This window comes from Populus trichocarpa, chromosome 18, assembly GCF_000002775.5.
Source record: "Populus trichocarpa isolate Nisqually-1 chromosome 18, P.trichocarpa_v4.1, whole genome shotgun sequence".
NCBI classification, from domain to species: Eukaryota; Viridiplantae; Streptophyta; class Magnoliopsida; order Malpighiales; family Salicaceae; genus Populus; species Populus trichocarpa.
Genome location: NC_037302.2, coordinates 14318520 through 14605999, shown reverse-complemented (window position 1 = coordinate 14605999; position 287480 = coordinate 14318520). Strand labels below are relative to the sequence as shown.

The 287480-nt window shown below is 33.9% G+C and overlaps 24 protein-coding genes, 2 long non-coding RNA genes and 1 pseudogene across 46 annotated transcripts; 16 read left to right on the top strand and 11 right to left on the bottom strand.

The window, feature by feature from the left end:
- The first annotated feature begins 11028 nt into the window (after positions 1-11028).
- On the top strand, positions 11029-15394 carry LOC7490490 (protein SMAX1-LIKE 4). Its single transcript, XM_024590600.2, has 3 exons — positions 11029-12601; positions 13379-13592; positions 13700-15394. Exons 1-3 carry the CDS (start codon positions 11340-11342, stop codon positions 15284-15286), a joined length of 3063 nt encoding a protein of 1020 aa, XP_024446368.1. The 5' UTR covers positions 11029-11339; the 3' UTR covers positions 15287-15394.
- Positions 15395-18764: 3370 nt separating this feature from the next.
- On the bottom strand, positions 18765-26505 carry LOC7490489 (protein TRANSPARENT TESTA 9). Of its 8 annotated transcripts, none has more exons than XM_024590673.2 (21): positions 26247-26496; positions 25921-25972; positions 25732-25808; positions 25501-25634; positions 25321-25417; positions 25160-25217; positions 24474-24582; positions 24244-24367; positions 23972-24158; positions 23519-23826; positions 23157-23245; positions 23007-23071; positions 22543-22653; positions 21841-21906; positions 21207-21344; positions 20863-20983; positions 20705-20776; positions 20538-20596; positions 20086-20245; positions 19667-19833; positions 18765-19401 (listed from the first exon to the last, which is right to left on the bottom strand). In XM_024590673.2, exons 1-21 carry the CDS (start codon positions 26297-26299, stop codon positions 19072-19074), a joined length of 2577 nt encoding a protein of 858 aa, XP_024446441.1. In that variant the 5' UTR covers positions 26300-26496; the 3' UTR covers positions 18765-19071. The 8 variants fall into 8 exon arrangements, 7 of the variants coding, with proteins under 7 accessions (XP_024446441.1, XP_024446439.1, XP_024446440.1 ...); XM_024590671.2 differs by having other exon boundaries at positions 23007-23080; positions 26247-26495; XM_024590672.2 differs by having other exon boundaries at positions 23007-23077; positions 26247-26495.
- A 1991-nt stretch (positions 26506-28496) lies between these two features.
- On the bottom strand, positions 28497-31691 carry LOC7490488 (B3 domain-containing protein Os01g0234100). Its single transcript, XM_024590131.2, has 7 exons — positions 31409-31691; positions 31235-31312; positions 30984-31015; positions 30727-30877; positions 30435-30641; positions 29789-29879; positions 28497-29683 (listed from the first exon to the last, which is right to left on the bottom strand). The coding sequence occupies exons 1-7, from the start codon at positions 31436-31438 to the stop codon at positions 28971-28973; spliced, it is 1302 nt and encodes a 433-aa protein (XP_024445899.2). The 5' UTR covers positions 31439-31691; the 3' UTR covers positions 28497-28970.
- Positions 31692-32441: 750 nt separating this feature from the next.
- On the bottom strand, positions 32442-33235 carry LOC7484059 (18.5 kDa class I heat shock protein). Its single transcript, XM_024590032.2, has one exon. The coding sequence runs from the start codon at positions 33118-33120 to the stop codon at positions 32668-32670; it is 453 nt and encodes a 150-aa protein (XP_024445800.1). The 5' UTR covers positions 33121-33235; the 3' UTR covers positions 32442-32667.
- Positions 33236-44767: 11532 nt separating this feature from the next.
- On the top strand, positions 44768-45494 carry LOC7484058 (uncharacterized). The gene has a single exon (XM_002325219.4). It carries the CDS (start codon positions 44984-44986, stop codon positions 45188-45190), a length of 207 nt encoding a protein of 68 aa, XP_002325255.1. The 5' UTR covers positions 44768-44983; the 3' UTR covers positions 45191-45494.
- A 4601-nt stretch (positions 45495-50095) lies between these two features.
- On the top strand, positions 50096-51847 carry LOC7490487 (UDP-glycosyltransferase 91A1). The gene is given in 2 exon segments (XM_024589981.2): positions 50096-51074; positions 51076-51847. Coding segments are annotated over 2 exon segments (1449 nt in total). The 5' UTR covers positions 50096-50150; the 3' UTR covers positions 51601-51847.
- A 116-nt stretch (positions 51848-51963) lies between these two features.
- Positions 51964-52502, bottom strand: LOC7490486 (uncharacterized). Its single transcript, XM_002324646.4, has one exon. It carries the CDS (start codon positions 52211-52213, stop codon positions 52061-52063), a length of 153 nt encoding a protein of 50 aa, XP_002324682.3. The 5' UTR covers positions 52214-52502; the 3' UTR covers positions 51964-52060.
- A 2799-nt stretch (positions 52503-55301) lies between these two features.
- Positions 55302-57941, bottom strand: LOC7484057 (60S ribosomal protein L7-2). The gene is made up of 7 exons (XM_002324645.3): positions 57793-57941; positions 57105-57290; positions 56893-56990; positions 56746-56803; positions 56051-56130; positions 55863-55965; positions 55302-55776 (listed from the first exon to the last, which is right to left on the bottom strand). The coding sequence occupies exons 1-7, from the start codon at positions 57916-57918 to the stop codon at positions 55561-55563; spliced, it is 867 nt and encodes a 288-aa protein (XP_002324681.1). The 5' UTR covers positions 57919-57941; the 3' UTR covers positions 55302-55560.
- A 2293-nt stretch (positions 57942-60234) lies between these two features.
- LOC7490485 (suppressor protein SRP40) lies at positions 60235-63980 on the top strand. 2 transcript variants are annotated; one of them, XM_024589787.2, is made up of 7 exons: positions 60235-60587; positions 60883-60950; positions 61251-61291; positions 61494-62320; positions 62708-62797; positions 62885-62946; positions 63677-63980. In XM_024589787.2, exons 1-7 carry the CDS (start codon positions 60435-60437, stop codon positions 63780-63782), a joined length of 1347 nt encoding a protein of 448 aa, XP_024445555.1. In that variant the 5' UTR covers positions 60235-60434; the 3' UTR covers positions 63783-63980. The 2 variants fall into 2 exon arrangements, with proteins under 2 accessions (XP_024445555.1, XP_024445554.1); XM_024589786.2 differs by having other exon boundaries at positions 61425-62320.
- A 519-nt stretch (positions 63981-64499) lies between these two features.
- On the bottom strand, positions 64500-70399 carry LOC7490484 (mitochondrial inner membrane protein OXA1). Its single transcript, XM_024589779.2, has 9 exons — positions 69807-70399; positions 69638-69728; positions 67120-67167; positions 66539-66597; positions 66000-66075; positions 65770-65901; positions 65491-65598; positions 65235-65289; positions 64500-65084 (listed from the first exon to the last, which is right to left on the bottom strand). The coding sequence occupies exons 1-9, from the start codon at positions 70232-70234 to the stop codon at positions 64819-64821; spliced, it is 1263 nt and encodes a 420-aa protein (XP_024445547.2). The 5' UTR covers positions 70235-70399; the 3' UTR covers positions 64500-64818.
- A 21851-nt stretch (positions 70400-92250) lies between these two features.
- LOC7484055 (calcium-transporting ATPase 8, plasma membrane-type) lies at positions 92251-104005 on the top strand (the record flags this gene model as incomplete). Its single annotated transcript, XM_024590786.2, has 31 exons — positions 92251-92373; positions 92457-92588; positions 92894-92983; positions 93395-93464; positions 94031-94101; positions 94176-94259; positions 94335-94412; positions 94487-94558; positions 95206-95289; positions 95367-95449; positions 95529-95637; positions 95716-95771; positions 96221-96263; positions 96337-96420; positions 96701-96838; positions 96937-97002; positions 97075-97173; positions 98027-98137; positions 98230-98400; positions 98611-98670; positions 98999-99163; positions 99282-99398; positions 100078-100176; positions 100453-100587; positions 100683-100783; positions 101664-101709; positions 102576-102710; positions 102824-102931; positions 103015-103106; positions 103392-103489; positions 103595-104005. Coding segments are annotated over 31 exons (2925 nt in total), but the record flags the coding sequence as incomplete, so codon positions are not given.
- A 14664-nt stretch (positions 104006-118669) lies between these two features.
- On the top strand, positions 118670-134482 carry LOC7484054 (calcium-transporting ATPase 10, plasma membrane-type-like). The gene is made up of 37 exons (XM_052449234.1): positions 118670-118816; positions 119530-119601; positions 121021-121069; positions 121870-122044; positions 122146-122262; positions 122377-122419; positions 123043-123152; positions 123236-123367; positions 123512-123601; positions 124079-124148; positions 125316-125386; positions 125485-125568; positions 125653-125730; positions 125813-125884; positions 126334-126417; positions 126494-126576; positions 126654-126762; positions 126838-126893; positions 127215-127257; positions 127336-127419; positions 127537-127674; positions 127787-127852; positions 127935-128033; positions 128607-128717; positions 128968-129138; positions 129434-129493; positions 130735-130899; positions 131018-131134; positions 131575-131673; positions 131946-132083; positions 132174-132274; positions 132848-132893; positions 133046-133180; positions 133329-133436; positions 133553-133644; positions 133819-133935; positions 134039-134482. The coding sequence occupies exons 1-37, from the start codon at positions 118729-118731 to the stop codon at positions 134076-134078; spliced, it is 3513 nt and encodes a 1170-aa protein (XP_052305194.1). The 5' UTR covers positions 118670-118728; the 3' UTR covers positions 134079-134482.
- A 5098-nt stretch (positions 134483-139580) lies between these two features.
- LOC7490483 (plant intracellular Ras-group-related LRR protein 6) lies at positions 139581-143936 on the top strand. Its single transcript, XM_002325214.4, has 3 exons — positions 139581-140065; positions 140967-141136; positions 142967-143936. The coding sequence occupies exons 1-3, from the start codon at positions 139868-139870 to the stop codon at positions 143700-143702; spliced, it is 1104 nt and encodes a 367-aa protein (XP_002325250.3). The 5' UTR covers positions 139581-139867; the 3' UTR covers positions 143703-143936.
- A 1203-nt stretch (positions 143937-145139) lies between these two features.
- Positions 145140-145895, bottom strand: LOC7484053 (uncharacterized). Its single transcript, XM_002324642.4, has one exon. The coding sequence runs from the start codon at positions 145854-145856 to the stop codon at positions 145326-145328; it is 531 nt and encodes a 176-aa protein (XP_002324678.1). The 5' UTR covers positions 145857-145895; the 3' UTR covers positions 145140-145325.
- A 2259-nt stretch (positions 145896-148154) lies between these two features.
- On the top strand, positions 148155-155273 carry LOC18107830 (nucleotide-sugar uncharacterized transporter 1). 3 transcript variants are annotated; one of them, XM_024589912.2, is made up of 8 exons: positions 148155-148481; positions 149121-149272; positions 149389-149594; positions 149678-149771; positions 150585-150751; positions 150857-151027; positions 154335-154671; positions 154976-155273. In XM_024589912.2, exons 1-7 carry the CDS (start codon positions 148391-148393, stop codon positions 154606-154608), a joined length of 1155 nt encoding a protein of 384 aa, XP_024445680.1. In that variant the 5' UTR covers positions 148155-148390; the 3' UTR covers positions 154609-154671; positions 154976-155273. The 3 variants fall into 3 exon arrangements, with proteins under 3 accessions (XP_024445680.1, XP_052304799.1, XP_024445679.1); XM_052448839.1 differs by having other exon boundaries at positions 148156-148481; positions 154335-154858; XM_024589911.2 differs by having other exon boundaries at positions 148156-148481; positions 154335-154876.
- A 2571-nt stretch (positions 155274-157844) lies between these two features.
- On the bottom strand, positions 157845-161275 carry LOC7484052 (auxin efflux carrier component 2). The gene is made up of 6 exons (XM_002324641.4): positions 159851-161275; positions 159392-159668; positions 159202-159287; positions 158954-159111; positions 158503-158579; positions 157845-158334 (listed from the first exon to the last, which is right to left on the bottom strand). The coding sequence occupies exons 1-6, from the start codon at positions 161085-161087 to the stop codon at positions 158268-158270; spliced, it is 1902 nt and encodes a 633-aa protein (XP_002324677.2). The 5' UTR covers positions 161088-161275; the 3' UTR covers positions 157845-158267.
- An 8292-nt stretch (positions 161276-169567) lies between these two features.
- Positions 169568-171573, top strand: LOC7484051 (WRKY transcription factor WRKY51). The gene is made up of 3 exons (XM_002325212.4): positions 169568-170578; positions 170822-170947; positions 171077-171573. Exons 1-3 carry the CDS (start codon positions 169983-169985, stop codon positions 171255-171257), a joined length of 903 nt encoding a protein of 300 aa, XP_002325248.3. The 5' UTR covers positions 169568-169982; the 3' UTR covers positions 171258-171573.
- Positions 171574-183372: 11799 nt separating this feature from the next.
- On the top strand, positions 183373-187180 carry LOC7484049 (probable serine/threonine-protein kinase PIX13). The gene is made up of 7 exons (XM_024590427.2): positions 183373-183590; positions 184224-184609; positions 185092-185227; positions 185335-185474; positions 185761-185881; positions 186031-186348; positions 186834-187180. The coding sequence occupies exons 1-7, from the start codon at positions 183500-183502 to the stop codon at positions 186923-186925; spliced, it is 1284 nt and encodes a 427-aa protein (XP_024446195.2). The 5' UTR covers positions 183373-183499; the 3' UTR covers positions 186926-187180.
- A 1353-nt stretch (positions 187181-188533) lies between these two features.
- Positions 188534-192207, top strand: LOC7484048 (probable serine/threonine-protein kinase PIX13). The gene is made up of 6 exons (XM_024590429.2): positions 188534-188795; positions 189335-189720; positions 190207-190342; positions 190451-190590; positions 191333-191453; positions 191600-192207. Exons 1-6 carry the CDS (start codon positions 188705-188707, stop codon positions 191920-191922), a joined length of 1197 nt encoding a protein of 398 aa, XP_024446197.1. The 5' UTR covers positions 188534-188704; the 3' UTR covers positions 191923-192207.
- Positions 192208-192727: 520 nt separating this feature from the next.
- LOC18107829 (probable serine/threonine-protein kinase PIX13) lies at positions 192728-195660 on the top strand (annotated as a pseudogene).
- Positions 195661-196513: 853 nt separating this feature from the next.
- LOC18107828 (probable serine/threonine-protein kinase PIX13) lies at positions 196514-199155 on the top strand. Its single transcript, XM_006372115.3, has 6 exons — positions 196514-196728; positions 196821-197218; positions 197778-197913; positions 198033-198172; positions 198296-198419; positions 198501-199155. Exons 1-6 carry the CDS (start codon positions 196644-196646, stop codon positions 198827-198829), a joined length of 1212 nt encoding a protein of 403 aa, XP_006372177.1. The 5' UTR covers positions 196514-196643; the 3' UTR covers positions 198830-199155.
- A 642-nt stretch (positions 199156-199797) lies between these two features.
- LOC18107826 (putative disease resistance protein At1g50180) lies at positions 199798-203591 on the top strand. The gene is made up of 2 exons (XM_024590426.2): positions 199798-201251; positions 201664-203591. Exons 1-2 carry the CDS (start codon positions 200219-200221, stop codon positions 203406-203408), a joined length of 2778 nt encoding a protein of 925 aa, XP_024446194.1. The 5' UTR covers positions 199798-200218; the 3' UTR covers positions 203409-203591.
- Positions 203592-203649: 58 nt separating this feature from the next.
- On the bottom strand, positions 203650-266244 carry LOC7490480 (probable serine/threonine-protein kinase PIX13). Of its 5 annotated transcripts, none has more exons than XM_052448909.1 (7): positions 266041-266185; positions 206170-206484; positions 205474-205826; positions 204904-205045; positions 204624-204763; positions 204361-204484; positions 203650-204198 (listed from the first exon to the last, which is right to left on the bottom strand). In XM_052448909.1, exons 3-7 carry the CDS (start codon positions 205774-205776, stop codon positions 203888-203890), a joined length of 1020 nt encoding a protein of 339 aa, XP_052304869.1. In that variant the 5' UTR covers positions 205777-205826; positions 206170-206484; positions 266041-266185; the 3' UTR covers positions 203650-203887. The 5 variants fall into 5 exon arrangements, with proteins under 5 accessions (XP_052304869.1, XP_052304868.1, XP_052304870.1 ...); XM_052448908.1 differs by lacking the exon at positions 266041-266185 and adding an exon at positions 206658-206802; XM_052448910.1 differs by lacking the exon at positions 266041-266185 and adding an exon at positions 206658-206802 and having other exon boundaries at positions 206170-206377.
- LOC7484046 (probable serine/threonine-protein kinase PIX13) lies at positions 213895-246806 on the bottom strand. 7 transcript variants are annotated; one of them, XM_052448917.1, is made up of 6 exons: positions 246594-246806; positions 245977-246326; positions 245198-245339; positions 244949-245088; positions 214559-214682; positions 213895-214339 (listed from the first exon to the last, which is right to left on the bottom strand). In XM_052448917.1, exons 1-6 carry the CDS (start codon positions 246721-246723, stop codon positions 214092-214094), a joined length of 1134 nt encoding a protein of 377 aa, XP_052304877.1. In that variant the 5' UTR covers positions 246724-246806; the 3' UTR covers positions 213895-214091. The 7 variants fall into 7 exon arrangements, with proteins under 7 accessions (XP_052304877.1, XP_052304872.1, XP_052304875.1 ...); XM_052448912.1 differs by having other exon boundaries at positions 213895-214402; positions 246594-246805; XM_052448915.1 differs by lacking the exons at positions 244949-245088; positions 245198-245339; positions 245977-246326 and adding exons at positions 215532-215671; positions 215781-215922; positions 216559-216908 and having other exon boundaries at positions 213895-214402; positions 246594-246805.
- Positions 250795-253726, top strand: LOC7490478 (beta-amyrin 28-monooxygenase). The gene is made up of 3 exons (XM_024590736.2): positions 250795-252523; positions 252764-252951; positions 253325-253726. The coding sequence occupies exons 1-3, from the start codon at positions 251575-251577 to the stop codon at positions 253622-253624; spliced, it is 1437 nt and encodes a 478-aa protein (XP_024446504.1). The 5' UTR covers positions 250795-251574; the 3' UTR covers positions 253625-253726.
- On the bottom strand, positions 259512-259971 carry LOC127904696 (uncharacterized). The gene is made up of 2 exons (XR_008058005.1): positions 259863-259971; positions 259512-259785 (listed from the first exon to the last, which is right to left on the bottom strand). It is a non-coding gene; the product is annotated as an uncharacterized LOC127904696 (long non-coding RNA).
- A 4674-nt stretch (positions 266245-270918) lies between the features above and the next one.
- On the top strand, positions 270919-277649 carry LOC127904725 (uncharacterized). Its single transcript, XR_008058125.1, has 2 exons — positions 270919-271400; positions 277427-277649. It is a non-coding gene; the product is annotated as an uncharacterized LOC127904725 (long non-coding RNA).
- The last annotated feature ends 9831 nt before the right edge of the window (positions 277650-287480 follow it).

Sequence of the window (287480 nt, the reverse complement as noted above, 5' to 3'; positions counted from 1 at the left end):
TATATGTCATATTGCATATTCTTATTCCCAGCTGACTACTGAGCCTGAAAATTAGTTGATGTTTGCATCTGCAGAATCTTCACAAGTTTCCAACATCTTAAACCCCACAGATAAGAATATTGTGTAATGTGATGCAAGCACAAAAGTTGTCGTATCAAATATTTCTTGGAGTTTTTTGTTTTGGCCAATGAATAAATCTTAGTGCATTCCTGTCATCTTACGAAGAGACATCATGAAGAATATAGGACGAGGAGAGTTTGTGATTTCAAATATTTAAGTTGATTATTACCAGAGCAAAAAATAATGTTAGGTTAAGCACACCATACTGGCCTGTTGAAACCCTAGATAGGCCACAAAGAGGTAATTAAAGTGTATATATATTTTATGATTAAAGACCTTTTAGTCTTAAATATTATGCAAATAAGCTAAATTTACTTCATAATAAAAAAATAAAAATTGGGTTATCTTATTTCTGCATTTGTATTGAAGGAACAGAATTTACCCTTATTTGGAAATTCCTTTTTCTTAAAAATAAATAAATTTAATCATTATAAATTAAGGAACCTACAAGGGGAAGACATTATATAAATCATTGATTTTTCAACTTCAAAAAAATGAAAAAAATACTATAATATAGAAATAATTTATTTAACAACTACTTACATGTGTCCTTGTATGGTCTATTTTAAAATTAAATATAGAAATTCATTCTAAAATTGAAAATAAATTTATGTTTTTATCTCTATTTCTTTAGCTAAACATATATATATTTTTATGTATTTATCTTTTCTGTCCTGAAACACTAATCAATAACCACTAAGATAAAATTGCAGTACATATACTCACATGTCCTCTAGTTTTCACTGCCAAACTCAAGAACAATACGTGCTCTTCCAATGTCCAAATGAAAGAAGCCAATTTATTGGTCATAAATATGGCTAAATGCCTTGACAAGCACAGTGCATGTGTTTACCCTTAGAACAAGTAAAAAGGGGGAGTCTATTCAAAATCCAGCACGATCAACATTAACATTGTAGATGTCAATTTTGAACCCATCACACGCGTTTTGAAAGGTCTATTTCTAACCCAACACCCATGCACAGGGACTTTGTTGTTTAGTAACATGACTTAGGTGGTAAGATCAGTAAATTATGTTTCTCTTACAACCCTAGAGACCGTAACATAGAAATCTTGGATTCCACTACTTCTCTGCCATGCACCAGAGTTATTTGAAAGAGAAGCTAGCCTTTTGTCTATGAATTATTAGCTGAGTGAAAGCTTTTGTCCATCAATTATCAGCTCACTGCGAACCAGGGCACAAGTCACGACTTGTGTTACAAATTGCTTAAAAAAATAAAAAAAAAACTGACAAGGAAAAGGAAAAGGCAATATAAAAAGGATGCCAACAGAGAATAAAACAAACTCAATGTTTAGAATGATTTGACTGACTCTCGTAGCTGTGGAAAGTTGGGGGATTTCTCTAAAGTTTCATGTTTTTGAGAGTTATCACTAGTTCAATCCTGCCCAAATCATTTTTTTTGGGTGAATGCAGATCTTGATGGGAATAATTACTAGTTTAATCCTATCAAAATCTAGAAGGGCACTGTTACATTATTGGAAAAACTTCAATTTAGTGTCAAAAATATGATCTCATCATTAATTAAATCCCAAATTTATAGATCTCAAAACAAAGGCAAATCTCTTGAAATGTAGAAGACCCTCCAATATTTAAGCTGGTGAAGAAAAATATCCTTAAAAGGTTGTGTTGTGTAGGTTTACCTAGCAAAGCTTAAAGAGAAACAGGGTGAAAAAAGTTCAGAAAAAAGAGAGCATGAGATTGAGATATATATTGAGAGGGGAGAGAGGATACCCTTTATAATTTGTAAGATGCATCAAGAAAAAAAATTTCAAAATTTAATTAAGCCAATTGGCAAGTAGAGGCTTTTTTTTTTTTTTTGGATAATCATCGAGAGAATTGGCAAGTAGAGGCTAATGGACGTTGTGATGGATTTTTCCATTATCAGGCCCCATCAAGAAAAATCTTCCAGGTCTATCAAGATCCATGGCAATCTCGGTTTCAATGCATATGTAGGTTAACATTGTCATAGTACCGATATCGAACTTTTTCTTCATATTCTTTTCTTCTATTCTTTTTGTTCAAAGAAAATCTTGCATCAAAATTAACTAGATCACACCCTAATTTAAGGACACATCGGGCCATCAAGTTGGACATGTACGTAAGTAGGTCTTAATGCTTTCTAATTATTCTTTCCTTTCTTAACACATCCATTCTCAAAACGGTACTCCTAATTGTTCTTGTAAAGCAGGTGAGAAAGAAAGAAAAAGAGGGAGAGATCATAGATTCTTATTCTGTTCATAGGGATTGGTGAACAAAAGAAAGAGTGAGAGTAATGATGGGTTATAGGTTGTCATCGTTATATATGCATACAATAAGGGAAAAAGAAAGAAAGAAACACACTTTCATTTTCTTTTCTTCTTTTTTTGTTTTCTTTCACTTTCTTTTGCTTTCTATGGTGACCTACTTTGATCATCAGTCTCTTAGATTTCAGCATCAAACGTTCCTTTACTCTCATTTTTGTTCTGTACATTCATAAACATGGATTTTTGCTTAGGTTAGCGATTGGCCGCATTAATTCTCAAACGGGTTCTCAATAAAAAGAGCTATTAATGCTATTTAAATAACAAATTCTATACATGATGCTCTTAATTATATATATATATAGCAATGTATCAATCATGGTTGGTTAAGATATATTTAAGAAGCTGTATGATTGCTCAATCCCATTAAGGAAAGTCTAACAAATTACTTAAATATTTTCCTTAATAATTAGCAAGGTCATGCTTGTGCCAAGCAGATTGATCTTGCAAAAAAAAATATGATTTGTGGCAAGATTTACAGTCATGACAAGCAGATTGAGTTTGCAACACTTTTTTGCATGCATGGCCAGTCAATAATTACAGCACACCATCGACTACAAAGGTGCGATCGATCCATTCTTTCATCACATGAAAAGGTTGGAGTGATTGCAAAACCCCACAAGAAATCTAAGGCATATATACTTACCCATTTATATCAATCGGGATATTGAAGGACCACTGTCTACGAAACATTTTAGATAAAATACTTCAATTAACTACAATGACATGAAATTTTTTAGTTTTATTGCTATTATCTACATCTTTCCGCAAAATTCACCTGTTTTTTTTTATTTAATTTGGTATCCAATACATCATTTTACTTTTGTTAACAACTTAAAAAAAAAAAAAAAGGAAATTAATACACACACACACACACAGCATCCACCAACACGTACCTAATGCAAAGCAATGCATGCTAAATCTTGAATTCACATGGAAATCCAAAAAGATGTCCATGCAAATTGTATATTTGAAAGGATTGCATGCGTAAGATTTATAAGTAATTAATTCTATATGCGTGTGTGTGTGTGAAGATAAGATCATAATCTAGCTCATGGTCTGTAACAGCAGGACCACAGATTATATATATATATGGCTTATGTATATCTGCACAAGCTAGCTAGGACTGACCGCTTGCAATTTTCTCAAAAAATACACTGATCTGCGAAAGCCTAAAAGTATATGATATAATTTTTTTTCTGGCACTCTTTGATCTCTAGATACTATTTGAAATAGCATAACTAAGTGTCTTTGGAAAGAAATTATACCCTTTTCCTTTTTGCTACTTTTGGAAGCTCAAGTCGCGGTTGTCGAGGGGATTCGCATGGTGGAGGGTGCAAAATGCCTGAAAACTTACCTATATAAAACAGCTTAAATTTGGGAAGATTAAACCCTGGACTTACATGAATAATTTTACGATAAGCTAAAACATCATTATCAAAGTTATTGCAACCATTCGGGCAATGCTATCCACGCTTCATGTCAATGTAATGAGGTAGATTGGTAAAAAAAAAAAAAAAAACAAAGGAATTGCAAATCCCTAAGAAGGAAAAGGGAATATTGTTATGTAAGGTGATTCAATCACTCAGAGAGAGTACGTAAAGGAAAAGAGGAAGGACATTTAAAGTGTTGGACTGAGAAAAGAAAGGAAAAGCAAAAGGTGGAGTACCACATGATATGATGTTGGTTTGGGGACATTTATTGTATAAAGTAGCACGCTTTCTTTACAATTTAGTCCTCTCCAATTCCAAATCTTTCTATTCCCCTAGCCATATATGCTTTGCCCTTTTGATTTCAATTGAGTCAGGTGGGACTTCTGATGACCAGAAAACGTTAACCGGTGAAGGTTTGGAGGTTGGACAGGGTTGTGTGTGTCTGATCAGTGAGACCCATTTGCCTCTTCAAAGTGTAGGACCCAACTGAAGGGCTACACTACTGCCATTGCCTTTTTCTTTTCTTTACTTTTTCCTCACATTCCCACCCCCAAAAGGCAGAGGCTATTTTTGTTCATGGTTATAGGCATTTATCCTTAATTTGTTCCACATCTAAAGTATTGTTAAGGCTATTTTCACCATTTTCCAATGCCTAGAGAAATTCACTAAAGGGTAATGTTCAGCTTCATCTTCGATTTACTAAAGGGTAAGCTAGCATGTGCTCTTCTTTGTTTGTTTGTCATAATATATACCAGTGGATTTTTTATTTTTCCTGGCCATAAAAAAAGAATTTCTGTTTAGATTTGAGGCAAGGCCTAATGTCAATTAATGGGCATCAAGCCCATGAGTAAAATATATAAAAAAAGGCTAAATAAGTTAGCACCACTTCTATCTATATATGGATACGCCCTATCAGCTGGACTCCAGAAACTCTTGTCAAGAAAAACTAAATCACACACGAAAACCCAACACAAGTATTCATAAACTACAGGAGACTCCATCCATGGCAATTTCTTTGGTGTGTTCGATGTTAAGTTTTAGCTCTTCAATCACGTTAAATTAGTAGAGCATCTATGTGAACGTTAGGTATTTGTGGAATTGCATAAATTAACCCTTAGGGAACAGAGTTTTCAAGGGTCTAATCGCTACAATGGAAACTTGTGAGAACAATATTGCATAACTTTTTTCTTGAAGGACCAAAGTGGAACCTTATGTGAAATATAAGCATAAATTCTCTTGGGGCAACAACCCTCATATGATTTCCTAACCCATATATACACGTACCGATTCGCAATTCAGCAATATTCAATTTCACAACCTAGTTTTTTATTCGATTGAATTAGATCTTCAATATATTATATAATTGACTCAAGTTAATCTTTCTATCTATATTTGTTAATTGACTGATCAATTTTATCTGCATGTTATCAAAAGAATTTGACATTTTATAGTCAAGATTTACAATGATTTTAGATGAGAGTACTGATCATTTGAATTGTTTCTTGATTGATTAGCTAGAGTAGGGACAAAAACTAAGCTCAAACTTAGCATGGCTAGTCTTGGTATTGACGAGGACGACATTCAATTTGGGCATAAAGAAGAGTTTTGTAATAATTTCATAAAATTCAAAAGGGGTTCTAATTAATATCAAATCATGAAATTGTTAATGGATGGATATTAAATCTTATTAATGCACAGGCCAATATCACTCAATGATCGCAACTTCATAAGCACGAGCACTTTATTGATTGATATTTTTTTCAAAGCAAAGCAAAGCAAAGCAAAATGGGATGAGGTCATGAGTTGATATTGATTTATAGCTAGTACTGCTAAGTGGTCTTGCTTTTATCATGTGGGCCTCGATGTTCCATTTAATGTAGCTTGTGATTTAATCCCTTTTCTCCCTTTGTTGAAAATTGGTTTTGAAAATTGCAAACCAAATCATTAGGACTCCCAAAGATGACACAAAAGAATTACGCAATCTCCAATTAATTTCATAAAGGGATACTTTTCTTCCAAGATGAGAAATTCTCATTCTTCACCTCTTGATCATCACCAACTTTAAACCTTGAAATATTATGCCCTAATGATTTGAACACCTGCCCCTCGAACTAGCCCTTTTTTTCAATCAATGCCACGATTTTCCTTGGCAAAAGGAGCATTGATAACCCAACTAGCTATATGAACCTTATAGATCATTCATTATACAAGCGAAAGAGCACGTACGTACGTAGGAAGGAGTGCTCCATCACTTTAAAGCAAAAGATATATAGAGTCTTCCCATTTCATCTCTCATCTCCTTCTTACAATGGATCAAACATATATAGTCCTATGAAGCTCACAATCATGAGAAGATGCAGAGATTTTAAAAGTTATTAAAAGGGTATTTATTGCTAGTATTTATTAGCATTGTTACCCTCAATATATAAAGCTTTTTGCATGAAAATGTTAGCCTAGACGATATTTATGACTTTGACCGGCTTAATTAGACCCATGTTTGAATGCGTGTTGTTTTTCTACTTTTTTGACCCAAAAAACAAAAGGGTGTTTTAAAGGCCTGAGGAAGTGTGTTTTTTGTACAATAGCACAAAAATTGACGAGAAAGCAGGATTTTGTGCTCATTAATTATAAAAGTTTTCATGTGTTACACGATGAGGATTAATAATTAAGTAGCATTTGGATAGAGATTAGATGACCATTTGGGTTTGATTTAACAAGGAAGATCTTCTAAATTCAAAACATAATACTAAAAAGATTTTTTTTTTGTCAGCAGTCCAACTATTTTCAGACCACCTTTTTGCAAGCTCATATTAAGTAGTTTTGGACAAGCTATGATATTTATACTTGTACATTTAATAATAATAATAATAATAATAATAATAATTGTTTTAGACTCAAAACTAAAATAATAATAAAAAATTTAATTACTAGTTTTTTTTATTAAAATCATGTTTGAATAGTGCTTTTTCCAAATACTTTAAACTGAAGCACTCTTTGGATGGTGGCATAGCACTCTGCAAATTTCTTTTGGCTCCTTTTAATGCAATGAAAATTACTTGGGAAAATAACCCTTGAATATCAATCTTTTTACGTCCTGTATAGATGCTATTCTTGGAAGTCTCCCCGTTCAAGTTTTCTCCTTGCTCAAATTCCAGTTTAAACAAATTAAAAATATCTGTTTTCAATCATTTTATGGGTAAAAATCGAGACTTACATCCTATGAGGGTGGTAAAAAATCAAAGGAGAAAGTTTATGAACGCTTTCTATGGGCTTAACAAAATTGTACACAGAAAATTAATTTGATGCCCTACAACACCTATAAAAAACTTTTTATACATAAATCAATTTAGATAACAATAAAAGTAAATATTCTCTAAGTTTCTTTAAATCTGATTTAAATTTTATATCAGATTTGTTTTGTATTATCTAAAGATATGAACTCTTATATTTTTTTAGTCTCTTTTTATGCCCTAAAAAAATATATTTATATAAACATTCTTAAGATAAACATCTTAAAAAATATCTAAGATATTTAATATAAATATCGTATAAATATCTAAATTATAAGATATTTAATATAAATATCTAGCTAGGTATTTAGAAATATATTTATGAAAATATGTACATTGTATAAAATATTTGTGTAGTTTTTTCATATAACATGGGTAAAAACATTAAATTAATCTAGATCCAATCATATCATAATTAACCTGCTATTTGTTTACACTAATGTAAATATTGAGGAGTGATTAATCATGCATGAAGAAATCTTGAGGAGATTAATGGTTTTTGATGTGGCCCCATTAATTCCCTTGTTGATTAAACCTCTAATTTAATTCGTTTTGCATGGTAAGATATCACCATCACATTCCACATCACCCAAAAGCTTGAAATATTCCTTATGAACAACTTATTATCTGTCTACTTCTAAAAAGCTAGCTCTGGGGATTCTCATCTTATATAATAATGTAGCTAGCTATAATGTCTAGGTTTTTTTTTTTCATAATACTGAGCTACTTTATATATATATTATTTGGTTATAAAATATTGTATTTTCATGCTAACTATATATATGTTGCATATGGTTGTTGGATAATTAGAAAAATTCAGAATTAGGGTATATTACATCATGATCAAGGGAGTTCAAATGATAACCCCCCTCCAAAAAAAAAATGTCCGTGAAGTTCTTATGAAATGATTGGTGATAGCAGTAACTAAAACTTTTTTCCGTGGAATTGAGGTTTGCTATGTGTTATTAAACAGGTGGGTTGTAGTAGTTCATTCTAAAATCTAGTTAAGATCTGAGTTTTGAAAAAATTAGATAAAAAATTAATTTGGTTCATTGCACTTCAATCAAACTAGTTAAAATTTAGTTTAATTTTTCAAAACAATATTATTTTAACTTCGCAAAAATAAAACATTCAAACGAGATTGTTTTGGGTTGACCAAGTTAATTTACCTAACTTATAATACAAATCTTAGATCAAGTTATGAGCTATGATAGATTTTATAAATTTGAGTTTGACTACTAATTTTAGTATCATTTTTCTTTATTTTTTTTATTTTATCTATTAATAAGAGACTTGTTCAAAAATATTAGAGCGCATAAAAAGGTGGGATCGCATCTAGGAGGTCATTGTATATTAAAGGATTGTTTGAAAGTGTGATAACAGTTGTTTTTTGGTCAAAAATATATTAAAATAATATTTTTTATTTTATTTTTTAAAAATTATTTTTAACATTAGCACATCAAAAAAATCTAAAAACATAAAAAAAAATTGAATCAAAGAAATTTTTTTTTTTTTTTTAAAGCTCTTTGAAAACGCAAAAACAAACGTATTTTAAGACCTCACAGTATCCTAAATTCCTAATACAATTGAAATTTCTTTCATTTTTTTCATAAAAAAAAAACCCATTAGTTTTTTTTCTAATATAAAATGGTCATGAGCTCTTGGTGACGACTAATCAACAAGTAGGTCTCTTCCTCATTAGTTGAATTTAATAAAAAGAATTATTTGAAATGATGCCAATTAGTAAGTTTCAAGTAAACTATAGTTTCATCATCTTGAAACTTTCAAGTTAATTTTTGAATTTAATTAAATATTCTCTCTATTTAATTCCATTATCATCGGATATTGTCTCCTAAGTAACTTAATTATTGCTTCCTTTTCTACTCCAAGCTTATGCAAAAAGGTCAAAACAGAATTGTTATAATTACAATTATATATTCAAGCATGCATGAATTAAGCTATATGGTGAATTAGCGAAGCAATTAGATAGTGAAAAATTACCCAACCATCTGTAAATTACTATAACACAAAGAATATTACAGTTACTGAGCAAAAAAATAGAGGAATGATGAAAGGCATAGATGCATGTTCCTTGATGTCCAGGCATGGACAACCATAAGAACAAAATAGGGAAAAGGATAAGAAACCTATCAAGTATATTTCTTGATGTCCAAAGACACATACAGACAATCAACAGTAGTGTGTGTTTCTTTCTTGCATGAACAGGATGTGAACATTGTTGTCTGTAAGCACAGCAGATTTCTGTGTTTTTACCTCCTTTGTTTAGCAAATTAAAGACCATTTTTTTCCAAGAGGGCTGCTTGCAGTGTTATTAAACCCTACGGATTAACTTAGTGACATGTCGATTCTTAGATATTATTCCTGTTGGGTCTTATATAGAACTAGAAGATTAACCCAAGACTTGATTTGATTTTAAATTTTTTTTTGAAATGATTGATATTTTTTTTTTAAATACCATCATTTTAGATTGATTGAAGTTAACTAATTAATGCGTACAACATATGACTCGAGTGTTTAACCGAGTCAGCTGGTTTTTATAACCATGGGTGTTGGAAATGAGATGGGATTAAGACAAAATGACATTGCAGGTTGTAGGGAAGGGAGGGAGGGTGAGCTGAAAAAGAGCCAATAATGCGATGTAGGATAGGAGACAGAGGGCTGCTTTTTGAGTACTTTGGGAATAAAATGCTGTCTCTCTACGAGGATTGGCGTGAAGAGAGAGACTCTCCTTTTTTTATCTTTTCTTGATAACTAAATATTTTTATACAAGCAAAAGATGATAAACATGAAGAAGAAAATAAAATCATCCTGAAAAAATAAAGAAGAAAACAATTTCCTTTTTATCTCTCATCGCAGTCTAGCCTTCTTTTAATCCAACTTTTCTCTTTACTACTTTTTTTGAATTTCTGCTGGTTTTGTCTGTCCATTCAAAGAAGATGATGTGGAAAAATGAAAGGTAAGCTATCTCTGCCTATGGATAATAAATTTTGAATCCTGGGTCCTTCTTGTGGACTTTTTTTTTTATCCCATGAAGTACTATTGGTTATAAAATCTGAATTGGTCTATTAAATCAACTTTGTATTTAGCGTTAATCCACAATTTAATTAAGCGATTAAAAACTTAATGATTTGAGTGAAATCTCATGACTTGAGACTTTTTCAAAGTCAGGTTTTAAAACTAAAGAAATAACAGATGTAAAGGTGTAAACTTTGTTGCTAATTATAAATAAATTGGTGTTATTTTGATAGTCCAGGTGTGCTAGTATTCTCTCCTGTAAAAAAAAAAAAAAAAGTACAAGAAATGCTGTTATCCTAAAATACAAGACAGTTTTCCTTTGAGGAATAGCAGTCTTACAGTTTTGGCTCTTGAAATCTTGTTAAACATGTAATCTTATTCCTGTATTGATTAATATATATTAAACGCACCCACATACAAATTTTTCTTGAAGGAGGTAAACAATGTAAGAAGAATTAGATTGAAATCTTCTTTTTGCAGCTTTTGATCATCTAGCTAGGGAGAGAATTTAGTATCTTGTATATTTACAAGTCTATCATGCATGGCATGCCATTAAATTTTACCATATGATTTTGATATTTGCAAGTCCCAACAAAAAGAATATGATTGTTAAAGGTAAGCCCTTTTCTTTTTTATCATAATTATCACCAAAACATAAATCAAGTGACCTATTAGAGTACCCTTTAGAGGGACATTGGGTGATAAAAAGATGTTGCAGAGGTACTGTTAACTGTTAACTTAGGACAGAGAAAGCAATGAATAAGTGGGAATAAAAAAGAGAAAAAGCAAAAGCTAGATCAGCAGCAAGGAGTATAAAGAAGGTGGAGTGATCTAGACTTGTTCTTCTAAGACTCTACTAAGACGTCTAAGCTCTCCTTTCAAAAAAATCTCACTATCCATTTTCAGTTCAAGCCTACAAAACCAGGGTGGTAGTTCTCGTTTCCTCTAAGCACAAGAGAGGAAAGTAACCAGCTTTTCTGTGAGGCTTAAAGCTTTAGGATTTGTGACAAAGAGAGAGGTGGGGGTGGTGTAAGGGGGAGAGAAAACATAAGAAAAAACTAAGGAAAGGTAGAAGTTTGGTCCTGAAAACACACTGGTTTCTTTCAAAGGGGGTGGTGTGGGGGTGGGTTTTAGCTAAGTTATGCGCTCAGGAGCTTGTACGGTCCAGCAGACCCTCACAACAGAGGCTGCTTCAGTATTGAAGCACTCTCTTAGCTTGGCAAGGAGGAGAGGCCATGCTCAGGTCACTCCTTTGCATGTAGCTGCAACCTTGCTGAGCTCAAGAACTAGTCTTTTGAGAAGGGCTTGTCTTAAATCACAGCCTCATCAAACTTCGCATCCTCTTCAATGCAGAGCTCTTGAGCTTTGCTTTAATGTTGCACTAAACAGACTCCCAACAACTCCTGGTCCTTTACTTCATGGCCAGCCATCTTTGTCCAATGCTTTGATTGCAGCCCTCAAAAGAGCACAAGCACATCAAAGAAGGGGTTGCATAGAGCAGCAGCAACAACAACCTCTTTTGACTATTAAGGTTGAGCTTGAACAGCTTATCGTATCCATCTTAGATGACCCTAGTGTTAGTAGGGTTATGAGAGAGGCTGGGTTCTCTAGCACTGCAGTCAAAAACAATATAGAGGACTCTTCAGCTTCTTCCGTGTTTCAGTGTTATAGTACTTCTGGTGGGGTTTTCTCTTCACCTTGTTCACCTTCTGCTACTGAAACTCAAAGAGAAGTCATTAACCCTACTACCTTTTGGCAAAGCCATTTCTTGACTTACTCTTCTGAGCAAAACCCAGCTCTTTTTTCAGCGCAAAAGAAAGTTTCAAGCAACTATTTCACAGATTCTGGTTCTGTGAAGGAAGATATCAAGTTGGTTTTGGAGGTTTTATTGAGAAAGAATGGAAAGAATGTTGTGATAGTTGGTGACTGTGTATCTGTAACTGAAGGTCTTATTGGAGAGTTGATGGGAAGGTTAGAAAGAGGAGAGGTTCCAATGCAATTGAAACAAACTCAGTTTATCAAGTTTCAGTTTGCACCAATTTCTTTGAAGTTCATGAAGAAACAAGATGTGGAAATGAATCTCTCAGAACTGAAAAGAAAAGTGGATTCTCTTGGTGAAAGTGGGGCCATTATCTATACAGGAGACCTGAAATGGACTGTTGAAGAAACTTTTGTTAATGGAGAGGTATCTGTTTATAGTCCAGTTGATCATCTAGTCAGAGAAATCGGCAGGCTACTCTCTGAATATAGTAGCTCAAACAGAAAAGTATGGTTAATGGCAACTGCAAGTTACCAAACATACATGAAGTGTCAGATGAGACAACCTTCTCTTGAGACTCAATGGGCACTTCAAGCTGTCTCAGTTCCTTCAGGTGGACTTGGTTTGAGCCTCCATCCATCCAGGTAACTTCCGGCACCTCTATTGTCATCGTCACCGTTATTATTATTTTATCTACATATCCATTATTATGTCTAGATAGAGAAATACATAAATTCTCCGTTGGTTTTCATCAATTTCTTGAAGCTTTTTATTTTGTTTTTGTACTTTTCTATCTGTGCATCCCTTTATGGTCTGAATGAGGCAAAAAAACACTGTGAAAAGCATGGTTAGGTGGTAAGACAGGTCACAGATATGGATCATTGTCCTTGTGTTACTTTGTTTTGTCAGGATGTATACAGCAACTGCATATTGCAGATTTTTCTTATAGCAGAATCATTAGAAAAGAAAAGGGAAAAAAAGTAAAAATGAAAGGTTTTCAAGGTTGCACTTTGCTTTACTTTTTGGTTGAGTGACTTTAAATTTGATCAGTTTCATTTCTTTGAAAGAATGTAGAGGTAGAATTCATTAATTTTGAACGAAGATCTTAGTCGATACTAAATAGAGTCTAGACCTAAATTTTCTAGACAACTTTTTCTTTTTTTGACTTTTATGCCTATTTCGGTTGCCTTTTTTTTATTCTTATAGCACTGGCTCCTGTGTGTGTGTGTGTGTGTGTGTGTTTGACACCCCAACAACCTTGAAACATTTACTATTAGAGGAATGTTTGAATTTTTTATTGGCCCAAGACAAGATAGTAGCAGCTTAACTGTTCTGCATTTGTTAGTCCACTTTGCTGTCTACCCTCAGCTTGGTTAATTGTGTTTATTAATGGATTTTGTGTATGAACTTGTTAATGGCAGCATCCATGATTCAAGGATAAAGTTCTCCCATAACCCATCTCTAGTCCTGGAAACAAAGCCATTCATTAATGATGGCAAGGAGGAAGAGGATAGATTCACTTGCTGTCCAGAATGCAACTCTAATTATGAGAAAGAAGTTCATTCACTCAAATCAGGACAGCAGAAACATTTGCCTCCTTGGCTTCAGCCACAAGGCACAAATTCCATTCAAAAGGTAATGCAAAGATGAGGCCTTTCTGTTCTACAACAATTTGAGAAAACAATATATAAATGAACTTATCAAGTGGATAATCTATATAATATCTTTATTTAAATTTTCAGGATGAATTTGTTGAGTTGAGGAGAAAATGGAACAGATTGTGCCACAGCCTACACCACCAAGGAAGACAGAGCAACTTGAACTCAACTTTGTATAGCAATCAAAGCCTGCTTGGAAAAAATTTCTCGTTTGCTTCATCATATCCTTGGTGGCCAAGCCAAAACAGCTTCTTTCCAGATTCAAATTCAATCTCCTTCGGAGATTCGGCTTTGAAGCCTAACTACAGCTCCAGTTGTGTGCCTAAATTTAGAAGACAACAGTCGTGCCATGTTGAGTTCAACTTCGTTAATGGTACTCAGAAGAATGAACCAGGTGAACCAAACTTGGATTCTCTAAAGAATACTGAAGGCAAGGAAGTAAAAATCACCCTTGCTCTTGGGAATTCTTTGTTTTCTGATATAGGCAAACTGGAGAAGGGGAGAAGTGGTCATTTGTGCAAGTTGCTGAAAGAGAATGTGCCTTGGCAATCTGAAACCATTCCTTCAATAGTGGATGCTTTGGTTGAATCCAAGTCAAATGAAAAAGACACCTGGTTACTGATTCAAGGGAATGACACGTTGGGAAAGAGAAGATTGGCACTCGCAATTGCCGAGTCTGTATTAGGCTCTGCTGATTTGTTGCTACACTTGAACATGAGGAAAAGAGATAACGAGGTGACCTCATATTCCGAGATGCTTGCAAGAGCCTTAAGAAACCAAGAAAAACTTGTTGTTTTTGTGGAAGATGTTGATTTGGCTGAGACGCGGTTCTTGAAATTCCTTGCTGATGGATTTGAAAGTGGAAAATTTGGAGAATCAAGTAATAGAAGAGAGGGAAATGCCAGCCAAGTAATATTTATTTTGACTAGGGGTGACTCCATCATTTATGAAGACAGGAAGATGGATGATTCTGTTATCCAGATGACACTGAAGGTGAATGAAATAAGAAATGCTAGTTTTGGAACACCCAACAATGACCACAAGAGAAAAGCTGAGTGGGAGATTTCAGGCAAGTCTAAGTCTCCAAGAGTCGATGAAAAGGAAAATGCATCTTGGTTTCCTGATGAGAATGGAAACAAGAAGAAAGACTTCTCAAGGCAGTCAAGTTTCAACACCCTTGATCTCAACCTGAAGGCCGATGAGGATGACGAAAGCGAGGGAAAACCAGGGGAATTCAGCCCCATTTCAAGTGATCTGACTCGTGAGACCTCATCTGATCAGCTTAGTCCAAAGGGGCTTCTTGATATGATCAAGAACCGTTTTGTTTTCGATCGAAATCAGGCTCAGGATATAGAGATGACAGAGGTTTTGTCATCCAAGATCAAGAGAAATGTTAATGAGGTTTTTGGGGATCAAAATGGGGTATACTTTAGCATTGAAGAGAGGGTATTAGGGGAGGTATTAGAAGGGTCGGGTTCTTTTGTGAATAGTCAGTTTGAGAAATGGCTAAAAGGCATCTTTCAAACAAGCTTGAAAACAGTTAAATTGGGTGGGAAAGAAGAGGGTATAGGTGTTAGGCTTTGTTTTGGATTCACTAGTGATAGAGTTTTTGAGGATGGGTTCATGGGTACATGTCTCCCCAAGAAAATCCAAGTCTCTTTCATGGACTGACTGGCTAGCTAGTCTCTTCTGTAAAATCCATCATCAAATGACATTGCATCACAATGTCCTTGTGTAACTTCTAATTTTCTTAATAGGATGTGTTTTGTTTCTTTTTCTTCTCCTTTCGCCTTTCTCTTGCTACATCCCTGAGATCCATTTCACTAGCAGATACCCACCTCTGTCTTCATTACCGGCATCTGAATTCCCCATCAGGATATCAACTAGGCCATTGTGCAGGAAATGCAAGCCTGGACCAAGCAAAACACACACACACACCATGTTGGAGATCGGGATTGCCTTCTGCAGAAAGAGCTTCTAGCTAGTCACTGAATATGCCAAACTGTGACTAAATGGTATATTGCCAGCCTTCAAGTTTCTCATTCTGGGCTATATTTTAACCCGATTCTGGATTATTCAATCTCTTTAAAATCTTCCCACTATTCAAACTTCATGGTAGATTGGAAAGGTGCTCTCCAAGACACCTGTCCACCTTAGCCAATTGTCATCTACAAGTCTATAACATGCATCTACAGGCTAGTATAAGAACAAAGATTTCAGAGGCTGAGGTTAGATAGCAGAGCTCTTCCACTTGTTTTCTGGGCCAAAAGAGGCAAAGAGTGGCATTCCTCCAATAAGAAATCTTTGAGCAAGTGCTTAGGTCACCGTGGCACTTGCCTAAAGCTTCTTTCAAGATCGTTAATTTGACATTCCAAGTCTCCTAGCTAGTGAAGGCACAATTCCAGCCTGAATCCTGCTCTCTAGTTATTTTTTTCAAGGAGAATGCACTGGGCCAAATTAAACACTTAATTAATTCCTTCAAGACAAGCCTATCATGCAACAGAACAGTTCAACTTGAATTGTATTCTCAGCATCCATCAATTATTGCTCCATATAAAACACCACGCAATGATTCATTCCTCATCACAAACTTAATTAATCATAATAATGAGATGATAATGAAGGAAAAAGAAAGGGAAAGGAGTGACCATGTTGCCTAAGCAATGATGAGAAAATTGACACCTCAAGAACCTAAACAATTGACTTAAAAAACATATCATCTAATTGTATAAGATTTTACGCACAAAGTGGAAGGTTTTTAGCATAGAAGATGTGGAACTCACTCACTCACTTGAAAAGGTTTCTTAAGAATGTTTCTTAATTAAAAAATGTTATCCTAGTTATTTTAATTTCCAATTCGTATGCATACTATCAAATATTTTATTTATACAAGCTGGCCTTCTAAAAAAACTACATAATTTTAAAATACAATTTGATAATCAACACAAATTTTTAACTAAATTGATTTCCATCATTAATTTTTTTCAACTCGAACTAGTATAAATCATGAATCAGTTGAATTTAAAATCAACCCAACCCAACTTCTTAAACTAGATCGAACCGGGTTTTATAACCAGGACAAGAACAAACCTCCTTCCCCACTAGAAGCCAATTACTACACTAAACTAAGTAGACTCATTATTTGACCTAAAGGACTAATAATAATAAGCAAGGATATGATTGCATCAAACGGCGGGAGTGGGGACTGTCTTCCTGTGGTAGAACATACAATTATTTCATCTCTATATGCTTTTTTATTTTTATTTTTTATATCATTGTACAACTTAATTCAGATAAGCACAGCTTTAGAAAAGCTATCAAGTGTCCTATGATGTTAATTAAAGAAGAAAAGATGGGGTTTGTTGTAGGGTAATGATGGATTTTTTTTTCCTTGCCATTGCTTTTAAACATGTTATCGATTTTTAACATCCTCCACTATGGTTCTTCATGAGGCTTGATTGGTGATGCCTTTCTATTGCTTGCCCACCTCCATAATTAAAAAAAATAAAAATAAAAATAAAAAGTACGCCTATGGATACAGGAAGTTGTGCTTGTGCTCAAGTATTTCTTCTGTTATGTATAAATTATGAGGCCATTTAGGAGTTTTCACCGCCACCTGCGAACGACTGGAAAACAAATTCTCCTCCGGTTCCGGATGGCTTAAGCCCCGGCCCTCCGACGAGGCTGTGGAAAGAGGATGTTTTGAACCCGTTTTGGAATTGGGGTTTTTATTTTTTAAGATTTGAATTTTTTTATTTTAAATTAATTTTTTAATTTTTTTGGATGTTAATATCAAAAATAAATTTTAAAAAATTAAAAATTATATTATTTTAATATATTTTCAATTAAAATACACTTTAAAAATAAATCTTTATTACATTCTTAAATACCTTTTTAATCTTAAAAATAAATCTGTTATTGAAAAAAAAGTAATAGTCATGTAAAAAGCTATTCATTAAAGTAATTATTTATAGTACATAATGACTCCATCATCTACGAAAAGCTTAGTTATAAACCGCAACCCATCCTAGCGAGTCAGCTTTGTGACATGTCAATTAAGGGTTAAATCAAATCAACATAGTTTTTGATTCCTAAAAAACCTACTGTCTGAGCCTTAAATCAAATTGATCCCCAAGATGGGTCTTATGGCTATACTACTTAGATATCTTATTGGGAAAAAAAAAAGTAAAACATAAGATTCCTAAAAAGCTAGGAGTTGCTTTCCCTAGTGAAATTAGAGTTATATTTTTTAGCATAGTTATTAGAACTCTCCCTAAGAGAGAGAACTAGCCTGATAAAATATTTATATCACTGTACATCAAATCAACATAGTTTTTTTTCTTAATTCCTTGGTATTGACATAATTAGTTTTTTTTTTTTAATTCCTTGACATGATTAAGTTTTCACCAGATTAAATAACCCAATCAAATTATTAAAAACTCATATAAATCAACCAAGTTTTATCGTTTTATCCTGTCAACATTTTTTTATTCAACTTGAAACCCAACCAAGATCAAGCTCGAGTCGTTGGTTTCTCATATCAACTAAACAGAATGGACCCGGTTTAACAACAGTGTTTCTGGTACATCACTTTCCGCGAATCCTACATTCTAGATGTTCAAGAATCCGAGATACCAAACAGGTTTAACTGGACAAATGGCATCTGCTAACGAAGGCAGAAATGCTTATAACACAATGAACAGTCAAAATAAATAAGGGCCAATGGGGAGCGGATATACATGAATTTTTGAAGTTAAATTGTTGGCATGCCTTAAACACATGATGTTTATGCTAAAGAAGTCTATTCCCCCTGATAGTAGCAGCAACCTCAAAGGTGAGAAGGATTCTCAGTGTAGCTTCATCATTTTCTTCAATGGAACACTTGAAATCCTAACTTTTCGGCATAATGCTAAATTTACTGAGATCCTTGCCAAAATCACCATTTTGTAAGATATACCAGTAGGACCCACTCATTCAACGGGTGAGATTCTTCGTGAGGTCATTCCGGGAAAAAGTTTTTGGTAAAATTAGCATATCAATATCTAAGCTGATTTTAGAGGAGGGTTAGGGTTAACATCCAAGAATGAAGGAAGCTTTAGGTTAGCAAACATTATGGAATTTAATGAAGCTGTAACATGCACTCTGAATATCAATAAACAAAAGCTTTTACTATAAAATTGCCTCAGATATACACTAATGTTACACGATACAAAATTTGGAAACAAAAAAATAGAGAAGCCTAGGGTTAGAGGCTAAAGAATGTTAGAAAAAGGCCACTAAATTCATCAAATCAAGGCAAAGGAAGCTCGTATACAAAGAATGACTTAATTGGGGTGTTAATCTACGTTGCTGGGCATATCTACTGTTTCCATATAAACATATATGTTAGGGTGAGACAGCGTAATAAGTTCCCACCCAAAGCATACTATTACTGAGAACTCAAATCAAGCAGGAACTTACGATGAATTGGAAGGTGTTTGAGTTGATGAGGAAGCCTCAGAAGGATGTAGAGAACTGTCTGGAACATCTATACCTCCTTCAATGTTGAGCAATGAATTTAGTCTTCTCTTGACTTCACTGCTTTGCAGATCAAACTCCTCAATAATCATCGACAACGCAGTCTTGCAAGATTCGTCATCCCTGAATGCTAAGGTCCATCTCCCATCAACCAGGGCTTTTGTCTTAGCCTTCCCATGAGTAATGGATTTAGCAGGATCCAAAACAGGCAAAGTAGATGGACGGATCCGCAAGTGTAACCATCTTGAATGCTTCTCATCAATTGCAGGCTGATGACACAAATCAAGAAAGATAAAGCAATTGTAAGATTAGAATCATTCTGCCAAGGCCCAAAATAGAAGACATGAACAGTAAGAATATTAGAAGTCTCTGGTCATATTATCGAGTAGTGCATGCTCACTGAAAAATGAGCTGCATGATGCATAGAAAAAAATGTCTCTGCATACATGCCAATGTTAAAAAGAAAAAAATTCAATAATTCTCACCCAAGGAAGCAATATTAAGAAAGAGAAGGCACAAAAAACCCAGACATACATTGGAACCTGCCAGAGGAGCGACAATACGGATGATTCCATAATGCTTCTTCAAGGGTAATTCTTCTGCAAGTAGGATCCACCCAGATGTGCCCACAGAGATTGCTAAAAAGCAAAAATGGCGTTCTTTACCCCTCTCAAATGCAATCCTACAAGGCACGGCATCAACTGCATATGGCAGTGACCAGGGAGATTTAACCAAGAAATATTTTAATCACCTGACTCTCGCAACAAATTTCTAAGAAAATAAAGCCATACTTCAGAAGTTGGAAGCAATAGGTCATATAGGCGAAATCATCAGTTATCAAGGCAAATAGTGCACGGGAATTTTCATCATTGTTATATACCACCCACCGTCATTGTCGTCATTGTTATTATCATCATCAATTAACCATATCAAATACCAGATGGAAAACTGACCTAGTCTCAACTCGGCGCCTAGTTTTGGACCTGAAGCGTCCAGGCCAGCAGTTCTTGCACGGGAATTTTCAGGGATATCACTTGGAAGACAAGTAGGAGGCTGGTCAGGTAAAGCTCTACCTAGGGAGAAAATGTGAAGTTGATGAAGAAGTACAAACACCTGAAATGGAAATAAAAATAAGAAATTAGAAACTGTAAAAGTACAGAAAGAAACACAGCAGAATTCCTACACGATATCTAATTGCCAAATTATGTAGGCTATTTATTCTCAATAATTCTCATAATACAAACTCAAACAGCAGGCCAAAGTCATGCATGTGTGCGTGCATACAGAGAGCATCTTTAAGTTCATTGACTCTACAATATCAGCATACACCAGATCTACATCATTCTCAAACTTTATCAATTTGGAAGAAAAAAATAGCTGAGCAAGAAAGAATGCAAAAGCGAACCTTCACCACCTTGCACATTTTTTCACCAGCAATAATTGATGATTCACTGGGAAGAACATCTACAAGTCAAATAGAAACACTGAGTGAATATTAGTGAACAAACTCCCAACCCTGTAACGAATGGAAGAAGAATGTCCAAAAACACATCTAATGCACAATAGCATTACCATCAGCAGAGGACTTCTCTAATGGAAAGAGTATGCACTTTGGCTCTTTCGGAGGAGACGAAGCTTCCATTGCTAAAGTGCAAATTTAATTGGTCAAATACACAAGTCAACCACTTACTCAAAAAGTTATTTGTAACATTCAGAGTTCTACCAAATACCTCTTTTGCACTTTTTCCATTCATCACGTAAGATGGACACAAGTAGATCAGGCCATGTACCTCTGGTCTCCTCAAGAAGAGCACATGTGCAATTCTTATAAGAATCCTGTGTATGAGAAGTCTAATGAATCATTACAAAATAATGATATTACTAGATCATCCAAAGAGACACAACAGCATCTATGAATGTAAGACATGCATCATGAAACTCAGTAGCATAAAATCATGATTTCAAACATTGGCTGCAATGTGACAAATACCTAACATCCCATTATGTCGCACTTTTATAACTGGCCATCATGTATGGACACAATTCAAAAAAATTATTGGTGAGTTTTACTTACTTTCAGTAATTTAAGATGCTGGCTATTGAATTCTGCCTCACTATAAGGAAGTAGCTGACGAAAAAGCCAACCACCATCCCACAATGTCTCCGGAGATATATTTGAACGGCAAAAAAGACTAACCAATGTGTGGAGTACCTGCACAACACATTACATGACTGATCAAGCATCAAGTATATAAAGGATATTTTCCCAAATGAGGAGCTCATTAACATTTTAAAGGGAATGGAGGTTGAACCATGTCAATTTTCAATTTAGTAAAGAATGTTCAACAAAGTACGATAAGCAAGCATAATTCCTGTCTGCTATGTAAGAGGAACTTCAACTTGCAACAATCGACTTGTAGCAAGGTCCATGTTTGAACGATAGAAGGTTTTGGGACATAATTTCTCACATCATAATTTTTTATAGAAAAAGGTAAAAAAATTCTTTTTATTTCCTGATTTTTCTTGCTGCCTCAGGCTGCAGCAATCTAGAAGACAATGCATATCACAAGGATTATATACCTCAAGCTCCTGCTGTCAACTAAAGTGCAGGCCAATAAAAATGAAATTTCTATCCCAGAACATATTCAGATCGATAGGCCACAAATGCATTCAAAGAGCTCACATTTGACTCAAAAAGAAAAACGTACCTGAAATCTATGTGCAGAGGGGGTTGTTCCCACCTCCAGAGAAGAGCATGCTACTCCATACTGATCCTGTTATATATTATTTAAAGGAATAAGAAACAATCATCATGTGGAAATGAAAGTGTTTTGTTTCCTCAAAATAAGATAGGAAGTAACAAGCAATATCAGAACAGGATAAAAACTTCGTGGAACAAGTGTAACCACATCGCAATAAAGGAAATTCTTGATCATAATTACTTTTAAAAAAGAATAATTGATACGCATGGATATATCAGTAGTGAAACAGTTTGATTCCACGGAGAAGAGGGGCATTGTATGTCTAAGTTTGATGATGATTAACCGGAGTTGTTGAATAAACCTACATCTATTCTGTGCAGTAAAACCCTAGTTTTTCCTCAAAAACAAAAACAAAATATTCTGACAAGCAGGGTACAACAGCAAAACAACACAATACTCGCTGCATTAATTCAAACAGATGCTAAAGTAATCCTCTGCCCTGCAACTAAATCAGTTTTGAATTTTAATCTTATAAGCAATCAAAATATTAACTCCTAATTATATACTGTAATCCTTCACATATTACAACAATGTCAAGACATGATTTCAATATAACCAAGATTCCATTTTTTCCCTAGATCTCGTTGCACAAGATCCACCATTGCTAATATTTCTTTTGAGGGAGAGAAAAGGGGAAGGAATCATTACCTTTAGAGTTTGTAGATAGCCATCAAGCTCACAATTAAATTCATCTCTTATAGAGCTGCTTCCTAGCGAAAAAAGTTGATCTTCCCGTGAGTCCTCGCCAACCAATGCTTGCTGCAGAGAGGAGGACAAACCGATTAATTTACACTTCCTTAACCAATCAACAAGTAACAAGTTTCACCAAATATTAGTTTAGATTAGAAATAACAGGATCTTGAAGCCCAAGTATTAGAAAAAATTAAAATCCATGCTATATTGGCAAATACACAGCTATCTTAGAGCTGCTAACAGTTAATCACTGAAAGTTGTTGACAATATCTAGCTAATAACCACAATTCGAATTCACAATTTAGTAGAAAGAAATATGAGATGCATATTGTTTACCAAACATGAAGTGGGAAAAATGAACAAATAAGAAAGCATCCCAACACAGCTATCACAAGGAAAAAAATATATTCATAACTTACCAGTAAGAGTTTCTTGTGTTGCTTGCGCTGGGGGAGAATTCCAAGAGCATCTAGCATTATTTCATCTAATTCTACTAAAAGAGATATCCAATAAGATAACAGCAATAGAAATCAGTAGCAACAGAAGCTGAATAATTCCAAAAAGAAAACCTTTTGTTTGCAACAACGTAGCCAGCATGCTCAAAGAACCCAGAACTTGAAGATCATCTCCAACTGTAATATATGAAAGCAAAGCATCCCTGCAAGTATTACACAGATCAAGATAAAATTGGAAGGGATAGCAAACAAAGGCTGAAAAATCAGAAAGCTAGTGAATCAGAAACCGCAGTTCAAGTCAAGCAGCAGCATTTAGAAGGCAGGCAGCGCTCAGTTAGATATTCAGTTGGGCAGAGAAAGAAAACATTCTTGTCATTTTATAAAGCAAACAACAAAGAGTAGACTAAAATTGGACAGTGAGGGAGGAGATTGAAAATAGAAAGAGAGTTAGTACTTCAGAATTTATTAATCTTTACCTCAAAGTTGAATGAGAAACACCTTTTGAGATAATATCTTCAGTACGAACTTGGGAAGAACTAGACAAGCTCTGCATGATCTGTTTTGAACATCCATTTACCTCAATCACATTCTCATTTTCTGGCTGCTGGATTTCATGCACATGATCAGGCACATAACCATTGAGTTTAGTTTCAGAATCTGCAATGAAAGCCTCCGGTGAACAGAAAAGAGCAGCAGCAATGGTATTTGCCAAATCTTTGATTTTAACTATGCGTAAGATGCAACAGAGCAAATATAGAGAAGTGATAGCGCCAATCTGAATATCCTGAATTCACAAGCTATCAGAGGTTAAGTAAGAACAATTTGTATTCCAAAGTCAAAAAGTGCATCAGCAGACTGTTAAAAGCCCTTGAGCTCAAAGGGAAAAATTAAAGAATGAATAAAAGCATGAAACAAGAGCAAGTTCATACATTAGCAGCATCCAACTGCAAAGATGGAAGAAGCAAAGGAAGAATCAAAAGTTGCATAATTTTGTCTGTTATTAATCTCCCAACATCAGGAATCCCTGCAGAAATAACATCACTAATATAGTAGAGATCATCCTCTATTTCATCCACAGCAGCAAGAATCGCAGTGGTTGTATCTGAGTCTGGATTTCTGCCTCGGCAACCAAACAACAATATTTAGGACTTAAGTACTTTCAACTCACTGTGATATAAAGTTTTAATTATCCTACTCTTACTTTAGAGTTTCAGAGACCAATCCATTTAGATCGATGCACTGCTTCCGGAAATAAGTAAGCAAGTTTGAAAAATAATCAGCACGAGGGGCCTTCACAACAAATCTATTCACAGATTCATCTCCAACTGAAAACCAAGAGGAAATAGAAGAAAAATTGTTCAGTTTACAATATACCATTGAAAGAAAAACAGTTGGAGCAAAAGGAGCAGGGATAGAATAACACCTACTCACCATGATAGACATTGAGTGCCAGAGCACGGACTGCAGTACGGATCATATTCTCTTCATGGAAAGCAAACCGTATAGCCTCAACATACAGTGGAAATGAAACAACTTCTTCCTACATGCACAAAGCAGTAGAGGAAAACATCAATAAGCTATACCATGCACAGAGATGGCTTGATTTCAGATATAACCAAGTAGAAATTAAGAAAAACATGAATAAGAGCGTGAAAATAATATAGCTAAAATTGATGCAATGTTTAGGCCAGCAAACAACAACCCCAACTAGTTGGGGATTGAGGCTTTGCTGTTGTTTATGCAGCAAGCCATGCATTGCTTGTCAGCTTGAACCACTTACAATGAGCCAGGTGCCCTAGGATTTCAGTTTCAGTAGTTCTCAACAACATATAATACAAAAAAGCACTATATAGTGCTGTTCAAGTGGACTGTTGAAAGTGTCAACGATATGGTAGACTGCACAGGTATGCAATTGTCCACATCTATAAGTGCAGAAACATGCTATGGGATTTCCCTCATCAAATACATACTCAACATCAAATCTCAAAATTATCTTTATTTATTATCAATTTCAATATTCTTTGAACCTTCAGGCACAAGCAACATTTAAAATATACAGTAAGGAAAACAATGGGATCATGCAATAAAAACAAAGTAGAAAAAACAGAAAAACCTACATTTTGCGTCTTCACGAACAAAGAAATTGTGTTCTTGTCAAGCTTCACACTAATTGCCCTTCGCAAACCGCAAAACATGTTGTTAGAAGATCATACTCAACACAAATTACCAACATAACAGTCAATTACCACCAAAACAACTTAAAAAACAAAACACACACCTCAAGAAAGAAATGTAGTAAGACAACAACTCCTCATTCTTAAAATCAAATGCATAAGTTATCAAAAAATTAATATGCTCATTACTGAACAAATAATCTGCAAAAACAAAAACAACTTGTTAAACAAATCCAATATCCTCCAAAACGAACAAAATTCAACACTTCAACAACCAAACTCACATATTGCGTGCTCGGATTTTAAATTCTGAATCATGATGCTCATCGTTTGCAGCAACTGACGTGAAACTGAAACAGTTCTACTAACCTTTAGTATCCTCACAAACTCTCCCATTACTTGCCTTTCCATAAAAAACCTACAAAGCACAAAGAATAACACTCAAAATTCATGAAAAAAAAACAGAAACCTAACCTATGGAAACAAAAATTTATACAATTTTTTATCAGTCTTACTCAAAATAGTTTGAATCATGCTGGTCTCCGTACGTTATTAATTCCGATATCGATCTCAACGCCTCTATTACAAAGTCCTTTAACATCATCATCATCAACAACAACAACAACAAAATTCGGTTCAATGAGTGTAAAATTACAAAAAAAAAAAAAACTACATTGATTTTTAATTAAGAAATAATTAATTACCTTATTAACATCATTTACAATTTGAACTTTTTGCAGCTGATCAATTAAATATCTGCAAACAAAGTAAACAAAAATAAAAATAAAAAATTAGAATTAGAATTTCGTTCAAAAGATTGTCGAATTAAATAGTAGACAGTGACGTGTTTTACTAATAATTTGAAAAAAAAATAAACAAAAATAGATGCAATTGACTAAAGAGTGTAAATTCCTTGAAAAATCAAAAGCGAATTGACTGTTAAACACAGTACAATAAAAAACAATCGCGCGAAATTGAGAGTAATTAGTACAATAAAAAGAGAAATTAGTGAGAACTAAGAGAGAGAGACCTGAGTTCATCTAAGGAGAAACGATCTCTGGATCTCCAAAAGGAAGACCACATGATTTGCAGTGTTAACTCGATCACAGCCGTCAGATTGAGAGAATCATTCGTTCATTCGTCCGAAGCTAATCTCTGAATTTTCCGATATTAACTTTTTCTGATTAACCGAAAACGGAGGACGATGGAGAGAGAGAGTAATAGGAGGGTGACTGGTGAGTGGTGATGGCAAACGAAGAAGGAAAGAACACTTATTTTTTATTTTTTATTTTTTATTTTTTATTTTGGATTTTGGATTTCTCTCATTGATACCATTTATTGCTATAGTTATGTGTTTCGATGAAGACAGGAAAGGTAGACTTTATATTAGTCCCTATAGATTTCCTAATGTTACACTTCTATCCCTGTATTCTTAAAAACTCCAATGCCAATCCTAATCATTAATAGCCAGTTTTTTTATGAAATTTAAGTTGGTTTTTTTAGTTTTTTATACTATTTATTTGAGTATTGATGCTAATATTTTATAACATATATCAATGAAAATATAATCACTTGGTAATGATTTATATGTTTATATTGAAATGTCATGAATTTGATTTTTAGTAAATATTAAATATGTTTGGAATTATGATAGTTTTTGTGGTAGTGATTTAAAAAAAAAGGTTTAAAAAATATATAAATTTATGTTTTTTTAATTTAAGGTTTTATCACAATTTAATATTGACTTTACAGATGTTTTTTATAAGAAAAAAAACTTTTAAAATTATGATCATAGTAAAAACATCTCCAACTAGAAAGATAAACAGAGCCTTAGAATTGAATTTATTTAAAATCATGCAAGAAACAATAAAAACTAATTTCTCATCTTTGTTGTCATCATTGTTTCTTTTTTTATATAATATTAACAACTAGTCGCTAATACATAAAATTTGAGAGGAAATAGTTAAATGAGAATGAGAAAAGCTAGATAAATGTTTTAAAAAAGTGGGTTTTTATTAGTATTGTAGTAGTGGAATAGGACATAATTAAAATGTTTTTGAAATTATTGAGGTTTTTTTGTAAGTTTTGAACTATAGGGGTAGGAGTGGAGAAGGTGAAACAAGAAGGGCTAAAATATAAAAAGGTAGAGAGAATGAATATGCTAGAAAGGTAGAGTTGGCTAATTGTGTTGTGTTGATGTATGGGTGAGGTGGCAGTGCCAAATATATTAATTAATTAATGTGTTTGGGAGCCCGAAAATACCAACCAATAGTAGCTCGAGGAGCTCTTCGAACACCCGCCTGTTTGTGGTTGAGTTAAATTTTGCTTCTTATTATGTATATAAGCCCATGATGGGATTGTGGGTCTAAATTCAAGAGCCCAGATTTCAGCCCATAATGATGGACAGTTTTATTTTTTTCAACTATCAGGAACATACTGCTAACATTCCGCGCGTCAATCTCAATTAACTTTCCTTTTCGGGTAATTGTAAAGGTTTTCGGTTGATCATAAAATAATAGTTATCCTGTTGATTTAAAAACTAATCTGAATTAATTATTCATATTAAAATGATAGTGTTTTTTTTTTTTGTGTGTGTTGAATTTATTGAATCAATTAAGTTTTATTAAATCAATATTTTATATGGTTTAAATAGAAATCTAGATACAATTTATTTTCAAAATCTAGATTTCATAAATAAACTTAGTATAGAAAATGACTTGAAAAACAAATTTAAATTACTATATCATTGAGTCAACCCGCAAGTTATTAGATCAACCATTTATATTAGAATTGTGCTGTTTTATTCTTTCTTTTTTGTTTATTGTCAAATTTAATTGGTTCAATCAAATAATTAAAAAACTTAATGAAAATAATTAAATTTTATTGGATTAATATTTTCTTTAGTTTAACTAGAAATTCAACCCCATTCAAGTTTTATATCCCAAATTTCATGAGTCAACTCATGAGAGTGGGCAAGTGAGTTTAATAATTATTTAATAAAAGGATATTTTTTCATTATTCTCCTACATTTTGGATAATTGTTAAGATAACTTGGAAAATAAATTCTAATGAATGTGATTTTTTTTTTTGACAAAACATATAAAGTGTATATTTAGTACCATGGTAGTTTTTACAATTATGATTTAAAAAAAAATTAAAATAATTTTAGTTGTGATTTTAAAAAATTAATTTTAAAATATATATTCTTAATTAAAACTATGAGATAAATTTTTACATGTGAAATAAAAAAATAATAATAATTATACGTGAGGTCAAGCTATTTATCTGTCCAAACAATTTTCTCTCTCCAACGATTTCATTCCTAAAACACAGGTTCTATTAATACATGTACAAGAGCTACACCACTGTCAGGGGGAACACGAGCAGAAACAAAATCCTGAATGCCTGGTGACCATACCAACTGCTGTGTGCTGCTCAAAAAGCTATCAGCTAACATTGCAGCAAGAGCCATTCGAACCATAACTAACAAAAAGATTAATTTTAGCCATGGCCATCATACATGTCCAAGAGCTACACCACTGTCATGGGGAACACGAGCAGAAACAAAATCCTGAATGCCTGGTGACCATACAACTGCTGTGTGCTGCTCAAAAAGCTATCAGCTAACATTGCAGCGAGAGCCATTTGAACCATAACTAACAAAAAGATTAATTTTAGCCATGGCCATCTTACATCTCCAGAAGCGTAAAGCTCTTGTTTCCCAACAAAAACCATGTGACATGTCTTCTCATGGTCACCATGGGGCTTTAGCCAGTTCTTGGAACCTAAGCTCAAGATTCTCAGCATTCACCTCCAATGTTTCAACCACAACATCTAGTCGATTCATTGTTTCTTCAACTCCCGAAATCTTTGCCTCAAGAATTCTCATCTCATCTTCGGCATTGTCTTTCTCAAGTCTAGCTTTCTTGTGCCTCTCTGATTTAGCAGATAAGTTGATGAGTTGTTCCAACCTAGCAAGCAAGAAATCAACCTTCATTCCTAACCCCAGAAAGGCTTTGAGAGTCTTCTCCCACGTTGTGAAATTATCATAGGAGGTAGTGACCTTGGAAGCTCTAATGGCATCTGCAATGTTGATAGTCTCGGAAATTATTCCGGCAATTAGTTTGCAGTTAAGGCCCTCAATAAAATTTTCATGGAGAAAACATTTTTGACTGCAGCAAAGCTCATAATACTTCATTTGGAGGTGTTTGGAGAGCTCACAGTTTATAACCAAACCATTTACTAGGATGTCGAAATCCTCAAAACTTCTCACTTCCTTAAAATCAACCACAGTTTCTGACATTCTGATTCCATCTGTGATTTCAAAGCCAAAATCCCCACTTTCATTTTCAGAATGATCTGATATAAGTCTAATGTTAGAAATACCGGGCATCGTGTTATTATCTTCAGGATTGGTTGGATAGAGGTGTTCCAAATCCTGATATTCCATTTCTGCCTCTGCATGATCTGTAACAATGACCGTTAATAATGAAGTTATTATATTTTTAATTATTTGGGCCATCTGTAGCTTGACAAGGGAGCATAAATCTTCTGAATAGAGAAACGACTTACAAGGATTCATTTGCTTAATACAAGAATCAAATTTCAGAATGGCAAGAGCACCATCCACTTCTTCTGCACTATTTGCTTTCACAACGTAGACCTTATAACAACGCAAACATCAATAAAATTAGAAAATACCAACACATAAAATAATGATAACTTCAAATTTGGGATTTTCAATCACTTGTAAGCTCGGTTTAGGATCATGGGATCCTTTTCTATCAGATAATAAGGGTTGTTGCACAAAATGTATCTCTAAATAATTGCCTCATATATCCTATATCTATCTATATGAAGAAGAAATCATGTAATGAAGGGGATTCTTATTTGAACAAATGGTACTTCGAACTTGGAATGAGCATGAAGAAATTAACATGCTTCTTTTATCTTTTGAGTTGTTCTGCCACAAATTGCTCAAGACCTTTGGTCTCTACCAGGACCGATGAAAAAAATGGAATTGGTTTTTCTGGACTTGTTGAGAATGATGTTGATCTAGATGCAAAGTAACATTCATGAACATATCACAATCAACAACTCTAAAACTTCTTCAAGCAAGTTTTACTCATTCTATTTATTTGATGGCCACAACAGAGCAAGAATTGCACTTAAGCAACCACAACCATAGTACACTTAAGAAGACAGTTCATATAATTACCTTGAATTTCGTCGGCTTGACTAAATGAAAAACCAACACATCTCCCTCCACTAAGTTGTGATCAATGGAGAACCCTCTCCATCCACCGCTAAGGCCTGACTTGTGTGCAAGATATTTTGTTTGGGAACTTTTTCCATTTCCATCTTCCAAAACAATTACTGTATCCTCATTTGGCAAATGTTCATCACAGAATTTCTTACAAAGACCCTATTTCAATAAATAAACTCATTCAATTCACTAAAATACCAATTTCATAAAATATGAAAAAGAGGAAAGGAAAATTGGGGTTTACCAGCCAAAATCCTCCACTGACATGTGAGGGCTGCATATACTTGATCAGGCTAGGGAATTCTGACGATATACTAGCTTGAATCTCTATGGCTCTTATCATGGCTTTAGATTTAACCCCATCATTAACAACTGTGCCTCTCTTCCTTTTGTTGCTATATTTGATAAAATGGAGTCAAAATTTAATCAAATTTGAAATGAAAAACCCAAGATTTTACACCTCAAAAGAATATCAGATAGCCATTGCATTTATTCACTAACCTTTCAGACTTCACAGAAACATTATGCAGTGCCTGTTCAAGAATTCACGGTACCCGTCAATCCATCAATCTTTACCATTCTTAACATTTAAACAAGCTATGGATATTTGACACTGCATCAGAATAGTCTCTCTTTTTTTCATTTCAGAACAAAAAAAGCTGATCAAATATAGAATCAAAATCAAAATATTTCTAAAACCCGTTTTCTAAAAAAAAAGAAAAGAGAACAGACCATGGAGTAAAGATTCTCACTTGTTTCTTAGTATTTGTTTGGGTTGAAGCCAAAAGCATTTCACTTCCTTTCACCTTTGATGACCTTCCTCGCTTTGCCTACAATGAACACACAAAACAAGCAAAAATAACCAACAAGCAAAGGGGGCAGGCAGTAGACACGCGTAAAGAGGAAGAGAGAAAGAGAGGGGGAACCTGCTGTGTATTTGCTTCAAGTATAGCCATTGCTTGGTGATATTTGGTAGTGGTAAACAAGGGGTAAGCTTATGTTAGAATGGAAAGGGAGCCTAAGATGGGAGATAGAAGTAGAAAGTTCCTGAGATGAAGGAGAAGATGTAGAGAGCCGTTAATTTTGAATTTTTGGACTGTGCTTGAGTCCATACTGCTCTGCTAAACTGTCACTTCGTAGGCTTAGAGGGCTATGAAAGCCTGCCTAAAATGGAGCCAAATTTTCAACATACTTGGAACTTCTAAACTGCCATCTTTCTTTGAGCCCGCTTGCAGTAGCAATTGCGATTTAAAAAAATACTTTGGCACTGCAGAAATAAATGGGGTCTTTATGTACGTATTAGGCCTATATAACTCATTGTTATAAAACTCTTAATTTGGTGAACTACTGTGTGTTGGGGAGTGAAATTGTTTCGTATTTTTTAAAAAATATTAAATTAATATTTTTTTATAATTTTAATAAACTAATATAAAAAAATTAAAAAAACATTTTAATAAATTCTCCAAGAATATTATATATGTGGAGAGTGTTTGAAAAAAGAGGTAGTGTTTTTTAAAAAATTTAATTTTTTTTATTAAAATATAATTTTTATATATATTTTAGATTATTTTAATATTCTGATTTTAAAAATAATTTTTAAAAAATAAAAAATATATTATTTTAATACATTTTAAAATAAAAATCACGTTAAATACTCGTACGAACACACCAGCTAAAATCAAGTCAATTCCAAACGGACCAAACCATGTTAGTTTGAATTGGATCTACTATTCAACTTTTTTCAAAAGATTTTTCAAAAATAATTTCAATAGTATTAATATACTGATATTAAAAATAAAAAATATATATTATTTTAATATAATTTCAATTATAATACATTCTCGATCATCTTTACTGACACACTTATCAAGTTCAGTTTTACATCACAGGACTGATAAATTAGCGAAAGCAGCAAACAACTGTTAACTGACATACAAAAGCCATTACACCGCAAACACAAAAAAAATGATACTGAATAATACTTAGATGATTATTAATTTTACAACGGTAAGATTAGTTAAGGTATATAAAAATTAACCCGAACAGCTATATTAAATTAAAAGAACAAAAAAAAAAAAGAACGATACACGGTACACCATGTGACATGCCACACCACACTGCTACAAACTCTAATTACAGCCTCATCACGTAAATTACATTATAGTCCTTAATCAACACTTGATTTTCAGTCAGAACCTTCAATCTCAACAACCCTAACATCGGGCCTATAACTGGCAACTTCTTGCTTAGGAATAGTAACAGCAAGCACTCCATTCACCATATCAGCCTTAATCTGATCCCTTCTAGCATTATCAGGCAACTTGAATTTGCTCATGAACTTACCATCCTCGGTACTTATTTGAAGCATATCATCATCATCAATATAAACAAGCACATCTTCTCTACCAAACCCAGGAAACACAGCTCTGAACACATGGGCCCTTGATGTTTCCTTCCAGTTCACTTGGGTTTGCGTTGGAAAGGCAGGAAAGTGAGTGGAAAACAAGGAAGGGAATGGGAAGTTTTGAAATGGGTCCCAAAGATCCAGTGAAGTGAAGAAGTCTTCAGGATCCCATGTGTCTAAAGAGGCGGGATTTGTGATTGCACCGCCTTGGTTACCAATTGGGACTATTGACATGGTTTTTTGGTGTCTGAATCGTGAGCAAGATGAAGCTGGAGAGGTGGGGTTGTTGATTGATGGATATAGGTGTGATGAAAGTAAAGTGGAGAGAAGGCTTCCTTTGTGGTACTTTCTGGAACATGGGTAGGTGGGCTTTTGTCTTTTTGAGGTTGTAAGGGGTGGATTGTAGGTGAGACCATACCAAGCCTAATATATTAATGGGCCTTGGACATCATGTCATATGGGCCTTATTTGTCGTCATCCAAATCAAAATAAATTATTATGGTGCCTATGCATAGTTACAAGACCTGCGCGGCGCGTGCCTCACCGGCCTTGTCTGGATTGTTTTAGAAAAAACAAAATTGTTTTAGGTTTTTTAAATAAAAAATCTGAGATTGACTCTGATTTCAGACTCAAGTGTCTCGAGTTGGGATATCTCTTAAATTAGATTTTAGAATCCTGAATAAGTGTTGTGTGTTTATTATATTGGATTCTTTGAAAATTATAAATACAATATAAATAATAAAATAAAATTATTTGAAAATTTTTAGAATTTTATTTTCTAGATTTAGAGTTGTTTATAAATTTTTATTATCTGAATATATAATCTTTTTCGACTTCAAATAATTCTTTAAATAAGATTATCATGAACTACAAATTATTCAATTATCTGACCTTCAATAATAATTCACATAAATTACTAGGAAAAAATATTCTAAATTTTTATTTAGGAGAGAAAGATTGTTATGTTTAGAATGTATTATATTACATTCATTATTTTTAAAAATATTTTTCAATTAATTTATACCTGATTAAATCATTCAGTTTAAGTTTTTTAAAACTTTAAATTAATTTTTTTTATTAGAAGATGAGAATATACGAGAATACTTATTGATCTCTTCTAAGTGTATAAAAATGTTTTTGCATCAGTGAGAAACATTGATCTTGGGACTTGATATATAATTCTTAGAATATAAAATGTAATTTTTATGTTTTTATCAACTTGATTGGAATGGCTGCCAATGGTACGAATGACTATGATAAATGAAGATCACTGTCTCATCAATTTTATTACTGTTATTATTTATAGCAAAAGAAAAACTGATTGGAGTTTAGGGCATTATTATTATTATTATTATTTTGCTGTGTTGCAGATTGTATTTCTAAAAATTTTAATTTTTTTTATAAAAAATTAATTTTTTTATATGTTTTGAATTGTTTTGATGTGCTCATCTTAAAAATAATTTTTAAAAAATAAAAAAACATCATTTTAATATATTTCAACACGAAAAGTTTTTTGAAAAGGAATCATACCTATATTCTCAAACATGCATTTAATAGCTTGCTGAAATTTCAAACTTATTTAGTTTTGTCTGGAATATTTTATTTTTCCTTCTCTCTCTAGTCATTTTCTCAATCACGAAAATCAAGTCTTTGTAGCATCACTAATTCACCTAATTTTTATCATGGTTTAAGCATGATAAATTTTTTTATCATGGTTTCGTATTAACTTAGTCACACACTTAGTTTAAATTTTTGATAATTTTTTTATCAAGCAATCAAATTTTTTTTGATCATGTCACATTCATTCATTTTATGTTGGGATTGTTTTAAATTACGAGGCGGAGTAAAAATAAATAAATATCAATATATTTCATCCATGAATTAAAAACTTAAGGTTAAAATTTATTTTTGAAAGTTTTTATTCTCTGTACTAGAGAGGCTAGAGAGAAAACAAAAAAGAAAATATAAGTTTTTTGTTATTTAAAATCTTGAATGAAAAGTAATTTTGTATGACATATTATAATTTTTTGTTTTTTCGTACTGAATTTTCATTGTCATCTTATCCGTGAAGTAGATTCAAGTTGTCTAATCACATAAATTTGTTGGCTATTATTGTATGATTAATTACGTTTGTTTTTTTATATTTCTACACTTGCTAATTAGATTGAAATTATAAGGTTGTTTATGTAATTTTTTCTAATTAGATTACAAAACCTCAACACAAAATAATGATGAATTTGAACAAGTTTTTGAGAAGAATTGATAAAAAATTATTTTTTAAATATCAACTTACATTTTAAATTAACCCGCTCACATAATTCTTTTAAGATAAAACTCAATATGATGTATAAATCTGAACTATCGCAAGCAATGATCAAATGAGCTTCGAGAAGGAGCAACTTGTTGACAATTTTATCTGTGGGTTACGTTTAATGAAGTTTGCTGGGGGCACGGCAAAAATCCGAAAAGCAAGCATGAAAGAAGAAAAAACAGGAAGACTACACTGCACTGCTTAATGCTACAATCAAAAGGAAATAAATGCTTCAGAGGAATTAGGATTAATCGAGATGTGCGCAAACTGACCTGAATACCCATATTAAACTAAAAAATAAAAAAATAAATGCTACGATTCTCTTTACCGTCCCAGTATTTGGAAGTACGATCACTTTTATTTTTATTATATATATATATATATAATATATTTTATTTAAACAATATTAATTTTTTTCAGTATTTTACAGAATAAAAAAATAATTTAATATATTTTAAAATAAAAAATACTTTACAACATAATACTCTAATCACATGATACTTTATGTTGTTAAAGTCAATTTTTGATCAAAAGTTTAATTACATTATTAGAGGTTAAAGGTTGGCACTTGTGTCTTATTATAATGTGAAAGCAGGAATAAACGTTATGATTAATCTTATTTTAATCTTTAATATTGCTATTCTTTCCATTATTTCCTCAGGTTTGTACCACCCCACCAGAACAAGTCTCAGATAAAACTAAATTTGTGAAAATTATAATTATAATTTTCAAATTCTTAGGGTTAATATTCACCACGGATCACAAGTCACAATCTGTTCATTTGTGCTAGAACCAGTGGAGTTGTTTTGTAACTTTTGTCCTACCAAGAGAAAAAGAAATCAATTTTGTAGTTTCATGGTGGGGGCTTGGTGTCCCTTCCAAATAAATGTGAAGGCTGATGAATTAGTTGATAAGTTAATTTGAGTTGATATTTAATAATTTAAAATAATTTTATTTTAAATTTTTTATAAAATTAAGGTGATATTGTTTTTAAAGTTAAATCAAGTTTGACATGATTGATTGGATTCAAGATTAACTCATTAAGTTAATCAGGTCAAGTTATATCTCAGTTTAATTTGAAATCCAATTAACCCAGGCTAGATTATTGGTTAATAAGTTAACACAGAATGTGCCAGAATCAACATTCGTCTTTATACTTTTCTTATTTGGATGTTGTTGTACCTCATTGAAATGTTGTTGTCTACTCTGTTTTTTCTATGTAAGTTATTGTATTTAATTTTTCATTAGGTAGAAAAGGAATTCTTTTGGGGGCGGGTGCTAAATTGGGCCATCAAACAAGACAGAATAAATTTAAAAAAATACTTCAAATTTTGAAAAAAATAATAATCAAACTTTGGGAAAGCAGTACAAATTTGATTTTTTCTCTAGGACATAAAATCTGAAAAATTGAATGTTTACTTTTCAAATTTATCAAATTATGGCCATAATCTTAAACAGCAAGACCAGCCGATTGGGTTGGAAATTAATGTTGTCGCAATAATCAGCCATTGAATCGAGTCGTTTCTTAATTTGGACAAACACCCAGATTTTAATTATTTTTAAGAGTTTAAGCATTTAATTAACAATATGGAAATCAATTAGTGAGGTCAGTGTTCATCCAGAAGTGTAAGGCTATGAATGGATATGACTGCTCATCCATAATTAATTAAAATCATCAATCTAATCAAAAGTCAAAGAACACGATAGATTAAGGATATATCATAAAAGTTTCTACTTGCAAGGTTAAGATAATGTAGATTTTTTATGCATATCCATTAAAAATAACCAAAAAATTCGTTGTCTTCAACAAAACATTTGTATGCTGACAACATTTTGGAGGCCATAATATCATATTTCATCAATGTGCATGTCTAAGTAGGTGTTGAGAGTTTTAAAAAAAGTATTTGCTTGGATTTTCATGGGTAAAAAATCCACTTACATAAACATCTTTAGGTTCGGGGTTGGGCCATGCATGGTCAGTGGATCAATTCAAGTTGATGAAATAATATTATTTTAATAAAAAAATATTTTTTTTAAAAAAAAACCAACATGTTAAGAGCCAAGTTTTATTTAGATGGAGTTTTTTTTATTTTTTTTTAACCTAGGTTAGTTTAAATCCCAGTCAACACGTAAAGTTAATATGAGTTTTATAACTATGTTTTAAATTAAATAATATTTTTCTAACACTTTTATGTTATCTGAAACCAACACTATCTACTTGTTTCACAATAGCAGATAGTGGAAAGGAATAAAATTTGAGTTAATAAAATCTAAAAAAATATATGTTCTCATAGGAATGGATTATTTATAAAATGCATAAATGTTGTTATTATTATTATTATTATTTTAGAATGGAAAGGTATAACAATTATTGAAAACTATAAAATGGTTCTAGTTGGCAACAGTTTTGCCCTGGCCTTTCAGGGTTCCCAAGAGACATCCTACACCAAAATCTGAACTTGTATTAATGCCCTTTGGTACACAGCCTGCCTTTGGAATACCCCCAGCAGCATAACTTCTATGAGTGTAAAATTGTGAATAATAATATTACTCAAGTTCCATGAAAATTATGGCCATGGGAAAATATATTCCTTTTAATTCCTTTTTTTTCTCTATGATTTTGATTTTTTTATTGTTTATTAGATAAAGTAGGTTAATGTGAACTTGTTGTTGGTCCACAAATAATAATTATTGCCTCATGTGCATGGAAAGGGAATTTGAGGATTGTTAAATCCAACCCTTGGTAGATTGATTCAAAAAAAAAACTTTGGATTTCGAGCCTAATGCAATACGAGTTTCTGATTAAAAATAATAATAACGTGATTAACTTCGCCATGATCAAATCATAACGAAGAAATAACGTTGTCTTTTAATAAAAATAAGTGGTCGATATTGATTTGGTGATCTACATATTGATCTAGACAATTTTTAAAATTAGGTTTTACAGCTATGATAATGATAAGTCTTTCATGATACAGAAGCAGAAGAAAATGGTGATTCTTATGGAACACGTTGATAGTTGTTCATTGAAAAAGAAAAGGAAGAAAAACTTAATTAACCTTGTTAGCACAGTCAATTCACGTCGGTGATGAGGAAAATCTCCATAGCTCTGGTGAGTAGTGACGTGGGATTTGGAATGCAAATTTCCTGAATTTTTGCATAATTATTTTGAAATTAACTCTAATATCATAAATATTTTTTTTTTTTGAATTCGAGGAAACCTCATTTCCCGGAAAGTGTACTTTGTGGGTCCAGGTGAGCGAGTAAAATCTCGGTTGTCCCAGACTCTTACAAGAAGTGTATGCCCTGACTCGAACTCGAGACTTACTGTACAGATGTAATATCATAAATATGTTAATAATTAAATGGGAATTACAATAAAAATAATTAGATGAAAATTACAATATTGGGTATGGTTCAGTGTTATATTTTATCTTCCTTTAATTTTTTTATATTTTATATTTGGTCTCAATTCTTTTAATTGATATTTATTTCATTTGAGATGATTTTTAAAATTATTTTTTTTAATGATTTCATCATCTTTCTGTTTTTTCCCTATTAAATTTGATTTTTTTTTTTTTTGTTGCTATTTTTTTTAATTTGAAAAATATTTTAAATTGATATTTTTTTCTGCTTTGATCCTTCAACATTAAACTAGTTGGGAATTGAGCTTCTTGATTAAGTTTGAGTCTAGAATTTAACAAATTGCAAATTTGGAAGACCAACTGAGGTTAAGAAGATTCGATCGAGCTTGCTTGGTTTTTTTTTTTTAAAAAAAAAAACTCATATTTTTTTAGTTTCAACCTTTAACATTTATTTAATTAGTGATTGAACTTATTTTCTTTAATTTCTTTCTATATGATTTTTCATTAATTTTGAAAATAATATGGGTTGTCTAATTTCTTTTTGTTTGTTGTTCTTTGTTAAATTTAACTTTTTTTAATGAAATTTTATTTTTGAATTAAATTAAATTAATTGATTAAATACAAGTATGAGATTTTCACTTCATTATATTTTATTTGGTTTGCTTTTTAGGTCGTTACTTTGACGGTGTGTTCAACCTCTTTCGATATCATCAAGCAACCTTTTACAATGACGTTATAAGCGTCTAGGTAAGCTTTTTTTGGTGGTGGGGTGGTGTTTACAATAGAACAATGATGAGTCTTCAACAAGTTTTTCTTTTTTTTCCTCTCGAGTATGATATTGATGACATATTTTTTATAATTAATAATTGGTATTTTTTTTGTTCATTTTACTTACTGTCAATGATTTTTTTTAATCATTTTATTAAATTAATCAAGTTTATTGAAATTTTAATAACTTTAATCACAATTTTTCATTTTTTAAAAAACACTAACATCATATGAATATTTATTTATATATTAAAAAACCTAATCTTAATCAACAACATAGCGCAGGCCATCAATCCTGGCAATTAAATGTCACAACAATCAACAATTCAGCATCTTATTTGTCATATAACAAATATATCTTTGTAATTTGTCATACATGTCGACATTTTGACTCTCTTGCTACCACGTCGGCAGACCCCATTGGCATGGAGATTTTAATGTGTTCGTGCCATTATTGTATTTGCCTTTTTTGTAATTACCAGCTAGGCCTTTGAAATGCAAAAAAACAGTGTTAAGACCTATAAAATCATACCTCTATAAATTAATATCTCTAAAATCATAAAAAAATATTAATTAATTAATTAATTAAGATATCATGTAATCAAGATATTATTAAAATTTTAAATTTAAGTCGAAAAAAATATTATTTAAATTTAAAATCATAAAAAATTATATTAAAAAATAAAATAAAAAACAAATATTGGTTTGGCACGTTAAAAAAAAGTGTTACCTCAGTTATTAGTTATTGGTGGGTCCTATCTTTGATTTTAAGAGAAATCAAACACACTTCAAATATGATTTATAAAAAATCATAGAAGCTATTTCTTTACCAAACAAGCTCTAAATCCAACCGTAAATATTATTAAATTTATATTTTTTTTATTTATAAATAAAAATACCCTCAAGCTAGTTAAAGTGGTTTGCACTCCATGTCAACATTCTAATAAAAATGTAAATAAAAGTAATAAATTGAATAAAATAGTAATGAAATCTGTAGCCTAACATAATGTTGTGTTGTTAAATAATTGAGAGAACGACATGAGTAGAATATTAAGGGTCTTTTCTCTGTAAAAATGGGTTCCCTTTGCCTTCTTTCTAGATAAACGATGCACGGCATGATGAGCCACTGCAAGAAAAAAGTAACCAGTCATTGATTGAAATGCAAAATGTGACATCTTACTTTGAGTTCTACCAAACTTTCATTTACTAGCTAAAAAACAACAACATGATTTTACGCCATTTTATTCTTCATTAATGATACAATTTTCTTATTCATTTTATTGACATTTTTTTTCTGTTTTGCTTATTAGAGTTTGTTTCTCGTTGTGATAATTTCTACTTTTTAAATTGCTTTACATCTAAAAACTATCTAATTAATGTTTTTTAAGTGGTTTTTTATGGTTTTGATATACTAATGTTAAAAATATATTTTTAATTGAAAAATATTTTTTAAAAAAGTACCTTACATCACATTACCAAACACGCACTTAGTGTCATTTTAGCATTATGGTACCTTTTGCTTTTGAAATTGCTTATCACTTGAAAAATCTTATAAGTGTTTTTCGATAATTTTAATATGTTAATGTAAAAAGTAAAAACAAATATAAAAAAAAATCATTTTCAATTGTTATTATTATTATCACCATTATTACCACCATTACTATCATAATAAACTATTATTATTACCGTCATTATTAATATTATCATAGTATTATTAATAATATTGTTAGTATCGTTATTAATATTACTACTACTATTTTTGTTATTATTACAACTAATATAATTACTATTATTATGACAAAAATCATAAACTTAATTTGAAGGATAAAATTAAAAACTTTGATAAAATGGCAAAGGAAACAAATAAAAAATCAAAAGAAGAAGGACCAAACTGAAATAAATACTATTACTATTGAAAAAAATCATAAATTTAATTTGAAGGATAAAAATAAAAACTATAATAAAAGAGTCAAGAAAAAAAAGAATGGGGATAAAATTGTAAGAAATAAATAAAATCTACGAACAATCTAAACAAAATCCAAAGAGTACTGGAGGCCACACTCGAGAGATAAAAAACTTAAGGAGGATAGAATTTAAAAAACTTGTCAATTTGAAGTGATTTTTCCAAATAAAGCAAATAAAATAGCGATTGAATTTAAAAAGAAAAGAAGTTTAAGGGTTGTTTTGTTTTTTCCTTGGGCAACATGAAAATCAAGGTATATGAGATAGAAATGAAAGAAAAAAAATTCAAATCAGCGTCAAACTAGACATCATCATCATACACATGCCGCTCATAAAAAAAGAGAACATCAAGAGGCATCGGCATTGCAAAACATTTTTTTTCCATCACAGCAATCATTCATACGCGTCGCTCGAAGATAGCAAAGTAGCTGATGCGCTGACTTGCGCAACTTTTTGTTTTTTTATTATGTGTAAAAAAACAACATCACATTCAGGACCAGAACCGTCATAAAATAATGAAGTGGCCCCTACAAAGATGCTTTGAAGAGAGTCATTTCATTGTTCTAAAAAAAAAAGTAAAAAATCAACAATGCTCCTAGTCATAATTAAATTAAAAATTGCTTTTAAGAGTAAATTCATTGTGCAAAAAATTTATGAAATGACAAATTAAGATACCCCTTAATAATTGAAGAATGACAAAATGAACTCTATGAAAATACTAATCTACCTCTCTACAGGCCGGTTATAATGGTTTTTTTTCAAGGGCAAAAACATAATTTTACTATTATAATTTACAGTAAATTATGTTTAATATATAGTGTTTTTCCCATGTAAATTAACTTTTCTTTTAATATATTTAGCCTAGCTTTCATGTATCAGTAATAAATCTTTTGATCATGGACAAACTTTAAAGATAATAACATATATAGAGGAAAGGAAATGGGGATACTATGGATGCTTTCTAGTTTTTGTATTCACCTCCATTTCTATAAAAAAATCCTAGTGCCTATCTTATCAAAAACAGACCTGCATTATAGATCCAAACAATTTATTTCATGACATCACCCTTTGTTTTCAACGAAACAAGATTCCATAGTTATAAAAACAGATGAGGAGTAGGACCTGAGTCATTTACTGCAATGCTCAATCTAGGTTGGGCCAGATTTTTCATGATGTTGTTTTAATATAAAAACAAATAAGTGGTTTGAGAACTGGGTTTTAGCTCTAGTTGATCATGTTGAGTTGTGAGCCAACTGGGATCAAATTAAGTTATTTTTTATTTTATTTATATTTAATCTAGACAATCCAAGCCTGGATTGATCATCTTCCAGGTTTTATAATTAGAAAAAAATCCTTCCATCCTTGCGAGTTTCTGTGGGTACAATGATCGTCAGGTTGGCTAGATATTTTTCTTGGTAAGTGACGTTGAGCATTCATTACCTACCCAAAATACATCCCCTCTTCAAAACTAGAAAAGAGGCATACGTGCGTGCACAAACCTAAACCTTTTTCCGGTGCAGGCGATTCAAAAACACGTCAGTCTGCAAGGTCACAACAGTTGACTTCTTCATTTCAAGAAACAACTGCCTTGGCTGCCCTGTAAACTTCTTGGGAAAACCCTTGGGCGTGCGCCTACGAATTAGAACAGTTAAAAAAATAATAAAAACCAGCTTGGTTGAATCAGGGCCGTCAAGATCATGTATGGGACCAAGAAAAATAAGGTTTGATTAATGGAACCCGGAGAGTGATCATGACAAGCAGTGTAGCAGCCTGATTCTGTTTGCCATTTTAGAATGGTGATGTGATGGCCAAGATTCAATTGGGCTGTGTGTTCGCAACAAATTTTACCAGAAAAAACTTGAAACGTGCTTGAATGACTTTTCTCCATTGTTATTAGCATCCTCACTGCCTCCATTTGCGTCCAAATCAACCCGTCACACACGACCTCTCTTTTTTCTTTTTCCTTTTTGTGTTTTCAATCCATGGTATTCTCTAATCACTTCTAATTAACACACACACACAGTGACACACACACAACAATTCTCTACGATTTTAATAAGCTTCGATTCAATGACAGAATTTATCGAATAAATAATTTTGTTAAATTAATTCTATTTGTTATTTTTGATATTTCTGATTTAATAATAAAAGAATTTTCAAACTAGTTCATCCATTGACCAAACTAAATTCTATTCTCGAATGATTTTAGGGTATTTTCTATACTAGTCTAGTGTATTTAAAAGGATAAATTATTTTAGATGGTGATTTTAAAGTTTTACTCGTGCGCTCCATCCACCCTGCTGACCACAATTTGTTTTGGAGCTCAGCTATAATTAATGATATATTTCTTTAATTAAGTGTTTTGATTACATCATGGATTAGTTGTTTTTGACCCAATCTAGCTCTGCTGGTGTGCCCGAATTCGCGGTCTCCTCCTGTAACAAGCGCAGTTCCTCCCTGGCGACATGTACATCGTAATTAAACGTCAAACCTTGCAATGTGTCAAAGCTAACCAGTGCCATGCTTAAGCTAAAAAAAAATTTAGATAAATTCTGAGTAGTACTTCAGCTATATTGAATTTATTCCTTAATAGTTTGTGTTTTTTTAAAATTATTAAAGATTTACATTATTATTAATTTTAAAGTTTATGAAATTATTTGAAATACATGCAAACTTATCCGAATATCCATACTAATTAAAAAAAAGATTTTTTCCATATTAAAAGGATACACTATTTGCTTAAATTGCTAGTCGACTTGAAATCCAATTTCCTTTTATCAGTATGATACATATCATTATTGTAAGTGGGTGTTGTAAATTATAATAGTTTTTTTTTTTTTTATATAGTTGTGGTTTTAAAAAATAAAATTTAAAAAATATTTTAATTAACCAAATACTTTAAAAAAAATATGGTCAAGTAAAATATACTTTCAATTACACCTCATCACATTATCAAATAAAAATCTATCAGTGTAACTGATGATATATAATCCAAAAATACAAACCAAATTTCAACCCATATGATAAAATCAATGCCCTGTATTTGATACATATACATTGTCATAGGTATTTCCTGTATTGTGTGGTTGTGATTATAATTATAAAATTCAGCTTGAAGTCTAACTTGGTTTATTAAGTCAAGTTGTCATTCAATTGACCAACTTAATTTATATTTACCAAAACAACCTTGTTTTAGAAAAATAAAATCTAATTTAAAATCAAAATCTAAATCAATGAATTATCCAACTTGTTCTATACTGAGAGGAGAGTTTTTTTAACTATGATGATGACTGCTCCAAGTTTAAATTTTTCTTTTTTCATTGAAGTCTTAAATTAACCATTCTTTAACTGATTGTTTAAGTAAATTAATGATTATCTTAGTATTAATCAAAGTGGGCCATAACGAACTTTCTTTGTTGAGAAAAAATAACAGAAAAAAACCTAACTTTATTACAGAAACTAAATAAGGCACAAAGCTGTCTTGACGTGAGACTCTAATTTCTATCAGCCAACCAATCCAAACCTTTCATCCTCTCTAAATACTCCCTGACACTTTCAAAATTCTTCTCTTGTCATAATTTCTTCACTCTTTCAACATCCAAACTCAACTCAAACAGTTCCAATCTCAGATCATCATCATCAAGCAAGCAAACTAGCTCTAGCCTGCAAAGAAAGAGACAGAACAGCAGAGATGTGTTTTGTGTTTCTATGTGATGAAGAAGAGAGGGAGTTAGGCAGGCAACAAGCTTCAGGGTCATGTCCACACTGTGGAGGTAAAGTACAGGCCGTGGATTTTGAAAGCCGGTGGAGGTTCTGTTTCTTACCCATTTGCTACAAGAATAAAAGAAAATATTTATGCACTCTATGTTCCAGGAGGCTGGAGTTGTATCAATATTAAAGACAAAGAAGTTGATGTCTGATTATAAACCAAAAAAACCCAGCAGCTAGCTAGCTTCACACCTTCCCTGGTGATCGATGAATATTCCAAGATGGCTGCTTCACTTGTAAAATTTCTTTTTTTTTCTCATTAATAATTTGTTTGTCTTTAATTATGTTGTGAAGGGAGGGATTTCTTCATATGCGATCGGGGACCTGGCAAAAACAATTTGTCGGTAGGAACTTTTACATTATCAATAAGAGTGTACAACTGTACATTACGTATGGCTATGTATTTTAAGTAGTACGGGATTATTTTATTGGAATTGAAGAGATGAAGAAATTGAAATTAAAAAAAAAAATTCTGTATTTTTTATTTAGAAATTATTTAAAAAAATATAATCTGTTAAACACGTATTTTCCTCCGTGAGGAAGATGAAAAATCTGAAAAGGGTTCTTCTTCTTCTTCTTCTTCTTCTTTGTTATGGTACTGCTTGTTTGAAAATTTTGGATGGAAGGATATCCCATTATTCTTGTGGATTATTCTCTTTGACTTCCGTGCCTGATTCCTACAAAGGGTGCATGCTATTACTAGAGGTGGCTGCTAGGATAAAGAATTGATATTTCTAGAAAACTCCACCTTTAGATCAATGGAGTTTTTGTTCAAGAAAATTAACAAAGGAAAGGATCGAGAAAGGAGGGGGTAAACATGTGATTTTGTGCACTTTAGCAAATATGCATAATAATAATTATTTTCCAGATGAGTATACTTAAATTGCTTAACTCCCCATGTTGAATTACACTAATGTTCATAGCAACAACGTGGAGATTTAGTAACAATGGAAATATATTTAGTTTGATTATAGGTTCTTTAATTTTTATTTCATGATCAAGAAAGTATAGGCTTCTTTTTCGACAGGGAAGGAAATAATTAATTTAGATAAGACAAGAATGTATGGGCAGCAAGTTGATATTGTTTTAAAATATATATGTTTGTGTTTATGTTGTTTAAAAAGAGAATATTTTGAAGGGAACAAAGGAGTTTTAATTATTATTACGGCAAAGAATATTTGGGTTCACCTTACGAGATAATTGAGATTAAAGATTATTTTATAAATGATTTCAAGAAAGTACCTTATATCAATTTTATGCATTTAAAAGAATAATTTTGAATATAAATTATTTATTATGAAGTAAATAAAAAGTGAATTTATTTAACTAGCAAGCTTGTTATCAAATTAAAATATTATTATACTCATAAAAAAAATGTTTAGGAGTGCTGTAATGCACTTTAAAAGTGTGTTTCTCTTTAAAAAATATAAATTAATATCTTTTTAATATTAAAAAAATTATTTTGATATATTCTCAAATAAAAAACACTCATTTAAAAATAATTATTTTATCAATATGATATAATTATTTCATACCATGTATATTCAAATCTAAAATACTGCATATGACATTAAAGTATGACAACAGATCTTAATCTTAATTTCCACAGAGCAATAGTCCCTGATTCATCATCAGTAAAGGTTAAACCTAGAAAGAAGATTTTAGACCAAAAATTAATTTCTCCTGTCTACACCATGTCATGTCACGTCCTGTGTAGATTTGAAAAGGGTGATTAGATTTAATTTCCCCCCATCATTATAAAGTATAAACTATATAATATTTTGATGTCAATAATATAATTTTACTATTCCCTTTATAATTATTAAGGTTTGCTAGAGGACCATTGTTCTGATCATCACATAATACCAACGGTCTACAAATCACCAAATTTGGAGAGAAAAAATATGAAAAGGAATTAATAATATACAACATCAAAATTCAATAACTCTAATGGTTATTAGCGCGCGTTATGACCATATTTTGAGAATAGAAACTCTACGCTTCTTAATTCTTTTACAAGTAGAATCAACCCAGCATACACAGAAGGTAAAGGCTTGTGATCTCGTGTGCCTAACAAGAGATGCTATTAGAGTATTGTTGGAAAAAAAAAAAAAGGTGTCCCTCCCTTTACTTCTTTTACTAAAGGAAAAGAAATGTCTTTTAATTATTTCTATGATCATGAGAGAGCATTATTTCTATGATCATGAGAGAGAGAGAGAGCAGAGTATTACATATCAAGCAAACATTCAATTCATTGGTGGCCGGCCACCGGATACATGTGGTCGCATGATGACTATCGCATCAAAACCTAACGGTAGCTTCATCTCCTTTTCTTTTGCAAGCTTTTTTCATGCACTCTATTACTTTTTTTTTTATGTTAGTAATTATGAAGTTGTGAAAAGACTTCACGTGGAAAACGTGAAAATGGATTTTTCATGTGCTACAATCTTGGATTAAGATATATGGGCTTGATTATAGGCGCAATTGTTCCTGAAAAAATAAATATCTTATGTAATTAAGATTATTCAATGCCTAAGTAAATAGACATATGATATAAATAATGTGTAAGAGAATTAACAGAAAATATATAGTGAATTATTGGAGAAAGAAAAATAATGAGTTTGAGAACCAGCTTCTCTTTACCTGGTGATTCAATGTATTTATTAACCTGGATCACATCAGCTCAGGACATGAAGAATTGCACAACAGTTGATTGGTGGAAACATTGGTTTTCATTATCGATTGTAGTGCCTTGTATTTTTATTGGTGGAGAGATTGATGATTGCTAGTAAATCGTTGACTATAAAGAGTCATTGTTCAAGAAATAAAGCACATGAATGTATCGAATATAGTGTGTGAATGCACTATCGACCATTAACCAGAAAAGATAGTGTCAACCCTGCATAAAAATATATAGAGATTCAATGGAGACACATTTGGGTACATAAAGATCTTGCCGTGAAGATTTTTCATAAAAATACATTTGGAGACATGAGAGCTTTCATGAAGATTTTCATGTAAACACATTGAAGGTATGGAGATTTCATTATGAAGATCTTCATGGAAACATGTTTGTAGGAATAAAGATTTTGTCGTGGAGATTTTTCATGGAAATACATTTAGAAATTTTAATGAAGATTTTTATTAGAGACATTGTAGTAATGAAGAAAAGTTAATACTTTTATTAAAAATCTTAAAATTATAGAGATACAATTCCTAAAACTAATTCAAAGATTATTTTTTCCCATAATCTGACAACATATCTACTCTTGCTTTCTTGGTGCCTGTAACATGTTTCCCATAGTGGCAATCAAGCATTGAGTATCCATGGTAGTAATGGACTTAAACTAAAGTATTGCAAATGGAAGTCTTTAAATTCGGTTATCTAATTCATAAAAAAAAAAAAAAATTGAAAAAAAGAAGGGCTATCACGTTCCAACCTTACATTTGTTAGAGTATAGGATGCTGAACAAGCCAATACGATGTTATTGTCCTAATGGGGAGGGGTGTGGTATAGCAGTAATATTACGGAGATTCGTTTTGTGAACAAGCCAATCCCAAGTCTATAAAACTCTCATTGTTTAATGTGAATATATATCTTTATATAATAAATATAACAAAGTAATACTCCATTTTTTTTTTAGAAAAACAAACATGAAAAATAAATTTTGGGTTCAAATACGATGTATTTACAAATTAGAAAAAGAAAAAGGTGTTTTTCATTTTTCCATGAATATAGCTAAAGTTGGATAACAGCTAAAACAGAAGTGCAAAACGCGCTTCTCCAGCATTCTATCAAGAAGATGAATTTTTTGGACAAGAATGCCCTTGCACATTTTATTAAATTACAATGATATCATGTGCATAAATTCTTTATTTTTTTTCTTACCTACATTTTATACACTGTTCTTCTCCCTCTGCATCCCCTCCAAACTTAGAGTCGACGGAGGAGAACTAACCGTGAAGAGAAATTAAAAAAAAAAAAGAGATAAAGAATTGTGATTTTATGGAAAAATATCTGTGATCTCCATCTTCCTTTGAAAGGTTAATTGTTTTTTATTTTATTTTTCCATTATTGATCAGAGTACAGCTCGTATAAAATGGATCTTATATGATTCATAGAAAGACGAACAGTACCGGTTAGGAAAATTGCAGTGTCGATTGGTCCACATTACCAAATAATTCTACGGGAATCATCAAATATTGCCTACATATGGCTTCCACTCTGCAAAAGGCAGAAGATGATCGATAAATCTTGCACAAGGGCTCTGTATCCTCTGCAATGGCATTACATCTCGCAAATAATCTTGGTTTTAGTGTGCGAAAGTTGGCGTCAATGCATGATGAGATGTCACATTACATCTCGCAAATAATCTTATTTTATTTTTTTATGGTAAATCAAAACTGATTTTTAGTGTATTTTCCCAGTGGGATAATCGGGTGCGGGCCTTCTTTTTTTTGTGTGAAGGAATAGCAAGATAATGAAGCTTCGAGATGGGCTAGCTATTTTAAAATCGTTGTTCATCACTTTGGTGGGGACTTTGGAGGGCCATGGCAATTGGCAACGTCCAAGGCAGTGATGGTATTTTAAATCTTTGCCATTTTCTCTTTTTTCTTGATTTGCACAAAAAATAGGCTTGTTAAACCTTAGGGCACACATCATGTATTATCGGAATGCATTTATTAGACTTTATTCATAATTAAATTATGATAAAAAAATATAAAAAATAAACATTATTTAAATAAAAATCAGTGATATTAATTTATTATTTCACATGGTAATGTTTTTAAATATTTATAATTAACTCTAAACAAGAAAAATATATACATGAATTGATCCTGTAGTATTTTAAATCTTTGCCAATTATATATGTATTATTTTTCACGTATACACCTCAGATGTATATTAATATTTATCAAAATATTTTACTTAATAAATAATTAATAAGATAAAAAAACTCTATCCCGTGGATACACTGGCACCCCCCCTTCTTCAAATTAAGAAACTCAGTTTATTAGCGAACTTCTTTGAATAATATCTGTCCTTGTATTAATTGCCAAAATAATTGCCTTCGTATTAAAGGTGCTCTATGTCTTTGGAATCTAGACAAGAACCAGATCAGAGCTGTGAACCCATGGCTGGTAGCTCAAAGCTTCACATCGCCATGTTTCCATGGCTAGCCTTTGGTCACATGATTCCATATTTAGAGCTTGCCAAACTCATAGCTCAAAAGGGTCACAAAATCTCCTTCATTTCCACCCCTAGAAACACTGATCGTCTCCCCAAACTCCATCCAAGTATATCACCTCTGATAACTTTCGTCAAGCTATCATTGCCTCAAGTGGAAAACCTATCTAAAGATGCCGAGGCAACCGCTGATGTCCCATACGACAAAGTCCAGTACCTAAAACAAGCCTGTGACGACCTCAAAGAACCCTTGTCCAAGTTTCTTGAAACTTGTGATGATCTTGATTGCATACTTTTTTATTTTGCCCCATATTGGCTACCAGATATCGCCACGAGTCTTGGCATTCCAAGTGTTTTCTTCAGCATATTCACAGCAGCAATGCTGAGTTATGTCAAGCCAGCTTCTGGTATTGATGATCGATCAAAACCAGAAGATTTTACTATCCCTCCCAAGTGGGTTACATTTCCTACCAATGTGGTCTTCAGACTTTTCGAGGTTTTGAGGATTTTTTATCAGACTCTAGCTGGGAATGTTGTTTCCGATTTATATCGTACCCAGGAAGGTATAAAAGGCTGTGATATGATAGCTGTGAGGAGCTGCATGGAATTTGAACCAGAATGGTTGCAACTACTTGAAGAAATTCATGGAAAACCAGTTATACCAGTTGGTGTTCTTGCCACTACAGTATATGATACAGGGGTGGAAAATGAAGCATGGAGATCAATTAAAGATTGGCTAGACAAGCAAAAGCAAGGTTCTGTAGTTTACATTGCATTTGGCAGCGAAGCAAAACCAAGCCAGGTTGAGCTGACTGAGATAGCTCTAGCTAGGGCTAGAACTATCTGGTCTCCCGTTCTTTTGGGTGCTAAGGAAGCATAGAGGCTCAGCTGATACCGAGTTGATCGAGCTGCCAGAAGGGTTCGAGGAGAGAACCAAAGCGCAAGGTTTGGTCTGGACTAGTTGGGCTCCTCAGCTCAAGATTTTAGCTCATGACTCCGTAGGTGGATTCTTGACTCATTCTGGATGGAGCTCTGTGGTGGAGGCACTCCAACATGCCAGAGCTCTGATACTCTTGACATTCTTGGCTGACCAGGGGATCAATGCAAGGGTTTTGGAGGATAAGAAAATGGGGTATTCAATACCAAGGAATGAGAAGAACGGATATTTCACAAGGGATTCAGTTGCTGAGTCCTTGAGATTGGTGATGGAGAAGGAAGAAGGGAAGATTTACAGGGACAAGGTTAAGGAGATGAAACCGTTGTTTGCTGACAAAGATCGACAAGACAAGTATGTGGACAAGCTTGTGGACCATCTCAGAAGCCATGGACGTACGAAGAAAATCAAGAACTAAGATATGGGTAGGGTTTCTTAATACTACCATTGCATGTGAAGAGTGGATCTCAATGTAAAAGTTGTAGAGTGCATTGATTGATCTACATGTACGAGGAGTGTGAACCACAAGGTGAATAAGAAAGGTCAAAGCTTGTGCCATGATTATTTAAGTAGCTGTTATCGTCCCCTCCCATGGGCACCATTTCTGCCCCTGTATCCTTGCCAAAATAAATGCCATGTCTATTGAACAGTGGTTTCAGTATTTACTAACTAGTCTTCTCCATTAGGTTAACTTGTACCCCGAATAATTTACTTCTAAGTAGGAAACTACCTACATGACAGCAATCAAATAAAAGCATAGCAGTAAAATCATACATAACAGTAATTAACTGCAGATCCTAATTACCATTGATTCATCTCAGAAATTACAGAATACATATAATTACCTCCTTTCTTATCATCTCCATTGTTTTCGAGTTTCACTCCAGTACTGAGGAGTCACTCTTGTGAACTGATCTAGAGAAGGCAAGAACATCATCAGGATCTTGAGCGCCAGCCTTGCTTTCTTCATCCCCATTACCATTACTACTATTATCACTAACGATTGATTCACGTATCAACATCTTTGCCATTGGATATTCAACACCCCTAGTAGATGAACCTTTCTTCTCTCATGTCACTTCTTTCTCTAATTGCTCTTAATTTTCTCTCTTTGTTTGCCTCCATGAACATTCACTGCCCTCAGCTTCCTTCTACTATTTTCTCTCCTCTTTTGCCTCATTTTTTGTTAAAAGCACAGATGCAAGACACGTGGGAGTATAGGCCTTGTACTCGTAGTTATTGTTACACAGCAAGGAGTGGCTGTTCTTAGATGCAGAGAAGCTCACCACTACACGTATTGCTTCTATATTTAGTGGATATCAATGTTATAAAATGATTTTGAATAACTCTAAATCACCATTGCCCATTGGTATCTTAAAATTAACGAAGTTGTTAAACCTATCTATTTACCCTAACACAATTTATAAGGTTAAACAAGTTAATTTAAAAAATATAATTTTAATTTTTTTATAAAAAAATTATAATAATATTATTTTTAAAAAAATAAAAATTAAATTAGGTTTTCACTTATATTAATGGATACAAATTTATGGAGTCAATTTGGTTAAATTAGATCAATTATAAATTGATTTTTTTTTAATTTAGGATCTATTTGGAAACGCGGTGCAAATCGCGTTTCCTTAAATTTAAAAAAGAATTATAAAAATTATTTTTTATTTTTAATCATTTTGATGTACTAATATCAAAAATATTTTTTTAAAAAATAAATAAATAAATATTATTTTAATATATTTCTTAAAAAAAAAAAATAACCTACTCTTAACACAATTTCACAAACACCTTCAAACAGACAAGTCATAAGCTGTTGTCACACCATGTCCGAACGAGTCTAATAAAACACGTCAACGTTAATTGAGGATGAATGCAAATTTTATTTCTCATGTTTGAAGACTTGTGACAATGAGCACACAATTCTTGGACTTTAAGCTAACCCAAAATGAGGTTACAAGAAACAATATTTATATTTTCATTTCAATTTCCATATCTTTTAAAGATCAATATTTATATGTGCAGTCAGGTTTTTGCAGCTTACGAGCACAATCCACCTAGCATGGAATCTTAAAGGGATCGCACCACACTTTGTCGGCTAGTTGTTTCCTCTACATTTCCTTCTTTCCCAGCCTGTTCCCTTTATCTCTCAACCTTTATTCCCTGATCAGGACACGCTTTGAACAAATCAATCAACAGTATTAGACATTGAAAGACAAGTTAATAGTAGAAAAATTTCAAGAGAGAATATCACATCAGCTGTGAGAAAATTGCAGGGCGTGAAGATGTACTAACAGAAATCTTGCTACGGCTGCCAGTAAAATTTATAGTCAAATTCAAGTATGTTTGCAAACCATGGTTTCTCCTCGTATCAAGCACTCAGTTCTGTTATAACCACAACTGCAAGAACACAAATACTGCACCCTCAGGCCTCTTCTTTCCATGGTTATTTTATGTTTCTCTTAGAAACAAGAATTTTCATCAATATGATAACCATCTAGGGTTTCCTTCTCTTGAATTTTTAAACACCTCAGTTGTTAAAAGTATCCAGTCTTGTAATGGTTTGTTACCTTGCAGCTCTACCACATAATTGAATGACTCTACTGCCACTTCATTTGCAACCCTACAACCAGGAAATTGGCTGAGTTTCTCTCACCTTGTATGGTGTCTTCCAGCAGCAAATGATGTATTGTTGGCGTTAGTTTAGCTTTCGATCCTTCAAATCATTTCATTTCAAAGTTATTTGTGTTCGGAATTTAATTGACAAAGAGCAAGATCAAGATCTTGCATTTGTTGTTCCTCACACTTATCAAATAGGTATGTATTCCTCTGAGAGAGGTATTTGAGGTCTATCAGGTGATCCTTTTAGTGCATCAATCGCTACTGGTTTTGATTATCGTGTGTTTCGGAAGGGTGCCATGCATTGGCTGTCCAGAGAGGACATCTGCATACTTTGACGTTGATAAAGAATGCTTTGACAATAATGTGCGGAAGGCCATGCCTCAGAACAGAAGGCATGGAAAGGTTTCGCTATTTTTGGGAATGCAGTTAACGATTCACTCTTTCCTGTTCGTGAAGTGGAGAGGGATCAGTACTCGTAAAGGTGGGTTATCAAGTGCTGTCAATCTTGGTAAATATACGAGTTACATGTGGGCGATGCATTCTTAGCGTTGCTGGGGCAGAGCAAAAGCATGGTCTGGCACCGGCGATGTGGGGACAACAGGGCATTGTTATAAAACCCAGAGCATATCGGGTCACTGGCCAGTTTTAATGTAGAACCAGGTGGAAATTTTATTTATTCAAATGCAATTAAACCGCAATCCAATCAAAACCTATAACAAACCCGGTTCAACTTTCATTTAAAAAAAAAAAACTCAAAACATGTTCTAACCTTTTTTTTATATAAAAATAAGAGAAGATGTTTTGGATTAAACAAGACCAACCCTGGTTAATCCAAGTCTTAGGCCAGTCCAGGTTGATCCAACTAACCCGGACTGACTTGAGTCTTGGGTCACTGGTTTTTATAACTAAGAGGATGCTGGTTTTTATAACTAAGGGTTCTTGACCACTTATGACCTGGCACTGAAGTTAACAGGTGTAGAAAGTACCATTTGATTTTGATAGCTCCTTTCCTGCTTCGTGGTTTGTGAATCCTGTCTAATATGGTGGTGCAACCTTTGAGGAGCTTGTTACCTTTATCTAAAAAACTAGTCGGTCCAGCTGACATCGTGTTCCTGTATCAGCATAATTCTTAAGATGGTTCGGCTGCTGCCTTTAATTATATGCACATAGTAAAAATCCCTTCCGTGGATATTGAATCTAAAAATACCTAGTAGAAGAGCTCCAAACCCGCCAAGTCTAGATCATGCTGGCACTTGGAGTTCAAGTGAAATCTGTTACTAGATAGAGTTGATGCCGGATACCTTACCTTTCACATGAGAGGCAAGATTGCCTCAATTTCCTACAAAATGGTGGCTTGATGACGCATAGCGAACTAAAATCTTCCGCAAATCCTGTGGCTTCTCAAGGTATCAAGATATTGCTGAGATAGGCCAACTGAGGGCGGCACCATGGTCAATACAACAAATTTGATGAAAGAAAGAAAAGACAAATCAACGAACTATTGCCTCTGGGATTGTCTCTAGAACAGTTCATACAGATGCTTAATAAAGCAGTAATGAAGTAACAAGCTAGCAAAACTTCTATGGCAAAAGAAGGGAGATTAAACACAACTCAAAGACCAAATGACCACCACCCTGTGTCTGCTGGAGAAGTACTAACATTGAACGTAAACAAAGCAAGACGGCAATTTCTGATAACTTTGATCAACAAAAATATCAAAAGAGAATCAAAACAAGGTAATAAAAACCTAATTCATCCTCCTGATTAGCTCATTGATAAAATCCTCACGATTTCCAGCATCACCTCCTTCAACATAATGATTTCTCTTTTTCTTCAAGCCTCCAAGTGGTGCCTTCAGCTGGAAAGGCCACAGGAAGTTGTTTGCCTCCTTGAAATGGGGTCCAACAGTAATAATTTCATGGATGAGATCTTCTGTGCAGATGATTCCATGCTTGCCCAAGCCCTGAAGTCAAAAAGGAATCAAGCCCACCCATTACAAAAACAGATTCTGGTAAAGCGATTAACTCAAACGATGATCAACCTACAGACCTGCTCAACGATTGAATTGTCAGTCAAGGGAATTCTCTGTTGGTTTAGTTTCCCAAAGCCCCTCTTGTAAATCAATTCTTTGACACTCTTTAAATTAGGATACCTGAAACCATTAACATCCCAGTAAAGAAATTTAGCAGAATGAGAAGACAATGAAATAAGATTACAATCATGAGATAAAAACACACCCAAATGTCACATAAGGCTCAACCCTGTGAAGCATATTCACGGTTGCTTTGTTAACTTTCAGGAATACACCATTAAATATCTGCAAACGGAAGACCAGGCAATGTGTTTAGTCAAAAATAATTCCATATCAATTTCTCATTAAAAAAACTTATCATAAGAAAATAATTGCACTAGCTTGAGTAATTTTATCTCTGAGAAAAAAAGGAGAATGCATTAATTAAAACATGGAAAAAGTTGTTAATGGCAAACAACTGCAGCCTGAAGAAATCCTTTTGCACTTCAATTGTGACCAGCGAAGACATTTTGACATTATTATTGCAAGACCTCATTATCGACATCATTAAGCATCCTAAACAAACACCCACCTATCAAAAAACACATCAAACTACAAATTGTATGAAGAAAAAAATTCCTGAGCTGACTTACCATTAATTAGAGAAAGATGTGAATAGATGCATATTTCACATTCTAGTTGATATTTTTATTAATTTGTTTAGTAAAATTGATGAAAAGAAAAGGAAAAAGTGAAACAAATGCCTCAACCTATGAGCCTCATATAGAACAGAATTCAGCTTGACACTTATCAGGGTTAAGGCACCATCCACTATTACACTACAAAATTTAGCATATCGTTTTAATGAAAATAAATATAAACTTTCATGGAATCAATGAAGTCACTGGAAACGAGGCATACCTGTCTCAAACGCAGAAGCTGCAAGATTGATCTTGTCTTTGGGTGCATGGCATTGATACTGAAAGTCATGGAATCCATAGCATTAAACAAATGTACCATTAAACTAAGATTAAGAGGTACAAGCTAAAGTAAATACAACAGTCTTACCCACGGATCCTGATGATAAACAACAGCTTAGCTTCTGGGTTGACATAGAACCCTCCCTTGAGTCTGGCTTCACGTTTCAGCCTAATAAGCTCCTTTTGCTGATCATGAGAGAAAAAAGCATTCCAAACAGTCAGAATTCAAATTAGTACCAAGTCAGCACAAAACCAATCAATAAAGCAGCACATAAAAGATTATATGATGCGGTATACTACCTCATCATCATACTCCTTGGCATACTGCTTAGCCCTATTGTAAATCAACTTGCGATTTTCAGCATTCTTCTTCTTCAAAGCTAGCTTCTCTTCCTTCTTAGCCAATGCCCATTCCTCGTTCCTTTTTTGCTTCTTCAACACAGACTCTGGTACCGCTACCTGAACTTCTTCCCCGCCCATCTCTCTCTAAACACAAGACGTAATAATCAAAATCAACCAGATGTCAATAACCCAGCACTCCAAAAGCAAAGCATGACCCCAAACTAAATAAAAGTAACCTATCAAATTCTGCATTTGAAGCAAAAATAACAACAATCCTTTACATCAAAATATGAAAACTAAGCAACCCTTCTAAGCTTACAGTAGAATGAGAAGCAAAGTTCTAGCTTTTTTTGCTTCTAAACCCAATAGATGGCCTTCAAAATAGCTTAATCACACTATCATTCAATAGAAGATATCAAAAACCATTATTTCAAAATCTAAAACTAAGCAAACCCTTTTGAAATCATTGTAAGAGGGCATATTGTTGATTTTTGTTTCAGCAAAATGAGAAGCAGAGTTTCTACCTTTTTGGCTTCTAAAACCAATAGAAGTGATTAAGAATTACTTAAACATAAGGATTTAGCAACCAAAGAGATATGATTGATAGCTCTGAAGAAAAAGAAATAGGAGAGACTGAGAGATTTACTTGTTGTTCGGCTTGATGGTGGCGACTGCTATCTTCAGAGAGAGAAGTGAAGGTGTCTTCGCTGCTCAAAGGTAAAATATATGAGAGTAAAGGATTAGGGTTTTTTGAGAGAGTTGTGGGCTTCATTTGCTAGGTTGCAACTCCTAAAGATTTTCAATATGTGGGCCTCTGTTGGACTGGCCCAACGCTAATCTAATTTTCGTGTTCCTTTCTCTCTTCTTCTCTTGTATTTTAAAAACAAAAAATACCAAACAACTCCTAAGGATCCGTCCATTCCATTTGATAGTAAAGCGAGTGGGGTTAGTGTTTTATCTCTGAAAATATTTATTTAATCAATACATCTTATAGTTTATCCTTGTTAATATCTCTTCTAGTTCAAATTAAAAACCGGTTTTAGTTGAATTTTAAGTCTAATTTCTAGATTAATCTAACTCTCATTAATTTATTAGGATAAGCCGAGTTTAATAACCGTGGGTAAAAAAATACTTGTATTTTCCCATCATATATTCATCCGTACATTAGTTGGTGCTTTTATCTCATTGTTTATCGGACTTTCCAGGGAATATTGAAAGCTACATACAAGACAAGACCAGACCAGACCAGACCAGACCAGAAGCTATTAATATGTTAGCTTGACGTTTACAAAACTAACTATTCACGTATTTACTAACATGTTTATTTGAGAAGCGAAAACTGCTGATGTTCTTCATTGATACCCACCCAGACAAAGAATTGCGATGTTTACAATATTAATATCATTGGTGACAAATTCCCATTGTCTGCACTCTCATCATCATGGCAAGATGCTAGCTATCCCTACATGATATCAGGGCATCACCAAAATTCTACCCAGATCCTTGCACACCGAAACCATTATATTCTTCGGCGGCATCATCAGATTTCAATAATTTGACAAAGACTTCTTTTTCCCTAGTTACTTCTGATCCACGACACAAATCACTCCAATTCAAAAAGCTTGTTCAAAGGTCCTTATTGTAGTCCAGTTTTATGTTGTTGTTTTTTATGTTTCCCGAGGGTCGTTTTAACATAAACTGGCGACATGCATTTCTGAACAAACTTTCTGAATTGAGGTGAATCAGAGATTATGGTCAAAGTACCAAAAAGTGTGTAAACTCATCAACAAACTAGATTCAAACCACTGTGTTCTTCAATCTTTATAATGTAGTCCAGCGCCATCAAATTTATAATGTTAGCTCAACTTCTTTGGAACTCTTGAATCAACATGAGACAAAAAAGCTAAAACAAATATGAGAACATGAACACTGATGGAGAATTTTATGATATGATATATAAGAAGTACGGTTTTGTAAATTAATTCTATTTGATACACAATAGATTCACCACTCTCGAAATCTCAAGCACCGAGACAATAATGTAAAACAGTCGAAAGTAATTATATTTCATAATTTTGATTCAGGATGGTGGCTCTCAATCTATGCCGATAGAAAAGGAAGGCTCTACTCAAGCATCCAATCAACTCTATAATCCAATACCAGAAAAGACTTCATCACCAAACTCACTAAATGAGGAAGTTAGTAATTGGAATGCTAGTGATGAGAGCATTGATACTTAAAACTTGACATCCTATTGAATCGGATCATTATTTAGAGAGGATGCTTTGCAAAGAATGATGATTTTGACATTTTATCATGGTGGAAAGTTCAAGGTGGAAATCTTACAACCTACTGCTAGAGATTTTATTGGCTATCCCTGTCTCTGTCATAGCTTTATAGTTTGCTTTTAGCACTAGCAGTAGATTGCTGGCTCTGCATTGTAGTAAACTTCATCCAAAGACCATGGTTATGGGTTGCTGAAATTGAAGAAGGTAACTCAATAAATATTTATGTTTTATTATAGTTATATACTTCTTAACAATATATTGAAGCAAGATCCTGACTTTTTATTAAATCCCACATTTCCAAATATATGCTAGACAAAATATGATATGATACTCCAAATTGTACAAAGATGTTAGAGTAATTTGAAAAGTATGTCCTAGAATCCATTGCTGTTATACTTGGCCTAGCTCGATAGATTAATTTAGGAAATTTGAAGCTCAACTTCGGTTGGATTTGTAATGAACTAAATAAGATATTAATTTAACTAAACTTATTCAACTTAATTAAGTTTTTAAATAATATAGTTAATTCATCAAAATTTAAAATTTAATTAAAATTTTAATGATATAGTTACTACAGCTAAAATTTAGAACCCTTTTCATGCTAGTTCTAGGATCGTGTCTGACGGGTCAGACAACTATTCTAGAAACTACTGGATAAAAAAGGTAAAGGGAATATAATTGTTTTTTATACTAAAGGGACTATTCAATTAATATTGATAAACTAGATGGACCAAAATATATAATCAAGACAATCTATTTTAATTTGCTTGATCCAACGGCTCTTAAACCCCAACATCAATACCCAACCAAACCCATTCCCTAAACCCTTCTGTCCGTTGAGGTTTATTGCTCAGTCTGACCCAAACCCAGGTAGTAACAAAACCCTAGGAATCCATCTCCTTATGCACAAAACCCCAGTTGCCAGCACAGTGAACATAAACCCTATCCCTTATCATTTAAGCCCCGCCAAGTGCTGTTGCTCTCTAGCCCACCACCAACCATGAAACAAGAAAACAACAAGGACAACAGCAAAACCCAAACTTTAAAGCCTGAGCAGAAGACACTTCTGCTTCATTCTATAGCTAAGTATCTTGAAAACACTGGTGGGTTTTCCAAAACATTAAAAAAGTTCGAATCTGAAGCCAAATTTGAGGTACAAAAAAGCAAAACTAGTCATTCTCTCTTTCTATATCCTGGTTTATCAAATTATGCAACATTTTAGTTAAGAGAAGATGATTGATTTTTTTGTTAGTGTTTTGTGTTGAATTTATGTTTATGCAAACTGGTTTTTCTGAATTTGGTTTGATGTGTATATGAGATGATTGAGATTAATGAAGCCTAATGTGACAATGTGTCCGTGCTGTGCTGTAGCTTCTGGGTGTTCTTTGTTTTGTTTACTTGATTTTGTTTGGTTGTTTTAAATGTGGAAAGCTGTGTTCTTTGTGCAGAAAGATGATTTGGGTGGTGACTCCTTGATTGATTTGGAGGAGGTGTTTTGCAAGTTTTTGAAGACAAGGTAGGGTGATTATATTTCTTTTTTTTTTAGAAAAAAAATTGTAATCTCTTGTTGACAGTGAATTTCAATTGTGGAGCTATACAAAGGGATTTTTTTTATGATTACCCATAAGTCGTTAATGGTGTCTTGGATTTGATATGAAAAGAATGCACAAGGTTTCTTTTAGTCATCAGACTGAAAATGAATGTGGTTCGCAGATTCCCCTGAATTCAAGCTATATACTGCAAATGGATTTTCTTGATTTAAGTGTTAAATTTGAATGGCCATTCTCAAATTGCATGACTTCCTGTATTTTTGCAGTGACGATACCAGCAAAAAGTTAGAGAGCAATCAGGTTCAAGGTGCGTTTAATTCTCCAAAAGAAATTGCTTGTCTAGTAGGCAACTATATCATGTATTTCTACATAGTTAGTAGAATGTTTTTTATAGGGTGGATTTTGGTACTAGCTCATAGTCTAGTTCTATTTAACTGTAGATATACAGACGAACGGTGTCACTAAAAAGAAAAAGAAGTGTGATACTGATGCTATAAAAAATCAATTAGGAGCTGGTGATAAAGTTAACAATTCTGAGAGTGTTGAAGAGATCATAACAAATGAAACAGTGGCTACTGAAGTAAGGTCGAAAGAGAAGAAGGAAAAGAAAAGGAATTCTGATTCTCATGGACAAGAGGAACAAGACAATGTCGAAGCTTTGAAGGAACCTGCTGATAATGGTGCTGGTGAATTGCCTGATAAGAAACGCAAGGACAAAAGGAAGAAGAAAAGCAACTTGGAATCCGAGTCTCAAGATGATAACGATGGACATCATCTGGCAGAATCTGTGTCGGTGGAAGAAAAATCTAAGGATGTGGCATCTTCCAAGGGAAACAAAGTAACTGATGGTGAGACAGATAATAAACCAAAGGATAAGAAGAGAAAGAAAGACAAGCTTTTTGATTCCACTATTGGAAATGGGGAGCAACATATCTTGGAGAGTAAGCAAGGAGCAAATGCTGACAGTATTTTGGACAACAAGAACATCAAATCTGAACGGAAGAAGAAAAGGAAGGATGCTGTTTTTTCTGAAAATTTGTCTGCTGAGATGCTTGATGAAGGGAAATCAAATTCTGAAAAGGATGACTCTAAGAACTTGAAGGAGGATGTGAATGACAAAGAGAATAAGAGTTCCAAGAAGAGGAAAAGATTGTCTTCTGAAGATGATGCCCCTCAGCCTGCCAATGAAACAGCCATTGAAGAATCTAAACGAAGAAAGACAGAAAGTTCAGAAGAACTAAAGGAAAACGTCCAGGCAAACGGGAACCTTGAGGAAAATGGAGCGAAATCAGCACCGCAGAAATCTATGATGAAGGAAAAGAATGGTTCTGTTGAGGTATGGTTTTGAGCACCCTAATTTAGGGAAGCTTGTTACTTCAACCTTCAATTCTGAAGCTGAGTTTCCTTTTAAATCCCAATTAACATCATGTTCAAATTGTTCCAGTGCTATAAGTTTCCCAGGTTTCCTGTATATATGTGCTTAAACCTATTTGCCCATGTGGTGGAACTAAAACCTGAAGTAGTTATGTCTAGCCAGGTTTTGAACAAAACTGATTTTTATGGAGATGATTAACCTATGAGCTCTTCAAAAATATTCTCATTGTTATGAGCAAACCCATTTTTTGTTGAAGTTCATGATAGCATAGTTGTGTTCATGAATAATTATGTTCAAGTGTATTGTTGGTTTTATGTGTATGCTTAGACTGGAACTATGTCATTGCAGCCAAAGACGGTTAAACATTTTCAAAGAGTAAAAGTTGATGAGGTGGTATTCTCTGATGAGAGGCTTAAAGATAATTCATACTGGGCAAAGGTTTGACAAGTTTTCCATTTTTGTTTTTGAGTTTTCTGGTCCTTCATTGGTTTCTTTTCTTTAAGATTTTCCATAAATTCTCTGTAGGACGGTGCCGAGGATGGTTATGGTGCAAAAGCACAAGAAGTTCTTGGGCAAGTTAGAGGAAGGTACAATTTGTAGTTATGGCATTTCTATATCTTTATTTTCAGATACGCAAACCAAGGTTGTTCCTGTTATCTTATTGTCATTCTTTGCACCAACGTAAACTGTAGCGATAACTTAATTGGGAAGTAAATGATCCGATCTAAACTGCTGGCGTGGCTATTCTAACTCCAAGTCTAAACCTAGTTCAGTTTAGGAACCTCTTTTCTTCCAGTAATTCTAACTTTGAGCAAGTTTTCAATATGAAACACTGATTCACATATTGCTGTTAAACTTAACCTAGGATCTTTTAAGGAATCAAAGAAGGGTTTGGTTTTTGTTGGTCGTTACTTTTTTATGTTTTTGAAGAAAAAAATCTTGAAATTGAAAAAAAAAAAGGTATATACCTTCAATTTCAATATCTTGGGGAGTTGTACATTAAGAACGATTTTTTTACATGTTAGTTTTATCGCTAGAGTTGCTATTTTAGATTGCATGATTTTGTTAATGATTACTGTATGACTTCCACATTATGATTTTTGTTCTTTATTCTTTTTAATGCACCTCAAAGAAACCCTAGACTTGACACCCAGTCCCATGCTGTACTTCTACTTGGTACACCTCGTCGTTGTTGATACTATCAGTAATTCAGTATCTATTACGGATAGTGCATTTAGAATGAAAAGCCGGGATACCATTCCTTTTGATCTTATTCTGGTAATTCTCTCATTGACCCTTTGTCTCTCTCTCTCTCAGGGGTTTTAGGCATGAAAAAACAAAGAAGAAGCGCGGGACATACAGAGGAGGGCAGATTGATTTGCAATCACACTCATTTAAGTTCAACTACTCAGATGAAGATTGATCGGGGACCTTCTTTTTGTGCGATGAACACTTGATTTTTGATCTCATTGCATTTTTACTTGTATGTACCAGAGCACAGCTTTTCATCATCAATGTGCTGACTTCTGCTTCCGTGATGATTATTGCCCATTGTTTTGTACGTTTAGCGTCTCCTTTCTCTTATTTAACAAGCTCTGAGTCAAGTCAAGCATTTAAGCCATCTATTCTGTATTCTGTCTAGTTTCTCACAGCTTTCTCAGCTTTTCTTTAGTTTATTACTAGTTACTATGATATTTAAATTGTTTTTTTTTTTTATAGAAATGTATTAATAATATTTTTTTATTTTTTTAATACACAAAAAAATATTTTTAAAACAAAAAAAATAAAATTTAATCTCTTTTTTAAAAAATATTTTTAAAATAAAAAAACAAACAGGTTTTTAACCCACTGCTTTGCTGCTGGTAAAAAAAAAAAAGAATTTGAGCTTAAAAGTTTATGAGATAATTTTTTTTTTCAATAGGGATATTAGACAGAAATGATTAATTTTGATATTCAAAAATACCTCTGAAAATATGGTAGCCCTCAGCTACTGCAATAAAAAATAAAAACTTCTGATGCATCTCTAGGTTCAAGTTAAGAGAATAAAATATGGGCGCTTCTGAGCTCAAGCTGGCATCGTCCGGACTATGAGAGAATTGCAGTCACTGGACTAATTGTTTGTCATTTCATGATCTACAAATACAACAGAAAATGAGCTTCACTAAATAAACCAATGTCCTGATGGTTTTCATCTTCCTTGAAATCCATGAACTACAAGAAGATTTCTCCAAGCCATATTAAGGCTTGGAATGCTAGAGAGAAGAAAAATCGGGTATGATAGCATAGTATTTTGCACATCAAAATTGCAACACAGTTTATTGAAATAACAAGGCTGAATCTAGCCACAAAACAATATATGAATCATGAATAGCTAATATTACACTGACTTGACAACTTCACTAGCAGTCAATCCTCCTCTGCAGTAATCAAAGATGATTTAATCTTAATGAGAAACCATTTCACCTCTTCTTATTTTTCTTTCTTCCCTTTACTTCTTTCTCTAGACTTCTTATCCTTTTAGTGATTACTGAAGATGAAGACTTTTTATGCTCAAAAAGCTTTGGTGGTTCAATGGGCAGGGATGGGGTAGGTTCCTTTCTGGCTGTTGAGAGTTGTTTGATTGCTGAAAACAGATCAAAGGAAGATGATTTTGCAGCAGTAGTTGGTGGTGCCACAGGTACTTTTGGAACACCCAAGAATTCTTTTACCCCAGGAGCTTTGAGCACTGAAGTACAAGTGGAGAATTAGGTAACGAACAGGGTTAAAGTGAACATCAGACCAAAATAATGTCAAAAAACAAGTTCTTCACTGATCTTTGAAGATTGGCACAGCAGCTTTTTGAAAAAAAAAAGATCTGGAAAGTTGGAAAACTCACCAAGCCCATATGTAAGTGAAAACAAGTTTGATGTAATCCAATAACAAAATATAGCCTGCAAAGACAAACGAGAAATTCATCATGAACTCAAACAACAATTCATTTCTCAATCTCTAAATAAGGGAAGGCAGGGGAAAGGGTGAATCATGATGGGAGCCAGACTAAAAGAAAATCTCAACTTTCAAGATGCTGGTGCAGTAAAAAACTTAAATATGATCTCATAATCCCATGTACTTGTAAGCGATCATAAAATAACCTTTGGAAAACTCATAGTCAAAGGAACTGAAGCAGCAGCAAGGGCCCTTGAAACGTTTTTCATGGTGCCAGCTGCAGGATTTCCTTCCATTCCTTCTTGCGTGTTGCACTGCAGAGTAGCACAGATTAGTCAGCTCAACAACAAAAACCAAAACTGAGTAGAATAAGATTGAAGCAATTTTGCAGATTTCTTTTTTCTCTTCTTCTTTTTTATAAAGAACAACAAAAAATAACCAAGCACTAAAACATAACCACCTTATTGGATAGAACAAGTATCTACCTCTACTGTTATCAAGAAAGTTAATGCTGTCAAAACTGGAAAGATGTATAAATCATCTGCAGTTGTGAGGTCAACGAACCAGAATGCTCCACCACTTTTAAAGGATGGCACTTTTTCTGCCATGTTTGTAATCTGGGGGGAACATTGTCATGACATATAGAATGTGAGGATCAAATATAAACGAAGAATTACTCATTTGAAGTGTATTTATGAATGGAAGTTTAGCTTACAGCAAGGAAAAAGCTGATGAAGACAGGAGCTTGAATAAAGAGCCCCTTCAGTGGAGTAAATGGACTCACACCATGTCTGCAATTTGTAAGTCAGAATGAACTAAATTTTCCAGGGAATTTGAGAGCCATGAAGGGGAGAATTATACTGTCTAAAAACTTGGCCTACTTATAGTAATCAAACTTCAATGAAGATACATTATAGCATTATGTAAAGAAAAAAGGAATGGAAAAGGTGAAAACCTCATCCTGAAAGAAAAGTACATATGATCCTCTCTAAGCAGGACTAATTATATAGCAATTTGGTAATATCCTATCTTCTTCAGCAACATTACATGAAATATATAAAAGCACTTGAATGACACCATGTTTCCAAGTCATCCAAGGAGGTTCACATGGCGTGACTATTCAAATACTAGTGTAGTCAGAATGGACTACTATATAGAACACAACTTCGATCATGGTATTTCCTTTGTTTAAGAAACTAAATTGTCATGAAACAATCAATACTTCCCCTAAAAGCAAATGGAAGAGTTTCTTACTCCTTAAACAGCTTCTTCATTTCTTTTTGACCTTCAGAAACAGCAGTGGGGTCCATACCCTGAGATAGAGACAGAGATAGGGCCAACATGATTGATGAAAGCATTCTGAAAACAAGAAATGGATTATATAGTAGAGTGACCGCAGGCTACATCAACCTTTTGGTCCATTGTCATATGCATGCTATCACTTGAAAACAATCAAGTTTTATTCACATAAAAAACTGAGATGAACACAGGCCAACCAAAAAGTTTCTCAACTCTAAACTAAGGAGATTTTGTCACAGTTGGCTACCTTGCCCTTTTGTTTCATGTTATCCCCTTTTGATATGGCAATTCCATATAGAGAACCAGGAAAACCACCCACCCACTTACAGGAACCTAGATTTACATCCAAAATGACGAAGCGTAACATCTAAAACAAGTCAAACTTGTATTTCTGATAACCAGGAGGGAAATGCACTGGTAAAAGTAAAATATCAACATAACATAGAAAAGGGGGGCTACAGGCACATAAAACAGACCAACAATGTATGTATGAGGTCAACAGAGCAAGGATTGATAAAACCATCAATGAGCAATACCTGACGTTCCACCCTTTGCTTAACCTCCTCCAAGTGTGGTCTTACGATCTGCAGAATACACATAAATCCATATGAGATGAAAGCATATAAACTCTGAATTTTTACTTTTCATACATTAAGAGAAAAATAAAAGATCTTTGTGGAGGGTTAAGAAAGTTGCACCAAGTCATGTAGTAGCAGGAGCAAAAACCATGTGCAAATTCAGGTATGCAATGCACGTCAATGTTCTAATCACCGTATTGCACAAGTGATTTAATGATAAGTACAAAATATTCATATATTTTTATTCCTCTTACATTATGCTTTTTAATGTGTTTTAAGCTTATTTGAGCTTATTAAAAGTTATTTTATGGGTTTGGCATGCCTAAGAGATTTCATGAATTAATTGCTGAAAAAGATAAGAAATTCTACATTTTATATTTCAAACCTTTGTTTCTTGTGACAGGTTTTTCACCAAGTTGGAGTTCCAGAATAGAAACATGGGCTTCATCTAAGTCGAAGTACATATATCAAGCTTTCCAGAAAAAACATTATGGATAGAAATCCGAGTTTGTTTGGACCTCTAAATAGACTTGCAAAAATTAAGCCTCAATCCTACTTGTGGTAGGATTCTTTGTTCATACACTAAATATTCAAACAAACATATCTTGAGTCTTGGATATCGAAATCATGAGCCTCGATATCAAAATCATGCGTTTCAAAAGCCCATATTCATCTACACATTGAGGGCTACAACTTTTATGAAGGGCTCCAGGTCAGAAAAAATCTTTTTCAACACGAAAATCCTGATGCAAGCTGAAGGACGAGTTTTATCTTCTAATTTGATGGGAAACTAACAGTGTGGAAATCTTATCATTAAGAAGAAATATGATGGGATTCAGAGAGATTTATCTACAACCTTTAATCTCCTAATCTTTAGCCTTGATATCTTATCATGAAGCATTGGAATACAAAAGGAGGGAGATCGTTGGGTGCAGAGTTTTCTTTTGGCGGCAAGAAATTCCTAGAGGATGAGGAAATAATTCTTGAGTTAGGTTCAAGGGGAATAGAATCCATCTCCATTAATAGTTATGAGAAGTAACATTATCATTGTAATTCTTTCATGTTTAAGTACTTATTCATCCTGGTTTAAGAATTACGCTATTGATTTCTGTTCATGTTAATTGAATTGTTTTGAGATGACATATATGCTTTCTAGTTTTTTTCAATCCGTAATTGTTGTTAGGAACAAGAATAAGAAGCAAAAAGAATTAATTTGATTGCTGCAACTTTCAATTTAATTTATTAAGGAGGAATAAGCCAAGTAAAATTGTTCAAACTTTTGAACGGTTGCTTAGAATAAGGTTTACAATCTTTGCTCCTAAAGCTATTACCAAGTGAACGAAAATTGCTTTTCAATATTAAATTAACTTGATGGTAAGAAATTGATTAGAAAGTTTGTTATAATTAGTTTATTGATAACCTTCTTGATTTCCCTTAGCTTTACGGGATATCAAAATTATTTACTTAAATTGAAAGGATATTTATTTTACTTCTATGATCAATAAATTTATAAGAATGGATGTATAGACCTTAAACTGAGTTAACAACATATCGATTTATCATTTTTATCTTCAGAATTTTGTTTTTTTTTTTATTCAATTCCTCCCACTTTTTTTTTCAGCATCTTGTAGGAAGATTTAGTAGAATTTCCCTTGGATTCAACCTGGTTTTCACAATTATACTATGAATTTATTTTTTTTATAGTAAAGTCAGAATTAAATTTGGGAGGTTTTCGACACCGACCATTTAACAAACACAATCAATTTCACATCATTGTTTCTAGAGAGGAAACTTAATCTTCTGCTTGAATAATGGTGTCACCATGTAAAAACGTAGGCATCACAACTTAATAGGTTACTAGACGTTATACTTTAAAATCCAAACTAGAGGCTGAAATGCTACAGCATAACCAACATCATAGAAGATTATAAACTAAAAACTGAAAATACAAGCGATGAAAAGCAAGCAGAAGGTGGCTGTACAGATGCCAACCGGATTCAAAAGCACAAAAACCTCAAAAATGTTCACAATTTTAAAGCTTTAACTCCATATAGCAATTAAAAAAAATAGGTTTTTTCAACAATTAAAAAAATAGGATTTTTTCAACAATTAAAAATATAGGATTTTTTTTAGAAACATCCAAAAGCACCAAACCATGAAGAATTTAATGAACTTGAGAGCCTACCTTCACTTGAAATTTCTAAAAGCACAATTCTTTTCGCATGAAATATCAATCGATATATCAGGCAGATTCTTACAAATGTAACTCCAAAACATTTCAACAGGAGAAAAACACCATCCTTAACTCACCAAGCAAACAAGCAAAACATAATGACACCAACCCCAACATGCATAAAAATAATGCGCAAGCGCGCGCGCGAGCACAATGTGCAAGCATACATACATCAATTAAAAATTTTAAAAATAGTAAAAATTAAAACATTCAAATTACACCGTAATATATGAGTAAACTTACACTGAGTTTGGAGGTAGCTTTCAACTGATTTATCAAAAGAGGAAGCGTAAAGCTTCTTATAAGCAATGTAGTCACAACTATCGAAGCCCACCTATTAAGATTTAAAAAAAAAAAAAATTAAATTCTCATTTTTTAACTAATAATACAAATTAAATGTTTGAGTACCAACCAATTGAATCCAGTAAAATTATGAACAGCATCAATCGCATGCTGAAGAACCGCAACAGGTAAGAAAGAATCCGCAGCAGCTATCGCAACCTCATTCACAGCAGGAGCCGCCATATCCATCACCACATCGATATTCTCCGCCGCGGAAGTAGCGGTGGTGGTAGACATGTAGCGCACTAAACATGCGCCGGCGAAGTGTGTGTGATTTGGTTCGCGAAGAAGAGAGCCGAAAGAAGCGGTTGGAGCGGTGTAGAAGGATCTTTGAGGAAAGTAATTAGTGGGAGTGATTGCTGGTTTTTCGGAGGGATTAAGTTGTTCTTGGTTTTTCTCCTTCTGTTGGTGGTCGTCGTGGAGGATGTATGCGAAACGCGGATAATATTGTCGTTTCAAGATGGTTGATCGACTCGAGAGACTTCGCATGTAAGCCATTTTGGTGGCTAGAATTTGAAGCTTCTTTAGAATTAATAAAAAAAAATTGGATATTGAGGTATTGGATAAAGAATAAATTAGGAATTTTGGGGTTGATTACCTGTTGAGAGCTTCTGGGTTTTAGGTTAGAGAAGGGGAGGGGAGGGTCAGGGGAGGGGTGATGCCGTGATGGAGAGGGTTTAGGAGGTTTTGATTCTGTGAGGCTGGTCTGGGCTGGACTAGGATGGTCTGGGCCTGTGAGAATTTGAGAGGGTTTAGGATATTAGAAATTGGGCCTTTTATTTCCAGTCCAGTTTTAGACCGTTTACTGGCCTTTTCTTAGAGTCCAGTAGGTGAAAAATTGGAGATTTCAATGTGTCCGAACACAGTTGGGCATGGAGGGATGTGGATAAAAATACTTGATTTATTTGGATACAAAGACGGAGGTGACATCATCTAATCCGATGAATCTCAATATATATATATAATTTTTAATATGTGAATCTCCAGATGTTCGTCTCCTCGAGAGACATCTATGAAAATTAAAATTTTTCTCTGCGGATATAAAAGTTAGGAGATCTTCGTAAAAATAGAGATGGAAAGTGCATTCTTCATCTCCATAAATTTTCATTGTCATATCTGGTTATAATACCAAAAAAATAATAATGAAGCAGTTAGACCACGATTCAATAAAGCTATTTTGACTCGGTCCACTAATTACTTGTTAAGAAGAATCAATAATTTTTTTGTGAAGTTTTTTCATGACTTCATAAATAATAAAAAATTATTCATTCTTTTTCAACTTATACAAAAACTTTTCATGACTACAAGATCCAATAGATGGGAGAGTAATTGATCTCTCAATAGGGATTTCAGTTCCTTTAGATATTCAACAACTCTCTCAACGAGTACAAGTACTAAAAAACATTGTTATAGCCATATAAAAACAGCTTCGCTCTTTTCAGTATAATCAACAAAATAAACAATCCATAATAATAAATGCATAAAGATAACTCTAATTTCAGGAAAAAACTAGACAAAACAACATGACTAGTAGGCACTATACTCCAACTCTTCAAATTAGCCAAAACTCGCTAATATATCTAAGTCATAAACATGGTTATTTCTATCAATCTTCTTTTGAGTCTCAATCTTCTCGTTTGAATGTTTCCCATCACAGAAAACCTAGGCACGACATACTGAAGACTATACCAAATCCAACTCATGCACACCATTTCGATCAAGTGGAAGAGTCTCCACTTTATTATAGAGTATTCAACAGTCGAGTCAGTAGGTTCGGTTGAGGAGCCCAAATCATCGACGAGGATGATTTGGTATTTTATCTTGGAAGGGGGCAATATGGGTGGTTATTCTGTGCATTGTGACGATGGATGGTTCATAGTGATGGAAACAAAATGGTACATGCCTTTGTTGGAAAAGGTCACTTGGTCGACTGCCTTCGATACGACAAATTTAGGGACTATTTTGTGCACTTTATAGATGGACATATCAGGCTGATGGAAGTAAGACAACTATGTTGGAATTTTGGCCAGCAACAAGCCATATAGTGATGGAAGATTGGGAATTCAAGACACCTTGACGATGAGGATTGATTGGGGTAAAGAATTCGGCAGTCAAGTCGTGTAGAGATTTGGTTGAGGAACCAGACTAGATGGATTTGGTTTGGTGTGTTACCTTGATAGGGAGGCAGTACAGTGATGGTATGGTATTAGGACTTTGCATTTTGACAATGAACAATTTCGGTGACTTATGATTACACACTAACCTCACCAAGAATTTTGTCATTTCTAAAGCCAATTTAGACAGCTATAATGACCATATAGACTTTAAGGAGCATACACAAAATGTCAGAAAGCATTTTGGAGCTAGCTACAACAATAGGTAATGTCATGTGCAAGATTTTTCCCACAACTTTTCATGAACTTGCTAAGGTATGGTATCATAAACTTAAACATAACCATCTTAGGTTTTCACAATCCTTGCATGAAATTCATCTCTTGTTTCAGCATAAACATTCATGTCAAAAAGAGCACCACTGAGCTATTTTCCATTACACAACGAGATGATGAAAACACAAGAGCATATTTTTAGAGATTCAACAAGAAAATGCTAAGTATGAAGGATTTACTTAAACCCATTGCAAACTGAAGCCCTGATTTATAAAGTCTACAACTATTTTTTATAGAAAAAATTATACACACTCCCTAACAAAAATCTCATTAGCATCAAACACGCAATGCAAAATTAGGTAAGGGTGAAACTTCTACACACAAAAAATCTTTTGTTTTTAAAAGGAATGTTCAAAATATTTTTAGGGTATTAACCGTATGCATGAAAACAAAGTTTTTTTTTTTTGTTTTTCCATATATTGCAACATTTCATAGAAAACCAGATATTTTAATACCATATTTATATTTTTATAATATAAAAATACAAACAAAAAAAATACACGAGAAAACCACCAACCTCTTTTTTTTGGGGGGGGCTAGGTTTAACTCGGCCCATATGGCTGGGCTGGACCCAGCAGGCCTCGCTAGATCACTAGCCCAAGCCAGTGAACCGGTTGGGCAAAATAACCAGGTGTGCGTGAAATGTACACACACGCTTGCTACACGAAAGGACTAATTATAAATGAAGATGCACAGTCCTTATGTAATTAAAATGCAAAGTGAAAGGAATGTATGAAACTTACCTGGTAACTGAGACGGACGAAGACGATGATGCTGAAAATTTTATGAACAATCGGTGTTAACTAGTTCTGAAGACAACGAAGACAATGGCAGCGCTAGTTTTGATGCTCTTTCCTCCGTGTTTTCTTGTTTTCAATTGTATTATTCCTTCTAGTTTTCTTTGCTCTTTCTCTCCTATTTTTTTTAGCTCCCCTGTTTCTCACATGTTCTCTGTTTTTTTTCTTTTTCTCTTTCTTTCTCCGTTCATTGAAGGTTTAGACAATAATAAAAGGATGAAAGAAAACCCACCTTTGCATATGGCTTTAGATTCACTTATATAGAAACCTTTATAGACTCTGTTTAAAGACACATGTGATATACAAGGAAATATGACTATACATTCTATAACCAGCACTAATCAATTTCTATATCTATGGTTTTTTATATTACAGTAATTATCTCCTTGACATATTGCTTCCTTGATATTAGCCTTGATACTCTATGTTATCGCGAACATGTTCTCTCATCTCGAACATATGTGTTAGGGAAAAAATATGAGCCCTTGGATCATGAGGATGTTCCTCTCTTTTATCATTTGAAAGCTGGCACAAAGGAGGCGCAAAACTGTTTTCCATGGATTGGAGCTAAACTGAATTGTAGCTGAACATTTGGCGTGAAAAGGGTGATATTCTTGTATGCCAAACCAGCCAAAGGATGCAAGGACGAGAGGGAAAAAAAACAAACTAGCAGGAACGATTGCAGAAAAAAAAAGGAATTGCAGACGGGGGTATTGTTCTCAAAACATAAATGAATAGTATTATGCTAATTAATTTAACTATAGGGTTGTTTCATACGACGTAGTAAGGTTTGTTAAGATGAAGGATTGCACGGTGTCATTTGAAGAAGCAGAAATGTTCCCCCATCATGGCAGCCAAGTAACAGAAATTATTATGTCATTTTCTCATCCAATCCCTGTTTTTTCAATTCCTTCAATGAAACCAATTAACTTTCCAAAGTTTAAAATTGGTCTTTAATTAACCCGTTAAATCCTTGAATCATTAAATCAGGTCCCAATATACATTTCTTCTCCATAATTAAGTTTTGGCATAATCTAGACCTCAACCAGTTCCCATTGTATTGCAAACTCGGGCCAAAATCCTTCTCGCGACGGGATCCTCTACTTTCATACTAAATATTCAAATGAGAATAAATTAAGCTTCTGATATCAAAATCGGGTGATTCAAAAACCTAAATCCATCTACATGTACAGGATTATAACTTTCATGAGGATTTTAAGTCAGATAAAATCATTTTGAATGACAGAATTCGGCTGCAATCTGGTTGGTCAAAATGGGTCTCCTGATCTGATTCGGAAGCTGACAATGCCGAGCATCCCAATATAACTGAGAGTTTGACATAAGAATAGCGGGCCTTAGTACCTAAAAAAGGTGCAAATCAATTCTTTAACATGTCATGAATGACAACATAAAGCTGGGATGGTCGTATATTGCACGAAATTAAGTCAGAATCAAAGTCTAAGTTGGAACAAAGTTGGTCTTACAACAAAATTGCGACAACAGCAAAATCAATTTTTTAGTGCAAATTCTGAGGGATTTATCTAACCTTAAAGACCAGATAAAAAAAGGAACGAATTTAGCATTATAAAGACTTCTAATTAGCCTAAACATCCTAACGATTTCAGCAGCAAAGAGGGAGGATACAGAGAGTAAAAGACAACTGAAACAGGGTTCGAAAAACATTTTTTTCTTCTCTGTTTTTGTTAATTTTCCAACAACCATAAACTAAATTCCTGCATTTGGTTCAAGAAGGATACATACCGTCTCCAGCATGTGGGCCCAAAAATAAGTAACAACACCACGTGTCAAATTTTGTTTATTTTATTCAATAACAATTATCCTAACAGTTTGTTTACCTTTTCTTAGAGAGAGAGAATTATTAGATACTTCCATTAGATTATTCAACCACTCACATAGTATAAAACCCAAAACGATAATTATAACTAAAATATATATTTTTTAATTTATTAAATTGGATATTTAGCTAATTTATACGTATCTCAACTAATTTTATGGATTTTAAAATTAATAATTATATAAATTTCTAATAAATCTAAAATTTATAAAACTCTACTAGTAACTCAATAAATAAAATACACTCTTATCTTATGTGGTAGTGGGAATACACTGAAGCATTCTGGGTGTATTGTTGTTTCAAAACAAAATAAATTGAAATAAAATATTTAGACCTGCATATATTTTTATTAATTTTTAGATCCTAAAGTTGATTAAAGTTTTTATTTCTTGGGTTGGGGTCATGTTAGACGCATGATTTACTGTGTGAGAAATACGCGCTCGAAAAACACGAGGTTACCTTGGCAACGACAACAGCTAATGATCAGTAGGTGGGGACCATGTACCGACAGGTGACATGATCTCTCATTGCAATTTAAATAGGAGGACCCATAAGAATATATTTTTTTGTCTAGATCTGAGGAAGAAAAGCTAATTGTAGGAGCACCGAGTCGCTGGCCAGTGTCAACTAGAAGTCTGGTTAGTCAGTTTCTCTTAGCAATTTTTTTTTATTATAAATATATAATTTTTTTAATATTAATATATTAAAACAATCTAAATATATCTACTATATTAATTTCAAGCTATTTTAAAAAAAATCATAAAACATAATTTTAACAGTAAAAATAACAACCTCTTGAGACTTAGAATATCTATTTGGAATTGTGATTGTATTTTAACATATTTTTTTACTAAAAGGTATATTAAAAAAATATTTTTTATTTTTAAAAAATTATTTTAATTAAAAAATCTAAAAGTACTAAAAAAAATTTCTAAATCTTCTTGACTGCAGTAATACACTTGCCCCACCGTCCTAAAGATAAAGGGACAACTTAATACAATATCTAGCTTTACATTTGGAATATTAAAAAAAGATATCTACAACAGTTGTGATATGATAAAAAGAATCTATAACAGATTTTGTAATTGTAATTTGATAAAATAAATTTTTAAAAAATTATAAATTGTGATTTTTTTACAATTAATTTTTTTAAAAAAAATCAGTGAAATCTATGTAAAATTATAATGTATGTTAATTGAATAAATAATTTTAAAAATTATATTTAAAATAAAATACAATTTAAACAAAGACATTCTACAGAATCTACACCACTGAAAAAAAGCTCCATGAACCGCTTTCACTTTATATTGAATTTTAAAAAGTAAGAAAATATTATTTTAATATATTTTTAAATAAAAAAACACTTATAAAACAACATCCGGACGCTTTTGTTGACCGGTTCTATTATTATTTTTAAGTATTAAGATAATCAAGGACAGCATTCGAAGTACTTTGATGGGCGATTCAAGCTGCCTATATATATATATATATATATATATATATATATATATATATATATATATATATATATATTAATGTGCTATAATTTAACAGTACCAGCCATCTCTCTTGTGACTCTCGAGTAAAATTAACTGAAATGACAAGCTTATTCAGAAGCTCGCCGTACAGAAGGAGACGTGATGGTGATGGTGATGGTGATGATCCTTTTGATTTAGTCAGTACCAAAAATGCCCCCACCGATCGCCTTCGCAGATGGAGGGTACGCAAATCTCTCTCTTTCTCCCTCTAGATTGCTAGCATACAGAGTATTAACTCAGGCCACCATTGTTGGATGGATACACATGAATGCTTACTGATCTCTTTCATTTAAATAATTTAAGGTTCAATTTGCCATCTCGTACGTACTATCATCTTACATGCCATAAAATGTCGTAAGTATATTCACCCGCGCAAGTCGTTTTTTGAGAACATAAATTAATCACAACCGATTTGCTTTGCTGCTGAGTATTCTAAATTCATTTGATTTAAATTTTAATGACCAAAAATAAAGTACTGTATCCTCTAACTCTGAGGTCAACTGATCCCAGAGCTTAGTCTTTGCTCTATTAATAACCAATGAAAACAAGTTGGGATGGTAGCTTTAAATTATGAGATTATTTAAACTTGGTTGGTGCATGTATAGTATTATTATAAGATTAGTATAAAATAAAGTTTCATTGTTAGTATATTATTGCCCTGCATATATAGGTAAGGAAATGAAGCTTACTTTCTTTCATGGATTTGGATTAAACGATAATGCAGTTGGAAGACAATAATAACATAGAAAACATAATAATTTTAATAAGCACAAAAATTGCAGATGTGAATTATATATATTCATAATTTTATTTTTTAAAATTTAAATATATGATAGCTGCTTCTTTTAAGAGATTTACAATACTTTTAAATAGGCTATCTACTAAGAAATAATCTAAAGTTCTGAAAATATTAAGAAAATTAAAAAAAAATCCAAAAGAAAAATAATAAAGTCAAAAAATCCTAGGAAAATAACAAATTGGCCCAAACAACAACTTTTTAATCTAATTCTAGAAGATTCAATGACCCGATAAGTGATGTAATAACATTTAAAAGAAAAATTACTTGTAAAATTACCTGTAAAAAATTGAGTCTAATCTAACAATCAAATTTTCTATTATATCAGTTTTAAGGTGTTAACTTAATTTATCCTAGATATTCTTTTGAATCTAAATCTGTTTTACTGGTCTATAAAAACATATGTTAGGCTATGTAAACGTTATGTTTGGGTTAGATCCCTTTTTGGTAAAGTCAAATTATCTTCAAAACCTTCAATTTCTACATGCCTAAATGCATCAAACATCTAACATAAATATTTAGTATTTAGATGTATATGCTAGCCGTGGAAAAAACCAAGGCAGCAGCTACAATATAATTGTTTTATGTGAGTTGCGACTGTTAGAAAGAAGGGTGGAAATTTTGGTTTTGAGAGCAGCAACTGCATCATGTGCAGGCTGTGAGGAAAAGAATTAGTGATATTTTCTTGTAAGAGTTTTCTATATGTTTTAGAACTTGACATGATATAAATTATGATTGAAATTGAGAATCTCAAAATAGATATAAACATTGCTAGAGTTTTATTTAATGTTCTTCTTCCAGCCTGCCGACCCTTACATGTGAAGTGAAATTATATAAGGAGGTATAACTTATTCTCAATGGCACAAAACTATAACATGCCTGAAATAAAGATTGATTTTAAGAACAATCATAGCTGCATTGACACAAAACATTCCGAGGGCGTAAACTGCCATCACAATGCCCTTGAATTGAAGGAGCTTGCTGAGCACATTTTGCAGCACAACAATTACCAGAGCACTCGGCTGAACAACGACCCAGACCAACGTTGCACCTTTTCTCCGTCCCACATTCCTAGATTGAGGGGCGGAGCAAGAAAATGACAGGTCAATTTAAAAGAATTATTTTAAAATAGCTAAAACTTTAGTTATTTTATTACTAAAATTATAAATATTATCAAGGAAAGGACTAGAAAAAAACATTTCTTTACATGGGCTAGGGCACTTGGCCCTGCCAACTCCCTTGTCTCTGCCACACACACCTATCACCCTAACAAGCTCCCTTGCCACCCTTGGGATATTTCAAAGTGCATATATCATTGCAAGATGGAGCGCAAGCCCCTATTTTTGCATTCACCAGCCTCTACGGAGAGCTCTATAATTGTAATGTTAGAAAATAATATAAATTATATCCTAGAACTTTACTTAATAACTTAAGTTATTGAGTTAAGATGATTCTTTGACATGATATTAAAACCTTAATGACCAAGCGGTCACGAGTTTGAATCTCATCATCCCCACTTGAGGAGGTATGTTAAAAAAATAATATAAATCATATCCTAAAACATCACCTAACAACTTAAATTATTGGATTGAAATGGTTCTTTGACATGCAACTATAATGAACATCATACATAAGAAACCAAAAGGAAAGAAATATATAAACCATGAATTTGTGTTTTCAGATTCTCCGTTGTTGAATGAGCAAATATATAACATTACCTCAGTACCATGTTTAAAAAGAAATGGAGGAAAATCGAAGTAATGAAGTATTACCTTAGTGCAAAAATAAACAGAACATAGTGGAAAAACACTTGGCCATGTCTCTCAGTCGGTGAAAGGGCAACAAATATTCTCTTTAGATCTTGACAACTTTTTTGGAGTTGAAGAACGATTGACATCTCTATTTATACAGAAAGAGAATGTTAAATAAGGTTATGTATTAGGTGTCGCACGTGAGCGACGTCGCGGCGATCGTCCACCCACAAAAAATGTAACATGGGGGATATATATATCTGGTCAATGTGGGGAGACAAGGAATTCGTTGTCTCTTAGTAGTGAAAAAAATGGTGTGGGAGTCGCCACCTAGTATTTTGGTCACTAGGAACCCTAACTGGTCTCAGAGATCGGGCACGGGGACTGGTTGCGTAAAGGGAAGGTATTAGCACCCCAAATACGCCCTACCTAAGGTAAGCTGCATTGTTTATTTGTTTGATAAAATTCAAGGTCTCGTTGTGTTTCCTAGTTGTTGGTCCGTCTACGGTTCAAGAAAAGTCCTCCTCAATAAGGAGGTCCTTATCTTATCGGGTAAAACCTAACCGTTCTAATATCTATGTAAAAAACCATACTTTTAATATCAAGAATACGTTTTATGTATAAATTCGTAATCCCAAATACTAAGAGAAGACAAAAAGATTTTTTAGAATTTTTGAAATATTGGCCTAGTTCTCATGGCTTGAATAAACTGGTTATTAAAGCCAAAATGCATGCTAATACATATATCGTTTTGAAATTTCTTTTGTTGTGTGAAAATATGATGTTATAATATTTATATATATACGTTGGAGAGACTAGGCCGTATTTTAAAACAAAACATTTTTTAAATATGTATTTTGTACGTTTTGACGCAAATCGGGTATTTTAATATTGGGTTTGTATCCTTGCGGTATAAAAATACAACCAAATATTAAGCTACTTTGATAAAGCAAATGCAGAAAAATCAACAATATTTTCAAAGATATTTTAGAAAAATTTTGAAAGCAAAAGACATTTTTTATTTTGAAAATCTTTGATGTTTTGATGAAAACCGGGTATGTTAATACCGGATTTGTATCTTTACAGTATAAAATACCAACCAATATTAATCAAAATACAGTAATAAAATTACAACAAAATCACATATATTTTTCTATAATTTCTGCATAATTTTTATAATTTTTTCATATATATATATATATATATATATATATATATAAATAATACAAAATATAATATATATAATATATAATATTAAATGGGCTGGGCTGGTCCGGCCCAACCGACTGGGCCGGACTCAGCCCAAAATTGTTGGGCCGATTTCGGCCCAAAATGGATTGGGCCGATCTCGGCCCAAAAAACTAATATTCTCTTCTGGGCCAGACCCGGCCCAGAAGACTGGGCTGGGCCAGGACCCGCCTGGCCCAGACCCAAAACGGGCGGGGGGAATTAATTTCCCCCCACCCCTGCATGCAGAACGCTATTCGTTCTGCATGCAGAGAAGGAAAAAAATAAAAACCAGAGTAGGGGAGGAAGAAGAGTTACCTGGCGCGGAGGAGGCTGTGCGTCGCTGGCGGTGCTGCGGCAGATGCTGGTGGCGGTGCTGGTGCTGGTGCTGCTGGAGGCGGAGGCGGTTGACTCTCGGACGGCGGCAGTGGCGCTGCTGTTAGCAGCCGAGAGGGAATTCCTTCCTCCTCCCTTGTCCTTCGTTTCCTTTCCCTTTCGTTTTCTCCCCTTTCTTCTTCTTCTTTGGTTTTCTTTCCCCCCCTTTTCCTTTCTTTCGGTTCACTCTTCTTCCTCTCCCCTTTCTCTCTCTTTCGGTTTTTTTCGTTCTCCTCCCCTCTCCTCTGTTTTTTTCCGTTTCTTTCTCCCCGTCTGTCCTCCTTTTTTCCTCCTCTTCTCAGCGTTCTTGGCCTCTATTTTATAGAGGCCAACGGCGCTGTTTTTTTACAGCTCTCGCGGGGAGCAGCCGGCTGGTCGGCCATTGGGCGCGGCTGCCGAGGTTCGGTGGGTGGTGCGCGGTGGGTGGTCGGCCATTGTGTTTGGTCGGTGGGCTCCAGGCGAGAGAGAGAGGGGCCGGCAAAAATTTCAAAAAAAAGCACCATTTTTCCCTTCTTCCCCGCTGCATGTTCGGGGGGGAAGAAGAAAGATGAACAGTGTCGTTCAAAACGACACCGTTCTGCCCTTTTTTTTTTTTTTTTTTTGAATGGATGAAACGGCGTCGTTTTGGATAAAACGCGCCGTTTCATTTAAATCCTACAAGACGCCAAAACGCGTCAATTTGCAAAGCAGCCCTCAATTATCTTTTGTCCCTTCAATTGCATCCCTGCCGAATTCGAACCCCGTCCCTATATTTGGCCGCGTTTTTCACTTTGGTCCTTGGCCTTTGAATTATGCAATTGAGCCCTTAATTGATCAATAAACTTCCAATTTCTTCAATTAGGCCCCTGAATCAATTAATTCCAGCCCCTATACTTACGCGCCTTCTTCAATTTGGTCCTTGGTTTCGGATTCCTTCAATTAAGTCCCCAATTGGCCCTTAAACTTCAATATTTATGCAATTAAGCCCCTGATTTGACCTAATAAATTCCTAAAAAATATATTTTGGCCCCAGAACTTAAATTTCTTCTAATGAAAGCCCAAATTGACTTAAAAATCAATTTTTCTTGCAATCAAATCCCCTATAAATTCATTTAAAAATCAAATTAAGTCCATAAACATCTAAATTTGGGCTTTTCTCCTCAAATTTCAAATTTTCCTTGTCAACAGGGCTCTCCTCCTTCAAGAATATATTATCAAAAATTCCATCTTTGTATTTTTAACCTTATTGACCAATTTTCCAACCATTTTCTGAGCGCTTCTGCCTCCTGTTATTTTTCTAACCTCCTTTGGCTATATATTTTTATATATATTTTGTGGGGACCCAAAAATGGGTTACAACAGATGCCCCCTCTTTATAATGCTTACGGAGCAGAGGTTTTGCGCAGTAAGTTTTATAAAGATAAACCAAAACTGAGCTCCCGAAACTGATCTAGTCGGAGCTCGATTGCTCTGAAACTTTGTCCTTACAGCAATCCTCCTTAACCCAAAAACTATGATCAAAATTTAGTCATCTCGAGATCCCTTCTGGTGATCATCTTTTAACCCCAAAAACTTGGAATCTCATCTGGCGATTCCTTTACCCATACCCAAATACAAAAACACGTGTGTGGTCTCATTATGACGGGTGACCTGCCCGAATGGGAAAAGGAAAGAGTGGTCTCATTATTATGGGTGACCTACCCAGGAAAAATAATGGTCTCATTGTATGGGTGACGAACCGAGGAAAAATGATGGTCTCATTGTATGGGTGACTAACCCAGGAAAAATGATGGTCTCATTGTATGGGTGACGAACCGAGGAAAAATGATGGTCTCATTGTATGGGTGACTAACCCAGGAAAAATGATGGTCTCATTGTATGGGTGACGAACCCAGGAAAAATGATGGTCTCATTGTATGGGTGACTAACCCAGGAAAAATGATGGTCTCATTGTATGGGTGACGAACCCAAGAAAAATGATGGTCTCATTGTATGGGTGACTAACCCAGGAAAAATAATGTGAAGTGCGGTCTCATTATAATGGGTGACCTACCCAGGGGAAGAATTCTTAGTAAACTCCATGCTTTTCTAAGAAAAAGTTTCAATACGAGGTCCCTTCTAGCGACCTTCCTTGATGAATGTCGAAGCACGAGATCTTTTCTGGCGATCTCAAATAACTTGGAATCCCATCGGGCAATTCCTTTTACTAAAGCTAAAACATGAAGTTCCTTCTGGCGACCTTCATCGAAATACAAGATCCCTTCTGGCGATCTCCTTTATCCAAACAACTTGGAATCCCATCTGGCGATTCCTTTTAACCAACATGTAATACGAGGTCCCATCTAGCGACCTCCAAATAGCGAAACACGAGATCCCTTCTGGCGATCTCCTTTAATCAACTTGGAATCCCAATCTGGCGATTCCTTTTAACCAACATGAAATATGAGGTCTCATCTGGCGACCTTCATCAACTTGGAATCCCATCTGGCGATTCCTTTTATTCAAAGCTGAAATACGAGGTCCCTTCTGGCGACCTCCTTTGACCAATATCGAAATACGAGATCCCTTCTGGCGATCTCAAACAACTTGGAATCCCATCTGGCGATTCCTTTTTTCGAAGCTGAAATAATGAGATCCCTTCTGGCGATCTTCTTTAATCAAAAACCAAAAAATCTATTTTGTAAATCGGTCAACCTGGAATCCCATCTGGCGATTCCCTTTAACCGATTGCTCGATGTCGTTCCTCCTGATGGCAGGGTTTGAAAATTATTATCTTCTCTTCTCGTTGTTCTAGAATCAACTCAATGATTCTTTCTTCATCTCCAATTTTGTTGGAATGCATTAAGGTCTCCTCCTGTAATGATCCAAAAAACATATATGCAATGATTTATGATTAGATGCCATGCATGCATTTGTACCTGATTTTGAAACATAGGCCCCATCATCTTCTTCTATTTCATGAAACTCTCTCTTGATATGAGCTTGCTTTTGAAGTCGTATGCTGGATTCATTTCTCGTGCTGCCTATCATATCTTTGACTTTCTTCAAGTAGTCCTTTTCTCAAAATGTATGACTTGTATTTGCCTCTTTGTCATGCTTTTGTCAAATGCTTTAGCTTGGTTTTCAAATCTATGGGCTTCCAACCAATTTTAAACACGTAAAACTTTTCAAAAAAAACAACTCGTTTTGCCCCCAGTGTAGGGGTGTGATCCTAGTCTGGGCTTTTATAGAGAATAAATTCATTCAGCCAATGATAAACTTTTTTAGTGCGTGAAGGGATGATGATTTTTTTTTTTCAAAATGCACATTGTTATGGTTGATAAAGACAATTACAGATGATTATAAAGTGACCACTTAATCATTTATCCATTCATTACGCTATCAGAGGTAGGGATGTACTTTAGGGTTAGCTTTTCTTAAATTTCATATTAAACCATTTTATGATATAACCACTCAAACTTGTTCAAAAAGTGCATAATCTCATCATTTATTAAAAAAAGGTAAGCTCAAAGACAAACATAAAATATGGCTGAAAACATGAGCCCTGACTGCCCAATAGAGAAAATAAAAGTAATGACAAAAGCAAATGACAAAAACATGCTAAGGCAAATAAAGTTGTTTTACATTTTGAAAACTACGAGAAGTCCTTGGGTCAACCCGTTCTGGAAAGTCAACCGAGGCAATGCTTCATCTTCCTTCCCCATTTCCTTGTCTACTCTTTCGATCTCGCCTTCTTCATTATTGACGATTCTTGACCAAGGTTTTCCAACCCTTTATCCCCTATTACTTTTGTCATGACTAGGCAATAGATTTGAATTGATATTGGGTGTGTCTTCAAACGACACCCATCCTATCTTGATGAGCTTCAACAACATGCTCTTGAAAGCGTAGCACGTTTCAAGACAATGGCCGGGAATACCAGCATGGTACTCGCAAGTCAACTCGGGCTTATACCAGATGGGGAATGGTGGTTGTAGTGGTAATGTAGGGATAGGAGCTATTTGTCCAATGCTCAATAGTTTGGCATACATTTCCTTCAAAGGCATGGGTAATGGCGGTAGTTGTTCTGAGATGTACCTTGTATTTGGTCTTTGGTAGTTGTTTGGGTTGTTTGACTGGTTATTTGCTTGATTAGAGGAAAATGGTTGGTTAAAGTTTATGTGGGCAACATGAGAGGTAGGTATTTGTGGGTTAAGCGAATCCACTATCTTGCCCTTGGACCCACCTTCAAAGTCGTAAATGTGACCTTCTATTTTTCTTCCAATAAAACCTTTTGTCTCCAATGGCTCAGCTATACGTCCAGCTTTAATCCCTTGCTCTATTCTTTCAGCTATGCGTACAGCATCATAGAAATGCTGAGCTGAACTACCCATTAAATGCTCATAGTAGGGTGCCTTGAATGTATTGGCGAACAAAGTCACCATCTCCGTTTCTATCAAAGGAGGTTGCACATGAGTGGCCTCGTCCCTCCATCTTTGCGCATAAGCCTTTACTGACTCTTGGCTTCTCTTTTCCATTGACATAAGGCTTGTTCGATCTGGAGCAATTTCCAAATTGAACCTGTATTGCTTAAGGAAAGCCTCCACTAAATCCTTCCATTTCTTAATCCTGGTATTATCCAGCCTCATGTACCAACTTAGCGCCGACCCCAATAGACTGTCTTGGAAAAAGTAGATCAGTAACTTATCGTCATGAATCACCTCAGCCATCTTATTGCAATAAGATCGAAGGTGAGTGTTTGGGCATTCCAACCCAGTGTACCTTATAAACTCCGGTATCCTAAAATCTTTTGGTACCGTGATGTTTGGCACCAAGCATATTTCAGACGCTCGCATGGGGTCAAACCAGTCATTTCCCTCGACCGCTCTTAACCTTTCTTCCAAGGCTGATATCTTGTCATTGTTCATAAATCCAGTGGACCTATTATCGGAAGGCCCCTCTACAGTGATGTGAGTTTGAGGGGGCTGAATGGGAATGGCAGGCGCAAATTGCTGCCCCGTCACTGAATCTGCCCCCAAGTTCTGAGATACCCCCGGGACATGAACTGATGGTGCTCCTATAGGTGGCTGGGTAGACGTTCCCTCCCCGTTCTTGGTTCTTAAGAGTTGCTCAAGCAGATTGGTCAGTCGAGAAACTTCATTTTTCACAGACTCCAACTCAGTCTGATAATGTGACTCTAAGTGAGCTCTTTCTTCGTTCTCCATTCTTGCTCGAGACCGGGTGTTGTGGATTTTGGATGTGGGACCTATGTTTCACGGTCTGGTATGCGTGAAAAAATGTAAATGAATGTATGATAAAGAACAATGCATGATGCATATATAATGTGAGCTGAAAAGACCTGAAAACCAAAATGCCTTATGGTTAGGTTTTGTCTTATGCAAAAATATATTTTATGGAGCATACACCCTATAGCCGGTTCTAATTCTTTTGTGCTTGACGAGGGTAGGTTGGCTATTCAGTCTCTAAAAAGGGTCTCTTGTTGTCCCAGTGATTGCCCTCGTGGAGGCAATATGGGGGCTTGTAGGCAATGAGATGGTCACATGTACCAACTATTACCAGTCTAAGCACTCAGCGAAGAGTTGGGGTTTACACAAACTTAAACCTTGACTAACAGTCGTAAGGTAAGCTGCTAGTCCCCCACTTAACTTAAAGCTTGTGTGTGCTTCTCAATAATCAAAGTATGTGATGCATGAGACAGTTCTATAAGATGTATGAGACAGTTCTATACAAATGCATGAACAATATGTGTAAAAATATTTAAAGCATATAAGCGGATAAAAGGAAAGGCATATTAACAATAAACACACGAAAACAAAAACAAATCAGACAAAAACAAAGCTCAGTCCACAAGGTCCCCAGTGGAGTCGCCATTCTGTCGCACGTGAGCGACGTCGCGGCGATCGTCCACCCACAAAAAATGTAACATGGGGGATATATATATCTGGTCAATGTGGGGAGACAAGGAATTCGTTGTCTCTTAGTAGTGAAAAAAATGGTGTGGGAGTCGCCACCTAGTATTTTGGTCACTAGGAACCCTAACTGGTCTCAGAGATCGGGCACGGGGACTGGTTGCGTAAAGGGAAGGTATTAGCACCCCAAATACGCCCTACCTAAGGTAAGCTGCATTGTTTATTTGTTTGATAAAATTCAAGGTCTCGTTGTGTTTCCTAGTTGTTGGTCCGTCTACGGTTCAAGAAAAGTCCTCCTCAATAAGGAGGTCCTTATCTTATCGGGTAAAACCTAACCGTTCTAATATCTATGTAAAAAACCATACTTTTAATATCAAGAATACGTTTTATGTATAAATTCGTAATCCCAAATACTAAGAGAAGACAAAAAGATTTTTTAGAATTTTTGAAATATTGGCCTAGTTCTCATGGCTTGAATAAACTGGTTATTAAAGCCAAAATGCATGCTAATACATATATCGTTTTGAAATTTCTTTTGTTGTGTGAAAATATGATGTTATAATATTTATATATATACGTTGGAGAGACTAGGCCGTATTTTAAAACAAAACATTTTTTAAATATGTATTTTGTACGTTTTGACGCAAATCGGGTATTTTAATATTGGGTTTGTATCCTTGCGGTATAAAAATACAACCAAATATTAAGCTACTTTGATAAAGCAAATGCAGAAAAATCAACAATATTTTCAAAGATATTTTAGAAAAATTTTGAAAGCAAAAGACATTTTTTATTTTGAAAATCTTTGATGTTTTGATGAAAACCGGGTATGTTAATACCGGATTTGTATCTTTACAGTATAAAATACCAACCAATATTAATCAAAATACAGTAATAAAATTACAACAAAATCACATATATTTTTCTATAATTTTTGCATAATTTTTATAATTTTTTCATATATATATATATATATATATATATATATATATATATATATATATATATATATATATAAATAATACAAAATATAATATATATAATATATAATATTAAATGGGCTGGGCTGGTCCGGCCCAACCGACTAGGCCGGACTCAGCCCAAAATTGTTGGGCCGATTTCGGCCCAAAATGGATTGGGCCGATCTCGGCCCAAAAAACTAATATTCTCTTCTGGGCCAGACCCGGCCCAGAAGACTGGGCTGGCCCAGGACCCGCCTGGCCCAGACCCAAAACGGGCAGGGGGAATTAATTTCCCCCCACCCCTGCATGCAGAACGCTATTCGTTCTGCATGCAGAGAAGGAAAAAAATAAAAACCAGAGTAGGGGAGGAAGAAGAGTTACCTGGCGCGGAGGAGGCTGTGCGTCGCTGGCGGTGCTGCGGCAGATGCTGGTGGCGGTGCTGGTGCTGGTGCTGCTGGAGGCGGAGGCGGTTGACTCTCGGACGGCGGCAGTGGCGCTGCTGTTAGCAGCCGAGAGGGAATTCCTTCCTCCTCCCTTGTCCTTCGTTTCCTTTCCCTTTCGTTTTCTCCCCTTTCTTCTTCTTCTTTGGTTTTCTTTCCCCCCCTTTTCCTTTCTTTCGGTTCACTCTTCTTCCTCTCCCCTTTCTCTCTCTTTCGGTTTTTTTCGTTCTCCTCCCCTCTCCTCTGTTTTTTTCCGTTTCTTTCTCCCCGTCTGTCCTCCTTTTTTCCTCCTCTTCTCAGCGTTCTTGGCCTCTATTTATAGAGGCCAACGGCGCTGTTTTTTTACAGCTCTCGCGGGGAGCAGCCGGCTGGTCGGCCATTGGGCGCGGCTGCCGAGGTTCGGTGGGTGGTGCGCGGTGGGTGGTCGGCCATTGTGTTCGGTCGGTGGGCTCCAGGCGAGAGAGAGAGGGGCCGGCAAAAATTTCAAAAAAAAGCACCATTTTTCCCTTCTTCCCCGCTGCATGTTCGGGGGGGAAGAAGAAAGATGAACAGTGTCGTTCAAAACGACACCGTTCTGCCCTTTTTTTTTTTTTTTTTGAATGGATGAAACGGCGTCGTTTTGGATAAAACGCGCCGTTTCATTTAAATCCTACAAGACGCCAAAACGCGTCAATTTGCAAAGCAGCCCTCAATTATCTTTTGTCCCTTCAATTGCATCCCTGCCGAATTCGAACCCCGTCCCTATATTTGGCCGCGTTTTTCACTTTGGTCCTTGGCCTTTGAATTATGCAATTGAGCCCTTAATTGATCAATAAACTTCCAATTTCTTCAATTAGGCCCTTGAATCAATTAATTCCAGCCCCTATACTTACGCGCCTTCTTCAATTTGGTCCTTGGTTTCGGATTCCTTCAATTAAGTCCCCAATTGGCCCTTAAACTTCAATATTTATGCAATTAAGCCCCTGATTTGACCTAATAAATTCCTAAAAAATATATTTTGGCCCCAGAACTTAAATTTCTTCTAATGAAAGCCCAAATTGACTTAAAAATCAATTTTTCTTGCAATCAAATCCCCTATAAATTCATTTAAAAATCAAATTAAGTCCATAAACATCTAAATTTGGGCTTTTCTCCTCAAATTTCAAATTTTCCTTGTCAACAGGGCTCTCCTCCTTCAAGAATATATTATCAAAAATTCCATCTTTGTATTTTTAACCTTATTGACCAATTTTCCAACCATTTTCTGAGCGCTTCTGCCTCCTGTTATTTTTCTAACCTCCTTTGGCTATATATTTTTATATATATTTTGTGGGGACCCAAAAATGGGTTACAACATTAGGTATCAATTAAAGGTATACATGTATTAGGTACTTGGAGATTTTGATTATTTATGTATTGGATATGCCTTGCTTTTCTTTTCGATTGTAGAAATCATTGGTGGTACTCCTATATATGCAGGAAGAAATGAATATCGAAGAGTAATTTTAGTGTACATCCTGATTATTTTTGTATTTTAAAAGTGTTTTTGAAAAAATTTTAAATTTTTTTTATTTTTTTCTTTACTTCAAATTAATATTTTTTTATATATTTTCAGATTATTTTGATGCGCTGATATTAAAAATAATGTTTTAAAAATTAAAAAAAAAATATTATTTTAATGTATTTTCAAGTAAAAAATACCTCGAAAAGTAACTACAACCATATTCCCAAACACCTTCCGTTGCATATTAGAAATTTTATACTTTGACCAATATTTGCATGGATCTTTAATATTCATTAGTAAAGTCAGTTTTGTGAATTAGACTTTGTTGAACAACTCAATTTCTTTTTCTTTTTATTTTATGTTATTGATTGAGTTTTGCTCAAGTGTTTTTTTTAATATATATATATAACTTAGGAAATAACATATAATATTTGGAGACCTGAATAATTGTTTCTCTTAAAAAAGGAAACCTGAATATAACTATATTAGTGATACAAGAAATCTGTTAAACCAAATGAAATGTTTAGGTTTATCATATAATATTTGAAGAGAAAATCATTGTTAGTTTTCTTTAAAAACTTCAAATCAATTTTTCATAATTTTAACGAGTAAACTCCATGAGATAAAGGGGGTCGATAAAATTTGTTTACTCTTTTAATTTCCTAGATTTAAATATCTAACCAACATGAAGACAACTTTATTAAAAAAAATTAATTGTACTATATCCGTGTAATTATAGGTGTATTTTTAAGATCATTTAGAGATAAGGTTAAATTTTAATGGATAAATTAGCGTGAAAATATCTTTTATTGTTGACCAAGGAAAAGAAGATTTTTAATTGAGGCCCTTTTGTTTGCCAAAAAAATATTTTTTAAAAAAAATGAATTTTTTAAAAGTAAATTATTTTTTAATATTTTACAGTGTTATAGAAAATAAGTTAAAAAACCATTTCAAGTGTTACTTATTAATGTTTCAATTATTTTTTCAAGTTAATTGAAAAAATAAGGACTGAAGATGATAAATAAAAGGTTAAAAGAGTATGAAATTAAAAAAAAATATAATTTTATAAATTATTTCAAATAAAAAAATCAATAAAAAATAGAATAAAAAATATCAATTAAGAAAATATAAGAGAAAAATAAATAAGAATAAAATAAATGAAGACCAAAATTAATACAAAAGTCAATTTAAATTAAATTTGAAGGGATGAAATTGAAAAAAAATAAAAAAATTCAAAACAAAATATATAGTAATTAAATTGATGATCAAATTTGATATTAAATAAACAAATAACATGAAATTTTTGAATTTTTTGAAACTTTTATATCCCACCCAAAATAAAAATAAAAATGCTTTTTTAGAAATCAAATTAAATCTTTTTTTGACTTAATAGTGTTTTTTTATTAATTAATTTTTCTAATAATAAATAAATATGAAAAGTTTGAAAAATGGTTTCATAAAAATACTTTTCTTGAAATAAACTAGAGTTAATTGCTTTTAGTGTGATTGAGATGAAGTTGAAATATAAGAGGTTGATTGATTGAAGGATTAGTTTTGAATGTCCCTAGTTGATTAGGTTTAAATATTGGGAAGCAAATTGAAATTAACCCAAGATTAAATCTCACTGTTTTTTTTCTTTCACTGCTATCTTTCTATTTCCATTGAGTCCTACACATCATGAACACTTACAACTTCATATGTGAAACTATGCTATCAAATCGGCAAGTTAAATTACTGTCAAACTTTTATTATAATTCATAAACTGCAATAAATTTCTTTGAAAACTATGCTATCAAATCGGCATTCAATTAAAACAACCTAATTACTGTCGAATTCACGTGTCGAATATGGATTACAAGCTGATTTAAGCTCTAACATCATTCAAAAAAAAAAAAACCCATCTTCTACTTATTAATGGTTTTTTGGCTAATGAGAAATCTACAACATGGGTTCTGTAGCAAGCTGCGCTTGTGCTTAATAGTTCTCGTCGATATCGATACACGTTGGACTTGAAAAAGGAAGAAGAGAAGAGGATAATATTAAGGAAGATAGAGGCACATGCAAAAGTAATACGGGTACGTAATTGGTTTCCATCTTTCAACTTGATTTTCAAAATTTTCAGTACTAATTTGATTTGATTTATGTGGGCCAATTTTCTTTTTTAGGCTGCATATCTTTTCAAAGAAGCTAGTGCGAGTGCACAAGGTACCTTTCTTTATATTATTTTTTTTTGCTTCTTGCGAATGCTGAGTAATTTGGAATAACAGCTATGATTTGATATACTTTTTAGCTGTCGACATATATATATATATATATATATATATATATATATATATATATATATATATATATATATATATATGCATTGCGTTTAGCATGTTAATAGAAGAAGGTTACTCTATGGTAGGCGAGCATGCAGCAATTTTAAAGTTTACTTGGGGCTATCATATAATAGATTTTGTGATATTCTTTTGGCTTATTAGTTGAATGCTAATTATTATATATGTGATTAATCTGTTTACTCTGATGTGATGGGTGCTGCACAGGTGTTTAATTACGTAGTATGGTTTGAAATATGTTAAAAAGTTTATTTGATATTGTGTAGTTTTTGTGGTTATGATTTTAAAAAGTTTATTTAAGGATTAAAAATTAATTATAGTGATAATTAACTAAATACTTCTATTTTATTAAATATGTGGTGGGGACAAAATGTAAATTGCTCGTACTGTTGTGTGAACAGTAGGGAATCTGGGAGTGCATTTCTGCTCCCAAGACTTTTGTTGTTCCCCTGTTCATTCAAAGCTTTTTGTGGAGAGAATTTTTGTCTCTTCATTGAGTATATAGTAATTCTTAGGAATTCAAATTTTTAGATGGTAATATTTTTTCTTTTGTGTTTAGAGTTCGTCATATCATGGATGGCCTAATCTCAACCCAAGTTCAACATGAACTGACTGAAACTTGTTTTCAGGAACCACAGTATCATATCCACCCCCCATTGGTGATTTTGGAATTAGCCAGGAGCAACTTTCTGAAATCACGAGGGATCACAATCATAATGCCTTGGTGGAAATCGGTGGGGTAAGTCTACCTCAAGTATTTCTCTTTGATTTATATATCATTTTACTATTGGTATCTTACTTTTCATGTTTATATCATATCAGGTAAAAGGGGTTGCAGATGCATTAAAAACAAATTTAGAGAAGGGAATTCATGGAGACCATGCTGATTTACTGAAACGGAAGAGTGCATTTGGATCAAATACATATCCTCAGAAAAAAGGGAAGAGTTTATGGGTAACTTACTTTGCGTCCTAGAGAGTGTTTTTGTGGTTAATTTTTTTTAAAGGGCTTTTTAAATTATTTTTTGTCTTTAAAAAAATTAAATTAATGTATTTTAGGGTTTTTTTATGGTTTTATGTGTTGATATAAAAAATAAAAAAAAATCATAAAAATTTATTTTGATACATTTTCAATTGAAAATACACCTGCATTGAATTACTAAATATATACTTATACTCGTTTTCTTGTTCTTGATTTTTTTTTCTCCTATAAGAAAAAGGAGAATACTGTGATCCATATTTTTTGTGCTATAACTCCAGATTTTTCTTGGGGAAGCTTGTCAAGATCTTACTTTGATCATGTTGATGATAGCTGCGGTGGTTTCTATTGGGCTGGGCATGAAGACAGATGTGAGTTTGGACAATAAATGTAGCAAAATTATTTGACTGCATGATCCCGTAGAAATTGTTTCAATCTTTTTAAAGGACCAATAAATTGGTTTCTGTAACTAATTTTGTAAGCACACAAAAGAAAACAGAGTAGGTTATATTTTTATTTATTGCATCGCACCCATCCTGTTTGCTGTTGGTAAAAGAAACTGACGGTTGACTTTTTCTAAAAAAACATATCATGCATGAGCGAGGTGCACAGAGGTATAAACAAATGCCCTGACATTTAAATATGTAAGCACACAAAAGAAAACAGAGTAGATGAATGCTGTCAGGTTCATATATATAAATACATGGATCACTCTGTCTCATATTAATGTTTTCTCGTCCTGCTTCTGATCTATGAATTGTTCTTTACACCCCACCGTGTAGGGTATTAAGAAAGGATGGTATGATGGAGCCAGCATTGCTTTTGCAGTTATTGTTGGCGTTGTTGTGACAGGTATGGATGAACAGCAAAAATCCAATAAGGTTTCCTAGCTAGACTACAACTTTTTTAAATTGCCCCCTGAAAATTCTGATTTGCATGCAATTTAAGACCTCTGCCTGTCTCAGTTATGGGAGCTAACAACCTATGGTGGTTATTGAAAAAAATAAAAATAAAAATTCAGACTTTAGGGTGATATTGTAAAATTTTGGAGAGTAATCTAAAACCTTCAACATGTAATCTCTATCATTGCATAGCAAGAAGTTAAAAATTACTTAGCTCCTAACCTTAACTTAAGTGAATCATAAACTAGTGTTTGTGGTCATGTAAGATATTTTGACAATCATGAGGTTATATTCATTTTGTTGAGAGTACAAACTTTCTTACAAGGACAACTTGGCTTGATGGTGGTGATATACATCTTGGATTACTTTGTATCTCTTTGCTGTGGTTACAGCTAGTGAGTGTGTTGCATTCTTCTAATTTATTTTTCCAAGCATCCACAACAATCAGTAGTATGTACCACATGCCATTCCTCTACTGGATGTATTACACTGACACACCCCCTCCCTTTTCTTCAGCCATAAATGATTACAGACAATATCTTCAATTCAGAATTTTAATCGACGAGAAGAGAAATATTCATGTAGAGGTGCGCCGCTAAATAGTTTTCGACTATAGACACTTTTTCTCTACTGTCTTTTAATTTTAAAGGCATGTGCGTAGGTTATCAGAGATGGCAGAAGACCTAAAGTGTCAATATTCGATGTTGTTGTTGGTGATGTTGTACCCCTTAAAATTGGTGATCAGGTAATTGGATTTTCCCTTCCATTTTGTTTCCATTTTCTCACATGAAACTTACGGACATCCATAACATATCTCCAGATACCTGCTGATGGAATTTTGATACCTGGCTGCTCCCTTGATATTGATGAATCTAGCATGACCGGAGAAAGCAAGATTGTAAGCCTTGACCTATTTGTCTGCATGCCGATGTTACCAATATATTCTTTGTGTTCAAGCAACTGCTTTCGCAGGTTCATAAAAATTCTAGGGAGCCATTTTTAATGTCTGGATGCAAAGTTGTGGATGGTAGCGGCACTATGCTTGTAAGATATATACCAGTGTTCTTATTTTGCTTCTATCTCTGCACCAAGAATAATCTTTTATCGGTTTCCTTGAAAGACACATCCCATTATTTCATCGAAAGCAACTAAGAAAATAATTGTTAGGTTCTCAACATTGTCTCTGGTCTGTAATTAAGAGAGTAGAAGAGGGAGAAGAAGAACTTGTAGTATATGCCGCGATTTATATCTTTATTTTTGTGCCTCCGATACATTCCTTTCTAGTAATGAAAATAAAAAGAATAGATCGCAAGATGTATGTAGAGTGTAGGTGAGGTTTTTGAAGAAAAAATTGATCCAAGAATGGATTCAGAGAAGAGATAAGAGGAATAAGAATGTTTATTTAGTTTTCCCCGTTTTCTCTTACCTTTTCCATGTATATTGATTTCATGATCAAGTTATCGGTACCTTGTTTCTAAGACGTCCCAATTTTTAGTGCTCCTAAGTTATCAAGGGCCATGCTTTCACTTGTTGAGGTCCAGCGCAGCTTTTCTGCCATGCAGTAGAGATCTTCAAAACCTAGTTCTTAAGTGAAACATATTTAAATACATCAAGGCCGCACTTAATGTTAAATATTGATGGCTCATTGGTCTATTACTTCTTTGCTAGCTAACATGTCATTTTCCTCCCAGGTATCAAGTGTTGGGGTTAATACTAAATGGGGGTTGCTCATGGCTAGTACTTCAGAAGACACTGGTGAAGAAACACCCTTGCAGGTTTGTTTCCTCAGGATTTGGTTTTAATTCCATTTTCTGTCATTAGCTTTATTTTTATATGTAATGAATGCTTATAGGTGTACTTAAATGGGGTTGCAACTTTCATTGGCTCCGTGGGACTTGCATTAGCTGCTGCTGTCTTAGTTGTCCTTTCAGTTAGGTAACTATTGCAATGTCTTTATTTCTGCTACTCTCTTTCCTTCTCATTTGTGTGCTGTCATTGTGAATGATCTCAACAGATTCTTTACTGGGCATACTAAAAATCTAGACGGAAGAGTTCAGTTTAGAGAGGGCAATACTAGTGCTGCTGATGCAATAAATGGAGCCACTAAAATTCTTGCTGTTTCAGTATGTTCTCTTTTGATCATACATTCTATCTAGACTTTATTTTTATACCTGTTGTCAGCTAACTTGGAACTGCTGTAGGTAGCCACCGCTGTAGTTGCAGTGCCTGAGGGGCTTCCTTTAGCTGTTACCCTAATGTGAGTTTCTCTTCTCAGAAAATTACTCAATATCTTTTGGCCAATTACCAGTCTGTCTTTCTTTTCAGCAGGTATCCATATTAATTGATCTCTTTCATTACCTGGTGTCTGGTGACTCTGCACTGGATATGAGGTTTCCTAGAAAATGTTTTTGGTTTTTGTGCTGATAAATCCTCAACTATCCTTTTACGTGGATGATGATGCCATTTCTACCTTCTCAATTGTTATTTCATTGCTGAAGTTTTATTCTTTTTTGTTTTTTTATGACAGTCTTTGCTTAGTGAAAAAAATGTTGGCAGAGAATGCCTAGGTTTCCTAGAAAATGTTTTTGGTTTTTGTTGCTGATAAATCCTCAACTATCCTTTTACCTGGACGATGATGCCATTTCTAACTTCTCAGTTGTTATTTCATTACTGAAGTTTTATTCATTTTTGTTTTTTTTACGACAGTCTTTCCTTCTTGGTGAAAAAATTGTTGGCAGAGAATGCCTTGGTATGTATTATTTATTCTTGATGATATTATTTATCTTGACACTCCATTCAGCTTAATAGAAGTTGAATTGCAGGTGCGCAGGCTTTCTGCCTGTGAAACTATGGGCTCCATGACAACTATTTGCACTGATAAGACTGGAACTTTGACCTCAAATTCGGTAAATCGTTATGCACCACCATGATAAATTTCAGATTGAATCTGCTCCTTACCATATCAATTAAGTTATCGTTAGTGTTTTGACTGCATCGATTACGTTGATGTTGGTATTTTTCTAAACAAATGTGAGGTTTGTGTCAGCTTAGTGTAAGCTGAAAGAAACCAGCTTGAATAAAGGTTTTTCTGTAGCTTTTCAATAAGTTAGGACAGGGAATGAAAATGACTAGGCCCTTGTTTTTCCTCTCATCCATTATATCACAAAAAATTCCTTTTATTCGCAGATGACTGTTATGGAAGTATATGTTGCTGGACAAAAAATTGATCCTCCAGACAGCAAGTCGCTGTTGTCTCCTATGTTGTCTTCTTTAGTCATCGAAGGCATTGCACGGAACACAACCGCCAGTGTTTTTATTCCCGAGGCAAGTTTTCAACTTTTTCTTTTTTTTCCTTTTCTTCCTACAGAAAAATGTAGCAATCCCATAATAAAGAATGATGATGTGACAATCCTGCTTGGCAGGGTGAAGGAGATCCAGTTATTTCCGGATCACCAACAGAAAAGGCCATTGTTGAGTGGGGATTCAAGGTTCCTTTTGTAACTTCATCTTGTTTTTCATAAGGTGAATTGTTAATTATTATGGTTTTTCCTTGTTTGCAGCTGGGGATGGATTTTGATGCCGTCCGATCTGAATCTTCAGTTATTAGTGTATTCCTATTCAACTCTGAGAAGAAAAAAGGCGGTGTGGCACTGCAACTGGTAATGTGATGACTTTGTTATAAAGCAACCATAGTAAAACGCAAATTACAAAGTTCGTTATGAAACTGTGGGGGGATATTGGTTGCTGGTTGGTGTTTCTCTATCCCTGTCTATGAGCCACATGCACATAGTAATTTCTATTCTCAAGAATGCCTGTCAAACGTCTCAAAGGCCAATTACCATTATTAAAGAAAACTTCCATAGCTGTGTCGATGTGGATCATATATTTATAGTGAACTTGACATAGTCGATATTGTGTTGATTGATGCATAGGGGTTCGAAAGGTGTATCTTAGTGATTCTGAAACTGTATTCAGTTGATATTCGTAACTTGTATATGATCAATATTTTAGCTTGTATATGGCAAATATTAATTGAATAATGGCCTTTGGGGTTCTTTCATTATGCCATTCTGGTAAAACAGGGAATTTTGCTAGCTGGTATGAAGTAATTTTCTCTCTTGGCAATGTGATTTAGCATTAACCAGAATGCTTCTGCACAAGTTCTGCTGGAGGAATAAAACTAGAGCAGCAGGATGTATTTTTGTGCAATTCAGAAACTCCAGATCACTTGGTTCATTATTACTCCACTCTGTGTGTGTTCTCACTAACCCAAAGAAAATTTGTTAAACTGATTAATAAAAAGGTTATGAATTTGTTTAGCTTGACTTGATAGCAAACAGGAATGTACATTCCATTTCTGTGGAATTCTTTACCCTTCTCGAGAATTATGTGAACTTCAATGATTAAACTATCAAAAGAACATGACGAGTTTTGTTCGAAATTCCTAAAAAGAATTGCTACATATCCATTTGTGGTGATTGGTGTTTGATTCTAAATTGTCTCATTTTACAGCCTGATTCTCAAGTGCATATACATTGGAAGGGGGCTGCTGAAATCATCTTAGCTTCATGTGTGGGTTACTGTGACGCAAATGGTAACCTAGTACAGATGGATAAAGACAAGGTTTGTTTTTCTTCCTCAGATGAACAGGTTATACCCCATGTTTTCATTTTTTATCTGAGATCGCTCTCATTAGGCATTTGTCTCGATTGCAGGAGTTACTTTTTAAGAATGTTATTGAAGATATGGCAGCCAATAGTTTGCGTTGTATTGCACTTGCTTATAAAACATATGACATGGACAAACTTCCGGTTGATGAACAGGAGCTAGCTCAATGGCCATTGCCTGAAGATGATCTTGTTTTGCTTGCTCTTATTGGCTTAAAGGTACATCATTCCAGGGAAATCCTGTAAAGCATTGTCAAGACTATCTTGTTTTCTTATTCATGTGTTATAAAACCCTCCTTGATAATTCTGTATTTTGACTACTTTTTGTTAACTCCTTCTGTTTTTCATGTTTCGTATCATTCTTTAATTTTGTTTGATTTCCGTATTAGGATATTTTTTCCTGCTAACTTGTATAGGTGATGTGTGCAGAATCCATGTCACCCAGGTGTCGGAGATGCAGTTCGCACATGCCAAAATGCTGGTATCAAGGTATTCTTATTTTGTCAAACTTTAGACATTAGAAACCTGAATCCGTGCTTGATAATTATCAAATCATTTTTTTCCTGTAGCTTTGAAATTCCTTTTCTCTTATTTTTGTGTTTACATAGATTATTATGCATTCTGAATACTATTCTCTAGTTGATGAAGTTATGATTGAGTTACAATTCGATGAAGTCTAGTGTTACAATTTTATTTTTGTATCGAGTTGATGCCGTTCCACAAATAGGAGTGTTGAATCTTAGACCCTTCTTCATTAATACATGCTTATTTGATTATGCCAGGCATTGAAATAATAACAAGGAACTTTTGTACATAGGTTCGCATGGTAACTGGTGACAATCCTCAAACTGCTAAAGCAATTGCTTTGGAATGTGGGATACTGAGTTCAGAAGAAGATGCTGTGGAGCCTAATGTTATTGAAGGAAGAGTGTTTCGTGAATATTCAGATTCAGAAAGAGAAGACATCGCAGAGAAGATCTCAGTAAGAATTAATTGTCTCCATTTGTTATTAGTTTTTTCTGTTTTTGTATATTTGCAAATTGTCTAATACTTAAAAGAGCCAAATTTCTTAGAAACATGTGCTATTCAAAATCTTTTAGGTGATGGGGAGGTCTTCTCCGAATGACAAGCTTTTGCTTGTGCAAGCATTGATAAGGAGGGGACATGTTGTTGCTGTAACTGGAGATGGAACAAATGATGCTCCTGCATTACATGAGGTTTGACTGTCTTATCTAACTCTGTTCTACACATTCCTAATTCGTGTCAAGGTTTATTTCGAGGAATTTCGTTGGAACTCAAGAATTCCATGGGTAAAAAGTTACATGTGTTTGATAATGTAATGCATGATGTTTTTTAAAAGTGTTTTTTAATTAAAAATTTATCAAAATAATATTTTTTCAGGTTTTTTTCACTATTAACAGAGCATAATAAAACGATCAAAAAACATTAAAAAAAAATATTAATTTAATGTTTTTTCAAATAAAAAAAAAAAAAACTTTCCAAAGTAAGTCAAACCTCAAAAACAAACACTCATGTCTACTGCACGATGAACTTCATCTAACCAGTTTCATATCCTTAAAATGCACATATATTTATCATGATCTGGAGTTACTTTAGTTTGGGAAGTGAAGCTCACTAATTGTTCTTGGGAGTCCTGCTGCATTCAGATATTGTTCAGTTGGTGTCAAGCGCTTGTAGACTTGGTTGTTCTTTAACAAAACACACCCAATTTTGACCCATTGAATTGGTTTGGTTCAAAATTTGGTTTCAGCCAAATAAGGCATTGAACCTAGTTTTGCTGCATTTCTAAATCACCTACTTCAATAGTATCACACGAGATTCTTGTATTGTTTTGATATTGTTTAATTGCCTCCATTTCTTCCTCATGACTTACAGGCAGATATTGGTCTTTCAATGGGTAGTCAAGGTACACAAGTTACCAAAGAGGCCTCAGATATTGTTCTCTTGGATGACAACTTCTCTTCAATCCCAAAGGTTAGCTCTATTCATCAATGTTAGTTTGACTCATTGAAGTACTTTGTCCCAATCCTAATCTTCTAATTACCATCTTGACTTGGCACATTAAATCTAATCTCACCCTTGGTTTTGGTAATCTACTTCTACCATCATTTATAGCAACAGCATAGAGTCTGTTAGAGTTGCACCCTTTAGGATCTTATTTTGTGACAAAGTTTACCTCTGTGTAACATGATATGATATTCATTTTTATTTGTGGAACTTTTATAGTTTTAAAATGTCTGTTAAATGCAGGTTGTCCTATGGGGAAGATCGATATATGTGAATATTAAAAAATTTAAGCAGTTTCAGCTTACAATTATTGTTGCATCTGTCATTATAAACGCAGTGGGTGCAGCTTCTGGTGGTGTCCAGTTAAACACAGTGCAGGTATATTCCCCAGTCTCTTCTCTTACACACCACAAAGATAACTGTTGTCATCCATTACATTCATGTTAATGGCTCTCTTTAATATCTTAATACAGCTTCTCTGGGTTAATCTTGTCATGGATACTCTTGGAGCATGGGCATTAGTTACTGAGCCACCCACAGATAACCTGATGCGTATGCCCCCAGTAGGTCGCAGGTAAGCGATGTTGTGACAGTCAATCCCTTGGTGGTAGTCTTTTTAACATATCGAATAACTTGAGAATTAAACTTGAGCAGTTTCCATACTAATGGATCAATCAATCATGTTCTTATCTGGGAAGAATTAAAATTGAAACCTGATGCAGTAACCACATTTAAGAAAGTCATGAGTCCTGGTTTTTGAGCAACTAGAGCATGATTTTGGTCTTCCTCTCAAGAAGATTGGATTCAGTTAAAAACATTTTTATCCTGAGATTAGGCATGATTATTGTGGTTAGTCCAGAAAGTGTACCTCTGTGTTCCATTTAGATTTGGAGAGATATTTAGCTCAATTTTATTTGGTTTACAAGACCCGGCTGAAGGTTCTCATGCATTGCAAGTTTAACCTGCTTACATTAGCTGAAATTACAGGCATTCGCACGCTCTAAGTTGCTAACTGTTATATTATTAGATAACTTATGTGGGTATTATAGCATCTTCCAGAAAACTTGTGGTGTTTTTGGTTGAGATAGGATCTGTAAAGTTGTGGTTCCTCTGTGGGAGGAAAATGAATCTAGCTCGGCTAGGCAGGTTGACCTAAAAAACCCGGGATCCGAAGCTTGACTTGGACCAGGTTGCTAGTTGTTGTTCTCTACTATCAAACTATTTCAATTACAGAGATTTGCTCTTACCTTTTTGACAGTTCATCCCTGATAGAATATTCCCCCTTTTTTTCATTTTGTTCTAATATTTTTCCTCCGGAGAACCTATAGCAATTAGCAGCAGATATCTTGTGGATGAATGTTAATTTAATTACGGAGATGTGATCTTACTTTTTTGACAGTTTATCCCTGATAAAACATTCCCTTAATTTTCCTGCTGCGTTTGTTTTTCCCCAGAGAACCTCTAATAACAAACATCTTGTGGAGGAACCTGCTGTTTCAGGTAAATGTTCTTTGTCAATGGTTTTATTCTGTGTCTTTTCACTGTAAAAACATGATGGGTCTATTTCCACAGTCAATGCAGTATGCAGCACTAACAGAAAAAAGAAAAATAATTTATGGAGAAGTTTCCTTATCTTCTCCAGTCCTCTATTCTCTGCCCTCTGGTTTGAACCCATAAATTCTTCATCTAAAACCCATTTGAATTCATTATCACAAAAAATTGAATTTATTAAAATTTAACTTGTGGTTTTGCATAAGAAAAATTACTTTAGATATAAACTTGCATATAAATAGTTGCTTTCTTTACTGCCTGAGCAGCCCCCAAAAACACTAATGTCCAATATCCAATTTGGAGAATAGGGCCTTGAGAGGAAAGAGGATTTGAGAAAGAAAGAAAGGGATTCTTGTTGCAATCAAGGGAACTATTAGGTGTCTCGCATGTCACATCAGAACATAGATTCAATAGCACTCGTTATTGTTCCGAGGCCTCATTATGGTAATTAGATAAAGAGGAACAAGAAGTTGATGCCTGTACTAAGGCAGGTTCATGCTGCAGTTTTCAAGTGTTCCTAAGCCCTGTGTTTTTTCTAGCCAAGACTTGACAGTAGTTCGAGTCATGTGGTTTATGATCACAACCAAACGAAAAGATGAAGATGGATGTTGAATAATATGATGACAGGTATTGGTCACCTGCTGTGGACAAGTTCAAATGGGATTTGTTTGCCCATTGAGCCATGGAAATAGATTTTGATAGCATAGAACTAGACTCACCCAAATTTTCACTGCCAATAAATCTTTGTTTTTAGGGTCATCAATTGCAGAGCATGTAATAACAGTAACCGTCACTTGTGATTTGTAAAATTTCAGGTAGCATATCAAGTGACTGTGTTGCTTGTTCTTAATTTTCGAGGAAAGAGTTTACTAGGTTTGGAACATGAAATCCCTCAGCATGCAAACAAAGTGAAGAATACCTTGATATTCAATGCATTCGTGCTCTGTCAAGTAAGTTTAACTCCTCTAACACTGTTCTCATCTCATTTTGGTCGATATGAACCGGTCATCAACCGTTCATGCATGACAAAGCATGATAATTACCTAATTTGTTTGGATTGCAGATCTTCAATGAGGTCAATTCCCGGAAGCCTGATGAACTAAATATTTTCAAAGGAATTTTAAAGAGCCATCTGTTCATTGGTATAAATGCAGTGACACTCCTACTTCAGGTGGGGTTTTCTTTCCTTCTTCACTTTGAAATATTTGAACTCTCCTCAAACATTTTTTTTCTTTTGTTCCTGCTGTTTCATAGGTCATCATCATCGAGTTCGGTGGGAAGTTTACTTCCACAGTCAGGCTTAACTGGAAAATGTGGCTGATTTCAGTAGCTATCGCATTTATGAGGTCAGTGAACTGCAGTCATTAAATGATAAGTTTAGTTCATGGCACTCAAATCAAAACATTAGAATTATCCAGTTCAGTTTGACCTAAAATCCATGCCAGTTTTGAGTAATTTAGCCTAAATGATATCCATGAGCATCATTCATAATTATAGCAAACATTAATTTGTTAGCGATTATTCTTCATTTCTCCAAAAGTTCTATAGTTATTGGTGACAAACTTGGATGTGTTCTTATAACATCAACTAGCATACCTAAATGGTTGTTTCTTTTCCCTCTTTCCAACCAGCTGGCCTCTTGCCTTCATCGGGAAATTCATACCTGTCCCTAAATCTCCCCTGCATAAGTTCTTTACAAGGAGGTTCCATCGAGGTCGACGTGCTCATGGTACGAATCTTATGTTATTTGTCCATGTCTCTTCTAACTGTGGCATTATTGTTTATTTGCTTTGATTTACAATTTTTTTATTAATTTTTGCTTGACGTTTATCAGGTTAATCAATGAAGGTCATGAGGATTTGCAGCGCTAACGTATGCCATCTAATACAAGATTTGTTGGATTTCTGTCAGCATTTTTTCTCCATTTTGGTTTATAGGATGACACATTACAAGGTTACGGCCCTTACGGGCATACTCTTCCTGAAGGAAAATTTCAAGCAGCAACACTTTTCTCACGCAGCTTTATAACCAGGATGAAGTGGAGAGAAATTAATCATAAGAACTAAAAATTTTAATTTAGGAAATTAATGTTTGTTTTAAGTGTAAGAAATTAAAACTTTGCTGAAGTATTTACTTTCATTTTTCAATTATGGTACAAAACCACATGAACTTGAAACAAAATCACAATTATTTTCTTAAATGAGAAATATAATTGTTGAATAAAATTACTTAGATTATAATCAGAGTTTAGAAATGTGCATCTCTTTTCTAACTGCAAGTTTAAATTTTTCTTTTACTGGGCTTCCTGGATCCGTCGTTGTTCTTGATTTGAATCAAGGTGTCTATTTGAAGTTGTGTAAAAGTTCTATATACATGCGCACGCATATGGAGAGAGAAGGAGGTGGAGGACAGAGTGGTGATGGGTTTGAGCAGAGCAGAGTGTCGTAGTTGCAATGCTTTCGTAGTCGTAGTTGTCACACTAGACCTGAAATCTGATATAGAAAAGAATTCGGATTTCTGGGAAAAGGGTCAATCCGTGAATAATCATCAATCCAGTTGAATATTTTTTACCTGAGTTTGGTCAATTCACGAGTTAATCTGCTAGTTTGGCTGAGTTATTGTAATTTTTTTTTAGTTTAAATTGAAATTCAACATTGGTTGTTTTATTCCATCGAAAATGATGAAATAGTTCAACCCTTGTTGTTTTATCTTTCTTTTTATTTTTTTTTAAATTAGAAAATAAAGGTATTTTCAAAATAGCTTGCGTGTTAATTAAAAATTTCCCTCCTCAAATAATCTTCAGAATACACTATTTAAAAGCATATCTTTAAATTAGCTGAACGTTTTATCTTAAAAATGCATTTTAGCAATTAAAAGTTCGATTAAATTATCATAAAATTACCTAAATTATGTCCTGAGATTTTATTTAAAAGAAAAACTCATGCAGAAGTTAGATTTATTGAATAAAATAATGTTTTAATGACAACAATAAATAGAGAGTTTTGTTTTTTATTAGATTCTTAATGCAATTGTGAATATAATGGTTATTTTTAATAGCAACTCTTGAAGTTAATACAATGGTTATTTCTCTATTTTTTTCATAATAAAAAATGCTGGATTATTATCGGTACTAAATTAATTATTTAATTCATGAACTATGAGCTTAGAGAAAAATTATTAGTGTTATACTAGAAGAAAATTATTTGTATTCTTTTCTTCTTCTTATTATTATAAGAGAGATCGCTTGAACAGGAACATTTTCTTCTTCGCTCCATTACAATTAGGGTGTGCACAAGTCAGGCTTGACCCAAACTTGCTTTCCTGTGGGCTAGTTGGGCTCTCTTTAGCCAATGGGCTTGACCATAATGCTCCTTCATATATTTGCTTGGGCAGAAGTCACATTTGTATAAATAGCTGCCTGGCTCTTGGGCTTAAGCACTTTCAGAATTGGTCCAAAGGTTTAAATTTGTTTGAATATATATATATATATATATATATATATATATATATATATATATATATATATATATATATATCTTAAAATAATTTTAAAGTAAATTTCTATATTTTCAAATTAAAAAGAAAATGAAAATATATTTTTTCTAACACCAATAAAGAATATAGTTTCAATTCATGAAGCTGGCCTGAAAATGATCAAATTGGAGCAAAACAATTCACGAGATATAAGAAAAAATGTTTAATTATCATTCCCATTCTCAATTGTAGATGTCGAGTTAGGCAATGCAGGGAGGCCACGAGAGGCCCTCCATGTTGAAGCAAACACACAAGAAGAGGCTTCGGGTGTTTCATCCTGTAGTTGAACCGGAGTTTTGAAAAAAATTGAATATAATTTTTCTGTTTTTAATTAATTTTTTTATGGTATTATTCAATTATTTTAATATATTAATATTAAAAATAAAAAATATTATTTTAATACATTTCAAAATAAAACTTTAAATAAAAATTTTAAATCAAAAAGGCATTCTCTTGAATCTCACCATTCACGTTTGCACAAGTTCAGATTACATGTTTCACCATATCCATTGCGGCTTTGTGTTACACGACTGAATTGCTTTTGACGCTCACCGTACAGATTTGCATAAAATTCAAATTAATTACACGTTTCTTGATATCCGTGAGACATTTATTGGTCATTGGTTGACAGTGACCATTTTTTTTTTTAATTACAGTGAAAGAAAATCTTTTAGAAAAAACCAATAATAATTAAGATGTGACTCATTAAAATAATTAAAAATGAGATTTAATAATTTTCTTGTGATTTGTTCCTCTTTAGATGTCCATCTGGGACAGTGTGTCATCTAAAATTTTTAAAATTTTTGTATATATACCATACCATATAAAGGATGAAGTAAGATAGTATTCCACCAAGATGAAACCCATAAAAAATCGCCCAATGAAAGTTCACAGAAGTCACTGCAAACCCTAAAATAATTCAGAAGTTTTGATAGTGATGACGAGTTTTTCATTGTTTAATTTCTAGGTCGGGCAAAAAACATGCAATTTCAGTCTTCAGCTCTGACTGGATTGAACATGAACAGCGAAACGTAATTGAAATCTCCAGTATTAATTAAACTATGTCTCGGGGGACCAAATGTTCATACACTTTCTCGAGCATATATCTTGTTAGCTAATCCAGGCACTAAGCTGGTCTTCAAACCCTAGGACACTGGGGAAGTATCCTTTTTTCCATATCATATGATTGGATATTAATTCAAAACCAAATTAAATTTCCAAGATGTTGCTGTACGTACGGTTGAATACTTGATGAATTTCTTGAAGTTTGCTAAGATAAATTCCAAGCATGAGCTCAGATAGCCATCGTCAGAGGACTTAAATCACATGGTGTACGTAGTTTATGTTGAAGAATTGGATTTTTTCTTCAAAGTCTTTCTTTTCGATTCTAGGTAAACCATGAATTAATTAACTAAAATCCCATCTTTTCCATTGATTTTACGAATTTAAGTTGTTTAACAATATCTTCAAACAATAACAAAACCTGGCCACACTTATTATCATAATTAAGATCATGCTTGCCTCTCGGATGCAATGAATAGGGTTCATAGAAATTATAATTATTCAAACTCTAATATTACAATACTAGAGAAATAAATAGAAACAATTATGATATTTTCTGAAAAGCTCGTAATTCAATATTTTTATTTTAAAAGACGGGCCTATAAAATATCGTAAATCTAATTCAAACGCAACTCAATTACTGGATAGAAATATTTTTTTTCAAACTAGACATTGATCAAAGTTCAAATTTTTTCAAAAACTTTACGTCATTTATCTATGGGCTGTAAAGATGTCAGGAATATATATTTCGAATCATTTTCGATGTAGGGTCACTGTACATTTTCTGTGTTATTTACCTAGCGTACGTCCTGGAAATTAAAGCGTGCCTGGCTTGCATGTGTTTTCTGCCCTATTTTTATACTTATAGTACTATTCTGGGTTTCCCACTGGCTTACACAGAAAGAGCCCAATTTTCCACGTACCGACATAAGCAGCTGCTACGTATAGATGGATAGTGTTTGAATTGTATTTTTTAAAAATTTAAAATTAATATTTTTAAATCGTTTTTACGATATTAAAAATAATTTTATAAAAATAAAAAATATTATTTTAATAAATTTCCAAAAAAAAAAACCTATTTAAACTACAAATCCCTATCACATTTCCGAATATTTTCCATAGGCCCCTTCGAGGAAGTTGCTGTGCTAACCCCACTTGCCAAGTAGCTCTCGTAATAATATATAAAGAGAGGATATACACTGGATTCGAACAGGATAGACGAGAAAGAAAGCTAGTTGGGGGGACATCAGCCTTGCATATGCTTGTCGTTTCGGCATAAACAGGTACGTGCATTTATGTTATATCTTTCCCCTATTAAAAGGGTAGTCGTAATTTTCATGTTATAATTTCCACCCTTCACTAACGAGGTATATTTCTCTTTGCTTGTCGTTCGGTGTCGAATGTCGATGGTAGAAAGTGTCAATTTTGCTTGCTAATTGTAGAGCAATGGAGTCATTAGTAGCGTTAGTTTAATGTCACCAAAGAAAAAGCAACGTATACTTGTTTTGATAATGAAGATTGCAAGAGGAGAAGTAGTCTAGGGTTTCATTTCCTATATTTGTTTGTGGTGGGTTCCCTTGAAATAGCGAGAGATTAATACTTTATGAAGGGGGCAAAATGAAGTTAATTTCATTTTTAGAGAAGCCAATTCCTGCATCTTTGAAAAATTACCAATTAGGGGTGATTTTGAAAACTTCTGAGACTTTAAGGGGCTATGGGCCTTCCTAACCTCGTTTAGATCCATCATTGTTCTGAAAAGACAGACAACTATGACTTCATTGCTCGGTAATTCTTCATTATCATATCACAGAGCATGTTTGTATTTATGTTTTAAGAGGGTTTTTAAAAAAAATTAATTTTTTTTGTTTTATATATAAATATTTTAATATAAAAAATATTAAAAAAACATATTATTTTAATATATTATTAAATTAAAAATACTTTAAAAAACAATAATACACCTTCCTTATCTCTATCACAATAGTTCAAGCTTGCAATCAAGAAATTGGAGGAAGAAAGGTGAGTGGAAGGACTTGCCTGTGACCACTTGCGGATATATCTTCCATCTTTGTCAGGTGGGGTAGAAGGAGATAGTGAATGTTATATATATATATTTCAAAAAATTAAAAATAATCATTACCATATAACAAACACTATCACAGTGTTTTCGCCTTCCCTGATAGGCAATGTCATAATCTTCCACAATTTATCAAGGCGATGTCTAACTAACTCCAAACGCGAAGGGTAGAGGGCACGTACCATGCCTTATTTTTTTTTTCCCTCTCTATGTCTATGCTAATGGTAGGATGGTAGATAGCAATTGATAATAACTATTTTAATAATTGTTCTGTTTTTATATTTTAAAAATAAATTTTTTAATAAAATAATTTTTTTTATTTTAAAAATAAAATAAAGATTGTTCAAGGGGACCTGGTGGTTCATATTTGATAGCTTCAACTTATAGAAAATACATGATGGGATTAATTTATTACCTTTGATCATGTACGTAGAACACAAATAGAACTCGGATTGGAAAAGAAAACTTCAAAAATGTCTTCTTAAACTATCCCCCCAAGGATAGATCACGGGATCGAGAAAGAAATGACGAGCCACCGTTTTCACCGAAGTCCCTTTTTTTTTTTTTTTTTTTTAATTATCTCTCGAGAGGGATGTCATGAGATGATAGTTTAGGGTTTTTTTTGAGGTTATGGTTGTATTTTACTTTTAATTTTTTTTTATTTTTAAATTATTTTAATGTGTTGATATTAAAAATAAATTTTAAAAATAAAAAATATCATTCAAATAAAAAACAACTTAAAAAACAATTTCCATCACATTTTCATAAACAATTAAATATAATGGAAAACTCAAACTTTACCAATCCCAACTCTGGAACAAATTATCGCCCAGCTATATTAATTCAGTAACAATATTTTTTATTTATTAAATTAATTGTAAAAAATCAACATATTGTTTCTATGTAATAAATATTAATTCTTCATCATTTTTTATTGTAAAGTTATTAAGCTTGTTCTAACACTCAGGTCATGGATGGAGTATGTTGATCTATTTAAACTAAAATGATATTATTTTTAAAAATTTTAAATTATAATAATGTTACTTTAATTTAAAAAAAAAAATTAAATCACTAATCAAATTTGAACTTGTTGATTTTCATTTAGTTTTATTTAAAATCCAACTAAAGATATGTTGATGTACCATGTTATTTTAAAAGCTTAAGCTCTGCTAGGTAAGATTTTAAGATATGATTTATATTATTTTATAATATATTTTTTTTAATTAAAGTTTTTTGAACTTGGAACTCGAACAAATTTAAATTATTTTATATTTAATTTTTATTAAATAAATAAGAATGATGAGATTTAAATTTATAACTATTTCATCATTAAAATTTTAATACTATACTAACAAATCAATTTAACCTAAAAATTTAAATTATTAAATAAAATTATAAAATATAATTTATATTATTTTTTAAAAAATATAATATGTTTCCACCATTTCGAAGTTGACATGACAGCAAAGTTCAATACACAGCCATGTTGAGGTCCTGCCTACACGTATCTGAGAAATTTCCTCGAACTTTCGTCTGGCAATCTATCGCCTATGCCCTTGCTAGGTGTTCCTCACACACACACACACACACACACACACACACACACCTGCATCACCTGCATCTTCGTGCCTAACCAATCCTTCATGTAATGGGATATATATATCTCTGTGTGTGTGTCCCATGCATTGAAACAATTAGCATGGGGCTTGATGTTCTACAGCAATATTTTTCCTGCTTGCATCATCCACCATCTTTCCTGCTATTTCCTATCCATCTTTATTCTTATTCTTCCTCTTTTGACCTCACGACCATCACTTTATTTATAAATTCAAGTGTATCCTTTCTCTATTTCCAGGAGGCAACCAATTAGCATATATCTCGAGTCAAAATCAAAGAGATCATCAATTACTGCGAATGCTCTTGAGGTTCCTCTACAGCTTTTCCTCCTGTATCTGGATAAGGTAAGTATACATTTGCTTTTTTGATATTCTTTTTAGATAATAATATAAAATATATTTTGAAATCTCAACTAATAGTTTAAGTTTTTAAATTTAGTTGGTTATTTAACATAGTATTATAGTCTTAACAAAATAATTACGAGATTGAATTTCATAATTTTTATTTATTTAATAAAAATTAAATACATAATAATATGAGTTTGTATAATTTTAAAGTTCAGAGAGCTTTTATTAAAAGAAATATGTTAAAAAATAATATAAAATATATTTTAAAATCTCATCTGGCTTAAGTTTTTTGATTAAATTAAATTTTTTACAATACTTTTATACGAATCAGAATGTTATTTTACTTTGGTATATATCTTTATCTTCTTTAAGTACTTTTACCTTTTTCCTTTATTCTTGGCCAAAATGTCAAGAGTGAAAGAAGATGTGTTCACACTCGCAATGAACATCGCTAATCCTTGCATCTTAGAGATTTTAATTTTGACATTAATTGAGGAATAGGATTAATTCTCACAACCATTTAGATATATATTCTACAAATCAAGTAGTACAGATTTTGCTTTGAGACTGGTGGGCATGAAGCACTTGTCCATAGAATTGATCCATCCAATTGGAGAACTCATCAATGGCTTCTGATACTGGTCGAGTTTCGCACTCGAGGTCTTGGTTCAGATCATGAGTTGGAGAACTCTAAACTATTCCTGTTGTTATCACATAATACATATCATATCAGACAAATAAACATCAGAAGGAAATATACTGCAGAACCTCATGATCACTTCTTGAAAACAATGGCCTCTGCCACCGGATTTTAAATACAAGTCATGCTCAATAAATTCTCTTATGAATATACTCATCTAGATATGGATGATTATAGCGAAACAGATTTATCCTTAGTTGTAGAATATTTTCCGATAATTCTTGATCATTAACAAAAAAAAATTATATATGATCTTTAGTTCAATAAATTTATTAAAAAAGAAAATTGAGCAGTGGGTTTCAAGTTTAAGACATTATAGATGAGGGTTTTTTTTTTTTTCAATAATAATGATACACTAATATTTCCCTAATTCTCTCACAATCACATGACACTCGACTCAAGGACTTAAGTGCTTTTTGATTTTGATCTCACAAAAATTTATTGCTATCTTGTACTTTATTAATATTTTAATTAATAAGGAGAAGAGGGTGATGGGGTTTGAATTACTGATAACTTAGTCAAACAAGCTTATACACTATACATAAAAATCATATACTAAAAATATATATCATGATATGTGAGGCTCAAAAATAAAATCTAAATATTCTAATTTTCAATATTTTGGATGTGATTTTTTTTATAGGAAATTCGTATGGTTTTCCATCATAAACTTTTACGTGTAAAAGGATAAAAGAGCTTAAATTACTTTTAGTTTAGAAATAGAGAGGCTGATATGAGAGCTAATTTAGAGTAAAATGTATGGTTTTAATTACTTAGGTTAATTAAAACGTTATTATTTTTTTAAAATTTAAAATAATATTATTTTTAAAAAAACAAACCGAGTTTTAAGGGCTGACTCACAGTTTATCAAGACCAAACGACCTAGTCGGCTAGGTTTTGACTCGAAGCATCATATTAGGACAGGTTTAATAAAGCTAATATGAAGTAAAAGGTCTGATTTGATCAAACAATAAAATATTAAGCCTGTTTTTCTGTTTTGCCCTTTACCCATTTCCGACTATAACTCGTGTCGCCTTCGCGTCGGCCAAGAACAAAAACATACTCGCACGCGTGTCTATAATGTGATCACAAGGAATATGCTTATGCCTTGGAATTTCTTGTTTCTTGATATCTTTTTTTTTTTTTTTTTTTTGTGGTATCAAGATTTCTTGAGATTTGCGTCTTCTGACTTCCTCACCGACTCATTAAAATTTGCTTTTACTACTTTTTTCAGAGTAATAAATAGTTTAAGACTATTCGTTACCACCTATCGGTTCTTTCTATAGTTGGGTATTTAATATTTAATATGCTATTATCCAAAGTGCCAAAAATACTCCATCTCTAAGTGACTTGTACTTTATTCTACGATTTTTTGGTTATTTTCGTATTTCCATGCTAAATTCCTTACCAATCATCAATGGAAATTTTTTCTTTACTTTTTCTTACAAAAAACGGTGGAATTCAAACACATGTAGAAAAGTTTTTAAAAATTATGATAGCGGTTATGATTCAAAGTGTTTTTTATTTAAAAATATATTAAAATTATATATTTTTTATTTTTAAAAAAATTATTTTTAAAATCAACATATCAAAACAATTTAAAAACATAACTTTTTTATTTATAAAAAAAAATTAAAATTTAAATGAAACCGCGTTTTTAAAAGGACTTTTACATGACCATCCTCTTGAAACAAGAGCAAAACTAAAATTTCAAGAGCAAAACTAAAATTTTAGAGATAAAGGGATAGTATGATTAGTATAAAGGACTATTTAAATTAAATAAATTAATGTTGGGTCAGAATTTGTAGAATAGGAGAATATGATATTTTAATGAAATCAATTTAACTTAATTTGATGCTAGTCTTAAGACTTTAGGACTAAATTGAAAACCTTCTCAAAGTCTAGGCATGGCCACCCATTATCCAAGCATAATTGCATAAACAGAGTTCTGCCCCTGCCGACGTGGTCTTAATTTTAGAATTCCAGAAATATCCTTGGCGACAAGCACGATAATTATGTAGCAAAATGCAAGCTACCTAACTGCCAAAAAAGTAAATTACCCGATACCAGTGATTTAGTTTAACTAGTTAAATTTTAGATTTATTTTCTAAAGATCATCAGTTCAAGTCTCACAAATCTCAGGATCATTGAAGATTTATATGGTCGTTAACTTCAGGACCCGTGAGATTAGTCGATGTATGCACAAACTGATCTAGACACCCACGTTAATAAAAAATAAAATTACTCAATACTAAAGTGTGAGGTGTTTGCAAATTTTTTTCTTCATTTTAAGTTCTTAGGAAAAAAATATGAAACAATATTATAATTGTACCCACAATGTTTATTATTAATTTAATGATTTAAAAAAAGAGGGGTATTAATTTAGTGAAGAAAATTAGAAACCAACTGCAACAAGCTGTGGTTTCATGCTGAAAGAAAGCTCGTACAAGTGGATTGATTCTGATTAAGAAAAGGTTGGTTAATCTTTATTTTAAAGTTTTGATTTTTTTAAAAAAGAGGGGTATTAATTTAATAGAAAAAAATAGAAATCAACTGCAATGGTTTCATGCTAAGAAAAAAACAAAGCTTGTACAAGTAGATTGATTTTGACTAATTGAGTGTTTGAGAGTGTTTAGATTTCTGAAATTTATATTTTTAACTGTTTTTTAAAAGTATATTTTATTTGAAAAAAAATTAATTAATTATTTTGATATACTAATATAAAAATTAAAAAGAAAAAATTGAAGTATTTTTAAGAAAATAAAACATTTCTCATCACAGTACCATGCCTGTGCTAAGAAAAAGTTGATTAATAATATATGAATTTTTTAAAACTTTTTTTCTTTTGTTTTTTTTTCCTATTTTAAGCATTTAAAACATTCCTTGGCATATATTGCGGGCTTCTGGTGCAATTGCGGCTCCAAACAAACACAAACACATAAGCATTGTGGAAAAGCTCCTTGTTTGCAAGATATTCTGTGCTTCTGGTGTGCGCTAGCCGAATTTAAAGTGCCGAAAATCTTTCTTGTTTCTTAATCCGACAAAGATTTATCTTATGAAATATATATGCATGTACTGGAAAGTACTGCCTGTCTGTGGGAAGGAGGTGCATGCCTAGTGCCTACTTTATTATGAAAAAAAGATGTAAAATGTAGCGAGTGAATTACACGAGGTCGATCTCAAGGTCATATGTAGTTATGTACACACTTCATTTCACTCGAAAGACACTGAAATAATGAAACTCCCATGGTCAAGGGTACCAGGAGAGACAGGCATGCGGTTGCTTTTAATTTCGTAGAATAATGTGGCCTCCAGTGTTCCGAAGTCAAAAGTTCGTGTTTTTATTTTTAAAAAAGATAGTTAGGAAATACGAGTCCATATGTATTTTTAAAAAAATTCAATTTTGTTTTGTTTTTATTAAAAATTAATTTTTTTAATATTTTGAATTGTTTTGGTGAGTTGATTTTAAAAATAATTTTTAAAAAATAAAAAAATCATCATTTTGATGCATTTCAGAATAAAAAAACACTTTAAAAATTAACCACAATCACACTTTTAATGGTTAGGAAGATCTATCGTAATTTCTGAAATCTTATCTCATAATTTATTTTCTTAGTAGTTAAGCTTTAACCATTTTTTATTTTTAATTAGATTTTAAGAAATTAAACAAAGTAATGACCAACTTGTATCAAGTTTTCCGATTAAAAAACTTTACTTGAAAAGAAAGTGTATTTAAAATAATATAAATTCATTGTTAAATTTTCACTAAAAAATATATTTTATATACAACTTTTAGATAAAAATCTTAAAGCGAATCCGGTCCGTTGTACACGTCAAGTATGGACAAGGATTTCAAAAGTCGGACAAAGGAAACACAAATATCAACGATGAATACGATGGCTCTAAACTTTCTTCTCTGGTACTACTCGTTTAAAATAATTATTTCCGTTGGTGTTAATTTAGGAAAACTTTATAGTGATAGTTAGTAATATTTTATTAGTTATTTTTAAAAATTTATTTTGAAAAAATAGATAAATAAAAAAATATAAAACTTATGATCCATTAAAAATAATAAAAAATATCTTCATTTAATAATTTATTTATTTTTATTTTTTAAAAATTAATTTAGAAAATGAGTATCATAAAATTACATATTATTTACTCCATCATAGCATTTCAACCTGGCTAGTAGTGGTGTTCACGATCCGATTCAGTATGGTTTTAACTTAAAAATTCAACCAAACCATAAAATAGTATTCCTTGTTAATATAACCCAGACCGAACCGAGAACCAGTTCAAACAAAACTATTTTTGTTCAGTTCAGGTCGGTTTTTTAGCATTAGTGTGTTTGGTATTGTGGTAGCTGTTATGGTTGTGGTTTGAAAAAAATTGTTTTATAAAAAGTACATTTAGTTGAGGTTGGTTTGAAAAAATAGGTGTTTGGTTAAAACTGTGGTTGAAATTGAGGTTGAAGAAAAAACAGTTTAATATGTTTGGTTAAGAATACTTTTGAAATTGAGGTTATAAAATAATTTAAAAATATATATATTAATATTGATGGTTTTAAATTTAAATATTGTAGAATGAATTACTCCTATTACATCATGAAATAAATAATACTTTATATAAAATATTTTTTATTATTCCATTAAACTATTTATAATTTCATTAGGTATAAAATTCATCCGATAAGAACTACAGTTTTTATAATTTTTTGAGCGTGTAATAAAATTAGATAAAATATTATCAGGTATAAAATTGATATTACAGTGCGAGTGAATTTAATTCACTCTATACTAGTTTTTAGGGAAAAAAAAATATTGTTCACATCACAGTGCGAGTGAATTTAATTCACTCTAAAAAAAACTATTAATAAAATGAACACACTGGAAAAAAAAATTGTTCACGTGAATTGCATTGTTTATTAAGTGAATAGTGCAAGCGAATTGCATTGTTCATTGTTTTTTAAGTGAACAATATATCAATTCGGTGAACAGTGCAATTAGCATGCACAATGCGTGAAAAGCAGGAATTCCTTGCTTTTCATTACCTGCGTTTCGAACGCAAAAATCATGTGGGACCCATGAATAGTAAATCACTTTTTTTTCATTACCAAACGGCTGCAAATTACGTTTTAATTAAAACACAGCCGCAACTGCGTAAGCAAACAGCTTCTTAAAATTAAAAAAATCAGAAACCAATTAAATAAGATTGTTTTTACTGTTGTTGTTGTATCAAAGTCCTCAAACTCCATTTCTCACATAGCTTGTGTATATTAGTAAATGGATGATGAAATAAACTAAGATCTTGAATTATTATCTCTAACATTAGATGATATGATGGACCAAAGTTGAGAGATGAATTAAAGTTTAGATAATTACTTAGATTTGTAAATGCATATGGAGCCATTATATCTACCATTATGTTGGTTGATGATTAGAGTGAAGTGAATGTTATGAAAAGCACTCTAATTAAAACCAGAAAGTGATTGTAGAAGATGTAGCTAGTGTCAAAACTTAAAAAGATGATTTAATATTAAGTTAACACTTAATATAAAAGAAAATAAAAGAGGAGCACAAAGAAAAAGGGGTGGCTAGAAAGGGATGGAATGATTTAGGGTTATGTTTCTTTTTATACATTTTTTAAAGTTATTTAGATTCAATTTAACCGGTCCGGTTTAATCGGCTGAAGTTTTTTGGAACCAAAATCAAATTGGACCGAGTGACTTTTGTTTTATAAAATTTATTTGGTTTTTTCTATTAATTTAGTTTTTATTTATTTATTTGATTTGTTAGTTTTTTTTTAACACTCCTAATAGCTAGTAGCAACAATAAGATAAATTTTAAGATTATTATTTACAGAGAACAAAAACCTTGTCATGTGATTTAACAATTAGTTTAGTATTCAACTATAGTACTAGAAAGTCTTCGAAATGAAGTCATGACCTAAAAATCCTATGCACTCACTACCTGCCGCGAATTACGAATGTACGGAGGAAGTTGGTTGCCGACAACTATATGAGATGGGCAGCGGAATTATATGCCGACTAAACAGAGCTTTTGTTGAAGCGTGTTTTATTATGATTTTAGGTAGGAAAATTTATAATTTTATATAGATGATAGCCATAGAAACTCAAATGGATAAGAAGCATAAAATTGGTGACAAGAAGTTGACAGTTGAATATACAGAAATAATAATAATAATAATAATAATATTAATATACAGAAATAATAATAATAATATTAATATGTTTTCAAAATATATAAATTCATTCTAAAATTATTTTTAAGAAATTTCAAATTAAAAAAAAGTGAAAATATTATGTTTGCCGGCTGTGTGACCCAGTGTATAGCTTAGAAACGAGGTTTCTTATCCTATAAGATCTTTAAAAAATTATGAGTGTATTTGTGAGTGTGATAATGATTGTTTTTTAAAATATTTTTTATGTAGAAATGTATTAAAATAATTTTATTTTTATTTTTTTAAAATTATTTTTAATATCAATACATTAAAATCATCTGAAAATATAAAAAAAATTTAAATTCAAGCAATTGTTTTTTTGTAAAATATAATTTGCAACGTATTTTCAAACAGTTTCTCTAATAATAAAACCGCAGAGTTTGGATATTTTTGAATTATTGATAAACAGAAATTTAAGTAGCCTATCCTAAGTAACCTGGATTAACAAAATAGAATATATGATCTACACTTAACAATATGTCGGAATCATGCTTTCTTTACCGACAGAGGAAAAGGGAAGCATTAAATTACCAATGCCTTTCCTGGTGTCAATAATCCCCCCCACCCCACTCATTATTTTCCATGATTGTTAAGTTTAATCAAATATATGCTTGTCGTTATACCTTCTATCAAGTTTTAGTCATTTTTCAATGGATTGAAATGGAGACTATAACTGATTTTTTAGATTGGCCAATGCTATGCTTTTCTTTTTAAAAAAAATCAAAGGAATAATGCAAATGTGAGGAATGTTAGGTGGTCTTGGGATTACGCTAACCTTTTCTTTTAAAGATGTTTTTCAAATTTGCATTTATCTCGAGAAAATATTATATTTATGTTTTTTTTAGTGTTTTTCAATGTAATATCAAAAAATAAAAAAATTATTTTAATATATTTTTAAATAAAAAATATTTTAAAAAATTAAAGCGGTCAATGAGTTAACAATTTTTTGTCTTATTGTTTTAGAATTAGCTTAAAACATATAGGTCACCTTGGAGAGTTAATGCCAGTTTTATCTCAAGGTATTTCCTCCCTTTCACTGTAAAAAGAATTATTTTAATATATTTTTAAATAAAAATATTTTTGAAAAATACACTATATAACAATATTAAATACACATTAAAAAAATATCACAAAACCATCTTAACCGAAATTTTATATTAGTATCTAAAGTGAACTTACATATGCATATATTAGCTTGTGTAATTAATTAATTTTAATTATATGAAATAATAAGAATAATATTATAAGATTTAAACTAACGACTATTTAATAATAAAAAAGAAACTCCAGTATCATGTTAAAAAAAAACTATCTTAAAGAAAGCTTAACGAACAACCACTTTCCACCATTCTCTTTAAAACGTTCACCACCCGTATCTGAGAGTTAACTTCATGCACACATCACTCCAGATATACAATCAAATATCGTTCCTTCTCAACTGTATCTACCAAGCTACCATATTCCAGATTGCTGCAAGAGGTTCGTTAATCTATTCTTTACTCAAAAGTGCTAAAGCTTGCCAGATCAGGAGATTTAAGACGAGAATAGAAGTCGAAGTGATTCAAATCTTTGAAACCAAAAGCTAAAGAAGTGATCCCACCTGTGCATATATTCCATACAAGTCATTTAGTTTCCTGTAATAGCTAGAGGTATTTCTTTTGATAATCTCCTGCTAGTCTCTGCTCGTTCCTTGAAGGCTTGTATGCTCCAAGGCATGGTCCAGATATACAAGATCCTTCATGGTGCAATACGTTGAGATCAGCTGATTGGAGAGGAGGGAAAGAGATGGGAGTCTGATCAGTACTTTTCTTGAATAGACGAAACATATTTTGATGGGGTAAAGAGGGGTAAAGTCGCTTGAGTATATGATACAGCTTGAAGCGTTTACTTCATTGCTTTGGTTTTGCATCTTCTTCCTATTTCTCCCTTTCTTTTTTGGTATAAAAAATTTACTTCGTTGATTATCCTTTGTATCAGTGTTGTAATTGGCCAAATTTTTCGTACTTTATAATAACACATTAACTATACCTACTATACCTAGATATTTTTCTTTACATATAAGAATTTTATATTCAGAGCCGCGGCATAGCTCGAAATTATCTAGTATATAATGTGTGGAGGAGTGCTAGCTATTGATATCAAAGGAGAGACAGGGGAAAGCAACTAACGAAAACTCTTTCTTGCTGATGCAGAGGTCACCATTGATTGTTCTCTCTGTTTCCTAGAAGCCTGTCAAAGAATTTCTGAGATTACTCCAGCAGCTGGTTTGTGACTTCTTCCACATTTTTGCTCTGCACTTTCTTTATTACAACAATTCTCTTAGATTGCCATATGTATGGAGACTAACTCATGACATCAACTCTAAGGGAGGCTTGGGATTACAGTATGGTGTCTGTGTGTTCTGTTCAATTTTACATTTTATTCTGAAATGAAACTTGAAATGAAAACATGATCTTGTTCTCTTCTGGGGGTCCCATGCTTCTTCTTCTTCTTCTTCTTGCTATGAATGAAAGATTTTATGATCATAGAGAATATGTTATAGGGAAGGTTTCTTAAAGCTTTATGCTTCTGTTTTTTTTTGGTTCTAGAAAATTAATGAAGAATTACGCCTGCAGAAAATGGATTTAAGACAACTTTAACCAATTGATTAAGTGTTTTACGGACTGCTGGTGCTATTTCGATTAAATTTTAGTATAATAAACACAATTAATTCATCATGAATAGGAAGTGAAAATAATATTAATTAAGCCGTATAACATGATGTATAATTTATCACATCTTAAAGAAAATATCTGGCCAGGTAACATTTTTTTTTTTTGGATTGACTAGACTTTAAATAGATTATGCTGATTTTGAACAACCAAACGGACAGCAAATCTAACTTTTCATGATTTTCTTAAGATAATTCTTTACACGTGTCTAGTAAATGATGAAGAACTTTAAAAAAACCTTAATAATAGTAAAAGGTGGCCTGCCTTCGTGGGACGTGGGAGTCTCCTGCCAGCAAGGTGTTTGTTTGATTGTCTATTTTTAGTAAGGTGGCCACGTGGCATCCACAGAAAATTGCTTTCCGTGTCCTGAGTGCTTATCTTGGCAATCCCCTCATATCCTTGCCTCGTGCCTCCATGACGCAGCATCAATGCTGTCGGCTGGATTTGATATTTATTTTGGATCCTTATCTGTTTGCTGCCCCCCTCAATTTATTTATTTTTAATTTTTTAATTTTAAAATCATTTCAAGCAGGTTTAGAAATATAGAAATATAGTTGTAGTTGTTTTTTAAAATATTTTTTATGTTGAAATTTATTAAAATAGTATTTTTTTATTTTTTAAAAATTATTTTTGAAATTATTACGTTAAAACAATTTAAAATATATATAAAAATTAATTTTTAATAAAAATAAATAAAATAAATTTTTAAAAAAATACGAAGACAACCACGTTCCAATCTCCGTTAATATCTTCAAACACTGACCTCGAACTAGATAGATGATTGTTATTTTTCTTTGCTAATATAATTACAGTTATTGAGCTTTTTTTTTTTTTATTATTATTATCACCGTTGAAAGTGCCTTTTGATGTGAAGTGAATCGTCACACTGTTTATTTTGCTGCTGCGGCAGCATTCTATTTTCGTTTTGATTATGTAAATTAACTATAGATTTCATTTTATAGGATTAATTAGCTTTTTCTTGGGAGCAGCAGCAGCACTGCCAACCACTTCACTTGATCGGGTAAGCGTAATAGTACCTGTACTTTATAATTAATTTCACTCCAGTACTTCAACTTTAGATATGTTTTTAACTGAATGCTTTCGTTAGTTTTCCTTTACAATTCAATTATTTTTCCCTAAATACCCTCCATTTCTTTTCAGTTTTTCCTTCACATACTATAAAAAAATTAAAATAAAATCAATTTTTTTAAATTAGCATTCTAACCGTAGTCAAGATACTAATTTATGATTTCTAAAAACAGAAGGACAAATTCAACAATTAATCGAAAATACAAGGACTACATACCGTAGTCAAGATACTAATTTATGATTTCCAAAAACAAAAGGACAAATTCAACAATTAATCGAAAATACAAGGGCTAGATAAATTAGCATTCTAACCACTTTCTTACCCAACCACCCCTAATTTTTACCTTGTTAAAATCCGGTAAAACAGCTTCTCATAAAAAAAAAAACATTAACCCTCTCGACATTTACTTTTAACCACGGTAAAAAAAATGCCGGGAAACCTCTCCCAGCCTGCTGTTCTCATCATCCTTCCGTATCATGAAACAGTAAAATACAGTTATAAATACACTCTACTACAGTTGGCCTAGCCTACTGTTTTATCACTTCGAACAGTTTTTTTTTTTTTAATTTATTTTTTAAATCTCATTTTTAAGCAAGCAGGCAGAAGTTATTGTTGAGGGTGTAGATTTTTTTGAAAAGAGTAACTGTTTTTTTTAAATGATTTTAATGATGGAAAAAGTAACTGAAAATGAGATGATTTTTCTGACGGTGGTGCCATCTCCCCGACGACAGAAATAAGAGAATGACAAGTTTGTTTAAAGGCTCGCCGTGTATACGCCAGCAAGATGATTTGGAAGCTGGTGAAAATCGTTCTACTGACGTCGGCCGTGATGCCAACTCTTCGTCTGGTCCTTTTGATATCGTCAGCACCAAAAACGCTCCCATCGACAGCCTCCGCAGATGGCGGGTACGTTCTCGAGTCTCTCTGTGTTTGTTTTTGCGATTTATAAGGTAAGGTAATTAGTTTTTATTTTATGTTTCTAATGTAAATGCGTGTGGATTTCGTAGAAAGCTGCGCTCGTGCTTAATGCTTCTAGAAGATTCCGATATACTCTGGACTTGAAGAAGGAAGAGGAGAAGAGGAGAATATTAAGCAAGATAAGAGCACATGCGCAAGTGATTTGGGTAAATAATGCTTTAGATTTAATTAATAATGATAATAATTATATTTTTTTATAATGTTTTGATTTGCAGGGGGTTATGTTTTGTTAATTTTTATTTTTTTTGGCATTGTATTAGGCTGCACATCTTTTCAAGGAAGCTGGGAATAATAGAGTAAATGGTACTTTCCCGTTCCTTTACCGTGCTTAATGTGGTGTGGTTTTGTTACCACAGCATGATATGGTTTGATTAGGCGATAATTATGATAATTGTTTGAATATTTGTGCTCATTATCATGTGTTATGAAATGATTATTATATTTGTCGCTTTCTTGTTCGTTTGCTGTATTTAGCGTGAAATAATCATTTGTTTGTTCAGAATTTTGGATGTGTTATCTGGTCTTTTATTCATTTCTTTGTTGATTTCATCTCCCCCCACTTATGTTTCTTTCTTTTTGTTTGCTTGATGTTATTTGCTGCGAAGGGCATTGTGTCTTGCTGGAAAATCGTTGGCATTCTTTTTCTTGGTCGTATTTGTTTATTTTTATTTCATGGTTCTCATTTTGACAGATGGTTACTTTGGTCTGATGCACGGTGGAATTTTTGAAGTTTATATTGGATACTGTTTATAATAAGATTTCCTGTTAATTTTTTTGGTGTGTTTGTTGAACGGGTAATTTATGATTTCTCCGAGATGTTCAGTGCACCACAGGTTTTTAATTGCATTCTCGTCACAAGAAGTATGGTTTGAAAATGTTATACTGTGCTGTTAGTATGTGAACTAAACGAAATTTGGGGATGGCAGGAGACACAGAACCACATCCACCCCCCACTGGTGATTTTGGAATTAGCGTGGGGCAAATTTCTGTAATCACGAGGGATCATGATCATAATGCTTTGGAGGCACTCGGTGGGGTAAGTCTACCACTCTCTTTGTTCTCTGTATCATTTTACTATTCGTATCTTAGATTCATTTTCTTATTTTATATCTACACCAGGTAAAAGGGGTTGCAGATGCATTGAAAACTGATATAGAGAAGGGAATTCATGAAGATGATGCTGATTTATTGAAACGGAAGAATGCATTTGGATCAAATACATATCCTCAGAAAAAAGGAAGGAGTTTTTGGGTAACTTCTTTTGCAGATTTGTACTTAGTATCATTGCTTACTTTTCCTTCTTTTTTTCCCCTTCTTTCTCTACTTCTTTGACCAAAAAAGAAGAAGTGGAGTACTGTAGACCCTTGATTGAATTTAGTATGGTGCTTTCTGTAGATGTTCCTTTGGGAAGCTTGGCAAGATCTTACTTTGATCATATTGATGGTAGCTGCAGTGGCCTCTTTGGTGCTGGGTATGAAGACAGAGGTGAGTTTCTGCAGGGCATAACTGATTGTGCCACCATTATTTGACCATATAAACCAGAAGAATGCTTCATCCAGAGCTTTCAATGAATCGATTCATTTAACTTTCGATAACCTGATCCTCGCTTCTTGGAGGCAAATAAATTTTGGTTTCCCTTGTGCTTACATTATATACACGGCAATAATCTGGTTTGCTTTTGGGAAACAAGATTGATGGTTGATTAAGAAAAAGAATCATACGATTGCAGTCCACACATATAAACATAGGGATGTAAACACACAGACACACAAAAAATAATGAAAAAAAGATGGCATTGGTGCATTAAAACACTAGAAAATTGCCAATAAGTTCATCTAGTTTCTTGAATGTGGTCTCCATGTCAACTTGCGTGCTATATGTTTTTGTAACGGTTCCTTGACCTTTATCTGATCAATAAATTGTTGTTTACTTATTCAGAGGGTCTTGCACTTTCTTTTGCAGGGTGTTAAGGAAGGATGGTATGAAGGGGCCAGCATTGCTTTTGCAGTTATTCTTGTCATTGTTGTGACAGGTATGGAGATGCATTTATAGCGCTTTATGTATTTGAATTGGGAAAAATTAAGTTTTGTATAGAGTAGCAAATTAGTGGATCCCCCATTGCTTAGTAGAGTTTTTTGTTTTAATCTTCTCAGGATAATACTTATGTGATTCAGTTACAATGTTAAGTTTGTCAAATCTATTTGGTTTCTTGTGTTAAAATTCCTATAGATGAAACACTGTGGTTGGTCTTGTAGGATGACGCCTGGTGCCTTGTTACATATTTGTGCTGTGTTTACCTGCATTTCTTTGTATCGATTTCTGTTGCTGGATGTGTGGGTGTGTGTTGAATTTACAAAAAACTTCCCAATAACAATCACAAAACTGTTACTTGCTGCAAATATTGGAAATAGAAGAGATTCTAAGCAACAACAATATTGCTTAATTAACAGAACTACCATTAATGCAGAAGTGAACAAAAAATGGAGAACCATTGACTGTTTTGGCTTTGATATATTGAATCCATTCACATCGATCCATCTAACTATGCCAATATATATATGAATGCTATGCGTTATTATTTGATTATAATAATGCCTGAAATCTTGAACTGCTATAAAGTGCTATAATTTTTGCAAATGCTGTGTCATCATTTGCCAGTTCACGTTGATCCATTTAAGTATGCCAATATATATAGGTTTTTGCGAATGCTGTGTTATTATTTGACTATAATAATGCTTGAACTGCTATAAAGTGCTATAATTTTTCAGAAGTGGCAGAATACTTGTCTGACCTACCAGCTTTTTTGGTATTTGTCATTTATCCTGTTTGTCTTTGTTCATCTAGTTGGGAAGATCAAAGAAAAGCCTTCAACTGTGATTTGCTTGCTTTATTGGATTTCTTAATGTTTGAATGAGTTATTTAGTATGATAGGAGAGACCTGTTGGGGGGCTAGCCAAATATCACTGGTGGGTCATATAAGATACTTAGAGTCATGTCTTAGACAATCTGGTCATGCTCTCTGGTCATTTTGTTAAAAGTCCAAATTTTCTTCCAAGGACTAGCATGATGGAGATGATGTTATATATCATAGATGGATATGAGTGTTTTGCTTTTTTCTGTGGTCACTAATATTAGCTTGAACTTTGAGCACCTACTAGAATCATTTTCTATATGTCCTCCTCTTCCTTTCTTTCTTCAGCTATAAGTGACTACAAACAATCTCTTCAGTTTCAAAATTTAAACGAGGAGAAGAGAAACATACATTTGGAGGTGCCTTTCTACTATGGCAGTTTTATTTTATTTTATTTTTAATTATGGGCATTTATTTGTCTTGTACTTTAAATTTAAATTTAAAGGCTCCTGTGTAGGTTACCAGAGGAGGTAGAAGAGTTGAAGTTTCAATATATGATATTGTTGCTGGTGATGTTATACCCCTTAACATTGGTGATCAGGTAATTTTCATTTTCTGGTAATTTCATTTCTTGTAATTTTCATTTTCTTACCCTACTTCATTGGCGTCCTTCATATTTCTCCAGGTTCCTGCTGATGGAATTTTAATTACTGGTCACTCCCTTGCTATTGATGAATCAAGCATGACTGGAGAAAGCAAGATTGTAAGCCTTGGATTTATATTTCAACTTGCTGATATTGCATTATTACGCTCGTTGTATTCAAGTTTGATTGCTTTTTTTTCAGGTCCAAAAGAATTCCAGGGAACCGTTTCTAATGTCTGGCTGCAAAGTTGCAGATGGTAGTGGCACTATGCTGGTAAAATTTAAATGTTCTCATTTTTCTTCTCTTTCTATTCCCCTCTGCTAAGTACAATAATTTTCACCTTTTTAAAAATCCATCTTGTTGGCTCATCGAAGGCAACTAATGGAGGGATACAGTTAGGGTCTCGACATTGTTTTTGGTTTCTATGTATTTGAAAGGAAATAAGAGAGTAAAAAGAGGGAAAAAGGCTGGTAGTACGTGCAGCAATCTTTTTGTTTGTCCTTGAGGGACCGAGGGTTTGTCTTCAACCCAGCCTTACCCTATCCCTTTTACTCTGCATGGGGTATTCGGATCCCTCTCACATTCATTTGGACATGATATTTTAATTGTAGCCTTTATTTACCTTGCTAGCTTACGTGTCTTTCATGGTAGGGGTTGATGGTTTATTGGCCTCTATTTACCTTGCTAGCTTACGTGTCTTTTGTTTTTTCCATTGTCTGCAGGTAACAGGTGTTGGAATTAATACTGAATGGGGGTTGCTCATGGCTAGTATATCAGAAGACAATGGTGAAGAAACACCTTTGCAGGTTGGTTTTCTCAATATTGGTTTGTAATAACCTTTATATTATAAGCATCATATTTACTGTTAGTGACTGCTTACAGGTGCGCTTGAATGGGGTCGCAACTTTCATTGGTATTGTGGGGCTGACAGTAGCTTTGCTTGTCTTGGTAGTCCTCTTGGTCAGGTAACTGCGATATCTTTTTCTGCCCTCTTCACCTCTCTTTATGTCTGTATGTTGAATTTGCAAATTTGATCCAACAGATATTTCACTGGACATACAAAAAACTTTGATGGAAGTCCTGAGTTCGTAGCGGGTAAAACAAAAGTTAGTAAAGCAGTAGATGGAGCCGTTAAAATTCTGACTGTCGCGGTATGTGCTCCTTTCTTCAAGCATTCTCCTTAATCTCCATATGCCTCTGATTAACTAACTTTATAATCCTTGTAGGTCACCATTGTTGTAGTTGCAGTGCCTGAAGGGCTTCCCTTAGCAGTTACTTTAACGTGAGTTTACCTTCTTGTAAAATTAGTCCAGTATCTTGGGCAACATTGTTTATCCAAACATCATCCATTATTTTCTTTCATCAGCTGTCATCACAAGTTCAAATTACTACTATCTTTCATTAACCCATGCATTTTGTGCTGTTAAAAAAAAAACAAAACCCATGCATTTTATTATTACCTTTTGTAGCAGATTAATTCCCATCTTTCCTTTTATATAGCAGGTGATGTTACCTCTGACTTTCATATACTGGTTTCATGATTGAATATCTTATGCTTAAAATAGACTCGCTTTCTCGTTGTTGTTTTTTTCTTCTATGACAGTCTTGCATACTCGATGAGAAAAATGATGAGAGATAAGGCTTTGGTATGTGATGTTCTATATTATTGTTGGTGGTTTTGATGACCTTGACACTCTGTGGCTTAAATAGAAATTGAATCGCAGGTGCGCCGGCTTTCTGCTTGTGAAACCATGGGCTCTGCCACCACTATTTGCAGTGATAAGACTGGAACTTTGACCTTGAATCAGGTGAATCTTGAGGAAAAGATTGTTCTCATAGCTTTTCCTTGACTTGGATGGGGGAGTGAGTAATAGGGTCAGTGTCTTTCTTCTCGCGTTAATTTCAAAGACCTCTTTGATTCACAGATGACCGTTGTGGAAGCTTTTTCTGGAGGGAAAAAAATGGATCTTCCTGAAAGTAAATCACAATTGCCTCCTATTTTGTCTTCTTTACTTATTGAAGGTATTGCACAAAACACAACCGGCAGTGTTTTTGTTCCTGAGGTAAGTTCAAGGGATTTCTCATGCTTTTTTTTCTTAAATATGAAAAATGTAATTGAGCAGCTGATCAAGTATCCAGGGCATCATATGATTTGCTGTCACTGCTCTTTGGCAGGGAGGTGGAGATCTAGAGATTTCTGGATCGCCAACAGAAAAGGCCATTATGGGATGGGCAATCAAGGTCTGTTTTTTAACTTGCTCTTGTTTGCTATAAGGTGAAATTTTGAATTCTAAATCAGATCATGGGTATTCCTTGTTGGTAGCTGGGGATGAATTTTGATGCTGTCCGATCTGAATCGAATGTCATTCATGTATTCCCATTCAACTCTGAGAAGAAAAAAGGCGGGGTGGCACTACAGCTGGTAATATAACTACATTGTTAATTTGTTATATTATAGTAACCTTAGTGAAAGCAAATTGACAGTCCAGTATGGGACTGTGCTTTGGGAAAAGTTGATTTTTGTTTGGTGCTTCTCTTTCTCTTTAAAAGAGTATCAAGTACATACTATCCTTCATTTCTAAGATTGTGAAAAGCCCAAGAGTGTGTTGTTATTGTTTTTTGTAACTCAACTCATTTATGTTAAATACCAATTGAACCGTTACCTTTATGATTCATCCATTGCACCAATCTGCTAAAACTGAGACCTATAGAACCTTGCTTGTGTGTATGAAGTAATTCGACTCATTTGAACATCGTTGACTAGCAATACTCAGAATTCTTTCTTTTGCTAAAGTTTTGGTGGGCAATAAAAATAGCGCAGTAAAATTTATTTTCTATGCAATTCATAAACTCTAGATATCATGGCCTACAATATTTTTTATACAGGCCAGAAATGTAGTCCATATATAATTAGGAAACTAATTGAAAATTGTGAATTTGAACCAATATTGTATTCTGCTCTTAGATGTGATTCAAAATTGTTTAATTTTTACAGCCCAACTCTCAAGTGCATATACATTGGAAGGGGGCTGCCGAAATAGTCTTAGCCTCATGTACAAAATATGTTGATGCAAGTGGTAACACAGTGCCATTGGATCAAGACAAGGTTGGTTTAAATGGTTGCTTTCTCTGATTAAGTTTGTCCATGTATTGTGTTTGGTAAAAGGAGGTTAGTCACAGTTCTTTGAGTGGAAATGTTGTTTTCTGTTCTCTCTCACATCAGACTTTTCTCTTTATTTGGAGAACTGAAAAGCAATAATGTTTGTTTCATCATTTTAAGAGGCACCTGCTATTGTTGATGGCATCATTCATATTATAATAGGATTCTTTTTGGTGAAACTGGTGATTGATTTCAGGTGTCGTTTTTTAAGAAAGCTATTGAAGATATGGCTTGCAGTAGTTTGCGTTGTGTTTCCATTGCGTATAGAACATATGACATGGACAAAGTTCCAGCTGATGAACAACAACTAGCTCAATGGGTGATTCCTCAAGATGATCTTGTTTTGCTTGCAATTATTGGCATAAAGGTACATGTTGCCGTATGGTTGAGATTATCATTTATCCCACTTGTTTACGATGACATCCTTATTTATCACACCAAGAAACTGTTCTACTAATGGCCTTGTGAGATGCAACTAATTTACTCATTAACTTTGTTGATTTATGTAATCTAGTTTTGCTTCACTTGGCTCTTAACATTTATATTTACACAATTTTGTTTCACTCAGCTGCTGAACATTTACATTTTCGCATATAATTAAATTTTATTTCAGACTGTTATGATTTATATTTGCATGCTACCTTGTATATAAAATTATGCAGGACCCATGTCGTCCAGGTGTGAGAGATGCTGTTCGACTGTGCCAAAATGCTGGTGTTAAGGTATTTTTGCTTGTCATGTTTTAACCCGTCTGTGTGATTGATATGCTATCAGTTATTTGTTGTATAACGCTGCAATTTCTTTTTTGCTCGCCAACCTTTTTTGTATTATAAAAGCTCTGTTGGATTCATTCTTCAGCATGCTGAATGCTGGTTTCTGATAACTTTGAACTTGTATCAATTCTGGTATGAACGATTATTTTGGAAAAACAATTTGGGATATACATAACAGATTTATTTTTCCTTTAGAATTTCTGAACCACATATTTTAGGTCATTATTTATTTATTTTCTAATTTTTGTGTGCTCGTTTCCTTTGAAATTACTAAGCTTTTGATATCTTGCTCTATATTGATGGCAATGCTCCTATGTCTTGGTCTCTCCCATCTCCTAGAGAGTCAAGTCATAGTGATATTTGATGCTCAGCTAGTTTTATTTCTCTTTCTACTTTGCTTTGTTTTCCCTTAAATATAAAAATAGTTTGATTGAGTTGAATATAATTGTTATCTAGGTTTTAGTTTTGAATGTTAATGCTGTTCATTCTTTTATGCTTGCAATTTGGAAGATTGTTGCTATTGGGTCAAATATAATTCTATATTGGAGAGTTTTCTCAAATTAAGGGGGAAATGCATTGAAACAGGTTTTGGTTCCTAAGATAGATCCTGCTTTTATTTCTTCCACACTTAAAATATTTAAAAGCAGCCAAGGACAGCTGATTTTGTTCATAAACTTTAACTATAGTTTTGCTGGGAGGTGATTCTGAAAGTGTGGGAAATTCTTTTCCTGCTGAGCTCTCTCTCTCTCTCACACACGCAGTCTTTATAAATTTACCTTTTGAGAGCATGAAATTGGTCCTGATAAACAACATGAGACCTCTATTGACCTGCAAACATAAATTGGTGGTCAAGAAGTTTAAGTGAAGTGCAGATTACTTTCTATTTCCCTGTTTCCTGTTACTGGGTCTTGTTGGGAAGTCATCTGAACTTTTTCTAATTATTGTGTTGCTTGCAGACGTTTTTAGCCATCAAGATTCTGTAATTGTATGCATCAATTAAACAAAATAGAACATTATATGGTTATGATTGAGTTACAATTACATGAAGTCTAGTGTTACAATTTTATTTTTGTATCAAGTTGATGCCATTCCACAAATAGGAGTGTTGAATCTTAGACCCTTCTTCATTAATACATGCTTATTTGATTATGCCAGGCATTGAATTAATAACAAGGAACTTTTGTACATAGGTTCGCATGGTAACTGGTGACAATCCTCAAACTGCTAAAGCAATTGCTTTGGAATGTGGGATACTGAGCTCAGAAGAAGATGCTGTGGAGCCTAATGTTATTGAAGGAAGAGTGTTTCGTGAATATTCAGATTCAGAAAGAGAAGACATCGCAGAGAAGATCTCAGTAAGAATTAATTGTCTCCATTTGTTATCAGTTTTTTCTGTTTTTGTATATTTGCAAATTGTCTAATACTTAAAAGAGCCAAATTTCTTAAAAACATGTGCTATTCAAAATCTTTTAGGTGATGGGGAGGTCTTCTCCGAATGACAAGCTTTTGCTTGTGCAAGCATTGAAAAGGAGGGGACATGTTGTTGCTGTAACTGGAGATGGAACAAATGATGCTCCTGCATTGCATGAGGTTTGATTTTTTTTTTAATGCTGTTACAATTGTTCCATGCATTCAAAGAAAGAGTGCCACACAGTTCATTTGGAGGAAGTTTGGTGGAAGTTTAGAATTCAAAATGTATCTGGAAGTAAGGGTCCTATATCTGAGGCATTTCTCCTAACTGGTTCCTTTCCCTAATATGTGCAGCCACCTTTCATTATCTGGTCGATGATTTCAAGTGCTAATTTTTTTTTCACAAAACAGTGGTTTTGGTTAATAATTTCAATGCTTAGTTTTCTAACAAAACAAATTTGAATTGGTTTGGGTTGAGATCTTTGCTTAAGAGAATAGTGCAGAGCCCTAGTTTTGTTATGTTTCTGTATTAATGGTTCTTAATATTTTTATAATCAGTTATCTCTTTTCACAAGGTACTCTGACTTGCTACATTGCTATTATTCATTTTTTGAGTTCAGGCAGACATTGGTCTCTCAATGGGTATTCAAGGCACAGAAGTTGCTAAAGAGAGCTCAGATATCATAATTTTGGACGACAATTTTGCTTCAGTCGTGAAGGTTGACACTGTTTTCAGCTAATTTAGTTTGAATTAGAATCCTCGCTTTTTTATGCTATTGCAGGACATCAGATTCTTCAAAATTATCTTCTTGACTTGTAGCAGTAGATCAAGGTCTTAGGCCTTTTGTTGCTACTCACTACGACCATAGACTAACTAAATATTATTGAACGCCCAAGTTGATAAGCATTTTAGGGCCAAAGTTGTGCTATTATTATTTCATTCTTTTTGAAAGTGCAAGTTTCAATTATTTTAAATGTCTCCTTAATGCAGGTTGTCCGTTGGGGTAGATCTGTATATGCAAATATCCAGAAATTTATTCAGTTTCAGCTTACAGTTAATGTTGCAGCTCTCATTATAAATGTTGTGTCTGCAATGTCTTCTGGTGAAGTCCCATTGAATGCAGTGCAGGTATTTTCACTCCTAGTATCACACAACTAAAAAAGGTTAACTGTTTCAGTTAGTCTGTATTCATGCTAATGTTTCTATCTATTAATACAGCTCCTTTGGGTTAATCTTATCATGGATACTCTTGGAGCACTGGCACTGGCTACTGAGCCTCCAACAGATCACCTGATGAATAGATCTCCAGTTGGTCGCCGGTAAGAAATGCTACGTTGGTTGGCACCTTGTCGGTGTATAAAATGTTGAAAATTTTAAAACTGAACTCGACCTGTTCTATGCTTAGAACAGTGTCCTCCTTTCTTTGTAATACAATGAGTTGAAAATTTTATCTGGAAAGTTTTAGAATTGGAGACGCCATGTTGATTTGTCCAAGCATTTTATGCCTGGGATATTGGATGTATGTATGTTACAACTAGTGTCTCATCTGGACTTTAGAGAAGTAGATGGCTCTGTTTTAGTTCGATTCTTGAACCTGATTGATGGCTTCCCCTTACTAAAATTTCAAACCTTCCTACCTCAGCCTAAAACTCAGCCATTTGTTTGCGTTTTGTTATTATTAGATAACTTGTGTGAGTAATAGTATATGTTTCTTCTGTAAAAATGGTGGTGCCTTTATTCTATAAAGATATTTCCCAGGTAAAATGTCTCAGTTCTGGTCTTTAATTTACTTGGTGTCTCATTATGTTCCTTTTGTTTCTCTGTTATCAAAATAACTGGGACATGGTTTTGCATTTTCTATGATTTACCTCATTGTGTATACACATTTTCAGGGAACCACTAATAACAAATATCATGTGGAGGAACCTGCTGGTACAGGTACGTTTTAGTGTTTGGTTTTATTCTATCTATCTTGTCAATATTAACACTTCAAATTGCTATAAATTTTCTGCTTAGTTTGTTTTTTTTTTTTTTCCAGTCACATAACATACAATAATGGTAACTGTTGATTGTGGTTTCTAAAATTTTAGGCAGCATATCAAGTGACCGTGCTCCTTGTCCTTAATTTTCGAGGAGAGAGTATACTAGGTTTGGAGCATGAGACCCCTCAGCGTGCGATCGAAGTGAAGAATACCTTGATATTCAATGCATTTGTGCTCTGTCAGGTAAGTCTTTTAACTGCTCTTAATAAACTGAAGGAACAAACAATTAAAATGATTCCAGTTAAATTCCATTATAGCATTGTTGTATTATTTGGTTGTTGAGAGTTCCTAACTACAAGGCATGATAAGGGACTAATTTTTTGAAATGTAGATCTTCAACGAATTTAATGCCCGGAAACCAGATGAAATCAATATTTTCAAAGGGATTTCAAAAAACCACCTATTCATTGCTATAATTGGAATAACACTTGTACTTCAGGTAAGAGCAGTTATATTAGCCCCTCTTAAATTCTTCAATGCCCTAGGTTTTGGGCCTTTTTTGTGCTGTCCATGAACATTAATATTATTATTTTTTTCTCGCGTGTGTTTTTATAGGTAATCATAGTTGAGTTCGTTGGAAAGTTTACTTCTACCGTCAAGCTCAATTGGAAACAGTGGCTGATTTCAATTATTATTGGTTTTATCGGGTAAGTGAAGTGATTTTCTTCAAATGTCATTTATGAATATGGTGTAAGAAGCAAACACGAGATATCCTTTCCAGAAAACATCCTATGTGTGTTATTCTCAAACCATTTAGCTCATGTTTGCATGCCTGAACTCATAGTTTTTTTTTTTTTAATTATTTTTTTCTGTCCAATCAGCTGGCCGCTTGCTGCTCTCGCTAAACTGATACCTGTTCCACAAACTCCTTTGCACAAGTTCTTTACAAATATGTGTAATCGACGTGCCAAGTCTTCCAAGTCTTCCAAGTCTTCCAAGTAAGAGTCTTTCGATATTTGTCTGTTCATCTTTCCTTCTTCAAGTGGGCATCAATTTAATTTGACATACCGGGTCTGATATTTCTCAATTAATGTCTTTCAGGTCATCATCAGTAGAGGTCACTAACAATTCACAGCACTAACACCGACCTGCCTAATGTAAATTTACTAGCTCTGTCAGCACTCTCTCTCCATTTTTGCTTCGTAGGATGATACAGATCTACACAGATGGCGACATGCTTGTGAATAAAATCTATCACCGGTGGGTTTTTTTTTTTTTTTTTTTTTTTTTTTTTGCACTGATCGCTTCAGGCTTCAGTTCTTATTAGCGAGGGTTGTTTAGGAGAAAAACCGGTGCCTTTATTTTTGCTTGGTAAATATTTTTTCATATAGATTGTGTTTCCATGTATGAAATGTTTGTAATCGAATGCGGTGAGGACACTTGGACCTGAAACACAGTTTATACCCCATGTTTGGCTGTAGTAAAATAGGGGATAGCCCAATATTTTATGTAGTGCGCCATAATTCTATTTGCTGGTTTTGATTAGGGTTTCTTTGTTTTGTTAATTTTCTAAAATATGGTTTTGGATTATTGATGATGAAATAAGAAAAGTTACTCTTCTTTCTCTCCTCCGCCTCCTCCTCTTCTAATCTTTTCTCCTTTTTTCCAAATCTTCTCTTCTTCGGCTGCTCTCCTTCTCCCCCCTAGCTTTCTTATTCTCTTATTTTTGTTCAATTTTCTGTAACCAATTGATATAAACTATTTAAACCCACCCCTTTTCAAACCATCATCTTTCACCAGCCAGTTTCCACGCATAGCACATATCCTCCACGGGGCCCCTTTTCACACTGATTAACGAAGATTAACGAAGCCCCTACGGTCGATCAATATTCTATCACCACAACCCTTTCCCTCAAATCACGACAGGTCTGGACCTACAAATAACCCAACAACCCCATCATAGATAAAACCCAACGCCAGCCAGCCAGCCACCCACTGCCATAAAAACACACCACAAACCACAAAAAGGCCAAAAGTCAGAACACAAAGCTAGAAATAAACATGAAATGAGTGAAAGTTGGGGTTTCCATTTAGATGCGAAGCATTAGTTTAGTTGAGAGTAAGGGATGAAAGAGACTTGAAGAGTGTTTCGTCTCTCTTTTGAAATTCACAAGTTGTTGTGCATCATTTATCATTTGATTTCAAAGGATTCGATTGTAATTTTATTTTTATCTTGAAAAAAAATAAGTGACAGAAAAGTCAATGTAAAAATATATTAAAAAAATAAAATAAAAAAAACATTAAGAAAATCCACAAAAAAGCGATAACATCAATAAAATATCAGCATAGTCATGAAGTTATATTTGACGCGGTGGAGTTCCTTCGACCCCCGAGAAAATTGGTAAGGACACAATATATGATCCTTTTGGTTTGTGTTTTGGCTTTAATTTAGAAATAGAAAAGAAAAAGGAGAGGATTCTTCGTGTTTAAACATACTGATAAATGACAACACAAATTCGTGTCTTGAGATGAGCTTCAATGGAGTCAAATATCACTTGGCATTTCCGGATCCAATCCTAGTGGAAGTAACAAATTCGTGTCCATCCACGATCCACGCCTTGGAGACCCAAAAGATGCTCAGGTTACTAAAAGAATTGACATAAGAAAAGAATCAGCACTCTGTTGTTGTCAAAGGGATTTATATACTTGTTGATGGGAGTTTTTTTTATATATAGGAAAATTGATATTTTTTTTGTTTATTTTATATTTTTCTATTCTTTTATGATATTTTTCTAGCTTTTTTTTTTTTTTTTTTTTTCTATTTGAAAGGAACATTCTTCTTAGTTTATTTGTTCTATTTAGTATTATTAGAGTTTTCTAGTTTTTTCTATATAAAATATTGTAATAGCTTTTTCGCTATCAAAAAATCATCTCATCAAAAGCTTACGCTGTTAAATAAGACCCTAAAATATGATTCATATAATTTTTCTATCACACCCTCAAGCGCAAGCCCTTTGACTCATATTACCTTGTGCTTAATTTTTTATTAAATAAAATGAGAGTGATGAAATTTGAACTCGTGACTACTTAGTCAACAAAGCTCAAGCTCTGATATCATGTCAAAGAATCATCTCACTCAAAAGTTTAAGCTGTTAGGTGAAATCCCAAGATATGATTTATATAATTCTCTAATATTGGCTAGTGGAGACATGGATGAATACAAATTGAATATTTTGATTGACTCCCCATGTTTATAGTGCTCTTGGTTTTTTAGGGTTTTGACTTCTAGCAAACCTTTTATCCAATGCTTTCGTCTATTTCTGTTGTTATCAGAGCCCGACGATTTTTTATGATCATTTTACTTTGCTGCGTACTACAGAATAACCATGGCTAAAAAAAAACTTGACGATCCTTAATGATAATTTTGTTTTGTTGTATGCTATAAAATAATTATGTCTGGAAAAGAGCCCAACAATCCTAGGTTATTTACTTGTTGTGTATTGCAAATACTTGCTTGCTAAATCAAGTTGTATTAACTTTTTTTATATATAAAAATATATATTTTATTGGTTAATTTTAATTCTCTCCATTTTTAATTCTTTATTCTTTACTATTATGCTTTTCTAGTTTTATTCCTCTTTTCATTTTCATTTATTTTCTATATCCTTTCCCTCTGGTTGTCGTAGCAGTATAAATCACAATTATTAAACTTAAATTTGGGTTAATCTAGGATCTACCTTGTATGGGTTTTTTAAAAAATATTCGATAGTTGATCCAATCAAAAATGAACGATAACCCATGACATAATTGACTCGTCGAAAAACAAAAACATTCCAAAATAATACTGTACTGACTTAAAAAAATAAAATTAAAACTATATTATTTCAATCAAATCGAGTGCACAGACTTTGGTACGGTTTTCATTGTAATGGCACAAATAAGATTCCAATAGGGAGTCCTTAATTTCTTCTCCTGCTTTGAAAATTGCAATGACAATTACCCTTCGACCAATCACCAGATTCAAACTGGCACTAAAGCCCTTTCCGTTGGTAGCTGTCATAATTTCTGGGGAGATTTTTGACCGACATGGGAGGAGGAAGATGATCAGCCAGCTGATATCCACGTCGTTGTCAAGAGTTGCATCCCTCTCTCTCTGCATAAAATAATCAAACAACCGAACCGCGTTCCTTGTCTTCGTACGGAAATTGTTAGTGTTTCTCAGCAACTATAATTTCTTATTCCGGATATATTCGTAAGCTTAGTCTCGTCATGTGTTTATATAATATTAATAGGCTTGGATTCAATGAATTATAGTAGCTTAAGAAATCCTGAACCTTCTAATTAAAAAAAACAAAGAATTTTATATATATATATATATATTCTGTAAATGTACCTTTCCATTACGTTCATTTAGCTGAAGTTAGATTGAAGGAGAAGATATGATTTGACATAAATTTTCATTTAAGATCATGATCTTATGGATAGATTTCATTTCTTCTTCTTCTTCTTCTTCTTCCATAAACAAATTATTGCTGTGAATAAAGAAAAGAAAGAAGAATAGAATTCTGTTTCTAATCGATCATAGAATGACAGTATCCTTTCTAATCCTTGATCTTCACAATTGCTCTTCCGTGCCTTCTGAACTTGTTTCTTCTCTTCCCATAAATATGCTCACACGCACTATCTTTCTTTCTTCTTTTATGGTTTGACTCTCGAGATGCTCCATGCATGGCAGGTCTCAACATGACCCTAATTTATCCTAAATCTAATCTTACTGCATCTAAATTAATATTTCGAGAATATGATATCGATCTAATCACAACCCGAGTTCTAAATAAATTTTTAAAATTATTTTTTTTTCTTTCAAGAGTTTTCAATTTTCAATTTTTATTAGAAAATGAAAAGGAAATTCAAATCTTGTTTTCAATTTTTTTTTTAAAAAAATTCATAACAATAACAAACAACCCTTTAAAGATCCACAGCCATAAATTAAGACAGACAAAGGTCAACAACCAACTATGGATATTTATGTTCAATTGTAAATTGACGAAGTTCTTCACCCTAAGAGATAGGTTTAGATTTAGGTTTAGTGAGTGATTAAGGAGGTTAATTAATTCTCTCTTCTTTAACTATTAATTAAAACTAATCGAACCTTGGACAACATGTAAAGGTTGTTATTTCTGTGAATGTATATATTCATGAGATGGTCAACGGAGAGGACTTCATATCTTAATTAACAAAAAAAAAATCATTCTCAACTAGCAAAACATTATGAAGCATTAATCTATGATTGATTAAAGCTTAACACCATATATAAATAATAATAAATAAAAAAAAAGCATCATCGATCATCATTATCATCGTTTTCTTCTTCTTTTAGGAGTTAAATAATAAAAGCATCTTCTTCTTTTAATTGAATAAAAGCATCTTACTTAAACTACAAGAAGTCTCACCTCACCTTAATTAGCTTGGCCGCCTGTTATAGCAGGCGCCATCGAAATCAACCAAATATTCTTTAAACCCCCACGATCCTCCATATAAAACTACTACAACCATGGATCTTTGTATAAGCTACTTCTCTTATCAATCTTGCAGTATCATAATCCAACTTGAAATTTAAAAAAAATAAAAAATTGGATTTAATTTGGTTGTTGGAAGGGAAGGGAAGATAAGGATTGTTTATATGCTGATCACCCATCGCCATGTGCCATCAAGAGCCTAAGAAAACTGTGCGGTTCACTCCACATAATTAATCATATTTACATCTACATCATGATTAATTAATTAATTCCTTATAGTATTAGTGATAATATCAATTTCTAATCACAAAAATCAAATATGTTGTCTAAACCCAGTTAAAATTTGAAACTTTAAGAACTAGTTAGTTTTCCAGTTGTTTGAATGGAGAAATAATATTGTATTTAAATAGAAAGTTTCAATTTTCCTTTGTTTGGTTCATTTTTCTAAAACAATCGAAGTATTACTCTACCTATAAACATCTCTTATACTTCTTGATCAATTCCTCTTCTTCTTTTTAATGTTCTTAGTCGGTTTCTTCATTAATTTTTTCAAAGTGATAATCTTAAATAAGTACCCGAATAATGATACGACTTTCATTTACATCCCCCAAATATGGAATTAAGTAATGCCTAAAAGTTTCCCATATACGTACTCTGGATATGATAAAATTGTGTCTGTGATTTTATAAATTACAAGTGATGATGGGAATAACATATTTTAAATTAAGTGTGTCATAATTTATCTTTGATGTCTATACGAGACAAGAAAATATTTCCAAAGATATTTCTCTGTTGAAACTAATAGCAGTGTAGCATTAGTATTGATAAAGTGGATTCATTTAGGAGAGCATGCCTAGTTAAGCCGTAGTTCGGGGATGTAATTGAAAGTCTCATCATAGTTGAGGGACTCATTTGAATTTATCCTCTTTTTCCCATTAATGGGAAAACCAAATAGGGTTTAAAGTCAAGAGGGATATAATGACAAGAAAGGGAACGGGATTGGTGGGTAGTATGTGGCCCTCAACATAAAAAAATAAAAAAACGTTATTGAAAAAATAAAAGAAAGAAAATAAATGTCAAAAAAAGGGTTGACTTTATCAAAATGGTAAAGATGGCCACGCAAACCCTAGCAATACGGCCTTGTACTTCCGAAGACATCAGTCCCTTTTTTTACCTTCCTCACCATCCTCCTCCGTACGTCCTTTGTTATGATATATTAATTGCTCTCGGGTCTTGAATTTGCTCATCAAAAGACCCCCAAAAAACACTATTGCATGCCCTTCCCCTTCCCTTTCCCCTTCTCTTTCTTGTTCTTGTTTCTTTGTTCTATGATATAACCACCAGTACTCCATCAAATATCTTATCTTCGAATCATTCTCATGTATTTGTTGTGTGATTCAGTGTTGTAAAGATGATGTATGAACAGATACAGCAGCAGCAGCAGCAAATGATGAATAGGGTAGATAGAAGGAAGGTTATGGGAGAGAGAAGGAAGGCAATTGAGGAAGAAGAAGTTGATTTGAGTGGTATGTCTTTGGAGACTATACCTAACCCTTCACTCAATTTAGCCGCTATTTGCAAGCTTAATCTCTCCAACAACGATCTTCAGGTATATATATTTTCTCATCCTACTTGAGTGAATATGGATATATCCCAACAAGTTTTTTGTTGAAGAGCAAAAGGAAACCTTTCTTAAGGTCAAATCAAACAAATTTTTGATTGATATTAACACAACATTTTTGTATTATTCTTTGTTTTTGATAAAAACACAGCTTTTTTGTTGTTGATTTGATTTTCTTTTTTATGGAAAAAACGTAGCTTTTGTTTTTTTTTTTAATAGCAATCATTTCATTTCGAGCTGGTGAATCAGCACGATACCATCTTGAGTTTAAAACAAGTGATTAAAAATACTATTAATTTTCGAAAAAGAAAAGGAGAATTTTCTGGGGAAAAAAAAGAAAAGGGAAAAAGAATCTTATTATCAATTATAATCATTCTATTTTTTTTTTAATTCCAATAAAAACAAAAGGGAGAGAAAGCTTATATTATTTTTTATGTCCCCCCACTTTGTTAAATTTGGAAGATATTTCTTGGACCATATATCACTCTCTCTATATATTCAGTCGTACGTAGCTCTTAAGATTTCTACTAAATATTGGTCTTTATATATATATATATATATATAAGAAAAAGTATTTATTCAAATATTTCTTTAGGTTTTAATTTCTCACCTATTACTCTCTCTTGGATCTCAAACAATTAGTGAGTTTTTAATTAATTAATACTATGGTTAAGCATTCAACGCCTAGCACAAGCAAATAGAGGAATATGCAGTAGCATATTACTATATGTTTATTTCATAATTATTAGTTTTAATCAACTAGGAACATGATGATCATACATTAAATATTTCTTTGACTTTTATAACGTGTACACTTGAATACCTCCACTGGCCAGCTTACAACGGAACCAAGCTAACAAATCGAGAAATTTATTTATATATTCGACAGATGATACCAGAATCCTTAACAGCAAGAATGCTAAATTTGGTGGTGTTGGATGTTCACTCAAATCAGCTCAAATCTCTCCCTAACTCAATTGGGTGCTTGTCAAAGCTCAAAGCTCTTAATGTTTCATGCAACCTTCTTGTGTCCCTCCCCAGAACCATAGAGAATTGCAGGTTTGCTGTCCCCTGACGCTCTTGATCTGCTCACAGAAATATATTTTATATGCATATAGCAAGATAATTAATTGATTACCCTCAAGAGCCATTAATGACATGGGATTGGATTGATCGGATATTTCATTAATTAATTTTGTTGTTTGTTGAATAATTATCGAAATAATAACTCTCATAAGTGTGATCATGATCCAAATATTCAAACTAACAACTAGCCCAGATGTGGAAAAATAAAAAAGAAAAAAGAAAATTAATCAAGCATATACCTAGAAATTAAGTAACCATATCATCACCATCATGCGTGGCCACTTAAAGACCTTAATTTGTATATATATATTAATTAATTTCTTTTTTATTTCATTTTATTCTTAGTTAATCACGGTTCCATCACTGTGGAGCCTAGCTTTAATTTGAGGATGTATGCCTTCTTAATTCCAATCTTATCGTATAAATATATATCAAGTGAATCGATCATCAAGAATTAGAAATAATATTTAATGTGGCAAAAGGATACAGTGCGAGAACCTTGACTACAGCATTATGGACGGTCAGGGTTAAGAATTACCAAGAAGTCAAGGAAAATGTCAATGATGATGTGGAATTAAAATTTAGGGAATAGTAGCACGCGTGCGAAGAAAGAAAGGTGGCTTGGACCAATGGAGGAGAGGAAAAGAGCAGGTCAATCTTTCTGTCTACTCTAAACTAAAGTTCCTCGGTGTAATTATTTATCGGCTCACTAAAGTTGAGAAAATGTTTCTGCCACTATTTTTAGTCCCCGTTTCCGGGTTTTTTTCTTTTTTAAACTTCCATTGCTTTTCATTCCAAAGCATAATCCAAAATGCTTGAGAATTGATATTATATCCACAGTAATTTCCAATTTTTAGAAGCTTTATTTTATTTTATTTTATAGTTTTTGAATTATGATTAGGAATTACTGGCACGCGGCTAAAAACTACAGCTTTTCCAAAAGGATCCAAGGGTTCAAAACCCATTTATGATATTGATCATGATGATCTTCCCCTTGAAGTGTATTTAACACTTTTCGGTCTTTCCACTGCTAATTAATTAATATTTGACTTTAGTGGAAAGATTAAGATGTGGACATATTGTGTATGTATGTATATTTGATAGTTTAGATGTGGACTACGTGTATGTATATTTGTCTTGATCATTATTGTCAAAATAACGTTTAAATTTCATTTCATATGTTCAAGATGATTCCCTCATTTTGAAAAAAAAAAAAAAAAACTAGCGTTACTAAACCAAGTTTTGCTATCCAATCCAAATCAAATCTTAAATTAAATTTAATAGGAGTTGATCTTGTACGTATAACTCGATCAATTCGATTAAAATTTAATTTGATTTTAAAAAAATTAAATGATATCATTTTAACTTAAAAAATATATTTTAAAATGATATTGTTTTGAATTGACTAGGATAATCCTAGATTAACCAGCTCAATTTGTAACCTTGAGACTAGATCAAAATTAATGTCCTAAAAATTCTGCAATCCAACTCATTCTATTTATAAAAAAAAATTGATTTTTTTATATATTTCTTTTTTTTTCATGTTATTAGATAAAATTAATCTCATCCATTTAATTGCTATAAATACTTAGATATGTTATGAGAGAATATAAATTTAAAGCTATGATGATGAGATGTGCATTTGTAATTCTAGACAAATATTAAAATTAAATCAATTTAACTAAATATGAAATCCAGTAAATGGAGTGGCTATGTATGTAACCATCAAATAAAATGTGAATTAGAAGCAGTTTATTATCATTTCAATTATTTTTATATCAAAATCTTGTGTTTCTGTTTCAGGTCTTTAGAAGAATTGAATGTCAACTTCAACAAGCTAAGCAGATTACCAGACACCATAGGGTTCGAGCTTGTTAACCTCAAGAAGCTCTCGGTGAATTCAAACAAGCTTGTGTTTCTTCCCATGTCTACCTCCTACATCACTTCTTTGAAAACACTAGACGCAAGGTTGAACAATCTAAGGTCCCTTCCTGAAGACTTAGAGAACCTTATCAATCTAGAGGTCCTAAATGTAAGCCAAAACTTCCAATACCTTGAAACCTTGCCATACTCCATTGGCCTCCTTCTATCTCTTGTGGAATTGGACGTGAGTTATAACAAGATTACAACTTTGCCCGACTCCATGGGGTGCCTAAGGAAGCTGCAAAAGCTGTCTGTTGAAGGGAACCCGCTCGTTTCTCCGCCAATGGAGGTGGTGGAGAGAGGGGTGCATTTTGTCAAGGAGTATTTGAGTGAGAAGATGAATGCAGGCCACAAGAGCCCAACAAAGAAGAAGTCATGGGTTGGTAAGTTGGTCAAGTATGGGACCTTCAGTGGGAGAATTGGGTCCAGGAAAGACAGAGAAGGGTTCGATGTCACGCCTGATCATTACTCCTCCTTTGATGGTCTTGCTTCTCCTGCATACAGTGGGAAATCCCCTAAACACACATGGAATCGTTCCATTGAAGGCCTTGCTTCTCCTAGATACTTGAGGATTTTCTCACCCGGTCGTCTATTCTCTTCAAAGAATCTCTCTTAGGACTGCTAGACTGTTTGTTGTTGCATCTGTGAAGCCAGTCAATTCCTAGCATGCAGGAGTGTTTAAGCTTCGTATCTTCAGTACATCATAGGAGGAAGATCAAAACTCCCCCAAGACATGTATATTCCAACCTAGGTCTACGTGGGTGTGCCTTACTTTTGGTTTGTAAATAAATGGACGTCATTGTTTCATATATGGTTTTGAGAATCAAATATTTAGTATGCATTTCAATTACTTCCTAATATTACTGGACACCATAACAAAATTTCAATTCCAAATCCAAGTAAATTGCTATCTAGAGCTTGACCATATTCTAGCCAGAAAACTTTCAAAAAATTTACTACTTGATACTTGCAGCATTCAAGAGAGATATTTAGTTCCACCAATAAAATATATATATTTTTATAATTGTCTCTCTTCCATTTCTCTTTCTTCTGTGTCTATTTCACTTCTATACTGTAAGAATCCAGTAGTTAGAGGTCGAGTCCGTAAAATTTCTGGTCAACTTTCTTGTCTACATTCACTATTGTGCACAGGGGAGGTCAGCACCATATAGAAAAGCGGAGTGACTCTAATGGGTGGCAATCTAACTGACTAAACTCTAAAGAGAAGGGTATGGTTCTAATGGCCTTGTAGGAGAAGGAAGGTTGGAGAAGGCAGCTTGAAGTTGAAGTTGAAGTATAGGTGTTTGGTGACCATGCATCCTGATTCCGATTCACTTCACAAATATCCAAAAAATAGCAAGGCGATTGAATTCATGATACTGATTATTGTTTTCTCACTTCACAAACAAAATTCAGCAATCATTAATATTAAAATGATAGGTAATCCTGACCTCTAAATAGCTCTTTCAACTCTCATAGAATTTGCAACACCCATCTTCTTCGAACTATTATTGTTTCTAGTACTTCAGACAAACTTCTAATTGGGATTTGACCCATTAGTCTCAGTAGTTGAGAAAGCATAAGACAGCATAAACTAGCAGATTTGCAGTGAAATTAGTTAACCACGCCCTCAAAGTACCATAAGAAAGGGAGTATTAAGAAGCATTAGTCTAACCTAGCTCTGCAGTTTATTCAAATCCGATTCCTAGCACAAGATTGATGAAACATCAATCACCATTTCAGTATGATCAAGTTAATAATCCTTAAGACTATCAAGAACAAAGAGATAATCCCATTAGCACTGCTCAATAACCTCAAAACATTGGAATTCAAGTAAGAATAAAGGGACACACCAACACTCACCTATGCTTCTCGATTCCGGAATGTCATCATCCAAAAAACACAACGCTAATCTTCTGATATCATCCCAATCTCATCATTAAAATCTTCTCAATTTTATAACAAGCCAGAATTTAATAAAGAAACACAGAATCACAGACAATAAAGATAACAATCACTAGCATTTCCTCAATTCAGCAAAATCATCAACAAGTAGTCAGAATTTGCGACTTTTATTAACAAAAATACTAATAGTTCCATAACCAACTAGCACCACAAGATCAAATGAGAGTAACCCAGATCATAAAAATCCACACTAACCCCATTTGACAAGCCACATTGTGATTTCGAACTAGCTTAACAAAGTATCATTCCAAAATACATAAAAAAACCCGAAAACTCAACGAAGATATCCTGGGATCTTAATCCGAAGAAAAAGCATACTCATAACATAAGCAATAACAACAGAGGAAATCCCAGCAGTAGCATAAGAAACCTTAACACTCTTGGCACGATTCTTTTCAAGAGCAAGATCCATCAAAATAATGCCAACGCCACCAACAATGAACATGAACCCAGAAGAGAGCCCTTCAATTATATACTGCCCATTAACTCTTCCAGGCAAGAAAACCACAGGTTTGACAGATCCGGTATATGGGTCTTGGGTTGACCCGATACCAGGTGGTTCAACGATTACGTCATAGACGATGCCAGAAACTACCATGAAGTAGGTGAGGAGGACTAAGGAGAAGACTGTCATGGAGGAAGGGAGGGTGAAGGAGGGGAGTTTGAGACGGAGGCGTGGTGGGCGCAGGATTGAGTAAGGGAGGAGGGTGAGAAGGTGGAAGAGTGGATCTATGGAGGAGGGGGACGATGGTTCGGCGGCGGAGGTGGTGGAGGTTAGGTTTTGGGATTCGGGTTTGGGAGCCATTTTGTGGAGTTTGATGATGGAAGTGTTGAATATTTTGATTTTGTCGAGGTTTTGAGAAGTTCTGTTTGTGTTGGAGTTTTAAGAGGTTTGTTGTCGGGGTTGGGGTTATCCTACTACTGGTTAGGGACTGACCTAACCTGATCTTGTTGGATCCATGACCAATAAAAATGAGCATGGTTGGATTGGATTGGATTTAGCAATTGGACTCAAATATATTAAAAGGTGAATTTGTTTTTATATAATAAGTTATTTTTTTAATTTTTTATTATATTAAAAACTTAAACATATATTTAAGTGTAAATTTATTATTGCTTACAAAAAAATTATTATTTAAGATATTAAAGTGTTATCAATTTCTACCTAAATCATATTTTAATATACTTTTTTATATGACTAAAATAACATATTCATAACATCTCTATATCCATGCAAAATATCTTCACTATTATTCTAGCCATCATAAATAAGATCATTCATATTATTTAAAAGCTACTTTATCAATATATCCTTATCCAAATGACTTTTTAAATTGTTACATTCAGTAACTTGATGTCACACATATATAACAATGAATTCTAAAGATTGAGCTTGAATCATTATCAGTGACCTGTTGAATTTGCTGAGTAGTTAATCTCTTAATATTTTTGTTGCGCCCTCTTCTGTTATATTAACTTGTTTGAAACTACCCTAGTAACTTATTGTTTCTCATCATCAAAGCCTTTTAATATGCCTTCAACATTATCTACTAGGATTGTAAGTACAACATGTTTTAGATAGATTGTTGTAACCCACTTAAATACCTTGTTGCAATGTGTTTCCATTTTTTCCAAATAATTCCTTAGTAATAATTGAAATAATTTATCAATATAATTGTTAATAGATTTACTTTATTCCTTTTGTGCATAACCAAAAAAAATAAAGTGTGCATTCATCTTCTTCTTTTATCTTTTCTCAATTGCTAATTCTTGATTTTCCTTATCTTTCTTATGTTCTCTATAACTATTTCCCATTAGATAGAAACATGACCCCTTTAATATGATGTCAATTAGTTTAACTCGTATATGTTTCAGAACCTTCTTATATATAAAAAAATCATTTCAACATTGTTCAACCAATTTATGAACTCTTCCTCTGGTAAAACTCCTTTAAAATAAGAAAGTTTAATTCAAAAACTGAAATCTCCATGATGTTCTACTCAATTAAGAGACTACCTCCTCTTGAACGGGTTCTTGGTATTAGCCAGGAACCCACAATCACTGATGCATGGGGTTTTTAAGAAAGATTATTTTTATTTTTTTCTAATTTGTTTAGGATTTTTATTACTTTTCCTTTATTTTCAAGTTTTCTAGTTTGTTTAGACTTGTTTTTGAGTTTATTTAAAAAGTTGTAAACCTTTTAAAAGGTAAACAACTTCAAAAGAAATATTCATTAATAAAATTGTAAATTTTTTGTGATCCCTTCTTTTGAAAATTTTGTGTTCTTGTGCTTTGTTGCCTTTTTTATATGGTTCCAGTCTGCATTGATTGATATCAAAGCTAAAAGATTTATGGTGGTTAATTGTTATGTATTGTTAAATAGCCGTTGATGAAAAAGGTGGTCGTGAAATAAGTAATGCTCAATAATGCTTGTGCAGAAAGAGATGTTGTGTTTCTATCTCAAGAAATAGATATTCAAAAATTGGTGATAAAAGACATGAAAAGATAAATTACAAAATTGACTTGTTAGATAGTAGTAATAAAGGTATAAAAGCAAATTAAAGAATTATCTCATTAATTAATGGAGATGCATAAAAGAAAATAGAAGGAACATAAAGAAAGTAATCACAAATTTATAACCAATTATGAGAATCAATTTTAGAGGTATAAGCATAGTAGATAACTTGTTTATGAGAATGAATATCGTGGAGATTTTAATGATTCTATATATGATGAGATAGATAAAGACTAGTATTCTATATTAATTTATGATGTTTATTTTAAAGAGTACTGTATATTTATAATGATATTATATATATAATGAAAAAAATAGTATTGATTATTTTATTGGAGGACTAATTTTTTCAACGTAAAAAAAAATGACGTGGAAGGTTTTTAAGAAAAAATATTTTTATTTTTTTATATTTAATTTAGTAAATTAAATAATATATTAAATAATTTTATTATTTTTTAATTTTTATAGATTGATTTTAAAATTTATTTAAAAAGTAAAATTAAAAAGTAAATATTTTCCTAATAAAATTATAAATTAGAGTTTGTTTGTGATATGTTTTTCAGGGAGAATCAATCTTCTGTTTTTTTTTTTTTTTATCTTTTAATTTTTTGTTAATAATAAAATAAAATTTATGTTTTGGCACTTGAGTTGCTTGTTCAAGGGTGCTTCTCTTTCATAGTTATCAAAAACTAGAAAATGGGCTCTTTGTTTTTTGAGGTCTTATTGAGTACTAGGAAGTGGTAGCAATTTGGACTGAAAACACTGAGGAAATTGAGCTGTTTAGTGCTTAGTGAAAGAAAGAATCAAAGGAAGAAGAAAGAAAGATGCTCTATAGTCGTGAAGTTTTGAATTTCTTGGTGAGGAAAGATGTGAGGAAGATACTCAAGAGGAAAGACAGTGATGCTGGTGAAAGAGGTAAGCTTTTTTGAAGAATTTCTTGAGACCCCATTTCTTTATTTTGTTTAAATTTCTCAAAGTTCAGTTCTTTCTTTCATCTGCATTGCTGCGTGTTACTAGGTTTATCAGTCTAGCTTGCGTCAGTAACAGTCTAGCTAGAATTCTCTAGTCTTTTCTTTGTTTGGATGTAAATTTTACTTTATTTTGTTGCTGCAATTGTTGCCTTTTGGAGTACCAGGTTGATTTTTCTTGGGTTCTCTCTTATGGGTTATAGCTCTTTAACTCTGATAAAGTAGTGGTTAATTTTGTTTTTTATTTAATTAATTTCAGAAAGATAAGCAATTTTTTTTTGCCGTTGAATGAAAGGAGAGTTGGCTGCCCAGTTGCTCAAAAATGGGATTTTTTTCATTACATATTTGCCTTTCACTGGCAACTTTAAATATTATTGATTTTTTTCTTTGTTATTGAGAGGGATTAATCAAACCATTATTCTACTCAAACATGCTAGTTAGTTTGTTATCTTGTTAACAAGAGGTGATTGCTTTGCTCATTGGCTAGTGGCTTTCTGTGTAAACCGTGGAGGCTTTTTTTCAATTGCCTGTCTTCTTTGATGTGGCTGATTGACCTGCATTTTTATTTGTGTACTTATCAATGCAGGAAGAGCTTTAGAAGAATTGCGGTCTTCTTTATTTAGCAGATTTCGCTCGTCTGAAAGCGCAAAGCGACACGAACAACAATTATGTGGCCCTGTCATTGCTCTTACGTTCAATTTTCTGGTTGCTATTGGTATTATTTTCATGAACAAATGGGTTTGACTTCTAACCTTTGTAAATGCATATTATCTAGTTTTAACTGCTTTTGTTATTGCTTCAAGTTGCGGTTTCTTTTGAGTTTATTTGATTTGCCTCTTTTTTTTTTATGGCAGGTGCTTCAAGGAGTTGGCTTCCATTTTCCTATATGTCTTAGTTTTATTCACTATGCACTAAGCTGGGCACTGATGGCCATTATAAAAGCTTTTTCTGTGCTTCCTGCATCTCCTCCATCAAAATCTTCTCGTTTATCTCTATTCACTCTTGGCTTTGTTATGTCTCTCTCTACTGGCCTAGCTAATGTTAGCCTGAAATACAATAGGTTAGATATTCATTTCCTATTTTCCACAACTTTGTTGTCCTGTTCAAAGTTTTGTGTTTGATATGTTTCATGTTTTGTTGCAGTGTTGGATTCTATCAGATGGCTAAGATTTCTGTTACACCCTCGATTGTTTTAGCAGAATTTATATGGTTTAAAAAGAGAGTTTCTTTTTCCAAGGTAAGTTTTGGCTCATGTATGTCTATGGTGCACTTCCATATGAAAATAAGCTTTCTATTTTGTTGTGATGACAGAACAGTCTGAATTAGAAGGCATTGCTATTTTTCTTTTCATTTTCAACTGATTGATTCATGAGAGAAAGGCCATTCATGTGAGAACTAGGTGTTTTATAATTTTGATCTGCACACTAAGCGTCTGGTAAAGTATGAACATGGACTTCTATATGGATAGCATTTTGAGTTTCACTGTATTCAGGACAAGGGTTTATCAATGAGCATTAATTTTGTATATGTATCTTGGGCCTCGAAAGTGGACTCACTCATAAATGCTTTGGTCATATATCATTGTTACCTTTATGAGACTGAAATCTACTTTAATAGTTGATTTGAATGGAAGGGATTTGGAAGAGTGAATGCTGAAAGTTGTGTTTTCCTCTTGTAAAAATCTTCCACTTAAGCCCTGTATTTTGAGACGTGGAACCTCAAACAACATATTTGGACATGAATTGATCTTTATACCCATTCCATTACTTCTAAAATACCCATTGAAGGACTACACTTGCATCCTCTAGGAGGAAAAAGACTTGAAGTGTTAATTACTTATTTTGTTTATTTTTTCAAGTCACGCAACATCTTTTATTGAGCCAAATACAAAAGTTTTCAGTGCCTATAAATGTCTTTGTAAGTTGATTCTGGAAGTTTCCTTGCACATGGCATTTTTATCAAGTGGGACCTGATGTGCGTGTAGAATGACTAGTTTCTGCAAATAACTTAAGTTGACACTGGCCCTGGGTTCTTATATGAAATCTTTCAGGTGGTTGCACTTACAGTTGTGTCTATTGGTGTTGCCGTGGCTACAGTAACTGATTTGCAATTCAGTCTCTTTGGTGCTTGTGTAGCACTAGCTTGGATAATTCCTAGTGCAGTCAACAAGATTCTCTGGTCCACTCTGCAACAGCAGGATAACTGGACAGCCTTGGCGTAAGTTACCTTATCTAAAAATTTGCCTGGTAACATTCCTTATTTTCATTTTTCTACCACCAAATAGCTTTCACATCTTACTTGACTTGTGAAATCGATGAGCAGGTTAATGTGGAAGACTACACCAATTACATTGTTTTTCCTGGCTTCATTGATTCCTTTCTTAGACCCCCCAGGTGTCTTCTCCTATGATTGGAACTTCAGAAACACAGCACTGATTCTCATGTCAGCTCTTCTTGGCTTTTTGCTTCAGTGGTCTGGTGCTTTGGCACTTGGGTGAGTGAGTTATCTTCATTCTTTTTAACTATTACAGAACTCAGCCTGTTTTGTTCATGGTTTCCAATGATGTATTTTCAACCTCTCAATTGCTGCACATCACCTGTTATTTCTAGTTATAGGATATGAGGAGGTTAGTCAATTTAGGACATCAAGATATAAAATGACTCTTAAGGAACAAAGATCATATTCATTCTATATCATTATTGAAATGTTCTAAAATCAAGTTGGTCCAGAGAAGGTTTCTCATTTTAATATACAACTTCCTTTGCGTACAGTATTATAGAATTTGCACTGGTAAATTTACTATGGTAGAAAAAAATAATAATAAGACATTGTGTATAATTAGATATGAAAAATTATAATAATTGCACCAGAACTACTAAATTAAAGAATAAGGATTTTTTTATTTTAATTTGTCCAAAATGTTATCAAAATGCTTTGCTGATTGGTATAACATTATTTTCTAAGGTTTTAGACATCAAATATTTTGATAACTGTACGTCGGCTGATGCATTTGACCAAAAAACATATGCTAAGTGCTTTTTATGAGATGGTGTTCTGTAATTTCTTGTGATGAAAGATAAAATAAGGAGTATCATGTTTTCGGTGGGTACATATAAGACCAAAAATGGGAAGGGGGGGGGGGGGGGGGTTGGGATAGAGGAGAAAAAGTGTAGAAGATTCTAGTAGAAATCCTGGAAGCAGTGTCTCAAATTTTAGAAAACTTCATGTTGACGTGGTCCTTTTACATCACTTAAAGGATTGTGTCTCTGGCACTTTCACATGCCTAATGATTTTTTGGTTAGTCCTGACTCTTAATAGTAAATGCCTCAATATAACACCCCTTGTTGTATATGACCATAACACAACTCACATGCTTAGCATGCATGTATATTAAAAGGAATTCTCTTTTCTTTGGATAAGAGAATGCTTATTTCATTGAAATTGCAGTTCTTTAAAATTCAGGTAGATAATATCGAAAGGGCCAAGCCTATGATGCTAGAACATGTGATTGTTAGGTTATATGATGTCATTATGACTTCCTGAGAGTGCACAGAATGGAATTCCCATTGAAGATTTGAGAAATACAAGTCAGATGAGGAATTTGAAATGAGATTAGCTCTTGAATGTTCTCACAACCTATTGTCTGGTGCGAAACCTGTGTGAAAGTAAAGCAAAATCTGCTTGTGGTTGTGCCATCATGGGATTGAATATGAACCTGACTTGCTAATGCGCTTAAAAAGTGGGCTAATGATGACAAAGATATGTGAGAAATAAGATGGCGATTTTGATTTGTGAAATACGATTCTTGGTTACCAGAGAAAGGTTTCTTATTGCAAGGAATGGCTTGTGCCAAGAAAGCTTACAGGTATACCTTGAGATGAAATTTAACAAAATCCAAGAGGATGTGCTTTATGTGGCTAGATTTGGTTGGTTGAGAAGCAGTATCTTAATAAAGAAAAAGAAATTATAGCTGAGACGCAAATGTTAGGACATGCTTTGAAACAATAAATGACTACATAATTAATGAATACATGCATGAGGAGTTAGGTGGTACCTATTTAGGTAACAAAGGGAAGGTATCTAAAATGGGTTGCCACTTCCATTTTAGACCTATGGATATGTAGGTGATCATGTGTTATCCCATTCAAGTAATAGGAGTGAAGAACGGAAGGAATAAACCAAAAACAATACAACATAATTGAATATAGGAAAAGGATCCATATGACCAGTTCTAAACCTCTTCCTAGTCTGTAAATGGGTGCTGGACCAGTTGGTTAAGCTCTGTTCTAATTCTAATCGAGTTGTTAGTCTCTGTGTCCTAACTTACGCCTTGGTATTATAGTGAGAGCACATAACTTTAAAATTTTAGCAGACCATTAAATGCTTTGGCTCATTGGTTATGATTACGCAGTTGGGTTGGGAAGCCATTGATCTTGGAATGGTATTATAAGCATCACATCATTGTTGGTAGTTTGCAGAATGGTTAATGTGTTTTGTGTTTTTCAAAAGAGTTGATGAGGGCTAAATTTCTCCTTTGACACTAGAAGCCTTTTCCTTTTTCTTCAATTTTGTTGAAGAGAAGAGTACCATGTGATAATAGTTACATTGTTGTGCCTTCAGAATCTAATGGAAGGATTGAATAAAGACACGAAAACTGAAAAGCTAGGGGCAGCATTTATTTAATCGTAAGAATAGGTGAGGTGAATCTCAAAACACAGACAAATTCTATGAAATATGCACTCTTATAGTGAGTTAATAAAATTCCTAACCCACCCCTTCACATCAATGGATAATTCATGATTAATTTTTTAAAGCTTGTTAAATCTGTGAAATTCATGGACCGGCCACTTTTATTAGTAGGATTAACAGGCTAAAATTATGTGTATGCTCTTATTGACCTTGGATTTCAAAGAATCATCTTTTCCCCAAAACCAGCTCATGACCACTTCTGAATTCTGACCAGATATCTACTGCTTGACTACAACCAAGGAAACAAGAATATCTCTACACTGTGAATTATCTTTAAGCTGAGAGAAAATATGTTATATTTCTGTTTATATTTGTATTGATTAACTTACATTTTATAAATTCTATAGCTAAGGGTTTGTTAGCTATGAGGTGTTAGAGAGTAATATAAAATTATTTTTAGGCCTCTTCTAACCGGTTAAGTTTTTAGGTTGAGATGGTTTTTTGACATGATATCAGAGCTTTAATGATCAAAAGTTAATGAGAACTCTCATTAAGGATGTCAAAATAGGTGGTCTTAAAAATAATTGTTACCTGCTTGAGAATTTAGATCATTAGTGGGTCCAATGAGAGCAAGGTTGACAGTGAACTGATTTCTATCACGAAAAAAGTAAACAATGCAAGGGGTCCCAACTGTAAGGTGCAAGTAAAAGAGAACGAGAGTAGGTTATAAGTTGACTATTTTAGGAAGAGAGAAAAAAAAAACAAGAAAGACAACTTTTCCCTCTTGAAAATCTTTAAAGCACTCTTTAACAATTATCCCTGAAAACCTCCCTATAAAATCCCACCTCTCCTTTTTCAACCCTTAAGCTGCCCACCTAAAGAACAATCAAACCACTTTTTTTATGCTAATTGCTAATATTTTCATATTGTTGTGTGCTTTGTTAAGCTTACTGTATCCTTGTTCATAAAAGATGAGACTAGAACTAACTTGAACCATGGAACGCTGCAGCTGTCTTTAAACTAATATTAAGATGAAGTTATGATTAGTAATTTGAATGTATGTTGAGTTAGATGTTTGGTTCTCATTCATTTCATCTCATTTACTTTTCAGGGCGACATCTGCTATTTCTCATGTTGTTCTTGGTCAATTCAAAACATGTGTTGTGCTTCTTGGAAATTACTACATCTTTGGCTCCAATCCAGGAGCGACCAGTATATGCGGGGCATTGACGGCTATTGTAGGCATGTCTTGTTACACATACCTCAATATATGCAACCCAAAACCACAAACAGGAAAATTATCTCCTGGAAAGTCTTCCACACAATCCAGATCGAGTAAAGAAAATGTAGATAGCCATGATGCCTATGGGGGGGAATCTGTGTAACTCATCTCTGTGACAATGGCTTATCGGCTAACATGTGACAACAGATTTTTTCATTAACCCTAGGTGTTGCTTCATCTGCATTTGTTTCTGGGTTAGAATTTGCTAATTTAATGGATCGTGGTGCACTCTATTTAAGTTTCCCAAGAGGACTTGTAGATTAGTCAGCTGACCATAAATTTGAACCAAACAATCTGAAGGGCTTGTGTAGATGCTGCTGATGCTTTGCTGCTCGCAACAATGGACCAACTTTGTGTATATAAATTAGTTGGTTAGTACATTACACAAATGTCATGATTTGATTATTTTGATTTGTTTTTTGTTTCTATTATCTGATCCAGCCATTTGATGGTTCTTATTTTTTTGACAGCTTTTCTTGCACAAGTTTAAACCGTTAAGGCTTTCTTTTTCTGCATCAAGTTATCTGTATGTGAAGATTTGGCAGCAACTCGAGAGACAATACAATATTAAGCCATTGAATGTGGGTTTCCAAGCTAAAGTTGACTAGCTTGAACAGATACCTTTTCATTTACAAGTCTTCTTGGTCTTGATTTCTGTATGTGGAAATGACAGCTTGCCATTTGATGGACAACTGAAAGTAACTCTAAGATAGTATTAATTAAAATTCCGAGATAGAAAATATGAATATTTGTGATGATTGAGGAAATATATATTTATATAATTCATGTTTTGAAATGATAAAAATTCATTTTAAATAAGGATACAAATTCATTGCAAAGTTTTTTTTTTAAAAAAAATATATTTGTTTAATGTTTTTATTTTCATCTCTAATCAACTATATTTTTATCTCATGTATTTTTTTCTCTCGAAATACTAATCAAATATAATTTAAATATGTTATCATAATATCATAAGAATGAACTTAATCATCGTCATCATATAAAAAACCTTAATTAATCTGAAAATAGAACATTGATTGTCAAGGAGATGCAAACATTGATTGTCAAGATATATATAAAACCGTTAAATGGAATCATTTGACCTATAATTCATGTAATGTAAGCTTTAAATATATGCTTGAACTAGCTAGACCAATCTTTGATTTTAAGGAGTTGAATTCGGAAATTAATCAAGATAATGTATGCGAGGAACCTCGGAAGTTGTAGCTGAGAAAATTAATAAGAAATCAAATTAACTAATCTTAGATTGATTCACAAACAAACATAAAGAAACCCACATAAACTGAATGAGATTGAAAAGTCCCCACATGGGATAGAGTTCTTGCTGTCACTGGATCCATGGTGTCGGCTCATGGGTTTACAAGAATTCTTCAACTCTTGTTGTTTATTCAAGAGTTTGTCTCAAGAGATGGCAGGATTTTATAGAGAAGTGCATGTGCAATGCAGGGTTTGAACTCCAAAAACAAGACAACTCTTTTGGCTTCCCACGTGAGATTATTACAAAAAAAATAAAACTTACATAACAACTACATTGTATTTACAAGCTTTCTTTCCTCATCAACTTTATCAATTTGATGTGATGCTAAGGAACCTTAACACATGCATGGTTTTGATCTGATCCTTATCGGGTGATAATTTGATGAGTTCTCATGTCATGCTTGAAGGTTGATACAACTGTTTAATTATGTATTTGTTTCAATAAATTCAATATGAATGATACATAAACTATGTTTGTTTTTGTGATAGTTTCGATATTGTGGTGCATAATATTTTTTTGTTTAAGAAATAATTAAAATAATTTTTTTAAAAAATTTATTTTACATCAAAACATTAAAATTATAAAAAAAACATTATTAATTTAATATTTTTTTAAATACCCAAAAACAAAAACCACGAACACAGATTTAAACACTCAATTGTTGTGGTTGAATCAATTTGAAAAAATATAAAATAAAAAAGATTTATATTATTGGTTACTTTGCATATAATATTTTTAATCGAATTATTTTAATGGATGTGGAATATACTGCTAGCCAAAATGCCATTTACTTGTAAATTTAATAGGTGCAAAGTTGAAGACAAATGGATGGTGAAGGAAACATTTACGTTGTCAAAATATGATAATAAGATCTGTCTTGAAAACCAGACTAGACAGCCAAACTTTGTCTTTGAACACCATAACCTTACAAAAACCTTGCAGTTAGGACAAATGATACTGAAAGAGAGCAGTCTGCCAGTCTCATTTTGATTTGACGATCAGTGAATCACATGCCTCAAGTACTGTATTTCTTACTCTCTTTATACATAACATGCCTCCTCAAAGTCACCAGATCCCAACAAGCAATACGGCATTTAAAAACGGATAGGTTTTGGAATATTAAATCATCATCATCATCATATATAGTTAGCCAGTCTTTTCATTATTGAATTAGATGATTGAGTCTAGGTTACCATCCAAAAAAATTAAGTCTTGTAATGGATGATCTATTCTTAATTTCTATATATATTTTTTTAATTATTCTATGGAATAGGTGCTTTAACACCTCCCTCATTTGTTCCCTCTCATGTAGCCTATATTTTGGGGTAAGTCAAGTGATATCTCTAGGATTTTTGCTGGATCTTTGAGACTCTAGGAACATTTGAGGCCTGACAAGGTGTGTTTGTGTGTGTATAAAATCTATAGATTTACATTGAAATATAGTTATTTTTTAGCAAAAGGGTATGGTCTATATATATATATATATCAAAACTCATAAGAAATAACTAGCAAACTTTCATTTCGTGGCTTTTGCCTCATTTTCTTCCACCCATGCATGCACATATGAACTAGTATTATTCACAAAAGTTGGTCTCTTGTAACTGGATCCATCTCTAATTAATAATCAAATGATACTAAATTCATTGTACATCATCTGTAGATTCCTGCATTTAATTTAAAACTCTAGCAATCTAGAGATGATGATAGCTATATAATTATATTTATTTAGAGATAGATACAAGAAAGAGAGACAAACAGGAGAGAAGGAATTAAAAAGAATAATTTTTATACATGTTAAAATATTCTTATTAATTTTTTAATGGGACCGGATGTTTCTTTATATATATATATATATATTCATATTCATCTCTCCTATTAAGTAATTACTGATAATTACAAGCAAATTAATTAATTTATTGATTTTATTTTTTTGGTTTATTGGCCCTTGAATGCATAATTATGAATGAAGTTTTCTTGCTCTTCTCCTCCAATATTTCTAACTAAAATAAATTACAATAATACGTGTGGAAGGGAACAGGCTAAATGTCAATTTTCAAAGCTTCAGAAGAAGTGTGGATCTTTCCCAACACCTTAAATAAATATTACCAGCACAACAATTCATGAATCAAGCAACGTAAACTGACTACAAAGTCAAAGAGCTACATTGATGTCAGTGTAATAAGCTCCCAAGTACATAATAATTAACCCTCCTTTTCTTGCATCCTAAGCCCTAGTATATTGCTTTCTACCTAACTAACCTGATAATGTAGCAAAATTAAACAAATAACAGTAACATTGAACAAAGTAAAGACATGAGCAAAAGGTATATTAAACCCACAGATCACATGCAGACGATGACACGATGTTTATGTCTTGCTCCAATGGCACACAAAAAATCTAGCAATTTTTATATCATCCATCCACCTTAGCCTGACTTGGATTTACAGTAGTATACTCTTTTCCTTGCCTTGTTTTCCATGAAGTCAAACGCCAAGAAGCACATAATAGAGTACTGTAATGGGCAAGGCAATCAACATCCCAAAAATAACCCTGCAAAAAAATAAAAATAAAATTATTGCAATGTAAGATTATTCTACCTAGTCCATTAATTTCTGATTATTAAGATTTTTCTATATAAATGGGTCACCTTCTTCACACAGTAATGGTTGATATGTATATATAGCTAGGGCTTTCTTGTGATGTAAATAAATTACTTACGCTGTGCTAAGTATGTCTGGATGGACGTTGTACTCCTTGGCAAATACAAAAGGGACTATACCTTGGGGAAGAGCTGCCTGTGAACAGGTAATCGATGTTAATTGCTTAAATTTATTGATTTAGTAAGAGATTGCAAAACCAGTCAATAAAGAAGACAAGAGATCACCTTTTGCAAAGAATTGATCAACATTATGTGATTGAAAGCAAAATAATGAAGATAATGCAAAGAACAGATAATGACTAGAAAACAAATAATTTTTTTTAAATGATTGAGGAAATGAAAGGAAGTTCGAGAAATTTTTTTTTCTTGGCATGTTTTGGCCATGATTTCTTATAAAAATAATTGTAAATGAAGCTACCTAGAAAGATGCATAAAGGTTCTTTGGATCACATCAATTAGAAAATAGAACATTGAGATTAGGGTTTAATTTTGACATTCAGGAGGTTCAACCTGAACAATTGCAACATGTAAAAGAACACCACGAATGCCAATGGCAATAGAGGTTGCAGCAATCACAGCAGGGCCTGTCAAGAACCTCACTGCCATTGCAAAAGTTGCCACTGATTTTCCACAAGCTATAATCTTTGGTTGTAGAGCCATGAACAATCCTGTTTAAGCAAGAATCAATGTTTGATGCCTTTTTAGACCAAAAAAAATATTAAATTGTTTCAAATCATATATATATAAAAGATAAGTACCTAGACTGAACATAGCCATTCCTAGACCTGCATCAGATAATATTGCTATAGATCCACTAACTATCGACGGCATCTTGATGTTCCACCTGAAGATAAATTTAAGGCTCCATCAGATTTTATTTGTATAAATATATAGGTGATTTAGAGAGTGGAAATGGTAAAGGAAAAGATGGTGTAAGGTTTTTAGTACCTGTATGATACGAGAGACCATATAACACCCAAAAGGCTTGAGTAAGTATTAGGGTTTCTTATCAACTTCCTCCAGACCATGATAAGGATGAGTCTAGTCATGACACTTGCAGGAGGCATTTGGTGTTTTTTTGAGCCATCTGCTGCCATATCCATCTTCTTTTGGCAAGTGAAAGGAGACACATTTTGAGGAAACTTGCACCCATCTTCTACATCATGTTCCTTTTCTCCACTCCATTTCCCAGAAGGGCTCATGTTTTCAATTAATTGGTTCATTGCTGCATCAGCATTAAGCAAAAAGTATAGTTGTAATGTATTGCTAGACTAAACAGAATAGGTAAAATAGAGGAGGTTAACCATCAGAATGCAAACAAATTAAACATGTCTGTCATTAATTTGTTTCCATGCAATAACAAGGAGACAAATATGGTGGCAGGAGGGGGAAATGAAGGTTTCTCACCTTTTGAAGCAGCGGATTCAGGTTGAAAAGCAGCTTTAGAAGGGTCGGTGACCCCGAAATCAGTGGAGGCAGCTCTATTAACTGCGTGCCTCAGGTTCCCTTCTGAAACCGGAGATGCACTCGAGCTCCAAACAAACATATGAAGCTCCTTGTTAGGCATTGCACCAGAACCACTTTCCTTCTTCTTTGGTCCACCACTTGTAGACCCTGAAAACATTGGATTTGGAGGTGGATAAGAAGAAACTAAACTGCCACCATTAAATAATTCACCACTCATATTTGTTCTTCCTTTTTTCTTCCCTAACTTCAACATCTCCTCGTCATAATTTGAAGTTCTTGGTGTCGCTCCTTTCGAAGATTGCAAAGAGTAGACATCACCAATCCCTCCTTGGAAACTATTTGTGTATCCATGTTTCGGACTTGCGGCCTTGCTAGCAAACATGGCATAAAAATCTGTTTGATTAAAGCTTGAAGCTCTCGGTGTTGGCTCTCGAGAAGATTGAACCGAGTAGATCTCCACACCAGTAAGATTCGAAGCTCTCGGAGTCATTGAAGTTATTGAGTTTAGTCCATGAGACTTGTTAAAGGAAGACACTATTGATGATGCATTTGATCTTTTCACCACCACATGTAGCTTACCATCATCTCCAATCTCAGCATCAGCCTGTAATGGTTCCCGCCCGTTGAGCGAAACAACATCAGAGTCAACTCTGAATGATGTAATAGACCCAGCCGTTTCAGGGAATTGCTCGGAGATTAGTAGCCTAGCTCCTCTATATTCAAACAAGAAGAGCATAATAGTATACCAAATTACACTTTGCAAAACCACAATTTGAACCATAAGATTCCCCGAGAAGTCTCCATACATGGCTTTCAAAAGAGGGATTCCCATGACAAGAGTATTTGGGAGAGTAGAAAGAGAGAAGAGAGTGATCATCCATTCAAGATTCCCACGTTTGCTAAAGGCTTGCCAAATAAAAAGAGCCCCAAGAATAACAACTTTTTGAAGAGTATCAGCAGCAATGAACCTAAAGTTCATAGCATAAGGATCATTGGATGATATGAAATGGAAAGACAATAAAGGAACTGCAAAGACTGCTACAAAACGGTTAATGCCTGAGCATTGATCAGGTGTAAAGATTTTCCACCATCGGACTGAGCCATAGGCTAAAATCATAGCAACATAAAGAGGCACAATTGCTGCTAGAACATCATAAATGTCCTTGCCAGTGATCATTGTTAATGGAGAGAAGCAGAGAAGTTGTAGGAGCCTGAAAGAGGGAAGCTGTGAGAGAAAAGAAGGATGGTTATGGGGTGTTCTAGTTTTCAAACTGGGAAAGAAGGAAACATGAGTGAAGAAGCTCGGGAAGCTTGTTTCTCTTCTCAATGAGGAGACCAAAGGGGAAGAGTTAAATGGTTGTCTGCCATGTTTATAAATGGTGTCTTGGCTTCTTCTTTTTTAATTTTTTTTATTTATTTTGGTTGAAAAGAAAAGGAATGGAATAGTGAAGATGGTTTTTTCTTTTTTATTAGTTAGATATCATAATTCATGTATCATGAGTTGGGAGGTTTAATTAAAAAAAAACAGTATTATTTTGATAAAATATCAATATATTAATGATTGAGTTTTTATCAGGTTAAACTCGAAGTAATTGAATCAACTCTAATTATTATTTATTTATTTTTTATTTAACCCATATTAGTATAGTTCTAGGTCAGCCAAGTCAATTCATCGGCATGTCCAGGTTTTAAAATAATACATAACATTAATAAATCAACATTATTAGGTATAATTTTAAAATTATTTATTTAATTATTTTCTCTAATAAAATCAGTTTTGAGTTATAATAACTTCATTATATTTAATTTTTATACAATGAAAGAGGACTATGTCTTATTATATAGTTTAAAGTCCGATAGCCTTCAGATTAACATAAAAAAAAATACAAATTAACGTTTCTAACATTTATTTTAAATATTGTGTTATTTTGGATACTTTCTATATATTAAAATGAAGTGTTTTTTTACTCAAATTGTAATGAAATACATTCACATTTGGGTCAATGCATTTAAAAAAAAATAAAAAAAATCCCATAACCTCTCTCGAAGTCGAGAATTTTTCAGCCTATCATGAATTACATCAACTCTAGAACAATAGTTTACCCTCGGAAACATATATTTCAGACTACTTAATGTTAGTTCATATTAATTTATATTATTAAGTGTTAACAAGTACCTGGTTCAACTTAAACTATAAGCAAGTGGGAAAATCAAATCCACAACAACAGTGAGGAAATCTTTTTTCATTCAGGACTTGTCTCCATGGTCAGACAGAAAGGATTCCTTCTGGTACAAAGATAAATAACATGTAGGAGATAATTTACTTAATGAAAGACTTAATTAGTGGGTTAATTTAGATTAGATTTTGGTTAGATTTACATGAAGGAATTAATTAATAATAAATCGCAAATAAGTCATATGGTGCATGAGTTTACTTGATTTCATTTTTTTTCTTTTATATTATTATGCTTTTTTAGCTTCTTTTTTCTCTATTTAAAGAAAATAGTTATTTTATTTGATTTTCCCATTCAGAATTATTAAAGTTTTCTTATAATAGTTTTTTAACAAGAAAAATATATATAAGCTAATAAAAATTAAATATTTTTGACTTTTTTATACTTCGCTATTATCTACGTAATCCTACTTCTAGGTAGGAAGTTCATGTACATGAGTTAGGCAACTTCCAGTGATCTGCGGGAGACGGCAGGATCTGTTCAATAGCATAAAAAAAATGTTTTGCCGGGACTTGGGCCACGCCAGTAGCTGTCTAGCTGTTGTTCTTCGGCTCCCAAAAATTTTAGCCCTACAATATTAATACTCGAACAACTTTATATTATAGAATATTTAAGATGTAGATGTTGATGTTCTTACTAAGGACTTGACAATGACGTACCGTCTTCCTAGAATCGCAAAAAACTTAGCCTATTCTTTTATAATGTATGAAAATAAATAAATTTAAACATATATATGGCATAGTCGATCTTCCCCTTAATTAAGAATCAACCTATCATGTAATCCAAAAATTAATAAACTAAATACTAAATCGATACGCCGTAAGAAAAAATCAAATCCAATCTTTTACTTATAGTTATTAAAATTAATTACAATCAAACTGATCACTCGTCTAATTTAAAAATTAATGAATCCGGTCAAACTTATTGAAAATAGACTTGAACTGCTTGCTTAACCAATCAAATTGACCTGGAGCATGAAGAACTCGCGACGACATTGCCGTATCTATATCATTGGGCCAAAGCCATATATTGTGCACTAACTTGTATAGAAATTTACGAATTGAATTTAACATGACGCTTCATTGATTTGAAAATAAGAAGAAGAAAAAAGTAGTCTTCCATGAGAGTCAAATACATGACTTTATAATAGTAATTGTAGTCAAGGATCAAACTTCCAACTTGAATCCATTCAAGAGAAGCACCTTTACCACCAAGAATGATGACTTTTTTGCTTTATATTGAGTGCTGCACATATACATTGAGACTAATTTTTATATAATAAAATGAGTTTTTAATTAATTTATCATCTCTAATTGTGCTAATTAAATTTCTAAATAAAGGATTTATTTCTTCAATATGTCATTCCGTTTATTTCTTCCTTCTAAAATAACAAGAAAATCATATGATATGCACATAATATATTTTAGTTCAAAAAATACTCATTACTCTAGATCATAGGTTATATAGCTTATATGTCCTCGTATGTTCTTGTATTTTAAAGGTCATGTCCAATAAAGTTTTATATATTGTAATATCATTAATTGTGTTCTTAATTTTTAGATAAGATAAAAACAAAAAACGGGTAGTTCATATAAAAAGTACTCATGTGAAATCCAATTGAAATAATTTAGTTAATTTAAATGAAGTATCCTAATTTCAATTATTATATATTTTTTATATAAAAAACTATATATGATACCTTGAAAAACATGATACAAGCATATATTAATTATTAGAAATTAAGATTTTTTTAAAGTATTTTTTGTCATGTAGTAATTAAACATACAAAAAGAACAAATTATTTATAATTTGTCTCATATTATTTAATTAGTTATTTAGAGGAGAATTAATCATTCGGTTTTAAAAATTAAACTTGAAGTATAGTTAACATAAGTAAATTTGTTGATTTGAATTAGTACATTATAATAGAAGAAGAACATGTCTAAGATCTAATTAAAATTTTCAAATATACCATACAATTATAAATATAAAGATACATCATTTAAAATATAATGACTGGATGAGCTATTTTATCTTATAGCATTTTTTATATTAAAATACATTATGTGTAAGTCATACGATTTATTATGTTAGTTCGGATAGAAAATACATGCGAAATAACTTTATTCATAATTAAATGAACATAATTATAGATACAAGAATAAATTAAAAATTAATGACCCCATTGTATAAGAAAAGAGTAGCACCCATATCAATTCATTGATCGGGTCGGTGGTGATAACATTGCTTCCACCGTCTCTAACAAGCAGGATCGCTGGTTGCAGAAGGGTCAAAAACAGTCAGCATCACCAGTCTGCTGAGGACAAGCCAAAGGAATCAGCTAGCCACCTCCTGCCGAGAAAAATAGTAGAAAAAAATAAACCGCAAATCCCACCAAAATTGCCCAACAAAAACCATTTCCCGGCCCATAGTCACTCCATGATGAATATGTGTTCATGAAACCAAGAGCCACGTTATTGGAACATGCAAATCTACAAATAAGACAACGTCAATAGGTATAAATAATTTCAGTACAACTTGCATTCTACGATTTCACCGCAATACAGCGGAAGAATCTTTCCTTTAAATTAGTATGATATGCAACAAAATAGGAGTATGTTTAATTCTGGAATTCTAATTTTTATTTTATTTTCTTTTACGTTTATTAATTGTGTCCAAGTTCTTGTCACGATTGGGTAAAATCTGCTATTTCTCACATGCTTTTGATCTTTGCTTCGTTTTTAAGTTGAATTTATGCTTTTCTCGGTCCTTGTGCTGAGGAGGTTAGCAAGTTCATTTTCTTGGCCAGCTACGACCAGGCTAGCCCAAACTCTTGTCTCCATTGTTATTGATCGAGCTCAATAAGAACCCACCTCTTTCATGGGTTCAGCCTAAATCATCTACCATCATCATAAAACTCCTTGTTTCCTGGTGTAACTTTCTCTGCATTCCATAGTGGATTCAATTTTATTGCTTTGCAACATATATCTCTTTGTTTTTTTTTTTTTGGTTTTTCAATAGATGGCTTAAAAGAGTTTGAACGACACTACGAAAGGTAGTCCTATTAAAAGATTTTGAACTATATTATGAAAGGTAGTCTAATCGTGTTACTTAACATAGAAAAAATAAATAAATGAAGGGTTTGGCCCTTCCTTAGAAAAACATGATATCTAATTTTGGAATCTAACATTCAAAAACATGTATTAGATTTATTTCAATACAAATCGAACTGGTTGAACTTATGCTACTGGAATCTAACTAAACCAAATTGAATTCATTGGTTTGGTTCTGTTCATAATTTTGAGAGAGAGAAAAAAAAACTGGTTTGGTTGCATATTTGATCCAAATCGAACTATTTGAACTCATGCTCATTCATGTTTAAGATCATAAAAAAAAAAAAAAAAACACTTAATGATCTCATTGATATAGAAACTAGTGTGAAAATACCTATTATCATCCAATAATGAGGAACACAATTTTGTTATACTCTTCACGAGTTGCAAGAACTAAACAGGAGGCGGGCAAATTTATTTATTTATTGTTGCTAGTGGCAGGAAAGGGGCATTACAAGTTGTGCATTTGTTGAAGTGTAATTAATCTGTACTTTGCTCCTTTGTCATATGCGGGCAAGTGATCATATATATAATCAAGTCAGTGGGTCGACGTTTCTCATCCACTTTCCTCACAATTCTCACCCACAGTTGCTTCTTCCATCACCCTGTATTCATATAATAATAATGGAGGTAGATTGGGAAAACTTTAATATCTCTCCACTCTGATCATATAGTGGTCACAGATCTAATGGTTTACTTATGTGTACTTTGAACCCATGATTGATTGTTTATACTTATTTGGTTGATCTGAGTGTTTATGATTTGTTTAGGGAAATTCATCGTATCTTCTTCCCATCAAGTTGAAGCTATAAACAACAGTATAATCACTTTGACGTGCGTGCGTAGTCTAACACTTGAAGAACTTGTAAGCTTTGCAGATCTTTAAATATATTCTTAGGAGCAGCTAACCCCACCAGGATTAATAAAACCCTAGATCTGTACAGAATTTTGGTAATCATAAACTGGTGAATTACGAGACGAGATCCAAGCAGGTTAGCCGAAACTTACGAACTTGGTTACATGTCAGTAAAAATGGAAACCCAGTCCAAGACGTGTACATAACCCACGCTCGTTGACCAAATCTTTAACCTCTAAACTCAAGTTAAAGTTTTTAATTCTTATGATATCAAATATTCGTTATGGATTTGGAGATATTTGATAAAAATTAAATATTGTAAGATGAATCATCAGGCCACTGTATTTTGTCATTGAAAGGCGTGATCAGAGCGGTGGTAGGTTGAGAGCTCGTACGTAGATCTATTCTTGTCCTGGAAAACCACTACTCATAATAGTTGTTAATCATGGCTGAATCTGATAGATTTATATGAAAAATATATCATTTATAGCTTTGTTTCACTTAAATTTCAAGTTGATCTAGAAAAAAACAACCCAATAAAACACGATTGATTTTGCCAAGACCAATTCAAATATAATTGGTCATTGTCAAAATATTCTTTTTTTAAAAAAAAATTGAATTTAATAAAAAAAATTAACTTGAATTAACTCTTCACCCACAAGTTAAACCAATATATAATTTAATAATCTTAATTTTTTTCGGGTTAGTTCTCAAAACAGCTCTAACAATGATGAAAGACATTTAAATTCAGTACTGATGGAACCACTTAATACAAATTAGGTTTATATGATTTGAGACAATTAATGTAATTAAGTCTCGTTTGGGGTTGAGGCTGCATTGCAGCCACAATCTTAACCCCAAACAAGACTTCGGGCATGGCTGAAATTGCTGCCCTTCTTTTGACGCAATCTCCAGCTATGTTTTAAGAGGCGTTGAAACTCTTCACCACGTGTGTTGCTAATAAAATACTCAACCATCAAGCGCTGACCAAAATAGCAATTATTATTATTTAAAGCGTTAGGTCAACCACCATTAACGAGCTTCGCCATCCGCTTGATCTAATGTAGACTCGTCCAACGGCTAGAAATTGATACCTGCTACACCACGTTTAGAAAATGGAATTAAACGTGTTCGGCAGTGTGGTTGCGAGTGTTTTTTAAATAACTTTTTATGCCAAAATACATGTTAATAATTTTTTTTATTTTTTAAAAATTATTTTTGACATCAACACATCAAAACGATCCAAAACATACAAACCATATTAAATTTTAGTAAACAAAAAATTAAATTTTTTAAGAACACAGTCGCAGCTGCATTCCCAAACATTTCTGTTAGTCTGTAACAGTTTCACTTTTCATTTTCTTTTTTTTTTTTTTTAATAAAAAAACAAAAGTCAAACAAAAACCTTGTTAATTAGGCTCTCCCTCCACCACCCCTTGATAGATTGGTGTTTTGACTTGTTTTTTGCTTAGATATTAATTCCCCACTTGAAGTTTAAACCAAGCATAGTTTATTTTTAATGGATTTGGTTATCAATTTGATGAAATTCAAGGGTTTGATGGGTTAAACTTTAATTTGATTAATCTAAACAAATTTGAGTGAGATATAATTGGATCAATTTAAAAAAAATTTCTTTGAATTTAACATCAATTTAGTTTTTATTTTTATTAGTATTTCTTTGAATTCAACATAAAAAAACCTTCCATGGTATTTCTTTTTGTTAGTATCCATTATTTAGTTTGCTGAGTTATCAAGAAGTTTGCTGGATATGAATTGACGAAGTAACTTGTAAGGTTGCAATAACTTGTAAGTAACAGATCTTGATTAACTTATTACTCTCAAACAAGAATGACTAAATTGTTAGTTTCTTGAAAACTACAAGGACTGCATTACAATTAGACTAGTTAATCAATGTGCAAATTACCTTAATTAATTATTCTATAGTTTAATCTTTTTTACACCTATCCTTTGTGTTTCAAAAAATTATAGCTTTATATTTTCAGTAAGTGCAAAATAGACTAAATTATAAGATGATTTAAGATGTAAACTGTTTTGTATGTAGTAAAATTTAATATATAAATTGTAATTTTCAAAAACATGGAAAGCAATTGTAAAAATAACTAAACTAAATATGGTTTGGGTAATTTTTCTTAATTAATACATATATCGTCATATTATTATTTGTTAAATCCAAATATTTGAAAACAGGTGTTTGGATCGTAAAGTGCATTTGTATAGTTTTCAAGACTTGCTTCAAGGTGGACTGATTTGAGAAAAAAAATTTAGATTATTAAATCATTGAATTTACATGAAGATTATTGGATCGACTTGGATTAATATTTATTTTTATTAAAATAATATTATTTTATTTAAAAAATTATTATTTTTGACCCGATCAAGTTTAAATTGGATTTGATCAAATCAACACAAAATTACAAAAATTTCAATCAAGTCAACTAGATTTTACCGAATTAATAACTTTTCTAATCCAACTAAAAAAATCAGCTTATAGCATACTTTGAATCTCATATTTTTGAATTGATTTAATAGCTATGTGTACATGGTAAGTGCACAGAGAAATCAGGTGTGCAAGGGAGACTTCTCAATTGATGAGTTGATACCAGCAAGAAATGGGCGAATTCCTTTTTGCAAGGCAGAGGAGCTTTGACTGCAACAAAAATTATCATACAGTGCATTTTTTTCAAGGTGGTATTAGTTGTAAATGTTTGACTTTTAATTCAAACTCTTATAACTTAATAATCAATAATTTTTTGTGGCATAATATGTGGCTGATTGAGTGTAATTTTCATTATCAGACAATATTTAGAAAAGAGTATCAAACAATATTTCATAATATGTGACTGGAAGTATATATTCTTTTTTCTTTTATTTATTAACCATGGTTTCTTTGCTGCTCTAATAAAAATAAAAGGGGAATTTCTGTTAATATATGGTTTTGAAAAAATATTTTTATTGCAATTTTTTTTTTTGAAAAAATATTTTTATTTAAATCAAATAAAGTCATACTTTCATAGCAATTTTTGGTCATCACAAACATTTGAATATGAATAATTCAGTATACATTGATTTCAAAGATCTTCTAGTAATTCCCAAAATATAAGCTTGTCAAACCCTAAATAAAGACCAAACTAGAAGACTTGAATTTCTCATCTTCTCATTCATAAATCATGGTCAACATAAATCACATGAACCAACATTTCTTGTTTAAAAGATGTTATAATAATAAAAAATAATTGTTATAAATACATATAACGGGTTGATTCGAAATTTCGAAATTGATGCAGTCATGTTCAATTAAATTGGATAAAATTGAATTTAATTAATTATTTCAAATTAATTCACTCTATTGATGACACGAAAATAAAATAATAACTTGATTACCGAAACTAACCATTGTAAAACCACTAAATAAATAAAACAAATTAAAATAATTCTCAACGACTTTAGTTTTATAGAGCACTGTGGTCTCTCATGCATCTATAGCCTGCCTGTCACCCACTATGACCATTGACTATCCTCCAATCTAGAAAAAATCAAAAGCCACATCTTCCACCACCACCACCATCAAAGTACTCAATTTCCATAACCCTTCTTTTCTTTTATTACACATCTAGGTCCCACCACTTTCTTTCAAGACTTTTCTTACAAGCTCTCTCTCTCTCAGAAAGTCCAACCAATCTCCACCCTTAGATTGACATTTCCATGTTGACTTTGCACCCTCCATTTCTTTTATAAGCCCCCCTGCTCTTCTCCCTTCTTCTCCTCCTCTCAAAACACCACCACCACATCTGCTAACTCTCTCTTAGCTCCAAGGGTTTTGTTCTTCTTTTTCTTCTTCTTTTTTCATCATGGCTGTTGATCTAGTTGGGTACTCAAAGATGGAAGATCAGATGGCTATTCAAGAAGCTGCATCAGCTGGGATTAAGAGCATGGAGCACTTGATCTTTGCACTCTCTAACCAAACCCAACAAAGTCACCAACTTGACTGCAGAGAAATCACTAGCTTCACCGTTGCTAAGTTCAAGCAAGTCATCTCCATCCTGAACCGGACCGGTCATGCCCGTTTCCGCCGTGGACCCACTTCTTCCAACCCGGTTTCCGTCCGACCTGTCGTCCAAGAACCTCAAAAACTAAATCTTGATTTCTTTAAGAGTAACAATACCTTTAAATCTGAGACCAAAAACGACTTGTCATTCGGCAGTCAGTATTCCAAGGATTGTTTTAGCTCTGGCACGACTACTTCGTCCTTCCTGTCTTCTGTTACAGCTGATGGGAGTGTCTCTGATGGGAAACAAGGTGGCTCGTCTTCCCTTTTCGGAACTCATCCTCGACCTACCGGAAAACCACCTCTCTCATCTATCCACCGCAAGAAATGCCATGATCATACCCTCTCCACCAGCAAGATCTCCTCCTCCGGTGGCAGCTGCCATTGCTCCAAAAGAAGGTAACCATTAGTTTATCAACAATTAAGTAATAATTACATGTGTATTAAACATGTGACTGTGATTTAGAATTTTTTTTTATTTAATTCAATAATTCATGTATTTACATGTTAATCAATGTTAAATATTTATTTATTTAGTTAATAAGATACAAAAATAATTTATATTCTTATATCATTATTTTTATAAAAATAAAAATCGGGATATAAAAATCCTCTAATATTATTTTATTTTTATGATTTTAGGAAATCAAGGGTGAAGAGGACAATAAGAGTCCCAGCAATAAGTTCCAAAGTTGCTGATATACCAGCAGATGAGTTCTCATGGAGAAAATATGGTCAAAAGCCAATCAAGGGTTCACCTTACCCAAGGTATTATTTTATTCTATGCCTTGATCATCCACCGTTAACCATGCATGATTTTTGGTCCAAGTCAAATAAATATGACCACAAGTCTATGATTGTCAAATAATAATTATTTTTGTGCTCCTTGTTTTGCAGAGGGTACTACAAGTGTAGTAGTGTGAGGGGATGTCCAGCAAGGAAGCACGTGGAGCGTGCCGTAGATGATCCGGCCATGCTTATTGTAACATACGAAGGGGAGCACCGTCACTCACATGCTCCCCTACCAGAAAATGTCACAGCCAACTCTGCCATGCGACACGTGTTCCAGTCAACATGAGAGACGCGGAAAAGTCATTGATGATGTTGATTGATCCATCTTAGACGGTTGCGAAAGGGGCTTGACTCTGTTGCCGTGACAGTCACGTGACGGTATCATCTTGGAGAAGAGTCAAAGAAGAAGAAGAAGAAGAAAAGTCTAATGGATTGTAAAGAATTTCAAGGGTGAAAATGACGGGCCACAATCAAGTGGCCTGGGAATTTCGATTTTGTATAAAAAACAAGAAATTGTAGAGTAGAAATTAAAGAAAATCATGGTGGTATTATTAATCAATTTGTTTCTTCATAGATTTGAGATTGGATTCTTTGATTTGAAATCTATGGTGTGATTGCAAAAGAAGTCAAAATATGTGGGTGTGATTGGAATATTTTGCAAGTGTCATGTAGTGAGCAGGAGGTCAAAGGAAATTGCAGGCATGGGGGCCATGACAGCTCTGTGAATTGGTGCTGTTGGTTGACTAAATGAGATATATGCTTTGCTGTTTCTTGATCTTGTAAGAGGTCGGAGAGTGCAATTATTCTCCATTCATGGGATGCCTTGGCTTCTTTATTGGGTGGTGGGACACTGTGGGGGCTCATGTGCCATGAATGAATGAACAGGAAGGCAGGCAGCCAGGCAAGGTTGAAGGAAAGTTGGAGCCTAAAAAGGTTAAAGAAAGTTGACTATCTAAAAGATAGAGATGCCTTCTAATGCCGTGGAGGGAGGAAGTGTGACAAATTGACAATTTCACCTTCCTTGATAGTAGTTTCACAATGTTTTCTTGAATGAGAAAGCAATGCTTATTTTACTGTTTTTTGAACATGCAGCGTACTGCCATAAATATATATATATATATATATATATATATATATATATATATATATATATATATATATATATATAGTTTAGCGTGGGTGTCCGGGCCAGCTTGCGCGCACCTCGACTAATCCCACGGGTCCTGAAGTTAACGACCATGTAAGTCTCCAGTGGCCATCATATGAGCAACCACAGGGCTCGAACCTGAGACCATAAAGGGAGCAAACCTCTTGGTCCCAAGCTCTTACCACTAGGCCACCACCTAGATGATTAATTTGATGGTAATATATTTTTAACAATAAAATAATAATATTAATTTGATGTTTTTTAAGTAAAATAAACTTTAAAAATATACCCGAAAACAAAAGTTACCGTGCTTCCAACAAATATACAACAAAAATAATGTATTTTTGTTTCTTTTATTTGTTATTGTGAAATGGGTTAGAAAAACAAATGTAGAACAAAAATAATGTTTCTTTTATTTGTTATTGTGTGTTTGTTTTTTTTCCCTTTTCAATTGGATTCATTTGGGGAGAGTTTTAGACTAGATTTTCAATGTAAAAAAAAAGTATATGACTATTTTAAGTATTTAATGAACTCATATGTGTATAAAACATTTTTTTAATCCAATCTAATATATACATACTTCAATATTGATACTATTCACCCGTGTATGCTCATGCATATATAACATTTTTAATTTTGTTATATAATACATGTATACATACCTGTATATAATTTTTTTATTTTATGTTTAATAATAAATTTTACTCGGATAATAGACACCAAATAAATACCTAAAACTCGATAAATAAAATATAAATATTTAAATTTTTTGCTTGAAAAATAATTGATGAATTATAAATATAATTCAAACTTCACCCATATCTGCCCATTACCATCACTACAGATACCCAACAATGATGTCTTTGGTGTCAAGCAAATTAATGTGATGGTGGTGATAGTCGTTGATGAGTGAGTTTCTTTCACGGAACAAACTCAAATTCTTCATTAATTATGTAAAAAAAAAAAAAAAATTCCCACTAACCAAGTTTGAGTCTCATGGATTTCCAATGGTTGCTGAGCCTTAAATAGTTATTTTACAATTTTTGAACATTTAGAATGAGCTAAAAAAAACAAATGGAGGGCAAAAAAAATGTTTTCTTTAATTGTTATTGTGTCAATTGGATTCATCTAGGGAGATTTTGAGACTAGATTTTCAAGGTTGAAAAATAAGGACTACAAGTATTTTAATATTTTACATATAAAATCATTAAAAATAAAATTCTCATAAATTCTATTGTTTATAGATAACATGAATATAGGACGAGAAAACAAAATATCAAGCATTCGTTATTGAAGATAAGTTGGAAAATCGCATTAAAAATAGGTGATTGCGAGCCAAAGAGTTCCACTACCAGGCAAATTTGATTTTTGTCATGAATTAGTTGTTGATTTGTTCCTTTAGATAGGTTAGATTAATGGAGCTTAATTTGCATGATATGACCTAAGATATTTGAGTGGATTTCATTGACATATTACCAATCAAACTGAATTGAATACTCACTAAATCAAAATTGCTTCAACAAATTAGCCGGGCATGATAATTTAATACAAATTCAATTAATACTAATATAAATGAGTTGATTTTTTTAAATAGTTATTTTATCAAATAAATAATAAAAATATATAAATATTGTGAACCCTGACTCAAAACTAGATCCAAGATATATACATTAGAATCATATACATATATATACTTGTACACATAACTCAACTATATATATACTTTATTTTATTTCATGTTTAATAATAAATAGTACTAAATCATGTAATAAATATCTAAATAAATACGGTAAATAGAATATAAATATCTAATTAAACTCTTTTATTTATCTAGTAATTAATGAATAAAGTAAAAACCGGACCCATAATTAAATTATCTATTACCATCCCTACATATACCCACCAATAATGTCTTTGGTGTGAAGCAAATTAGTGTGATTTTTTTTTAATTTAATGTGGGTGTCCGGGCCAGCTTACGCGTATCTCGACTAATCCCACGGCCCTTGAAGTTAACGACCATGTAAGCCTCCAGTGGCCATCATATGAGCAACCACATGGCTCGAACCTGAGACCACAGAGGAAACAAACCTCTTGGTCCCAAGCTTTTATCACTCGGCCACCATCTAGATGGTTAAATTAGTGTGATTGTGGTGTAACTGATGAATGAGTTTCTTTCACGGAGCAAACTAATTTACCAGTTATTAATTATGTCAAAAAAAGAAAAAGAAAAAGAAAAGAAAATCCCCACCTACCTACAAAGTTTGAGTCTCATGGATTTCCAAAGGTTGCTGAGCCTTCAAGTTCATCATCAATGTTTGGGCTCATTATTGGATTTTGACGAGTAGATGGGCCAATCGTACACGTTCTTCTTTCAACCAAATTCTGACATCGACCCTCCCTTCACCCCATCATCATCCAGAAATTAAGCAAAGTTCTACCTTCTCAATTACTTAACTACTTGAAATTCAACTGCTATTTTTAATAATGTGGCGAATATGTATGTGTTGTGAATACGTACCAAATTACTAATAAATTGCGTTTCATTATTATATCTAAACAGAAAACGAAGAGATTGGAGATGAACAGAGAACGAAGAAATATATTAAAAATTCATTTTAAAATTATTTTATAAACATATTATTTATGTTTCTATCTTTATTTTTTTAATTAAATAATTTAAATCAAGGTAATGTTAAAGTTAGTTTTTACACAATGGAATCAAGTATTTATTTATAAGATCTTAAACATATCATCTGTACTTACACATACATGTTCATAAAAAAAAAAAACCCATTTTTTCTTGATTTTATTCATATTTAATCCCAAGATAATTGAGTAAAAAGCAAGTCCACATGTTAAGAGGGTTGACACTGAATAATTATCACAAGCTTGTCTACAAAAAGCAGGTTCATGGACAAGCAAAACAGATAAACAAGTTAGTGCATAACATCACATGCATCCCAGGTACAAGGATATACAAAAATTAATTATTTAATTCCTCTTCCAACATGTTTTGCTCCCTCTACTCGTATTTATTTAGCAGAGATGCCGAGTTTAAAATGAAGTAATTAACATCATTAAAATCTTAATTATCAAATAAGAACAGCTAAAATACTTGATTAATGGTTTCTGATAAAGTTGAAATCTTTCACATTCACACTGCTTTTTTAGTTTTCTTTCACGCGAGCGATATTTGCTGGGCTGCTTGGAGATTCCTTTTCCCCTTTCATCCTCGAGAAGCAAAGGTTCCAAATCCTTGTGCAAAAAGGGACGTGTTCACATGCCATGGCTTGTTGTTAATTGATAATAATTATACTTACTATATTAAACCCATAATTTGTCACGTATTAACCACTAAATGCTATATCATCGAGGATAATTAACAAACTCTATCATGTGATTCCAACAGCTTTTGTCCCTCACCTCGACCGAATTATTAGATTTGGATCTCAAGCAACCCTTCTTTTCATCTTCTCTATGATGGGGTTTCACTGAAGGCAATAAAGATATCATGACACATAAAGTAAATTTTACCTTTCCCTCTCGATCTTTTGTTAAATCCCATGTCAACATTCAATTACTGTAATTCATCTTGTTCCTGTGTTAATAATTCTGAAGGAATATGTGTATTTGAACTTCCAAAATTGTTTTAGTTGAGTTCAATTACTTTTGTTTTTCTTGTGATTTCTTTCTTTTTAATTCTCAAGTGAAATCTTTCAATTTGCAGCGTGAAGCAATGTACAGTGAAAAAAAATACTAGAGTTTCTTAAACCTTAAAATTACAGCTGAATTATAGAAAAAAAGTTTGATTTGATAAATTTGAATGTCAATAATTCTTAATTTCTTAAAAAAAAAAATTAACAAAAAAAATTCTAAAACCTAATTAAGAAAAGAATACACTAGGAAAATAAACAAAGTTCCAAAATAACAATTTTTAAATCTAATTTGTATAGTTATGGTAGAGGAAATTACTTATGCAGTAAAATAATCACAGATACGTGGCAAATAAGCATGGACAAAAAAGTGTCATGTATTATAATTATGATTACAAAAGTTACAATAATTATTCACATTATCCAATAATATTAAATGCCATAAATATCTAGTTTTTATTATTTTTTAATCCTTTTGACTATAACTATTTCATTTTATTTCCAATGGCTGCGCTTGGATATTGATTCAAATTGTATAGAGGTATATCATCTCTTGCTATATCCAAAAATTTACCACTTCGAGGCCATTATGCATACGAATCTTTCATACAGGGCAGTAGCCGGTGAGCTTATACCCATTGATGATTGACTTGAAAATATTTTACAAGAACCTTGGGAGTAGAAGCTGTTGGGATCAATAATAACACTCTTAATTAACAGCCAAAGAGGTGAAAAAGTAAATCAATTTAATATTTTAATACCAAACAACATGAATGAATGAAAGCTAACGTGAGTAAACTAACATGGGCAGCAGAAATAACAGCAGAAAATACAATAAAATAAAAGGAGTAGCAATCTGTTTCATGTATGGGTGATGAGGGTTTAGGCACCATATGGTCCCTGCAATTCCAGCTTTCTCTTGGTTTGGTCCTGTTAAATTTGTTTGTCATAGTGTCATCCCGCTTCTCTCTATTTTAGAACACCTGTTAATTTCGTCAACAATGGTGCTAAATCCCACCATTAAGTGCAACATATGACACGACATGATAGAGGTTTTAAGAAAATGTTGTGTTTAACAATGAATTTAAAGTTATTATTAGTGCACAAGATACTTTCAGGTTGTTTCATTGGTTTTTCTTCAATTTTTTTTTTGTGTTTTACTGAAGAATTGAACGAGAGTATTGCATTGCATCGAGATATTCACAAAAGCAAAATTAATCTTTTGTTATAGAAATATAGAGAATTATACTGATTATTATATTATTAGAGAATAATATAAATTATATATTAAAATTTCATATAATAATTTAAATTTTTAAATTGAGATGATATAATATCACGGTTCTAATTAACAAAATAATATGAATATATATAAATTTTAAATTTATAAATTTTTTACTTAAAAGAATATACAAGATAATCATACAAATTATACATTGAGACATAGCTTACGGATTCAACCCATCTACCTCTTTTATGTTCTTGAAAACCTATCATTATCTCAGTGGTGAATTTCCAAGTCATGGTTTGGTCATCTTCTTCATTACTTGTAAGAAATGATCTACCCGTAGAGGGAAGTAGCAGCACACGATTACGAACAGAGATTAGGTAGATGAAACTAGGACAAATCAAAGTAAAGGGACAAATCAAAGTAAAGAACAGGAATAGAAGGAGCAAATGCTCCACTAAACGTGTGCCATGAGGAAGTGAAGATGTTAGGAAACCCCCGGGTGTTCTGGTAGAGAACACATCACATGGGGAGAAGTGCAATGGAGCTAAATGGTGCAAACTGTGCCAATCTGTCAGTGAAAAAGGCTGCGTTTCTTTCTTTCTACCTTTAAAACTCAACACTCACTTCCACACGCTAACTATTTGTGTTATCCCTTGTTTTCTTCCCTTTATAATTGTCTTAAATTTTGCCTGTACTCTTTTGCCACTCTCTTCCAACTCTTTCAGTTATTCGTCTTCATCATTCCCCATCACTCTCTCCACATTACATCTCATCATCACCCTCTTAATTACCTTTATAGCACGCTTCCTTCTTCTTCTTCTTCCTCTTCTTCCCTCCCTCCACCCCTCCCTTTATTTATAATCAAATATTATTCCACCCCAAGAAAACTCTATCTCCCATAAACCTTCCTTGGCTCTCCTTTTCTTTTCTTGTGACCCCATTTGCTCTTTCTTGAAACTCTTTTGATCTGAAAGACTTGGACTTTGTTATCTTACCAGCAAATGGGTCTTGAGATTTCAGAAGAGTTCAGGCCAATTACGCCAATAAGAACAGTTTCAAGAACATGCAGTAATAGTACTACAAATAGTAGTATTGGAACAAAATTCTGTGAAGCCAAGGAAGCTGATGCGAAGAAGATTCTCAATTTTGATGAAGATCAAGAGAGCAGTAATCCTAGCACACCAAAGTCACCAACTCATATTTTGAAGTCACCTTTGGTGTGCCCACCAGCTCCAAGGAAACCTAGGCCTCCAAAGAGGAAATTGAGCCCTCCTCCACAAGGGTTCTTTGAGATTCCAGTAAACGATTCAGATTCGGTTCTTATGGTGCTCACAACATGTAATTCCAAGAAGATGAGAGCGACTTGAACAGATATTATAAATCTTGCACGTAATTAATTTAGCTAATCTTTTTCTTGCTCTTGCTGTTGTTTTACAGCTTGTATTATTATTTTTCATTTTTGGTTTCTGAAAAGGTTGAAAAATTGGAGTCTTGAAGGGATATCGGGGATGAATCTGTATAGCTCATTGGCTATTACTTGTATCATCAACTCTGCATTCCAAATTGCCTTCTTTTTTTTTGTCCTAGCACCACTATTGTCATGAGAAGAATAAGGTGGTGTACAATGTAAATGTAATTCAATTGTTAATTTGAAACGATTATTTCTTTAATTCTAAATGAAATCATTTTAAATATTAAAAATTAAATTTCAATTAAAAAGATACAAAAAATAAATGAAATAACAACCTCTCTAGTTTACTATACTAAAAAAAAAAAAAAAATTAATGTTAGAACTATATATTGTTCTCAAAATACTCATATTTTTTTTAGCATCCTTCTCGTTATTTTCCAGTGTAATAAAAAAATAAAATGAATTGAGTTTAGTGATACAATATTTCTTTTAAATATGCAAATTTAATTTATTTATTAATTGAATTTAGATTAAACACTATAATTAAATTCAATATCAACAAAGAATTGGTTACAATTAACCCGTTTGTGTTTTTTTTTTTGAATTGATTTATAAGTTCTTGATAATTTTCTTATTTAGCAGCTGACCAGTATTCGGTGTTTGCAACTTCCAAGCATTCTGCTTTAAGATCAATGAATTAACTGACATATATGGTGGATTCAATTGGGTCGCTTGCTAGGAATTCTGAATTAAAGCTAACCCACAAAGCTATATTGGTAGAATAAATGATGCTAGCTTAGACTGATGGACAGAATCTGAATACTTACAAAGGCTATATCTGGTAAAGGGATAGATAAACCAGAAGCATACATGCACGGGCTTGGATTTCTATTCATGTTCTGTAGTTTCTCTCTTTTCAACACCAAAACAAAATTCACTGATGACTTCAGCACTCGTCTTTGTCATCACAGAATATAAATTTTTTACCATGAAAAAGGTGAATGTGTCATCACAGAATAGAAAAACCAATTAATGTCAATGCAACGAAGATTGTTGGTTCGAAAATCATATAGAAATGATATTTTTTATGAATTTTTCACTTCCAAATGATCATGACCTGCTACTTACTTGCTGGAAGGTAGTGTTTGGTTTGGTATATAGAAAAGAAAAGATGGTTACAAGACAAAAAACATCATGTGTAATTGGAAGAGATGGAGATAAGATTCAAAGACAAAATTAATCAAAATTTATGTGCATAGGACATATATAGATGAAAATGAAAATTTACTATATATTTTATATTAAGATTGAAAGTTATTGTTTTAGATTTTTTTTTTATTTTTCTTGTTATTTTCAGATTCTTTTACTATATATTTTTTAATAATTTTATTTAACTTGAATTTTATTATTTATTTACTATTTAAATAGTTTTGTATGTCATCTTAAAAAAATAAAAAAATTACTCATTATTTAAGGATTGAAAATTTGCTTTTTCTTTCTCTTTACCGTATGCTATATTAGTATGCAAACAACAACGATATTGTTTGAAAAAACGGTAATTTTTATTTTTAAAGGCATTTTAAACATGTGTTTTATTTAAGAAAATATCAAATTAATATTTTTTTAATGATTTTTGATAATTTTGATATTTTAATATAAAAAATAAAATAAAATTAAAAAATAAATATTTTAATACATTTTTAAATAAAAAAAACTTTTAAAAAATAGTTAGTTAGAGAGAATTTTGTAGTTTTTTAAGTTGACATGCTAACAGGCTTAAGTGCAACTGATATGAATCGTCGAAAGCTGGCGCAGGTTTATTGGATTAAACCATATATATGACAAATAAAATGAAGTTAAAACATATGATGGTTTCAGCTCTCGGTTGGAGGGAAAATATCCTGCTAAAGAGGCTTCGCAAATAGCTAACCTTGCTCTTAAATGTCTTCAGCTCCATCGCCGGTTCCAGCCATCAATGGCAGAAATTGCTGAAATACTTGAACAGATGGAAGCAGTTCATATGAAATCAGGGGAGCCTTAAATTCATTCTGTTGCGTCAATTTTCACTAGCGTTTTAGTATTCTCCTTCATACAATCGCCGTGAAAGGTGAGAGATTTCTGGGATACTGGTCTAACATCATTTAATACACAAACACACAAAGATTTCATGTAATTAGTGCTCATGAAATGTTTTAGACAGGACTACAGCATGCTAATCAAGGGCAGATTTTAACAGTTTTCAGACTATTCATTTCTTTGAAGAATGAGTTGTTTCCCTCTTCTTCTTCTTCTTCTTTTTTTTGCGAGATTAAAGATGGAGTGAATGATTTATAACCATTGAGTTTAGATAGATTTCCGTCCATCATTAAAAAAAATGCTAGTGATGTTACTGTTTCCCAAGAGATAATTTACTATTCATTAGTCATTACAATAATATAATTACTATTTTACTCCAATTTCATTAAATCTTTTAACTTGGTATTGGATGCAAGGTGGTGTTTTCACCCTCACATCAAAATCTTTTGCTGAAAATATAAGGTTATGTTTGTAATTTTGATTTTAAATGCATGATTAAATTACTCATTTAACCCTTGAATAATATAATCTAATGCCTACTACTCAATGATATTTTTGTATTTTTATTTTTTATAAAATAATATAATTACTTTGATATCTTTAAAAACAAAACCAATTAAACTCTCACTTAATGACTTTTTTCATCATTTTAATTTGTTTTTATTGTAGATTTCATGAGTACTTAATTAGGGGTATTGTTGTAAATTACATTTATTGAATATAATTAAAAAAAAAATCTTGCTAGCACGTGAGAAGCTATCTAGCCACCAAACACCACATTCCAGGACAGTGTTTGAAAGGTCTTGACTTCTCCGACCCGACGAGATGCTGCATGTGCTGCCACCATTCACAAAAGTTTAGTGTCGGTGATCATATTTTTCCATTTCTTTCCTCTCTCTTCATATTTGGTATGCTTTTTTAATTTCACTCATATTAATTTTTTTATCATTCAAATTTCATCCTCATTCTTTTTATTTTTTTTTTTTGTTTTGAGTCATTTTTTAAATTGATTTTGTTTTGTGATTTCACCCTCATTTGGTTTTTTTTTCTATCAAATTTAATCCTTGTTCTTTTGATTGTTGATTTTTCAACATTGACAAGTTTTTATTTGGAATAATTTCTTAAATTAATTTTGTTTTATGATTTCACTCTCCTTTGTTTTTTTTTTTCTAATATCAAATTTAATCCTTATTCTTTTAATTTTTATTTTTTCTATTTTGACAAGTTTTTAAATTAATATTTTTAAATTAGCTCATAATAAACTTCTTGATTGTATCCGGATCTATGATTTCATGGATTACAAGTTTTTAAGATTTGACTAGGTTTAAAATGTTTGCAATAGTTTGCTTGGATCAAGTGTGTTTTTTTTTTATTGTTTATTTATTGTTATTGTTTTTTTTTTGTATTATTTAAATTATCACTTGAATTAATAATTCGAGATTTAAATTTTTTCTAAACTAATAAATTTTTTATTAAAAAAAATTTAACTCGGTTATGCCGCGATACACGAGCAACATATATAGTTTTCATTCTAAAGTAGTTTGATTAAATGTAAACGCCAACACAATGATTGAACTTGTCATTTGGAGATGATTTATTGAACCTAGAAGCTGTAATCTGGCAATAGCCACTTCCAAAGTTGAAACTACACCATCAATGCTGTTTTAATCAATAGAATAATACCTCATATCAATGTGCTTCTCTAGTGATGATATAAGAATACATATAAGTAGTTGTCCCTTCAATCCAAGAATTTAAGTGCATCCATGGAAGTCCTACTCATAATTATGAAATCATGGGATGTTCATCACCTAACTCAAATCTGAATCATTTTAAATTAATTTAAAATTATATTATTTTAAGAATTTTTTTTTAAAAAATTAGTATAAACTTCTTCTAGATTTTTTTAAATCAAATCTCATCTGATTTTAACTAGTCAATCGAATTGCAAGTTAATTCACAAAATTAATTAAATTTTATAAATTAACTCTCATATGATTTAATATAAAACTCAACTCAAATTAAATTAACAAGTTAATATATTGACTTAATAAATCAGTTTAGGTATAATAATACTAATCTCACTCCATACTACTTAATTGTTAGCATTCTAAACAAGTAGGCCATTATATAAATGAAAATAATCAAGGAGTTATATATATATATATATATATATATATATATATATTTGAGATTTATGAAAATCCATTTCTTAGCTTACTAAAGATTTTCATTCTTCTAAAATTAGCCATAACTTAATTCATTAAATACAACTAAAACTTAATGAGAAATTAAATAGTCAAGGAGAAGATGAAAATACACAGTAATATACTATTCACCTTTTTTTTATTATTATTCAATAGAACGGAGCCCTTGTTGCCGTATGATACTCTCCAGCACTCAAGCTCTTCTTCCTTGTTCAAAGTCAACGTAAAAAAAGATGTCTCTTCCCGCTGTAAAAGCACACAGAATTTAAAATTTTGACCATTTTACTTGTTTAGTAGTGTGACGCAATTGATTTTTAAAAATATTTTTTATTTAAAATTATATTAGTTTTTTTTTAATATAACACATTAAGATTATTAAAATAATATTAATTTAATATTTTTTCAAAATAAAATATTCTTAAAATGCAAATAACATGGCTGCAAGAGTTTCAAAATGCTGACATATGAAGAAGTTGCTTTTGAAAAATATGATATTAAATAAATTTTGTAACATATCGCTGTGTTTTCGATTTGCGATATCCATGACACGTGTATATTAAATAACATTATTATTTTATTATATATATATATATATATATATATATATTATTTTTTTATATATAAAAAAACTGTGCTATTACGTTATTATTTTTAATTTATAGTGCTATTTGTTTTTTTAAGAAAAATCCTCTTCCCTTGACATTATGTTTCTCTCCCGCTCTTTCAAGAACAGCAGGAAAAAAACAATGGTCATTACAACAAGAAGGAAAGGGTGACACACAGATTACAGCGGCAGTCAATTAATGGGGATTTGCTGTAGCTGTTCAGCTCAGAAGCCAGCAACAACCCAAGATCAAGACCCAACACCAAGCACCGCCGACCATGTCAGTGCAGGTACCACCACAATAATTTTCAACTTCTCTTCACATTAATTCTACTATTCATTGAATGTTTCAAATTGGGTTTCTTTTGGTTTTGCTCTTACACTTCTGTAATTTGACTTAGTTGGATAGAATCCTTTCTTTTTTTGGCTTATTTCACAACATGTCCTCTGCTTATTATATGTTTGTGATTGTGATTGGGATTGGGTCTTTGTTGTTCACTGCCCCTCTACCTTTTTATTGATGTTAATGCTTTTTGGCGTTTCTAATTGTCTCTCCAACCCTTGAAGCAATGCAAAGATGACATCTTTTTTCCTGTAGCAATGTTTTATAGGGTTGCTCATTGTGTTATCGACTCTTCAATGTGTTGCTAGCTGTACTCTCAGGATATATTCATGGAATCTAATGGGATTATCAATATTTCTAATGGGATAAAATACCAGTTACTCAAAAAAAAAAAAAAAAAAGGAGAAAAACTCCATTAGTTGGGTGCAGAAATGGTCAAATCATAGGGGACTAGTTTGTGCTTTACACTTATTTTTTTAAATTTTTTTTGGAAAATATTGCTTCCAATTTCTATTTGTGACTTCATTTTCTGATTATATGAGTTTTTCATGCTTATGCAATGGTCATACATGATTTGCAGGTAGCGATGACTTTGGAAACAGCTGGTTCTCCAGAGTAAGCACCAGCATTACATCATGGATGTCTCAACCAAGTAGCAGCTTCACATTTATCTGGGATAAAAATGTCCCTGAGAGCAGCCAATTCTCAGATGCAACTGGAAGTGGTGATGGGACTTTAGCAAATGGGCAAAATGCTACCAACTCAAGCGCAAGAGTATTCACATTGGCGCAATTGAGGGCTGCAACATATAATTTTAGATCCGATATGTTGCTGGGAAAAGGAGGTTTTGGTGACGTCTATAAGGGTTGGCTTAAGGAGAAGTTGCCTCCAAGTGGTATAAAGAAGACGGTCGTTGCTGTCAAGAAATTAGATACCTTCAGCATGCAAGGATTAAATGAGTGGAAGGTATATGGATTTCCAAATTTTGTTTTTACTGTCATACAATCATACTCTTCTTTGCTGTGCTTAAAAATATGCTCCCTTAAATTCTTTCTTTGCTGAACCTTACAAGATCTCTTTTGGAAGAGGAATGTTAATTTATAGCTCATTTTAGTATTTATCCATTAGGAATGTGTAAAATGACTTGGAACTAACTCAAGTTATATTTCTAAAAATTCTGTCTGACATCTTCACAAGTGAACAGAAAATCCATGGTATTTGAGATATCATATGTTAAGTGAATTTAGCTATTGAGGTGGTTAAGGGTGTTCTGAGTTATTGATATCTTGTACCTTTGGAATTGTGATTCTATTTCTCTCTTGCTCTCTCGTTCCCCATCTTCTGTCTTTCCTTCACAAACCAAATGCATGTGCTCTTTCTGGGAGCTAGTTCTTTGTTTGAGGTAGTAAAAGTTGTTAGTTTAATCATTTGTCCATGTATTGGTACAGGCCGAGGTGTATTTCTCCGAAAAACATTCTCACCCGAACCTGGTAAAACTATTGGGATATTGTTCGGAATGTGGAGACCGCATCCTTGTCTATGAGTTCATGAAAAAGGGAAGCTTAAATTACCATCTCTTTGGAAGTAAGAGACATTACTACTGCTTGTAAATTTTTGCATTTAGTAGAGCCTACACTTATGTATCCAAATGTTCATTCCGTTCATTCCCTACATGCTTTCCATGTTTTCAGAGCACTCATTTCCACCACTTTCATGGGACATTAGGCTCAAGATTGCTGTAGATACTGCTCGTGGTCTGGCTTACTTGCACACATTGGAAGAGCCAATAATTTACCGAGATTTCAAGTCATCGAATATGCTACTTGACGAGGCAAGTTTCTATGAAGCTTGTAGATTGTAACCCATAAACATATAAATTATGGTTGGTATTCCATGACTCCACCAATGATTGGACCAATTTCTTTCCATTGTGGTATGGGAATTTTTATCTATAGTCTTGTACCCATCTGAACATTCCTTTCCCTCCTGCCATGAGTTCTTTCCAGTCCACCAAAAATAGTTATGGGAGAATGCAACAAAAGTGTTATCTTTCAGAAAGTGTTTGTTGAAGTATTCAAGACAGACTTATTTCCTTCCAACTTCTCTTTTTATTTTAGTTCTATAACCCGAAGCTACCAGACTTTGGCTTGTCATTTTGGGGTCCCTTGATTGATTCACATGTCAGTACAGGAATCGCAGGCATGATAGGTTACATTGATCCGGAATATCTTGCAACAGGTACTTATTATTCCTTCTGAAATCTAATTTCTCTGACATCGGTGTTGGATATTTAAGTTTGTTTTGAGTCTCTTTGATCACAACTGATTTTAAAAAAAATTTCATGACCTTAATTTCATGCTCTAATTGATGTTGTGCTGGTTGGTTAGGACATTTGAATGTGAAGAGTGATGTGTACGGGTTTGGAGTTGTTATGGTTGAGATGCTAACTGGTTTACGTGCAATCGACATGAAACGTCCAAGTGGGAAACAGATACTTGTTGACTGGGCTAAACCTTATCTGACAAACAGAAGCAAGTTGAAAAATATAATGGACTCCTGGTTGAAAGGGAAATTTCCTCCCAAAGAGGCTTACCAAATAGCTCACCTTGCTATTAAATGTCTTCAACACGATCCCCGCTTCCGGCCATCAATGACAGAAATTGCTGAGACAGTCGAACAGATTGATGCCATCCATATGAGATTGGGTTAGCCTAAAATTCATTCTGGTTATCATAGTGGTTTGTAGTGTTTTAGTACTCTTCTTCATTAGTTGTCATCACAGATGAGAGATCTCTGGTATACTTTCTTCATATAACTTACACGAGAATACATAATTAGCTATCATGAAATGCTTTGAGTTTATGTGACTAGCTGTAGCAGAAAGAGTTGGGCGTGTTTGGCGCATCTTACCATGTACGCTTATCATTTGTTGTATTCATGCAGTAGTTCAATTTTCCTTGGCAATGTGATACAGTCATTTCTGTCATTGCACTGCTGGACTTGTATTGATTTGAGTATTTTTAGCAAAGAATCTGTAATCATTGGAAGCCTGTTTATGCTTTATTGGAAAAGTGGATTTAGGCCGCACAAACAAATAGGCAATTTGGTGTCACGACATAACTTTTCTTTCTCCCATTTTGTATTTTCTGCGGTTAGACATTCACTTTCTTCTTTGTTACCATGTTTGAAGAGCGGCCAGTTCCACCACTTCCGTGGGATACGAGGATGAAGATTGTGAAGGATACTGCTACAGGCCTGGCTTACTTGCACACATTGGAATAGCCAATAATATACAGAGATTTCAAGTCCTCAAATATAGTCCTGGACGAGATAAGGTTCTATGTAACTTAATCAGATAACATTATCCCTGAAACCCTCTGTTTATTTTGTTTTTTTTTTTTAATGATCATGTATCTACCTTTCCGTAGCCATTTTAGGAGATCAATGGCAGATGTTATATTATGAATGCTGCGCTGCGACTCGGTTCCAGTGATTAGACCTATTTGTTGTTACAGTGACACGAAGAACATTCATAAACACCATACTTTTGAAGTTACAGCCGTTAATTCACCATACTATTGAAGTAATAGATGGATTTTTGAAAATTAGTTTGAAATTTGTTTTTTGACAAAATAATACAGGTAAAAAAAAAAAAAACTTTTGCTAAATAGAATAAGAGCTTACATAAATTCCAAGAAAGAGAGGAGAGATGTGAGGGAAAAAAAAAAAAGATGCTGAAAGTATATCAAAACTTTGAAGACAACACTCTTGTATTATCGGAAAAATCTTAATAAGACGAATTAAATTACAATAAAGAAGATCATTAATGATTATCAAACACGACATTCAAAGATAAATGATTTATTGAACCTAGAAGCTGTAATTCTGTGCAATAGCCACTTCATGATTTGAAACTACACCATCAATGATGATTTAATCAATTGCATGATACCTCATATCAATGTGTTTTATCTGGTGATGATGATAAACCTCATATCAATGATGATTCAAGAATAAATGTAAGTAATAGTTCCTTCAATCCAAAGACTATATGCAGCGCATATAAGCAAGTTCCCGCTATAGTTATAAGATTCTGTCAAACTCATGCTTCGGTCTAAAACTCTCGAGTATGGATTGAATGAGTCAATCTAAATCGATAATAATATTATTATAAGAGTTTTTTATATATAAAAAATTTAAAAGATATCATTTTAGATTAAAAAAAATCAAATCGATATTATTGAGATTTTGAGTGAGTTAATTGGGTTGTAGTTTGACTTACTATGCTAACTAGATTTGATTGAGTTAATATTTACTCAGTTTGATATGAAACTCAACTTGAGTTAAGTCTTGTATTAATTGGACTAGCTTGGGTTAATAACACTAGTCCCACTTCGGACTATTTAATTTTTTAGCATGCTCAACAAGTAAACCATTATATAAATGAAAATAAACAAGGAATTAAATATATTGAGAAATATATGAAAATCCATTTCTTAGCTTACTAATTTTTTTAATTAACTTAAAATTATTCGCTTATTAGATATTATGGTACCGATTGTTTTTCAAAGTGCGTTTTACTTGGAAATGTATCGAAATAATATTTTTTTAATTTTTAAAAATTTATTTTTGATATCAAAATGATTTTAAAATACCAAAAAAAATTAATTTTAAGTAAAGAAAAAAATAAAAATTTAAAATTTTTTAAAAACGCTTTTGAAACGTAAAAACAAATAGACTCTTAATCCATTAAAATACAACTAAAAACTTATTAATAAAATACTCAAAGGACCATATTGAGAAAACATAAAAACTAGAAGGATGAAATACTGTAATATACTATCAACCTTTATATATTTTAGTAGTAAGTTAGAAGCACTGCCACCTAATGATATTCAAGCTCTACTTCCATTTTCAAAGTCAACGTCAAAAAAGATGTCTGTTCGCTTGGCATGGTCACTTTCTGTTCCTCTCCCTCTCTTTCATGAACTGCAGGAAATATCAATGGTCATTACGACAAGAAGGGAAGAGTGAAACACAGATTACAGCAGCTGTTAATTAATGGGGATTTGCTGTAGCTGTTCAGCTCACAAGCCAGCTACAACACAAGATCAAGACCCAACACCAAGCACCGCCGACCATGTCAGTGCAGGTACCACCACAATCATTTTCAACATCTCTTTACATTAATTCTACTATTCATTGGATGTTTCAAATTGGTTTTGTTTTGGTTTTGCTCTTACACTTCTGTCATTCGACTTGGTTGGATATTTTTTACTACATGTCCTCTGCTCATTACATGTTTGTGGCTGTGATTGAGTCGTTTTTGTTGGTGCCCCTCTACCCTTTTATTGATGTCAATGCTTTTTGGCGTTGCTAATTGTCTCTCCAATCCTTGAAGCAATGATAAGATGGCATCCTTTTGCCTTTAGCAACGTTTACAAGGTTGCTCATTGTGTTTTCGACTCTTCAATGCGTTGCTAACTGTAATCGCACGATATATTCACTGAATCTAATGGAATTAACAATATTTCTAATGGGATAAAATACTAGTTATTAAAAAAAAATCCATTAGTTGGGCGCAGATTTTTTTATTTTTTGGAAAATATTGGTTCCAATTTCTGTTTGTGACTTCATTTTCTGATTATTTGAGTTTTGCATGCTTATGCAATGGTCGTACATGTTTTGTAGGTAGCGATGACTTTGGAAACGGCTGGTTCTCAATAGCAAGCACTAGCATTACAACATGGATGTCTCATCCAAGTAGCAGCTTCACAACTATTTGGGGTAAAAATGTCCCTGAGAGCAGCCAATTCTCAGATGCAACTGGAAGTGGTGATGGGACTTTAGCAAACGGGCAAAATGCTACCAACTCAAGCGTGACAGTATTCACATTGGCGCAACTGAGGTCTGCAACATATAATTTTAGATCTGATATGGTGTTGGGAAAAGGAGGTTTTGGCGATGTCTATAAGGGTTGGCTTAAGGAGAAGTTGCCTCCAAGGGGTATAAAGAAGACGGCCGTTGCTATCAAGAAATTGGATTCTTTCAGCATGCAAGGATTAAAAGAGTGGAAGGTATGTGGATTTCCAAATTTTGTATTTACTCTCTGTCATACAGTCATACTGTTCTATGTTGTGCTTAAAGATAGGCTCCATTATATTCTTTCTTTGCTGAACCTTCCAAGATGTCTTTTGGAAGAGGAATGATAGTTTATAGCTCATTTTAATATTTATCCCATGTGAATGTGTAAAATGACTTGGGACTAACTCAAGTTATATTTCTAAAAATTCTGTCTGACATCTTCACAAGTGAACAGAAAATCCATGGTATTTGTGATTTCGTACATTAATTGAAGTTATCTATTGAGGTGGTTAAGGGAGTTCTGAGTTATTGATATCATACCTTTGGAATTGTGACCATTTTCTATTTCTCTCTGGCTCTCTCATTCCCCTTCTGTCTTTCCCTCACTAACCCAAATGCATGTGCTCTTTCGGGAGCTAGTTCTTTGTTTTAAGCAGTATAAGTTGTTTGCTTAATCATTTGTCCATGTGTTGGTGCAGGCTGAGGTGTATTTCTTAGGAACACATTCTCACCCAAACCTAGTAAAGCTATTGGGATATTGTTCGGAAAGTAGAGAGCGCATCCTTGTCTATGAATTCATGAAAAAGGGAAGCTTAAATTACCATCTCTTTGGAAGTAAGAGACATTTATGACTGCTTGTAAATTTTAGCATTTTGCAGAACCTACACTTCTGCATCTAAATATTCATTTCCTTAATTCTCTACATGTTTTCCATGTTTTAAGAGCGCTCAGTTCCACCACTTTCATGGGACATTAGGCTCAAGATTGCTATAGATACTGCTCGTGGTCTGGCTTACTTGCACACATTGGAAAAACCAATAATTTACCGAGATTTCAAGTCCTCAAATATACTGCTGGATGAGGCAAGTTTTCTATGAAGCTTGTAGATTGTAACTCAGAAATATAGAAATTATGTCAAAGAACTATCTTAACCTAAAAATTTAAACTAGTAGGTGAGATTTCAAGATATGATTTATATAGGCCTATATTATTTTGTGTTTAATTTTTATCAAATAGAATGGGGGTAGTGAGATTTAAACTCGTGACTTCTTGGTCAAAAAGGTTCTGATATCATGTTAAAGAACCACTTCATCAAAAAGATTAAGTTATTAGATGAGGTCTCAAGAATAGTTTTATATTACTTTATAACACACCTCCTCAAGTGAAAACCTTTTGGGTTTGAAACTTGCATAGATCCATTCTACCTTGTGTTTAATTTTTATCAAATAGAATGAGGATGGTGAAATTTGAACTCGTGACCGCTTGATCAACAAGGCTTTGATACTATATCAAATAACTATCTTGCCTAAAAATTTAAGCTATTAAGTGAGACTCCAAGATATAATTTATATAATTTTCTAACAAATTATGGATGCTATTTCATGACTCCACCATTGATTGGACCAATTTCTTGCCATTGTGGTATGATAATTTTTATGTAGAGTCTTGTACCCATCTGAACATTCCTTTTCCTCCTGCCATGAGTTATTTCCAGTTCATAAAAAATAGTTATTGGAGAATGCAAAAAAAGTGTTATCTTTCCGAACGTGTTTGTTTTATTATTCAAGAGGACTTATTTGCTTCCAAATTCTCCTTTTATTTTAGTTCTATAACGCGAAGCTATCAGACTTTGGCTTGTCATTTTGGGGTCCCTTGATTGATTCACATGTCAGTACAAGAATTGCAGGCACGATGGGTTACATTGATCCGGAATATCTTGCAACAGGTACTTATTATTCCTTCTGAAATTGAATTTCTCTGACATTGGTGTTGGTTGTTTAAGTTTGTTTTCAACCTCTTTGATTACAACTGATTTAAAAACTTATGTCATGACCTTAATTTCATGCTCTAACTGGTCTGCTGGTTGGTTAGGACATTTGCATGTGAAGAGTGATGTATACGGGTTTGGAGTTGTTGTTGTTGAGATGCTAACTGGTTTACGTGCAATCGACATGAAACGTCCAAGTGGGAAACAGATACTTGTTGACTGGGTTAAACCTTATCTGACAAACAGAAGAAAGTTGAAAAAAATAATGGACTCCCGGTTGGAAGGTAAATATCCTCCTAAAGAGGCTTCCCAAATAGCTCACCTTGCTATTAAATGTCTTCAACAGGAGTCCCGCTTCCGGCCATCAATGACAGAAATTGCTGAGACACTTGAACAGATTGATGCCATCCATATGAGATTGGGATAGCCTAAAATTCATTCTGGTTATCACAATGGTTTGTAGTGTTTTAGTATTCTTCTTCATTAATTCAATTTTCCTTAGCAATGGCATACAGTTATTTCTGTCGTTGCACTGCTGAACTTGTATTGATTCGACTATTTTTAGGAAATAATCTGTAATTATTGGAAGCCTGTTTATGCTTTATTTGAAAAAGGGATTAGTGGTGATTTACTCAACTTTGTTATCACCTTTTCTTGTAAGTTGGTAGACAACAGACTCTGCCTGTACTAATGCTGTGCTGTTTTCTAGTAACCCTCTGTACCACAGATGAATATCCCAGAATTCAAGTAAATTGGAATAATTAGGGTGACATTGTATTCTGATAAGAGGAACGCTAACCACATTGGTTGTCAGTGATGCAAATGTACAAATCTCATTGCACTTGTGGATCACATGATCTTACATGCTGTGGATTTTCAGTCACATGACTTGGTGGGAAAAACTCCTTATCTTTTCCCATTGACTCTAGTCTTGATCTAAGCAGCTGACAGTGTTCCCCGTTCATGGAAGCAGTGAAGTTGCAATGAAACCTGAAAAAAGCAAATCTTCTTTTCCTTTATGATCCTTGCTCGAAAATCATAAACAGGAGCATTGAAGGTTGTGCCGAACCCTCTTTGAAGAGTCTGTGCAGAGCAGACTAATCATGTTATCCGAGACAGTGCACAAACTAGTAGGATCTGCAGCACCAATAGATTTCGTTGTTTGTGTTCTACGTAGGCCTAGTCTCTGCAATAAAATTTCCTTTAAAGACAGAAGCACATAAAGCTATTTGATGGGTATTTGCTCTCAACCTGACAAGCCAAAGTCAGACCCTGTACCAAGCTTTATTGATATCAGTGCAGGTATAAAAAAATAATCCTTTTTTCTTAAAAAAATATTTCCTCATTTTCAGCACCGAATTCTGCAGTTTTTAGCTTGAAGTTCTTGTCTCTGAAGCAGGTGATGCATCTTTTGTCAGTGCCAACAGCTGGCTCACTGTTGCAAGTACTTATGTTACAACATAGCATCTCAAGTAAGTGGCAATTTTACAAGTATCTGGGGTAAGAATAATGCCACTGAGAAAACCGAGTGCTCAGATGCAAACTACGGTAAGGATTTTTTAAAAGGAGATGTTAATATTGCTGGCACAAACCTGAGAGTTTTCTCATACGCACAATTAGACGCTGCCACTAATAATCTTAGAAGGGACATGATGGTGGCTAGGGGAGTTTTCAGCTTTGTACACGAGGGTTGGCAAAAGAAGAAAATACCATTAATAGGGATAAAGAAGTCAGTCATTGTTATCAAGAAATCGAGTGCAGGTAGCTGGCAAGGAGGTAAGCAGTGGCGGAAATTTGATTTTGAATTGTCTTTGAAAAGTATTGCACTAATCCATTATACAACAATTATTTTGTAATCCTGAGTTTTTCAGTTCTTAGGCATACTTTATTCATTGTTTGGTGATATGAGGTGAAATTATTGGTAGCTTGTGGAGATGTTGTTGTTAGCTCTTCTGTTCTTAATTTTAAAGGCATAATAAGGTGCAACAAGGAGAGGGTTTTAAGAAAGATGGTTGATGTTGGTAGCTTAGAAAAATTGACAATTGGCCAAACTTATACGAACTCATTGAAGGGGAGAAATTCATACTTTATCCACATCAGAAGGAAAGGGTCGACGAAGCAAGGATCATCTAGCTACTTGGTTCATCCAGCCTTCTTATATTTTGATCGTGGTAGAATAATTTAGATTTCTTGATATTCTTGACCTATAGAATCTGAGCTTTCTCTCTCTATATATAACACACACACCAGACAGAAAGAAGTGTTCTATTTTAACAGTTTCTTAAATCTTGGTTGTGATTTTATTTAATATTAAGTTGTTTTGTAAGAATTACATGCTTAATGGGTTGTCCACATCCTGGTGCAGGCAGAGGTGAATATTCTGGGAAAGCTTTCCCATCCTAACCTTGTTAAGCTGTTGGGATACTGTCGTGAGAAAGAGGTTCCCCTTGTCTACGAGTTCATGCAAAATGGTAGCTTAAATTACCATCTATTTGGAAGTAAGAGCTAACAATCCTTATTTACCGTCTATCTGGAACTATAAGATTGCAACTCATTGAATTATTATCTGTTTGAAAGTTTAACATGGCATCCAAATGCTTGAGAATTTTCGCGCATCAATAATTTTGTTTGTTGCAATAAGAATTGGTTTTAGTCTTTGTACATATGTTTCTTCCGGTGCAGAGCGCTCAATTCGGCCTCTTCCATGGGACATAAGGTTAAAGGTTGCTGTGGGAATGGCAGCTGGCTTACTTGCACTCTTCAGAGGTGTTGGTAATTCACAGAGATCTAACCCCAAGAAGTTTCTTAATGCTGATACTTTCTGTTTGTGGAGCCCCATGTGGTCCTCCTTTGATTGTGGGTTCAATTGGATAAATCCGAAAAGCTCAACGTACGTAGCAGCAAGGATCTGGGCGCATCACGCTATCTCCAACTAACAGAAAGCGATTTACGTTACGGCCTCCGACAACATCGCCTTGGTGTGTGGGCTACACAGAAGCTCCGGCTGACTCAACATGGTAGCTCTTCTTTCATAGTAGCTCGGTTCTTAGGTGGCTCCCTATCCTATTAGCTTGATAAGGTATAATTCAGTTTATCTGTGAATTGCTACCTATGAAAATTTTAAAGAACTGGGTTCAACATCCGGTCTTCCACTCACATCGAAGAGCAGGGAGCCTAGTTGAGATATGTGACCAAAAAGTTAATTTCTCTTTCAGAAAATTGTCAGAGGATCCATAATACTGATGTTACTTCTATGTTTTGGTTTTACTCCAGTTCTATAATGCAAAAATATCAGATTTTGGCTTGGTGTCAGTTCTTTCACCTTATGATTCACGTGTCGAAACTCGTGATGGGCACGAATGGTTATGCTGCTCCTGAGATCATGAGTGCAGGTAATATTTCTTGTTCTCAACGTCTTTTTCAGTTCATAGTCCGTGTGATATGCAAACTGACATTATTATGTTGCTGATTGATTAGGAAGATTTTACGCAAAGAGTGATGTCTATAGTTTTGGAGTTGTTCTGGTTGAGATGCTAACAGGTTCACGGGCGATTGATACAAAACGTCCAAATGGGCAAGATATAGTGGTGAACTGGGTTATTCCATTTCTATCAAACAAAAGAAAGCTGAAAAAAAAAACAATGGACACTCGGTTAGAGGGGAAATATCCCATCAAAGAAGCTTCACTAATAGCCCAGCTTGCTATTAGGTGTCTTCAACTTGAACCCCAGTTCCGGCCATCCATGAAAGAAATCGCTGAGACATCGGAACAGATTGTAGCCCATCAACTTAAAGCTACCTTAGCATAAGCATCGTCCTGCTGGCTTGATTCCAAATCAAACTTCTCTTTGAAAACAGGATGCTCAAGTCCAACCATATCAGCTGTCCGTCTAAGCAAGATAATTCTGATGCCAGGGAACTCGTGTCCATCGATGCCCTTATTGTCTAACCACAAACTCTGAACTAGATTCACATCTATGCGACAAGTTATGCAATTGTGTTCTAATCTCAATCGCAAATAGGAATTAAAACAATGGTGTAATATTGGAGTGACCTAAAGTCACCATGCTCTAATGATGAAATATGTGCTTCAAGGAACACTCAAAGGTGATGAACGTTCAATTATTGTGCTCTGAGTGGCTTCAAAACAGGCGTTTTCAATTCCTTTACCTTGCTTCTTCCTTTCTAGTAGTAGTGTTCTTTTAGGCAGGCAGGAGGGCGACCAAGATCCTTTCTCAGAAATTTCAAAAAGCAACAGTGAAGCTGCAAGGAACCTGAGTGCCGCTATCTTTGAAAACTAATGATTTCACACACACATCAACAATGACTAAAGTCACCTTCACAAACAAAGAAAAACAAGAAAAGATAGAGTTCAGTTCCTGTAAACTTCTTACTCAATTTTGAGTTTGGTAAACCGTGTTTGTACAAGTATGTTAGCTGCAAAATTTTCTTGTGCCAACCTAGCCGGCTGACAATATAATTATTAAATTATATTAAGCTTGGAAAACGAGTTGATTTAAGACATGACTGACGAGTTGATTTAAGAAATTCAAGAGTTAAATTTCAATTTAAATTAAAAAATATATTGATTTGCTAAAACTTGATTGAGTATAACTTGTTTGATTCAATTATACCTAGTCCAGGTCAAGTGAGGATATTTTAAAAAAAGAAGAAATAACATCATTTTTTTTTTCAATCAAGTGACTCATGCCTTTTTGTGAGTCAGGTTTGAGTCTAACAGCTATGTGCAGGGGTTTGAACTAGTGTTATAAGACTCAATTTGATGGTTAACCTGATGATTCGTAGTAGACATGTGACTTAGCCTGAACGGGTTACTGAAAAATCCTGATTTTTTTAAATCGAAATAATGTTGTTTCAAGAGTTTTTTTTTTTAAAAAAATCGTAGACCTGTGGACTACAAAAAGTGATCCTTCCAGGAAATTTCCAACAGGATTAATAGTGTTCAAAAGTGCCCGAATGCTGCAATGTTTGAAAAACTTTCAGTTCTCACGCACAGCAATTCCCTTAAAGTCAACATCATTAGAAAAGTCCAAAATTCCTCTATTAATGTCTCAGTCAAAATCTATGCTTAACAATCACCATTGGTTCCACACTGCAAAAAGAAAGAGAAGCATTTAGGACTGTGTGATGGGGATTTGCTGGAGCTCTTCACCTGATCAGAAGCCAAACTCACTTCCCATAGTACCAAGTAACATAGATAATCTCAGTGCAGGTAAGCAAAAACTTTCAGTCTGTCATGTTATATCTTAATGGTCAATTTCAAAACCAGCAGTTTCTGGCTTAAAGTTCCTGCCTTTGTGTCAGGTGATACCTTTTCTGTTGGTGATAACAGCTGGCTGAGTGTTGGAAGCAGCAACATTACAGCATGGGTGTCTCAAGTAAGTGGGAGTTTTACTCGTATTTGGGGCAAGAATAATGGAACTCATGAGGATAGCCGATATTTAGATGCCGGTAGTGATGAGGATTTTGAAAATGGTGGAATCAGTAACATTGCCGTGGCAAACTTGAAAGTTTTCTCATATGCACAATTGATAGCTGCAACTAATAATTTTGGAAGAGATATGGTGGTGGGCAGGGGAGGTTTTGGCAAAGTATACAAGGGTTGGCAAAAGGAGATGGTGCCATCAATGGGGATAAAGAAGTCAGCCATTGCTGTCAAGAAGTTGGGTACTGCAAGTAGGCAAGGATTTCAGCAGTGGCAGGTATGTGCTTTTGGATTGTCTTTACAATGTAATGTACTTCATTATGTGGTTAATCTATGTAATCTTGAAATTTTTTAGTTCTTCAGCTTATTTGGTTTGATTTGGAGGCACTCAGGACCTTGGCTAGTTACAAGTAGCCAACCCTCTTATAAAATTAGGCCTTTGAAACTCTGGCCAACCTTGAGCATATCCAACAAATGGATTAAAAGTTACGAACTTTTTTTTAGGCCGACCTCTTCTTAGGTTTATAAATATCCGAGCAAAACTAACCGCGTAGCCCAGTTATGAATGATACGCAATTGACTACTCAGAACCACTTGCATCATCATGCCATACAAAAGATAGCATCAAGAAATGGCAAGAAAATGTAGATGGCACAAACAATTTTAAGAAATGGGCTCACAGACCCAGCAGCATATCCCGAGTGCATTTAACGATAACCCAGTGAAGAGTAGCGTAGGAACTGGCTGCATTCTTTGCTGCTGGTTACATTTTGATTCTTGTAACATAGTTTTGATATTTTGCTTGTGCTCTTACTGGTTGCTCACATGTGGTGCAGGCAGAGGTGAATGTTTTGGGAAGACTTTCTCATCCTAATCTTGTAAAGCTGTTGGGGTATTGCTACGAGAATAAACAATTTCTCCTTGTCTATGAGTACCTTCCCAATGGAAGCCTCAATTACCATTTGTTTGGAAGTAAGAGCTAACAATCATTATCTTGTCATCTTCGGAAGTTTAAAACTGAACCCAAATGCACAAGCATTTGTCCTCTTGCTTATACGATGTTCTCAGGACACTTGTTTCTTCCTGTGCAGAGGGCTCAGTCCAGCCACTTACTTGGGACATAAGATTTAAGATTGTTATAGGAGTTGCTCAAGGCCTGACTTACATGCACAGTCCTGAAGTATCGGTAAATCATAGAGATTTGAAGTCCTCAAACATACTTCTTGATGAGGTAAACTTCTCATAATAACTTGATTATGTCACCTCTTAAGGTATTCTTTTTAAGCTCACATGACAAAGATTTATGTTAAAGGATAAATATTCACATTCCTTCTATGCTTTGGTTTTCTTCCAGTTCTATAATGCAAGGATAGCAGACTTTGGCTTGGCGGCGTTGGTTCCCTCGGCTGATGAATCACAGGCTGAAACTCATTTAATGGGCACATATGGTTATGCTGCTCCTGAGGTGTATGCCACAGGTAATTTCTTCTTCCTAATGAATCCATAGTGCAGAGTTCATGTAACTGTAGGCTGACATTAATGTCTTTCTGATTGATTAGGACATCGTTATGCGAAGAGTGATGTGTACAGTTTTGGAGTTGTTTTGGTCGAGATGCTAACAGGCTTGCGAGCAATCGACAGGAGACGTCCGAATGAGCAACAATTTCTGGTGTCCTGGGTAATACCATTTCTGTCAAGCAAAAGAAAGTTGAAAAGCATAATGGACACACGGTTGAAAGGGAAATATCCTCTCAAAGAAGCATCACTAGTTGCTCGGCTTGCTATCAGATGTCTTAAGGTGGAGCCCAAAATCCGGCCATCCATGAAAGAAATTGCTGAGACATTGGAACACGTTGAAGTGCGCAAATACAAGAGTATCAGATCCTAAACTTCATTGTGCTTGCCAATTCCTCACCAAACACCTCCTGTAGATGAAAACAACATAAAAAAGATAACAAGAATAAACAACACAAAATTCTACCAAATATGATCAACATGAAAAAACCGTAACAAGATTGATGTATTGTTTCCGCCTGCGTCAATAGCTTCCCGTGGGATGATAGGACTAATTGATATTAGTTCTGTAATTTTGTGACAAAGATGACTTGCATTCAATTACACTAAATTATCTCTTACTAAATTGTACAACTATTTTAGCATCAATTATTTCTCCTTTCATTAAAGGAAAATCTATGCATGGAAATCTTCCTCTTATTGACATTTGAGTACTTGAGAAATCTAGTGTAGAGGCTTGATAATTTTTCAGCTATGACTGACAAGTTCCCTGAAAAATATTCAAGAAATCAAGCTGCATAACAAAGAAAATATCTTGTTCCATCCCTTGTTGAATAGCCTACAAGTGGCTAAATAACCTTGTGTTTGTGGAAAAATATGCCCTTTGGGTGCTTAGCCAATCTTTAAAACTTTCTTAATGATTTATAGTTCAAGTGATATTATTATATTCTCTTTCAGAAAAAAAAATCCTTAGAATGTTTGTTTTTTAAGAGTAGAACTCCCACCAACCTGTGATGATGTAATCTGTGAAAGGTAGGGAAAGAAGTTTATTTTATTGCTAGGAGTTGAAATGGAAGATTCTCCCCCGTTTAAATATTTTCTTTTATTCTGTAAGGTGGATGAAAATAATACAAGAAAGCAACAATCATAAAGAAATAAATAAATTGTCGCTTGCTTCCTTGTAGATTTACAAACAAAGTAGAAAGTCAACTAGGAAAAACAATATAAAATCTTAAAAGAAAAGGAAAAAAATAATTTAGCTCATATTTTAAAGATTTTCCGGGCATCAACTTGCTATATAAATTTTGGCAAAATTTAACCCTCATCCAATTAAGAAAGAGGCGAACAGTTATAATATTGTCTGCTCAGTTTGGTTCTTACTTGTTGAGATTTTTTTGTTTAATTAATTTCATCTTTTAATATTTTGTTTTGTTTCCTAGCACAAACAATCCACTTTCAACGAATTAACTGGGGACTACAACGCGGTTTGTGGGTCATGATTATGGGATATCTCCTGGACTTTTCAAGGAGAAGACTTTCTGGAAGTGCTTGCAGAAAACTATTGTGGAGTTGCTAGGCAGCCCACACCCAATTTCTCATTTTCAAGAACTGCCAGTACAAGATAGTAATTTTGTAGCAGATCAACTGGTATTTTTCGGGGTCTCTCTTTTTTTCTTGTTAAACTCAAACCCAAAGCAAAAGCTTCTGTTCTTTTTTGTTTGTTTTGATTAAGGTGGGAGTAAGGAGTGTCTTGAGACATAGCATGGCTGAGTCTGCAGTGTCAACTGTAGTGCAAAGGCTTGGAGACTTGCTTATTCAAGAAGCAGTTTTCTTGGATGGAGTGAATGAGGAGGTTTATGGCATGCAAGTTGAACTGCAGAGGATGCAATCTTTCCTGAGAGATGCAGACAGAAGACAAGATGAAGAAGAGAGTGTTAAAAATTGGGTCTCAGAAATCAGAGAAACTGCTTATGATGCTGAAGATATTATTGAAGAGTTTGCACTCAAAGTAGCTTTAAGGAGGAGATCAGGTATGGTAAATGTTATGAAGAGGTATGCCACTCTTGCTAAAGAAACTATAGAGCTTCATAATGTTGGAAATGAGATTCAAATTATTAAGAATAGAATTTCTAGCCTCACCAATAGCTTGCAAACATATGGGATAATACAAAGAAATGATGATTGGAGCCCCGGATTAGGGAGGCAACAGCAGCAGTTAAGGAGGTCTTACTCACATATTGTTGAGGAGGATATAGTTGGGTTGGAGGAAGATGTGAAAGTTTTGGCAGAGCAATTGGTAAACAGTAATGGGATTGTGTCCATCTGTGGAATGGGTGGAATAGGGAAGACAACTCTTGCCAAGAAGGTATATCATAACAGTAAGGTTAGACATCATTTTGATGCTTTTGCTTGGGCTTATGTGTCTCAACAATGCCAAGTGAGGGAGGTTTGGGAGGGAATCTTGTTTAAGCTCACCAATCCATCTAAAGAACAAAGGGAGGAGATTGCCAATTTGAGGGATGAAGAGTTGGTGAAGAGGCTTTATCAAGTCCAACTAGAGAAGAAATGTTTGGTGATTCTTGATGATATTTGGACCATACCAACATGGAATAATCTGTGTCCTGCTTTTCCATACTGGAAAACTGCAGGCAGTAAAATATTGCTAACTACTCGCAAGATGGATGTGGCTTTGCATCCTGACCCAACATGTTTCCTGCATGTTCCACCCCAGTTGAATGATGACGAGAGCTGGGAATTGTTAAAAAAGAAGGCATGTGTTGACAATAATTATCCAGGTAATGTTTTTGCAACCAGAACTACCCCACTTTCAGATAATTTCTTAGTGTTTGTTTGTCTAGAAACAGAGCATATGAAGGAAGAGAGAAAACCTTAGTTGGGTTTATCTCTATGAGTAGATGTGAGGAAGGATATTGTCAAATGAAGTTCAAGGTTGAACATGGCAAAATCGCCAGATTTCAGTAGGCCGAAATTCAACTTGGTTCAACTTATTTTGCTTGATAAGTGCATATGTTTTTCTACCTCTTAAAGTGGTTCTTTAATTGGGAAGGTGGGATTCTGAATTTCTAAATCGTTCAATGGTAACATAGGTTTGCAGAGGTATTTAAGCGAAGAGACTGTTGCCACTATCATCGGCACCAGTGTTTTTGAACATTCATTGCTCTAAAATTTATATTTTTCTTTTTGCAGACGTTAGAATCAGAGCAGAAATAGAGAGGTTGGGAAGGGAAATGGTCGGAAGGTGTACAGGTCTACCATTGGCGATCATTGTGCTTGGAGGACTGTTGGCGACTAAGAAGACTACTTTTGAGTGGGACGTGGTTCGAAAAAATATCATTTCCCACTTGAGGAGAGGCAAAGGCGATGAACAACTCTTAGGAGTAGCTGAGGTGCTAGCCTTAAGCTACCATGAATTGCCATATCAGTTGAAACCATGCTTTCTTCACCTGGCTCATTTCCCAGAAGATTGTGAGATACAAACAAAGAAAATGTTACGAATGTGGGTTGCTGAGGGTTTTGTATCTAGTGTGTACAATGGAGTGGAGGAAGAAACTATGGAGGATGTGGCTCAGCGTTATTTGGGCGAGTTGGTAGAGAGGTGTATGGTTCAGGTGGTAGAGAGGGGCACAACTGGAAGGATTAGAACTTGCCGCATGCATGATCTTATGAGAGATCTATGCGTATCTAAAGCAAAGCAGGAAAATTTTCTTGAGGTTTTCAATCAGTCGCTTGCAAGTGATCACCCGGCAGATTCCTTTCCTTGGTCTATGGTGAGGGAAGCAAGGTCAATTGGTAGACTTCGCAGGCTAGCAGTTGTTTTGGAAGGAGATCTTCATAAATTTATCCCCTCAGGATACAAAAGAAATTCCCATCTCAGGTCTCTTTTGTATTTCCATGAAAAAGCATGCCATGTAGAGAACTGGGGATCGTTAAAATCTGTATTCAAGAACTTCAAATTACTAAGAGTCTTGGATCTTGAGGGTATTCAGAGTCATGGTGGAAAATTGCCGAAAGAGATTGGAAAGCTAATCCACTTGAGATTCTTGAGCTTGAGAGATACTGATATAGATGAGTTGCCATCTACAATAGGCAACTTGAGGTACTTGCAAACTCTAGACTTGTTGACATGGAATTCAACTGTACAAATACCTAACGTAGTATGGAGGTTGCATCGATTACGACACCTGTATCTTCCTGAATCCTGCGGTGAATATTCTTATAAATGGCAATTAGCTAATCTGGTCAACTTGCAGACACTAGTGAACTTTCCTGCAGAGAAATGTGAGATAACTGATCTGGTAAGATTGAATCATCTTAAGAAACTAGTGATAGATGATCCAAAGTTCGGGGCAATCTTCAGATCCCCTCGTGCAAGATTTTACCGCCTGCAATCACTGTCTTTTGTTAGTAACGAAGATTCAACAGTCGTTCAAGTTATACAAGGATGCCCTAATCTTTATAAGCTGCATATAGAAGGGCAGATAGAGAAGCTACCAGATTGTCAGCAATTCTCTGCAAACCTAGCCAAATTGAACCTGCTGGGATCTAAACTTACAGAAGACCCAATGCCAACACTGGAGAAGCTGCCGAACTTGAGAATTCTTCGCTTACAAATGGATTCGTTTCTTGGGAACAAAATGGTTTGCTTGGACAAAGGTTTTCCTCAACTAAAGTCTCTGTTCCTTTATGACTTGCCAAACCTAGAAGAGTGGGAGGTTGTTGAAGGAGCAATGGCTAATCTTTTCCATTTAGAGATTTCAAATTGCACGTCCTTGAAGACTGTCCCAGAAGGGCTAAGATTCATTACCAGTCTCCGTGAAATGGAGATCCGGTCAATGCTTAAAGCATTCAGAACTAGGCTTGAGCATGGAGGAGAGGATTACTACAAAGTTCAACATGTGCCCTCCATTGCGTTTCGGTATTGTGATTACTAAAGTATAAACTGTTAATTATGTTTCATTTCAGCAGTAACTGTCATCTGTTACTGATTTTTGAGAAGATTATTGGAGATTATCTGAATCTTTCTTTGTTCTTTCTGTAATAAGGCTCCCTTTGAAACAGACTACTTTACATTTCTTCCCATTTTTATTTGAGTGATTCAGATTTAGTTAACACCAGATTTATAAGGCTGAATTATTTCAGGTTTTCGATTATAAATTGTCAAAGAAGATAATATTATGTGTTGCCAAAGCTGTATATTAAGGACGTCTTAATTATCTTTTTACATTATTTACACACCAAAGACCACTTCTTCTCATCGGGGAAGTGAAACAGATCACAAGCAAAATCTTGCAGGACCAGAAATGATCAAAGTGTTTATCAATTGACTTCTGTAACATGTTTATATAAACCGCAATCGAAGTTCAATCTATTGTATCAGCTGCTTCTTGTATCAATAGCCGGCATGGTAGTGCTACTTCTGGAGCTTCAATCTATCCAATGTCTCAGCAACTTCTTTCATAGATGGCCGGAATGTGGGATTTGCTTTAACACATCTAACAGCAAGTACAGCTATTTCTGAAGCTTGTTTGGTCCCATATTTACCCTGCAGTCTGGGATCCATTATATGTCTCAACCTTGATCTATCTGAAAGAAACGGTAAAGCCCATTCCCGCAGGTCCTGTTGCCCTGGCGGCCGATTTTTGTCAATTGCCCGTAAGCCTGTCAGCATCTCCATCAATACTACTCCATAACTGTACACATCACTCTTTACATACAACTTCCCTAATCATCCCCATAACATCACAATTGTCAGGACAAAGTATAAAATAGGTCTATATCGCGATTTCAAGTAATCCATAATCATAACAAACTAAAACCAAGCCAAGTACACCATCAACAAATCAAACATTGAGGCATCCAAGTTTAGAAAGTAGCAGAAATTACCTCCATTCTTATATTCAGGACCAACATAGCCATATGTGCCCATAACATTTCCTGTTACATGTGAACTACCATCATTGGGGCCCCATTTTGCCAAGCCAAAATCTGATAGTTTCGGAGTATAGGTCTGCATTCAGAAACTCCGATGTTAGATGGAATTAAGGATATAGTTTTCTTATGGGAAACAATATTTCATTTTTCAAAAAAATAATAATAAAAGAATGATTTGTTTTGCTCAATGCTACTCAATTCCTAAAGAACTTTACCTCATCAAGCAATATATTCGAGGTCTTGAAATCTCTGAAAATTATTGGCCTTTCCATTGTATGCAAATAAGATAGGGCTCGAGCCATTCCTGTTATAATCTTTAACCTTGTTTCCCAAGGAAGAAGCCGATCAGAGCGCTCTGCACAAGTTAAAAAAAAAAACATCAGTGGTAAGAGATCAACTGAGGTTTTATGATCTATGAAATTATTTCATTGGCGAAAAGCTTGTGCATTTTGTTCAATACAACTTTACTTTAATGCTGCAGAGGAGTGTTCTTACTTCCAAACAAATGGTAATTTAAACTGCCTTTCTCCATGAATTGATAGACAATAAGCAACTCTTTATTTGCATTTTCCTGACAGTATCCTAGCAGCTTTACAATGTTTGGATGAGAAACCCTTGCTAAGAAACCGACCTCTGTCTGTATCAATAAATGACAACCAAATATGCAACAGTTAAATAATTACTCAACAATAAAACTGAGACTCTGAAGATAAGGAAACAATTTTGATTTCATCCGCGGAGGAGTATAATGAACAGAAAGAAAAATTTCATTTCAGACGAGACGTATATATCTAACCTAACCTCACAATTTGAAACAAATTAAACTTTCATGTTCGGCTGACAGAAGATTGATGCCCTAAAAGATCAACTATGAAAGATAAATTGTACTAGTGGCATTGAAAAAGCCATGGAAACATCGTTTTGGAACATCCGGTTCAGCGACATTTCAATGCTTTTCCAATACCTTTGAAGACACTCAAGAAGGCCCCTGCACCAGCACGCCTCAATGACAACAAATAAAATGAACTTAGAGAAAACTGCCAGCAATCATAAATAGGAAATTACCTGCCACTGTCGAAGACCTTGCTTGCTGTCAGAATCCAATTTCTTGACAGCAATCCGCCGTTTCCTGGTATATCCTTTAAATAACTTTTCTTTGAGCAAACCCTTGTAGACACTGCCGAAACCTCCTTTTCCCAGTAACATATCACTTCTAAAATCGAAGGCTGCTGTCTTCAATTGTTCAAACGTGAAAACTCTCAACTTTGACTCTGGTGTCTCATCTGGAAGGGCTGGCAGTTCAATGTCCTCAGGAGCATTTTTTCCCAAAGCAGCGGACCTCCTTCTTGTAAAAGTCATGGTTACCATAGAGAACCAGTTGTTGACGGTGACATCGCTAACCAGAAAGGATATTTCACCTGAGTAAATGCAAGTTGGGAAAATTAAGGCCTTGAACATAATGAAATTACCACAATTTCAACTGTTCAGAAATATCTTCTAGCATCAGAAATTAGAAATGAGATGCGGGATCATTTATTTTTTCATGCCCTTGAGTGGAGAAAATATGGAGTACTATCCTGCAATCGAGCAACATCAATAGAAGAGTAGCTGACTGGAATGCGGAATTTGAATTTGCCTAGCAGTATTTGCAGAAAAAGTCCTTCCCTTCAAGCATTCTTAGACTGGCTTAATGTGGATATATATTTTGTTTGGAAGGAGAGAAATGACAGGATTCATGAAGCTTCAAGTTCAAATTCTTACGCTCGGAAGCCGAAAGGACCCCAGATATTCTGACCTATTTAGTTGTGGAATTTCAGTTGGCATGTATTTCTTGCTGTTAGTTTGTAGCAGTTGAAGAGTTTCTTGTTGCTTTTAGATGTTCTGTTTCTTGTATTGGCTTTGTAGCAGGATCGAGCTCCCTGCTTAGTTGCCTGGCTTTGATTAATGATATCCTCAGTCAAGCGAAAAACTGAGAAAATAAGAGTGCTTGGACATGATTATGACCTCTTTTTTTCTTCGTCAAAAGTTAATTATGACTTCCTTTTTCTAGTCAAAAGTTAAAGAACAACTCAAATCCTGCAAAAGTATATAAGTCAAAGGGACTCTAAACTATCAAAAGAATGTGGAAGTGAAAATAGAGCATAATTTCAACCTGTTAGAAGAAAGATACAGGCTTGCAATGAGTTTTTCAACAAGATCACCAAGTATGGAATGAAAATGAAAGGAAAATGATATAGTTGAAAACCAACCTTCAAAGAGATGTCCAGAAGAGGTAGGAGCTATGTCTGGGTCAGGGATTGATACTGGGGCTAGTACAACAGGAGCAGGGCCAGTATCTAGGGCTGGATTTGATTGACCAGAACTGCAACAACAGAGAATCCCCATCAAAAGAACTCTATCTTTCTTGAATCAATGATGAGGGTAGGCTTTTTAATTGACTTTTAAGGTCTTTATTTATGGAAATACCGACGAGATTTCTCCTCCACGGCTCTCCATTTTTTATTCATATCTGATAGAGATGTGTAACAGATGACATCGACAAAAGCTTTTGTTTATGTTTTGTTTTATTCCAAACAACGTCATTAACACTGAAGAGGATGGTGAACTGGTCATCACAAAGCTGCAGAGTCTGCAGTGGCGTCTGGATGATTTTCTGGTGGAAAGAAGAAAGGGGAGAGATCAGAGCAATTACTGCTACTCAGAATTCTATCCATCAAGTAAAAGTCTGTTCTTTCTGGGAAATGGAAATCCTATCAAAGCTTAATCCATTCAGGTGACTAATTACTTGGCTTCAGAATGGATGTTACTGCATGTCCATGCAAAGCCAACATCTTTCCTTTAGAAAAGTTCACTGGAGATTAAGTGTCAGGTAGGGCCTGTGCTGATAATTTGCTGCTTTATGACGGTACATGATGTGATTGTGCACAATATTTCATTAAAAAACAATCAATTCTTTCAGAATCTACTCTGTAACATCCACATTTGTCAAACCTCCCAAACTTGACACGTTCTAGGCCCGGGAGGCATGGTTATAAAATCCAGGGTTTATGACTCGGTCAAGATTCCAGTTTTAGGTTGGACAAGTCAATCTAGATTTACCGGATCAATTTAAAACAACATGGTTTCAAGATTTTTTAAAAAAGTAAAAAACACATGGTTTTAGATTTCTTTTAAAGTCAAATAGGGTTGTACCTGGGTTTTAATTCGGTCAATTGGATTGCGGTTTGATCTGCTAAATCGATCAAATTTAATCAAGTCAACTTCTAACCCGATTTGATATAAAACACTACCCAAACCAGATTTTAATTGATGGTTTAGTATACTGACTTATTAAATCGAGCTGAATTTAATAATATAAATATGTCTATTTAATAATTAAATTTAATAGGATCAACTTTGATTCGATATAAAATAGTATCCAAACTAGATTTTAATTAATGGGACATCAGGTTAACCCTTGAAGTAAAGCTATATCTAATAACATGGTGCGTCGAACTGCTGGTCAGGTTTTTGTGCCCCCTAAAGCAGAAAAGAGGCATTGTGGCGCGGAATTAAGAAAAAACTAAAACTGCTCAGTGTTTCACTGTGCAAGTCCACAGTGAAACGCTGAGCAGTCCTCTCCTCTTTTTTTTTTTGTTTTTTTTTCCCTTTTTTTTCGTTTTTTTTTTATTTTTTACCTTTTTTCTGTTTTTTTTTGTTTTTTTGGTTTTCTATGCCTTTATGGGTTTTTTTTTTTTGCTTTTTTCTTTGTGTATTTTTCTTTTAATGAATTTTTTTTTGTTTAATTTAGTTTGTTAATGTTAATTTTTTTATTTAGTTATCAAATTGTTAATGTTAATTTTTTTATTTAGTTATCAAATTTTCATAACACGGATCCCGAGTTTGACGGGTTAACCTGATTTGACGAGTTAACCCGAATTTTTTTTTTCTTTTTAATTAATTGTAACATATACTAAAACGGATCAGTGTTTTACTGTGGACTGCACAGTGCAGTCCACAGTAAAACACTGATCCGTTTTTGGTTTTTTTTTTTAAGTTGTCTTATTTTTTTTAGCTGTTTTTTTATGCTTTTCGGGATTTTTTTTTTGCTTCTTTCTTTATTTTTTTTCTTCTAACAAAATATTTTTGTTTAATTTAGTTTATTAATGTTAATTTTTTTTATTTAGTTATCAGACTTTCATGACACGTTTTCCGGATTTAACGGGTTAACCTGATTTGACAAGTTAACCCAGAAATATATTTATTTTGCTTTTTTTCTTTTTAATTAATTTTTTTTCATTTATTTTATTTTGTTAATGTTAAATTTCTTTTTATTTAGTTATCAGACTTTCATGACACATATCTCGAGTTTCACGAGTTAACCTGGTTTCACGGGTGAACCCAGTTAATTCTGGGTTGACCCGTCAATTTTTTTTTTGTTTTTTATTTTCATAATTTTTTTTTTATTAATTTAGTTTTTTAATGTTAAATTTTTTTTATTTAGTTATCAGACTTTCATGACACGGATCCTAGGTTTAACGGGTTAATATGGTTTGACGAGTTAACCCGGATTTTTTAAAATTTTTTTTTTTAGTTTAGTTTGTTAATGTTCACTTTTTTTTTTATTTAGTTACCAGACATTCATGACACGGATCCCGGGTTTAACGGGTTAACCTGGTTTGACGAGTTAACCTGAAATTTTTTTTTTTTGCTTTTTTTTCTTTTTAATTATTTTTTTTTCGTTTAGTTTAGTTTGTTAATGTTAAATTTCTTTCTATTTAGTTTTTTTTTCTTCTTAAAGGTTTTTTTCTTTTATTTTTTCTTTTTAATTAATTTTATTTAATTAATTTAGTTTATTAATATTAAATTTTTTTCTAAGTAGTTCTCGGCCGATGCCTTTAGTTTCTTTTTGTTGTTTTTATGCATTTGACTGTGGATTGCACAGTACAGTCCACAGTAAAAAGGCTCATCCTTTTGTTTTTTTTCTTTCTAATTAATTTTTTTGTTTAATTTAAATTGTTAATGTTAATTTTTTTTCTATTTAGTTATTAAACTTTCATGACACGGATTTCGGGTTTGACAGGTTAACCTGGTTTGACGAGTTAGGCCACTTAATTCTGGGTTAACCCATTAGTTTGTTTTTTTTCCTTTTTAATTATCAAACTTTCACGATACGAATTCAAGGTATGACGGGTTAACCTGGTTTGAAGGGTTAACCCAGTTAATTCATATTTTTTTTCTTTTTCTTCATTAGTTTTTATTTTCCTGTTGGTTTTTTTTCTTTATTTTTTTCTTTTTAACTAATCTATTTAATCATCACACATTTATGACACGACCTTGCAGCTAGACCTACGTCCAATGCTATTGGGTCTGGTATTGCAGTCAAACCCACTTAAATTTAGGCCATGCAAGTTTAATGTTATTATTAATATTATAAATATTACTATTGGATTAAGCGTTGCAACTAAACTTAAGACTCTTGGGTATAACTTTGCAAAAAAACCTAATACTTTTAGATCTTAGCTTTTTATGAAATACAAAAAAAATTGACCCGCGGCATCGCGCGGGGTATGTAACTAGTTTCAATTATTTCTTGTCATGTCCATCAGTCGGTTGTTTGGGGAAAAATGTAGTACCATCGAAACGGCTCGCCCTAAGCCCATAACAAAATGGGCCACGTAGGCCCATCATTTCCAGTTGATACATTTAGCTACTTGACCAGCAGAAGACCATGCACATATCAATTCGGCAGCAAGAAGACTGATGTGGTGTTTGGATTTGGATGATGGGCTGAGGAAGGTCGAAGGAAGTCCAATTTGTTAGTGAATAAGAGTAAGTAAGATAAATTGGCTTTGATGCCTAAAGAATTACCTATAATTTAAAAGATGTGGTTTTTCACTGTTAATAGATTTACTATTCATCTTTTTATATGTTAGTGTGGATGAATTGTACAAAATTTTATATTTTTTTAATTTGATTCTCAATTTTTTTGGGGGCAATTTAGTCTTAATTAAAGACTATTTGATTTTGAATTCTTGTGAAGGGACGTGATTGAAAGATAATGGACCAAAATAAAAAATTCACTTTAGTCCTCAAACTTAAAAAATCACGTAAATTATACAATTTCAGTTCCTCAATATTTTTCAATTTAATTTTGGTATAAAAATTTATTTTTGTTATTTTTTGATTCGTGGTTGAGAGATGAGAGAAAAAGAGAGAGGTTGTCGAATTTCGGCTATAGAAAAAGAAATATATCGTTGACACTGATTTAGACCACCAAAATGGATAATATTTGGGTCAAATTATTCCTTTTGATGAGAGAAGTTTATATTAGGTGTATTTTTACCTTTAAAGTTCGTAAAAAAATAGATATAATTCTCAAACAGATTAATGCTTCTTTTTATATATTATTTTTAAGAAATTATTTATACTATATTGATATCCCCTTCTTTCTTTTATTTTGTTTAGATAACCTCTTTTAAATGATGATGATATTTTACTTTGGCGTTTAATTTTTGAAAAGGATTTTCTGATTCATCTATGATATTTTTTTTTATCTTTTGTATGAACTATATTTTTGAAAATAAAAAAAATTATTTTTAAATAATATTTCTAATATGTGTAGCCTTACATAATATTTTTTTAATTTTATTCAATCAATTTAATATATTTGTCTATTTCTATTATCATTTAATTGAATAAAAAAAATATTTTAATAAATAGAATTTAGTAAACATGATCGGATAAATGTCTCGTCTTGCGAAATTAAATATCTTGATCTACATCTATTTCTTAATTTTTCAAGTTTTATTTTTAGGTTTCGTTAATGATTATTTATTTATCTATTAGCGTTCATAGTTCTTGGTTTATTTGATTATATATATATATAAAATTTTTTATTTGCACTTAAATTTTTTAACTATTATAAAAATATGTTGAAAAAACTTATATATATAATTTTTTAATGAAAAATAAAAATATTTGACCCACAGCAAAATATAGGTCACATAATTAGTTCAAAACTAGACTTGAACATCAAGAATGTAAGGATGACTGCAAAGTTCCACATATGCCTTTTTCAATTAGATGCTATTTTACATAGTTGTCAGATATATAACTTTAGACCTGACCCATTTAAAGATTTGAGTTTTTAGATTATGAATCAATCTAGTGTAGTAATAGATTATCCAATAAATCAATTATATATACATGCTTGACTTATGGCATGACTCTCGTTGACCATCTCTTTATGGACAATGATGAAATCTGGATTGGCTTGTGATAGATTCAAATTTAATGGGTATAAAAAACCTCCTAAAAAAATCCAAAAACATCCAATGAGCTCGGGCTACCATGCTCAAGCCCAATTTCTATCAAGGTATATGGGCTTAGGCATGGTAGCTTGACCCTATGCTGAGCGTACACCTAGGCTTGGGCATGGAAGCTCAAGCCCACCATTTAGGCACACGTCCAACATGGGTATAACATGTCTAGGAGGTTAGGCATGACATGCCTAGCTAGTGCTGGGTGTGCACCCAAGCATCCTTGTAGGCTCGAGCTACCATGCCCGAGTTCAACATGCTTGGTCCAAATAGGGCGACTGAACCTATTTTTCATCTCTATTGGGCTCAGGCATCTTGCTCGAGCCCAACACTCCTTTAGAAAAATTTCAGGACTCCATGTGGGTCTCTCAGTATTTTATACTGTTTCAATACATATTATTTTAAGTAGAATACATCTCAAAATATCATAGGGATGAAATTACACTTTAGCCCATTTTCTCCATAAAAAAAGACAATACTTATGAGCTATAAATATATTATGAATCCTTCTAACTCAAGGCTCATAATCTCTTTATTCTTAACACTTTCAACATAAAATATTTTCAGAGCCTACTCTAACTCGAGGTTCACAGTCTCTTTATTCTTAACACTTTTAGTATAAAAATTTTCAGAGCCTTCTCTAAAGTATCATTACACTTTCTCTTTATGTTAAATTATGGACTTAAGTATCTAATAGTTCCCACATCCATTAAAAGAGGTTTCTTGTAGGTACGAGAAACTAACTACCTTGGTTTATCAGACACCACCAGCTACTAACTACTAACCACCTAGGCTTTTCATATCAAGCCTCCAGATATCTTAACTATGGAGAATGAATCAAATTGCTTAAATTAAGAGATTAACATATTATTCAATATATCAATCTTATTCTTAAGCATTTTAGATTTTGGGACTCATCACCTAGTAATCAGGTGTATTTATATACCCAGGTCTTGAAATTTTTTCAAAGAAAATGAGACATATCATTGGTAGAGAAAATTGATGTGATGCTATTGGTTAGCCATGATAGTTATGTTGGTTATTATATCATGCAATGATTATTGTATCATGTGTGTTATTGATAAAAATACTAGTGATGAATAATATTATTTGTGTGAAAAATAATATTTATTCTATATAGAAAAAGTTGTGGATGCATTGAAAAAATTAGAAAGTTTGTATGCGTGGAGCTCATAAGAATCATTAAAAAATACATGAAAGGATGTGCCGGACAAGTTTGTACAAACCAAGACCGGAATTTTTTTCTTTTGAGTATTATCAACTGGCATGATCAAAACTTGAATAACTAGATTTATGAATCAATGTCGAATTTGATAAACTATGCAAGTTCAGGAGGATATGAACTCATCATTATAATTTAACAATGCATCCTAGCTGAGATTAAGTTTCATTCAGAAGAATTAGAACAAATTGATGTTTGAGAAAACTATACGAGAGTATTGTTTTTAACTTTCTTGAATTAATTTTTTTTCCTTGTCTATATTTAAGTTTAAGCAGACTTATTTTAACAGCCAGTTTTCGATTTACTTTCCTGCGAAATTAATTAATTTTTTTTATAGCAAACCTCAGGTTAGTAACCCAATTAATAGTTTCTTGGTCTGAGTCCCCGAATTATCAATTTTATCAACTGGCCTCCCCCAAATACATGCCTTTTGTCAATCACATCCTTCTTCTGAAAATAATTGGAGACGCCCTTAAACAATGCATGTGCTAGTCATGATGGATTAGACGGAGGAATAGGATTTATTGGTGGAAAACAAGAAACAAGAAAGAAACTACAGTTGCAGCCATTGGTGATCAAAATTGAGGTGAAACATCTTTGATAAACGGAGACCGATCAGCACTGAAAAGCATTCAGAAATAACTAGGCTTGAAAATGGTAAAAAGATTTGTAAACTACCCAGAAGAACTAAGAAAATAAAATAAAAAATATCTAGCCACAGTTCTTAGAATTGCATTTGGTTAGTGTTTCAGTGTAGAAATGACAAATCTAAAAAGATAATAAAAGTGTTTGGTTAATGTTCTTATAAAGGGCGATAAAATAAATCTATGCTTGAAGTAATTTTGAATTGAATTTCTATTATTTCAAAACATCAGATATAAAAAAATATATTTACTTTATATCTTTTATCTATCGAAACAAAAAACAAATACTACCTCGAAGTGCAAGAATACTTGTACTAAATTGTAATGGGCAAACCTGATACATTGATCGATTGATAGAATCACTTTAGCCAAAGTATAAATAAATAAACATTGTATACCTTATCAGCTCAACCCTTTGCTTCCTTCCCTCAAAGAAGAAACATGAAGAACAAAAGAAACAGCAATGGAAGTTTTTCAAATGTCTTCGTTCTAATGTCAAGTCCGAAGCTTTACTCGTTCTAGTGTCTCGGCAACTTCTTTCATTGATGGCCGGATCATGGGATGCGAGTAAAGACATCTTACGGCAAGCATAGCTATTTTCAAAGCTTGTTTGCTACCATACTTCCCCTGCAATCTGGGGTCCATGATTTGTCTCAGCTTTTTTCTGTCGGTTAGAAATGGTAATGCCCATTCTTGCAGGTCTTGTTGCTTAGGCGGACGTTTTTTATCGATCGCCCGTAAGCCTGTTAGCAACTCGATCAAAACTACTCCGAAACTATAGACATCGCTCTTTACATACAGTTTCCCTAACAAATCACATAACGTCAATATCATGGAAAAATCTACAAGTTTATACCCTGGCTTAAGTAATTCAAAATTAACTGAGCTCGGATGCTGTGAATTTTCAAGTAAAACATCATTGAACATTGAGAAGTCTAAGTTTTGACGGTACAAGAAATTACCTCCAGTCTTATATTCCGGACCAACATAACCATGTGTACCCATAACATTTCCTGTTACATATGAAGTGCCATCATTGGGTCCCCATTTTGCCAAGCCAAAATCTGACAGCTTCGGAGTATAAGACTACACACAGAAACTTTGATGTTAAAAGGACTTCGGGAATATTTAACATTATGGTGTTATCCACCAACACAACGTACACAAGAGGTTTATGTTCTAAGCAAATCAAGCTTGATGGTAAACATTCTGCTAGAATTCATGTGGGAAGTGATCAAGAGACAAGGGGTTAGCATTAACCAGTATCAGCTTATCTATGGTCTTTTGCATATTCCAAGACATAGTTTTGTTGTTTGGTTGTGTATTCTAAATGAGCTCACCACAAGCCATGTTCAGATGAGAGGAAAATTTGCTCAGATAGATAGTTATACTATGATTTATATTATCTAACACACCCCTTCAAATGAGCTTTAAATTTGCACAGACCCACATTACCTTGTTCTTGATTTTTATCAAATAAGTAAAGGTGATTATATTCGAATTTGTGACCACTTAGTTATCAAGACTCTGATACCATATCAAATAACCATTTAAACCCAAAAACTTAAGCTGTTAGATAAAACCACATGATATGATTTATAATATTTTCTAACAATACAGTCGGTTATAAGGGCAAGAACCAGATTGTAGAGAGATGCTGATTATCTGAAAGGAGAGAAAAATAAGAGATTCAATGAAGGAGGCATCTTCGTTCAAGTTTTGCGAAGATAGGAATCTGGAAGGTTTAGCTTAGGCTACATTGCACCGGATTATAGAGAGATGCTGTTTTCAATTCAAGACATGCTGTTCTTGTAGTGCATGCTTGTTCTTCAGATCCATTTCGCTTTCAAATTGTAAATTTAAGCTTTCCGGTATGATAAGTTCCTGTTTAGTTTGAGTTCAAAACGGTAATCTAGAGATTATACTGACGTTTACCTCATCAAGTAATATATTTGAGGTCTTGAAATCTCTGAAAATTATTGGCCTATCCATAGAATGCAAATAAGACAGGGCTTGAGCCATTTCTGTTGCAATCATCAGTCTTGTTTCCCAAGGAAGTTGCTGATCAGATCGTTCTGAACATGCAGAAAAACAAGCAGTGAAAGAAATGAAGGTTTGTGGCTATGAAATTAGCAAACATTTGCTCAATATCTCTAAAATGTAACAAAGTTTAGCAGTCCTTACTTCCAAACAAATGGTAATTTAAACTACCCTTCTCCATGAATTCATAGACAATAAGCAACTCTCTATTTTCTTCTTCCTGACAGTATCCAAGCAACTTCACAATGTTGGGATGAGAAAGCTTTGCCAAGAAACCAACCTCTGTCTGTACCAGTGACATATAAAGGAAGTACACACTAAAGGATCAAACATAAAAATATAGAGAATATCACAGGAAGGTAACAACCATATATCACAAAGATTTTACATGGTTCGTCTATGCCTATTTTCATAATTAAAGAGAAATTTTACTATAATCGGAACCAGTACAAGTTTTGAAGAACTATCAAACCCGAATCTCAGATACATCTAACCCTCATGGCACACTATGAGTTTCTCATGCTAGCTCTCTTTTTAGCACACAAGAACATAACAGATCATCCTTAAAAAAAATAAAAAAACCAGGCCTAAATTGGGAATATATCTTAGTCATAATCCTAATCTTTTTCTAGACAAAACAATCACAAGTCTTTCATTGTACTGTGTGAGTTAAAATTGAAGTCCTTATACAATAAAGATTTGAATTCATGCCACATCTCAACAAATTATTATCCTTTTTTAATTGCAAACAATACAGCTAAATTTCTGGACTGAAATGCACAAGTTCAGCAGTCACCAGAAAATAAATATTAAATCAAGACAGGAGGCTCATCTAATGAAACCTCTCATTCTGATACTAATCATGCATATTTGGCTAACTGAAGACTCCCAAATTGCAAGATCAACAATAAAATACAATCACCTGCCACTGTCTAAGTCCTTGCTTGCTATTTGAACCCAATTTCTTGACAGCAATGCGCAATTTCCTACTTTTCTTAAAAGGCACCTTTTCTTTTAGTGAACCCTTGTAGACACTGCCAAACCCTCCCTTTCCCAGGACCATGTCATTTCTAAAATCGAAGGTTGCTTCCTTCAATTGTTCCAACGTGAAAACTTTCAACTTTGACGGAAGGGCTGGGATTTCGATGTCCTCGGGGACATTTTTACCCCGAATAGCATCCTTTGCTTGAGAAATCCATGTTGTAAAATTGGTGGTGGCTATAGAGAACCAGCTGTTGCCAGAGACATTGCTAACAAGAAAAGATATATCACCTGAATAAAACATGTATCAGTTGTACAAACTGGAATCTCTATGACCTGAAGCAAGCTCCCTAATTCAACATCTCATCAAGGGTCTAAAGAAACCATGTATAGAAATTAAAACCATGCACCAACATATCACAGTCTAGTTCAAAGTGAAAATAAAAAAGAAGATAAAAACAGAATGCTTTGAATTACAAATAGCTTTCCTACAAGCTGGCCTAGGAAAATATTGAAGGAAAATGTGCAGAATGGTGTCATGGTTAATTAGACACCAACCTTCAATGAGATGTCCAGGAGGGGTAGGAGCTGCGTCTGGGTCAATTAATGGATCCGGGGCTGGTGCTGATGCAGAAGCTGGTGCTGGTGCAGGGGATGGATTTGGCTTGGCACTCCAACAAATTCCCATAAAAAAGAATTCTATGATTCTATCTATCTTTTAGTAAATGATCCCGCTCACGCTCAGCAAGGTTTATTTTATTTTGAAATACAAGTGGTGGACTTGCTAGATACATGTTTCATTGACTCGCATGTCTTTGTCTATGAAGTATAAACAATAATTCTCCTCCACACATTCTTATTTTATTTTGATTATACATTTGTTTTTTATTTTATTTTTTAGTTACCGTTCATAGAGGTTTTTAGTTACCGTAGGTCCGTAGTGAAGGGATGTGAAAATGATAATAATAATTTATTAAGATATAGAAGGTTCTAAGTGCATGTTTGAAGCTGCAACTGCATTTACAGTAAAATATTATTTATAAGTGTTTGGTTAAATATTAATTATATTTTTATTGTTATGGTCCCACTAAGGCTACAAGAAGACGCTCTTCACTATTTAGTAAACTTATCGAAAATGTCGTGCAGGGTAGCCTGCTTTTTCCCTTCTTTTTTTTTTTTTTTTTTCTTCTTCTTCTGCTGCTACATGAAGACGCTCTTCAATATTTATGGGTCGGATCTAGTCCAGCCCAAACCTAAATGTATTGAATTGGATTCGATCCAGTAAAATAAAACAAATCCAACAACATTTCTCAGATATTATGTTTTATTCAAAAAACTAGTGTTTAACATTATTCAATTACATTACATAATTACATTAGAAAGAGATCACATGATAATATAATATTTGCAGAATTTGATCGCAATCCCAATTTTTTTCCAGATGATATTTTACATGATGTTGTTGCACGCTCGGGAAGCCATGGAAACTGTAGTCCTTCTCGGACGGATTTTGTATGTGATGGAATTGCAGATAGTTTAATGGAACAATAAAAAATACTTTATATAAAATATTGTTTATTTCATGATGTAATAGTACTAGTTAAATCTACAATATTTCAATCAAAAACCATCAATATTAATATATGTCTTTTTTAGTTATTTTATAACCTCAATTTGAAAAACATCCTTAACTAAACACATTAAACTATTTTTTGTTCAACCTTAATTTCAACCACAGTTTTAATCAAATATATATTTTACCAAACCAACATCAACTAAAAGTGCTTTTTAAAAAATAACTTTTTCCAAACCACAACCACAAATGCTACTACAATACCAAACACTAGAATATTTTCATACTAAAGTGAAAACTTGTAAAGTGTCAAGTAGAAAAACCGGGTGTTTATGCAAAATATTTTTATAATTAAAAATATATTAAAATAATATATATTTTTATTTTTAATATCAACACATCATATAATAGGATAATATATCCATTTACACATTAAATTTAGATTCTCTGTATTTAGAAAAAAACAAATTCTTTAAACTGAGTTTTGTCAATTTTTCTACCTTGGTTAATGGGCTTTAGCCATAGAACTCTTTAATGATATGATAATATTCACTTACATGCTGAATTTAGATTCTCTGTATTGACCAAAATCATTGAACTGAATTGTGTCACTTTTTCTATCTTATAAAATTTAATTTAAGATGCATATTAAATAGATTTTTTAATGAAATGTAAAAATAAAAAAATCAAGAAAATAATCTACTTGATCAATTCATGATATCAAGAATATTCTTCGCGTTATTAAAGAATACATAATAATAAATAAGTTGAATTGTGTATTTATATTTATATTTCACACTTCCATAAATATCACACAATTCCCATTTTATACCCAAAATCATCGCAATGGAGATAAATTACCATTAACACTTGAAGAGTTCAGAACTAGGCTTAATTCCACATGGAGAATGGTATTGAAACGCACAGTCCGCTTGCCTCTCGTTTGGACACTGTTCAAGATAATATGGACTCATCAGTGTCATTTAACAATGCATCATTGCTAGGAATAAGTTTCATTCTGAAGACAGAGCTGATTTTTTAAGCAAATCGTCAGAGAAAATCATTCGAAACTCTTTTAACCATCATGTTGGTCATCATTCGAGACATTGCTAACAAGAAAAGATATATCACCTGAATAAAACATGTATTAGTTATACAAACTGGAATCTCTATCGCCTGAAGTAAGCTCTCTAATTCAACATCTCATCAAGGGTCTAAAGAAACTATGTATAAAATTAAATTTCAATCAAAATTTTAATATTTTTTTTTATGATTTTACTTCTGATTTCAATCAACTAATTTGAAAAAAAATTAAATTTAGTTTTTTAAAATTCCAATCTTCTTAATTAAGTTCAAATTGGGCGCCCAAACTTAATTTTTTACCAATTAAACTCCAAATAAAGTTAATTTGACCCATTTAAAGTATAATTAAGTCCTTGCACTTAATTGAATCCTTTAATTAGACCCAAATTATTCTTAAACATAATTAAAATTCAATTTGACCCATGATTAAATCAAATTAGCCTATTAAAAATTTAATTATCTCATTGGACTTAATTTTTATGCAAATTCATCTAATAATCTTTTAATTTGACCTTGAATTTGAATTGTTTATTTATTTTTGGGTATAATGGGATACAATTAGGCCTTGATCAAAATTATAGATGTATTTTCTGACCTGTTTTTTTCACATAGCCGGTCTTTATTTTATTTTTTTTATTTTTATTTGGAAAAACAAGTAAATTTTAGAAAATAATCCAGAATTGAATTACAAAGCTGGCTATTATTTTTATTTGAAAGTTCGTATACGTACATGTTGTAACCCATTTTTGGGTCCCCACAAAATATATATAAAAATATGTATATAGCCAAAGGAGGTTAAGAAAAAATAACAGGAGGCAGAAGCGCTCAGAAAATGGTTGGAAAATCGATCAATAAGGTTAAAAATACAAAGATTGGATTTTTGACATTATATTCTTGAAGGAGGAGAGCCCTGTTGAGAAGGAAAATTTGAAATTTGAGGAGAAAAGCCCAAATTTGGATGTTTATGGACTTAATTTGATTTTTAAATGAATTTATAGGGGATTTGATTGCAAGAAAAATTGATTTTTAAGTCAATTTGGGCTTTAATTAGAAGAAATTTAAGTTCTGGGGCCAAAATATATTTTTTAGGAATTTATTAGGTCAAATCAGGGGCCTAATTGCATAAATATTGAAGTTTAAGGGCCAATTAGGGACTTAATTGAGAAAATCCGAAACCAGGGACCAAATTGGAAGAGGCGCGTAAATGGAGGGGCTGGAATTAATTGATTCAGGGGCCTAATTGAAGAAATTAGAAGTTTTTTTGATCAATTAAGGGCTCAATTGCATAAATCAGAGACCAAGGACTAAAGTGAAAAACGCGGCCAACAAGAGGGACGGAGACCGAAATTGGCAGGGATGCAATTGAAGAAAGAAAAGATGATTGAGGGCTGATTTGAAATTTGGCGCGTTTTGGCGCCACATTTAAATGAAACGGCGCGTTTTCTCCAAAACGACGCCGTTTCATACATTCAAAAACAAAAAAAAAAAAGAAAGAGCAGAACGGTGTCGTTTTGAACGACACTGTTCATCTTCTTCCCCCGATCACGCAGCGGGGAAGAAGGAGAAAGGGAAGCTTTAATTTGAATTTCTGCCGGCCACTCTCTCGCCTGGAGCCCACCGACCGGACACAATGGCCGACCAACCACCGCGCACCACCCACCGAACCTCGGCAGCCGCGCCCAATGGCCGACCAGCCGGCTGCCCCCCATGAGAGCTGTAAAAAACAGCGTCCTTGGCCTCTATAAATAGAGGCCAAGAACGCTGAAACGAGGGGGAGGAAAAACAGAGAAAGAAAGGAGAGAAGAGAGGGGAGGAAGAAGGAGAACAAAACAAAAAAAAAACAGAGGAGAGAGAGAGGAAGAACCGAAAGAAGAGAGAAACCGAGAGGAGAGAAAAACATAAAAAATAACAGAGGAAAGAAAAACAGACTGAGAGAAGAGAGGGAAGGGAAGAAAAAGAGAAGACCGAAACATAGGAAGAAAAGGCGAAACGGACGTTCGGAACAGCTGCAGCGCCGCCTGGAGCCGCCGTCCGAGAGCTACGCCACCGCCACCAACCTCTGCCGCAGCACCGCCAGCGACGCACAGCCTCCTCCGCGCCAGGTAACTTTTCTTCTCATTCTCGCGTTCATTTCTTTTTCCTTCCCCGCATGCAGAACGAGTAGCGTTCTGCATGCAGGGGTGGGGGGAAAATAATTCCCCCCGCCCCGTTTCGGCTTGGGCCAGGCGGATCCTGGCCCAGCCCTGTCTTCTGGGCCGGGTCTGGCCCAGAAGAAAATGTTTTTTTGGGCCGAGATCGGCCCAACCCAGTTTGGGCCGAAATCACCCACCAATTTTGGGGCTGAGTCCAACCCAGTGGTTTGGGCCGGCCCAGCCCGATTTAATATTATTATATATATATATATATTATATTTTGTATTATTTATATATATATATATATATATATGAAAAAATTATAAAAATTTGCAAAAATTATAGAAAAATATAGGTGATTTTGTTGTAATATTATTACTGTATTTTGATTAATATTGGTTGGTATTTTACACTGTAAAGATACAAAATCCGGTATTAAAATACCCGGCTTTCATCAAAACATCAAAGATTTTCAAAACAAAAAATGTCTTTTGCTTTCAAAAATTTTCTAAAAATATCTTTGAAAATATTGTTGATTTTTAGGCATTTATTTTATCAAAGTGAATTAATATTTGGTTGTATTTTTTACAAACCCAGTATTAAAATACCCGATTTGCGTCAAAGCGTACAAAAATACATATTTTTAAAAAAATGTTTTGTTTTAAAATACGGCCTAGTCTCTCCAATATATATATATATAAATATTATAACATCATATTTTCACACAACAAAAGAAATTTCAAAACAATATATGTATTAGCATGCATTTTGGCTTTAATAACCAGTTTATTCAAGCCATGAGAACTAGGCCAATATTTCAAAAAATTCTAAAAAATCTTTTTTTCTTTGGGATTACTAATTTATACGTAAAACATATTCTTGATATTACAAATATGTGTTTTTAGACATTAGAACGGTTAGGCTTTACCCGATAAGATAAGGACCTCCTTATTGAGGAGGACTTTTCTTGAACCGTAGATGGACCAACAACTAGGAAACACACGAAAACACCTTAAATTTTATCAGACAATAAAACGATGCAGCTTACCTTAGGTAGGGCGTATTTGGGGTGCTAATACCTTCCCTTTACGCAACCAGTCCCCGTACCCGATCTCTGAGACCAGTTAGGGTTCCTAGTAACCAAAATACTAGGTGGCGACTCCCACACCATTTTTCACTACTAGGAGACAACGAATTCCTTGTCTCCCCATATTTACCAGATATATATATCCCCATCACACATTCAAGGGTGGACGATCGCCGCGACGTCGCTCACGTGCGACAGAATGGCGACTCCACTGGGGACCTTGTGGATTAAGCTTTGTTTTTGTCTGATTTGTTTTTATTTTCGTGTGTTTATTGTTAATATGCCTTTCCTTTTGTTACCTGCTTATACGCTTTAAATATTTTTACACACATTGTTCATGCATTCATAGAACTGTCTCATACATCTTATAGAACTGTCACATGCATCACATACTTTGATTATTGAGAGCACACACAAACTTTAAGTTAAGTGGGGGACTAGCAGCTTACCTTACGACTGTTAGTCAAGGTTTAAGTTTGTGTAAACCCCAACTCTTCGCTGAGTGCTTAGACTGGTAATGGTTGGTACATGTGACCATCTCATTGCCTACAAGCCCCCATATTGCCTCCACGAGGGCAATCACTGGGACAGCAAGAGACCCTTTTTAGAGACTGAATAGCCAACCTACCCTCGTCAAACACAAAAGATTTAGAACCAGGCTATAGGGTGTATGCCCCCACAAAATACATTTTTGCATAACACAACCTAAACCATAAAGTATTTGGTTTTCAGGTCATTTTGAAACGATAAGATGGCCATCATTACCAAATTTACTACTGTGGAATATGGGCAGAATTCTGAATTGTCGCAACTATCAGAAGGAGATTGCTCTAGATATGATGCAAGGAAGCTTCCAGTAGTCAAAGACCTGAATTGTGTAGTATATGAGATGAAGAGAATATTGGGCCATAGTCAGAATATTGATGAGGCGGCATTTTTTGGGAAGTATGGGCGATTATTGGAAATTGCAAAGATAGGAGTATTGAATCCAGCAATTAAAGCTTTGATTAACTTTTGGGATCCCGATTACAGATGCTTTTCCTTTGGAAATGTGGATTTGTGTCCCACTATAGAGGAATATGGAATGTTGATGGAGTTTCCCAAACACCTGCACCAAGTTTATTTTCCTTTGAGAAATGACAAGGTGATTCCTGAGTTGTCGAAATTATTGAAGATTCCACATCTGAGCAGATTTTTAGAGAAGAATGGCAGCGGTTTAAAGTGGAAATTTTTGGAGGTTGAACTAGAAAAGAAAAAGGAGCAGTGCGTCTCAGTGCTAGAAAGAGACAGGTTAATCGCTCTGGGGATCTATGGTCTCGTGTTATTTCCAAGCTTAAAAGGGGTTATAAGTCTAGAAGCTGCTGCTGCATTCGTGGAATATGAAAATACTCATGTCAACCCTACAACTGCCATATTAGCTGAGACCTTGCTGACCCTCAACCATTTTAGAAAAACAGGGAAAGGCGCAGTAAGATGTTGTACTCAGTTATTATACATCTGGATGGTAAGCCATGTTGAAACCAAGAAGCCGATCTTTAATAATTTTTGGTGGTTTAACCAAAAACCTTTGAAGATAGTAGAGGAAGAAGAATGGGGAATCCTAGGTGATCAAGGTTGGATGAAAAAACTGCAAGAGTTACCTAATAGCAACTTTAGTTGGAAGGCCCCTTGGGTTAAATCAGTTGATGTCATAGTAAGTTGTGGACAAAAATGCTGGGTACCTTTAATTGGGATCACAGGTTATGTCAGCTACGCTCCGGCTCTGGTGGTAAGACAATTAGGTGGCATACAACACATCCCAAGAACTGTGGGACTTGCTGAATTTTCCGGGTTTTTTAAGGATCAATCCGCGCGAGAAGTCCTTGAAACCATCAAACAAGATTGGAGCCAGTTGACTCTAATTCAAAAGGAGTCAGAAAGTTTGAGAGACCTTAGCTCAAGTGAAGGATATGAAAAGTGGAGGAATTTGACCCCGATTGCCGCTTCGAAAAAGCCATGTTCTGAAGATGGGCCTTCACGAATTAAAGAAGGGTCATTAAAAAGAAAAAAGGGCAGTTATGAGGAAGACCTTATAGAGCAAATAGAAAGGCTACAAAAAGAATTGGGAAAGAGTAAGGGAGATAAAGCAGCATTAGAAAAGATGATGATGGAAGGAGATAAAAGCAGAGTGTTTCTAAACGAACAGCTCAAAGCCAAAGATGCGAAAATAGGGATGTTGGAGCTGCAATTGAGCAAAGGAAAGGCCGTAATAGAAGAGTCTGAGAAAGAAAGAGGAAGACTGATTTTGGATTTGATGCAAAGCAGCTCTGAGTTGGAAGCATTGAAAGCCGACTTCGATGGCTATCAAGAGAATGTTGAGTACAATCAGGACAAATTCTTGCATGTTAAAGCAGAGTTATTAGACCGAATTGAGAAGTATGATGAGTTAAACAAGAAATATATGATGATAGAAAGTCGGCTAGCTGAATTACAAGAGTTCGAAAGAAAGGGGAATGAAGAAGAGGTTTTGAAGGCAGATTTGGCAGCTAAGAAAATTGAAATTAGAATGTTGAAGGTGAAGTTTGACAAAGAACGAGAAAAGGTGAAACAGTTGACCAACAGGTTGGAAGTTTCAGAAAAACATAAAGAACAGATCGACACCAACAACAATACCTTGAATCGGAATAACATGTTGCTTATAGAGAAGATGGCCAAGGTAGATGAGCAAATGGATGAAGCTGCCATTCACGCACGAATTATTAGAGCCAATGCTCGAAGGGTGGGAAGGGACATCTTTCGTTATCGACAAAGCTTGGCTGAGACAGATGCCTTTTTAGAGAAAATTGAGAATCGAGGCCTCGCTTTCCTACCAGTGGCTAGAGATATGGATGAAGAGGAAGATTGATGTATTTATCTTTTTATTATTTTGTACCCTCTCTTCAAGAGATGTATTAGCCAATATTAATGAAAAGGGGCTTTGACCCATCTTTTATAAATATAAGCCTACCAAAGCAGCAGCTTGAGCACAACTACTCCTGATAAGGAACGTGACAAAAAGAGTCCATGCCCATTACACAAGAGGAATGTTGGCCATCGATCGTTTTTTTTTAAAAAAACAAGTTTCTAAGAGTATTCATGCATTGTTTCTTTATCATACATTCATTTACATTTTTTTCATGCATCCCAGACCGTGAAACATAGGTCCCACATCCAAAATCCACAACACCCGGTCTCGAGCGAGAATGGAGAACGAAGAAAGAGCTCACTTAGAGTCACATTATCAGACCGAGTTGGAGTCTGTAAAGAATGAAGTTTCTCGGCTAACCGACTTACTTGAGCAGCTTCTAAGGGCTAAAAATGGGGAGGGAACATCAGCACGACAGCTTGAAGGAGCGCCAGCAGTTCACATTCCTCAAGCATCTCAAAACCAGGGGGCAAACTCGGCCAATGAACAACAGTTTGTGCCTATTACTCCTATCCTACCACCTCATACTCCAGTCACTGTTGACCTAACAACGGAGGGAGTCCCGGATAATAGGTCTCCCAGTTTGATAGACCAAGACAAGCTATTTGCTCTGGAAGAAAGATTAAGGGCAGTTGAGGGTAATGACTGGTTTGACCCTATGCGAGCAGCCGAAGTATGTTTGGTACCAAACATCGTGGTACCAAAAGATTTTCGCATACCAGAGTTCATTAAGTATACCGGTCTGGAATGCCCAAACACTCACCTTCGATCCTACTGCAACAAAATGGCGGAAGTAATTCGTGATGATAAAATGCTAATCTATTTCTTTCAAGATAGCCTAGCAGGATCCGCTTTAAGCTGGTACATGAGGTTAGACAGCATCAGGATCAAGAGCTGGAGAGACTTGGTGGAGGCTTTCCTCAAACAGTACAAGTTTAACATGGAAATCGCTCCTGATCGAACAAGTCTAATGGCAATGGAGAAAAGGAGCCAGGAGTCAGTAAGGGCTTATGCGCAAAGATGGAGAGATGAGGCAATGCATGTCCAACCCCCTTTGATAGAAACGGAAATGGTGAGCTTGTTTGCCAATACCTTCAAAGCACCTTATTATGAGCACCTAATGGGTAGCTCCTCTCAACATTTCTATGATGCGGTACGCATAGCTGAGAGAATAGAACAAGGGATTAAAGCTGGGCGAATAGCGATGCCAGTGGAAAAGAAGGGTTTTATTGGAAGGAAGAGAGAAGGCGATGTTAACAATTTGGAAGACGGGTATAAGGGCAAGAAAGTAGATTCCCACAATCCACAAGTACCTACCTCTCAATTCTCACGCATAAACTTTAACCAATCTTTTTCCCCTAATCGAACAAATAACCAATCAAACTACCAAAATCACTACCAAAGACCCCATACGAGATACCCTTCAGAACAACTACCACCGCTACCCATGCCTTTGAAGGACATGTACGCCAAACTTTTGAGCATTGGGCACATAGCTCCTATCCCTACACTACCATTACAACCACCATTCCCAATTTGGTACAAGCCCGAGTTAACTTGTGAGTACCATGCAGGTAATCCTGGGCATGGGATTGAAACCTGTTACGCTTTCAAGAAAAGATTGCTGGAGCTTATTAAGATAGGATGGGTATCCTTTGAAGACAAGCCCAATGTTAATTCAAACCCGTTGCCTAAACATGCCTCAAGTAGTAGTGGAATAGGCATGATAGAAGTTGGAAATCAATGCAAGGTGCTGAAGGTGTCTGTGGAAAAGATGTACTACATGTTAGTAAGATCAGGATTTCTAGAGGCAAATATGGAAGGCCATTCGGAGGGAGGTAGTTATTGTGAGTTCCATGGAAGAGATGGACACTATATTGAGGATTGCATCGAGTTTTGCGAAAAGATTGCAAAAATGTTAAAAATGGGGCAATTGAGAATTGAACCCATGGAGAACAGGGGTGAGGTGAGTATGATGGAAGGTCAGATGGAGATGACAGGAGTATGCAGGGTCCAACAAACAGCTAATGGTCCCCCAAGGCTAATCTTGGTTAAACCGTCCTACACAAAAGGGAATCACAATGCCATGCCGTATAATTATGGTTATGCCTCCAACGTTCAAGCTCCTCTTCCTTTGTTCCAGACTGAGATAAGTGGGCTGACCAGGAGTGGTCGTTGCTTTACTTCCGAGGAGTTGAGGAAGGAAAAGGGTAAAGAAGTGGTAGATCTTGACAAAGCACTAGAAGTTAATAAGCCAGTAACAGAAGAGGAGTCGAATGAATTCCTGAAGTTGATCAAGCATAGTGAATATTGCATAGTAGATCAACTAAAGAAGACTCCAGCTAGGATCTCCCTTATGTCCCTGATACTCAGCTCTGAGCCGCATCGAAACGCCTTGCAGAAGGTATTGAATGAGGCATATGTACCCCAAGACATTGAACATAAAACCATGGAGCATCTAGTGGGAAGGATCCATGCAACTAATTACCTGTACTTCACGGCTGATGAGCTTGATGCTGAAGGTACCGGACATAACAAGCCCTTATACATTACGGTTAGGTGTAAGGATTGCCTCATAGGAAAAGTACTCATTGATAATGGCTCGGCCCTTAACGTGTTGCCAAAGCACATGCTGGAAGAAATGCCGATCGATGAATCCCATATAAAGCCAAGTACTATGATGGCCAGAGCATATGATGGCTCGCCTAGGCCAATAATTGGGACTCTAGAAGTGGAGCTATATGTGGGACCACAAATGTTCCTAGTAACACTTCAAGTTATGGATATCCATCCTTCCTATAGTATGTTGTTAGGAAGACCTTGGATTCATGCAGCGGGGGCAGTAGCTTCATCATTGCACCAATGCCTGAAGTATATCATGAATGGGATGTTGGTAACTGTCAAGGCTGAGGAGACAGTATCCATGATAAAGAATGTAGCTGTGCCTTTTATCGAAGCGAATGATTGCAAGGATAACAATATCCATGCCTTTGAAATTGTGAACACTAACTGGGTGCCGGAGAACACAGTGCTAAGAAGGCCAAGGATCTCAGAAGCAGCAAGGATGGCAAGTCTTTGCTTTTTGAACCGCGGGATCCCATTTCAGTATAACTTTATTATCAAGATACCAGAAGGGGTTAATCTGGCATGGATGAAAATTGCTGCTCAAAAATTTGGGTTAGGGTACCAACCTAACCAAAAGGATTATCGGTGGGCTGCTGGTCGGAGAAGGGCAAGAAGGATGGCTAGAATTAAAGGAAGAGAGCCTGATGAAGAAAAGCTAGAAATCCCTCCCCTTAGCGTGTCATTCCCAAAAGCTGCATACATAATGCAACATGATAAAGAAGCCGAACGCCTTGATCAAGAGCTGTCAAACATGAGCATAAATACCTTGGGGGAAAACAAGGTGGAAGGAGATGACATGAAGACAGTAGCAAGAAAGGGAGACGAAGCACTCCCACAACTGACGGTCTACACCATAGAAGAAGTCTCCGCCAAGACCTTTGTGCGCAAGTTGGCTCAAGACGAGAAGTTTCAGAATTGGGTGACCCAAGAAGCTCCAGTGGTTTTCAAAATGTAAACCAATTTTGTTTGTCTTAACATGCTTTTGTCATTGCTTTGTTTGGTTTTCATTTATTTTCGCTAGTCGACAATCAAGGCTCAATTGTCGGTTAGACTTTATGTTTGTCATGGAGCCCACTTTTTCTTTAAATAAATTGTGAGATCATGCACTTTTCACAAATTGCCTTCTTTTTTATGCATTTACACCAAACACTTCCCGCTTTCAGGAATCCTGAAAGCGGATCTCCTACAACATCACATATATTTAGCATCAAGAATAAATGGCCAAACTTGAACGAGCATGTGGTAGCTATGGAAGAAGAAGAATGGGATGAAAGCAATATTAGTGAATTCACCAGGCTAGTAGAACAACAGGAACAAACTTGGAAACCTGCTGCAGAGGAATTCGAAACCATCAATGTGGGTAGTGATCAGCTCAAGAAAGAGTTGAAAATAGGTACCTTAATTACTTCTGAACAAAGGATAAAAATGATCACCCTATTACAAGAATATTCAGATGTCTTTGCTTGGTCCTATGAAGATATGCCTGGTTTGGATACAAATATTGTAGTACACAAGATACCGTTGGAAGAAGGCTGTAAGCCAATCAAGCAGAAGCTGAGGAGGGCCCACCCGGATGTCTGGATCAAGGTCAAGGCAGAACTCGAGAAGCAATGGGATGCTGGCTTTCTAGAAGTAGTTAGATATCCACAATGGGTATCTAACATTGTTGTGGTACCTAAGAAGGAGGGGAAGATTAGAGTATGCGTGGATTTTCGGAATTTGAATAAAGCTAGCCCCAAAGATGATTTTCCTCTACCACACATAGATGTTTTAGTGGACAATGCTGCCCGGAGTTCCACATATTCCTTTATGGATGGTTTTTCAGGATACAACCAGATAAAAATGGCTCCGGAGGATAAGACGAAAACAACTTTTGTCACACCGTAGGGAACATTCTGCTATAAGGTCATGCCATTTGGATTGAAGAATGCAGGAGCAACCTATCAAAGAGCAATGGTGACTTTGTTCCACGACATGATGCACAAGGAAATTGAGGTGTATGTAGACGACATGATTGCCAAGTCTAAAAGAGGAGAGGATCATGTTGAAGTTTTGAGGAAGTTGTTTGAGAGATTGAGGAAGTATGAATTAAGGCTCAATCCTGCAAAATGTTCATTTGGAGTTAAATCGGGTAAGCTGTTAGGATTTGTGGTAAGTGATAGAGGTATAGAGGTGGATCCAGATAAAGTAAGGGCCATCCAAGCTATGTCATCCCCTAAGACGGAGAAGGAAGTAAGAGGATTCTTGGGAAGGATAAACTACATTGCTCGGTTCATAGCTCAGTTAACAACGACGTGTGAACCAATATTCCGACTACTAAGGAAAAAGAATCCTGGAACCTGGAATGAGGAGTGTGAGGAGGCATTCAATAAAATCAAGCATTATTTACAAAATCCACCTTTACTGGTTCCTCCGGTATCAGGAAAACCTCTAGTACTATATCTAACAGTAACTGAAGCAGCCATGGGATGTGTATTGGGTCAGCATGATGAAACCGGAAGGAAGGAAAGAGCTATTTATTACTTAAGTAAGAAATTCACTGAATGTGAGTCTAGATACACGGAGATAGAAAGGCTTTGTTGTGCGTTGGTGTGGGCAGCAAAGAGGTTGCGGCATTATATGTTATACTATACCACTTGGTTGATTTCAAAAGTGGATCCTCTGAGGTATATTTGTAACAAGCCATTTCTCTCAAGTCGAATTGCAAGGTGGCAAGTTCTATTGGCAGAATATGACATAGTATACATGACAAGGAAAGCCGTAAAAGGAAGTGCAATCGCGGACCATCTGGCTGATAATGCTGTTGAAGATTACGAACCTTTGATTTTTGACTTCCCTGATGAAGATATATTGTCAATAGAGAAAGAAGAAGAGAAGACAGATTGGTGGACGATGTTTTTTGACGGTGCAGTGAATGTATATGGTAACGGGGCCGGTGCGGTAATAATCTCTCCAGATAAGAAACAGTATCCAGTTTCGGTTAAACTACATTTCGAGTGCACCAACAACACAGCTGAGTATGAAGCTTGTATCCTCGGGTTAGAAGCGGCATTAGAGTTGAAGATAAAGAAGTTAGATGTATATGGAGATTCAATGTTGATTATCTGTCAGGTTAAAGGGGAATGGCAGACTAAGGAGGAAAAGTTAAGGCCGTACCAAGAATACCTATCCACGCTAGCAAAGGAATTTGAAGAAATTAGATTCACCCATCTGGGAAGGGAGGGGAATCATTTTGCGGATGCTTTGGCCACACTAGCTGCTATGACTACCATTGATCTCAAGTGCAAAGTACAACCGGTACACATTGACATTAGAAATGACCCAGCTCATTGTTGCTTAGTTGAAGGAGAGATAGACGGACAGCCTTGGTATTATGATATCAAGAACCTTGTGCAAAATCAGGAATATCCGATGGGAGCTTCCAAAACGGATAAGAAAACCTTGAGAAGGTTGGCTATAGACTTCTATTTAGATGGAGAGATTTTGTACAAAAGATCATTTGATGGAACCCTGCTAAGGTGTTTGAATGAGGCAGATGCTAGAAAGGCATTGCGGGAGGTCCATGAGGGGATTTGCTCAACCCATGCTAGCGGACATATGATAGCAAGGAAAATCCAAAGGGCTGGTTATTTTTGGATGACACTAGAGAAAGACTGTATCGACTATGTCAGGAAATGTCATAAATGTCAAGTTTACAGTGACAAGGTCAATATGCCACCAGCTCCTCTATTTAATCTGATATCTCCTTGGCCATTTGCAATGTGGGGAATCGACGTGATCGGACCTGTTAACCCAAAAGCTAGCAACGGTCATAGATTCATCCTTGTGGCTATTGACTACTTCACCAAATGGGTGGAAGCTAATTCGTATGCCCATGTAACACAGAAGGTAGTGAAGAGGTTCATAGAAAAGGATTTGATTTGTCGATATGGTCCTCCGGAAAAGATAGTGACAGATAATGCACAGAATTTCAATGGCAAAATGATAGTGGAGCTGTGTACTAAATGGAAAATCAAGCATTCGAATTCCTCACCATACCGACCAAAAATGAATGGCGCAGTAGAAGCCGCCAACAAGAACATCAAGAAGATTATTCAGAAAATGGTAGTCACATACAGAGATTGGCATGAGATGTTGTCATTCGCTCTTCACGCATACCGCACTACAGTTAGGACCTCGACGGGAACAACTCCATATTCTTTGGTGTACGGTATGGAAGCAGTGATGCCTTTGGAAGTAGAAATCCCGTCGTTAAGAGTATTGATGGACTCCGAATTAGAAGAGGCCGAGTGGGCCAAAGTGAGATATGAGCAACTGAACCTGATCAGTGAAAAGAGGATGGCTGCAATATGTCATCACCAACTGTACCAGAAACGAATGGCCAAGGCATATGATAAGAAGGTTAGACCGCGGTTGTTTCAAGAAGGGGATCTAGTATTGAAGAAAATATTGTCACTACCTGGAGACGATCAAAGCAAATGGGCACCGAATTACGAAGGTCCTTACATAGTAAAGAAGGCATTCTCAGGAGGAGCACTGAAGTTGGCTAGAATGGATGGAGAAGACCTAGCTCGACCTGTGAATTCTGACTCTGTAAAAAGATATTATGCTTGATGTAGGCTCTTAAATCAATAAAGCAAAGTTTGGCCATTGACTTCTTTCTCTTTTGCATTGATCTCACAACAGTCATTTTTGCATGAATCCCAACAGTGCATGTCTTGTGTTATCTCATTTAAAAAGTTTAGCATCGGCTGAACGAATTTCTTCTCTCTATAAAAGCCTAGACTAGAATCACACCCCTACACTGGGGGCAATAAGAGATATTTTCATGTACGAAAGCCTATAGATTTTAAAAACCAAGCTAAAACATTTGACAAAAGCATGACAAAGAGGCAATGACAAGTCATACATTTTGAAAAAGGGCTATTTGAAGAAAGTCAGAGATTTCTTCTCCAAGAATATGATCGGAGGCAACACGAGAGATGAATCCAGCATACGACTTCAAAAGCAAGCTCATGTTAAGAGGGAATCTCATGAACTCGAAGAAGATGATGGGGCCTATGTTTCAAAACCAGGTACGAATGCATGCATGGCATTTAATCATAAATCATTGCATATATGTTTTTTTGGATCGTTACAGGAGGAGACCTTAATACATTCCAACAAAATTGAAGACGAAGAAAAAAAAAATCATTGAGTTGATTCTAAAACAACAAGAAGAGAAAATAATAATGTTCAAACCCTGCCATCAGGCAGAGCGACATCGAGCAAGCGGTAAAAGGGAATCGCCAGAGGGGACTCCAGGTTAACCGATTTACAAGATAGATTTTTTGGTTTTTGATTAAAGGAGATCGCCAGAAGGGATCTCATTATTTCAGCTTCGAATAAAAGGGAATCGCCAGATGGGATTCCAAGTTGTCTTAGATCGCAAGAGGGGATCTTGTATTTCGATATTGGTCAAAGAAGGTCGCCAGAAGGGACCTCGCGTATCGCTTTGAATAAAAGGAATCGCCAGATGGGATTCCAAGTTAAAGGAGATCGCCAGAAGGGATCTCGTGTTTCGCTATTTGAAGGTCGCCAGATGGGACCTCGTATTACCTATTGAAAAAAAAAAAAAAAAAAAAAGGAATCACCAGATGGGATTCCAAGTTGATTAAAGGAGATCGCCAGAAGGGATCTCGTGTTTCATTATTTGGAGGTCGCCAGATGGGACCTCGGTTTTCATGAATAAAAGGAATCGCCAGATGGGATTCCAAGTTGATTAAAGGAGATCGCCAGAAGGGATCTCGTGTTTCACTATTTGGAGGTCGCCAGATGGGACCTCGGTTTTCATGAATAAAAGGAATCGCCAGATGGGATTCCAAGTTGATTAAAGGAGATCGCCAGAAGGGATCTCGTGTTTCACTATTTGGAGGTCGCCAGATGGGACCTTGGTTTTCATGAATAAAAGGAATCGCCAGATGGGATTCCAAGTTGATTTAAGGAGATCGCCAGAAGGGATCTCGTGTTTCATTATTTGGAGGTCGCCAGATGGGACCTCGGTTTTCATGAATAAAAGGAATCGCCAGATGGGATTCCAAGTTGATTTAAGGAGATCGCCAGAAGGGATCTCGTGTTTCATTATTTGGAGGTCGCCAGATGGGACCTCGGTTTTCATGAATAAAAGGAATCGCCAGATGGGATTCCAAGTTGATTTAAGGAGATCGCCAGAAGGGATCTCGTGTTTCATTATTTGGAGGTCGCCAGATGGGACCTCGTTTTTCATTGAATAAAAGGAATCGCCAGATGGGATTCCAAGTTGACTAAAGGAGATCGCCAGAAGGGATCTCGTGTTTTGCTATTTGGAGGTCGCCAGATGGGACCTCATATTACCTGTTGAGATAAAAGGAATCGCCAGATGGGATTCCAAGTTGACTAAAGGAGATCGCCAGAAGGGATCTCGTGTTTTGATATTTGGAGGTCGCCACAGGGGACCTCATATTTCGTTTGAATAAAAGGAATCGCCAGATGGGATTTCAGGTCGATTAAAGGAGATCGCCAGAAGGGATCTCGTATTTTGCTATTTGCAGGTCGTCAGAAGGGACCTCATATTTCAACATTGGTTACAAGGAATCGCCAGATGGGATTCTAAGATTTTTTGTTAAAGGAGATCGTTAGAAGGGATCTCGTATTTCAATATTGGTTAAAAGGGAATTGCCAGACGGGATTCCAAGTTGAGTAAGCAATAATTATAGATTTTGGTTTAGAGAGATCGCCAGAAGGGATCTCAAGATGATAAATTTTGATCATAGTTTTTGAAGTTAAGGAGGATTGCTGTAAAAGACAAGTTTCAGGTCAATCAAGCTTCAACCAGATCAGTTTTGGGAGTTCCGTTTAGGGTTTATCTTTATAAAACTTACTGCGCAAAACCTCTGCTCCGTAAGCATTATAAAGAGGGGGCATCTGTTGTAACCCATTTTTGGGTCCCCACAAAATATATATAAAAATATGTATATAGCCAAAGGAGGTTAAGAAAAAATAACAGGAGGCAGAAGCGCTCAGAAAATGGTTGGAAAATCGATCAATAAGGTTAAAAATACAAAGATTGGATTTTTGACATTATATTCTTGAAGGAGGAGAGCCCTGTTGAGAAGGAAAATTTGAAATTTGAGGAGAAAAGCCCAAATTTGGATGTTTATGGACTTAATTTGATTTTTAAATGAATTTATAGGGGATTTGATTGCAAGAAAAATTGATTTTTAAGTCAATTTGGGCTTTAATTAGAAGAAATTTAAGTTCTGGGGCCAAAATATATTTTTTAGGAATTTATTAGGTCAAATCAGGGGCCTAATTGCATAAATATTGAAGTTTAAGGGCCAATTAGGGACTTAATTGAGAAAATCCGAAACCAGGGACCAAATTGGAAGAGGCGCGTAAATGGAGGGGCTGGAATTAATTGATTCAGGGGCCTAATTGAAGAAATTAGAAGTTTTTTTGATCAATTAAGGGCTCAATTGCATAAATCAGAGACCAAGGACTAAAGTGAAAAACGCGGCCAACAAGAGGGACGGAGACCGAAATTGGCAGGGATGCAATTGAAGAAAGAAAAGATGATTGAGGGCTGATTTGAAATTTGGCGCGTTTTGGCGCCACATTTAAATGAAACGGCGCGTTTTCTCCAAAACGACGCCGTTTCATACATTCAAAAACAAAAAAAAAAAGAAAGAGCAGAACGGTGTCGTTTTGAACGACACTGTTCATCTTCTTCCCCCGATCACGCAGCGGGGAAGAAGGAGAAAGGGAAGCTTTAATTTGAATTTCTGCCGGCCACTCTCTCGCCTGGAGCCCACCGACCGGACACAATGGCCGACCAACCACCGCGCACCACCCACCGAACCTCGGCAGCCGCGCCCAATGGCCGACCAGCCGGCTGCCCCCCATGAGAGCTGTAAAAAACAGCGTCCTTGGCCTCTATAAATAGAGGCCAAGAACGCTGAAACGAGGGGGAGGAAAAACAGAGAAAGAAAGGAGAGAAGAGAGGGGAGGAAGAAGGAGAACAAAACAAAAAAAAAACAGAGGAGAGAGAGAGGAAGAACCGAAAGAAGAGAGAAACCGAGAGGAGAGAAAAACATAAAAAATAACAGAGGAAAGAAAAACAGACTGAGAGAAGAGAGGGAAGGGAAGAAAAAGAGAAGACCGAAACATAGGAAGAAAAGGCGAAACGGACGTTCGGAACAGCTGCAGCGCCGCCTGGAGCCGCCGTCCGAGAGCTACGCCACCGCCACCAACCTCTGCCGCAGCACCGCCAGCGACGCACAGCCTCCTCCGCGCCAGGTAACTTTTCTTCTCATTCTCGCGTTCATTTCTTTTTCCTTCCCCGCATGCAGAACGAGTAGCGTTCTGCATGCAGGGGTGGGGGAAAAATAATTCCCCCCGCCCCGTTTCGGCTTGGGCCAGGCGGATCCTGGCCCAGCCCTGTCTTCTGGGCCGGGTCTGGCCCAGAAGAAAATGTTTTTTTTGGGCCGAGATCGGCCCAACCCAGTTTGGGCCGAAATCACCCACCAATTTTGGGGCTGAGTCCAACCCAGTGGTTTGGGCCGGCCCAGCCCGATTTAATATTATTATATATATATATATATTATATTTTGTATTATTTATATATATATATATATATATATGAAAAAATTATAAAAATTTGCAAAAATTATAGAAAAATATAGGTGATTTTGTTGTAATATTATTACTGTATTTTGATTAATATTGGTTGGTATTTTACACTGTAAAGATACAAAATCCGGTATTAAAATACCCGGCTTTCATCAAAACATCAAAGATTTTCAAAACAAAAAATGTCTTTTGCTTTCAAAAATTTTCTAAAAATATCTTTGAAAATATTGTTGATTTTTAGGCATTTATTTTATCAAAGTGAATTAATATTTGGTTGTATTTTTTACAAACCCAGTATTAAAATACCCGATTTGCGTCAAAGCGTACAAAAATACATATTTTTAAAAAAATGTTTTGTTTTAAAATACGGCCTAGTCTCTCCAATATATATATATATAAATATTATAACATCATATTTTCACACAACAAAAGAAATTTCAAAACAATATATGTATTAGCATGCATTTTGGCTTTAATAACCAGTTTATTCAAGCCATGAGAACTAGGCCAATATTTCAAAAAATTCTAAAAAATCTTTTTTTCTTTGGGATTACTAATTTATACGTAAAACATATTCTTGATATTACAAATATGTGTTTTTAGACATTAGAACGGTTAGGCTTTACCCGATAAGATAAGGACCTCCTTATTGAGGAGGACTTTTCTTGAACCGTAGATGGACCAACAACTAGGAAACACACGAAAACACCTTAAATTTTATCAGACAATAAAACGATGCAGCTTACCTTAGGTAGGGCGTATTTGGGGTGCTAATACCTTCCCTTTACGCAACCAGTCCCCGTACCCGATCTCTGAGACCAGTTAGGGTTCCTAGTAACCAAAATACTAGGTGGCGACTCCCACACCATTTTTCACTACTAGGAGACAACGAATTCCTTGTCTCCCCATATTTACCAGATATATATATCCCCATCACACATTCAAGGGTGGACGATCGCCGCGACGTCGCTCACGTGCGACAGAATGGCGACTCCACTGGGGACCTTGTGGATTAAGCTTTGTTTTTGTCTGATTTGTTTTTATTTTCGTGTGTTTATTGTTAATATGCCTTTCCTTTTGTTACCTGCTTATACGCTTTAAATATTTTTACACACATTGTTCATGCATTCATAGAACTGTCTCATACATCTTATAGAACTGTCACATGCATCACATACTTTGATTATTGAGAGCACACACAAACTTTAAGTTAAGTGGGGGACTAGCAGCTTACCTTACGACTGTTAGTCAAGGTTTAAGTTTGTGTAAACCCCAACTCTTCGCTGAGTGCTTAGACTGGTAATGGTTGGTACATGTGACCATCTCATTGCCTACAAGCCCCCATATTGCCTCCACGAGGGCAATCACTGGGACAGCAAGAGACCCTTTTTAGAGACTGAATAGCCAACCTACCCTCGTCAAACACAAAAGATTTAGAACCAGGCTATAGGGTGTATGCCCCCACAAAATACATTTTTGCATAACACAACCTAAACCATAAAGTATTTGGTTTTCAGGTCATTTTGAAACGATAAGATGGCCATCATTACCAAATTTACTACTGTGGAATATGGGCAGAATTCTGAATTGTCGCAACTATCAGAAGGAGATTGCTCTAGATATGATGCAAGGAAGCTTCCAGTAGTCAAAGACCTGAATTGTGTAGTATATGAGATGAAGAGAATATTGGGCCATAGTCAGAATATTGATGAGGCGGCATTTTTTGGGAAGTATGGGCGATTATTGGAAATTGCAAAGATAGGAGTATTGAATCCAGCAATTAAAGCTTTGATTAACTTTTGGGATCCCGATTACAGATGCTTTTCCTTTGGAAATGTGGATTTGTGTCCCACTATAGAGGAATATGGAATGTTGATGGAGTTTCCCAAACACCTGCACCAAGTTTATTTTCCTTTGAGAAATGACAAGGTGATTCCTGAGTTGTCGAAATTATTGAAGATTCCACATCTGAGCAGATTTTTAGAGAAGAATGGCAGCGGTTTAAAGTGGAAATTTTTGGAGGTTGAACTAGAAAAGAAAAAGGAGCAGTGCGTCTCAGTGCTAGAAAGAGACAGGTTAATCGCTCTGGGGATCTATGGTCTCGTGTTATTTCCAAGCTTAAAAGGGGTTATAAGTCTAGAAGCTGCTGCTGCATTCGTGGAATATGAAAATACTCATGTCAACCCTACAACTGTCATATTAGCTGAGACCTTGCTGACCCTCAACCATTTTAGAAAAACAGGGAAAGGCGCAGTAAGATGTTGTACTCAGTTATTATACATCTGGATGGTAAGCCATGTTGAAACCAAGAAGCCGATCTTTAATAATTTTTGGTGGTTTAACCAAAAACCTTTGAAGATAGTAGAGGAAGAAGAATGGGGAATCCTAGGTGATCAAGGTTGGATGAAAAAACTGCAAGAGTTACCTAATAGCAACTTTAGTTGGAAGGCCCCTTGGGTTAAATCAGTTGATGTCATAGTAAGTTGTGGACAAAAATGCTGGGTACCTTTAATTGGGATCACAGGTTATGTCAGCTACGCTCCGGCTCTGGTGGTAAGACAATTAGGTGGCATACAACACATCCCAAGAACTGTGGGACTTGCTGAATTTTCCGGGTTTTTTAAGGATCAATCCGCGCGAGAAGTCCTTGAAACCATCAAACAAGATTGGAGCCAGTTGACTCTAATTCAAAAGGAGTCAGAAAGTTTGAGAGACCTTAGCTCAAGTGAAGGATATGAAAAGTGGAGGAATTTGACCCCGATTGCCGCTTCGAAAAAGCCATGTTCTGAAGATGGGCCTTCACGAATTAAAGAAGGGTCATTAAAAAGAAAAAAGGGCAGTTATGAGGAAGACCTTATAGAGCAAATAGAAAGGCTACAAAAAGAATTGGGAAAGAGTAAGGGAGATAAAGCAGCATTAGAAAAGATGATGATGGAAGGAGATAAAAGCAGAGTGTTTCTAAACGAACAGCTCAAAGCCAAAGATGCGAAAATAGGGATGTTGGAGCTGCAATTGAGCAAAGGAAAGGCCGTAATAGAAGAGTCTGAGAAAGAAAGAGGAAGACTGATTTTGGATTTGATGCAAAGCAGCTCTGAGTTGGAAGCATTGAAAGCCGACTTCGATGGCTATCAAGAGAATGTTGAGTACAATCAGGACAAATTCTTGCATGTTAAAGCAGAGTTATTAGACCGAATTGAGAAGTATGATGAGTTAAACAAGAAATATATGATGATAGAAAGTCGGCTAGCTGAATTACAAGAGTTCGAAAGAAAGGGGAATGAAGAAGAGGTTTTGAAGGCAGATTTGGCAGCTAAGAAAATTGAAATTAGAATGTTGAAGGTGAAGTTTGACAAAGAACGAGAAAAGGTGAAACAGTTGACCAACAGGTTGGAAGTTTCAGAAAAACATAAAGAACAGATCGACACCAACAACAATACCTTGAATCGGAATAACATGTTGCTTATAGAGAAGATGGCCAAGGTAGATGAGCAAATGGATGAAGCTGCCATTCACGCACGAATTATTAGAGCCAATGCTCGAAGGGTGGGAAGGGACATCTTTCGTTATCGACAAAGCTTGGCTGAGACAGATGCCTTTTTAGAGAAAATTGAGAATCGAGGCCTCGCTTTCCTACCAGTGGCTAGAGATATGGATGAAGAGGAAGATTGATGTATTTATCTTTTTATTATTTTGTACCCTCTCTTCAAGAGATGTATTAGCCAATATTAATGAAAAGGGGCTTTGACCCATCTTTTATAAATATAAGCCTACCAAAGCAGCAGCTTGAGCACAACTACTCCTGATAAGGAACGTGACAAAAAGAGTCCATGCCCATTACACAAGAGGAATGTTGGCCATCGATCGTTTTTTTTTAAAAAAACAAGTTTCTAAGAGTATTCATGCATTGTTTCTTTATCATACATTCATTTACATTTTTTTCATGCATCCCAGACCGTGAAACATAGGTCCCACATCCAAAATCCACAACACCCGGTCTCGAGCGAGAATGGAGAACGAAGAAAGAGCTCACTTAGAGTCACATTATCAGACCGAGTTGGAGTCTGTAAAGAATGAAGTTTCTCGGCTAACCGACTTACTTGAGCAGCTTCTAAGGGCTAAAAATGGGGAGGGAACATCAGCACGACAGCTTGAAGGAGCGCCAGCAGTTCACATTCCTCAAGCATCTCAAAACCAGGGGGCAAACTCGGCCAATGAACAACAGTTTGTGCCTATTACTCCTATCCTACCACCTCATACTCCAGTCACTGTTGACCTAACAACGGAGGGAGTCCCGGATAATAGGTCTCCCAGTTTGATAGACCAAGACAAGCTATTTGCTCTGGAAGAAAGATTAAGGGCAGTTGAGGGTAATGACTGGTTTGACCCTATGCGAGCAGCCGAAGTATGTTTGGTACCAAACATCGTGGTACCAAAAGATTTTCGCATACCAGAGTTCATTAAGTATACCGGTCTGGAATGCCCAAACACTCACCTTCGATCCTACTGCAACAAAATGGCGGAAGTAATTCGTGATGATAAAATGCTAATCTATTTCTTTCAAGATAGCCTAGCAGGATCCGCTTTAAGCTGGTACATGAGGTTAGACAGCATCAGGATCAAGAGCTGGAGAGACTTGGTGGAGGCTTTCCTCAAACAGTACAAGTTTAACATGGAAATCGCTCCTGATCGAACAAGTCTAATGGCAATGGAGAAAAGGAGCCAGGAGTCAGTAAGGGCTTATGCGCAAAGATGGAGAGATGAGGCAATGCATGTCCAACCCCCTTTGATAGAAACGGAAATGGTGAGCTTGTTTGCCAATACCTTCAAAGCACCTTATTATGAGCACCTAATGGGTAGCTCCTCTCAACATTTCTATGATGCGGTACGCATAGCTGAGAGAATAGAACAAGGGATTAAAGCTGGGCGAATAGCGATGCCAGTGGAAAAGAAGGGTTTTATTGGAAGGAAGAGAGAAGGCGATGTTAACAATTTGGAAGACGGGTATAAGGGCAAGAAAGTAGATTCCCACAATCCACAAGTACCTACCTCTCAATTCTCACGCATAAACTTTAACCAATCTTTTTCCCCTAATCGAACAAATAACCAATCAAACTACCAAAATCACTACCAAAGACCCCATACGAGATACCCTTCAGAACAACTACCACCGCTACCCATGCCTTTGAAGGACATGTACGCCAAACTTTTGAGCATTGGGCACATAGCTCCTATCCCTACACTACCATTACAACCACCATTCCCAATTTGGTACAAGCCCGAGTTAACTTGTGAGTACCATGCAGGTAATCCTGGGCATGGGATTGAAACCTGTTACGCTTTCAAGAAAAGATTGCTGGAGCTTATTAAGATAGGATGGGTATCCTTTGAAGACAAGCCCAATGTTAATTCAAACCCGTTGCCTAAACATGCCTCAAGTAGTAGTGGAATAGGCATGATAGAAGTTGGAAATCAATGCAAGGTGCTGAAGGTGTCTGTGGAAAAGATGTACTACATGTTAGTAAGATCAGGATTTCTAGAGGCAAATATGGAAGGCCATTCGGAGGGAGGTAGTTATTGTGAGTTCCATGGAAGAGATGGACACTATATTGAGGATTGCATCGAGTTTTGCGAAAAGATTGCAAAAATGTTAAAAATGGGGCAATTGAGAATTGAACCCATGGAGAACAGGGGTGAGGTGAGTATGATGGAAGGTCAGATGGAGATGACAGGAGTATGCAGGGTCCAACAAACAGCTAATGGTCCCCCAAGGCTAATCTTGGTTAAACCGTCCTACACAAAAGGGAATCACAATGCCATGCCGTATAATTATGGTTATGCCTCCAACGTTCAAGCTCCTCTTCCTTTGTTCCAGACTGAGATAAGTGGGCTGACCAGGAGTGGTCGTTGCTTTACTTCCGAGGAGTTGAGGAAGGAAAAGGGTAAAGAAGTGGTAGATCTTGACAAAGCACTAGAAGTTAATAAGCCAGTAACAGAAGAGGAGTCGAATGAATTCCTGAAGTTGATCAAGCATAGTGAATATTGCATAGTAGATCAACTAAAGAAGACTCCAGCTAGGATCTCCCTTATGTCCCTGATACTCAGCTCTGAGCCGCATCGAAACGCCTTGCAGAAGGTATTGAATGAGGCATATGTACCCCAAGACATTGAACATAAAACCATGGAGCATCTAGTGGGAAGGATCCATGCAACTAATTACCTGTACTTCACGGCTGATGAGCTTGATGCTGAAGGTACCGGACATAACAAGCCCTTATACATTACGGTTAGGTGTAAGGATTGCCTCATAGGAAAAGTACTCATTGATAATGGCTCGGCCCTTAACGTGTTGCCAAAGCACATGCTGGAAGAAATGCCGATCGATGAATCCCATATAAAGCCAAGTACTATGATGGCCAGAGCATATGATGGCTCGCCTAGGCCAATAATTGGGACTCTAGAAGTGGAGCTATATGTGGGACCACAAATGTTCCTAGTAACACTTCAAGTTATGGATATCCATCCTTCCTATAGTATGTTGTTAGGAAGACCTTGGATTCATGCAGCGGGGGCAGTAGCTTCATCATTGCACCAATGCCTGAAGTATATCATGAATGGGATGTTGGTAACTGTCAAGGCTGAGGAGACAGTATCCATGATAAAGAATGTAGCTGTGCCTTTTATCGAAGCGAATGATTGCAAGGATAACAATATCCATGCCTTTGAAATTGTGAACACTAACTGGGTGCCGGAGAACACAGTGCTAAGAAGGCCAAGGATCTCAGAAGCAGCAAGGATGGCAAGTCTTTGCTTTTTGAACCGCGGGATCCCATTTCAGTATAACTTTATTATCAAGATACCAGAAGGGGTTAATCTGGCATGGATGAAAATTGCTGCTCAAAAATTTGGGTTAGGGTACCAACCTAACCAAAAGGATTATCGGTGGGCTGCTGGTCGGAGAAGGGCAAGAAGGATGGCTAGAATTAAAGGAAGAGAGCCTGATGAAGAAAAGCTAGAAATCCCTCCCCTTAGCGTGTCATTCCCAAAAGCTGCATACATAATGCAACATGATAAAGAAGCCGAACGCCTTGATCAAGAGCTGTCAAACATGAGCATAAATACCTTGGGGGAAAACAAGGTGGAAGGAGATGACATGAAGACAGTAGCAAGAAAGGGAGACGAAGCACTCCCACAACTGACGGTCTACACCATAGAAGAAGTCTTCGCCAAGACCTTTGTGCGCAAGTTGGCTCAAGACGAGAAGTTTCAGAATTGGGTGACCCAAGAAGCTCCAGTGGTTTTCAAAATGTAAACCAATTTTGTTTGTCTTAACATGCTTTTGTCATTGCTTTGTTTGGTTTTCATTTATTTTCGCTAGTCGACAATCAAGGCTCAATTGTCGGTTAGACTTTATGTTTGTCATGGAGCCCACTTTTTCTTTAAATAAATTGTGAGATCATGCACTTTTCACAAATTGCCTTCTTTTTTATGCATTTACACCAAACACTTCCCGCTTTCAGGAATCCTGAAAGCGGATCTCCTACAACATCACATATATTTAGCATCAAGAATAAATGGCCAAACTTGAACGAGCATGTGGTAGCTATGGAAGAAGAAGAATGGGATGAAAGCAATATTAGTGAATTCACCAGGCTAGTAGAACAACAGGAACAAACTTGGAAACCTGCTGCAGAGGAATTCGAAACCATCAATGTGGGTAGTGATCAGCTCAAGAAAGAGTTGAAAATAGGTACCTTAATTACTTCTGAACAAAGGATAAAAATGATCACCCTATTACAAGAATATTCAGATGTCTTTGCTTGGTCCTATGAAGATATGCCTGGTTTGGATACAAATATTGTAGTACACAAGATACCGTTGGAAGAAGGCTGTAAGCCAATCAAGCAGAAGCTGAGGAGGGCCCACCCGGATGTCTGGATCAAGGTCAAGGCAGAACTCGAGAAGCAATGGGATGCTGGCTTTCTAGAAGTAGTTAGATATCCACAATGGGTATCTAACATTGTTGTGGTACCTAAGAAGGAGGGGAAGATTAGAGTATGCGTGGATTTTCGGAATTTGAATAAAGCTAGCCCCAAGGATGATTTTCCTCTACCACACATAGATGTTTTAGTGGACAATGCTGCCCGGAGTTCCACATATTCCTTTATGGATGGTTTTTCAGGATACAACCAGATAAAAATGGCTCCGGAGGTCTATCCATAGAATGCAAATAAGACAGATGACCTCATCAAGTAATATATTTGAGGTCTTGAAATCTCTGAAAATTATTGGCCTATCCATAGAATGCAAATAAGACAGGGCTTGAGCCATTTCTGTTGCAATCATCAGTCTTGTTTCCCAAGGAAGTTGCTGATCAGATCGTTCTGAACATGCAGAAAAACAAGCAGTGAAAGAAATGAAGGTTTGTGGCTATGAAATTAGCAAACATTTGCTCAATATCTCTAAAATGTAACAAAGTTTAGCAGTCCTTACTTCCAAACAAATGGTAATTTAAACTACCCTTCTCCATGAATTCATAGACAATAAGCAACTCTCTATTTTCTTCTTCCTGACAGTATCCAAGCAACTTCACAATGTTGGGATGAGAAAGCTTTGCCAAGAAACCAACCTCTGTCTGTACCAGTGACATATAAAGGAAGTACACACTAAAGGATCAAACATAAAAATATAGAGAATATCACAGGAAGGTAACAACCATATATCACAAAGATTTTACATGGTTCGTCTATGCCTATTTTCATAATTAAAGAGAAATTTTACTATAATCGGAACCAGTACAAGTTTTGAAGAACTATCAAACCCGAATCTCAGATACATCTAACCCTCATGGCACACTATGAGTTTCTCATGCTAGCTCTCTTTTTAGCACACAAGAACATAACAGATCATCCTTAAAAAAAAATAAAAAAACCAGGCCTAAATTGGGAATATATCTTAGTCATAATCCTAATCTTTTTCTAGACAAAACAATCACAAGTCTTTCATTGTACTGTGTGAGTTAAAATTGAAGTCCTTATACAATAAAGATTTGAATTCATGCCACATCTCAACAAATTATTATCCTTTTTTAATTGCAAACAATACAGCTAAATTTCTGGACTGAAATGCACAAGTTCAGCAGTCACCAGAAAATAAATATTAAATCAAGACAGGAGGCTCATCTAATGAAACCTCTCATTCTGATACTAATCATGCATATTTGGCTAACTGAAGACTCCCAAATTGCAAGATCAACAATAAAATACAATCACCTGCCACTGTCTAAGTCCTTGCTTGCTATTTGAACCCAATTTCTTGACAGCAATGCGCAATTTCCTACTTTTCTTAAAAGGCACCTTTTCTTTTAGTGAACCCTTGTAGACACTGCCAAACCCTCCCTTTCCCAGGACCATGTCATTTCTAAAATCGAAGGTTGCTTCCTTCAATTGTTCCAACGTGAAAACTTTCAACTTTGACGGAAGGGCTGGGATTTCGATGTCCTCGGGGACATTTTTACCCCGAATAGCATCCTTTGCTTGAGAAATCCATGTTGTAAAATTGGTGGTGGCTATAGAGAACCAGCTGTTGCCAGAGACATTGCTAACAAGAAAAGATATATCACCTGAATAAAACATGTATCAGTTGTACAAACTGGAATCTCTATGACCTGAAGCAAGCTCCCTAATTCAACATCTCATCAAGGGTCTAAAGAAACCATGTATAGAAATTAAAACCATGCACCAACATATCACAGTCTAGTTCAAAGTGAAAATAAAAAAGAAGATAAAAACAGAATGCTTTGAATTACAAATAGCTTTCCTACAAGCTGGCCTAGGAAAATATTGAAGGAAAATGTGCAGAATGGTGTCATGGTTAATTAGACACCAACCTTCAATGAGATGTCCAGGAGGGGTAGGAGCTGCGTCTGGGTCAATTAATGGATCCGGGGCTGGTGCTGATGCAGAAGCTGGTGCTGGTGCAGGGGATGGATTTGGCTTGGCACTCCAACAAATTCCCATAAAAAAGAATTCTATGATTCTATCTATCTTTTAGTAAATGATCCCGCTCACGCTCAGCAAGGTTTATTTTATTTTGAAATACAAGTGGTGGACTTGCTAGATACATGTTTCATTGACTCGCATGTCTTTGTCTATGAAGTATAAACAATAATTCTCCTCCACACATTCTTATTTTATTTTGATTATACATTTGTTTTTTATTTTATTTTTTAGTTACCGTTCATAGAGGTTTTTAGTTACCGTAGGTCCGTAGTGAAGGGATGTGAAAATGATAATAATAATTTATTAAGATATAGAAGGTTCTAAGTGCATGTTTGAAGCTGCAACTGCATTTACAGTAAAATATTATTTATAAGTGTTTGGTTAAATATTAATTATATTTTTATTGTTATGGTCCCACTAAGGCTACAAGAAGACGCTCTTCACTATTTAGTAAACTTATCGAAAATGTCGTGCAGGGTAGCCTGCTTTTTCCCTTCTTTTTTTTTTTTTTTTTCTTCTTCTTCTGCTGCTACATGAAGACGCTCTTCAATATTTATGGGTCGGATCTAGTCCAGCCCAAACCTAAATGTATTGAATTGGATTCGATCCAGTAAAATAAAACAAATCCAACAACATTTCTTAGATATTATGTTTTATTCAAAAAACTAGTGTTTAACATTATTCAATTACATTACATAATTACATTAGAAAGAGATCACATGATAATATAATATTTGCAGAATTTGATCGCAATCCCAATTTTTTTCCAGATGATATTTTACATGATGTTGTTGCACGCTCGGGAAGCCATGGAAACTGTAGTCCTTCTCGGACGGATTTTGTACGTGATGGAATTGCAGATAGTTTAATGGAACAATAAAAAATACTTTATATAAAATATTGTTTATTTCATGATGTAATAGTACTAGTTAAATCTACAATATTTCAATCAAAAACCATCAATATTAATATATGTCTTTTTTAGTTATTTTATAACCTCAATTTGAAAAACATCCTTAACTAAACACATTAAACTATTTTTTGTTCAACCTTAATTTCAACCACAGTTTTAATCAAATATATATTTTACCAAACCAACATCAACTAAAAGTGCTTTTTAAAAAATAACTTTTTCCAAACCACAACCACAAATGCTACTACAATACCAAACACTAGAATATTTTCATACTAAAGTGAAAACTTGTAAAGTGTCAAGTAGAAAAACCGGGTGTTTATGCAAAATATTTTTATAATTAAAAATATATTAAAATAATATATATTTTTATTTTTAATATCAACACATCATATAATAGGATAATATATCCATTTACACATTAAATTTAGATTCTCTGTATTTAGAAAAAAACAAATTCTTTAAACTGAGTTTTGTCAATTTTTCTACCTTGGTTAATGGGCTTTAGCCATAGAACTCTTTAATGATATGATAATATTCACTTACATGCTGAATTTAGATTCTCTGTATTGACCAAAATCATTGAACTGAATTGTGTCACTTTTTCTATCTTATAAAATTTAATTTAAGATGCATATTAAATAGATTTTTTAATGAAATGTAAAAATAAAAAAATCAAGAAAATAATCTACTTGATCAATTCATGATATCAAGAATATTCTTCGCGTTATTAAAGAATACATAATAATAAATAAGTTGAATTGTGTATTTATATTTATATTTCACACTTCCATAAATATCACACAATTCCCATTTTATACCCAAAATCATCGCAATGGAGATAAATTACCATTAACACTTGAAGAGTTCAGAACTAGGCTTAATTCCACATGGAGAATGGTATTGAAACGCACAGTCCGCTTGCCTCTCGTTTGGACACTGTTCAAGATAATATGGACTCATCAGTGTCATTTAACAATGCATCATTGCTAGGAATAAGTTTCATTCTGAAGACAGAGCTGATTTTTTAAGCAAATTGTCAGAGAAAATCATTCGAAACTCTTTTAACCATCATGTTGGTCATCATTCGAGACATTGCTAACAAGAAAAGATATATCACCTGAATAAAACATGTATTAGTTATACAAACTGGAATCTCTATCGCCTGAAGTAAGCTCTCTAATTCAACATCTCATCAAGGGTCTAAAGAAACTATGTATAAAATTAAATTTCAATCAAAATTTTAATATTTTTTTTTATGATTTTACTTCTGATTTCAATCAACTAATTTGAAAAAAAATTAAATTTAGTTTTTTAAAATTCCAATCTTCTTAATTAAGTTCAAATTGGGCGCCCAAACTTAATTTTTTACCAATTAAACTCCAAATAAAGTTAATTTGACCCATTTAAAGTATAATTAAGTCCTTGCACTTAATTGAATCCTTTAATTAGACCCAAATTATTCTTAAACATAATTAAAATTCAATTTGACCCATGATTAAATCAAATTAGCCTATTAAAAATTTAATTATCTCATTGGACTTAATTTTTATGCAAATTCATCTAATAATCTTTTAATTTGACCTTGAATTTGAATTGTTTATTTATTTTTGGGTATAATGGGATACAATTAGGCCTTGATCAAAATTATAGATGTATTTTCTGACCTGTTTTTTTCACATAGCCGGTCTTTATTTTATTTTTTTTATTTTTATTTTGAAAAACAAGTAAATTTTAGAAAATAATCCAGAATTGAATTACAAAGCTGGCTATTATTTTTATTTGAAAGTTCGTATACGTACATATAACGTTTTAAAAAATATCAAATAGGGAAGCCCAAACAGGGACACAATACATACCACCATGGCAATTAGATGTTTCTGGTTATAAGCACGAGTTTTGATCTTCTCTAGTGTTTCTTTCATCTCAGAGCAAGCATTGCTATTTCTGAAGCCTGCCCAGTAACATACTTCCCCTCCAACCTGGAGTCTATTATGCCTCTCAACCTGAATCTATTATTTACATATTTCTCGGCCCATTCCTCTACTGTTAAAGTACCATCAGCCATGATTTTGGTAAAAAAAAATCTTACAAGTATACAAGGTACAGGAAATTACCAGTCTGAGCATAAAGAGGATCCATATAACCAAATGTGCCAACAATTCAATCTTCTTGTATATATTCATCATGATATATCTTCTTCTTCTTTTTTATTGTTCTTTGCTTTTGTTTGGTCATCAGATCTAGAGAAGAATTATGAAATATATATTTGGCCAGAAATAAATGTTGCTTTTGTTGTTAACCCTAATCCCTGAGATTGTAAACTCCCATTCTATATAAAGTTTGTCACATGAGCAGTGTAATCACCGATTTATTGGCACCAACTCCATCAATCATCAATAATTTAAAGACTAATTTGTATACTCAAGAGAGTAATTAGGTATTGTGCTAATGATATAATAAATAAGATAAGAGATCTGAATTTAGCTAATAAAGTTAAAAAGATGTTTCACTCCATTAAAGATATAAAAATTGATTACTCTTATATCAGAAAAATGACGACTTGAGTGATTAAAAATGCTAAAAAAACCTAACTATTTAGACTTTATTATTTTTTATGATGACATCAGAGCAACCGCCTTAGAAACACGCCTGAGAACAAGTTGTATGGTTCCTTACCCTCTTGCTTCAACCCACCAAGAATAACCCATGCCCATCCATCCAAAAATCAATTCAGCGTTCCATTAACAAATGCATTTTATAACAGCTCTTCCCTGGTGGCATTGGATCTTAGATTCAACATTTTTATTTTTTATTTCTAAGTCATTTTAATATGGTTATCAGTTAATATACGTTAATTATTTTAAATCTGCTTGATTACTTAGCTTTTCCCGTTATAGCCTAGTTTTAAGTGCTTCATTTGTTTTCAATTCACAGAATCGAATAGCTTGTTTCAATTTAATACGCAACTATGTGCCGGTGTTTAATGATGTACTCTTGGGATGTTTTTTCAATGTCTAAAGCCTTGCCGTTTGACCACTTTAATCAGTTCTAGTCTTCTAGAAGAGGGTGGAGATCTTTTTTGCGGCGTTCTTTTTTGACTGCCAGGATTCAGAGTCAACATCCAGATTTCGAGGCCTCTCCCCCTTGAAATCACTCCCATAGCTTAGCTCCTACCTTTCCCATCATTGTGTCCTCCACCGGGCTCTCTCTCTCTCTCTAAAACAACCGCTTCCACACCTACATTCTCTTCTTCTATCCATGTTTGGTTTTGGCGACAAGCTCACAGAAGGCGGCTATAGAATTCCCTGGCTGATATGGATCCGAATATTGGTCTTGTTCCTCCTCATCTTTCTCCTTTTCTGTTTCAGTTTCTTTCCTTCAGATCTCTCAGACACCACCACCTCTTCTTCCTCAGCTTTACCATCCGCTGTTGGTGTTTTCATGCTTCTTAATTCCCATTTAGACAAGCAAACACTCAAGCATAAGAACAGGGGAAGAAGAAGGGCAGATCGGGGTTTCTATCCCCGAAACAAAACGGCATCGTTTTGGTAAGTGTATATATATTCCGGGTTTCACCCAGATTATGCCGGGTCACTCGGGTTGACCCGGAAGGTCACCTGGGTTTAGCCTGATCAAATGCAACTCTGGTTCTCATCCCTGTTTATTTTGGTGTTTAAAAAACATTTTTTAAAAAAAAATTAAATTTTTTTTATTTATTTTAAATTAATATTATTTAGTAATTTTAGATTATTTTAATATAATATTAAAAATAATTTTTTAAAAATAAAAAAAAAATATTATTTCAATACAGCAAAAACGATCCTCGCCATAACTTCTAACCTACCAATCTTACTTCTATTTTATAAGTTCAGCGTCATTCTCTTATCTATTCAATACTTTATACGCCGCAAATATCCTCTGCACACACGCACAAGAAAAGGTTATTGTAAACAATGCAAAACTTTTTCCTCAACCTCCTCTTAGCTGTCTTCTTCATCACCTTCTTCATTTCCATTATCGTTTACAAACATAGATCAAAATTCAAACACCCTAACCTTCCTCCTGGCAGTTCAGGCCTCCCTTATATTGGGGAGACCCTTGAGCTCTTGTTGACAGGATGCAAAGGCCATCCTCAAAAGTTTTTCCTTGATCGTAAAGCTAAGTATGCATCAGAAGTATTCAAAACAAATCTTTTTTGTCAGCCTGCAGCAGTCTTGTGTGGTGCTGCAGGTAACAGGTTCTTGTTCTCCAATAAGAACAAGGTTCTTAAAGCTTGGTATCCTGACTTTGTGTGCAAAATATTTCCCTCTTCAGTTCAGAGGCCACTCATTGAACAAGTTGATCGACTGCGCACTTTGCTCCCTGAATTGTTGAGACCTGATGCCTTGAAGAGATACGTTGGCATCTTCGATAAGGCTGCCGGAAGACACTTTGCATCAGAATGGGAAAATAAAAAAGTGGTGGTTGTGTTCCCTCTGGCAAAGAGGTTTACATTTGGGTTAGCTTGTAGCTTGTTTCTTAGTATTGAAGACCCCGACCACATTGCAAAACTTGCTAGTCCATTTAACCTTGTAGTTTCCGGTATTTTTTCTATCCCAATTGATTTACCAGGAACTCCACTCAGCCGTGCCATCAAGGCCTCAACAATTATTAGAACAGAGCTTTTTGCGATTATTAAGCAAAGAAAAAAAGATCTAGCAAAGGGAAAGGCATCACCCAAGCAAGATATATTGTCACACATGTTGGCATGCGATGAGAAGGGAGCATTTATGAGTGAGCTAGACATTGCTGACACAATTCTTGCACTATTAGCCAGTGCCCATGAGAGTACCAGTGCAGCTTGTGCATTCATTGTCAAGTATCTTGCTGAGTTACCTCTTATTTATAATGCAGTTTACAAAGGTACGTGTTGTTCATAACTCCATGCTCTTCCTTACAAATCATCCATCAAGTTTCTCTTAATAGCTTAATATTCTATGTTGAGATCTTATTTGATCATCTAACAATTTAATTTTTTAAAATAAGATGATTTTCCCCTCACAGTAGAGTCTCTTTGATTAAATATTGATGGGCTTTCATTGATTGATGTGTAATGGTGAGCAAAATATTGTTTAACTGTTTTTTTCTCTCTCTTGTCAATAGAGCAAATGAAGATATCTGAAACCAAAGCTCCTGGCGATGATTTGCTAAATTGGAATGACATTCAAAATATGACATATTCTTGGAATGTAATTCGTGAAGTGTTGAGACTTTGTCCCACCTTTCCTAATGTTAGAGAAGCCATCCATGACTTCGATTTCAATGGTTTCTCAATTCCGAAGGGCTGGAAGGCAAGTTTTTTTTCTAAATATTGTTTGTGTGTTCTCGTTCCTTTTCTTTTTGCTTATCGTTTTCCAAGTTACTACTACAAAATGAATTTACAAATGATAGCTTACCTAAATCCCAAAAAGGTATAATAAATAAATAAATCACATATAAAATTGAGATTGAGTCGTTAGTTTTTTAAAAGATAATGTTGATAGTTGATGCAGTAAGACTATCTACTATAATTAGTGGTTATTGATTGGTCCAAGGATCTAGCAACATCATAATTTGACTGTCAAAGTCAGAGGCTCATTACTACGCTGACAATTATGCTGATGAAGCCGACTTTCAACAGTCGTAATCATTCATCACAATTTTTCTTTGTGGGCATGCATGCAGGTGTATTGGAATGCAAACTCGACGCATAGAAATCCAGAATACTTCCCAGAACCCGAAAGATTCGATCCTTCCAGATTTGAAGGGACCGGACCAGCTCCTTACACATTTGTTCCATTTGGTGGAGGACCCATGATGTGCCCTGGACAAGGGTTTGCTCGCCTAGAAATGCTTATTTTCATGCACAATCTGGTGAAAAGGTTCAAGTTTGATAAATTTGTTGCAGAAGAGAAGATAATGTTTAGTCCGATGCCAATACCTGAAAAGGGAGTTCCCATTCGCCTCTTTCCTCACAGGCCTTAGAGCTCTAAGGGGAAAACAATTTTTTTGTCATTAATCATTATTTTTTATTTTTAATTCACTCTTGTCCAGCAGATATTTATTTCATCCATCACTTTTATTTTCTCTTTTTGTATCATATCATCCAGTTTGATTTCCTTGTGTTTATTTATTTAATTCCTGTTATTCCCTTGTTGATCCTTTTTTATATTGCTGCATTTTAAATTTAATGTTTAACATATTATTAATCAGTAATTTTGACATTCATAAATAATTTTACAATGAAAATCATTCCACAACAGAGTTTTAAAAGCTTAATTTCAAGATGATTTCGTAAAATAATTTCTGAGATAATTCTAGGATCCCACCGGAAGATAAAAATAAATAATGAATATTATTAATTATTAATCTCAACTTTACAATAAAAGTATAGAAACAATTACTGAGGTGAAAAAAAATGAAAGATATTTTCCGGGCTCTCACCAAAAGTGTTGGAGGATCCCCAGGGATATCCACCGTGTTGAGATAAAAAATGATAAAAAGAAATTCAAAATTATAGGAAGCCCACGGTAGAAATAAATAAATAAATAATCCTTTAATTTTTCTAGGAGGTGCTGACACGTTCCGCAAACACAAGCCAACTTTCCGATCCTTAAATTTGAATCATGTAAACCAAAATTCATTAATTATAATAAATCTCATATATCATACTCACCCACACGGTTGGTTGACTGGCAGTTAATTGAATTCAGTTGGTTGACTGGCAGTTAATTGAATTCATTAATTCATTCTCAGAGATGGAGTAAAAATCCGAGACTCCTGTCTTTGACATGACCGGAGCCGATGAATCTAGATAATTTTGATAATATAAATAAAAAATAAATTAACTAATATATAAATTTGAAGTGTGTGTTTTTATATCAAATCATTAAACTATAAAATAATACACACACATGTGCTTTATGTTAATATCAACATATGTGTATGTATTAAAAAAATATTAATTATAATAAATCTCATGCTCACCCACACAGTTGGCATTCAACTAAAGTGGGCTGGGAGCTCCTTGCTGCTTGCTTGCTTGCTTCTCTGTTAGCGACGTGGCTCATTTCTTTCCCTTCGTTTTTCTCTTCGCTTTTCTAGATGGGAAATAAATGGGAGGCGGGTAAAGAGTTGAACTCGGACACGAAGGCCATTAATATGAGTTGAACTTACACGTTAAGGAATTACACCGCGCAATCCACAGTAATACCTACCCAACTAGGAGGATGATAAAAATATCTAAGTAAGGTCCCAACAACCAAAATTAGCTAGTCGTCAGCTTTAATTGAGCAGAAAAGGCCCTACCACCAGCACCAGCAGCTCTGGACTGGACTCAGAGCATGGTTACCACTGCCTTTGTTCTATTGTTTGTTATTTTTTAATTTAATTTAATTTTAAATTAGTTTTTTTATTGTTTGAATGGATTTTTTATTTTAAATGATAAAAAATAGATGAATACGAGATGGGTGGAGCAAGAGTATCCTGCGGTGGTAAAAAAATGGTTGATGACTGCCATGTCAAACATGGCTGCTGCATGGTGAAGGTCAAGGGTGGTTGCAATTAAGTAACTGGATATTAAAACTGGTGGCAGAAGGGGCTGCTATAATTGACAAAAAAGAGAGAGGATTGTGCTAGGAGCTAGGGGCTAGGAGCTAGGAGTTGATATAATTGACATCTTACCTAACTTGGGGTTGGACGTTTACGTCTCCACACTCATCTTGGGGTTGAACGTGAACATGTCCAGTCTTAATTTAGGTGTGAACGTTGTTGTGTGCCCCAATTATAAGTTGAGCATGTACACGTCCACACCCACCTTAAATTTGGGTGAGGACACATCCACGTGCTACTTGAGAGTTGGGCGTGATCACGTACAAACCCAATTTGAATGTGGGTGTAGGCGTGGACATATCCAAGCTTAACTTTCGGGTTAGACGTGAACGCACCTAGTTTTTTAATTATAATAAAAATAAAAATAAAAATATTTATAACATAAATAATATTATTTTAAATATTAATACTTCTAATCATAATAAAAAATATTATTTTTAATTTTAATACTTTAATCATAATAAAAATAAAATAAATATAACATAAATAATACTATTTTTAATATTAATACTCTTAATCATAATAAAAATAATAATAACAGCACTATTTTTAATATTAATACTTTTAATCATAATAAAAATAAAAATAAAAATAATTATAACACAAATAATACTTTTTCAAATTTATTAATAATATTTTTTCAAATTTATTAATTATTTTATTAATAATATTAATTATAATAAAAATAATTATATTTATAACATAAATAATTATATTAAGAATTTTAAGGATGATTACAATATAAATAATAATATTTTTGATGTGAACACTTTGAATTACAAGAGAAAAAATAATATTTATAACACACATTATTATATTAACACGCGTGGGTAGACACCGACATGTTCAAACCCGAGCGCCATATGACAATGGAGCTGTCATAGCCAATCAAGCTTTTTGCCAAGACTCATGTGTCAGGTGGCGCCAGGGTCTGCCCCATGCAGTGGATTTGCCCAAGTATCAAGTGGCGCTCGAGTTTGCCTCATGCAAGGGTAGGGCTGCCTATGTGCCATGTGGCTCTCGATCTTCCCCGTGCAAGGGACAAAGTAGCTGAAGCACCAATTGTCCTTGTGTGTGCAATGCCAACACTAAGTACCCACTCTCCATGACCCGCTATCCCACTAAAACTTCTGCTTACTATTTTCCCCATAACCAACCCTTTAATACCAAATACATCTTAGCAAAGAAAACAACTCTTTTTTTTTTTTTATCTTGCAACTCTTTATATAAATGGTTGAATTATTATTATATTGTTCTAATTTATAATGCTTTATGTCCATGTTAATAATAATAGATTCAATGAAAACTTTTGGCATATAATTAATACACCACGGCAATACACAGTAGAACCAAACAAGAATGAGAATAAAAAGGCATATTTATTTCTTGGCTCCGGAATAACTAATGGACTATTCAGTGCCGGAGTTGAGAAGAATTTCTTGATTAATTGACTGTACAGAAACTTTATTGATGTGCTTCATCTGCATCCTGTTCTAATTACAAACTAGAGGAAACTAGCGATCATGTCGACAAGGCTGATATCGTGGCCTGATTCATAATAAACAAACCAAAACAACAATATATAACAGGATTGAGTTAAACTAATGGTTGGAAACTAACCATCATGATGCCCTGCGGAGCTAGGAGCTGAGGGAGGAGGGGGATCAACAGGGGTTGGATTTGACTTATCTGAAGTCCGACTCCAGCAAATCCCCATCAAAAGAATTGCATCTTCGTTGAATCAACAGACAACAATGACTTTGATGATTGACATAGAGAGGGCACACGGGGTAAACTAGTTTGGTTGACTTTGAGGACCTGTTTATGAATCCCCATCAAAGCTTGTCTGTCATTTCCAATAAAAACAATTTGTCTCGAATCTAAGGTCCCGACAACCAAATATGGTTATATTTCAATTTCCATTCCTTTACACATCATATTGCTGAGCTCATTTGACATGATAGTAGTAGTTGACATCATATCTGACGTAGTGAATATACAGTTATCAAACATCTTAGTCATTTTGATTTGTCTTACCACAACATAAAATAAAAGTATTAATTGGCTGTTTGGAAATGCTTTTTAAAAACATTTTAAAAAAAAATTGAATTTATTTTTTGTTTTGAAGTAATATGTTTTTGATGTTTTCAAATCATTTTGATGTGTTGATTTTAAAAATAATTTTTAAAAAATAAAAAAATATTATTGGCACATTTTTCTAAGTGAAAAGCACTTTGAAAAACAACCACGATCACACTCCCAAATACCCTCTAAATGATACGGATGAGATGAATATCACATGGATGGAGGAAAATCAAAAGATATATAAATTAAGGGGCGGAGTTAAAAAATAAAATTAAAAAGGACAAGATTTTAGTTGTATTATTATTTTAGTTAAAATCATATAGATTATTTTACGAAAAACTGGAAAAATAATTCTTTTGCAGAGCACCAGCCCTGCTTGCCACCCCCTGTCTCCATCCCTGAGGCTATACAAGCATTGTCTGGAGGAGGAGGAAAAAATACACCAAAACCATGCCGTCTATCCTCTATCATCACAGAGCCACCAATAAAAAGCTTCAAACACCGTCATAAAAAATAATATTTAACAATCGAAGGAGCCCATAAGAATTTCCTGATGGGTGTGAACTTCCTCCATCTCACGCACATGCCACTTCATTTTCCTTTTTAAATATATTTTTTTTATATATCAAAATTCCCAATTATCCCTAACTCTAATTTACTATTACATAGAAGTCAAAGTGAAATGACAATTTATAATGCCATTTAGACCCTACGAAAATACCATTTTCCCCTCGAAACTCGGCGCTTCTCTTGCCATTATAGAGGGCAAAATCATTAGTGGACTGTAATAATTCATAGTGTACCGACTACCGAGCCTTGCTCCTAGTGAAAGGTTGAGTAAACTTAGTTTTTTTTTTTTTTTTAATTTTTAATTTTAATATGTTCTTCAATTGAGACGAGTCCTTTAATAAAAAAAAAAACCCTTGTTTTTTTTTGGGTCGGCCCACCATTTGATTTGAATAACTACGTACCAAATGTAGCAATCTATTTAATCGAACAGCAACATAATTAGACCCACCAGTCAATTCTAAGAAAACTGCTGGATTGTGAACTTGGAATCCCTTATGGTGGTCCAATTGTTGCCCTATTCTGAACTTGCTCCAAGCAATCTCAGACCTCAACAAGTAAAAGGCCTTCAACACACTGAACGAAAATTAGGCCTAGCTTTCATTCTTTTCTTGCTAATATCTAACAGCGTTTATCTTACCTCTGCATTTGCATTTTGATATCTTTTCAAAAGACAAAAAAGGAACTTGCATTTTGTGAGACACTGGCTTTGATTGACACGAAATGCAGCGGATAGCAGTGGAATACAAGGACGCAAGTGCAAGCTGATCCAGAGAAATACAAATGCTTGATAGATATAAGCAATTTGAAGGCTGATGCATCTTTCGGTAAGAAACCTGAAGCTTTCAAGGTTCCTCTTCATCTGGTGAAACAGGGAATTCTCTGTCCTCGGTGACCTTGTTTCCCCGCATGGCTGCAAATACACCACTTGATAGAGACAACTGTGCTAAAAAATTTGTGGTTGCCATACAGAACCAGATGTTAAAAGAGGCAATAGTACCCAGAAAAAATGAAGCATCTGATTTCGAGAACAAATTTAAAGCCTTCTACATAATGAGATAACATCAATAATTTACGAGAATGATATAATGTATGATAAATGACCATCAGTTAAATGTCCAGGAGAGGTGCCCTTGTTAAAATCACGATTTTAACAACCTTGCCTTCAATTGTATGCAAATAAGATAGGGCTCGAGCCATTCCTGTTATAATCTTTAACCTTGTTTCCCAAGGAAGAAGCCGATCAGAGCGCTCTGCACAAGTAAAAAAAAAAAAACATCAGTGGTAAGAGATCAACTGAGGTTTTATGATCTATGAAATTATTTCATTGGCGAAAAGCCTATGCATTTTGTTCAATACAACTTTACTTTAATGCTGCAGAGGAGTGTTCTTACTTCCAAACAAATGGTAATTTAAACTGCCTTTCTCCATGAATTGATAGACAATAAGCAACTCTTTATTCGCATTTTCCTGACAGTATCCTAGCAGCTTTACAATGTTTGGATGAGAAACCCTTGCTAAGAAACCGACCTCTGTCTGTATCAATAAATGACAACCAAATATGCAACAGTTAAATAATTACTCAACAATAAAACTGAGACTCTGAAGATAAGGAAACAATTTTGATTTCATCCGCGGAGGAGTATAATGAACAGAAAGAAAAATTTCATTTCAGACGAGACGTATATATCTAACCTAACCTCACAATTTGAAACAAAACTTTCATGTTTGGCCGACAGAAGATTGATGCCCTAAAAGATCAACTATGAAAGATAAATTGTACTAGTGGCATTGAAAAAGCCATGGAAACATCGTTTTGGAACATCCGGTTCAGCGACATTTCAATGCTTTTCCAATACCTTTGAAGACACTCAAGAAGGCACCTGCACCAGCACGCCTCAATGACAACAAATAAAATGAACTTAGAGAAAACTGCCAGCAATCATAAATAGGAAATTACCTGCCACTGTCGAAGACCTTGCTTGCTGTCAGAATCCAATTTCTTGACAGCAATCCGCCGTTTCCTGGTATATCCTTTAAGTAACTTTTCTTTGAGCAAACCCTTGTAGATGTTGAAAGGTAAGCTGATTACTTGTTTTCTGATGGTAGAGAAGAAGAATCAGCAGGCTATAGCGAGAAGAATGAGGGAATGGAAGAAATTATGTTAAAACAGTTAAAGAAGCAGTTAAAACAGTTATGGCAGTTATAGTCAGTTTTTCTGTTTTATTCTGTTAAAACCGTTTTTTACAGATGTAAGAATCGTAGCCCTCCATTAATGGATGGATGAGATGATCTTGATTCCTAAAATAATGGAATCAGTTACATGCAAGGTGTATAAAAGCAAAATTGCTGCATTAATGAAAAATAAGTAATTCTTCTCAATATTCTCTGCAAAACTTGATTACAATTCTCTTCTAAATACTGCACAGAAAACAAACATGGTATCAGAGCTTACAAACTGATTCCTAAGAGGGGCGTAAACTGTGAAAAACAGATTGATTAAACGGTTAATTACTAAAAAATGGTAGGATCAAGCTCTACTGGAGGAGATTTAAGAACTCCACAATTCAATGGCACAAACTACGATTTTTGGGCTGTAAAGATGGAGACAATCCTCATAGCATTCGATCTATGGGACGTAATAGAAGCTGGAATACAATCTCATCAATCACCTGAGGTTGCAATTGGATCAGGCGATGAAGAGAGTGAAGCTGAGCAAACTACATTGCGAACATCCACTACATCCAGAGAAGATAAAATCAAGAATGCAAAGGCATTAAGCCTAATACAAGGAGCATTAACAGACGACCTCTTCCCACGTATAAGAAATGAGAAGACTGCAAAGGGAGCTTGGGACATCTTGAGCAGAGAATTCAGAGGAGACAAAAAGGTTAGAGCTGTAAAACTTCAAGCTGTGAGAGCTGACTTTGAATACCTGAGAATGTCAGAAAATGAAAGCCTAGATGGATATCTAGCTAAGTTCTTTGCAACTGTGAATAACCTGAAATCATTAGGAGAAGATGTACCAGAAAACAGAATTGTGCAGAAACTGCTAATGAGTCTAAGCAGAAGATATAAGTCCATTGTGTCAATCATTGAGGAGACACGAGATCTTGATGTCCTGAGAGCAGAAGAAGTCATTGCTTCTGTTAAAGTCTATGATAAGAGGGAGGACCTACATGATGATAGGGATAAGCTAACAGGAACAGAGAAAGCCTTTAGCAGCTTAAAGGTTGGAAATAATCAAGCCTACAGCTCACACAAGGTTTTTCATGACAGACCTTCTCAAAGATGACAATCACAAGACAGGAAGGGATCAAATTCATTTCCGAACATAAACTTAAACACCTACAACAGCTCTAACTGGAACAATACTGCTTAGGGAAGTAGTCAAGCGAGTGTAAAGCCACTATGTCAAGTCTGCCAAAAGCAACATTTTGGTTTGTGCAGACACAAAGGAAAACCAAGATGTGGAAGATGCAATCGGTTTGGTCACATTGCAAAAGACTGTGAAAGTCACAGTCACAAACAACTAGCAAATTATGCAAAAGAAGAGAGAGTATCCACTGGAACAATGTTCTATGCTTGCCATTCTGCAAGTCTGCAAGATAGAAAGGTATGGTTTGTGGATAGTGCCTCCAGCAACCACATGACCTCTAAAGAATCTGAACTAATCAACATCGATAGAACAATGACTTGCAAAGTAAAGATGGGCTCAGGAGACCTTGTGCAAGCAACTGGAAAAGGCACATTGGTTGTGGAAACTCAGCATGGGAAAAGATACATAAAAGAGGTACTGCTTGTTCCCAGATTGGATGAAAATCTATTGAGTGTAGGTCAGATGATGGAGCATGGTTATCACATTCTTTTTGGAGGTAACAAAGCAGTAATATTTGATGATGAAAGCCTCAACAATGTTATAGCAATTGTGATCATGGGAGGAAATCGATGCTTTCCACTTTCACTTGAGTCCATAACACCTGCAGCAAGGAAAGCTTCAGTGACTGAGGACTCTTGGATATGGCATAAAAGACTGGGACACTTGAATTTTGCCAGCATGAAGAAGATGCAGCAGAAAGAGATGGTATGTGGACTTCCTGTTCTGACAGAAGTAGAAGATGTATGTGCAGGTTGTGCTTCAGGCAAGCATCACAGGGATAAATTCGACAAAGAGCAAGCGTGGAAAGCAAGTTATCCACTGGAATTAATCCACACTGATCTGTGTGGACCAATACAGAATGAATCTGTGGGAGGGAATAGATACTTCATCATATTCATTGACGATTACTCAAAAATGTGTTGGGTATACTTCCTCAGAAACAAATCTGGTGCACTCAATGTGTTCAAGAAATTTAGAGCATTTGTTGAGCTGCAAAGTGGATATAAATTGAAGAAGCTGAGAAGTGACAGAGGTGGTGAATATACCTAAAATGAGTTTGAAGAATTCTGTGCATTACAAGGAATGGAAAGGCAGCTGACAGTTGCATACTCCCCTCAACAGAATGGAGTTGCAGAGAGGAGAAACAGAACAATTTGTGAAATGGCAAGGTCCATGTTGTTGGAGAAAGAAATGCCAGTAATTTTCTGGGCAGAAGCTGTGAATACAGCTGTGTATATTCAGAACAGATGTTATACAACATCAGTCATTGAAAAGACTTTATTTGAAGCCTTTACGGGAAGAAAGCCAGGAGTCAAGCATCTAAAGGTGTTCGGTTGCTTGTGCTACACTCACATCCCATCATCACTAAGGCAGAAATGGGATAGCAAAACTGGAAAGAGAGTGTTTGTTGGATATGGTAGCTGTGAGAAGGGGTATAGAGTATATGATTTGAAAACTGAGAAGATTGTTCTCTCAAGAAGTGTGATTTTCAGTAAAGATAGAGTATGGAATTGGCAAAGAAAACTGATGAACCAAAACCGCTTGTCTCTCAATCTTGAAGGAGGCGAAGTTGAAGGTGAAAATTCTTTAGAACACCTTGCTGCAGCTCAACCCGATAATATTGAACACTGCCATCAAAATTCTACAGTTGGAGAGTTAGCTGAGAATATTGACAGTGATAACAGTCAACAATCTTCACCTAGCTCCACTCCAGTAAAATTGAAAACCTTGCAAGATATATATGCAAGGTGTCACATGTGCATCATAGAACCTGAGAACTATCAAGAAGCTTTTGGAGATAAAGCTTGGCAGGAGGCTATGAAGGAAGAATTGGAAGTGATAGAGAAGAACAATAGTTGGGAATTGGTGGAGAGACCGATTGATAAACCTGTGATATGAGTGAAATGGGTGTACAAAACTAAGCTTCATCTTGATGGATCAGTACAGAAACACAAGGCTCGCCTTGTAGCAAAAGGATATGCACAGAAATCCGGAATTGATTACAATGAAACCTTTGCCCCGGTAGCAAGGCTGGACACAATCCAGACTCTCATTGCACTTGCAGCACAGAAGGGATGGAAGTTGTTTCAGTTGGATGTTAAGTCAGCATTCCTAAATGGTGTCCTCAAAGAAGAAGTATATGTTGAGCAGCCTGAAGGGTTTGAAGTCAAGAATGCAGGACACAAAGTTTACAAACTAAAGAAGGCCCTATATGGATTAAAGCAGGCACCGAGGGCCTGGTATAGTGAGATTGATGCATACCTCTCTATATGCAAATTCAAAAGGAGCACAAGTGAGGCTACTCTGTATACAAGGTCAGACCTGGAAGGTAATTTGATCATTGTCTCAATCTATGTTGATGACATTGTTTACACTGGCAGCAGCGAAAGGCTACTTAGTGAATTTAAAAGAGAAATGATACAGAGGTATGAGATGTCTGATCTTGGGCTCCTTCATCATTTTGTTGGCATGGGAATACTGCAAACCGATCAAGGGGTATTTATTCATCAAGGCAAATATGCCAAATCCTTGCTTAGTAAGTTTGGACTTGATGACTGCAAACCAGTCTCCATTCCCTTGACCACTGGTGAGAAACTGAAGAAGGTGGATGGAAGTGAGTTGGCTGATGAAGGACTTTATAGAAGAATAGCAGGGAGTTTACTATATTTGACAGCAACAAGACCTGATCTAATGTATGCTGCAAGCTTATTATCACGATTCATGACTGGACCTACCAAGATTCACATGGGAGCTGAAAAAAGAGTTCTAAGATATGTGCAAGGAACTCTCAGTTATGGGATTGAATACGTAAGGGATCAATCAGCAACTCTTATTGGATTTTGTGATGAAGATTGGGCAGGAAGTGAAGATGATAGCAGGAGCACTTCGGGCTATGCATTCAGCTTTGGAAGTGGAGTATTCTCCTGGTCCTCTGTGAAACAGAACACAGTAGCATTATCAACTGCAGAAGCTGAGTATGTCTCAGCATCATAAGCAACTTCTCAGGCCATTTGGTTACGGTTTGTGCTTGATGATTTTGGTGAAATGCAAGCTGAGGCTACACCCTTGTTTTGTGATAACATGTCAGCAATTTCAATGGCCAGAAATCCTGTTTTTCATCAAAGAACTAGACACATAAACAGAAAGTATCATTTCATAAGAGAGGCTCTGCAAGAGGGAGTGATAAATGTGCAATTCTGCAGAAGTGAAGAACAACTTGCAGACATCTTCACAAAAGCATTGCCTAAAGATAGATTCAAGCAACTAAGGCTGAAGCTTGGAGTTAAACCAGTAAACAGCTTAGGAGAGGCTGTTAAAAGGTAAGCTGATTACTTGTTTTTTGATGGTAGAGAAGAAGAATCAGCAGGCTATAACGAGAAGAATGAGGGAATGGAAGAAATTCTGTTAAAACAGTTAAAGAAGCAGTTAAAACAGTTATGGCAGTTATAGTTAGTTTTTATGTTTTATTCTGTTAAAACCGTTTCTTACAGATGTAAGAATCGTAGCCCTCCATTAATGGATGGATGAGATGATCTTGATTCCTAAAATAATGGAATCAGTTACATGCAAGGTGTATAAAAGCAGAATTGCTGCATTAATGAAAAATAAGTAATTCTTCTCAATCTTCTCTGCAAAACTTGATTACAATTCTCTTCTAAATACTGCACAGAAAACAAACAGTAGACACTGCCGAAACCTCCTTTTCCCAGTAACATATCACTTCTAAAATTGAAGGCAGCTGTCTTCAATTGTTCAAACGTGAAAACTCTCAACTTTGACTCTGGTGTCTCATCTGGAAGGGCTGGCAGTTCAATGTCCTCAGGAGCATTTTTTCCCAAAGCAGCGGACCTCCTTCTTGTAAAAGTCATGGTTACCATAGAGAACCAGTTGTTGACGGTGACATCGCTAACCAGAAAGGATATTTCACCTGAGTAAATGCAAGTTGGGAAAATTAAGGCCTTGAACATAATGAAATTACCACAATTTCAACTGTTCAGAAATATCTTCTAGCATCAGAAATTAGAAATGAGATGCGGGATCATTTATTTTTTCATGCCCTTGAGTGGAGCAAATATGGAGTACTATCCTGCAATCGAGCAACATCAATAGAAGAGTAGCTGACTGGAATGCGGAATTTGAATTTGCCTAGCAGTATTTGCAGAAAAAGTCCTTCCCTTCAAGCATTCTTAGACTGGCTTAATGTGGATATATATTTTGTTTGGAAGGAGAGAAATGACAGGATTCATGAAGCTTCAAGTTCAAATTCTTACGCTCGGAAGCCGAAAGGACCCCAGATATTCTGACCTATTTAGTTGTGGAATTTCAGTTGGCATGTATTTTCTTGCTGTTAGTTTGTAGCAGTTGAAGAGTTTCTTGTTGCTTTTAGATGTTCTGTTTCTTGTATTGGCTTTGTAGCAGGATCGAGCTCCCTGCTTAGTTGCCTGGCTTTGATTAATGATATCCTCAGTCAAGCGAAAAACTGAGAAGATAAGAGTGCTTGGACATGATTATGACCTTTTTTTTTCTTCGTCAAAAGTTAATTATGACTTCCTTTTCTAGTCGAAAGTTAAAGAACAACTCAAATCCTGCAAAAGTATACATGTTAAAGGGACTCTAAACTATCAAAAGATTGTGGAAGTGAAAATAGAGCATAATTTCAACCTGTTAGAAGAAAGATACAGGTTTGCAATGAGTTTTTCAATAAGATAATCAAGTATGGAATGAAAATGAATGGAATATGATATAGTTGAAAACCAACCTTCAAAGAAATGTCCAGGAGAGGTAGGAGCTATGTCTGGGTCAGGGATTGATACTGGGGCTAGTACAACAGGAGCAGGGCCAGTATCTAGGGCTGGATTTGATTGACCAGAAGTGCAACAACAGAGAATCCCCATCAAAAGAACTCTATCTTTCTTGAATCAATGATGAGGGTAGGCTTTTTGATTGACTTTTAAGGTCTTTATTTATGGAAATACCTACGAGATTTCCCCTCCACGGCTCTCCTCGATTTTTTGTTTTGTTTTATTCCAAACAACGTCATTAACACTGAAGAGGATGGTGAACTGGTTTTCACAAAGCTGCTGAGTCTGCAGTGGCGTCTGGATGATTTTCTGGTGGAAAGAAGAAAGGGGAGAGATCAGAGCAATTACTGCTACTCAGAATTCTATCCATCAAGAAGTAAAAGTCTGTTCTTTCTGGGAAATGGAAATCCTGTCGAAGCTTAAACCATTCAGGAGACTAATTACCTGGCTTCAGAATGGAGGTTACTTGACCAGCACATATCAATTTGGCAGCAGGAAGATCAGTGTAAGTGTATCAATGTCAGGTTGAAAATTCCCAGATGGAAATTTTTCTTCAAAGTATTATCAAGGGGCATGATCAAAACTTGGATCATTGGATTTATGAATCATTTGACAAACTATGCAAGTTCAGGAGGATATGAACTCATCATTATAATGTAACAATGCATCCTAGCCGGGACTAAGTTTCATTAAGAAGAATTAGAACAAATTGATGTTTGAGAAAACTATATGAGAGAAAATTGTTTTTAACTTGAATTTGTTTTTTTGCTTGTCCAAATTTCAGTTAAAGCAGAGTAATTTTAATGGTTCTTTCCTTTTTCGTTGAGTTACTAATACTTTTTTAACAGCCAGTTTTCGATTTACTTTCCTGCAAAATTAGATTTTTTAGCAAACCTCAGGTAATTATATATAGTTTCTTGGTCGAGTCTCCGAACTATCAATTTTATCAACTGGCTCCCTTAAACAATGCATGTGTTCGTCACTGATGGATTAGACGGCGGAATAGGATTTGTTGGTGGAAAAGAAGAAACGAGAAAGAAACTGCAGTTGCAGTCATTGGTGATAAAATTTAGGTGAAACGTCTTTGGGAAACGGAGACCGGTCAGCACTGAAAAGCTTTCAGAAATTACTAGGCTTGAAAATGGCCGGAAGGATTGTAAACTACCCAAAAGAACTAAGAAAATGTAAAAATATCGATCCACAGTGACTAGAATTGCGCTTGGCTAGTGTTTCAGCATTTAAATGACAAATATAAAAAGAACAAAGGTGTTTGGTTAATTTAAATTGAATTTCTATAATTTTAAAATATAAAGAATAAGAGAATGTATATTTCTTCTGTCTCTATTTTTTTTATCTCAAAATAATAATCAAACATTACTTGTACTAATTATAATGGTCAAACCTTCTTCGTTGATCGATTGAAAGACTCACTTTATCCGAAGTATAAATAAATAAACATTGTATACCTTATCAGCTCAACCCTTTGCTTCCTTCCCTAGAAGAAGAAACATGAAGAACAAAAGAAACATCAATGGAAGTATTTCAAATTTGTGCGTTCTAATGTCAAGTCAGAAGCTTTAATCGTATGATAAGTCCCTGTTTAGTATGAGTTCAAAATGGTAATCTAAAGATTATACTGACGTTTACCTCAACAAGTAATATATTTGAGGTCTTGAAATCTCTGAAAATTATTGGCCTATCCATAGAATGCAAATAATACAGGGCTTGAGCCATTTCTGTTGCAATCATCAGTCTTGTTAAGTGACGGAGCCAGAGTTTTTTAAATGAGGGGAAAAATTATTAACAAATACTATATTATATAGACATGCATTAGAAATCAATTCAAAACATATATATTAATTCATATCAAGTAAAATTAATTTAAAAATATTTTTAAAATAAAAAAACTTACATTATAATTGTTCTCTTTGAGTTTTCATATTTTGAAACCGCTTCATAATAACTTCATTATCAATCTTATCGAAAATATCTTTAATATAAATACTTGTCTAGTGATATGTTAATTTAATATGATTGACTCTTCATCCTCAAGGGATTTACGCTTGAAATACTTGTCTAGTGACATGTTAATTTAATATGAACCTGCTGAATTTTTTTTATCATCATTAGTGTCTACATAATAATTAACACAATTACACAATAATTCACTGTTAAACAAAAGTCAGTTGAGTTACACAATAATTCTAAATTTTCCATGTGAAATTAATAGCAAAATACACGTCAATTCATCAAAATCAAAATCTATTTCAATTCATATCTATATGTATATAATAAGTATGATCATTTCTAGATATTTAATTAAAGAACAGTGCCTAGTGTATGTGTAAGAGGAACAATGCTTGAAAAACATACTTTCTACTTGATAATTTACTTACAAACAAATCATGTGAAAATATTAAATTTCAATAAACTACTCTATCAATGCAAGAGATGTCAAGAATAATAGTTTTACATGAATATTAATTTATTTTTTATAATAAGAAAAGAAATATTTAATTGATTAAATTAGTAGATTTAAATATTTATTTTGAACATATTCATAACAAAACCCTTAAAGTATCATAAACTCTAATATTTTAAATAACTAATTATAAAAAAATAAAATTAAAATTAGATAATGAAACAAATAGAAAAGATAAAAAAAAATTTACCTAAAAGCATAAAACAAAAGATTAAAAGGATTAATAAATGAGAAATTTGCATATAGGAGACTAGGAGAGTCAGGAAGGCAGCTGAAAAAAAACCTTCTTGTTTTGTTAGACAGGGAAGATAAAAATACAAAAGTGAAAGGGAGAAAAATTGAGGAGCTGTAATTATATATATATATATATATATATATATATATATATATATGAGTCAAGTTAGTCAACAATAATAAAAAAATTAAAACTTTCGAGCAACAATTCACATTTCACACCCACTAATATATTAATATTTTAATAAAAAAAAAATAAGGGGGCAATTGCCCCCTTTTGACCCATTGTGGCTCCGCCACTGCTTGTTTTCCAAGGAAGTTGCTGATCAGATCGTTCTGAACATGCCGAAAAACAAACAGTGAAAGAAATGAAGGTTTGTGGTTATGAAATTAGCAAACATTTGTTCAATATCTCTAGAATGTAACAAAGTTTAGCAGTCTTTACTTCCAAACAAATGGTAATTTAAACTACCCTTCTCCATGAATTCATAGACACTAAGCAACTCTCTATTTTCTTCTTCCTGACAGTATCCAAGCAACTTCACAATGTTGGGATGAGAAAGCTTTGCCAAGAAACCAACCTCTGTCTGTACCAGTGACATATAAAGGAAGTACACAATGAAGGATCAAACATAAAAATATAGAGAATATCACAGGAAGGTAACAACCATATATCACAAAGATTTTACATGGTTCGTCTATGCCTATATTCATAATTGAAGAGAAATTTTACTATAATCGGAACCAGTACAAGTTTTGAAGAACTATCGAACCCGAATCTCAGATACATCTAATCCTCATGGCACACTACGAGTTTCTCATGCTAGCTCTCTTCTAGAACATAAGAGCATACCAGATCATCCTTAAAAAAAACAAAAAACTAGGCCTAATAAATTGAGAAAATATCTTAGTCATAATCCTAATCTTTTTCTAGACAAAACAATCACAAGTCTTTCATTGTACTGTGTGAGTTAAAATTGAAGTCCTTATACAATAAAGATTTGAATTCATGCCAAAATTGAAGTCCTTATACAATAAAGATTTGAATTCATGCCACATCTCAACAAATTATTATCCTTTTTTAATTGCAGACAATACAGCTAAATATCTAGAATGAAATGTACAAGTTCAGCAGCCACCAGAAAATAAATATTAAATCAAGACAGGAGGCTCATCCAACGAAACCTCTCATTCTGATACTAATCATGCATATTTGGCTAACTGAAGACTCCCAAATTGCAAGATCAACAATAAAATACAATCACCTGCCACTGTCTAAGTCCTTGCTTCCCAATTTCTTGACAGCAATGCGCAATTTCCTACTTTTCTTAAAAGGCACCTTTTCTTTTAGTGAACCCTTGTAGACACTGCCAAACCCTCCCTTTCCCAGGACCATGTCATTTCTAAAATCGAAGGTTGCTTCCTTCAATTGTTCCAATTCAATTTTTAACAGCATAAATTCACCAAAAAAATGAAATGAATGAAGAATAATTGAGATTTAGATCAAGACAACACAAATTAAAAGTCTTGAAGATTTAATAAGAGTGGAATTATAAGTTTGGGAGCCAATTTTTATAGAAAATGAAAAATTTGATAAGATTTGTGACTTAATTAAACTTTGAATGAGTTTAATTAATGAAATTATGAGCTTCAGTGATAGAATTGACAAGTTCAAGGACTCAATTAAACTTTGATTTAGTTTAATTAATGATGTCAGGAATGTAATTGAAGAATTGCTAAGTTTGGGAACTTAATTGAGCTTAGAATTAATTTAATTAATGAAATCAGGGATATAATTGAATAAATATTAAAGTTATGAACTAATTTAGGTCAAAATCGCAAGACATTAAAGTACAAGGACCATTTTGTAAGATCCACCACAATACAGGGGCTTAATTACCATTTGGCATAAGGGTCTAATTAAAACTATTCTGGAAAATCGAGGACCAAACCGAAGTTGCCTCTCCACCCGGGGAAACGACGTCGTTCCAGGGAGGACTGTTCATCCTTTCCCTTCCTGGAACACAGTCGTTCCAGCCGAAGAAGGCAACCAAAAGAAGCCAAGACCCGTTTTGACACAAAAAAAGGGCAACAGAACCATCTCAGATGCCCGGCTTAGTGTCGTTTCCTTCGCCTCCATGGCTCTCCATTTTTAGCAAGGAATTTCGTCTCCAAACAGTCCGAAGACGGCAGGACTGTTGGTGGCAGTGTGTCACCGAAACTGTGCCTAAAAACAGGATGAACATCCACAAGAGGATAAGAACGGGGTTTTGGACCTATAAAAAGCAGCAAAGAAGATCGACACAGGATTCTTTTTTGGACTGGAGAGGGGGAAAGAAAACAGGGGAACCAGCGGAGAAAAGGAGGAAAGAGGAGAAAACGAGAGAGAATGAGAGAACGCAGGAGAGGAGAGAACAGGAAAAAAAAAACAGAGAGAAAAAGGGAACAACAGGGGAGAACACAGAAAAACTAGGGAGATAACACAGAGGAAAGAAAACCAAAAACAAGAGAAAGAGGGGAGAGAGACTGAAAGGAAGGGGAAGAGAAGGACGTTCTTCGGCCGACGCTAGGATCATTACCCTCGTCTTCGTCTTCGCCCAGGTAAGCGTTCTTCCTCATGCCCAGCAACTTCATTTCAAAGTTTGCAAAATAGTCCGAAGGTAATTATAATTAGCACTGTACAGTGCACGCGTGAATCAGTTCACGCGTGCCTGCTTCCTGTGCCAGTTACTGGTCTAAACCAGTAACTTGGTCAGGCTGGCTGGATCAAGCCCAGCCGTACTGGATCTAGTTGATCCAGCCCAGTAAAAAAAAGAATGGGCTGATCTGGGCCTCATGCCCATCCAGCTCAAGCTACTTTTGGCTAAGGATGCGTTTTGCAGAACAAGTCCTTATGTTTTTTCCATGTATTTTATTTTCTTTTTGTTTTGATATTTGACCTAACAAACTACTTTTTTATTTTAGAAAATTCCAGAAAAATTTGAGAATCTTCATTGATTTATTTATGAGCTTCTCGCGCTTTGTTTTATTTTTTTCTTGTGTATAATTTGTTTCTACTATATGCTCAATTTACAAACCATTATTGTTAAACGCAAATATATTGTGGAATATTTTTTTTATTCATGTCTAAAAAGAGTAAATAAAAAAAGTTAAACAAAAAGAGAAAGGTATAAAAAAAATTGTTTCTTCTTTAATTAAAAATTCAAATCTTGCGAATTTATTTACTGGCGCCAGAGTCAGAAATATCATACTTATTGGGTTTGTGCAATATTTACCAATGCTAGAGTTGAAAATATTCGTAGGTAAATATTCACTAACGTCAGAGTCAGGAACATTATAGAAAAAAAAAAAAAAAAACTTTTAGCAATTTTAGACAAAATCAGTAATGTAGTCTGCCTCAGATAAGACGCTTAAGAAATGATAGCATCTTTCATTCCACATAATCAATCTCACATCATAGAATCTCTGTTAACCGGTTAGAGTTTCTAATGATCATAATACTAATTTGGCGACTTTTTAAACAAGATATTTTTCGTTAAAAAAATAAAATGTCAAATATCTATTTTTTTTAAAAAAAGTAATCAGTCACCTAATGTCCGGGTTACAATATTAATTGGAGAGTAATTAGTGCTAATTAGAAAAGGCACAAACTGGATGAAGCTGAAGACAACAAGAGCCAAAGAAGGCGCGACAAGCTAACTGAAGACAGCAGTGGCATACCATGGTTATATACATTCATCTTTGGGTTTATTTTATGCAAATACCACCATCGGCTGATATCTTCCTTAAATTATCATATCACAAAATTATCTCAATTTAAAATTTAAAATTATTATTTTAGGTTTCAAAAATAGTTTATATATTACTCTTCGAGAATCACTAAAGTTATTGATTTACAAAAAAAAAAAAAAACTGAAAATACAATTCCATTGCAGTTAATTTTCAATATATACTACTTGTAGTTATTTTTCCAGGACCTTTGCTACGAGGTGTGCTAGTACCAACCCCATTTGCCTCATTTCACTTTTGACCTTTTTTGACAATTGATTTGGTCGTAGAAATCTTCTTCTTTTTCATAGCATCAGTTGCATTTTAGTAGCTTTGAATTCCCTCCATCGATCAAGATCATCTCAGTTTAAACTATTAAGTTGAGGAAATTTAATTGCAATTTTTATTTTTCAAAAAGAGAACTTACTGGAAATTTTGGTTTTAGGACCATTGTTACAACATGGACTGGTAGCGACACCATTTGTCTCCTTTCTTTTATTACCTTGTTGGACAGTGAATCTAGAAGAAGAAATCTTTTCCTTTTTTGTTGTATTTCTTGCTTCAAGTACCTTCGAATTACCTCCGACTGACCATTTTTACAAGATGTCAAATAAAACTACTTAAATATAATTCAAGGGAAGTAAATATATAGGTATAGTAGGCATAGTTAATGTGTTATTGAAAAGTACGAAAAATTTAGCCAATTACAACACTGATACAAAGGATAATCAACAAAGTAAATTTTTTATACTAAAAAAGAAAGGGAGAAATAGGAAGAAGATGCAAAACCAATGCAATGAAGTAAACGCTTCAAGCTGTATCATATACTCAAGCGACTTTACCCCTCTTTACCCCATCAAAATATGATTCTTCTATTCAAGGACAGTACTGATCAGACTCCCATCTCTTTCCCTCCTCTCTAAAGTTTCCAATCAGCTGATCTCAACGTACGTATTGGCACTATGAAGGATCTTGTATATCTGGACCATGCCTTTAAGCATACAAGCCTTCAAGGAACGAGCAGAGACTAGCAGGAGATTATCAAAAGAAATACCTCTAGCTATTACAGGAAACTAAATGACTTGTATGGAATATATGCACAGGTGGGATCACTTCTTTAGCTTTTGGTTTCAAAGATTTGAATCACTTCGACTTCTATTCTCGTCTTAAATCTCCTGATCTGGCAAGCTTTAGCACTTTTGAGTAAAGAATAGGTCAAACCTCTTGCAGTAATCTAGAATATGGTAGCTTGGTAGATACAGTTGAGAAGGAACGATATTTGATTGAAAATCCAAGCCGGCCCACTTCCTCTTTTTCCTTCCTTTAGTTTATGACGGATTGTGCATTTGCTTGCTCTGTAGCTTTTTTAAGATTGAAATGATAAGAAGAATGATGTGTGCATGAAGTTAACTCTCAGAAAAGGGTGGTGAGACCAACGTTTTAAAGACAAATTAGTAATCATCTCAACTTAATAGCTTAAATTATTAAATAATTCTCAGAATATAATTTATATTAAAGTGGTTATTCGTTAAGCTTTTTTAAAAATAGATTTTTTTTTAACATGATACTGGAGTTTTTTATTATTATTATTATTATAAACATGGATGTCCAGGCTACCTTGTACTCTCCTTAACAAATTTTACAAATCTTGAAGTTAACGACCATGTAAGTCTCCAATGATCCTGAGATTTGCAGGACTCAAGATAATTTTTAAAAAATAAATTTAAATTTTAATCAATTGAGTTATTCCCTTGTAATTTAGCATAGGGTATTTTAATTTTGTTTTGTAGTTATGTAGCTTGAATTTTGCTACATGAATTATCGTGCTTGTCACCGAGGATATTGCTGGAATTCTACTTCGTCGGCAGGGGCGCAGAACTCTGTTTATGCAATTATGCTTGGATAATGGGTGGCCATGCATAGACTTTGAGAAGGTTTTCAATTTAGTCCTAAAGTCTTAAAACTAGCATCAAATTAAGTTAAATTGATTTCATTAAAATATCATATTCTCCTATTCCAAAAATTCTGATCCAACATTAATTTATTTAATTTAAATGTTCCTTTATACTAATCATATTATCCCTTTATCTCTAAAATTCTAGTTTTGCTCTTGTTTTTTAGAGAGGGTTATCAAGAGTCCCTTTGGGAACATAGCGGTGCAAACCGGGTGTTATTAATTTTTTAAAAAATAATTGTTATAAATTATTTTTTTATATATATTTTCAGATCATTTTGATATGTTAATTTTAAAAATAATTTTTTAAAAATAAAAAGATATAATTTTGATGCATTTCTAAATAAAAAACATTTTAAACCACACCCACTTTTACAATCTCAAACAAGTTAGTAATCTTTAAGAAATTTTCTACATGTGTTTGAATTCCACCGTTTTTTGTAAGAAAAAGTAAAGACAAAATTTCCATTAATGATTGGTAAGGAATTAAGCATTGCAATTAATTATAATTACTTTACAATAAAATTTGATAAAAGCAATGTTCCTTTGGAAATAAATTTAGCATGGGAATACGAAAATAATAAAAAATTAGTAGAATAAAGTACAAGTTATTTAGGTAGCGTTTGGAAACGCGAGTCAACCTGTGTTTTTAAAAAATTCAAATTTTTTCTATTAAAAATTAATTTTTTTATATATTTTGAATCGTTTTGATGCGTTGATCTCAAAAATGATTTTTAAAAAATAAAAATATATATTATTTTAATATATTTCAGCATGAAAAGTATTTTAAAAATTAACCGTAACCACATTCCCAAACAAACCCCTAGGAGTATTTTTGACACTTTGGACAATAGCATATTAAATATTAAATACCCAACTATAGAAAGAACCGAAAGGTGGTAACGAATAGTCTTAAACTATTTATTACTCTGAAAAAGAACTAAAAGCAATTTTTAATGAGTCGGTGAGGAAGTCAGAAGAAGCAAATCTCAAGAAATCTTGATACCCAAAAAAAAGATCTCAAGTAACAAGAAATTCCAAGGCATAAGCATGTTCCTTGTGATCACATTATAGGCAAGTGTGCGAGTATGTTTTTGTTCTTGGCCGACGCGAAGGTGACACGAGTTAAACCTGTTCTAATATGATGGTTCGAGTCAAAACCTAGCTCGGTTGTTTGATCTTGATAAATTGCGAGTCAACCCTTAAAACTCGGTTTTTTTTTATAATAACATTATTTTAAATTTAAAAATTATAACGTTTTAATTAATCTAAATAATTAAAATCATACATTTTACTCTAAATTAGCTCATATCAGCTCTCCATTTCTAAACTAAAAGTAATTTAAGCTCTTTTATCCTTTTACACGTAAAAGTTTATGATGGAAAAGCATACGAATTTCCTATAAAAAAAATCCCATCCAAAATATTGAAAATTAGAATATTTAGATTTTATTTTTGAGCCTCACATAACATGATATATGTTTTTAGTATATGATTTTTATGCATAGTATATAAGCTTTTTTTGACTAAGTTATCAGTAATTCAAACCCCATCACCCTTTTTTCCTTATTAATTAAAATATTAATAAAGTACAAGATGGCAATAAATTTTTGTGAATTCAAAATAAAAAAGCTTTAACTTGAACATGTTAGAGAATATAATGTAAATTAGTTCTAAAGACTGATTTTACACTTAAGTCCTTCAGTCAAGTGTCATGTGATAGTGAGAGAATTAGTGAATTAGTATATCATTATTATTAAAAAAAAAAAACCCTCATCTATAATGTCTTAAACTTGAAACCCACTACGTGCTCGTTTTTCTTTTTTAATAAATTTATTGAACTAAAGATCATATATAATTTATTTATTTTTGCTAATGATTAAGAATTCTTGGAAAAAATTCTACAAGGAAGAACTTGTTTGATAGGTGAAAAGTAGTTTTTTGGAAATTATTTTCTAAATTTGTTTATGTTTGTTTGTCATTAGAAAAGTTGGTCAACAAAAAATATTTTCCAGTCAAAGAAAAATTTGACTTAATTTCCAGGAAAGTGTTTTCCTTTTATTTTGGGTGGAAAATATTTTTCAGAAGTTGTTAAAAATTTAGAATATCATATTATTTGCTGATTATATCAATTTTGGCCATCAAACTTTTGATTGCTATATATATTTTGTTTTGAATATTTTTTTTTCAATTTCATCCCTTAGAATTTGATTTTTATATTAACTTTGGTCCTCATTTTTATTATTGTTATTTGCTTTTCCCTTATCATTTTTTAATTGAATTTTTTTATTTATCAAATTTGATCCTCATTCTTTTTATTGTTACTTATTTTATTTGATATAATTTATTAAATGATAATTATTATTATTTTAATTTCTTCATCTTTTAATTTTTTAATTTGTTAGATTTGATCTCTATTATTTTTATTATTATTTATTTTATTTGAGATAATTTATGAAATTATTTTTTTTTTCAATTTCATTCTTATTCAACTTTTTAATTTGTAAGATTTGTTCCTTGTTATTTTAATAAATTTGAAAAAAATAAAATATTAATAAATTATTTTCCAGCTCATTTTTCATGACATAACAAAACACTAGAAAGTGTTTTGCAACTTATTTTTCATTACACTACCAAACATCGGAAAATAATTCACTTTTCTGAAAATTATTTAAAAAAAAAAAATAACTTTCTATCAACCAAACAGAGACTAAAAATAAATTTGTTTTGCTATAACCATCCGTATCTAGATGAGTATATTCATAAGAGAATTTATTGAGCATGACTTGTATTTAAAATCCGGCGGCAGAGGCCATTGTTTTCAAGAAGTGATCATGAGGTTCTGCAGTATATTTCCTTCTGATGTTTATTTGTCTGATATGATATGTATTATGTGATAACAACAGGAATAGTTTAGAGTTCTCCAACTCATGATCTGAACCAAGACCTCAAGTGCGAAACTCGACCAGTATCAGAAGCCATTGATGAGTTCTCCAATTGGATGGATCAATTCTATGGACAAGTGCTTCATGCCCACCAGTCTCAAAGCAAAATCTGTACTTCTTGATTCGTAGAATATTTAAGATTGTACTTCTTGATTGGTAGAATATTTTATATCCTCTTTGTTTTGGTTTGGTGTTTTAGAAGTATTTTAAAACAATTTAATTTTTTTTTTATTTTAAATTAATATTTTTTTAGTGTTTTTAAATCATTTTGATGTGCTGATATTAAAAATAATTTTAAAAAATAAAAAAAAATATTATTTTGATGCACTTCCAAATAAAAAACCATTTTAAAAAATAATCACAACCACGCTTCCAAACACACTCTATATAATTGTGAGAACTAATCATATTCCTCAAATAATGTCAAAATTAAAATCTCTAAGACGCAAGGATTATGTCAAAATTCCTCAAATAATGTTAATTGCGAGTGTGAACATATCTAATTCTTTCACTCTCGACATTTTGGCCAAGAATAAAGGGAAAAGGTAAAAGTTAAAGAGGATAAGCATATCTACCGAAGTAAAATAACATTCTGATTCATATATATATATATACCTTATCCAGATACAGGAGGAAAAGCTGTAGAGGATCCTCAAGAGCATTCGCAGTAGTTGATGATCTCTTTGATTTTGACTCGAGATATATATATGCTAAGTGGTTGCCTCCTGGAAATAGAGAAAAGACACTTGAATTTATAAATAAAGTGATGGTCGTGACTCGTGAGGTCAAAAGGGAGAGAATAAGAATAAAGATGGACAGGAAAAGATACACTTCAATGCATGGGGGGACACACACACACACACACACACACACACACACACACACACACATATATATATATATATATATATATATATATATATATATAAAGAATTGATTTTTTTTAAAAAAAAATATTAATAACTCATTGCCTAGTGAACCAACTTCAATGTGTAATGTTGATGTTATGGTTGAGCAGTCCCAATATGTTTTAGTTTATAAAGAATTTACGTTGATTAGTGAGTATGCTCTTACTAGAATCGACATTGTTAAGAATCATTCTTTATTATTTTTTGTTTTATTTCAAAGTTTATCAAACATAAATAATGCTTCGCTTTAGCTAATGTTTCTTATATACTTTGTATGTTTATATTTAATAAGTATAAAGACCAACAATATTAAAGTGATGGATATATTATGAAGATGAAATTAACTTTATTGCTTTGAGTCAATTTGATATTGCTTTAAACTTTTTACTCTATACAAATATCATTATATGTTTGTAGTAAGTTATTTGAATAAAACTAAATTATGCATGTTTTTTTTTACAACTCATGTACAATAAATTAAAATAAATATTATATATTGTTATATTAATTTTGCCCCCTAACAAATAATCGATATATATATATATATATATATATATATATATATATATATATATATATATATATATATATATATATATATATATATCCCATTACATGAAGGATTGGTTAGCCATGAAGATGCCAGGGGGGAGGAGGACGCAACTACTCTCGTTATCTTGTATGGATTCCAGAGGAACACCTAGCTAGGGCATAGGCGATAGATTGCCAGACGAAAGTTCGAGGAAATTTCTCAGATACGTGTAGGCAGGACCTCAACATAGCAGTGTTATTGAACTTGGCTGTCATGTCAACTTCTGACACGTGGATACATTGTATATCTTTTAAGAAAATAATATAAATTATATTTAATAATATAAATTTCTAGATTAAATTCATTCGTTAGTATGATATTAAAATTTTGATGATCCAACAATAATGATTTTGAATTTCATTATTTTTATTTATTTGATAAAAATTAAGTATAAAGTAATTTAAGTCTGTTTAAATTTTAAGCTCAGAAAGCTTTCACTTGAGGGGATGTGTTAAAAAATAATATAAATGATATCTTGAAATCTTTCCTAGTAAAGTTTAAGTTTTTAAACTAAGATGGTTTTTTAACATATCTTTAGTTGGATTTTAAATGAAACTAAATGAAAATTAACATATTCAAATTTGATTAGTGATCTAATTTGATTTTTAAAAAAAAACAATAAAGTAACATTATTATAATTTTAAATTTTTAAAAATAATATCATTTTAGTTTAAATAGATCAACATACTCCATCGATGACCTGAGTGTTAGAACAAGCTTAATAACTTTACAATAAAAAATGATGAAGAATTAATATTTATTACATAGAAACAATATGTTGATTTTTTACAATTAATTTAATAAATAAAAAATATTGTTACTGAATTAATATAGCTGGGCGATAATTTGTTCCAGGGATTGGTAAAGTTTGAGTTTTTCATTATGTTTTATTGTTTATGGAAGTGTGATGAATTAATATTGTTTTTTAAGGTGTTTTTTATTTAAAAATATATTAAAATATTAATATCTATTTATTTTTTATTGTTTGAGCATTCGCAGTGTGAAGACTGAAATTTCATTTTTATTGCCCGACCTAGAAATTAAACAATGAAAAACTCGTCATCACTATCAAAACTTTGGAATTATTTTAGGGTTTGCAGTGACTTCTGTGAACTTTCATTGGGCAATTTTTTATGGGTTTCATCTTGGTGAAATACTATTGTACTTCATCCTATATATGGTATGGTATATATACAAAAATTTTAAAAATTTCAGATGACAAACTGTCCTAGATGGACATCTAAAGAGAAACAAATCACAAGAAAATTATTAAATCTCATTTTTAATTATTTTAATGAGTCACATCTTAATTATTATTGGCTTTTTCCAAAAGATTTCGATTTCAAATTTCTTTCATTGTAATAAAAAAAATAATAAATAATCATGAAGAGTGTAATTCAACTAATGATCATGTCTCAGATTTGTTCCTTATAGGTTATCAGTTTGAGCCCCACAAACCTCAAGGCCACTGAAGAATTATATGATCGTTAACTTCACGGCCCGTGGAATTGTTAACATATAGTGTGTGGAGTTTTTGTCAGGCTTGTTGGGATGTTTTGGCAATAGCTATGAGAGGGGTGATCTTTGTTGATGTAGAGGCTAGGATAGCGCTGAGAATGAGTTTGTCTTGTCTGACCCAATGTGTTTTGTTCGGGTTGGTAATGAAACTAAGATCAGTTGAAGGGCAGGGAATGTCACCATTTACATAATCAAGCAGGTCGTAGCCAATCAATAATGCTTCAAATTGAGCACGCCACTGAGGGAAGATCGATGGAGTTAATTTTTCGTTGATTTGTGCAGTAATATTTAGAGCAATTAAAGATTTCCTAGATTCAGAGGAAGGGAATGTGTTGGGACTGAGATTTTAGCTTTGTTGTGTAGGTGAAGACATGCTGGGATTTGAGTTGTTCTCGTGGGAGATTTCAGGCTCTGATACCATATAGAATATTAAACTGATATGCACAGAATTAACTCTTTCACTTGATTGATTTCTTTGTGCATGTATCATGCATATTTATATACATTGGTTATTCACTGGTTATAGAAGTCCATTGTGAGTAGGACTTTGTATGAAGCTAGACTTTGTCTTTAAATAGAATTACACAAAACAGAGTTGCATCACGTGACGAAGTCTTTTGAGTTTCCAGGATTAATAGTATCCTTTATAGAGATAAATTACTATTAACACTTGAAGAGTTCAGAACTAGGCTTAATTCCACATGGAGAATGGTATTGAAACGCACAGTCCACTTGCCTCTTGTTTGGACACTGTTCAAGATAATATGGACTCATCATTATCATTTAACAATGCATCATTACTAGGAATAAGTTTCATTCTAAAGAGAGAGCTGATTTTTTAAGCAAATCGTGAGAGAAAATCATTTGAAACTCTTTTAACCATCATGTTAATTGGAGAGTAATTAGTTAAACAATGCAAATGCTAATCAGAACATGCACAAACTGGATGAAGCTGACGACAACAAGAGCCAAAGAAAAATCCGGCGCGACAAGCTAGCAGAAGATAGCAGTGGCATACCATGGTTATTATATACATTCTTCTTTGGGTTTATTTTATGCAGATACCACCATTGTTTGGCACGTTCCTTTTGTTAACTTGTTGGACAGAAGCTTTCACTTTCCTTGCTACGTTACTTGTATTTGGTAGCTTCGACTTGCCTAAAATTAGGGGTGTGCAAAAAAACCAGAAAACTGAATAAACCGAGAAAACCGAAAAAAAATTAACCGAAAAAACCGAACCGAGAAAAAAACCCGATTAAACCGATTAGAATAGTTAGAAAAAATCCCGGTTCGGTTCGGTTTTCGGTTTTGTAATGTAGGAATCGGTTAACCCGGACCGAACCGAACCGGTTCAAATAGAAATAAAAAAACCGGTACTATAAATACCTTCCAAACCCATCTACAGTTCTACATTTCAGTCTCTTCTTCTAAGTTCTAACCTAGCCGCCGCCCCCCCTCACTCCCTCTTGATTAAATCTTCATCTCTTCTCTATTCTCTCTCATCTACAGATCTACTTCTACATTTGAGTCTCTTCTTCTAACCTAGCCGCCGCCCCCCTCACTCCCTCTTGATCAAATCTTCATCTCTATTCTCTTCCATCTACAGATCTGCTTTGTAGTTTCTTCTTCTAACCCTAGCAAATCTAGTCGTCGCCCCCTTCCTCTTGTTCAATCTCTCGATCAGATCTTCATCTCTCCCATATACAGATCTACTTTTTAGTTTCTTCTTCCAACCCTAGCAAACTCAGCCGCCGCCCCCCTTCTTCTTGTTCAATCTCTCGATCAGATCTTCATTTCTCAATCTTTCTGTCTCTAAATCAAAACTAGCAGTCGCTCCTTCAAGTTTTTTGTCTCTCCAAGTTGGATGAGAAATTTGATGCTGTCTATTCTCTTTTTTAAATTGTTTTTTTGTTTTTAATTTTTATTAGTTTATATTAACTTATTTTGTTAAACTTTTCAGGTGAACTATTCAAGAGAACCAGATGAACTTTTAATGTCCATGCTTGCGCGCCTCAATAATTGGTTTTTTTCTTTCCAGTTTCTTCCCACTTTGTTTCTGAGAAAATACAAGCAATAAAATGTTGAAGGCATATGGTTTACTTAACAATAATATTAAAATAGCAACATCTTTCCTTTTGTTTTGTTTTTGTGAATACTGGGAGAGAGACAGTTGATGCGTTTTATTTCAATTTCAAGGACTCCTGCAGATTGTATTTCTTTAGTTTTATCAAAGGCATTGTTTTTTTGGTTTAAGTGTTATTTGTTGTATAATTTTATTTTGCATTTTGATTAGAGTTGATTGGTTTGAGAAAACTGGGGTGCAAATTAAAAGATATTTCTCCTGTCATTTGAGATAAATTCTGGTAAAGGAAAGTTAAACAATGAATATAGGTTTTTTTATATCGATTACAAATTTACAAGCCTTTTAAATGACCCCATCAAAAGTCATAAAAAAGCCAAAAAAAATAAACTGGTTTTTCCAGTTTTTCTCTTTAATTAACCGAAACTGGTCAATTTGAACCGGTTTTGGTTCGGTTTCGGTTTTTTTTTAAAAAAATCGGTTTGGTTATTTTTTTAGAAGAAAACCGGACCGAACCGGAAATGCTCACCCCTACCTAAAACAGGAAAATATAGCAAGAAAAGATGTCAATTTAAAATTTTAAAATTAAAGATAAATTGCAATAAACTTTCTGAAATACTGCAAAATAATAGACATAACTCAAGAAAATTAAAATTTGACAAAAACCGCTGCACGTTGGAGAAAATATCACACCTTTCCCATTTTATAACCAAAATCACCTTAATTACGTTATGAGCAGTTTAGGCACATAAGAGAATTTCTCGTCTCTGTAATTTTAAGATACTAAAAATGATTACATACTACTTTCTACGATACCCTTTCAAATATATTTTTTTAATTTTGAAATTTGTATAAATTTTGTTGCCTTTAAATTGTTTAGAAAAAAATACAATACTGATAGTTCTATACAAACCTTCAAAACAAGATTATTTGTCAAAGGTTTTACTCAAAAGGAAGATATTGATTATTTTGACACTTATTATTCGGTGGCAAGAATTACATCAATTAGAGTTTTATTTGCATTAGCATCAATTTATAAATTGTATGTTCATTAAATGGATGTAAAGACGGCTTTTCTAAATGAAGATTTAAAAGAAGAAGTGTACATGGAGCAACCTGAAGGTTTTATACTTCTTGTAAATAAAGAAAAAGTCTGTAAATTGGTAAAGTTTTTATATGGTTTAAAACAAGCTCTGAAACAATAACATGAAAAGTTTGACAAAGTTATTTTGTTGAATGATTTTCATCACAATGGTGTTGATAAGTGTATGTATTTCAAATTTACAAAAGATTTTAGTGTGATTATTTGTTTATACGTAGATGACATGTTAATATTTAGCACCAATATAATTGGAATAGTTGAAACCAAAACGTATCTCACTTCTATCTTTAAAATGAAAGATCTTGATGAAGTAGATACAATTTTAGATATCAAAGTTAAGAAATATAGTAGTGGCTATGCACTTAATCAATCACATTATATTGAGAAAATGCTAGATAAGTTTAAGCATATCAATATAAAAGGATGTTAAAACCCCATTTGACTCTAGCATGAAGTTAAATGATTATTGTGATAAAACAGTAAAACAACTAGAATATGCTAGTGTCATTAGAAGTCTTATATATGCTATGCATTGTATAAGACCAGATATAATTTTTGCTATATACAAGTTATCAATACATACAAGCAAGCCGAATATAAATCATTGAAAGGCTATTGCAAGAGTCTTCGGTCACCTGAAAAAGAACGATTGATTTGGGTTTATTTTATTTTGATTTTCCAGTTGTGATGGAAGGATATAGTGATACAAGTTGGATGATTAGTACAAGTGATAGTAAGTCCACATCAAGATGAATTTTCTCACTTGGAAGAGGTGCAATATCTTGGGCATTTAAAAAACAAAAATGCATCTTTTATTCTACCATGAAATCAGAATTTATTGTTATGGCTGCTGCAGGTAAAAAAACAGAATGACTAATAAATATGATGTTTAATATTAAGTTATGGACAAAACCTATGTCATCTATTTTTTTATACTGCGATAATGAAGCAACCATGTCTTGAGCTTATAGTAACATTTACAATGGTAAGTCAAGACATATAAACATTAAACATAGATATATTCGAGAGTTTATTACAAATAGGGTAATCATCATTGTCTATGTGAAGTCTGTGAATAATTTAGTGAATTCACTCATAAAATGACTATCTAGAGACATTGTATGGAAAATAACTAATGGAATGGGTTTGAAACTCGTTATTAAAGATATCGATAATAGGAACCCAACTTTGAATCAATAATAAGCTTATCTCTTAGTTTAATAGGTAATAACAAGTTATTCTTTAGTATCTGTTGGACACTGATAATTAATTTTAGACCCTATTATGATAGTATTCAGTGTTTTTTATTATGTAAAGGAGGATGAGTTAGGCTCTTAATAGAATTTAAAATTTATGTTTAATATAATAGAGACATGTATAATTTCACCTATATGAATATAGAAATGGTCTCTTTTGACAAGAGTTAAAATTTTCTCTTGTAAATATTCATGAAAATAAGATTTTAGCACATAGTCATAAAAGTTATAAATAGTTTTAAACCTCTTTAAAAGTTTGGATATTATTATGTGTGTAGTATCTTTTATTTCACAACAAAAATTTTTAGTTGAATTTGGGGACACCAATAATTTTAGTAGAATTTAAATTCTAATGTTTAACATATTATTAATCAATAATTTTGACATTCATAAATAATTTTACAATAAAAAAACATTTCAAAACGAAATTTTAGAAGGTTTCAAGATGATTTTCTAAAATAATTTATGAGAAGAAAAATAATTTTAGGATCCCACCGTACATTTTGGGGGATCTTAATAAAAATTTGGTATTGGAAGATAATAATAAATAATGAATATTATTAATTATCAATCTCAACTTCACAATAAAAGTCATCAGACGATATAAATTTAGGGGGTTTGCTAGATGATTTCCTGAAAAAATTACTGAGATGAAAAAAAAAATGAAGGATATTTTTCGGGCTCTCACCAAAAGTGGTGGAGGATCCTCAGAGATATCCACCATGTTGAGATAAAAAATGATAAAAAGAAAATCAAAATTATAGGAAGCACACGGTAGAAATAAATAAATAATCCTTTTTTCTAGGAGGTGCTGACACGTTCCGCAAACACAAGCCAACTTCCTATCCTTAAATTTGAATCATGTAAACCAAAATTCATTAATTATAATAAATCTCATACTCACCCACACATTTGGTGATTGAATTTTGAATTTTGAATTTTGCAGAACTCGGGGTATTCAACTAGAGTGGGCTGAGAGCTCCTTGATGCTTGCTTCTTCTCTGTTAGCATCGTGGCTCATTTCTTTCTCTCCGCTTTTCTAGAACGGATAAAAAAGGGAGGCCGGTAAAGAGTTGAACTCGGACAAGAAGGACATTACCATGAGTTGAACTAACACATTAAGGAATTACACCGCCGCAATACACAGGAGAACCAAAGAAGAAGGAGAATAAAAATATCTAAGGTCCCAACAACCAAATTTGGTTAGTCGTCAGCTTTAATTGAGCAGAAAAGGCCCACCCCACCAGCACCAGCAGCTCTGGACTGGACTAGAAATTAAAAAAAAAAAAATTTATTAAAAATTAAATTTTTTTTATATATTTTGAATTGTTTTGATGCATTGATTTTTAAAATAATTTTTAAAAATAAAAAAAATATCATTTTAATACATTTCAGTACAAAAAATATTTTAAAAAGTAACTACAACCACACTTCCAAACAGGCATGCATGTACTCATCACTGCAGTTAAATTATTGTATGTTAGTTTTTAATTTAATTTTATTTCAAATTAGTTTTTTTTATTGTTTGAATGGATTTTTTATTTTAGTCTTACACAGCATAAAGTAAAATTTTTAAACGATATAAAATAGATGAATACCAGATGGGTGGAGGAAAGTCAAGGCTATCCAAGCATTCTCTAAGAAAAACTAAAAATCCAAGGCTCATGTCAAAGACATGACCGGAGTAGATAAATCTCTATAATTTTGATATAAAAATAAATAAATAAATTAATATATAAATCTGAATTTTGTGTTTCTATATCAAATTATAAAATAATAAATATTATACATATACATGTGCTTTATGTTAATATCAATATATGTATATATCATATTGTATTAAAAAATATAAATATTTTGAAAATATATTTATATAATATAAATATATATTTTGGGTTAGATCTTGGCGAGTTTCATATATGTTTTGATAATATTTATACATTATTTATTGCTCATTAGGTAACTTTAACCATTAGGACATGAAGGATTGGGTGGAGGCGACATCCATCAAGTTCATATTAAATTGCAATTTATAATGTTAAAGGATAAAATAAAAATAAAATTGAATTAGGAAAATGATAGAAATAAAAAAAAACAATCAAAACAATGAGGACCAAATTTAAAATAAAGACTAAATAAAATTAAATGATGAAGGATGAGATTAAAAAAAAAATCTAACCTACAAAAGATAAAGAAAAGCAACAAAATAGATAGAAATGAAAAGAATGAAAATCAAATTTAAAATAAAAACTAAATAAAATCAAATGATAAGAATGAAATTGAAAAAAAAAATTATAAAAAATAAAAAAATAGATTGAAAAAATAATAATAAAAATCACATTTTAAAAAGAAATAAATAAAAGGCAGCTTGTGTAATTTACCAAAAGGAAAAGAGATTTAAGAAGAAGGAGAGAATAATCCATCAGAACCGCACAATCTATCCTCTACCACCACACGAGCCACCAATAAGTTCTGGGTGCGCCGCACTAAAAAAAGCAGTGCTCGCCATAAGAGGAGAAAATTGACTTTTGTGATGGACATGCTTGTAAGTTTGTAACT

Coding starts and splice junctions, on each gene's coding strand:
- LOC7484059 (XM_024590032.2), bottom strand. CDS start 33,120: ATGTCAATAGTCCCAATTGGTAACCAAGGCGGTGCAATCACAAATCCC.
- LOC18107830 (XM_024589912.2), top strand. CDS start 148,391: ATGCTCTATAGTCGTGAAGTTTTGAATTTCTTGGTGAGGAAAGATGTG. Junction 148,482..149,120: donor CAGTGATGCTGGTGAAAGAG/GTAAGCTTTTTT, acceptor TTATCAATGCAG/GAAGAGCTTTAGAAGAATTG. Junction 151,028..154,334: donor TCTGGTGCTTTGGCACTTGG/GTGAGTGAGTTA, acceptor TTTACTTTTCAG/GGCGACATCTGCTATTTCTC.
- LOC7490480 (XM_052448907.1), bottom strand. CDS start 266,176: ATGGGGATTCTCTGTTGTTGCACTTCTGGTCAATCAAATCCAGCCCTA. Junction 205,827..266,040: donor TCCTGGACATTTCTTTGAAG/GTTGGTTTTCAA, acceptor GCATTTACTCAG/GTGAAATATCCTTTCTGGTT. Junction 205,046..205,473: donor AAGGTCTTCGACAGTGGCAG/GTAATTTCCTAT, acceptor TTATTGATACAG/ACAGAGGTCGGTTTCTTAGC.
- LOC7490483 (XM_002325214.4), top strand. CDS start 139,868: ATGATGTATGAACAGATACAGCAGCAGCAGCAGCAAATGATGAATAGG. Junction 140,066..140,966: donor TCTCCAACAACGATCTTCAG/GTATATATATTT, acceptor TATATTCGACAG/ATGATACCAGAATCCTTAAC. Junction 141,137..142,966: donor AGAACCATAGAGAATTGCAG/GTTTGCTGTCCC, acceptor TTTCTGTTTCAG/GTCTTTAGAAGAATTGAATG.
- LOC7490490 (XM_024590600.2), top strand. CDS start 11,340: ATGCGCTCAGGAGCTTGTACGGTCCAGCAGACCCTCACAACAGAGGCT. Junction 12,602..13,378: donor TTGAGCCTCCATCCATCCAG/GTAACTTCCGGC, acceptor TGTTAATGGCAG/CATCCATGATTCAAGGATAA. Junction 13,593..13,699: donor GCACAAATTCCATTCAAAAG/GTAATGCAAAGA, acceptor TTAAATTTTCAG/GATGAATTTGTTGAGTTGAG.
- LOC7490478 (XM_024590736.2), top strand. CDS start 251,575: ATGCAAAACTTTTTCCTCAACCTCCTCTTAGCTGTCTTCTTCATCACC. Junction 252,524..252,763: donor TTATAATGCAGTTTACAAAG/GTACGTGTTGTT, acceptor TCTTGTCAATAG/AGCAAATGAAGATATCTGAA. Junction 252,952..253,324: donor CAATTCCGAAGGGCTGGAAG/GCAAGTTTTTTT, acceptor GCATGCATGCAG/GTGTATTGGAATGCAAACTC.
- LOC7484052 (XM_002324641.4), bottom strand. CDS start 161,087: ATGATCACTGGCAAGGACATTTATGATGTTCTAGCAGCAATTGTGCCT. Junction 159,112..159,201: donor AATGGCTATGTTCAGTCTAG/GTACTTATCTTT, acceptor TTGCTTAAACAG/GATTGTTCATGGCTCTACAA. Junction 158,580..158,953: donor TACATGTTGCAATTGTTCAG/GTTGAACCTCCT, acceptor ACCTGTTCACAG/GCAGCTCTTCCCCAAGGTAT.
- LOC7490489 (XM_024590671.2), bottom strand. CDS start 26,299: ATGTGGTCTTCCTTTTGGAGATCCAGAGATCGTTTCTCCTTAGATGAA. Junction 25,218..25,320: donor TACTACATTTCTTTCTTGAG/GTGTGTGTTTTG, acceptor CGGTTTGCGAAG/GGCAATTAGTGTGAAGCTTG. Junction 23,827..23,971: donor TGCAGTTGGATGCTGCTAAT/GTATGAACTTGC, acceptor TTGTGAATTCAG/GATATTCAGATTGGCGCTAT.
- LOC7484058 (XM_002325219.4), top strand. CDS start 44,984: ATGTGTTTTGTGTTTCTATGTGATGAAGAAGAGAGGGAGTTAGGCAGG.
- LOC7484049 (XM_024590427.2), top strand. CDS start 183,500: ATGGGGATTTGCTGTAGCTGTTCAGCTCAGAAGCCAGCAACAACCCAA. Junction 184,610..185,091: donor AAGGATTAAATGAGTGGAAG/GTATATGGATTT, acceptor GTATTGGTACAG/GCCGAGGTGTATTTCTCCGA. Junction 185,228..185,334: donor AAATTACCATCTCTTTGGAA/GTAAGAGACATT, acceptor CCATGTTTTCAG/AGCACTCATTTCCACCACTT.
- LOC7484048 (XM_024590429.2), top strand. CDS start 188,705: ATGGGGATTTGCTGTAGCTGTTCAGCTCACAAGCCAGCTACAACACAA. Junction 189,721..190,206: donor AAGGATTAAAAGAGTGGAAG/GTATGTGGATTT, acceptor GTGTTGGTGCAG/GCTGAGGTGTATTTCTTAGG. Junction 190,591..191,332: donor CAAATATACTGCTGGATGAG/GCAAGTTTTCTA, acceptor CTTTTATTTTAG/TTCTATAACGCGAAGCTATC.
- LOC7490486 (XM_002324646.4), bottom strand. CDS start 52,213: ATGGCAAAGATGTTGATACGTGAATCAATCGTTAGTGATAATAGTAGT.
- LOC7484054 (XM_052449234.1), top strand. CDS start 118,729: ATGCACACATCACTCCAGATATACAATCAAATATCGTTCCTTCTCAAC. Junction 125,731..125,812: donor TGACTGGAGAAAGCAAGATT/GTAAGCCTTGGA, acceptor CTTTTTTTTCAG/GTCCAAAAGAATTCCAGGGA. Junction 128,034..128,606: donor GCGGGGTGGCACTACAGCTG/GTAATATAACTA, acceptor TAATTTTTACAG/CCCAACTCTCAAGTGCATAT.
- LOC7484053 (XM_002324642.4), bottom strand. CDS start 145,856: ATGGCTCCCAAACCCGAATCCCAAAACCTAACCTCCACCACCTCCGCC.
- LOC7484046 (XM_052448912.1), bottom strand. CDS start 246,723: ATGGGAATTTGTTGGAGTGCCAAGCCAAATCCATCCCCTGCACCAGCA. Junction 245,340..245,976: donor AAGGACTTAGACAGTGGCAG/GTGATTGTATTT, acceptor TCACTGGTACAG/ACAGAGGTTGGTTTCTTGGC. Junction 245,089..245,197: donor AAATTACCATTTGTTTGGAA/GTAAGGACTGCT, acceptor CTGCATGTTCAG/AACGATCTGATCAGCAACTT.
- LOC7484057 (XM_002324645.3), bottom strand. CDS start 57,918: ATGAAGCCCACAACTCTCTCAAAAAACCCTAATCCTTTACTCTCATAT. Junction 57,291..57,792: donor ACCATCAAGCCGAACAACAA/GTAAATCTCTCA, acceptor TCTTGTGTTTAG/AGAGAGATGGGCGGGGAAGA. Junction 56,804..56,892: donor TTTATCATCAGGATCCGTGG/GTAAGACTGTTG, acceptor CATGACTTTCAG/TATCAATGCCATGCACCCAA.
- LOC7490488 (XM_024590131.2), bottom strand. CDS start 31,438: ATGGCTATACTTGAAGCAAATACACAGCAG. Junction 31,313..31,408: donor TTGAAGCAAATACACAGCAG/GTTCCCCCTCTC, acceptor TGTTCATTGTAG/GCAAAGCGAGGAAGGTCATC. Junction 30,642..30,726: donor TCAGTGGAGGATTTTGGCTG/GTAAACCCCAAT, acceptor TTATTGAAATAG/GGTCTTTGTAAGAAATTCTG.
- LOC18107828 (XM_006372115.3), top strand. CDS start 196,644: ATGGGGATTTGCTGGAGCTCTTCACCTGATCAGAAGCCAAACTCACTT. Junction 197,219..197,777: donor AAGGATTTCAGCAGTGGCAG/GTATGTGCTTTT, acceptor CATGTGGTGCAG/GCAGAGGTGAATGTTTTGGG. Junction 198,173..198,295: donor CAAACATACTTCTTGATGAG/GTAAACTTCTCA, acceptor GTTTTCTTCCAG/TTCTATAATGCAAGGATAGC.
- LOC18107826 (XM_024590426.2), top strand. CDS start 200,219: ATGGCTGAGTCTGCAGTGTCAACTGTAGTGCAAAGGCTTGGAGACTTG. Junction 201,252..201,663: donor TGTTGACAATAATTATCCAG/GTAATGTTTTTG, acceptor TTCTTTTTGCAG/ACGTTAGAATCAGAGCAGAA.
- LOC7484051 (XM_002325212.4), top strand. CDS start 169,983: ATGGCTGTTGATCTAGTTGGGTACTCAAAGATGGAAGATCAGATGGCT. Junction 170,579..170,821: donor TGCCATTGCTCCAAAAGAAG/GTAACCATTAGT, acceptor TTATGATTTTAG/GAAATCAAGGGTGAAGAGGA. Junction 170,948..171,076: donor AAGGGTTCACCTTACCCAAG/GTATTATTTTAT, acceptor CTTGTTTTGCAG/AGGGTACTACAAGTGTAGTA.
- LOC7490485 (XM_024589786.2), top strand. CDS start 60,435: ATGAAACAAGAAAACAACAAGGACAACAGCAAAACCCAAACTTTAAAG. Junction 60,588..60,882: donor AATCTGAAGCCAAATTTGAG/GTACAAAAAAGC, acceptor TTCTTTGTGCAG/AAAGATGATTTGGGTGGTGA. Junction 62,947..63,676: donor CTTGGGCAAGTTAGAGGAAG/GTACAATTTGTA, acceptor TCTCTCTCTCAG/GGGTTTTAGGCATGAAAAAA.
- LOC7490484 (XM_024589779.2), bottom strand. CDS start 70,234: ATGGCTTACATGCGAAGTCTCTCGAGTCGATCAACCATCTTGAAACGA. Junction 66,598..67,119: donor AGCAAAGGGTGGAACGTCAG/GTATTGCTCATT, acceptor TCTCTATCTCAG/GGTATGGACCCCACTGCTGT. Junction 65,902..65,999: donor TCATCAGCTTTTTCCTTGCT/GTAAGCTAAACT, acceptor TGTTCCCCCCAG/ATTACAAACATGGCAGAAAA.